At 36.4% G+C, this 288,358-nt stretch overlaps 14 protein-coding genes, 4 long non-coding RNA genes and 1 pseudogene across 59 annotated transcripts; 11 read left to right on the top strand and 8 right to left on the bottom strand.

Moving 5' to 3' along the window:
* Positions 1-27,359: 27,359 nt before the first annotated feature.
* On the bottom strand, positions 27,360-34,814 carry Gyf (GIGYF family protein Gyf). Its single transcript, XM_018107088.2, has 9 exons — positions 34,728-34,814; positions 33,460-33,897; positions 33,232-33,405; positions 32,883-33,159; positions 30,116-32,818; positions 28,884-29,840; positions 28,752-28,826; positions 27,828-27,982; positions 27,360-27,760 (listed from the first exon to the last, which is right to left on the bottom strand). Exons 2-9 carry the CDS (start codon positions 33,853-33,855, stop codon positions 27,635-27,637), a joined length of 4,863 nt encoding a protein of 1,620 aa, XP_017962577.1. The 5' UTR covers positions 33,856-33,897; positions 34,728-34,814; the 3' UTR covers positions 27,360-27,634.
* A 3,511-nt stretch (positions 34,815-38,325) lies between these two features.
* On the top strand, positions 38,326-45,038 carry MED26 (mediator complex subunit 26). Of its 2 annotated transcripts, none has more exons than XM_018107089.3 (7): positions 38,326-38,481; positions 39,059-39,206; positions 39,299-40,139; positions 40,200-40,538; positions 40,625-40,915; positions 40,992-41,081; positions 41,483-45,038. In XM_018107089.3, the coding sequence occupies exons 2-7, from the start codon at positions 39,141-39,143 to the stop codon at positions 44,527-44,529; spliced, it is 4,674 nt and encodes a 1,557-aa protein (XP_017962578.1). In that variant the 5' UTR covers positions 38,326-38,481; positions 39,059-39,140; the 3' UTR covers positions 44,530-45,038. The 2 variants fall into 2 exon arrangements, with proteins under 2 accessions (XP_017962578.1, XP_089119007.1); XM_089262881.1 differs by having other exon boundaries at positions 40,200-40,562.
* Positions 45,039-48,889: 3,851 nt separating this feature from the next.
* bt (projectin protein bent) lies at positions 48,890-112,364 on the bottom strand. Of its 26 annotated transcripts, none has more exons than XM_089262770.1 (47): positions 112,253-112,364; positions 110,641-111,006; positions 110,385-110,406; positions 108,830-108,992; positions 108,591-108,732; positions 106,892-107,033; positions 106,496-106,696; positions 106,101-106,402; positions 105,361-105,584; positions 102,525-102,927; positions 101,789-102,450; positions 101,069-101,206; positions 99,879-99,920; positions 99,465-99,587; positions 99,321-99,380; positions 99,064-99,162; positions 97,853-98,167; positions 97,613-97,738; positions 97,361-97,396; positions 93,494-93,667; positions 92,542-92,769; positions 91,579-91,752; positions 90,734-90,769; positions 89,522-89,554; positions 86,322-86,363; positions 84,352-84,499; positions 83,591-83,964; positions 81,828-81,953; positions 80,762-81,461; positions 80,323-80,676; positions 78,160-79,872; positions 75,275-76,174; positions 74,364-75,127; positions 74,125-74,260; positions 72,925-73,815; positions 70,179-72,845; positions 69,683-69,964; positions 68,500-68,799; positions 58,965-68,432; positions 57,541-58,519; positions 55,555-55,896; positions 54,437-55,479; positions 52,011-52,067; positions 51,212-51,342; positions 51,002-51,146; positions 50,315-50,617; positions 48,890-50,173 (listed from the first exon to the last, which is right to left on the bottom strand). In XM_089262770.1, exons 2-47 carry the CDS (start codon positions 110,951-110,953, stop codon positions 49,539-49,541), a joined length of 26,658 nt encoding a protein of 8,885 aa, XP_089118896.1. In that variant the 5' UTR covers positions 110,954-111,006; positions 112,253-112,364; the 3' UTR covers positions 48,890-49,538. The 26 variants fall into 26 exon arrangements, with proteins under 26 accessions (XP_089118896.1, XP_089118871.1, XP_089118873.1 ...); XM_089262745.1 differs by lacking the exon at positions 101,069-101,206 and adding an exon at positions 100,114-100,629 and having other exon boundaries at positions 99,879-99,923; XM_089262747.1 differs by lacking the exon at positions 101,069-101,206 and adding an exon at positions 100,114-100,629 and having other exon boundaries at positions 99,064-99,159; positions 99,879-99,923.
* Positions 69,221-217,663, top strand: LOC149090911 (uncharacterized). Its single transcript, XR_016197217.1, has 2 exons — positions 69,221-69,522; positions 217,278-217,663. It is a non-coding gene; the product is annotated as an uncharacterized LOC149090911 (long non-coding RNA).
* ey (eyeless) lies at positions 117,253-148,511 on the bottom strand. 4 transcript variants are annotated; one of them, XM_089262834.1, is made up of 9 exons: positions 148,088-148,510; positions 146,910-147,098; positions 138,323-138,488; positions 135,693-135,873; positions 131,263-131,956; positions 121,026-121,199; positions 118,999-119,262; positions 118,159-118,474; positions 117,255-118,082 (listed from the first exon to the last, which is right to left on the bottom strand). In XM_089262834.1, exons 1-9 carry the CDS (start codon positions 148,188-148,190, stop codon positions 117,542-117,544), a joined length of 2,628 nt encoding a protein of 875 aa, XP_089118960.1. In that variant the 5' UTR covers positions 148,191-148,510; the 3' UTR covers positions 117,255-117,541. The 4 variants fall into 4 exon arrangements, with proteins under 4 accessions (XP_089118963.1, XP_089118960.1, XP_089118961.1 ...); XM_089262835.1 differs by having other exon boundaries at positions 117,255-118,076; XM_089262837.1 differs by lacking the exon at positions 118,999-119,262 and having other exon boundaries at positions 117,253-118,082; positions 148,088-148,511.
* myo (growth/differentiation factor myoglianin) lies at positions 163,188-169,456 on the top strand. Of its 2 annotated transcripts, none has more exons than XM_089262847.1 (4): positions 163,188-163,441; positions 165,275-166,379; positions 167,456-167,877; positions 168,949-169,456. In XM_089262847.1, exons 2-4 carry the CDS (start codon positions 165,317-165,319, stop codon positions 169,315-169,317), a joined length of 1,854 nt encoding a protein of 617 aa, XP_089118973.1. In that variant the 5' UTR covers positions 163,188-163,441; positions 165,275-165,316; the 3' UTR covers positions 169,318-169,456. The 2 variants fall into 2 exon arrangements, with proteins under 2 accessions (XP_089118973.1, XP_089118974.1); XM_089262848.1 differs by lacking the exon at positions 163,188-163,441 and having other exon boundaries at positions 165,426-165,565; positions 165,627-166,379.
* Positions 172,650-173,147, top strand: LOC149090912 (nucleoside diphosphate kinase pseudogene; annotated as a pseudogene).
* Slip1 (SLo interacting protein 1) lies at positions 176,358-179,668 on the top strand. Its single transcript, XM_018107093.2, has 6 exons — positions 176,358-176,542; positions 176,748-177,212; positions 177,264-177,659; positions 177,721-178,660; positions 178,732-178,904; positions 179,182-179,668. The coding sequence occupies exons 1-6, from the start codon at positions 176,489-176,491 to the stop codon at positions 179,515-179,517; spliced, it is 2,364 nt and encodes a 787-aa protein (XP_017962582.1). The 5' UTR covers positions 176,358-176,488; the 3' UTR covers positions 179,518-179,668.
* Positions 181,132-187,289, top strand: LOC108655396 (RNA-binding E3 ubiquitin-protein ligase MEX3C). The gene is made up of 3 exons (XM_089262843.1): positions 181,132-182,203; positions 182,574-184,216; positions 184,482-187,289. Exons 1-2 carry the CDS (start codon positions 181,741-181,743, stop codon positions 184,205-184,207), a joined length of 2,097 nt encoding a protein of 698 aa, XP_089118969.1. The 5' UTR covers positions 181,132-181,740; the 3' UTR covers positions 184,208-184,216; positions 184,482-187,289.
* Positions 189,136-195,955, bottom strand: Cals (calsyntenin 1). The gene is made up of 10 exons (XM_018107091.3): positions 195,775-195,955; positions 195,557-195,699; positions 194,947-195,447; positions 194,271-194,378; positions 193,046-194,198; positions 191,952-192,503; positions 191,306-191,389; positions 190,742-190,872; positions 189,892-190,015; positions 189,136-189,830 (listed from the first exon to the last, which is right to left on the bottom strand). Exons 1-10 carry the CDS (start codon positions 195,893-195,895, stop codon positions 189,757-189,759), a joined length of 2,991 nt encoding a protein of 996 aa, XP_017962580.1. The 5' UTR covers positions 195,896-195,955; the 3' UTR covers positions 189,136-189,756.
* Positions 199,496-215,681, top strand: LOC108658220 (uncharacterized). Of its 2 annotated transcripts, XM_089262865.1 has the most exons (7): positions 199,496-199,531; positions 210,947-211,215; positions 211,271-211,387; positions 211,446-211,883; positions 213,446-213,702; positions 213,772-213,875; positions 214,032-215,681. In XM_089262865.1, exons 1-7 carry the CDS (start codon positions 199,511-199,513, stop codon positions 214,284-214,286), a joined length of 1,461 nt encoding a protein of 486 aa, XP_089118991.1. In that variant the 5' UTR covers positions 199,496-199,510; the 3' UTR covers positions 214,287-215,681. The 2 variants fall into 2 exon arrangements, with proteins under 2 accessions (XP_089118991.1, XP_089118990.1); XM_089262864.1 differs by having other exon boundaries at positions 213,446-213,875.
* Positions 217,664-218,090: 427 nt separating the features above from the next.
* On the bottom strand, positions 218,091-226,060 carry Abcd1 (ATP binding cassette subfamily D). Its single transcript, XM_089262842.1, has 8 exons — positions 225,443-226,060; positions 224,901-224,999; positions 224,681-224,820; positions 221,726-221,898; positions 220,760-221,634; positions 218,497-218,586; positions 218,309-218,434; positions 218,091-218,251 (listed from the first exon to the last, which is right to left on the bottom strand). Exons 1-8 carry the CDS (start codon positions 226,027-226,029, stop codon positions 218,152-218,154), a joined length of 2,190 nt encoding a protein of 729 aa, XP_089118968.1. The 5' UTR covers positions 226,030-226,060; the 3' UTR covers positions 218,091-218,151.
* Positions 226,061-234,239: 8,179 nt separating this feature from the next.
* On the top strand, positions 234,240-239,217 carry LOC108655399 (tetratricopeptide repeat protein 39B-like). Its single transcript, XM_030389787.2, has 7 exons — positions 234,240-234,413; positions 234,683-235,003; positions 235,061-235,218; positions 236,181-236,352; positions 236,412-237,226; positions 237,291-237,425; positions 237,489-239,217. Exons 1-7 carry the CDS (start codon positions 234,378-234,380, stop codon positions 237,577-237,579), a joined length of 1,728 nt encoding a protein of 575 aa, XP_030245647.1. The 5' UTR covers positions 234,240-234,377; the 3' UTR covers positions 237,580-239,217.
* A 600-nt stretch (positions 239,218-239,817) lies between these two features.
* On the bottom strand, positions 239,818-250,834 carry LOC108655392 (uncharacterized). Of its 3 annotated transcripts, none has more exons than XM_089262801.1 (4): positions 250,625-250,834; positions 247,979-248,601; positions 243,731-243,957; positions 239,818-243,656 (listed from the first exon to the last, which is right to left on the bottom strand). In XM_089262801.1, the coding sequence occupies exons 2-4, from the start codon at positions 248,356-248,358 to the stop codon at positions 239,845-239,847; spliced, it is 4,419 nt and encodes a 1,472-aa protein (XP_089118927.1). In that variant the 5' UTR covers positions 248,359-248,601; positions 250,625-250,834; the 3' UTR covers positions 239,818-239,844. The 3 variants fall into 3 exon arrangements, with proteins under 3 accessions (XP_089118927.1, XP_089118928.1, XP_089118929.1); XM_089262802.1 differs by having other exon boundaries at positions 250,676-250,834; XM_089262803.1 differs by lacking the exon at positions 250,625-250,834 and adding an exon at positions 250,103-250,187.
* A 478-nt stretch (positions 250,835-251,312) lies between these two features.
* On the top strand, positions 251,313-253,577 carry Crk (Crk proto-oncogene, adaptor protein). The gene is made up of 6 exons (XM_089262869.1): positions 251,313-251,423; positions 251,574-251,696; positions 251,765-251,969; positions 252,023-252,151; positions 252,980-253,126; positions 253,205-253,577. The coding sequence occupies exons 1-6, from the start codon at positions 251,392-251,394 to the stop codon at positions 253,457-253,459; spliced, it is 891 nt and encodes a 296-aa protein (XP_089118995.1). The 5' UTR covers positions 251,313-251,391; the 3' UTR covers positions 253,460-253,577.
* A 9,282-nt stretch (positions 253,578-262,859) lies between these two features.
* On the top strand, positions 262,860-264,616 carry LOC149090910 (uncharacterized). 8 transcript variants are annotated; one of them, XR_016197220.1, is made up of 6 exons: positions 262,860-263,182; positions 263,263-263,330; positions 263,401-263,476; positions 263,552-263,853; positions 263,916-264,015; positions 264,080-264,616. It is a non-coding gene; the product is annotated as an uncharacterized LOC149090910 (long non-coding RNA). The 8 variants fall into 8 exon arrangements; XR_016197221.1 differs by having other exon boundaries at positions 263,266-263,330; positions 263,552-264,015; XR_016197223.1 differs by having other exon boundaries at positions 263,266-263,334; positions 263,552-264,015.
* Positions 264,617-264,643: 27 nt separating this feature from the next.
* On the bottom strand, positions 264,644-264,998 carry LOC149090909 (uncharacterized). Its single transcript, XR_016197229.1, has 2 exons — positions 264,819-264,998; positions 264,644-264,757 (listed from the first exon to the last, which is right to left on the bottom strand). It is a non-coding gene; the product is annotated as an uncharacterized LOC149090909 (long non-coding RNA).
* A 227-nt stretch (positions 264,999-265,225) lies between these two features.
* LOC149090908 (uncharacterized) lies at positions 265,226-270,220 on the top strand. Of its 2 annotated transcripts, XR_016197228.1 has the most exons (5): positions 265,235-265,372; positions 265,720-265,953; positions 266,024-266,099; positions 266,167-266,719; positions 266,787-270,220. It is a non-coding gene; the product is annotated as an uncharacterized LOC149090908 (long non-coding RNA). The 2 variants fall into 2 exon arrangements; XR_016197227.1 differs by having other exon boundaries at positions 265,226-265,953.
* Positions 270,221-270,320: 100 nt separating this feature from the next.
* On the bottom strand, positions 270,321-272,148 carry LOC149090907 (uncharacterized). Its single transcript, XM_089262887.1, has 2 exons — positions 272,028-272,148; positions 270,321-271,927 (listed from the first exon to the last, which is right to left on the bottom strand). Exons 1-2 carry the CDS (start codon positions 272,146-272,148, stop codon positions 270,321-270,323), a joined length of 1,728 nt encoding a protein of 575 aa, XP_089119013.1.
* Between the last annotated feature and the right edge of the window lie 16,210 nt (positions 272,149-288,358).

Genomic DNA, 288,358 nt, shown 5'->3' with positions numbered 1-288,358 from the left:
AGGCACTCAGTCTTTCTGTTTTTTTTTTTTTTTTTTTAGTATTATGCATAATGGAATAGTTTTTGTTTGTAATGACATATTTCTATTAGTTATATGACATACACAACCATTTTTATACCCGTAACCCATTGAAATTGGGAAATCAGGGTATACTGCTTTTTTAAAAATGTCCGTATGTTTGAACGCGTCGATTTCAAAACATATAAGAGCTAGAGACTTCAAATTTTTGTTTTAAATGTCCGTAAATGGCGCGCGCATTTTAACTAAAAATCGATAACTCATCCCGTTATTTTGTTTTCGATAAAAAACCTTATCGAAAATCAGTTAAAAAATTATATCTCCCACATTTTTAAAGCTAGATTGTCCAAATTTTAAATGTGTATTAAGATGCATTTTAGACAATTTCGGGTTTTTGTTAAAATTTACCCCCGCCCCTATATCAACCCCCTCACCATCATCTTTGTAAAAGTCGTATATCAAATACTAGAGACTTGTGCTTCGGCACACACACACATATCAACATTATGGTTACGTTCTGAAAGTTTCATTCCGATTTAAAAAAAAACACCATATTTTCAGGTCCGATTTGACCACGCCCCTAAAAGGCGTAGATATATAAAAAATTTCAACGTTCTAGATTAAAAACTCTAGGAGATACAATTTTATCCGGTTTGACACTCCCATAATGGGCGTAGATATATCCGCTATAGCACGGGATCTTGGGTGATTGATGCGGATCTACATTCCCAATTGCAGCTTTCTAGCTCTTTTTATTGGGCGGGTCGGGAAAATTTTAAAACTTTATAAATCGGAGATATACACGAGTGTGCTCCAAATTTCAAGTCTCTGGCTTCAAGAGCGTCGAAATTAACTGCGTTTATAGGGACAGATGGACAGACCGACGGATAGTAAGACGGACATTGCACAAAACCAATGTACTCTCATACACGGAAGTAAAAAAATGCTACTGCTTCCAATATGTTTGAAGAATTAGACCTTCCGATGAAAGCACACCGCGTTCAGTAACTTTTGGCGACTAACAACCACAAAGCGACTTGGGTAGATTTTCTGAGCCAACACATGGTCGGAAAACTAAAAAGAGATATTTTCTCAAATGGCATGACATTCGGCAGCCTAAGCGATACTCCACATATCGAAACTTTGTGGTGGATCATTAATGGTATGGGCTGCATTTAGCTATCACTATCAAACTCCAATATGAAAAGTATCCTGGCGTTTGAATTCTCAAGACTATGGGACTTTTTAGATGAAGAACCGTCTAGGATTTCAATTTTCCAACAGGATAATGCGGCCATACATGTTTCATAGTCTAGTCGAACCAGGTTTTTAGGAGATGAAAATCATCTCAATGTCATGGCCTGCTCGATATCCGGACTTGAATCCTTTACAAAACATGGGGAGCCTTGCTAGGCGGGTTAGTGCTGGCAGAAGAAAAATTTAATCGGTGGAAAAGCTTAGAAAAACGGATTCTCAGGAATGGACTCAAATACCACAAGCCGAGTTTAAAACAAGTAAGAAGACTCTAGTCGAGACTGCTCGACTAGGAGATACCCTGAACCCTCCAAGCTGATATTCTTATCATTCTGCACTTCTTTTATGCACGCACACATACATACACATGCATCCACCCTCACACGCCCGCGCTCTGCTAACTGCGCAGCAAGCAGCGACTGCGCTTGGGCTGCGCTGCAGTGTGGGCAATAGTATGAGAATTTACTTGGTGAATAACTTCGTTTGTAAGCATACGATCTTAATGAAATTTTCAGGGCGTAATTATATGGTCAAAATGTGTGTACATTCCAAAGCACAAATCTCTAGTACTTGAAATACGTTTTTTACAAATTGGTGGCGAAGGGGGCGTGGTATCCAAAATCTGTTGATAACAAAATGTTTGTATTCTACATATATATATACACAGTAAATCTGAAGTCTCTACATCTAATAGTACTCCGATGAGGCTCAAAAAACAAAATCAATTTTTCGATTATTCTCGATAAAAAAGTTATCGGATGAGTTATCGAAAAAATAACGCAAACTCGTACTGCGTATGGTATACACGAGTATGCACACAAAATTTCAGCTCTCTAGCTTTTATATCTTCTGAGATCTCGGCGTTCATACGGACAGACGGACGGACGGACGGACGGACGGACAGACGGACAGGGCTATATCGACTCAGCTCATCGTGCTGATCAAGAATATATATACTTTGTGGGGTCTGCGATGATTCCTTCTGCCTGTTACATACTTTTACACAAAAACATTATACCCTGATTTCCCATTTTCAATGGGTTCAGGGTATAACAAGTAAGAAAGCTCTAGTCGAGACTGCTCGACTACGAGATCCCCTGAACCCTACAAGCAACTGATATTTCAATAATAATTAGCACCCACACACGCACTCATGCAAACAAATACACGCACACACACACACTCACATATACAGGCGATTGCGCTTGGGTTGCGCTGCAGTGTTGGCAATATTATGAGAACTTATTTGTTGAATAATTTAATTTCTAGACGTACGATCGTAATGAAACTTTCAGAACGTATTCATATTGTTTAAATGTATGTGTATACCGAAGCACAAGTCTCTAGTATTTGATATACGACTTTTACAAAGATTAGGGTGAGGGGGTGGATTTGGGGGTGGGGGGTGAATTTTAACAAAAACCGAAATTGTATGACATGCGTCTTAATATACATTTTAAATTTGAAGACTCTAGCTTGAAAGATGTAGGAGATAAAATTTTTTTAGTGATCTTCGATAAGGTTTTTTATCGATAAAAAAGTATCGGAATGAGTTATCGTTTTTTTAGTGATAGACTCGATATCCGCGTGATATATACGGACATTTTAAAAAAAAGTTGAAGTCTCTAGTTCTTGTATCTTCTGAAATCGACGCGTTCAAACATACGGACAGACGGACAGACGGACGGACGGACGGACAGACAGACGGACAGGGCTAAATCGACTCAGCTCGTCGCCCTGATCAAGAATATATATACTTTGTGGGGTCTGCCACGCCTCCTTCTGCCTGTTACATACATTTTAACAAAACCATTATACCCTGATTTCCCATTTTCAATGGGTTCAGGGTATAATAACTTTATATAGGAAGAGTATACAAGTATAAAGTATAACAAGTAAGAAGACTCTAGTCGAGACTGCTCGACTAGGAGATACCCTGAACCCTCCAAGCTGATATTCTTATCATTCTGCACTACTTTTATGCACGCACACATACATACACATGCATCCACCCTCATGCGCCCGCGCTCTGCTAACTGCGCAGTAAGCAGCGACTGCGCTTGGGCTGCGCTGCAGTGTGGACAATAGTATGAGAATTTACTTGGTGAATAGCTTCGTTTGTAAGCATACGATCCTAATGAAATTTTCAGGGCGTAATTATATGGTCAAAGTGTGTGTGCATTCCAAAGCACAAGTCTCTAGTACTTGAAATACGTTTTTTACGAATTGGGGGCGAAGGGGGCGTGGTATCCAAAATCTGTTGATTACAAAATGTTTGTATTCATCATACGTATATACACAGTAAATCTGAAGTATCCACGTCTAATAGTACTCCGATGAGGCTCAAAAAACAAAATCAATTTTTCGATTATTCTCGATAAAAACGTTATCGGATGAGTTATCGAAAAAATAAAGCAAACTCGTACTGCGTATGGTATACACGAGTATGCACACAAAATTTCAGCTCTCTAGCTCTTATATCTTCTGAGATCTCGGCGTTCATACGGACAGACGGACGGACGGACAGACGGACAGGGCTATATCAACTCAGCTCGTCGTGCTGATCAAGAATATATATGTTTTATGGGGTCTGCGAGGATTCCTTCTGCCTGTTACATACTTTTTCACAAAAACATTATACCCTGATTTCCCATTTTCAATGGGTTCAGGGTATAACAAGTAAGAACGTTGCAGTCAGACGTTACCGATTGCGGAATACTCATTCACACCCCATAAGCAATTTAGTAGCCAAGTTTTGCTATAATACTGTGGAAAATTCAGGTTTTCTCGACTTGCCACGCCAATACTGGGCGTAGGCACTTCATATTTGGCCAGCTCATAGAATTCTTAGGCTAAGAAAATGTGAAAATTACAGGGTATTTTTCGATATACCACGCCCATAAAAACGCTTTACAATTAGTTTTGGGATATCATCCTAAGCTGTAGGAGATATAAACTTTTGCGGTTTGTCACGCCCCATTTGGACGGAGATAAATCCATCATAGCTCGTTGGACTTGGGAGGTCAACCTGCGTATATATACCAAATTTCTAGCAACAAGAGTGACTAAAATATAGCAGAATTTGAAAAAATCACTATATCTAGGCGTAGATATATAATTTTTCGACCTATCTTTAAAGAGTCGATATCACGGTCAAAATTTCAGCATTCTAGATTTACATTTTTGGGAGATACAGTTTTATCCGATTTGCCACGCCTCAAAAGGCGGAGATATATCCGCCATAGCGGTGATTTTGGGTGGTCGACGCGGATCTACATACCATATTTCAGCTTTCTAACTCTTCAATTATTTATTTTCTAGACGTCCTATCTTAATGAAACTTTCACTATCAAACTCCAATATGAAAAGTATCCTGGCGTTTGAATTCTCAAGACTATGGGACTTTTTAGATGAAGAACCGTCTAGGATTTCAATTTTCCAACAGGATAATGCGGCCATACATGTTTCATAGTCTAGTCGAACCAGGTTTTTAGGAGATGAAAATCATCTCAATGTCATGGCCTGCTCGATATCCGGACTTGAATCCTTTACAAAACATGGGGAGCCTTGCTAGGCGGGTTAGTGCTGGCAGAAGAAAAATTTAATCGGTGGAAAAGCTTAGAAAAACGGATTCTCAGGAATGAACTCAAATACCACAAGCCGAGTTTAAAACAAGTAAGAAGACTCTAGTCGAGACTGCTCGACTAGGAGATACCCTGAACCCTCCAAGCTGATATTCTTATCATTCTGCACTTCTTTTATGCACGCACACATACATACACATGCATCCACCCTCACACGCCCGCGCTCTGCTAACTGCGCAAACGCAAACTCGTACTGCGTATGGTATACACGAGTATGCACACAAAATTTCAGCTCTCTAGCTTTTATATCTTCTGAGATCTCGGCGTTCATACGGACAGACGGACGGACGGACGGACGGACGGACAGACGGACAGGGCTATATCGACTCAGCTCATCGTGCTGATCAAGAATATATATACTTTGTGGGGTCTGCGATGATTCCTTCTGCCTGTTACATACTTTTACACAAAAACATTATACCCTGATTTCCCATTTTCAATGGGTTCAGGGTATAACAAGTAAGAAAGCTCTAGTCGAGACTGCTCGACTACGAGATCCCCTGAACCCTACAAGCAACTGATATTTCAATAATAATTAGCACCCACACACGCACTCATGCAAACAAATACACGCACACACACACACTCACATATACAGGCGATTGCGCTTGGGTTGCGCTGCAGTGTTGGCAATATTATGAGAACTTATTTGTTGAATAATTTAATTTCTAGACGTACGATCGTAATGAAACTTTCAGAACGTATTCATATTGTTTAAATGTATGTGTATACCGAAGCACAAGTCTCTAGTATTTGATATACGACTTTTACAAAGATTAGGGTGAGGGGGTGGATTTGGGGGTGGGGGGTGAATTTTAACAAAAACCGAAATTGTATGACATGCGTCTTAATATACATTTTAAATTTGAAGACTCTAGCTTGAAAGATGTAGGAGATAAAATTTTTTTAGTGATCTTCGATAAGGTTTTTTATCGATAAAAAAGTATCGGAATGAGTTATCGTTTTTTTAGTGATAGACTCGATATCCGCGTGATATATACGGACATTTTAAAAAAAAGTTGAAGTCTCTAGTTCTTGTATCTTCTGAAATCGACGCGTTCAAACATACGGACAGACGGACAGACGGACGGACGGACGGACAGACAGACGGACAGGGCTAAATCGACTCAGCTCGTCGCCCTGATCAAGAATATATATACTTTGTGGGGTCTGCCACGCCTCCTTCTGCCTGTTACATACATTTTAACAAAACCATTATACCCTGATTTCCCATTTTCAATGGGTTCAGGGTATAATAACTTTATATAGGAAGAGTATACAAGTATAAAGTATAACAAGTAAGAAGACTCTAGTCGAGACTGCTCGACTAGGAGATACCCTGAACCCTCCAAGCTGATATTCTTATCATTCTGCACTACTTTTATGCACGCACACATACATACACATGCATCCACCCTCATGCGCCCGCGCTCTGCTAACTGCGCAGTAAGCAGCGACTGCGCTTGGGCTGCGCTGCAGTGTGGACAATAGTATGAGAATTTACTTGGTGAATAGCTTCGTTTGTAAGCATACGATCCTAATGAAATTTTCAGGGCGTAATTATATGGTCAAAGTGTGTGTGCATTCCAAAGCACAAGTCTCTAGTACTTGAAATACGTTTTTTACGAATTGGGGGCGAAGGGGGCGTGGTATCCAAAATCTGTTGATTACAAAATGTTTGTATTCATCATACGTATATACACAGTAAATCTGAAGTATCCACGTCTAATAGTACTCCGATGAGGCTCAAAAAACAAAATCAATTTTTCGATTATTCTCGATAAAAACGTTATCGGATGAGTTATCGAAAAAATAAAGCAAACTCGTACTGCGTATGGTATACACGAGTATGCACACAAAATTTCAGCTCTCTAGCTCTTATATCTTCTGAGATCTCGGCGTTCATACGGACAGACGGACGGACGGACAGACGGACAGGGCTATATCAACTCAGCTCGTCGTGCTGATCAAGAATATATATGTTTTATGGGGTCTGCGAGGATTCCTTCTGCCTGTTACATACTTTTTCACAAAAACATTATACCCTGATTTCCCATTTTCAATGGGTTCAGGGTATAACAAGTAAGAACGTTGCAGTCAGACGTTACCGATTGCGGAATACTCATTCACACCCCATAAGCAATTTAGTAGCCAAGTTTTGCTATAATACTGTGGAAAATTCAGGTTTTCTCGACTTGCCACGCCAATACTGGGCGTAGGCACTTCATATTTGGCCAGCTCATAGAATTCTTAGGCTAAGAAAATGTGAAAATTACAGGGTATTTTTCGATATACCACGCCCATAAAAACGCTTTACAATTAGTTTTGGGATATCATCCTAAGCTGTAGGAGATATAAACTTTTGCGGTTTGTCACGCCCCATTTGGACGGAGATAAATCCATCATAGCTCGTTGGACTTGGGAGGTCAACCTGCGTATATATACCAAATTTCTAGCAACAAGAGTGACTAAAATATAGCAGAATTTGAAAAAATCACTATATCTAGGCGTAGATATATAATTTTTCGACCTATCTTTAAAGAGTCGATATCACGGTCAAAATTTCAGCATTCTAGATTTACATTTTTGGGAGATACAGTTTTATCCGATTTGCCACGCCTCAAAAGGCGGAGATATATCCGCCATAGCGGTGATTTTGGGTGGTCGACGCGGATCTACATACCATATTTCAGCTTTCTAACTCTTCAATTATTTATTTTCTAGACGTCCAATCTTAATGAAACTTTCAGAACATACTCATAATGTTCAAATGAATGTACATTCTAAAGCACAAGTCTCTACTACTTGAAATACGCCTTTTACAAAGGTGAAGGTGAGGGGTCGAATTTAGGGGTGGGGGGTAAATTTTAACAAAAACCGAAATTATATAAAATACACATGAATCTACATATAAAATTTGGAAGCTCTAGCTCTAAAGGTGTATAATTAAATAACTAGCTTTCGATAAGGTTTTTAATCGATAATAAAATATCGGGAGTAGATAAAGCCCCTTCAATGTTGTGTATTTTTTTCATACATATTTCGTTTTTTATAAAATAGATACTTATTTTTCTAATTGAAAAATTTTATAAGTTTAAATTTGTTTCTTCTTAAATAGCCCTCATATATCTATGTACGCATTTATGCATGCATATGTATGTACAAAAGTCTGCACGCATATGTAGCATCAAGCATTCCAGCGTTTCTTATGCACGCGCACATTTGTATGTGTGTATTGTATGTACACATAAATGCATACTCTAGCGTTGAAATGAGACTGATTTGTTTTTTGCTTTGTTCTTGAATTTACCATCCGCTACTCTCATAACAAGAATCTTATTTTTGAATTTCATTTTAATTACAACCATTGACAGTAGGTGGCGCTGTCAGCAAGGGCGCCGGTTCAATTTGTTTTTGTTCTTTTGACAAACATGACTTGGGTGCGAGTTCAAATCCCGCGGAAAGCTCTTTTTTGTAAATTGCAAATTTTGTTATTTTAGCTTCTTTTAAATTTTTTAAATATTTAAATTTTATTTTTAAATTTTATAAAAATGTTCCCTCCGTGTTATCAATGCCTATTAAGCCTATTTGTATATACATGTACATACATAGATAGCTCAAGCATATAAATGTCGCAATTTGATACTACAAATGCCGATTGCCACGCCCCTAGTGGCCGTAGACACCTCATTTTTGGCCAGTTCTTAGAAAGAGCTAACGGTAACGTAAATGCGAAATTTGAATGCTTACGCTCAAAAAAAAAATGACAGGGTATTTTTCGATATGCCACGCCCCCAAAGAGGCGTGACAATTATTTTTGGGGCATCGATAGAGGAGGTTACCAGTAACTCAACTATCCGAATTTGAAGCTTCTAGCTCTTAAACTGTAGGAGATATAAAGTTTTGCGGTTTGCCACGCCCCCTTTGGGCGGACATATATCCACCATAGCTTGTTGGACTTGGGAGGTCATCTCGCGTATATATACCAAATTTCAAGTCTCTAGCATCAATAGTGCCTAAAATATAGCCAAATTTGAAAAATCACTATATCTTCACGTCCGATTAGCCACGTCCCTATTAGACGTAGACATAACATTTTTTAATCAGTCATTATAGAATTATAGCATTAGCTCACGTGCGAAATTTCAACGTTCTAGCTTTAGAGCTTTAGGAGATACAGTTTTATCTGATTTGCCACGCCCCCAATAGGCGTAGATATATCCACCATAGCTTTTTGGACTTGGGGGGTCAACGCAGATCTACATACCAAATTTCAACTTTCTAGCTCTTTAACTAACATGATTTCTGGTATATCGGAAAATGCATTTTCCGATTTGCCACGCCCCTAGTGGGCGGATCGGGAAAATTTTAACACTTTATAAATCGGAGTTATACACGAGTATGTGTTCCAAATTTCAAGTCTCTAGCTTCAATAGCGGCGAAATAAACTGCGTTCATACGGACAGACGGACGGACGGACGGACAGACGGACGGACAGCAAGACGGACATTGCACAAAACCAATATACTAATTCACTTCGTGAATGAGTATAAAAACCAGTGTATCGTCATAATGCTTTGAATGAATAGATAGTACCTCTAGGCGATGCGCAGTCTTTGCGTTAACTGCGAGATAGCAGAGCACGTTCTTGCCTAGCCTCCTATGCTTCGCTTAATTCTATGGAGCTCTACCATTCCTGTAGCCGCAAAATAACTCATTAGTCTTGAAACTGCCTTCGACTCCATCTAGAAATGAGAAAGTAACCCAGCCTGATGGGGCCAACTACTTCATCTATGAAACGGCTCTACTCGCTTCACATGGCTCTGGAACCATACACATTCAGAAAGAATATGCGAAAGGCAAAAAAAAGTAACGCCATGTATACGATTAATCCATATTTCAATCCCCGGGTGTATGTGTCCATCGCCCTTTCCACCTGTTCCACCTTTTTTGCGTAATGCTTGGTCGAATTTAGTGGTACAGATTCATTTTTAATCCGCTCAACTGATTCTTTCTGCTTTCAATCTGTAGATGTCGCAAATCATCACTCATTAGAAGAAGCCGTCGTTCTTGTTTCATTCCTGCTTCTCATCAGAAATCTCGAATTGCTCGCGCTAAAACAATTTGGTGGCGATTGATGGTGACGGCCCAAGTCTTTATATGGGCCGATTATACTCTCTTGCGACTGCCGACTAGCGCGCTTTCCATTTCGACCTCGAATGAGTGGCCAAAATATATACATACATATGTATACTCAATAGTGTCTGTCTTGGCAAAGAGAGTAGGAGAGAGGTAAAAACGAAGAAGGTGAACAGGGAACAGCGACAAAAGAGGCAGAGAGTACATAAGTGAGCAAGACAGGAAGAGTTAAGGACAGCAAGAAAAATAAAGAGAAATGTGACACAAAGCACTGAACTAAAACTTTGGATGGGGGTCTTTATAGCAGGCTTCTATGGCTTCAATTCCCAATGGCCTTTATTATTTTTGATAAACGGATTACATTCAGTTGCCAGTCAACCTAAATACATCAGCCCATTATGTTAGGTGCATAATAAGAATACGAATAATATATTTGCATATGTACAAAATCGACTAGTTTCATTCAACTAAAATCAGGTAGGCAGATAAAGATCCTTTTTGCTTGTAACAATAATATTATATCTGTCGATTAATTTTTATTCTCTCCTTCCTCTCGATTCTATGCCCACTTTTCCCCAGCTCCGAGGCACACAGCTCATGTTCTATTTATTTAATTACAGTTCCCATTCTTAATGTCGCGTTGATCCGCCTTATTGTTGGGGTTATTCTTGCATGGCTGCTGTTGCTCTTGAAATAACAAATTTTTGTGGTTGCTTCCTGTTGTGTGCGTGCGCCCTGGGATTAGCTATCCCACTCCCACTCACAGTCCCACTCCCAGTCCCAATCCCACTCCTCGTTTTGCTTGTTATGTTTAAATACCGTTTAACAATTTCCCGTCGGCAAGTTTTGTGCATTTTTTCCTGTTGTTGGGTCAAAGAAAATGAACAAGAAAACTCACAGCCAACAACTACCCTTGTTCACAGAGCTGTCTTCTATGTATACATTTGTTGTTCTTCTATATGTACATACACACTGACGTATATGTATATGTTTGCGTTTAGCTTAAGCTCGTTATGAAAGGCAATTCCCTAGAGTTGGTGATTTTCAAACAATTTGCGCGCATTACGGCTACTTAGTATATGAGCATCACTATAGATAGATACAGATATATACATATGTATGTATATGCCCATGTATTTATGTCTGTATTTTTATAAATATGGACAAATCTGAAATACACAACTGTATAATTAAGAAGTCGGAGGAAACTGAGTCGATATAGCCCTGTCGGTCGGTCCGTCCGTCCATCCGTATGAGTACGTCGATCTCAGAATATACACTAGCTAGAGATCTGAAATTTTGAATGAATACCATACGCAGTACAAGTTTGTCTTATTTTTTCGATAAGGCATTTGATAAATCTTTTTCATCGAAAATAATCGAAAAATTGATTTTGGGTTTTCAGCCTCATTTGAATAGTATTAGACCTGGAGACTTCAGATTTACTGCCAATATACATATGATGAATACGAAAAATTTTATATTTACAAATTTTGGATACCACATCCACTTCGCCCCCAATTTATAAAACAAATATTTCAAATACTAGAGTCTTTTGCTTCAGAATGATCACACATTTTTACCATATGACTACGCCCTGAAAGTTTCATTAAGAATGTAAGTCTACAAAAGAAGTTATTCAACAAATAATTTACCATCATATTTTCCACACTGCAGCGCAGCGTACTGCTCAGTTAGCAGAGCGCGGGCTCATGCATGCGTTTGTATGCAGGTGTATGTATGTGTGCATAAAAGAAGTGCAGAATGGTATCAGCTTGGAGGCTTCAGGGTATCTCGAGCAGTCTCGACTAGAACCTTCTTACTTGTTATACCCTAAAGCCATCAGGGTATAATGGTTTTGTTGAAATGTATGTAACAGGCAGAAGGCGGCGTGGCAAATTCCACAAAGTATATATATTCTTGATCGAGGTGAAGATCTGAGTCCATGTAGACCTGTCCGTCTGTCTGTGCGTCCGTCCGTCCATTCGTCCGTCTGTCAGTATACTTGAACGCGTCGATTTCAGAAGAAACAAGTAAGAAAGCTCTAGTCGAGACTGCTCGACTACGAGATCCCCTGAACCCTACAAGCAACTGATATTTCAATAATAATTAGCAAACGCACACACACACACACACACACACACATACACACACACACACACATACACATACACGCATATAAACAAACACACGCACACACACACACTCACATATACAGGCGATTGCGCTTGAGTTGCGCTGCAGTGTTGGCAATATTATGAGAACTTATTTGTCGAATAATTTGATTTCTAGACGTACGATCGTAATGAAACTTTCAGAACATAATTATAATGTTAATAATAATAATAATGCTTAATATATATTTTAAATTTGGAGACTCTAGCTTGAAAGATGTAGGAGATCTAATTTTTTAAGTGATCTTCGATAAGGTTTTTTATCGATAAAAAAGTATCGGAATGAGTTATCGTTTTTTAGTGATAGTGATGCGCGCTGTATATACGGACATTTAAAAAAAAACGTTGAAGTCTCTAGCTCTTATATCTTCTGAGATCGACGCGCTCATACATACGGACGGACAGACAGACGGACAGGGCCAAATCGACTTTTGAGAAAGCTCTTAATTGAATCAGAGCGTTATTAAAGAGCGCGCGAAGCAATATAACAGAAAAAGTTAAATGTTGCGTTCGCTTTAGAACTCGATAACTTCAAAAAATGAGGCACATGAGGGACGGTCTGCAGTACTGGTAACTACCACCAGCTACGCGTGCAGCCTGCTTGGGCGAGAATAACCAGCTCAATCAGATAATTTGCAGGTATCTGGTTACATGGGATTCGGGGGCTGCACCAACATCTGTCGATTCGAAGTACATCTAACTCAATTATATAATTCAACAACAATAAAATCGTTTTCTTCGTGACAACGATATGAAGTTGTCTTATATACAAAGAGCGCTAAACCTATATAATATTATACGTTTTTAACACTTTGCAGGTGTTGCACTGTCTCAATGTGTATTTATTAATATAATCAAGTACATATGTATTTGAGTATTGTAGAAGGCTTGAACTAATTAGAACAAGTAAGAAGGCTCTAGTCGAAACTACTCGAGATACCCTGAACCCTTCAATCTGATATTCTAATCATTCTGCACTTCTTTTATGCACACATACATACACACGCACGTATTAGAACGCGCTCTGCTAACTGCGCAGTAAGAAGCGACTGCGCTTGGGCTGCGCTGCAGTGTGTTCAATATTAAACGAATTTATTTGTTGAATAATTTATTTTCTAGACGTCCAATCTCAATAAAACTTTCAGAACATACTCATAATGCTCAAATGAATGTACATTCCAAAGCACAAGTCTCTAGTACTTGAAACACCCGAAAACAAAAACCGAAATTATATAAAATACACATAAGTCTACATTTAAAATTTGGAAGCTCTAGCTCTAAAGGTGTAGAAGATATAATTAAAAAACTAGCTTTCGATAAGGTTTTTAATCGATAATAAAATATCGTGAGTTGTTATCGATTTTTAGGGATAAACTCGATATGCGCGTGATACACACGGACCTAGGAAAAAAAATTTCAAGTCTCTAGCTCTTATATCTTCTGAGATCGACGCGTTCATACATACGGACGGACGGACGGACAGACAGACGGACAGGGCTAAATCAACTCAGCGGTTCAGGGTATAAAAACGAAATCAATTTCTTGATTATTCTCGATACACAAGAAGAAGGCTCCAGTCGAGACTGCACGATATGTTTTCTTTTCTTTGTACGTACCCATATGCTATTATTAAACCTTATAAAAACAAGTAAGAAGACTTTAGTCGAGAGTGCTCGACTGGGAGATGCCCTGAACCCTACAATCTGATATTCTACTCACTTTACACTTCTTTTAGGCACACATACATACACACGCACGTATTAAAACGCGCTCTGCTAACTGCGCAGTAAGCAGCGACTGCGTTTGGGCTGCGCTGCAGTGTGGCCAATATAATACGAATTTATATTTGTTGAATAATTTAATTTCTAGACGTACGATCCTAATGAAACTTCCAGAACGTAAACATAATGTTTAAATGTATGTACATTCCAAAGCACACGTCTCTAGTACTTGAAATACGCTTTTTACAAAAGTGAGGGTGAGGAGGTGAATTTAGGGGTGGGGGCAAAAACAAAAATTGAAATTATATAAAATACACATAAGTCTACATTTAAAATTTGGAAGCTCTAGCTCTAAAGGTGTAGAAGATATAATTAAAAAACTAGCTTTCGATAAGGTTTTTAATCGATAATAAAATATCGTGAGTTGTTATCGATTTTTAGTGATTAACTCGATATGCTCGTGATATACACGACCATAGAAAAAACAATTTCAAGTCTCTAGCTCTTATATCTTCTGAGATCGACGCGTTCATACATACGGACGGACGGACAGACAAACGGACGGACAGGCAGACGGACCCTGACCCTGAACCCCAGAACCCCAGAGCCCCTGAACCCTCTAAGCAACTGATATTTCAATAATAATTCGCACACACACAGACATACACGAATACACAGACACATACACAAACACACGCACACACACAATCACATGCACCACAGGGGACTGTGCTTTGGCTGCCCTGCAATGTTGGCAATATTATGAGAACTTATTTGTTAAATAATTTAATTTCTAGAAGTACAATCTTAATGAAACTTTCAGAACGTAATCATAATGCTAGTATTTGAAGTACGCTTTTTACAAATATGAGGGTGAAGGGGTGGATATAGGGGGTTAATCTTAACAAAAACCGAAATAGTATAAAGTGCATCTTAATAAACATTTTAAATTTTGAAACTCTACCTTTAAAGATGTGGGAGATATAATTTTATAACTGATTTTCGATAAGGTTTTTTATCGATAGAGAAAAATCTCCGTATCAGACGGACGGACGAGCATGCTTACAACCATTGAGCTCGCCATTCTGATATAAGTACCTTTACTGTTATTTCCTATTAGTTCTTTGTAAAAGAAATAGGCTTTAACCTGATTAAATAAAAAACGTCGTAGCTTACCAAACAAGTAAGAATGCTTATTGTCTACTACAAAATGTTTAAATATTAAATGTTATAATAGAGTAAAGTGTCTTCGGATATATCCCGTGCTTTGTCTCTATTTAAAGTTAATGCGGTGTTATATTATGTGACACTCGAGTGGAAAAGGACAAAAGTTGTTAATTTGTTTATTGGATTGCACAATGTATTCAGTTTGGGTTAACAAATGCACTCGATAAAGACAAAATAATAACAGTAGCAACAAAGGCGCGAACATGTCACAAGCCAACAGGACAAAACGACAATCCATTGTTCATTTTTAACCTACCATCTCCCAACTACATCCCCTCTGCCTTCTTCACATTCACACACGCTGCGTTTACTGCCGTAGGCCGAGTGAATGCTTTACCCAGCCCATGTAAATCCCGCAATCATTCGGCTGGAAAGTTGCGACTCACTTTTCAATTTGCCAATGTTATTGCTTACAGAGAGTCATTCTCTTTCTCTCTCCCTCTCATTTTCGTCCTCTCTCTCTCTCTCTCTCTCTCTCTCTCTCTCTCTCTCTCTCTCTCTCTCTCTATCTACAGACATATATGTATATACAGTGGCTCACAGCTTATTTCAGCAGCGGTATAGTACAATTTTAAAGTCGTATCCCAGCTAAACCAGTAAATATATATAAAAAATGTAAATATCATGTTAATGTAATCAGTCATTCATTATGTATTGACACACTTCATTATTTTTCTGTTATAACAAATAACGTTTAAAACTAAAGAAAACTAAATTAACTGGCCTTTTCCATGTCACAGCTTATTTTGTGCACTTCACTTTCAATGACTTTATCGTTCGAAAATTCTTAAATTAGGATCTTTTAACTCCATCAAGTTTAACAATATTCGGGTGATTTCGCTGGAGATTTTTGGCCATTCCTCCAATAGAGCCGTTTCGAGGTCATTTTTATTGTATATTGACCATTTCCAAATGGCCACGCCCAATTTCGCCCATACATTTTCTATAATGTTTAGGTATGACCTAATGATTGAACACATTGGGACAGTTCCAGATCAACTAGGACTAGTCAATGAAATCGGGCTCGCCCTTCTAGGCACAGTTTTTTGACATTTTGAGAAGGATAGGCACATATTATTGTTCATATTACCATCAATGAAAACTAATCATCCACCTCCCAAACCCAACTTACAGGCCCAACCATGCAACAGCCACTGTCATAGCTCATATTTGGTTTTATGTGCTGATCTTAGAGCTCGGTATTTGCTTAGCGGCAATCATATTGGAACCCATCCGACGCAACTATATTAAATTTCTACTCGTGTGCATATATATGGGTCGGATTGGAAACAATATGTTTGGCGTCCGCCAAATACTGAGCTCCAAAATCAGGAGGTTACTAGTAACTTATCTATCCAAATTTGAAGCTCTAGCTCTTATACCTTAGGAGATATAAACTTTTGCGGTTTACCCCAACCATTGTGGGCGGACATACATATATCCAACAAAGTTTTTTCGTCTTAGGTGGTCAAAATACAAATACATATACAAAATTTGTGGGCCTCCAGCACCAATAGTGTCCAAAATATATCAAAATTTTAAAAATCACTTTATCTTCAGATCCTATTTGCCACGCCCCTAGTAGGCGTAGACATATATTTACACTCATTCACGAAAGTGAAACGAGTATATTGGCTTTGTGCAATGTCCGTCTTGAACGCAATCTATTTCGGCGCTATTGAAGCTAGAGACTTGAAATTTGGAACATATACTCGTGTATATCTCCGATTTACAAAGTGTTAAAATTTTCTGGATCCACCCACTAAGGGCGTGGTAAATCGGAAAATGCATTTTCCGATATGCCAGAAATCATGTTAGCTGATGAGCTAGAAAGCTGAAATTTGGTATGTAGATCCGCGTCAACCACCAAAGATCACCAGCTATGGCCCCGCTTATTGGGGACGTGGAAAATCGGATAAAACTGTATCTCCCAAAGTTGTAAATTTAGAATCATTAGCACATGAGCTAATGTTTCGATTCTTTTAAGATGGCTGGAAAAATTATATATCTACGCCTACTAGGGGCGTGGCAAATCGGACCTGAAGATGATTGTTCAAATTCCGCTATATATTAGGCACTATTGATGCTAGAGACCTGAAATTTGTTATATATACGCAGGTTGACCGCGCAAGTCCATCGCTTTGATGGATTCATCTCCGTCTAAAGGGGGCGTGGCAAACCGCAAAAGTTTATATCTCTTAAAGAATAAGAGCTAGAAACTTCAAATTTGGATAGTTAAGTTACCAGTAACCTCCTCTATCGATTTCCCCAAATAATATTGTTACACCTCTTTAGGGGCGTGGCATACCCTGAAATTTTATTTATTTTTGGGCGGCAGCATCCTACTTTTGCAGCTAGGTTACCGTTAGCTTGTTCTATAAGCTGAATAAAATTAAAGTGTCTACGCCCAATAGGAGCGTGGCAAATCGAGAAAAACTGAACTTTCTACAGTATTAGTGCTAAACATAGCTACTGAATTGCTTATAAGTGCAACGTTCTTACTTGTTTTTTATGAATCTTCATAGAATCATAACATTAATTCACGTGTAAAATTTTAAAATTTCAGCTTTCTAGCTCATCAATTAATATGATCTCTGGTATATCGGAAAACGTGGGCGGACCGGGAAAATTTTAATACTTTAAATCGGAGATATACACGATATAGAAATTTTCAGACATTAAAGTCATTAAATGTTATTTGTTAGAATAGAACAATAAATAATTGCGTTAATACATAATGAATGACTGATAAATAAGACCCCATTTAAATTGTTTCGGTATCTATACTGGTTTAGCTGGGATACGGCTTTAAAATTGTACTATACCGCTGCACGAAATAAGTTGTGGGCCAATGTACATGTATGTATCGAAAATCGTTTGCCTATATATGTATGTATATATTATATGACATATAATACATCTATAAATATAATAGTTGTGAAAAGTTTTCCAGCACTTATAACTCGAGATCTGCTGGACCAATTTTCATGGTTTTTGATTTGTTGGATTTGTCTCCGCTACGAGTAGGATAGTAGATCTTAAAATACTGAAAAAATTTCACGAATACTTGAAAAACGCGGTTTTTTCCCTAAAGATTCAAATTTCTATTGATACTCAGTAGGCTTGATAACAGTGACAGTTTTTGGTCCTGCTCTCATATTATACAATAGTATAGAAGTAAATAAACAAATGTAGTCAGTCAGTCTACGGTACAACCTCAGGTGAACCTGACTATTCATAAAAAAAACAAGTAAGAAGACTCTAGTCGAGACTGCTCGACTAGGAGATACCCTGAACCCTCCAAGCTGATATTCTTATCATTCTGCACCTCTTTTATGCACGCACACATACATACACATGCATCCACCCTCACGCGGTTGCGCTCTGCTAACTGCGTAGTAAGTAGCGACTGCGCTTGGGCTGCCCTGCAGTGTGGGCAATAGTATGAGAATTTAATTGATGAATAACTTTTTTTGTAGACATGCAATCTTAATGAAATTTTCGGAGCGTAATCATATGGTCAAAATGTGTATACATTCAAGTCACAAGTCTCTAGTACTTGAAATACGTTTTTTACAAATTGGGGGCGAAGGGGGCGTGGTATCCAAAATCTGTTGATTACAAAATGTTTGTATTCATCATATATATATACACAGTAAATCTGAAGTCTCTATGTCTAATAGTGCTCCAATGAGGCTCAAAAAACAAAATCAATTTTTCGATTATTCTCGATAAAAAAGTTATCGGATGAGTTATCGAAAAAATAAAGCAAACTCGTACTGCGTATGGTATACACGAGTATGCACAAAAAATTTCAGCTCTCTAGCTCTTATATCTTCTGAGATCTCGGCGTTCATACGGACGGACGGACAGACGGACAGGGCTATATCGACTCAGCTCGTCGTGCTGATCAAGAATATATATACTTTATGGGGTCTGCGATGATTCCTTCGGCCTGTTACATACTTTTACACAAAAACATTATACCCTGATTTCCCATTTTCAATGGGTTCAGGGTATAAAAACATTTGATAAAAATAATACGCGTGCATACAGAAGCTAAATATCTCGAAAGTTCAGGTATTTGTTTGTCTCAAACATAAATTTGTTTTAATTATTTAATTCGTGCTTCTTAAAGAGAGGCAACCCGTGAAACGGCAATAAGAAATGGTTCAAGGATTTTATTATCTGGCGATTTCCGACAAACACTACCAGTAATTCCAAGATCTGCTGCCGACGAAATAAACGCTTGCCTCAAAGCATCAAATGTAATCAAATGTAACCAAACTTCAACTGTCTGTAGATATGAAAGTTGCATTGTTGAACGATCTATCTGCTGAAGATTTCTCGAAACAATTGCTGAATATCGGTAATGGTCGTATTCCTGTTGACGAATCGAGTGGCTTGATTTCATTTCCTCAAAATTTTTGCAACTTCGTCTCATTAAAAGATGAGCTTATAAACAAAGTATTTCCACAAAAATACTAAATGGTTAAGTGAGCGATCATTTTTGGCGGCTAAAAATAAAGATAAAGATTTTATAATTCAAAATCAAATCGTAGGTACTCTGTATTCATTCAAATCTATCGACTGTGTAACAAACGAAGAAGCAGAAATTTTTGAACTGGTTTACCACCGCACAATTTACAACTGAAGGTTGGCTCGGTAGTTATCATGCTTAGAAATTTAAACCAACCAAAACTTCGCAATGGAACGCGTTTGGTGATCAACAAATCACAGGCCAATCTTTGACTATTTGTGGCCTCAATCTAGAAAATGCGTATTTTTCTCATGGTCAATTGTACGTGGCATGCAAACCATTTGTTCTTGCACCTGACCAAAAAACAAAGAATGTCGTTTACAAGGTGCTTGAATGAAAATCCGATTAATAAATAGATCAGAGTGTATCCCAACCTGAACAACATAGTTTTCAACAATTTTTTACCAAGAAATAATGGATAGGGCAATGCAACGTTTGCCGGGCCAGCTAGTATTATATAAATAAGACTTGCACTTGAATCATATATGAACTAAAATTTAATTTAATCATTGAATAAGCAGATTTTCTACTCCATCTTATATAAAAATGTACAGCTTGGACCAACCAAATACATACGTATAAAATAGGATAGCCGGATAGTAGATATTGAAATTCCAGGCTGCTTGTTAGTAACAGTGACAGTTCAATAGTCTGAAATCGGCGATTTCAGAACGAGAATTACTAAGTATCCTTCGGTTGAGAAGCTGGCATATGCAATGCCAAAAACTGCAGTAAGCGACTTTCTTTTTCGAAGCTGTAGCTGACTTGCGAAGTGAGTGTTGACAAAGTGAAGTTGAAATTGAAATTTCTTCGCAAAAGCAACAAATTGTTTTCTTAAATGTGTACTCACGATTAAAACTTGTTCCACATTTTCAATCCTAAGTCTAAGAGTACACGTTACGGAACAAATGTTCCAGCTCGGTTCTTGACAAAGATTATAGCAGTGGCTAAAGGTACAACATCAGACGAATGAGGCGATATGTGAGCTTTTGGCAAATACCATTAGCATTTGTTTGTTGGACAGTGTTGGATGTAGCTACTGAAGACTGATTGTAATGCAATAAGGTATGGTGATTCGATTGACAAGTGCGGCAGGTACTAGATTTGCAATCTTTCAACAGATGTCCCTTTCTTAAGCAATTTAGGCACAGAGCCTCCTTATATCGTACAATGGGTTGCAAAGCACCTACATTGTAATATCTTCACAAAAGCAACAAATGATTTTCTTAAATGTGTACTCACGATCAAAACTTGATCCACATTTTCAAGCATTCGACACCGCTCTTGCAAGAACGTTGACAAATTGACGATGGTAAATCATTAGCCGATGAGCGTTCCTCTCATTTGGCCTGAGAGCACTTGGGCGAAATTGCCAAATAAGTGGCATGAAGTATCAAGTAGATACCCTATATATGAAAAGTCAATAAATGTTTGTACTTAAAATACATCCCTGTCATTGTGATCAAGCTTCAGAGTCAGGTGATAAGTTAGCTGATACCTGAAAAAAAATGTCGAGAAAATGTTTATTGACTTTGTGCGCATGGTAAATTCGCAAATTGCAAAGATTAACTATTAGGTGGATTTTGAGGGCCAGGAAATTTAGAACAAACAACAAAGAAAAATTTGTGCTAAAATTTTCTACATGTATATATATATTATTTTGTATTGTCAAAAAAGATAGAAATCCAATACTTCCGCGCGTTTCTGCGATATGAAATGTTTGTTGTAATAAAGTAGAAAGTAAGTATTACAAGTTAGTAATCATAATTTTTGCGGTTCTTGCGCTACTATAAATTTGTAAATCAGCTTGAGTTCTGTCATGCAACGCTGCTGGACGTACTGTCAAACTGGATATTTGTCAAATTGACGGACTACTCGCTTACAAGTGAAAATATAATTGAGATTAATAAGATAATTTAAAGTTTAGTTCACAGATCAAAAATAATAACTTGAGGAAAACGCGTCTAAAGCCAAAAATAAATTATACGGTTACTGCATGCTCGACACAATTCACTGAAAAATAATATGATGGATGCATTCCACATTGGACTTTTCAGATTCCCTCATCTCTAGCTTAGCTGTTAAAAAGAAACAAGTAAGAAAGTTTTAGTTGAGACTGCTCAACTACGAAATCCCCTAAACCCTTCGAGCAACTGATATTACAATAATTATTCGCTCATGCACACAAGCAGGCATAAACACGCATTGGCTGCACTGCACATTGGTTCCGACAGAAGTCAAAAATAAACAAGTAAGAACGTTGCAGTCGGGCGTTACCAACAGCAGAATACTCATTAACACCTCATAAGCAATTTAGTAGCTAGTTTTAGCTCTAATACTGTAGAAAGTTCAGTTTTTCTCGATTTACCACGCCCCTTTTTGGAGAGCTAGCGGTAACCTAGCTACAAAATTATGATGCTTATTTAAGGAATCGATAGATGAGGATACTTGTAACTTCACTATCTAAACTTGAAGCTTCTAGCTCTTATACTTTAAAAGATATTAACTTTTGCGGTTTTCGACGCCCTTTGTTTGCGGACATATGACCAACAAAGCTTTTTCGTCTTGGGAGGTCAGCCCGAGTATATGTATATACCAAATTTGAGGTCAACAGTGTCCAAATTATAACTGAATTTGAAAAATCACTATATCTTGAGGTCCGATTTCGCACGCCCCTGGTGGGCGTAGACATATAATTTTTTCATGAATCTTTATAGAATCATAGCATTAGCTCACGTGCATTTTAACGTTCTAGCTTAAAATATCTAGGAGATTTATCCGGTTTGCCACTAATGGGCCGAGATGTATCCGCCATAGTTCGAGATCTTGGATGGTCGACGCGGATCTACATTCAAAATTTCAGCTTTCTAGCTCATCAACTAATGTGCTTTCTGGTATATCGGAAAATGCATTTTCCGATTTTCCACGCCCCTAGCGAGCGGATCGGGAAAGTTTTAACACGTTATTAATGAGAAATCTTCACCAGTATATGTTCCAAATTTCAAGTCTCTACCTTCAATTGCGCCGAAATAAACTGCGTTCATACGAACAGACAGACAGTCGGACAGACAGCAAGACGGACATTGCATAAAACCAATTTCAAGTCTCTACCTTCAATTGCGCCGAAATAAACTGCGTTCATACGAACAGACAGACAGCAAGACGGACATTGCATAAAACCAATATACTCATTTAACTTTCGTAAATGAGTATAAAAATGTATCTAGAACGTCTGGGCATGGGGTAATAAAAATGTTCATAAAAAATGGGAATATTGAAAATAACATTTCAAATAGAGGCTGAACATCAGCAATAACACCCCGCGACACAAGGCAACGGGCCAAAATTTTTAATGCAAATTTTTTTTTTAATTTTGCTTCTGAGTGGTCGTAGACAATTGCCAAAACTGTTAAGTGCAAATGGATGCGAATAAGATTTTTATAAAGTATGTTTTCTTGTTACCTATGCATCGTACCCAATAATTTATCTTACCCCTAGGCCAAAAAAACAAAAATATATGGCCATCATTAAAAGCAAAGTTTCGAAGTAAGCCAAAAGGAAACGTTTCTGATTTTAAAATCCAGTTGCAAGAATTGATGGGTTCAATTTATCAAGAGAACAGAAAAAATTTGAGTAAAGCGATGCCAAACCAGGTTAAATACCTAATACAGGCCAAGGGCAACGTCACAGAATTATAATGTTAATTAATTATTGTTTTATGTATGATATTAAATCACATTATGTAGCGGTCGAATTAATAGTGGCCAATTTTTTCTTATCTCTTAAGTCAACTGTTTGAATATACATTGAAGGACAAAAGTATTTTGACAACACATTGCAAAAACTTCAACCGCTTATTTCTGCATGCTGGGTGTAATAACGGTACCAATTATATTTTTCAGAGAGAGCATTGCATTAATAACATAACTCATTCCGTTTCTATAATTATTTGCATGGCAGATTGTCATTCTTTGGCAAAGTATTTTGACATTCCTTTTAAAATTAATGTTCGTTAAGTTATTTTTATACCCTGAACCCATTGAAAATGGGAAATCAGGGTATAATGGTTTTGTTGAAATGTATGTAACAGGCAGAAGGAGGCGTGGCAGACCCCACAAAGTATATATATTCTTGATCAGGGCGACGAGCTGAGTCGATTTGGCCCTGTCCGTCTGTCTGTCTGTCCGTCCGTCCGTCCGTCCGTCTGTCCGTATGTATGAACGCGTTGATCTCAGAAGATATAAGAGCTAGAGACTTCAACTTTTTTTTAAATGTCCGTATATATCGCGCGCATATCGAGTTTATCACTAAAAAACGATAACTCATTCCGATATTTTTTTATCGATAAAAGACCTTATCGAATGTCAGTTAAAAAATTATATCTGCTACATCATTATTTTAAATATATATTAAGACGTATTTAATACAATTTCGGTTTTTGTTAAAATTTACCCCCCGCCTCTATATCCACCCCCTCACCATCATCTTTGTAGAAGTCGTATATCAAATACTAGAGACTTGAGCTTCGGTATACACATACGTTTATACATCATGATTACGTTCTGAAAGTTTAATTACGATCGTACGTCTAGAATTTAAATTATTCCAGAAATAAGTTCTCATAATATCGCCAACAATGCAGCGCAACCCAAGCGCAATAGCCTGTATATGCGTGTGTGTGTGTGTTTGTTTGTATGCGTGTGTGTGTGCTGCGACTGCGCTTGCGCTTGGGCTGCGCTGTAGTGTGGGCAATATTATGAGAATTAATTTGTTGAATATTTTAATTTCTAGACGTACAATCTTAATGAAACTTTCAGGACGTAATCATGTATGTACATTCCAAAGCACAAGTCTCTAATATTTGAAATAAGTTTGTGGGCGAAAGGGGCGTGGTATCCAAAATCTGTAACTTAAACAAGTAAGAAAACTCTAGTCGAGAGTGCTCGACTAGATACTACACTGAACCAAACTTATAAAAACGCACATTTGGTGTGGTTAAAATTTCGATTTCGCTGTATTTAAAAATATAAATGAAATAGAAAACTCAAACAAACTTGAAACAATTAAAAAAAAGAACTAGCTCTTTTATCTTCTGAAATCGACGCGTACATACGGACAGACTGACAGACGGACAGGCCTAAATCGACTCAGCTAGTCGCACTGGATGATTCCTTCTGCCCGTTACACAAAACCATTATACCCTGATTTCCCATTTTCAATGGCCAGGGTATAAAAAAGCGATTTATAGCAGGTTGCCAAAGAATGTTCCAAATATAAGAGGCCTGTGTGCGAACGGGTGCCACATGGTGAAGAATCGATAATGCTCTGGGGATTCGAATGGGTCAATATCCTCTCCAATTTGATATTCATTAATGGAAAAATTAAAAGGATATTTATTTACTTGTCCTGAATGACCACGCATCGAATTTCGATTACCAGTTCATTGGAAAATCATGTATGCATGCAGCACGACAATTCTCTATGCCACAATGTCCATATTATAACTGAATTTTCGGGGAATATTTTAGTCAATACATTAGATTGGCCACATCAGAGCCCTGATCTCAGTATTATAAGAATGTGTGGGCTTATGCAAAAGTAAAACGTAGCTTAGACTTATCAAGAACGCCCAAGGAGACGGATTGCTGAGGTTTAAGGACTTTAGCAGGATATTTCAATAGAAACATTACAAAGTTTGGTTAGATTTTTCCCTAGAAGCTAGCATATGTTAAGGGAGATTTTAATTCATATTAATATTCTTGTTACTATCACCATTGTTAAAATACTTTTGTCCAGCCAAAGAATGACAATCTGCCATGCAAATAATTAAAGAAACGGATTGAGTTATGTTATCAATGCAATATTTTGGGCACTTATAGCTTTTCATGTTTGTTCTCTCTGAAAAAAATAAAATTTATACCGTTACCTCTCCCAGCATGCAGAAATAAGCGGTTGAAGTTTTTGCAATATGTTGTCAAAGTGCTTTTGTCCTTGTATTACTCATATTTTTGTTGTTTTTTTTTTTTTTTCATATAGAGTTAAAATTTGAACTCTGGCTAATAGAATCAATTAATCAAAATATATGTACAGTACCGAGCAAAAATGAGTGAATGTTTCACAACTTTGACTTTCATCACGCATAAAAATTAAACCATACAAGCAAATCAAGATATTTTTTTTTTGGTTGTTTATTAGTTTGTTCTTAACACATAACAAAAACTGCAAGGCTGAATATGCCAAATTCAAAGAGTTAAAAATCAAAAACTAAAAAAATCCACATAAACTCAATTTTGCACGTTTAAAAAAAAAATTAATTAACTAACAAATTTTAATATTTGGTCCAAACCCTTATTAGCAATAACTTTGTTGATTCTGTTCGGCATGCTCTCAACCAAACTGTGAATCATTTCGCTTGGAATTCGCCTCCACTCCGCTTCTACGCGCTCCCATAAGTTGTCTATGCTCGTTGGGGCTGCATCACACTACCCTAGCCATTTTTTCACTATTGACCACAGATTTTCAATAGGATTGAGGTCGGGACTCTGTGCTGGCCAATGCATTAGGCTAAATATTTGGTTTCTGCAGTGATCGCAGCTCAAAAGAGACGAAATTTGACTCCGAAAACTCAAGTCAAAGGTCGCAAAAAACTGTTGTCGGACTCTGATGCTCTTATAATGATGTCGGAAATGAGGAAGAATAAGCTGCTAGCACCAAAGGGTGCTTCTCTAGCAATTAATAAAAATTTTAGCGAATGGACTGCTAGAAGAGCACTTCGTGGCATCGATTATGTCCCATTCGTTAAGAAAAACAAACCTGCATTGTCAGAAAAGAATGTGAAGGCGCGTTTGAAATTTGCAAGGGATCACAAAAACTGGAGCATCGATGATTGGAAACGAGTTATTTGGTCGGATGAATCAAAATTTAACCGTTTCCAATCAGATGGAAAGCAATATTGCTGGCGCAGACCTGGGGAACGCATTCAAGCACACCATGTGAAGCAAACGGTCAAACATGGCGGCGGCAGCATTATGGTTTGGGGATGCTTTACTTGGTGGAACGTTGGTCCTCTACATAGAGTAGAAGGCATAATGCACAAAGAAGATTACATGAATATCCTTCAAACCCATCTTCCCAATTTTATTGATAAATGTGCTTATCCCGAAGATGAAATGGCTTTTCAACAAGATGGGGATCCAAAACATACAGCCAAAATTGTGAAGGAATGGATTGGAAACCAAATATTTAGCCTAATGCATTGGCCAGCACAGAGTCCCGACCTCAATCCTATTGAAAATCTGTGGTCAATAGTGAAAAAATGGCTAGGGTAGTGTGATGCAGCCCCAACGAGCATAGACAACTTATGGGAGCGCGTAGAAGCGGAGTGGAGGCGAATTCCAAGCGAAATGATTCACAGTTTGGTTGAGAGCATGCCGAACAGAATCAACAAAGTTATTGCTAATAAGGGTTTGGACCAAATATTAAAATTTGTTAGTTAATTAATTTTTTTTTTAAACGTGCAAAATTGAGTTTATGTGGATTTTTTTAGTTTTTGATTTTTAACTCTTTGAATTTGGCATATTCAGCCTTGCAGTTTTTGTTATGTGTTAAGAACAAACTAATAAACAACCAAAAAAAAAATATCTTGATTTGCTTGTATGGTTTAATTTTTATGCGTGATGAAAGTCAAAGTTGTGAAACATTCACTCATTTTTGCTCGGTACTGTATGTATAAACATAGGACCCATATGCATGCATATTGACAGCTTGGATGTTTTGATACATATATAAAATACATACATATATACGCTTTTATTTATAACAGATTTATTACCACATCCAATTGTGACCTGTTTTAAATTTCAATTCTATATCTAATAACTTTGTTGTTCTTTTTTATATAAGCAGTTATTCTCATAGTTACGGCCCGTCAACATAATCGCGACCTCCAACATTTATGCGACCCTCAGCAGCTGTTACCGAGAAGCCCAGTATACGAGCATCCAATTTGGTCATCTTATTTTTCTTAACTTTCCTTTGCTTGTTCTGCAAGTAGACACACAAACAATAATTTTTAAAGATGTATATAAATGTCGAACACACATCGTATTACCTTGTTGTCTCCATTATCATTGCACGATGGCGTTATAGCTGGAGCCGGCTTACACATATCATCGTTATGTGCATTTTGGGCACGCTGCAAGCTTTTATATTTGCTACGTCGCTCCAAAAATTGCTTTGCGAATTCTGATGACTCTTTGCCTTCGCCTGAACAATATATAAAACCGAATATATATAATACTTGATAGTTAAGTTATGATCGTCATTTTCATTCGATTCATTCGACTTTATTTGTGGATCCAGTGGACTCTGGCTTTCTTGTAAAAATCAATAAAATAAGAAGTAAAATTGATCTATTCGACACTGCTCGACTAGGGATATTCTGAAGCAATGACTTGATTCAATAATAGTATTAAAATTTAGCTTAAAAAATAAAAAAAATGAATTTATATACTATCTAAGGTGTAATGGTTTTGTTAAATGTATGTAACAGGCATAAGGGAGCGTGGCAGACTCCACAAAGATATATTCAGCAATTAGCTGAGTCGATTTAGCCCTGTCCAGCTGTCTGTCCGCCCGTTTGTCCGTATGTATGAACGCGTCGATCTCAGAAGAACTAGAGACTTACAATTTTTTAAATATATTTTTAAATTTCCTTATATAGCATATCGATTTTATTTCCAAATCTCGATAACTCATACCGGTATTTGTTTATCGATTAAAAACCTCATCGAAAACTAGTTAATTATATCTTCTACACCTTTCAATGTAATGATCACGAGGGTTTCATGGAGATAGTCCACCGACAAGAAAAGTTTTTTAATAATTAAATTCTCATAGTCAGTCCATGCCATATGTTTCAAATAGCATTCGTCGTATCAAATGTGTTTATACAAGGGACAATCAGGCAAATGACATTGCATAAAATGAATACATTCTATTCACATCGCGAACGAGTATAGAAATAAGAACATACCTAGATATATGCGTACATAATCTTTAACTTCATATGGCGCTTCCAGGTCTTGCAGAAAGGAAACAAATGTTGGTACTGTCAATGGAATAGATATTCATTATAATCTATATATAAATATAAGGTTCCTCTTACCATCCACTTTAGCAGACATATTTTCTAGGCTCTTCATACACCAGGAAGTAAACTCACTCTCATACTCATTTACTTTGCTGTTTGAGCCGTCGCCGCTCGGCTGCTGCGCAGTCGACTTGACAACCGACTTTCTCTCCTCACTGACTGATAACTTGATAGCTGCTTTACTTGAAACCGTTTTATTTTTATCCGACTGATGTGAGTTCTGCCCAGTTGAAGCTTTGACATTTTTTGATATTACATTCTGCATTGTCGGCAATGTTTGGCTCTTACGCAAATTTCGAGGCGATGACAATGCTATGCCACCGGCTGTTGACTTCAGCTGTGTTTGCGACTGCGGTTTGCTGGTTGATGCTACGGCTACTGGCAAGCCGGCGGCAAGCACTGAGGCGGCAGTTGGTGGCACGTACTTCTTATTGGTGGCCCCTGGTTGAACAGGCTTTGGCTCGTCCCACAGGCCGGGGGCGATTGGAGCTGGACTACCAGTAGCATTCCATGCCTTGTTGGCACTGCCCCAAATATTTGATAGTCCACTACCACCAGAAACGGTCAGATTGGCAGATAACATCACTTGATGCTGCTGCTGCTGCTGCTGTTCATTATCACGACGACGCTGTTGCTCCAGCAGGTCATTGGCCAGACGCTTAGCTTCCTCGGCCTGTATGTCCACCAAGCTCATAACGGGTGTAGGTGCTGGCGATGCCTGCCATTTGAGCAACGCATCATTAGCCTCGGCTGCTGCTGCAGCTGTAGCGCGCATTTGCTTGTCCAGTTGCTCCTGCTGTCGCTGTTGATCCGCTCGCCGTTCCCGACGTTCAGCTTTCTGAATTTCAGCTAATCCTGGTGCGATATTGTTCGCGCTGGGCGTTTGCAAAGACCATGGGGCAATGGACGCAGCATGCGATGAACGATTTCCTTGGTCTATCTTTAAGCCGCTTGCCTTATTTCCTGTCGCAGCTAAAATATATATGGGTTAGCTTTAAATGTTTTTATTTAAGTTATCCAAATTTGAGGAAGGTGTATACTATATACAAGAATAGATTATTGCATTTATAGTCACATAAATATGAGCATGTGTAGTAAACAATAAATATTTGAATCTAAACTCCTTTTTACACATTCTCGTTAGCGGGTTATAGTTTTGAATATTACTGAACAAATTACAAAATTGATGTTTTTGATGTATCGAACGTATCGATTAAAGCTTGAACTATCACTTATGTATTTCTTACCTGAAGAGCTAGTGGTAGCTTGAGGATTATTGCTAAACAAAGCCTTGCGGCGTTGAGCTTGTATTTGCTGTTGGCGTTCCTTTTCCTCTTGCTGTTGTCTATTCTTTTCCTCTTCGGCTATCAAGGCACGTCTCTTTTCTTCCTCTTGCTGTTGACGCTTACGTTCTTCCTTGATGCGACGCTTCTCTTCCACATGCTCTCGGCGGCGCTCCTCATCGCCTATTTTCAGCTCCGGCTGTTTTCCTTGTTTTTGACTAGCCGTCTGTTGTTGCTGCTGTTTGTTGACTTGTTGCTTGCCAGCAATTGTTTGGGCTGACAGTTGATCTTTGTTGTGTGTAGGGATGCTGTCCAGTGCTATTGGCTGCTCTTGGAGTTCTATTTGCTGCTCAATCTTTAGGTTGCATTGATCGTCCTTGCATTGCTGCTGCTGCTGTTGCAGTTGCTGTGCTGCATCGAAATTCAGGTGCTCAGTTGCTGTGCATCTGCTGTTGCCATCTTGACTAGGAAGATGTCGCTTTTGTTGCTGGAGTAATAGTTGCTGGCTCTGTTCCTCCTCCAAGGTAGCAACGTCCCATAATTTTGCGTTTTCCATGGCTGGCCACGACGATTGCGCAGACTGCTGTTGCTGATGGGGCCATATGGGAATCATAAGATTTTGAGCCAAGATCTGCGACTCTGTTATAAAATCCACAGTGGAGCTTGGCTTGATCAACGGAGATGACTGTTGCTGCTGTTGACTGACAGCAGATGCTGTTGGCGGACCTCGCAACAACATTCGCAAGTTGTATTCGTTTAAAATGTCCAGATCATTGGCGTGCAGTTCATTCAATTTGCTCGTGTCCGAATCAGAGGCAAATTGATGCTGCACCTGTTCGAGATTAATTGGCTGTGGATTCTGTCCCTGGGTCTGTTGATGCATCAATTGTGCATTCAATATAAAATCATCAGCATCCAAAAAGTTGCCCTCCGGACGCCGTTCAGCGTCGACTGGATACATCTGGTGTTGATCTTTTTTAGCCTGCTGGGCGATTGCATCATACAATTGGTTGCCGGCAATGGGGTTTAAAGCTGCTAGCGAATTGCTTAAGCCACTAAAACTACTCAAATATTCTGGGAGAACCAACATCTGAACCTTGCTACGGACAATGGCTTCACGCTGAGCAGGATCCAGACGCTGAAAACAATCGCTTTTCGATAGCTCAGATAGTATTTGATACTCCTGGTGCTGTAAGTATTGATCTTGTAACATTTGGAAACGCATGGTTAGCAAGTGGGATGTGTCCATTGTGTGTGCGCTCATATGTCCTTTTACTGCCGCACTCAAAGAATCTGCAGCTGCCGTAACATTAGCTTTCAATTGCTCGTCATTGCCAGGGCGAAGATGCTGGTGCTGCTGTTGATGTTCGTTATGTGATAAGGGCAATGCAAGCATCGCAGGTTTGCGGGTTGTCAGATTAATTTGTAAATTATCCAACTCAATGGGTGTGGGTAGAAGATGGTTGTGCGTAAACGGCATATTGCCATGACACAGCTTAATCAGATCACCAAGTGGCCTAAAACGAGTATCCGAAATGCGGCGTACATACAGGTTCTCATTAAAGTAGCCGGCACGATACCATTCTGTCATCTCAATGGCACTAAACGGGCCCTGTACATTCGACTGTGGATCGCGATAAAACCATAATTCGCTCGGACTTGCACTCATCACATGTGGGAGCACGGGTATATGGTGGGGTTGCAAATGATGCTGTTGTAAATGAAGCTGTTGCTGTTGTTGCTGGATGGCAAGCTGGTCGTTGAACGGTTTATGGGACAATTCAGTTGCAATGATTGCAGTCGATACTGGGTCAGGAGCAACGAGTTGGTGATGAAGTTGACCGGGCTCAACAATTGATCCCACCATTCCATACCTCTTGCTATCACCTACAATACTTGTTTTACTGCTATTGACAGCATCAACTTGACCACTATCATCATCCATAATTAGTTTCTCAACCTCATCGGCTACCTCTTTGAAGCGTTCCGAAATATCACTGTGACCAACTGCCTCCGCTTTGTGCGTGGGCGTTGATTCAGCTGTGTCCGATCTTACGTCTAATTCGTTACTACTGCTATTGCTATTGTTGGTGATAACGGATTCGTTTGCATTGGTGGCATTGCTTAGAGTGCTATTTGTTGTTGAGCTTACAGATTGCGCTTCAATACGCGCTGACCTTCCCTGCTCGGTACGGTTTTCGGTTTGAATTAATTGCCCACTTTCTATCGAGGTAGCTTCTGCAAAACTATTGGAATCATTCGCATCCATGGCCTTTTTGTGTGTCGAGTCAGTACTATTTGTCTTGCCTGGCTTGGTATCCATCAATTCGCCATGGAAAGCACCAGTCGAATCGAATGTGCCACCCATTTCCGACGGATTCTCCATTGCCCATTCTGGCAAATTATCTTCACCATCGTGATTCGTTGAGCAACCGCTTCCAGACCACGGCTGATTTGCTTTGGAGCCCATCGAACGATTAGAGCTTGGTCCACCTGGCCCAGCTGACCCAATCTGTGATTTAACGGCGCTCGTTCGCTCATTAGAGACTGTTCCAATCACCGAAACGGATCGTTGTATATTAGCTATGCCCGGATTGCCAACGAAGGAATTGCTATCCATATTCCCAGACTGCATTGGTTCCTCTTCGCGCCAGCTGGTTGAACGTCCTTAAATTTATAATTTGATATGAGGATGAAAATGTTCATTGGTTATTAATTAGTTTAGGCTTACCCCACCGGTGGGCGCCTGCACTGCGCCATCCAGCTACTTCCGTGCCTAATGTTCCGCCAGAATTTGGTCCGTCGCCAGAGCCATCTTCGTTTCGATTTCTGCGCCAATTTTCCATGTTACGGCATTGGCTTGAGAAGTCCTTTCGTGGACTAGAGTTCGGTGTACCGTTCCAGTCTACCCCGGGGCCCCCACCAACGCTGCCACCACTACTTCCAGTGGCGGTACCAATAGCCGCTGAATCCCCAGTACCATTCCGCTCGCCCCAGTTTCGATCTGGCTGCGAGTAGCACATACAATATACGTTAGAAAATCAGTGGTCACAGCAGCTGATAAAAATTTTGGGTTTTACCTTCATTGATATAGCCGATATGCTGTCATCGTAAATGGTGCTTGATCTCTGGTATATTGAGTGATAAACCGATTTCCCTCGCATCCGGCCACGATCTACGATTCCACCCCGACCTGAGCCTCGAGATGGTATACCAAACGCTCCCGGTGAACGTTGTAACCAGGCAGGGCGTGACTGTGGAACATTAATTATCACCGGACACCGCACATTTATTTCTTTCACACTTACGCTACTGCTCAGCTGACTTTGACTATTTGGTTCCTCTTCAGAGCTCGGCGTTAGAGCAAGCGGATACTGTACTTTTTCAATAAACAATTTTTTGAACGATGGCAAAATCTGAGGCAGAAGGCAATTTCGATCAAATAACGATAACATCTCCTCCCGACCGTAACGGTACTCCGGAAACATATTACGATTGGCAGATGTATGGCTTGGATTGGCCACCATATTGACTCCACCGCCAACTCCAGCTCCTCCGCTATTACCACTACCCAGGCTGTGTAATGAAAGGCCACTGTTTGACCCGCCACCCGCAGTGGCAGATAGATTATTGGCTCCAATGCTCGAGGGCTCCGCCGACATATTGCGCAACCACTCAGGTCCGAATTTCATTGAGTCTGTCATTTTCGGCAACTCTTGAGTGTTGATTCCTTTAATAGTCTGTCACTGAAATGTTAAATACATTTGGATCATGAGCATTGGCTAGCAGACACACGCTCTATCGCTTATATATATATATATATATATATATATATATATATATATATATATATATATATATAGTTTATAGTCATATATAACCGAACTAGAAAGACTGATATATGTAAATATATACAAATATTTAAACTCGCAAACATGCACACGTTTAAAAAAAAAAAGATATATATATACTTTTTTTTAATAAACGTGTGCATGTTTGCGAAAAATTGGAACAATAACATCAGCGGAATTAGAACAAGGAAACATAACCTATAAAATGAATATTATTCCACATGAAGTTTACATGGAAAACAGACCTCATCTAATCTACAAAACTTAGCTTAGACATATTACAGTTACAGTTAAATATAAATGTATATTTTTTCACCTATTTAATATGTTAAATGTGAATTTATATTCAGAACTAGTTTTGCACTAAGTAACTATGTGTACATATACTCATAAATTTTAATGTTCACCAAATATAGTACTTTTATCCACATTATGTCGTTATTTAGGTCTTTGTTTAGTTGTAACGAGTTGGCAGTCCTTTCCCAAGATACTATTAGCACCGTGGCACACATGTACACACATCTATCTGTACATAATATACACCCTGCCATACAAAATTGTACTTATCCCAAATGTCTATTTCTCTGTTCCTTAAAGCTCCTTTCAACAGACGACGTTTTTCAATTAGCTCTCAAAGTTTTACTATAATCGACAGCTTCAAATAAAGCTATTATTTTTTGTACTTTTAAGAATTTTACAGTATTAATGGTTGTGTTGGCACTCACATATGGTGTATGTACGCAAGTGTTGTGTATGTAAATCTGAGATGAGCGTTACCCAAATACGTGTTATCTGTAAAGAGTATATTAGTCTTTAATTATCGAAATCACAGGATTAACAACGATACTTAAAAAATATCGATAGATTATCGCTAATACAACACAATGTTACCATGCTTCCAACACTGACCAGAGTAAACATATACTAAAAGACTGATGAACTTCGTATTTGTTCGGCCTATCTCTTGAGGCTCGCGCAGTGCTGCCACCATTTTTTTTTAGCTAAAATTGCTAGATTTTGGCAGAAAAGTTGCCGAAAATAGCTTAAAAAAATTGTAAAATAGCCAACAAAAATTGATAAACCTATTTTTTAATTTTTGAAAAAATTAAGATATACAAAAATAAAAGTCTAAATTCAAAAACTTCTAAATTAATAACGAACGTGGTCTTAAGAAATTCAGCTTTCATGAGCATTGGAATACATTGGAATACAGAATACTTAAAATACTATCTAGTACGTCAGCTTCTTCACATACATAGGTGTACTTCTCGTACTGTCCTGTAATGTTAGAGAATAATTATTACAACATTTTCCGTTTTGCAATCGCCGTGTGTTCATTCTGTACTTCCTTTTTGCACATATACATACATACACATGCATCCAGACGCACGCATAAGCCCGCGCCCTGCTAACTGCGCAGTAAGCATTGACAGCGCTTGGGCTGCACTGCGCTGCAGTGTTGGCAATGTTATGATAATTTATTTGTTGAATAATTTAATCTAGTAATACGACTAATAATTTTAATCTAGACGTACAATCTTAATGAAACTGTCACAACGTAATCATAATGTTCTAATGTACATACATACATATGTACATTTTAAAGCTCAATTCTCTAGTATTTGAAATGCGTTTTTTTACAAATTAGAGCGCAAGGGGCTTGGTACCCAAAATCTGTAAATTACAAAATGTTTGTATTCATCATATGTATATACACAGGAAATCTGAAGTCTCTAGATCTAATAGTGTTCAAATGGGGCTGAAAAAACAAAATCGATTTTTCGATTATTCTCGATAAAAAAGTTATCGGATGAGTTATAGAAAAAATAAAGCAAACTCGTACTGCATATATACATATATACACGCGTATACACGAGTATGCACGCAAAATTTCTCTAGCTTTTGTATCTTCTGAGATCGACGCACTCATACAGATGGACGGACGGACAGACGGATAGACGGACAGGGCTATATCGACTCAGCTCGATCAGCTGATCAAGAATATATATACTTTGTGGGGTCTGAGATGATTCCTTCTGCTCGTTACATACTTTTATACAAAACCATTATCAGATTGGAGGGTATCTCCTAGTCGAGCAGTCTCAACTAGAGCCTTCTTACTTGTTACTATATACGACTGTGCGCTGTGTCCTACTCTCTCTGACCCTACCTCTTCTCTCTCTGTCTATGGTCACTCAAATCATCCAACTCAGCAGCGCACAAAAATTGAAATTTGTCCACGACGATCCCAGCTCTTGCCTTTTGAATGTAAAGTATACCAAAATCTTAGTAGCGTCTGCCACGCTCATACAAAATCTTAGTGTTCTCATGATTATTTCTAGAAAGGGTATGAAAACGTAAGGCGCATAAAGAATATGCTTTGGCGACGTGCATGCACACACACATTTGCACACTTAGTATATGTATGTAATTGTATGACAGTGTGCGAGGCTCTGTGCAGATTGTAAGGCCCAAAAAACTGTCATATCCACTTCACACAAATGGACTATGTATGTATGAGCATCTATATATACAGTGGGCCAAAAAAGTATTGGCACACTTGAAAAATCAAACTTCTAAGAGCTGTAACTTTTCTTTGAACACAGCTATAAATAAATTTAAAAATTACATACATATGTATGCAAATTTACATATGCATATATTATTATAGCTAATAATGTTTATAAATGTGTGTGTATCCATAAAAAACTATAATTATTTAATACATGATATACTAATGCCAATACTTTGTGGCACTGTGACCGGTGAGTAACTCATACAGTATAGTGACTGGCGGGTAACTCGAGCTTAAATTTAAGCACCTGATTTCATTTCAATGATCGTGGGTTGCCTATCAGAAGGAATTTCATACAAGTAAGAACGTTGCTGTCGGGCGTTACCGACTGCGGAATACTCATTCACAGCCAATCAGCAATTTACTATGTAGCTAAGTTTTGCTCTAATACTGTAGAAAGTACAGATTTTCTCGATTTGCTCCGCCTCTAAAAGGCGTAGATATATAATCATAACATTAGCTCACGTGCAAAATTTTAACGTTCTAGCTTAAAAACTCTAGGAGATACAGTTTTATCCGATTTGTCACGCCCTTATGGGCGTAGACATATCCGCCATAGCACGTCATCTTGTGTGGTCGATGCGGATCTACATTCCAAATTTCAGCTTTCTAGCTCTTCAGCTAACATGATTTGCCATTTTCCAATTAGCTATGCCCTATTGGACGGATCGGGAAAATTTTAACACTTTTTAAATCGGAGATATACACGACTATGTGTTCCAAATTTCAAGTCTCTAGCATCACTTTCGTGAATGAGTATACAAAAGTACCTGAATGAGTATACAAAGTAGCTCAGTATACAAAAAGGGGATGCGATTGTCGACCCTTGCACCTGTTCATATACATACATGCATATACAGGAGCATGTAAGTAAAAAACTTATAGAAAGTATTGGCAAGTGCACTTGTCACTTTAGTTAATCAGCTACTAAAAATATAAGCACGCCTCTTCAATTCAAACCCAAAATAGTTCCCACAATGAGGTTAGCACACGCATATGTTCATCTCCCATGCATACACACATGCACCTAAATCACATAAGCATACAAATGCTTCTAAAAGTGATCTCCCATTATTATAAGCATCGCAGGCTGCAATTCGCAGCCCATGCGTACACACAATCAAATGTATATACATACATACGTATGTATGTATGTGAGCACCTCACAAGATCGCCCAACTGCAAATGCTGGGCTTTAAAATTGCTACAGTAAACAAGAGCTTCCCACACAGGCATAGAAATACTCGTAATAGAAGAAATTTCAAATTTCGTGAGCTGCTGCTTGTGATCACATGCATACACACATATACACATTTTGCTCTCTCAGAGCATCGAGAGAGATAGCAAGGGAGCTCAATGTTTGAGCATAAATGAATCTTTTGTTCAACCATCGACCATCTCGGTCGAGCGCATGAAGCGAAATGATTGCGCTTTCGTATATTTTTGTAGTTAGACCCTAAAAGTGAAGAGCCGAGCAAATACGAAGTTGACTGGGGGATTACTCTCGAAAATAAGTGTGCAAAACGCTTTACACTACGTGACCGGTGTATGTGCTCTCTGGTTAGTGGTTTTATTAATTAGGATTATGATAGAATGCGAAGACTGGCCATCTGCTTTTGAGATTCGAAATTATATTTCTAAAACTTAAATTTTCGCATAAGAAGATTTACAATTCTTAAAATACCGAAAACCGTATAAACATAAAAATCATCGATAATAGAACAATTTCGCTTGAAATTTATTTATCGATGATACGTCGATACGTTATTTCCAGCTCTAATAGTGATGCATTGATATGCATTTACACATCTCCATATCAGAAAATGGCGTATTGTGTTAAAAGTTTTTAAAAAAAGGTAGATGGTTTGATTGACACGGTTCCTATAAACACAAAAAGGCAACAGGTGTGTTAAATTAATATTATAGTTAAATAATTATTAATGTTATTTGCAAAGGTGAACAAATACACAATTTTATGTGAAAGCGTATACACGAATGAATTCGTTGTGTGTTTGTGTGCGTTTTGATATGTAGTGACTAAAAATTTGTTTTTTTTTGTTAGTATTTAGATATTTTAGATGACACTAAAACAAAAGAATGTGCATGTGTTACATTGTTACAATGTTACATATGACACAAATATTTGATTTTAAAAGTTATTTAGTCTTAATCCTACGCACATACACACACACACACACACCCAAACACACACACACACACACACACACACACACACACACACACATACACACACACATACACACACACCCACACCCACACACCCAAACACACACACATATATATATATGTATATATGGGAATTTGGAATAGTGTATATATACATTTTATATAGTAGACATATTTGTATATTTTAGGTCTTATTAAGAGTTTATGAAATGTTACTAACTTAACACATAAATTAATTGATTTTAGATATATATCTTGGTGTAGCTACATCAATTACGCTTTGACTCTTTGCAGCTAATGAAAGTTCGGACCGTACAATACTTTTAAGTTATATTTGCCTCCTTTTGGATCAGGCACGCTTTGTTATCTGGCATAAATGAATCAAACCCAGATTCAGCAATTGACCTCACACCTATCGCAGGCACTTGATCAAAACTATGATGTAAGTACAATTATTGCATTCAAGGATTTCAATTACTATTTAAACAACATATGCATACGTACTCATAATTGCAATTAACTAAATAATTTAAGGTCGTTAATATGGAGACAGTTCTCTCTGTCATTTGTGCATTGGAAGGTACAACGATTACGAAAGAGCAATTGGAAGCCACCAGATTGGCAAAGTACATAAATCAACTTCGACGTAGAACTAAAAATGATCAGTTAGCACGTCGGGCCAAATCGCTTTTAAAGAAATGGCGTGAAATGGTGGGAATCCATCAGCAGACATCAATTGATTCTCAGTCGCAACACGTGGATCAATCAACATATAAACCGATGGTGGAAACTAACCTAACAGAATCCGAATCGAACACAACAGAAGCAGGCTTCAACCCACCCCAGCCTTTTTCCCCGACATTACAGCGTGTTATCTCTCATTTGCACTCAAATATTGATTCCTCTGAACCAAAACTTGATCATCAAACCAACTTATCAAGCTTGATAAACAATAATATTAACAATGACAATAGTGAAGAATCGTTGACAATCGTTAACAAACTGTTTATTCAACAACCAAAATCAAGCGAATTCAAAACTCAAAAATCATCGACGATTATAAGTGAACATGTGGCGAACGATAAATTGAATCAGGCCTCTATTGTAATTGATATTGTCTCAGACTCTGATGAGAACGATGCAACCAACAGTCAAAAAAAGCTAGAAAGAGAATCATTAGCAACTTCCAGCCATTACTTCAGGCCCAAGAAGCTAAAAAAGGATAAGAAAGGCAAGGATAGGGATAGTCGAGATAAACCTTCTTTATTCAATTTGAAAGGCGAAACTTCACAACAGTCTAGAAATTCAAAAAAGTCAAATTTACATCGCTCGCTGAAGGAATCAAAAACGCCAAAAGTATATTCAGCAGATCCTGGTAAGAATAAATCCTGTAACATATTTAAGACGGAATAATTGTCTTTTTAATCATTTACAGAAATTTTATCATTGTCGAATAGCTCGATGAGCTCAATCCTATCTGGAGATGCCGTTTCGGGAAACTTTCAAACTCGACCTCATCCTTCGGCAGCAGATTTGACATTTGCGGGCAGATTTAAGTCCGCCGGTCGACTAGAAACTTTTAGTAATATAAATTCCTTGCAAGCGAATGGTCAGAAATCTACTGCTAGTGCTATTGACACAAGCAGCGAGGTGCCAACACGTCCAATTTGTGAAGAGAATAATGATTCAAATACCTCATGTAGTCGATTATCGCCGTATGATGAGCTTGAGCCGAAGTTCGATCAAATTCGCTTAAAGTCATGTGAAGAAAGAAGTAAGCAGTCATGTGAAGAAAGAAGTAAGCAGTATTTTGTAATACCTGAATATAATTTAAATTTCATAAAAATATTTTGTCTTAAGTTCCAAAAAAACGTGGCCGCAAAAAGGGATCCAAAGGTGTAGATTCACTAATTGCAAAGGAATCAAGTCTATCGCAGCAAATATTCTTTGGATCTGGTGTAAAAAAAGTAAAAACCACTAAAGAACTGTTTAATGAGATACAAAGTAGGAAGTTAAGTACTTCATTCAACCGCAGTGAGAACACAATAACAGCGCCATCAGTAACGAATAGAGTGTTAAATACTAGTTCAACTAATGTTCGAAATTCGGACTGTCGGTTTTTGCATACGAGACCGGCGTCATCTTGTTCAGGTTTGATACATCCAGATTATATTTTTTATATTATATTATCTCTATACATTTATTAATATAACACTAACACTTTTAGAAACATCAATCCACTCTCCGCATGCTTTAGAACCATTCTCATCAAATGTTTCTCTAGCAGGAACCGAAAAACATTCAAATACACTGGAAGGTAAGTTGCATATTTAAGGAAGTAACTTTATGTTCTATATATAACTATAACTGAGTGGTGCAGGATTTATTTTTATTGTTTTGTCTTAGTGATACAAATTCGATGAAGTACTCAATCAAATGGGTGATAATTAGTCAAGTAGGTATTAGTTTTGCTAAAACATTCTGAAGGAAGCTCCATGGCAATTTTCATTTAGTAATTATGGAGGTTTTCTCAATAAGAAACTATATATCATTATCATTATATTTGCTTATGTGTGTCATGATTGGAACTATAAATGTAGATATCCTAAATTGTGTTATTATTTTATAGGGCACAAAAATATTGCACTAATTTTTATATATTTAATTTTTTTTTTATTGTAATCGCTAATTTAACATCTAATTGTATTTTATTTGCAGACCCTGGAAATACAGATAGTGATACGGTTACATCAGAGCATTCACGAGACAGCAAACCTCGAAATATGAGAATACACTCATTGGATAGTAACAGCAATTTGCATCAGCATGCATCATCGGCCAAAAATGGGGAAGATATAGAATTAAAAACGGATTATAATGATGTTAGAACCCAATTAATGCATATTGTACGCAGTTTAAGTAGTCCGCTTACTGTTGACGAGACTGAAAAGCGATATCAGGCTGAAATCGTGCCATGCACTTGCATAATTTTTGAAGACATGCCAAACGAATCATATGAACATAAAAAGCTCAGTGAAATCGATAGAGAATCAGATTTGGTAAAAAAAGGTTCGTTTGATATTGATATTTCTCGCGATAATGAGCAAACAGCTTTAAAAACTGAAAACTGTGTCGTTGACGCTGCTGAGCAGACTATTGCTAAAAAGCCAATGAAATCGATTTTTGATTTAGACTTTGATGATGACGACGATCCCTTGCTTACGATTATTAAACATGTTTTACCAACAGAGTCGAGCGTGAAAACGAAACTTGATTTTGATGTTAATCTAACGGAATCTAACGTTAGCTTAGCTGAAGAAGATATCAATAAAGACATGAAAGCAGCAATTACGGATAGTCTTTCGGCAGATCAGGAGTCCAGCAATATAATAGCAGAGCCTATATCTATCTATACTGTACGCGAAGATCCCAAATGCATTGCAAGGCAAAGGTTTGATGTTCAAACGAATGATGTTACCAATTTTCATATAAATGCATTACATAACTATTACATACCAAACATTAATGGAAACTGGAATAGCATTGACTCGTCGTTAGTGTCATTGTCAGTAACGGAATTTTTGCAGACTTTGGAGTCCTATACAGTTACCGATGGATCTGATGTGGTGCCTAAATATGGATCCCTCACATACGAGCAACGGATACGTAAGGACCTGAGCTATCTAAAATTCGTTCAGAATTCTAAATCAAAAAGTTTTAAGTCGGTTATACCGCCATTTTTGGGTGTCGCCAAGTGTTTACCAACGTGTCGTCTGGCAGCTAAAAGGCTGAAGGATAAAACGAAATCTCTACCAACAATAAACAGTGCTAATAAGTTAGGAAAACAGGAAAAGTCTGAAATGAATTGTATTAGTAGTGGTCCCAATCTGCTAAGAGTTGACGTCACTATAAATGATACACAAAAAAACAATGAAAGTCAAGTTCGACATTCTGATGATGATCTAATAAAACGTAACGCTGCACTTAGTTACAATCTGTTGAAAGTGGTTACCGATAATGGTGAGAATCCTGAAAATTTACAAAAATCAGATGATTTAAATATTGAATGTACAAATATGAAGTTCAGGCGCTATAAAAGCAGAAGTTCTAATTTACAATTGACACAAGACTCATTAAATGAAAAATTACGAAATCAAAAGGCAGAAGATACAGAGAAATCAGAGTGGTCTGAAAGTAATATCGAACGAAATAGAAAAAAACGTAGAAAAACATATAATAGCACTCACTACGATAAACACAATATAAATAATTTAACGATAGATGAAAAACCACGTATTAAGCGCATCAAAATTGCAATCCACGGAAATGTTGCCACTCATAGCCAGGTATCGATGATCAGTGGTGGTGACATCAGCAGCGGCGATGAGGAAGGCGCTCATATAGAGATAAGCGATATGGAAGTCGGCTACGATACTATTGGATACTCTCAGTGTGCTCAGGCGGCAAGTGACGATGATCATGGGTCGAACAGAAGTCATTCAACAACCGTAGATAGCCTATTAGCAGACGATGACCATATGGAGAATGATGATGATAATAATGGTGATGACGAGGAATATGCAATCGTTCAAAGACCGTTGGCTCAAGGCTGTGCAAGTAATAATCACATTGTGCTGACAATAAAGAAAACACCGAGTAAAATTAACTCACCGGCTAACTCTATCTCAGCAATTTCTCCAATTGTTGGTGTTGTCGCCGAAGGTGAGATGTCAACTGGCAAACAACAGGACGCTGAAATAATCGCATCATTTCTCTCTATAGAACCAAAGGCTGAAACACATGGATCGGAATCAATTCCTATGCCTGACACCTGCTGCAATAATTTAGAGAAATGTTATCGGTATAGCCATCGTCGTCGTGTTCGACATCGTCAACAGATTTGCCAGAAGGAAACAATAGATATTGAACTAAATCACTTGTTCAATAATGTTCGCAGGAGTGCGCAGCCTTTGGTAAAAACACATCAAAAATTATTTTTCACAAATGAATTATGCAGACAGGATAAATCGGGACGAAATGAGCGCATCATTAATTACAGCAGTAGTAGTAGCAGTAGCAGCAGTAGTTCGAATGAGGATTATAGTGAAACCGAGGAAAGCAATTACAACCCTAGGCAAACTGATCAATGTTCAGTCGATCCTTTAAATAATTATAAATTAAAGAATGAGACTGGCCCGATAACGTCTGTAAAGTGCATTATAGCAAAACAAGATGCTGACCATCGAGATGACTTGTACTTCTATTCTAGTGATGAATCCTCGATTGATGATGAACATAATGATAATAAAGAAGGGCTGAATGATATCAAGTTGAATACGCTTAGTGAATTACCATTAGAGAACAATGGTATGCTGCCGTCTTTCAACTCTATTGGTGCCACAAATCATCCTCAGCCAAAGCTCACAACAATAGCAGATTTGAATTGTAATGATGGTAATTTATGCTATAATAATACTAACGATAATTTAAGCGTTATTCAATCACATGACTTTGACGGTGTGAGGGATGCAAGTAAAATGAATAATGTCATTAATAGTGAAAATTCAAATGGAATGATGAAAAGTACCGAAAATTATAATCAAATATTATCGCCGCAAACCATGGAATATAGGAGTGGTATTCGTAGTGTTGTTGACGATTCTAGTAGTCGAGTCCAACAATTCAAGGAGTGGCACCAAGTTCTTCAGCTTCAATCATACAATAATGAACCATTGATAGTTTTGCCATATGTTGTTCTTGAATAAACCATTTTTGAACGCCACTCTGGATACTTGAAAAATTTAATAATTATTTGGTAAGCCAGTATCGATCGGATCATAATTTACATGTGTGATAGAAAGTTACAATGAAATACTTAAACATGGCAAACCGAAAAATAATTGTAATAGGTATTATATATTGATCCTACCACTTAATATTATAAATATGTGTATGGACATCAAAATCGATTAATTTAAGCACGGGTCACTATTATAAGGAAGCTTTTCCTTTGACTTGGTTGATATTCAAATAAATTTATAATTAAAAAAAGAACAAAACAAAAAAATTTATTAAATTAAACATTTTGCTACCAATTAGTTACAAATTTGTTCATAATTAAGTGAATATAAAATATATTTTGTTACATTCTATCGTTATTTTGTTCGCATCTTTATAACATATACATAAATATATTTTTTAATGTACATATGCTCATATGTATGTAATAGAAATGAAGTGTACATGAAATGTAAATAAAATAATTTTACCTTGACGTTCTGCTGACTCATTATGTCTTTCTTTATATATTGTTATGTACCTTTACATATACTAATGAAAACAATAGTGGATATATTGTGAATTATGTATAGAGTATTACATGCGGGGTTTCATGAACTATTATCTATATAATAAACATGCCCGTCGATCTTTCGAAGGGTCTATATTAAAACAAGTAAGAAAGCTCTAGTCGAGACTGCTCAACTACGAGATCCCCTGAACCCTTCGAGCAACTGATATTTCAATAATAATTCGCACATACACACGCACACATACGCATACAAACAAACGCACGCACACACACACAAACACACACACGCATATACAAGCGATTGCGCTGCAGTGTTGCGCTGCAGTGTTGGCGATATTATGAGAACTTATTTGTATAATAATTTAATTTCTAGACGTACGATCGTAATGAAACTTTCAGAACGTAATCATGATGTATAAATGTTTGTGTATACCGAAGTCTCTAGTGTTTGATATACGACTTCTACAAAGATGATGGTGAGGGGGTGGATATAGGGGCGGTGGGTAAATTTGAACAAAAACCGAAATTGTATAAAATACGTCTTAATATATATTTAAAATTTGGACACTAGCTATAGTGATGTAGGATATATAATCTTTTAACTGACTTTCGATAAGGTTTTTTATCGATAAAAATATCGGAATGAGTTATCGCTTTTTAGTGATAAACTCGATATGCGCGCGATATATACGGACATTTAAAAAAAAAGTTGAAGTCTCTAGTTCTTATATCTTCTGAGATCGACGCGTTCATACATACGGACAGACGGACGGACAGACAGACAGACGGACAGGGCCAAATCGACTCAGCTCGTCGTGCTGATCAAGAATATATATACTTTGTGGCGTCTGCCACGCCTCCTTCTGCCTGTTACATACATTTCAACAAAACCATTATACCCTGATTTCCCATTTTCAATGGGTTCAGGGTATAAAAATATCCATACCTAAACCGAAATCCGGAGAACCAACTCTTCAATGAATGCTGCACTTTGACTACAGTGCACTGAATTTTGAGATTTTCAGATAGGGGATTATGGTTTTGTTGAAATGTATTTTAAGGAATTTCAATTTTTGTTTGTTTTTTTGATATCGGCTCCAAATTCACCAGACTCCAGTGAAGGTTAGATGCCAGTATAGCTAATTGTGAATGATTTCGCATTTTTATACTCATTTACGTAAGTGAAATAAGTATATTGGTTTTGTGCAATGTCCGTCTCGCTGTAAGTATGAACGCAATTGCAATATATATGGACATATTTATATGTACATATATACATACATATATGGGTGTTCTATAGTGCTATGTCAGAATGTCAGAAAAACGGTGTTCGAGCTAACAATGCACAATATATGTACATACCTATGTATGTATTTTTTTATATACCTTAAACCCGTTGAAAATGGGAAAACAGAGTATAATGGTTTTGTTAAAAGTATTTAACAGGTATAACAAAAAGTATATATGTACACATATTCTTGATCAGAGCGACTAGCTGAGTCTGTCCGACTGTCCGTATGAACGCACTTTATTTCGGCGCTATTGAAGCTAGAGACTTAAAATTTGGAACACATACTCGTGTATATCTCCGATTTGAAGTGCTTATCCCGATCCGTGCAGAAATCATATTAGTTTAAGAGCTAGAAAGCTGAAATTCGGAATGTAGATCGGCATCGACCATCCAAGGTCACGTGACATGGTGGATATACATATCTGATAGCGTGGCAAATCGGATAAAACTGTATCTCCTAGAGTTTTTCAGCTGTAAAATTTAAATTTAAAATTTTGCACGTGAGCTAATGCTATGATTATATAAAGATTGATGAAGAAATTTTATGTCTCTTTTAAGATTAGCTGTATTTTGAATACTATTGATGCTAGAGACCTCATATTTGGTATATAAGTTAAGACTATCGACAATCTAAGGAGGCTGGAGAGTCCAGTCAGACATTCAAGGGGACAACCCAATCATTAGAAGTGATTTGTGCCAGTTTATATTCGGAATAGAGAGAGTTTAGATCTTTTGTTACTAAATTATATAATATATTATTTTTTATACCCTGAACCCATTGAAAATTGGAAATAAGGGTATAATGGTTTTGTTAAAAGTATGTAACAGGCAGAAGTGGTAGACCCCACAAAGTATATATGTATATTCTTAATCAGGGCGACAAGCTGAGTCGGTTTGGCCCTGTCCGTCTGTCTGTCCGTCCGTCCGTCCGTATGTATGAACGCGTCGATCTCAGAAGAGACTTCAACTTTTTTTTAAATGTCCGTATATAGCGCGCGCATATCGAGTTTATCACTAAAAACGATAACTCATTCCGATATTTTTATCGATAAAAAACCTTATCGAAAGTCAGTTAAAAAATTATATATCCCACATCATTATAGCTAGAGTGTCCAAATTTTAAATATATATTAAGACGTATTTTATACAATTTCAGTTTTTGTTCAAATTTACCAGCCGCCCCTATATCCACACCCTCACCCTCATCTTTGTAGAAGTCGTATATCGCATACTAGAGACTTGAGCTTCGGCATACACATACATTTATACATCATGATTACGTTCATTACGATCATACGTCTAGAAACTAAATAATTCAACTAATAAGATCTCATAATATCGCCAACACTGCAATGCAACCCAAGCGCAATCGCCCGTATATATGTATGTTAGTGTGTGTGTATGCGTGGGTTTGTTTGTATGTGTATGTGTGTGCGTGTGTTTGTTTGTATGCGTGTGTGTGTGCGTGTATTTGTATGTATGCGTGTGTGTTTGATAATTATTATTGAAATATCAGTTGCTTGTAGGGTCCAGGGGATCTCGGAGTCGAGCAGTCTCGACTAGAGCTTTCTTACTTGTTTGAACACAAAGTTGTTTGTATTCACAAGAACCCACCACAGCGTCCCCAATCAATAGGCTCTAGTGTGGGAGAGCTTAACTTATATACTCAGGCTGACCTTGTATATAAGTTAAGCTCTTGTAGCTGCTGATGATTCCTTGCACCTTCCTTGAAGTTTGCCATCTTCTTACTTCCGTGGCCCGGTTCTTGGAAGACTCTATGGAGGCCAAATCGCTTTTAAAGTTCTGGATGACTTGAAGATCGTGCCCAGGAATCCACCTAGCCTTCTCGAAACCAATTGCATCGGAAGTGCCTGCTATGACTTATAATGCGGAGTCTAGATATTCTAGGCTTCTGGCCATTCTATGATGCACCTCGACAACAGACAATAAACTCCTAATGTGGTCTGTATCTGCGTGTAACAATTGCGAATGGGGAAATGTTCTGTTAACTTAACGGTTTCATCTGATATTACATTGAATTAAATTAAGTATTTAAGTTAAGTTGCTAGAATGCCTTAAATAACCTCTATGCTTCCATACCAATGCTTTTCTATCAATGATTGGGATGTAGCTGGAATGCGAATAGTCATTAATCCAACTCTGTGCCGTTGAATCATGTAAACAGATAGGGTTATTACGCGATAAGCAATCTGATCTTCGACCCAGCTCGTTGCCTTGATCAAGAATATATATATTTTATGGGGTATGCCACGAATCCTTCTGCCTGTTACATACATTTCAACAAAACCATTATACCGACACGAATGTTGCAATACTGTTGCGAACTGCAATACTGATTTGCACAAAAATATATCTGTACATATATAATGTATATACGCACATTGAAGGTGTGGCAAATCAGAAAATTGCCTGTGAATGAGTATACTATACCTAGATGCAATATAAAATCGTTGCGAACCCCGACTAGAGTTTTCTTCTTATATATTTTTATTAAATATAAACATTTTCGTTATTTATTTAGTCGTTTATTATGAATTCGATTTTAAAGTTTTTAGTCTCATATTTTTGTTTCGATAGCCGTGAACAATTCACAAATACAAAGTATGAGTGTAAGCAGTTCATTCCAGATGTTTTTGTTTTTGATGTTGATCTTAAGTTGGGCTACTTCGCTGACCTCGTGAATGTGGTAGGTGGTCAGTGAGGATGCCAACAATCAGTCAGTCAGAGAAGTGGCACAGCCTTAAGTTTGGCTCACTGCTTCCGTACATGATGTGTTCAGTGAGTTTGATATATATAGAATATATAAGATAAGATATATATACACCAAGAAACGTAAGGAAAAATGGAAACAGCTGTAAAATTTATAAATTATTGTACATTTTGCTTATGAGTAATGATGTAGGCAATATTAATTGTTTTAACTCTAAAGTATAACATATATGAATAGTAAGGTTAGATGCGGTTAAAGGAGGTACTTTTCTCCCATAGCGTGGATTCATACCGCAGTCTTCCTAAATGTATTGTTGGTTTCAATTTTGAATATTTTGTGTATCTTTGATTTTTCATGTGAATTAAATACATAAATGATTTCTATTTCATGAGCAGTCTAAAAAACTTATATTTTCGATAACACGTGAAAAATTTGTTGAAGTTTAGGCATCGGAGCTGAGGACATTTACCGAAAATGCGCTCAAGGCCTCACCCTTCTTGGATAAAGCCTTAGCCTGATATTGTCCCACATCATCTAAAGTACATTTGTTTACAGTGAACTTATAGCGATTGCCATCCTTGGTGAACGAGTATCTGGTGCGTGTTTCATCAATAGGTTTACCATCCTTTAACCAAACTAGATTGACCAGCTCTACGTCGAATTCGCACTCGAAGTGGGCATCCTCTCCCTCCGTAACGGAAACGGAAACGGGAAATTGAATAAATGTTGGCCGCTTGGGATCATCGCCAGGTACGATGACATTTATTGTACAGGTACTGAATGATTCCCCCGCATTATTAAACGCCTCGCATGTATATGTGCCGCCATCTTCTGGGAAAATTTCAGTGATATGCAAACGATAAATGTTTGCCTCATTGGTATATTGGAAATCCTTGCTTGGCTTAATCTCTTTATTGTTGTGCAGCCAAACGACATCAAAGTGATCGGCTCCAATAATACGACAAGCCAAAGTGACTGCGTCTCCATCCTTTACAAATCTGGACTCCAAGTGGCTAACTATCTTTGGTGGCTTGTCACTGCCAGTTACCTGTCGCCTGCTTGACTGCTTGTCCAGAGCTGTAAGTAAAGAGAGGTACCATCAAAGAAGTTCAAAAATATTTCTACCAACATGCGTCTTATTTACAAACGATAAATTCAAAATATCGTAGGAAAAGAAACCCAACAGGATTATGAGCTATCAAGATGTCTAACACTCACGTTGAATGGTTAACCTGCACTTCGTTTCGACAGCGCTAATTGAGTTTGTTGCCGTGCAAGAGTAGACACCTTCATCTTCGGGGAAAACTTCGTGGATGGTGAGTGTTGCAATACCGTTTTTGTATTTCAGATCCATTATTTCAGATGATGATATCGACTTGCCATTTTTGGACCATGTGATTTGTGGCTCCGGATCCCCCTTGACATGGCACATCAACTGCAACTGTTCGCCATCGCGAATTGTCAAGTCATGAAGTGGTTTAGTGAACTCGGGCTTACACATTAAGGAGTCGTCTGGTGGAACTAAATGCGAAATTTGAATTCCTATTAATTTTATATATATTACCTTATTAATGTAAATTGGTAATTAATAAATTAATTATTACAGCGCAATATTTGTGAGTCTGTATTTCAACAAGTTTCCTTTAATTTATTCCCAGCATATTTTAATATGGAAATATTTCCCGCCTTTTACGTTTCTATAAAACGTAGTTATCCGCCATGCATCTACGCAGTAAATCTGAAGTCTTTTGTGTAACAGTATTCAAATTATGCCGCAAAATTTAAATCAAATTATAGTTTATTTTACACGAGTGAAATTTCAACTTTCAACTGTTGTAACTTATGACACTTAAAACATTTGGTTAATAACATATTGGTTAATAGCTTTTCATATAAACTACGTACGTATTAGCTCTTTGGTAGCACTACGAGATCGTGATGGACTGCCGGGTGCCTGTAAGCTACTGGCTGCATATTTCTTTTTGCCTGAAATGCTGTTCTGTGTTGATGAGGAACTTGTGCTTGTTGTAGAGTTGATGTTAGTGACCGCCTACAAGAAACAGTTATCAATCAATTAGCCTGATTTTTAGTTCAATTATATCCTTTTACTCTCACCTTAACGTCTGACGTCGATGTCGAGTTTGATGACTGATGTGAGCTGCTGGAAATACTTGACGATGTGTATTGGCGAGTGGTAATGATCGGTGGAGGAGCCGGCTTCATGGGTTGTTCGATGTACTTTCGATCTGTTTTATAAAAAAATTAATAAATACAAAGTTGAGATAAATGATAAATTGCATTTTGGGCAGGGGTATAGACTTTTCTATAGCGTGCTTAACTATGAGCTACTTTCTACGGGTATGAGGGAAATGGAGATAGAAATAAATATAGGACTTTTTTTTTTTAATATAGGCTCTTTAAGTATTCTATAGTAGTATACAAAAGTAAATAAACTCAAAATGTTATAGGTCGATGCATTGATTAAGAAAGTTATTGCGAATAAATAAACGATATCTTAAGATCTTGAGGTCCAAAAGTTCGCATATACAAATACAGTCTCAGCGGAATTAAGATATTGGACGATTTCAAGTTTTTTTCGGTATACACATAACAGGTGTCACAGTCGACAAGTTCACTGGTCTTTTTTTTTAGCTTTAAGTACTAACTTTAGATAAGAACCATATTGTATATATTAGGGATCGAGTTCTTAGTCTTGAATTATTATATCACCTCGAGTTTTTATAGCATGCATGTGGTATACTACATTTTATACAAAAAAGAAATCAATTTAACACATAGGTGGAATAATTATGTATGAGTATACAAGAATGCATGCTTAAGAGTAGAGAATAAGTAAATAAATATGAGATAGTATGTGTATGGTTTAGTCGAGAGTTTATTTTTTAAAAATTACCTCCTGAGTAAAGGAAGTTGTGTGCAAGTTCGGCCTGTTCAGGTGTAACCCATTCTCCTGGATAAGACATTGAATTTGAGGAAATGCAAAATATCACATGTTTAAAAGCTGAAGCTCAAAGGCAAATAAATATGTGTTTATATGCTACATCTGTATATGTGTAGTATATCATACCATCTGTGTATCACATATCCAGAGTAGAAATGAAAGTGGAGAAAATTCTAGATACATATATACAGTCGGCAAAAAAAGTTCAGATACACCGCGATTTTTCAACTTAACTCTATCAAAAAGTGGTTAAGTGAAATAATATAAATAAAAGTGTTGAGATTTAAAATATACAGTTATTATTAACTTATTTTAATAAAAAACATATAAATTAGATTAACTAACTAACTAACTTAACTAGGACCACCTTTTGCAGCAATTACTGCAAGCAGTCGACGCTGCATGCTCCGTACTAATGGTTTGGTTTTATTTTCGGCGATTTTAACCCACTCGGAGCTTGAAACGGACATTAGGGAATCTTTTGAGGATATTTTATACTTGCGGATCCTTATATCCAGTAAAGTTTAAACGTGCTCAATTGGATTGAGGTCTGGAGATTGTGGCGGAGTATTTAATTACATCGTGTTATTATCTTTTGGGTCATTACCTTGTTGAAAATAATAAGTTACCTCGCCTAACTGGAGCTGAATCGTGCTCGCCTTGAAATGATGTTGCAATACTTTAAATACTATAAATACTAGTTTCCCAGCTCCAGATGTGGCCATACACCCCCAGACCATCGCGTTTCCGCCTCCATGCTTCATAGATGCAATAACGCGCACAGTTTGCACGGTAACTCATGGTTAGAAATACGTATGTTTTTGAATACGTATGTTTTTGAATACGTGTTTACTGTGGCCAGGATTTGGCGTTTATCTCTGGTACTCAATTTTGAGGACAGCCTGATCTTGGCTGAACTTCAAGTGTTGCCGTTTTTCCTTAGGATATTATTATATTTTGCACTCTGGAAGGTGATTGCCTAACCGTTCGGCCAATTTTGCATACTTCTTTTCCTTCTAAGTAGAGTTTTATTATTATTTAACGCGTTTCTAGTGCGATTGCTCTCCTCGACCCATATTGACCAATTACTCTCCCAAATATGACAAAAATGAAATTACAATAATTCAAGTATGTGACACGAAAAAAAGAAAAAAGGAAATCTACCGTTTGAATTGTTCGAATTCACGGGTTAGAAGAAGTGTACCTAAACTTTTTTGGCCTGCGTGCATAAAAAGGTCATATATGAAGTAAACGAATCGTTTTTGCCCATTTCATAAATAAATACCTCTCTTATATGTAAACTAATCCTTATTCATACATTTTCAGATAAGTTCGAGGATGTTTTTAATGATACATGTTGATTTAGGGAGTGTACCTAAACTTTTGCCGACTGTATGCTTACTTTATTGCTTTTTGTGTATATTTACAGTAAGCAAATAAAATTTTGGTACACAGTTGTAGGATAAGTTATCGAAAAAAAATAATAAGCTCGTACTGCGTATGGTACACGCAGGACTCCAGCTACTATATTTTCTGAGATTTCGGCGTTTATACGGACAGACTAAGATGACTATTTCGATTCAGCTCGTCGACCCGATAAGGTATATATATTCTTGATCAGGTCGACGAGCTGAGTCGATATACTCTGTTTGTCCGTCCGTTTTTATGAGCAAGCCGATCTCAGAAGATATGAGAGCTAGAGATTTCTTTTTTATCGAGAAAAATCGATATATTGATTTCGTTTTTTCAGCGTAATTTGAATATTTTTAGATCTGTAGACAGAATAATTTTGTATATACATTTGATGAATACGACATTTTAACATTTTGTTGCCCCTTGGCAAAAGTTTGTAAAAAACGTATTTCAAGTGCTGGATACTTATGCTTATTGAATATATATATATATCTGAAAATTATGATCAAGTTCTGAATGTTTCATGAAGATAGTCTTTCTACATGAGAATTTATTCAACAAGTAAATAATATTGCCCATACTAATATATTTATATACTGAGTTCGGATTTTCGGTAACTATTTCAAGAATGAGTCATATTAGTAAAAATTGAAATTACTTTTAGATCTGCAGACAGAATAATTTTGTATATACATTTGATGAATACGACATTGTAACATTTTGTTGCCCCTTGGCAAAAGTTTGTAAAAAACGTATTTCAAGTGCTGGATACTTATGCTTATTGAATATATATATATATCTGAAAATTATGATCAAGTTCTGAAAGTTTCATGAAGATAGACTTTCTACATGAGAATTTATTCAACAAGTAAATAATATTGCCCATACTTATATATTTATATACTGAGTTCGGATTTTCGGTAACTATTTCAAGAATGAGTCATTTTAGTAAAAATTGAAATTACCTTCAACAATAACGACGCATGTTGTCTCATCTGTTCCATGGCAATTCGTTGCCTTACAGCTGTATTTTCCAGAGTCTGAAGGCTTGCAATCAATTATTTCCATTGTGACAACGCCATCGGAGTGGGTCATTGCGTATTCGTATTTGCTTAGCTCGCGTCCATCCTTATACCACTTGACAGTAGGAACGGGCTTGCCGCTAAGACAGCAGAGGAGCTTACATGTGTCGCGGGCCTGCATGACGCGTGGACGTAATAGGAATGTAAAACTGGGTGCAGATTCCGCTTCCTCCTGCCAGAAGGTGTAGGGCAAGGGCTCACGACGTCGAACCGGGGTCGATTCGGTTCTATATCTTGGTTGTTCTTTTGGCAGTGGATGTACATTGAGGAAAACTACTTCCTCTCTGGAACCATAATGGTTTTCGGCACGTATTATGTATTCGCCACGATCATCTAACTTGACACGATTAATTATAAAGTAATAGTCATCTCCTGTATACCGTTTCATAAACTTAACGCTCTGCCTTAACTCAATATTGTTGTGCGTCCAAGTGAGCGTGGGCGTGGCAATCGCGATGCACCTACAATAAAATTTAACGCTTTGGCCTTCGTAACAGAACTGTGACGATGGTCGGATAACAAATCGAGGAGCAGCTTGTCGACGATCGAACACGGCGTCATGAATCTTATATTTCTCCATTAACAATTTTCGTAGTGATGAATACTCGGATAGGCGGCCAATAGGCAATAGATATTTGCTAAACTCCTCGTACTTCTTTCGCAGTTTCTCCCGATATGCTAAATAACGATCGCGAGCAATCTTCTGTGTCAGCTCCTTGTGATCGCCTGTCAGCCACGGATGAAGCAGACATTCGTGGGCAGTCATTCGTTTCTCTTTGTTGGCAATAAGGAGCTTGCGTATAAAATCTTTGCCCTCATCGGATATATGCTTAAATGCCTCCATATCGAAATCCCAATCGCAGGCTTTAACATTCTTTAGAGTTTGTATATCGTTGTCTCCAGCGAATGGGGAAAGTCCACTTAGGCTATATCATGCAAAAAGAAAGCAAGCAGTTATACATAATTATATATATCACAATGCTTTAATAAAATAAACTTACAGTACATAGGCAAGCACACCTGTAGCCCACATATCTGTGTAGAAGCCAACTGGCTCTCTGTTTACAATTTCAGGGGCTGCAAATTCGGCTGTGCCTGTTGTGATTTTTACGACTTCGTTAGGATCCAATCGTGTTGCCAGACCAAAATCAATTAGTTTCACGTTTGTGCTGTTGCGTGTCTGGCACATTATATTCTCCGGCTTTATGTCCAAGTGAATAATATTCTTCTCGTGCATATGTTTGACACCCTCGCATATCTGTCTCATATAATTAATAACCTCGGCTTCGGTCATAACGTAACCTTCGGCAGTGATACGTTCAAATAATTCTCCACCAGATAAGCTGTGACGTATAAACCATATTTATTTATATAATATGAAATGGTAACAAATATAATTATGAACAATAAAATTGTAGTTGTAATATAGGTATTTCGAGATTAGATTAGATTACTGTTAATCTTCTTTTTAGTTAAATGATGAAAAATATGCAATAGTTTTATTATTTTTATACCCTGAACCCATTGAAAATGGGAAATCAGGGTATAATGTTTTTGTGTAAAAGTATGTAACAGGCAGAAGGAATCATCGCAGACCCCATAAAGTATATATATATTCTTGATCAGCACGACGAGCTGAGTCGATATAGCCCTGTCCGTCTGTGCGTCCGTCCGTCCGTCCGTCCGTCTGTCCGTATGAACGCCGAGATCTCAGAAGTTATAAGAGCTAGAAATTTTTTGTGCATACTCGTGTATACCATACGCAGTACGAGTTTGCTTTATTTTTTCGATAACTCATCCGATAACTTTTTTATCGAGAATAATCGAAAAATTGATTTTGTTTTTTGAGCCTCATCGGAGTACTATTAGACGTAGAGACTTCAGATTTACTGTGTATATATATAGGATAAGTACAAACATTTTGTAATCAACAGATTTTGGATACCACGCCCCCTTCGCCCCCAAATTGCAAAAAACGTATTTCAAGTACTAGAGACTTGTGCTTTGGAATGCACACACATTTTGACCATATAAATACGCCCTGAAAATTTCATTAAGATCGTATTTTTACAAGAGAAGTTATTCACCATACTATTGCCCACATTGCAGCGCAGCCCAAGCGCAGTCGCTGCTTACTGCGCAGTTAGCAGAGCGCGGGCGCGTAAGGGTGGATGAATGTGTATGTATGTGTGTGTGCATAAAAGAAGTGCAGAATGATAAGAATATCAGCTTGGAGGGTTCAGGGTATCTCCTAGTCGAGCAGTCTCGACTAGAGTCTTCTTACTTGTTATACTCTGAACCCATTGTAAATGGGAACCCAGCGTATGATGGTTTTGTAAAAAGTATGTAACAAGCAGAAGGAATTATCGCAGATCCCATAGAGTATATATAATCTTGATCAGGACGACGAACTGAGTCGATATAGCAGTGCAATCGCTGCTTACTACGCAGTTAGCAGTACGTGTTCTATGGATGGAAGAGTTCAGGGTATCTCCTAATCGAGCAGTCTCGACTAGAGTCTTCCTACTTGTTTAAAAATATTTATATAGTTATAAAAGTTTTTTGTTTCTCTTATTTTTTATACCCTGAACCCATTGAAAATGGTAAATGGGTATAATGGTTTTGTTATAACACTGCAGCTGGCCCAAGCGCAGTCGCTGCTTACTGCACAGATAGTAGAGCGCGTTCTTGCGTGTATGCATGCATATGTATGTGTGCATAAAAGAAGTGCAGAATGATTATAATATTAGATTGGAGGGTTCAGGGTATCTCCTAGTCTCGTCTAGACCCTCCTACTCTATTCACGCCAAGCTTTCAAAAACCCGATTTGTAGAATATTTTAAGAAAAATTGATGGTCATAATAAGAATTTAAGAGGTACATTGACTATTACGTCTAAAATATTATAGGTAAAAATAATAAAATATTATAGGTATATATCATATTTGGCTTCTTAAGTAGAAAGTTATGAATGTTTCTTTTACTTACAATTCAAGTATAAGAACCATTTCGTCATCATCTTCGAAAGCATCGTGTAAGTTAATCAATTTTTGATGATGTAACTGGTTCATAATGTCAATCTCTCGTCTAATCAAGTCTTTCTCAACAGCATGTGATACGGGTATAAATTTGGCAGCGAATATATTTCCAGTGCTACGCTCCCGACATCTGTGCACAACACCAAAGGCACCGGTACCGATCTCCTCAAGTATATCGTACCTATCGTAAACGCTTTGATGGGAAATTTCAACGGGCTGTGGCACGAATTTCGAGTATATGTCGAATACATATGAATCGTAGTCTTTAATTGGTCCATCAGCCTTTCCGCGTATCCTTTTGCCGTTTTCATCCAATTCCCATTTACGCTCCGTTGGCTTCTTCTTGATGGACTCTTTCGTCTTGATCAGTGTGCTTAGTTCCGATGGATCAGATCGTCCATACACATTATCGGCAAATATGCGGAAATCATACTCTTTGCCAGGTGTCAGACCACTAACAGCCATTGAAGTGAAACGAGTGTTACCAACACGTATCCATGAAGAAAGTGGATGCTCACGCCTCTCAACAAGATAATTTGTAATATCGCTACCGCCATCCCAAACAGGTGCCTTCCAGCTTAGAGATAACGAATCTGTGCCAATACTCTCAACCAATGGGAACCGTGGTGGATCTGGACGATCACTAATTTGCACTTGAATTACAGCCGTATCCGACCCAAGTTCATTCTCTGCCGTTATTCGGTACGGGCCAGAGTCGAGCCGCGATCCATCAAGAATTGTTAATATGGCGTGGCGGTCTTTGACTTCAACATTGTAGTGTCCGCCAGATTCAATTTTATCGCCATCTTTTACCCAGTTAATACGAGGTTTGGGGAAACCAGTGAATGGTATTTTAATGACAACATTTTCACCCTTATCAAAGTAAGCTGTGTCTCTGAATCGTGGTGGAACATTCAACTTCGGTGCGGCTGTAAATTGTTAATAAAATAATTTTAATGACGTTGATGTAGTATTTGACTCTATTTATATGCTTGTCAAAGAAATGAAAGGCTATTAGTTTTGTTCAATGTATTTTTTGCTATTCGTCTGGGGAATATATACTCATGACTTATTGGGCTAAGCTTCTCTCTGCATAGTAAACCTAGGCATTCAAAATGTTAAATATATATATTTGCGTTGTCTACGATATATTGGATATATACGAATGTAAGGGTGCGGAGAACCGAAGGAACTCGAAATTTGCAAAGTGTTAAAACTAAACGTTCAGGTAATACATTTCAAATTCCAAGTCACGAAATGTTGTGGATTTTCAGCTTATCACATGCCACACATTAATACATGTGTAATCGATATTAAAATGAAATTCAATGATTTCTCCGACTAGTGGTGTTAATGTGGCAATAAAATACTTACTCATAATGGCGAGAGCTGCACGTGTTGACTTGGCACCGGCCTTATTTACGGCACGACAAACATATTCATCAGCATCTTCGCCGAATACGTCGTTTATATTCAAGAAGTGATTGTCACCCTCCGAATAGATGTGATAGCGAGCTCCATTCGTTATCTCGCGCGCTCCCTTATACCAAGTGATGATTGGTCGAGGAGCTCCGGTGATTTCACATGTGAATTGTGCATTATGGTTTTGTATGCAGTTCGCATCACGTAGGGGCTTTACAATAATGGGAGGTGTTGCCGCCTTTGGATCGACTATTTTAACAGCCTGCGAAGCGGTCGACGGTTTCGATAGTCCTGCGGTATTTTGTGCGAATACGCGGAATTCGTACTGACGACCTTCAATCAAATGGTGACAGTTGATTTGATTTGCAGCACAAATAATTTGATTAACTCGTTGCCAAGTATCGCTGCCCATTTCTCGTTTGTCAATCCAATATCCTTGTATATAGCTACCACCATCAAACTCCGGCTTGTTCCATTCCAAATGGACAAAGTCTCCACCAATCTCAGTAATATCTGGAATGCCAGGAGGTGATGGAGGATCGATTGGTGCCTTGGCACGAATTGGATTCAAGCCTTCCAATGGAGAACCAATGCCGTTTTCATTAACAGCCATTACGCGGAATATGTACTCTTGATTTTCGATCAGACCTTGCACATTGAAGTTTGTATCCTTGCAGGTGCTGGAAACAGTGATCCAATGGGGTGACGATATATCCTTCCGTTCAACCACATAATGCGTTATTCTCAGACCACCATCATACCCTGGTGCACGCCAGGCTAATATACATGAATGCTTGTTGATGTGGGAAATTCCTAATGGTCCAACGGGAGCTGAAGGCAATCCGGTAATACGTGCATCAAAATGTCCGACTGCACTACCAGAATCATTGCTGAGCTCAATTTGGTAGTTGCCACCATCGGCCTTAACGATATCGCGAATAAATATAGCAATATAATCATCAAAGATAGTATATTTAAAATGAGATTCATCAGCCACATCGGAGATGAGCTCGTTATTTCTGGTTATCTTCACTGAAAGTGGCTGATCGCCTGAATAGTAAATCTTAATCTTTGTATTATCACCCTCTGGTAAATACAACTCATTAGGGCATCGGTTTATAATCGGTGGTGAGCCAACTTTTAGATAACCAGATGTATGCACAAATCCAAGCGAGTTAATTGCTTCGCAAGTATAGTCACCATCATCACCAGACTGCACATTTGTGATGTGTAATCGGAAGGCACCGTCTTTACTATCACATGTAAAACGTCCTCCAGGTTGGATTTCTTTACCATTTCTTAACCATCTGGCTGTAGGACTTGGCTTACCAGATGCACAGCATTGTAACGTAAAGTCTTTGCCACAAGGTGCAATCCTGTCTTGTAATCTCGATATCCAATCTGGCTTCTCGCCACCTAAAATTTCGCATATCTTAATGGGCATAGTACAATGGCTGGGTTCTGAGCGTCCTGCAGCATTGATAGCAAAAATTCGGAATTCATAATCGCCCATTTCGATAAGGTTAATAACTGTGAATTCAGTATCGAGAACATTGTAATCATTACATTTAACCCAAACAGCACCCCCAATATCTCGACGCTCTATAATGTAACCAGTAATGCGAGAGCCTCCATCGCTGAGTGATTTTTCCCATTTTAGATCGACATAATTCTTGCCCACTTTCGTAACCTGTGGGGTGCCTGGAGGCGATGGTATGTTAAATTTACCTTTCAGCTTAAATCGCATTGATGGAGGAGATGGTTTACTGTAGCCAGCAGCATTCTTCGCTTTAATACGGAATTCATATTCGCTACCGTTCGTTAAGTTGTACAATTGATATTTTGTGTCTTTTATTAAGTACTCATAGGTATTCCATGATGAGTCATTAACGATGTCACGGTATTCAATTTGATAACCCTGAATGCGAGAGCCACCATCACTGGCTGGACGTGTCCATATTAATGTTACATTGCCAGAATCCCAATCAATTACCTTCGGCTGGCCAGGTTCATCGGGAACAGTGAATTGATGTTTGGCAGTTATGGGTTCAGACATGTCTAGTGACTCTGATAGTCCGTATTGATTCTCAGCTCTTATACGGAAATGGTATTTGTGATTGGGTTCCAGGCCCATTACATCGTAATGTGTATTGCGTACAAAACTGCTTACCTTTACCCATGTACCACTAGTATCCAATTTCTCAACTACATAATTTGTGATTGGTGACCCACCATCGTCAAGTGGTGTCTTCCAAGCGAGTGTACACGTATCTGGTGTGATATCATAGGCATTCAATGGTCCCTGTGGTGCACCAGGTCTGTCAACTACGGTCACATGACAAGATGCGGTGTCGGAGCCCTTGCTATTTGTTAGTGTAATTGTATAGGATCCAGTTTCCGAACGTTTAGCACATTTATTGTGGTAAACTGAGCTGTAATCATCTGTATCAAATCGAATGCGTCCATCGGGTGATACATCGATACCATTGATACTCCAAGACGGTGTTGGCCGTGGATTCGCATGATATGGGACTGTTATATGAAATTCCTCACCGGCGATTACAGTCATATCCCTTATAGATAAGTCAGATGTTATCTTTGGCGCGTGAGGCGGACGGCGACAGAAGATTAGCTCGCTTGATGCACTAAATGGTGATTGACCCGCCGCATTGACAGCAGCAACTCTAAATTCATATTCTGCATTTTCAATTAAGTTGGGTATTTTGCAGGTAAGATCTGGACAGAGGGCATGAACAGCCTTTGTCCATTTGTCCTCACTCAAAAGTCGCTTCTCGATTACGTATCCAGTTATTGGTGATCCACCATCATGTTTTGGCTTAGACCAGGCAATCGTAATGCTATCCTCTGTGGAATCTATGCCGCGAGGTATGCCAGGTGCATTTGGTACATCGAATGGATGCCTTGCTCTGATGGGTTCTGACGTACCGGCCGGATCTGATTCACCATATTTATTTTCCGCAATTACTCGGAAATCATATTCCTTACCAATTGTCAGATTACGTACACGTACGAATGGCACAGTACAGTAGCTACTGACCTTTGTCCAAGTTGAAGCACGAGCCTCCTTTTTCTCAATGATATAGTTCTGAATAGGAGAACCACCATCATCTAGTGGCGGATTCCAATATAATGTCAAAGAATCACCCGCAAATTCATCAGCACGCAAATTGCTTGGTGCCCCAGGTCTATCCAAGACTTTTACATTAATGGTAGCTGTATCATAGCCGTGTGGATTCTTAAGCTGTAATCTATACTGCCCTGAGTCCGATAGCCTAGAGTTCTTTACAACGAATGAAGCAGCGTCATCAGTTAAGTGCTGGTGTACACGTTGGTCATCATCCAGTACAACATCATTTGAATACCAGAATGCTGTCGGTTTTGGGAAAGCAACATATGGTACGTGAATGCTGAAATCCTCTCCGGCACGACAAATTATATCGCGAACTCCTCCTAAGTCCATGCATGGTTTATTTGGCTGTTCTTCAATTTGTATGGGCTGTGATGGCTTGGATGGATCTGAACGTCCAACATCGTTTTCAGCAATGATGCGGAATGAATATTCTTCGCCTTCTTTCAAATCTGGTACCGTAAATACAGTTGAATTAATTGGTATGTCATTAACTGGTTTCCAATCCTTTGAATTTTTAGGTCGTTGCTCTATATAATAGCCTTTGATTTTGGATTTTCCATCAACTCGCGGAGGTCTCCAGGACAATGTAACACTATCCCTTGTGATGCGGTCGGCCTTTGGTGGTTCGGGTGGATCGGGACGATAGCGTTGTAGTTCAGCTGACATAGGATCAGATGGCTTTGATGGACTGCCGGGACCAGCTTCATTAACAGCAGTTACACGGAACTCGTATCTAGAGCCTTCACGCAAATCGGGCACTGTATAGCTAGTATTCGGAGTTGGATAGTTATTGCACTTAATCCATTCGCCACCGCGTTCTCGTCTTTCTACAATATAACCCAAAATCGGTTTTCCACCGCAATAATCTGGTGGATGCCATTCCAATGATGCTGAGCTTGGGGTATATCCAACAACTTGCGGCTGTGTAGGTGAACCTGGTGGATCGAATGGGGACTTTGCCACAACTGGCTTACCTTCGAGAGCATCGGAAACACCGTATATATTCTCAGCCCTGACACGGAATAAATATTTTTTTCCTTCGGTTAGCCCCTTGACGGTGTAATTCGTTTTCGGGCAGTAGCCAGGTGCAGGCTTCCAATCGTCAACACCAAACTCTGTAAATTCAACAATAAAGCCTGTTATATCACTGCCACCATCATCTGTTGGTAAATTCCATTGCAATGAAATGTGATCAGGCGCTATTTTAGTGTAGGTCAGCGGACCTTCGGGCGGCTTTGGTTTATCAACCACTATTATTTCAATATCAGCAGAGTCTTTTCCGAATTCATTGGATACTGTAATCTTGTACACTCCAGAGTCTTTCCTAGTTGAATCGTCAATGCGGAAAATTGTACGCTCCGTATTTGTATCGAATGAGATTTTGCTACCATCTGATAATTTTATGTCACCGCGCTTCCATTCAACAGTCGGCGTTGGTGCACCAGAGATCGGAATATGAACACTGACTGGTTCGCTAGCACGTACTTTAATACGTCTGCCGAGCAAGCCATCGAGATGGAGTTTTGGCTTTTCTCGCATGGGGCGCGAACTGAGTGCAGATGATGGCTCTGAAGGTTTGCCATTTCCGGCTGCATTGACTGCCGATACTCTGTATTGATATTGATGATTTGGTGATACTCGGTCATCCCTATATTCGGTGGTCGGAGTTGGCTCCCCATTAATTTTAATCCATCGACCAGTATTTACATCTCGACGTTCAATATCATAGCCAAGTATGGGTGAGCCACCGTTGCTTATGGGCGTTTTCCATTTGATAGTAATATGATCTTTATCACTGTCCAATAATTCTGGTTTACCTGGTGCTCCAGGGACAGTGTATTGACTTTTAGCTATAATAGGCTGATCCGATGTTAATGGATTGGAACGTCCCTGCAAATTCTCAGCCATTACTCTAAACTCGTATTTGGTACCTTCTAAGAGTCTCGGAACAACTGCATGATTGTATTTTGCGTTTACGTAAGAAACAGCAGGTACCCAACCGCCACCATGTGTTAAATCTCGTTTCTCGATGACATATGCAGATATTTCAGAGCCACCATTATCTTTTGGTGGTTTCCAAGATATGGTCACCGAGTTAGCAGTAATTTCTTCGTACTCTAATGGGCCGTCGGGTGGGCCAGGTCGATCGAGAACAATCAGTTCAAAGCTACCCTCATCGATGCCAGAATCATTGCGTAATAGCAAATGATAAATTCCAGAATCTGTACGTTGACAATTAACAGTATGGACAACAGTATGGTGTCCTATTGTGGTAATGGTTGATCTTTCATTTGAGTTCAACGCATTGTTCTTGTGTGTCCAGATTGCTTCTGGTGCTGGCTCGCCAATAAAATCTATATCTATGTGGAATATAAGTCCGGCCTTAATACGTACTTCGTGTAATGGTGTTATAATCTTTGGTGCCAAGTAGCGCGGCTTGGCCGTTATCATATCCGATGGCTCGGATGGCTCGGACTGGCCAGCTTGATTGACAGCAATTACTCTAAATTCATATTCTTGGCCTTCGACAAGTTCTGGTACAGTAGCTGCAGTCTTATTCGGAGGCACGTGAACAACATTCACCCAGTAGGGGCTTCCCTTCTCTTTCTTTTGTATAATATATTCGTTGAGGGGTGCACCACCATCCGATTTTGGTGCAATCCACTGTAGGTCCACATGATCGCGATCCCAATCTGTAATACTTGGCTTACCAGGTGCATCGGGCTCATCAAAGTCATTCTTGGCAATAATGCTTCTTGATGCTTCTAATGGCTCCGACTCGCCAATTGCATTGACAGCCTTAACTCGGAATAAATATTCTTTACGATGAACAAGACGTGTAATATCATGCACTGGATGGGTGCTCATGCCCGCATCTGACCATGTTCCTCTGGACAAGTCCATTTTTTCAATAATGTAATGCAATATTGGTGAGCCTCCATCATCAGCGGGCACCTGCCATCCCAAATGGCAGCCATCCCTGGTTATCTTTGTGATATCCAGTGGACCCTTTGGCACTGAGGGACGGTCAAGTACTGTTGCGTGTGCTGATGCATCAAATGAACCGTGTTCGTTTTTCAGTATCAATGTATATCGTCCTTCATCAGAACGAAGCGCTGAGGGTATTTCAAATGTTAGTTCATTTTGGAAAATATTTGACTCAATTCGTCGATTTGGCTCAATTTCCTTGCCATTGAAAAGCCATTTAATTGTCGGTCTTGGTGAAGCTTCTATTGGGAGCGTCCAGCCCAGACATTTACCAGCATGGACAGTAATATCATTTAAAAGAGATTTATCAAAGAATGGGGCCAGGAAGCGTGGCTTGGAGATAACGGTTGCAGATGGGTCTGATGGATCGCTCTGACCACCGCGATTCACAGCAATAATACGGAACTCGTACTCTCCACCGTCAGTTAGGTCGGCTATATGGGCTTTTCGCTCATCTCCAGGTAAAACAGCAGCACGTTCCCAACTTCCGAATTTGGGTCTCTTTTCGACAATATATGAAGTAATAGGTGCTCCACCATCCTTTTTAGGTGCAGCCCATTCCAGGTCCACAAAGTCCTTGCCCCAATCAACAGCTTGTGGTTGACCTGGTTTATCTGGATGGGAATACGGATCCTTAGCTGTAATGGCTTGACTGGTTGTTAACGGCTGGGATTGTCCTTGTTTGTTAACAGCACGTACTCTAAAGTTATAATCATGGTTCTCAATAAGATTATCAACTCGAATCTCAGTGCCAGCACATTCTCCGACAGGCACCCAACGCATGGCTTCATTATCCATTTTTTCAACGACATAGTGCGTTATTTCGGAGCCACCATCATCTTTGGGTGGTCGCCAACGTAGTGTCATTGAGTTTTTGGTTACCTCATCCCCACGTAGAGGTCCTTCGGGAATAGTTGGAACATCTAGTACAGTGACTTTTACAGTATGGGTGTCAATACCATTAATATTACGGGCAACCAATTTATAGGATCCAGTATCTGCCCGTTTAGCATCTAGAATACGCAATTTCGTGCGATCATCGAAATTTGAAATTTTGACACGATCTGTATTTATAACCATGTTATCTTCATGGGTCCATTCCTTACTTGGAATTGGCTCCCCACTAACTGGCACGTCAAATTCAAATACGTTTCCGGCACGAATTTTAATATCCAACATGAAATTCTTATCAATTTTAGGCGGCAAGTTTTTGGCACGCGCAACATGCGGTTCAGTCGCATCGCTTGGTATACCAGGGCCAGCTTTATTTACTGCTCTGACACGGAATTCATATTTAATACCTTCAATCAGATCAGGAACATGACCGCTGGTTACATCACCATCGACTTCAGCGCACTTCTCCCAATCTGATGAATATTTGTCTCGCTTCTCAATTACATAACCACTTATCGGTGAGCCACCATCGTTTTCTGGCCTTGTCCATTCTAAGTCCACAAAATCTTTGTCGAAATCTTTAATAGATGGTGTTCCCGGCTTGGTGGGTTCATTGTATGGATTCTTGGCTTCAATGGCACGAGGTGCTGTAAGTGGATCCGATGTACCTTGACGGTTCCTAGCACGCACTCTAAATTTGTATTTATGTCCGGGTGTAAGGCCTTTCACATTTAAACTTGTGGTTGGTCCATCTGTCTCTGCTGCTGGTACCCAACGACCAGTTGCTTCGTCCATTTTCTCTACCACATAGTTTTCGATGGGCTGCCCCCCATCGTCATCTGGTGGGTTCCATTGCAGCGTGCAGCCCTCTGCATGAACATTCTCCACTTTAAGTGGCCCATTAGGTGGGGATGGCTTGTCAATAACAGTTACTCTTACATCAGCTCTATCTTCTCCGTTAGCGTTTTCAGCAAGCAGAGTATATAGACCAGAGTCAGAACGGGTTGCATTAGTCACCTTAAGTTTGGTATTGTAGGGAACATGGGTAACTTTCACGTTATCTCTTGAATACACGTCTTTATTTTTAAGTACCCATTTAGTTAAAGGTGCTGGTTCTCCGGATACTTTGCAATCAAAGGTAAAAGCTTGCCCAGCCTTGATGCGCACTTCGATTAAGTTTGAACGGTCAATAACTGGTGGCTTATTGCGCGACTTAGCAATAATGGGAGGTGTTGCATCCGATGGCTCACCTGGTCCAGCTGCATTAACGGCGCTAACACGAAACTCATAAGCTTGGCCTTCAGTTAGGTCAGGAACAGTAGCTTTGCATTGATCAACTGGCACTTCCAAAGCCTTTTCCCACTGACCATATTTATCTTTCTTTTCAATAAAATAGCCAGTTATTGGAGATCCCCCGTCGCTTAGTGGTGGCATCCATGTCAAATCGATGTGATCCTTATCCCAATCGGTTGGTCTTAAGTTTTCAGGCTTTCCAGGCTCGTCAAACGGATTCTTGGCTATAATTGATTCTTCGCCAACTAATGGAGCCGATTCGCCCTCTGCATTTACAGCCGATACCCTAAATTTGTATTCATTACCAGGCGTCAGACCAGTAACATCGGCTTGAGGCTCGGTTGATCGTCCACATGGTAACCAACAACCAGTTTCTGGATCTAACTTATCTATTTGAAAATAGTCAATAGGAGTACCACCATCATCGTTAGGCCGTTTCCATTTCAAATGACATCCTTCCTTATGTACATCAGATATTTGAAGTGGCCCATTAGGTGGTGTGGGCTTATCCGTAATAGTTATATTAATCAGGACACTATCCTTGCCAGAGCTATTTGTAGCTGTTACCAAATATTCACCAGAATCACCCCTTTGAGTCGGGCGTATAACAAGTTTGGTATAATAGTCGGGCGTTTCAATTGTTGTATTCTTTCCAGATTGCAAGAGATAATTCGAAAATTTCCAATCCACTTTTGGTGCCGGCTCACCAATGATAACAGCGTCCAACTTTAGCGCTGTTCCGGCCGATATTGTCACATCACGTAGATTTCTGCGATCTATCTTTGGTGCCAGATAACGCGGCTTAGCTATAAATGGTTTGCTTGCATCAGATGGCTCTGATTGTCCACCCTTGTTTAACGCAGTTACTCTGAATTGGTATTCGTTTCCTTCTATGAGCCCATTCATAGTGACGATAGGGGTAGGCGAGTCCGTTTCCAAGGCTTTTTCCCATAGTGGACTATATTTGTCCTTGATTTCAATAATATAGCCAATAATGGGGGAGCCCCCATCACTAGCTGGTTCATTCCAAGAAAGTTCTGCTTTGTTGGCTGACCAGTCTGTTGGCTCTGGGGCGCCAGGTTTGGATGGTACCGCTGAATAATACACAAGTATTATAAGTTTAAAAATTAATAAAAATAAATTATATTAATTAAAACTTACTAAATGGATCTTTGGCGACTATTGATCCCAATGTTTCAAGCGGCTCAGATTCACCTTCCTTGTTTACAGCCTTCACACGGAATTTATACTCGTGACCGGGTATTAAGCCATCAACAGTAATTTCGGGTACATCGCTCTTACCAACAGGTAACCAAACACCTGTGTTGGGGTCGAACTTTTCTACCAAATAGCTATCAATTGGCTCACCTCCATCATCTTTAGGTTTTTTCCATTTAAGCTTGCATCCATCTTTGTGAATATCAGATACTTCAAGCGGTCCTTCCGGCTTGCCAGGCTTAGCTGCAAGGATTGAACATAGTAGTATATTAGATCGAAGAATCACAAAGATCTTGTATAAAACAAACAAACAACAAGTAAGAAGACTCTAGTCGAGGCTGCTCGACTAGGAGATACCCTGAACCCTCCAGTCTGATATTCCAATCACTCTGCACCTTTTTTAGGCACACATACATACACACACACGTATTAGAACGCACTCTGCTAACTGCGCAGTAAACAGCGACTGCGCTTGGGCTGCGCTGCAGTGTGTTCAATATTAAACGAATTTATTTGTTGAATAATTTATTTTCTAGACGTCCAATCTTGATGAAACTTTCAGAACATACTCATAATGTTCAAATGAATGTACATTCCAAAGCACAACTCCCTACTACTTGAAATACCTTTTACAAAGATAAGGGTGAGGGGTCGAATTTAGGAGTGGGGGGTAAATTTTAACAAAAACCGAAATTATATAAAATAGACATGAATCTACATATAAAATTTGGAAGCTCTAGCTCTAAAGAGCTATAATTAAATAACTAGCTTTCGATAAGGCCTTTAATCGATAATAAAATATCAGGAGTACTTATCGATTTTTAGTGATAAACTTGACGTGCGCGTGATATACACGGACCTAGGAAAAAATTTCAAGTCTCTAGCTCTTATATCTTCTGAGAACGACGCGTTCATACATACGGACGGACGGACAGACAGACGGACAGAGCCAAATCGACTGACCTCGTCGCCCTGATCAAGAATATATATACTTTGTGGGGTCTGCCACGCCTCCTTTTGCCTGTTACATACTTTTAACAAAACCATTATACCCTGATTTCCCATTTTCAATGGGCTCAGGGTATAAAAATTAAACTTATGAAATACAACGCGTATATGTACTTACTCAATATGTTAATCTGGAATTCCACTTGATCTTGACCATAAAGATTATGAGCGATAATTTTATAAATTCCAGTATCCTTTCTCTCTGACCTACTGTTGATATATTTGGTATTGTACGGAACTGTTTCTATGCGGCTCGCCGATGTGGGATAAACTCCTTTGCCATTTTGGGTCCAACTTATTTCAGGAGCTGGTTCGCCACTGACATTAATGTCGAGGAATATCGGCTCACCAGCTTTAATATTATATGTGCGAATGTTTTTGCGATCAATCTTTGGTGCCACTATTCGAAAGAAAGGAAAAGTAAACATTAATAATCATATATTTAAACATTTATACTCTATTAAGCAATCCGGATACAGACAAAAAGACCCGACTAAAGCTTTCTTACATGTTATATGTATATAATAAATACATTAGTAATATATTTAATCGCTACATACAAAATTATTCTGAATCTAAAGTTTATATGTTTTTAAAGTGAGCAATATACTTACACTTTCTTGGTCTGGTTAAGACAGATTTGCTAGCGTCAGATGGTTCTCCAGGACCCGCTGCATTAACAGCCTTTACTCTGAATTCATATTCGGTGTTTTCGTCAAGATTTGGCACAGTGGCTTTGCATTCTTCTCCAAACGATGGGACAGATATTTCAGCTCCTTTAATCCATCTGTCTGTGCCCTTTTCACGTTTTTCAACTACATAGCCAGTAATAGGCGAGCCACCATCGTTATGAGGTGGCCGCCATACTAAGTCCACACGATCCTTGTCCCAATCAACTGGCTCCGGAGTACTTGGCTTGCCGGGCTCATCAAATGGATTCTTTGCAATAATAGATTGCTCTCCAATTAACGGTTCCGATTCACCTTCAGTGTTTACAGCTAATACTCTGAACTTATATTCATGACCGGGATCGAGATTATTTAATTCAGCGAATGGTTCTTTGAAACGTCCAGAGGGTACCCAACGTCCAGACTCTACATCTAGTTTCTCAACAATGTAGTGCTCTATGGGCAGGCCGCCGTCGTCTAAAGGTGGATTCCATTTCAACTTGCATCCCTCTTTGTGAACATCCGTTATACGCAGTGGACCCTCAGGTACTGCGGGCTTATCGAGAACGGTTACTTCAAATGTTGCTTCATCATGTCCAGACTCATTTTCGGCCTTAATAATGTATTTGCCGGTATGTAATCGCTTTGCAAACGGCACGGACATCTTGGTACGATATGATTCCATATCAATATTGTAGTCATCATCTTCAATACGAGCTTTGTTATGGAACCATGTTTTGGATGGTGGTGGCTCGCCAGAAATTTTGATGTCATAGCGTATATTTTGGCCAGCTTTGATGGTGATGTCCTTAATATTTGTTCTATCAATTTTGGGTGCTGCGAATCTATCTTTAGCAGTCATTTGGTCAGATGGTTCTGATGGCTTACTTTGACCGGCTTTGTTCACTGCTTTAACACGAAATTGATATTTGGTGCCTTCAATTAAGTCATTAACACGTGCTTTACAATCGGGTGTATTAGTTTCTAGAACTTTTTGCCATTTTCCAGTGTTGTTGTCTTTTTTTTCAATAATATATCCTGTAACTGGAGCACCTCCATCGTCATCTGGTGCCCGCCATTTGAGATCTACGTGATTTGCCGACCAATCCGTTATTTGTGGCTTACCTGGTGTATCAGCGGCATCATATGGATTTTTGGCCGTAACTGGGATATCAGTTACTAGTGGCTCAGATTCGCCTTCAGTATTAACAGCTTTAACACGGAATAAGTATTCTTTGCCTTCAGTAAGGCCAGTTACATCAGCATCCGGGGTTTTAGTCGTTAGGACAGGTACCCACCGACCTGTTTCTGTATCCATACGCTCAACGACGTAATGCTCTATGGGCTCGCCGCCATCATCATCGGGCTTTTCCCATTTTAAATGTACCTTCTCAGCCGTCACATCGGAAACGGCTAGTGGACCTTTTGGCTTACTAGGTTTACATAATACCTCTAGCTCGACCTCAACTGCGTCCACTCCAGAATCATTTTTAGCTGTAACTATGTAAATACCTTTATCAGCACGTTTAACTTTGGGAATGATAAACGTGGTTTTATATTCTTCGTTTTCAATTTTAATTTTATCATTATTTTTGATTTCAGCTCCATTGTAGGTCCATATTATTTTGGCTGGAGGTTCGGCCTTAACTGTGGCATCCATGTGTAATAATTGGCCACTACGCATGATCTTCTTTTGCAGGTTCTTTCGATCAATGTGAGGTTTCAAAAAGCGTGGCTTCGCTACAATAGATTTGGAAACATCGCTAGGTTCACTTGGACCAGCTTTATTAACAGCGACTACACGGAACTCGTACTCATGTCCTTCTTCAACAGCGGTCACAGTGCCCTTAGTCTTGTCCCCGGGAACTGTAGCCGCATCTACCCAGGCGCGACCTGACTTATCACGCATTTGGATTATGTATTTCTGGATAGGGGCACCTCCATCGTTTTTGGGGGGATCCCATGCTAAATCAACAAAGTCCTTGTCCCAGTTGGTTGGTTCGGGTCGACCTGGTTTATCTGGCTCATCAAATGGATTCTTTGCAATAATTGTTTTTTCTGTTTCCAAATCTTCAGACTCGCCCTCTTTATTGACAGCGCGCACACGGAATTTATAGGGCTTCCCTTCGTGTAAGCCAATAACCTTAGCTTCAGGCTCGGAACTCTTGCCGCATGGTAGCCATTGTCCAGTATGTGGATCCAGTTTTTCTATTTCGTAATAGTCAATTGGAGCCCCACCATCATCTTCAGGCTTTTCCCACTTTAGCTTACAGCTGTGTTTGGTAATATCATTAATTTGCAATGGACCCTTGGGTTTACCTGGTTTGCCAAGTACGGTCACATCTAATTCAGCAATGTCTTCTCCTACTTCATTTGTTGCCGTAATGGTATATTTGCCACTTTGTGGCCGTTTGGCTCGCATAACAAAGAATTTAGTATTATAATCAACGTTGTCAATTTTAATACTTTCTTCATCACTGACCACAGGTAATCCATTAAACATCCATTCCACCTTTGGAGCTGGCTCACCTCTTATATTAATATCTAAGCTGATAGACAAACCTGCTTTCACAATAACAGGCTTTAGGTTTGTTCTGTCTATAAGGGGCTTTACTGTAACGAGTTTAAATCAATACATCTGTAAGTATTACAATGTTGAATATAATTAAAAAAAAAAAAACAAAAAACTTACGGAAACGTGGTTTGGCAGTATGCCAATTAGTTTGTTCTGATGGTTCCGAAGGACCAGCTTTGTTTATAGCTCGAACGCGGAATTTGTACTGCTGTCCCTCTTCCAGTTTTTTTACGACTCCCTTGCAAATAGGACCTTCTGTTTCTGCCGCTTTAACAAATTCTCCAGAATCCTTGTCCATGACTTCAATTATGTAATTTGTTATAGGCGAGCCTCCATCACGAATTGGTGGTTCCCATTTTAGTTTTACATGATGCTCATCCCAATCTTCAAGTTCTGGTAGTCCAGGTGGTGCAGATATATCAAATGGATTTTTAGCAGTAATAGCCGAATCAGTTTCCAGAGGTTCTGATTCACCTTCTTCATTAATGGCCTTAACTCTGAACTGATAACGATGATTGGGATCCAAATTTTTGATATCGAGCTCTAACTTTTCAGGATCAATACTTCCTACAGGTACCCATTTCCCAGTCGCTGTATCCATTTTTTCAACAGCATAGCCTGATAGAGGGACTCCGCCATCGTCTTTAGGTTTTTTCCACTTAAGCTTACAGCCCTCTTTATGTATATCCGAGACTTCCAAGGGTCCTTCGGGTTTTCCTGGCTTATCCAATATAATGACTTCGACTTCAGCTTCGTCAATACCATTAATATTCTCAGCTTTAAGCTTATAAAATCCAGTAGCTTTTCGTGATGTATCCAATAATATAAGTTTCGTGTTATAATCCTCGTTATCCAATCTTAGCTGTCCATTGGGTGTTACTTCCTTTTCCTTATAGAACCATGTCAGAGTGGGAGCTGGCTCACCTTTAACATCGACATCAAACCTAACCGTTTGACCAGCTCGTACCTTAATGGGCTTCATTTTCTCGCGATTTATAGATGGCTTAACTAAAATTGTATTGTGTTGAATATTATTTTATTTTTATTGCTTGACGCTCAAAATTATATACAAATTTGGAGGGGAAAAACAGTGTTTGGCTCAACATAACAACAAGCATTTTCGTATACGTACCAGTAATTAAAAAAAAAAAACAACTATTGTATAAATTAGCAAATAAGCAATTATTTTCCCATTTCCCCCGCAAATAAGCAAACTATTTTCCCATTTTCCTAGGAAATAATCAAAGTGTTCCCCATTTTTAATTATTTGATTTTCTTTATGCAAAAAACGGTAGGCCTGACACAATAAATTCTTACGATTTCTCGGTTTAGCCAAATGAGGCTGTGTTGCATCGCTGGGCTCACTGGGACCGGCCTTATTGATAGCACGAACACGAAATTGATAGACGTTTCCTTCGGTAAGGCCATCGACTGTTGCCTCAGGTGTAGGGGACTATATACCGCAGGTAAAAGATATAATTAAGTATATGTTTATTCAAATGCATTTTATACATATATTGTTATTAAAGCACACAGTACGTAATATAAATACTTACGTTGGTTGTAAGAACTTCATCCCAAATGGGTGAAAATTTATCCTTCCTTTCAATAATATAGGCTGTGATTGGCGCACCACCATCGTCTTTGGGTACCTCCCATTTTAGCTTAACCATGTGTTCATTATAATCATCAATCTTTGGTGTACCTGGCTTACTAGCAGCATCATAAGGATTCTTTGCTAATATGCTACCATCGGTCTCCAAAGGTTCAGAATCACCTTCCTCATTGATGGCCTTAACCCGAAACTGATACTCACGACCTTCCTGAAGGCCCTTGACATCAAATTCGGTATCATTGCCAGAGGTACGACCGACCGGTACCCAACGACCTTGTTTCTTATCGAACTTTTCTACTTGGTAGGCTGTAATTGGCTTACCCCCGTCATCTTCTGGCTTTTGCCAGTTTAATTTACAACTATCTTTAGTAATATCTTTGACAGCTAGGGGACCCTTTGGTTTACCCGGAGGTGCTAAAACATTAACTTCAACGGTCGCTTCATCCTCCCCATGCTCATTGATGGCTCGTATTTTATATGTGCCCGTATGTTTTCTTATAGTATCAATAATTGAAATTTTCGTATTATGCGGTATATTTTGAATTTCGCAATTGCTTGGCAAGTCTGCTGGCTTCAGTTCCTTGTCGTTTTGATACCATATTACTGTAGGAACAGGCTCGCCACGTACATGCACATCGTATTTGATAGGCTTTCCAGCACGAATAAGCAATGGCTTCAAATTTGTTCTATCAATGCGGGGCTTCACTGTTTAATAAAAGTTTATAATGTAGATTTTTTTGTAAATAATAGAAAAAAAACTCTTTCTGTGTAACGGTATGAAGTAGAATTTTTTCATAATGTACAATTATTAATAATAGTTATCTTATCTTTGATTTTTATTTAGATACTTACATTTTTTATACTTAACAATTTGTGGAACGCTTGCATCTGATGGTGGTGAAAGACCTGCCTTATTGACTGCAATGACACGGAACTGATATTCGCCGTATTCTTGGAGACCGGCAACTGTAGCCTCTAATTGATCACCAGGAATCTCTAGGGCCTTTTCCCACTCTGGTTTATTCTTATCCTTCATTTCAATAATATATTTTTGTATTGGAGCTCCACCATCACTATTGGGAGGTGTCCATTTTAAGCTGATACTCTGATTATCATAGTCGGTAACTTCAGGAGTACCTGGTTTGTTGGGCTCATCAAATGGATCCTTCGCAAGAACTCCAACAAGCGTTGTCAGTGGCTCAGATTCTCCCTCCTCATTCACAGCAGATACCCGGAACATATACTCAGAGCCAGGATTCAAACCTGTAATATCAAAACTAGGTGGTTCTTTTTCGCCTGGAGACCGTCCAACCCTAACCCATTTGCCAGTTGATGTGTCCATTTTCTCAACAACATATTCCTTAATCGGCACACCGCCATCGTCTTCAGGCTTTTTCCACTGCAATTTGCATCCAGTTGCTGTAATATCGCTGACAGCAAGAGGTCCTTTCGGAGAACTTGGCCTACCAAGGACAACCAATTCAACAGTCTCGCGATCAACGCCGTTACGATTTTCTGCCTTCAATGTGTAAAAACCACTGTCTTTACGCTTGGCATTTGTTATAACAAAATCCGTATGATAGTCAATATTATTGATACTTATGCGATCCCCAGTAGTCAGCGGAACGTCATCACGCCAACTCCAATGTAATTCGGGTACCGGCTCACCGGTAATGTCAACCGACCATTTATGTGTTCGTCCACTTTTGATTGTGACACGTTTGAATGTTGATCTATCAATTTTAGGTTTGACTAAATAATTATATGCAATACAAAGAATTTATCAAGCCCAAAAGAATTTTAGTCTCAATATCAAATTGTTTTGTAAAAAGGAACTTTAAGAATATATATACAGCTACGTACATAATAAAAGCGGTAGCAGTGGATCTTATGCAATACACTGTAAAATATTTATTTAAGTTGCTTTTCAATTATAATTTTCATTTCATGTTATATATATATATATATATATATATATATATATATATATATATATATATATATATATCATTTTCGGTCCAAGCGCTATCAATTCCATTTTCCGTTTTCCCAACTATTTTTTCCTGCTACATGCATATAGTATTAAATGTTAGAAAGCATGTATATGCTATTCTGAGAATATACTAAAATAAGTTTGATAGTATGTGTGCACACGGTTGCTGCACGTGCGTTTCTTAATTGGCCAAGCATTTTGTTAATTTATTAAAGTCGATTGATTTATTGAAATTTAATAAAACTTTCAGCATGTGATCTACATATTCTATTGAATATTTGTCTTTTTTTTAAATGCCAAATTATTTACAATTAAGTATACTGGCATCTGACCTTCACTGGGGATTCTGGTGAATTTAAAGCCAATATCCAAATATAACAAAAACCGAAATTGCATTTGAATATATATTTAAAATTTGGAGACTGAAGCTCTGTGAGGTATAATTATTTATAACAGACTTTCGATAAGGTCTTTAATCAATAAAAAATGTTGAGTTATCGATTTTTGGCAATTAACTCGATATGCGCGCGCAATGTACGGACATACATTTCAACAAAACCATTAGACCCTGATTCCTCATTTTCAATGGGTTCAGGGTATAACAAGTAAGAAGACTCTAGTCGAGACTGCTCGACTAGGAGATACCCTAAGCCCTCCAATCTGATATTCTAATCACTCTACACGTCTTCTAGGCATAGATACATGCACGTAATAGAATAAGCAGCGATTGCGCTTGGGCTGCGCTGCAGTGTGTGCAATATTATATGAATTTATTTGTTGAATAATTTACTTTCTGGACGTACGATCTTTCTTTCAGAACTTATAAAGTTCAAATGTATGTACATACATTCCAAAGCAAAAGTCTCTAGTACTTGAAATACTCCTTTTAAGGTGAGGGTGGATATAAAAGTGAAGTGTAAATTACAACAAAAATCGAAATTATATAAAATACACAAACATGCGCGTGATATACACAGATCTAGGAAAAAAATTTCAAGTCTCTAGGTCTAATATCTTCTGAGATCGACGCGTTTATACATACCGACGGACAGACGAACGGACAGTCGTCGCCCTTATCATGAATATATGTATACTTTGTGGGGTCTGCCACGTCTCCTGCCTGTTACATACATTTCAACAAAACCATTATACCCTGATTTCCCATTTTCAATGGGTTCATGGTATAATTATATGTGAACCATTAAGGGCGTGCCAAATTGAACCCGAAGATATTGGGAATTTTTAAACTACATATTTTGGAAACTACTGATGATAGAGACCACAAATTTTGTATATGTACTCGGGCTGACCATCTAAGACCAAAAAGCTTCGACGGAGATATTGTCGCCAATAGGAAGCGTGGCAAACCACATAAGATTATAAGTATAAGAGCTACAAGCTTTAAATTTAGATAGTTAAGTTGCTAGTAACCTTCTCTATCGATGATCCCAAAGGGGCGTGGCATATCGGAAAATACCCTGTAATTTTCACAGTCTGTAGAGCCCGACTGCATTCTTGATTTTTTTTAAATTCACACAAATGTGTGTTAGTTCCTGGTGCACACGTAATCGTGATAATAAAAGTGATATGTAAGCTATTCTGAAAGAATTATTGTTGCAATGTATATATGTATACATATGCATTGCATGTATGTTAAGCCAAAATAAAAAATAATTTAGTATGCTTTGTTTAGGTTGAATTGTTAATTTATACTAGGAAAACAAGCAGCCATTATACAACTTACGATTCTTATGCTTGCAAAGATGATTGTCTGTGGGTTGAGACGGTTCAGACGGGCCGGCCTTGTTGACTGCACGCACTCGGAACTGATATACCATTTTCTCCTTGAGTCCGTCCACTTTGCATTCGGGTGTTGGATCTTCAGTTTTGGCAACTTCAGTCCATGTTGGTGAAAATTTATCCTTCATTTCCACTACATAATGTGTTATGGGACGTCCACCATCCGATGGGGGTCGTTTCCATTTAAGTGAGACACTTTTGTTATCATAATCATCAATAACAGGTTGGCTAGGTGAACTTGGTGGGTCATAGGGATTTTTGGCGAGAATCGCATCAGTTGATTCCAGTGGCTCCGATTCACCCTCTTTGTTGATAGCTTTGACACGGAACTTGTATTTTTTATTTGGAGTCAGACCCTTAAAGTCAAACGACGTCTCGCTTGGACCAACTTCTCCAGCTGGTATCCAACGGCCAGTTTCTTCATCCATACGTTCTAAGGCATACCCCGTGATTTCACAACCTCCATCATCTTCTGGTCGTTTCCACTTCATTTTAATATGATGGGCCCGAATCTCTTCTGGTTCAAATGGCCCACCTGGTGCTAATGGGCGGTCCAATACAATAACTTGGGCTTCAGATTCAATGGTACCCGAACTGTTGGTCAATACTAACGTATATTTGCCAGTATCTTTACGCACAGACTTTTTGATAGTTATCGATGAATTCCTTTCAAGCTGTTCAAGACAAATCCGCTGATTGTCAATCTTGAGAGGTTCATTAGACTTAAGCCAACTAGCCGCTGGCTCTGGTTCACCATCGTATTTAATATCGTAGCGTACAGTCTGCCCCTTTTTCACAGTTATATTTTTAAGACCATCACCAACAAGGAACGGTTTAACAAATCGACATTTGGCTATAATGGCTTTTGTCTTGTCACTAGGTTCTCCAGGACCTGCCCGATTAACAGCACGGACTCGGAATTCGTACTGCTGGCCCTCTTTAAGATTATCAACGGTGCCGACTCTAGCGTCTCCCGACACTTCTTTGCCTGACACCCAATCATTAGAGAATTTTTCTTTATATTCAATTATATAAGAGGTAATTGGATCGCCACCATCACTATCTGGTGCTTCCCATTTAAGGTCAGCGTGATCTCTATCCCAGTCAGTGAGGTCAACGGCTTTAGGTTTTCCAGGCTCATCCCATGGATCTTTTGCAAGTATTGAGTTCTTAAATGTAGCTGGATCCGATGGACCAATTTTGTTCACAGCCCGTATACGAAATCTGTACTGCTTCTTTGGCACTAAGTCATCGATCTTTTTGAGACATGGTTCACTTGGCAGAACCTCAGCGACAGGTTCCCAGCCTTGTTTTTTGCTCAAGTCTTGACGTTCAATAATATATTTTGAAATAGGAGTTCCACCATCATCTGCTGGTGGCTTAAAATTAACCACACATGATGTTTGGTAAACATCAGTAACATCAACATCGAGTGGGGGTTGTGGAACATCTTGGCAAATAACATTGATATCTTTGGTATCTTCGCCTTGGCCATTTGATATCTTTATCTGGTATGGTCCTGATAAATCCCTAGATGGCTTTTTAATCTTAAATATGACCTTATCATCAGTTACCGCAACTTCAACATCTTTGACAGGTAAAGGTTTTCCATCCTTTATTAGTTTTGCCTCAACAGGAGATTGCCTAGTACCGCTTACTAAATATATATGACGTATTGGTATTGAATAATATGAGGCAAGAAAATTATAAAATATATATAAGTTAGACAGTTATTACCACAGTTGATACTAAACTTAATAATCATATATTATAAAATAGATATCCAAAGCTGATGACGTTTGAAAAAAGATTTTTGTTTTTAATATAATGGTATTAAAATTAGACAATATGAGAAATTAGAATCTCAATTGGTGTGATAATTTAGTTATGGCTTGTTCTTCTGCGCTTTTGGAAGTTTGCTTCTTTTAGTATCTATATTTTCCCATCTACACTACTCGTAGTGTGACTTATTAAACCGATTAACTTTTGCATTTAAGCAATTAATCAGTAAATTAATACCCAAATTTAAATTTTTCAATATTTCATATTACATTTGCATTATAATTATTATTGTTTGTATTAGTTTCATTGATATAATTTCATTTACCTTTGAATGGTACCTCAACAATAACAGGCGCACTTATTGGTCCAGCAAATTTATCCGGACAATCAATATTGGGCCGGCTCTCTCCCTGTCGCACAGATAGCTTACACGTTGAGTTGAGCTGACCGGACTCACAGGTAATATCCCCAGCATCGGAAAGTTCTAGATTGTTGAAAACTAGCTGGTGCTTGCCTCCGCCTAAGTTTTTAATTTCAATGCGCTCATTTGGCACTATTGGCTCGCCATTGAACTTCCAATCGCATGGGGCAGTCTGATCCTGTAGTTCGACATCCAGCACTAGTTTCTCTCGCTCAACAGCATCAGTGTCCTTGAGTTTCTTATTGAAACGGTTTTGATCTAAAATGAAGTTCGTTAAACTAGTTCCTCGAATACTAGATATGTATGATTGTATAGTCATATGATTTACAAAGCGTTTACTTACAATTAATGATTATCTCTGCCTCAGTTTTATCTGCATTAGTAGTACACTTGAATTGACCGGCATCAGTTACCTTACAATCCTTGATAACCAGTTTTCGTTTGCGACCATCCTTGACGATTTGAATTCGCTTATCTGGCTTGATTTCCTCGTTGTTGCGGAACCACTGCACTTCACCTTGTGCATCATCGATTTCGCAGGCTAAAGTAATTGTGTCCTTTTCAATGCATTGTTGTGATTTGAGAACTTTAACGAATTTATATGGATACTCGACTATCTTTAATGCAGTTTCAGTTTTATCTGGCTGCTTGTCTAATTGACATCTATATTGGCCGCTGTCCTCCAATAAGGAATCTTTGATAATCAACTTCAAATTGCCATTAATATCTTTGGAGATCAAGAAACGCGGATCATCAGATTCAATCTTCTTATTATCCTTAAACCAGTGTACATTCGCCATGCTACTGCTAACAGCACATTCCAGTGTGGTTTCATGTTCAGTAAATCCTTCTACTTTCTTCTTTAGGGGTTTCGTAAATGTATATGTTGGATCTGCCTCCTCAACATTTAGAAATGCCGTACTGGAAACACCTCCAATCTCAATTGTGTATTTTCCGGTATCTTCTACCTTAGGTGCGGTTATGATCAACTGATATGTATCATTTTCCTGCTTGAATTTGAATTTACTGCCTGTAAACACCTCCTATCAAGGAATTATATTATTATATTAATATATGTTTTTTTTTTTTTTTTTTTTTTTAAACAAATACTTTTTGATAATAGTATCTACATGCTTTTTTTTCTTAACATTTTTATTCGTAAAAACCTATAATCAAGAAAAATCTGCTATTAACCGTCTACATTTTATTTGTTAACGTTTTAGTCAAAAAATTGCAAGATATATTTTAAACAATCCGCTAGAATTAGTTTTTGTTACTTTTAAATTATAATTGGTATAAATAAATATTGTTTACTATTATAAATTACTTTTAAATTATAATTGGTATAAATAAATATTGTTAATATTGTTATAACTTAAAAATTATCATTATCAAGAATTAATACTTACATCCTTACGGAATAACCATTTGGGCTTGCAATTAGGTTTGCTGAATCTGGCTTCGAATACAACTTTTTTATCCTTGCCTTCTTTGGCAAACTGGTCGATCAATGGACTAAGGAATGATTCTACCTTCTGTTGGGACCACGTTGTAGTTGAAATGTTTTATATTGTTTTTTTTTTTTTTTTTTGCGTTGTCAAAAATGGGTAAAGATGTCAAACGACAATAAATTTGATATACGATTACTTCGTTGTAAATTAAATTTATAAATGTATAATAATAACACAAATATGTTGACATTTAAATTAGCCAAGCTATATATATGTACTATTATTATAGTAAAGAAGGTACGGGTACCGATTATGTCATTTTTAATAATGATTAATGCAAAAGAAAAAATATTTAAATATCATATTGTAAAAATAAAGCAATAAAGCAAAGATCCCAAAAAGCAATATCTCGTTTGATATAGTTTATAAGCGAAGCATATAATAAGTACCTTGACTAATATTATTTAAATATATATGTATATATATATATATATACAAACTGTATATATATGTAAATATATATAAACATGAATATATAAATAATAATAATAATAATATATATATATATATATATCTATATATATATATATATATATATATATATATATATATTATTTGCGTTATTATCGATTTTAGGATATTGTCGTATATCGAATTCTGAGTTATATAGATAATCAAGATAACCGATTGCAAATTGTTGTAGATTTATTGGAAATTATGATTGCATAAGAATTAGATATGATAAAAATGATGCATGTGTATGTGTTGTGAAACTAGACAAATATTATCTTTAGGTATTAGATTGTAATGCCAGAGGTAATAACAAAATTCAAATTCCCTGCCAAATGTTCTACGCGGGAGAAGAAGAAGGTTTGAAAGATATCAATCCGCTTGAATATATTCGGAATTATTGTAACTTAGCTGATCTGAGCTTGTTCACTTTGATTGAAAGAAAAATGAAAAAATTATACAAATCCAAGATCGTCAAAAAAACAAGCGTTTCCTTGGACTGTAAAATTGTATCGTACATCAAAATAGAAATTAATATTTTTTGTTATAAGTATTATAGATAAATATCTCAGAATTATAAAGCACACCTCCTCACGGCGAAACGGATGCAACGTCGGCCAATCGGGGATCAGCTCAGCTAGGGATGGTCTACGTGGTGTTGGCGCCTGTATTGCATTACACATACATATACACACATATTCATTTATAGTAGATATATCAGATATGGTACAAATACATATATTGTTATAGCTTCAGAAATTTTGGCATATATATTTTACCACTGCCTAATTGACATGTGAATCAGTTGAAGAAACATACAAAGTTTTGAAATGTAATATAGTTGCATATACATATGTACTTCTGCATGATTTTCATTTGAGTTAAATTTAATTTTTTTGTTTGTTTTTGTACCTGATGTGTTAGCTGCGGTAATAAAGTGAGCTCATTTTAGAAAGTGAAGCTTCTGAATTTTCTAAGATGATAGATATTCATTAATAAATATGTTGCAATATAGAAATATAAATAAGATTTCTAATTTGCATACATTGGGGAACAACGAAAGATTCGAGGGCTGACAGACATAGTTAAAGCAATCAATTACGTGATTTTATTGATCTGCGAATTTTTAAAATTCACTATTATAGAATAAAGAGCTCGATCACTAAGTATTTTAGCAAATGATAGTAAGCCGGAAACAATCTGCTTCTTACCCTTTCGACTTTCTTTAAAGCCGGCAATGGTTTTTCAGTTTCTTTAAGATCGCCCCAATTGGGGTCTTGTTCTTCTTTGTCCCATTTTTGATAACGACGTTTTTTTAACATAGCACGGAAATCCATGCCGCTGGAATCGGAAACATATAGCTGCATTTCGGCCGAGTCCTCGCCGTGTATATTTGATACAACAACCTTATATTTGCCTTCATCATTGGGCTTGCACTTTCGCATGCACAATGTGATTGAATTTGATTGTCCATCTGTGAGAAATTTGTAACGACCACCTTCAAGAATCTCACTGACTCCTTTGTAGAATTTGAAAGTCGGTGCAGGGTTGCCCTCAATGGTAACTGTAAGGTAGGCCGTCGAGTCTACAAATATGGGTAAAGGTTACACAGAACAATGAAGAAGATTTACATAATTAATGTTTACTGATTTATGGTAACTGTACGGTAGGCCGTCGACACATATTGATAAAGAGAACACAGTACATCAGAAGTATGTACACACATGTATCGGTTTTTAATCACACAACTTCATAATAATAATTAGACAATTCAAGAATTATCCGACTAGGTGATATCCTGCACCATGGATACAATCGCTGTTTCACAACCTCTGTACTAATTGAAATAAGTTATAAATACCTAAAGTGTTATTCCATATATCAATATACGTAACATGCCTTCAAATAAAATTTATTTTTTTGTTTGTTCTAAAGTACCCATACAGTTATATGTTCGATGGGGTATACATACCTTCCACCACTGAGTAGGACTCCTGAACGTCTGTAATGGATGGTGGTCCACCATCGCCAACATCCCGCAGTGGAGTGGATGGCTTATTGATAAGATCTTCCAAGTCCTGAACACTAGGTCTACGCACATCGATTGAGGGACGCCTCCGCTTTTATGGTGAATTATAAGATGGTTTTGGGGACAATCAACAAATAGGTTGACAAAAGACGACAAAAATATAACAGAGAAAAATATACATAGTAACAAATATTATTTTTGTTATCCATATGATTTGTGTTTTGTAAGTATATTTTCAGATTTAAATCGTGTACATATTGTTATTGACTCGTCTAAAATACAGATTATATACAAACTCAAATTTTCAAAACGCATACTTAGGAGTAGGGTAAAAGTTTTAAATGATGCCAACTACTGAACTAAACATAAACATCATATTAAATAATAAATCAGCAATAGCTGATCATTAAATAATAAATAGAAAAAACACTAAACACAACTACAAATACAATAAATATTAATGGTGAATATGAATGAAAGTTAGTGGAAATCTAAAATATACTTTGTTAATAACTGATATAAATAAGTTTATCAATTATTACGTAACTGTAGATAACTAAATTTCGTATGCATACTTCTAAGACTAGTCTAAGACTAGTCTTATCTCCTTTAGTTCTTATCAACAATTCACTCTTCTTTTTATTTATCTGCTTCTTAATGGTATAATCTCGAAAATTAAATTTATTATGTCTGTATTATTTACATTTGAAAGGTTGAACATGGCGTCATTCGTCATGAAATTGAAGTATTTACACTATACAGAACTGTAAAAATACATATAATATATATCATATAGGTATTTGTTGCTTTAATATTTACAAATATGTGTCTTAGATGTCATATACGCTTTTCATTTTACAAATAAATACTATTTAATACTTGTTCAAAAACTGCAGTTTAATTTATTATTTCGACTTGATTATTCGCCAGTGAGGTGAATCAAAATCTTAGAGAAAAACTGTCACATTTTAAACAAGCATATAAATCTCGGGATTACCCAATTCCACAATCAAACAAGTAAGAAGCCTCTAGTCGAGACTGCTCGACTAGGGGATACCCTGAGCCCCCCATTCTGTACTTCTTTTATGCACACATACATACACAAGTATCCAAGCCCGCGCTTTGCTAACTACACAGTAAGCAGCGACTGCGCATGGGCTGCGCTGCAGTGTGTGCAATATTTTGAGACTTTATTTGTTGAATAATTTATTTTGTAGACATACAATCTTAATGAAACTTTCAGGATCATAACATTAAGATTTGTGTACATTCTAAAGCACAACTCTCTAGTACTTGAAATACGTTTTTTACAAATTGGAGGCAAATTTGGCGAGGTATCAAAAATTTGTAAATTACAAAATGTTTGTATTCAGCATATGTATATACACAGTAAATCTGAAGTTTCCAGGTCTTAATAGTGTTCAAATGAGGCTGAAAAACCATATCAATTTTCTCGATAAAAAAGTTATCGGATGATTTATCGAAAATATAAGGCATGCTTGTACTGTGTATGGTATACACAAGTAGGCATACATTTCAGTTCTCTAGCTCTTATAACTTCTGAGATCTAGGCGTTCATACGGACGCACGGACGGACAGATGGACAGGGCTATAGCGACTCAGCTCGTCGTGCTGATCAAGAGTATATATACTTTATGGGGTCTACGATGATTTCTTCTGCCTGTTATATACTTTTCACAAAACCATCATAACCTGATTTCCCATTTTCAATGGGTTCAGGGTATAATCATTATTATTTTCTGAAGCTGGCTGTGAACGAGTATTGTTCAGTCGGATATATCCGACTGCGCAGTTTTTTTAATATTATTTCTTCAAATCAGTCACCAACAAAAATAACTCAAGCGTAAAATAACTGAAAATAAATATGTGATAATTGGATCGCAATTAAAGACCTGTTTTGCATCGCCCATTTCGCCGGGTCGCTGTTGTTTTTGCTATCGAAATCAGAAAAAGAATATATTTAAATGCCCGATTTTAATAAATAACTATACCAATATATATTTAATGCATTACGTGAGGGGCAAATACTCAAAAAAAATTACAATTTTTTAAATGTACAATTATTTTGATATCATTCTCATGTTTTTTCACTAGAAGCACATTAATGTCCATAGCAACCTTTCTATTACTTAAAAATAAAAAGGAAATCTTATGCAAATATCGAAATACACAGATTAATTAAAAATAAGGGCAAACAATGTGACAAAAGTTATATGAGAATGATAAGCAGTGGATTTTGATTTATGAATTTATTTATTTTTCGTTATTTTTATTGTGTGTCATACAATGTTGCAAAATCATGCAGCAACCTAAACTTCTGGATTATAATTTAGTTTTGGTAATTATAAAATATTTTTGCATAACTTTGTTTAATAATTGAAACAAATATATTTGAAGTTCAAATCTGGCTATAAAAGGTATAAAGATAAATGAATGGATTTCCTTGTCGTCAAGGCAGTGAATATTTTTTGATACTTTTTAGAGCTACAAAGTTTTTTTGACAGACAGAATAATTTGCTAATTGAGGGGGAGTAACAGCATTTAATATAAGATAAGAAAACATTGGAATATAATTATTCATATATTCTGATTACATTTTTAGAGTGGAAAAAATATTCAAAAATGTTTAAACTTATACTTAATTTGTTTTCTAGGTTAGGTTATGGGTTATTGATGTTTGCTTTTATCATTCATATCATAATACAGTCGAGTCTTGATAATACGTAAAAACCCGTACATTTTGGTCCCCTCGTTGATTCGAATTTTTTTTTTGCCTATTCGGTGATGATCTTACCTCTTATAATTCGTAACTTCGTTTCGAAACCTCTTGTAATTCGTATTGCTTGATTTTGCAGGAAGACTATTATGCCTGGCGTCTTTATGTCGCTTCATGTGAGAAATTTCGTTGTTCTCTCATTTTAATTACATTTTGTTTGCTCATTTCATTTGAATGGTGAATACGATTCGTAAAAATGGCAAATAAACGTTCTAATAAAACACTATCAATTTCCCAAAAACAAGACACATTTTGTTTGCTCATTTTATTTGAATGTTGAATACGATTCGTAAAAATGGCAAATAAACGTTATAATAAAACACTATCAATTTCCCAAAAACAAGACATATGGATAGTTCAGCAAAAAAATTGATGTGGCAAAAGAATTCGGAATTGCTCAATGTTACAGTACTGACGACGTACTGTTAACTGACGACGACATTTTGAAGGAAGTTGCATCTCAAAGTTATGAAAGTGACAACGAAGCTGATGGTGCAGATATTGAGCCAACTAACTTACAAGCTAAGACATAAATTCACAACTAATTTTTTATTTATTTTTTTAAAATCATAATACTCTGAATAATGTATTTGGTCATTTAATAAGCTTGGAAAACGCAATAGAAAAACAAGTAAGAAAGCTGTAGTCAAGACTGCTCGACTACGAGATCCCCTGAACCCTACAAGCAACTGATATTTCAATAATAATTAGCACATACACTCACACACACACACATGCACACACATACGCATACAAACAAACACACGCACACAGACATGTATACAAACAAACACACGCACATACACACACTCACATATCCAGGCGACTGCGCTTGGGCTGCGCTGCAGTGTTGGCATTATGAGAACTTATTTGTTGAATAATTTAATTTCTAGACGTACGATCGTAATAAAACTTTCAGAACGTAATCATAATATTTAAATGTATGTGTTATTTTTTAACTGATTTTCGATAAGGTTTTTATCGATAACAAAATTATGGGATAAGTTATCGATTTTTAGTGATAAACTCGATATGCGCGCGCAATGTACGGACATTTTTAAAACAAATTTGAAGTCTCCAGCTCTTATATCTTCTGAAATCGACGCGTTCAAACATACGAACAGACGGACGGACAGACAGACAGACGGGCAGGGCTAAATCGACTCAGCTCGTCGCCCTGATCAAGAATATATATACTTTGTGGGGTCTGCCACGCCTCCTTCTGCCTGTCACATAGATTTTAACAAAACCATTATACCCTGATTTCCCATTTTCAATGGGTTCAGGGTATAACAAGTAAGATTGACTAGGAGATACCCTGAACCCTCTAATCTGATATTCTAATCATCTTGCACTTCTTTTATGCACGCATACATACATATACAGGCACTCAGACCCACGAATAAGCGCGCGCTCTGCTAACGGCGCACTAAGCAGCGACTGCGCTTGGGCTGCGCTGCAATGTATACGAATTTTGTTGAATAATTTCTTTTGTAGACATAGAATCTTAATGAAACTTTAAGAACGTAATTAATATGTGTAAATGTGTGTATATTCCAAAGCACAAGTATCTAGTATTGAAATGCGTTTTTTACGAATTGGTGGCGAAAGGGGCGTGGTATCCAAAATCTGTAAATTACAGAGTGTGTGTATTCATCATAAGTATATACACAGTAGATCTGAAGTCTTCAGTTATCGAAAAAATAAAATAAACTCGTACTACGTATTACCATACACAAATATGCATGCCAAATTTCAGCTCTATAGCTTTTGTATCTTCTGAGATCGATTGAGATTGTACGACTATAAATTAAATTATTCAACAAATAAATTCTCATAATATTGCCAACACTGCAGCGCAGCTCAAGCGCAGTCGCTGCTTCAGGGTACCTCCTAGTCGAACAGTCTCGAATAGAGCCTTCTTACTTGTTGTTTTTGTTTTTAATAAGTTGAAATTGTTAAAGAGACGTGAAATATATTCTATTCGTATTTTTAATATTTTAAACCTCGTTAAATGCAAAACCTCTGTAATTCGTCAAAAATTTTGTTCCCTTGCTATTTCGAATTATCGAGACTCGACTGTATTTGCATAATTTGATATAATATATAATAGTATTATAATTTGTAATTTGTTGTATGTGATATACAAATTCGAGAGTTCGAGTGTGCAAGACAGATGAAAGGGATGTATGTTTTCAATTTCTGTGAAGTTTCTGAGAAATTGAGATTTTCTCAGCATCTCAGAAAAAATGTTTTTTGTTAAGTTAAATGTAACAAAACACTACGAATGAATCGACAAACGCAACTAACTCTCACCTGTCCTTCACCAACCTCGCCTGGCCTCAACAACTGTAATATTGGGTTTAAATCAAATTAAAAAGGCTGAACAACATTTTGCAATTGCATTTCATATTATTAGCTAACTTATTTCGTGATCGCACTTTATTCTGATCTCCCTATTATGTGTACCATAATATAAAATGTATATCTGTGTATGCTTGTGAAAAAATGTATTGGGTATTGAGTTTGAGGCTTAGTCAATTTTGCGAAATTTTCGCATAATAATCGCTGTAAGAATAATTCCATATACGCAGAGAATGTGTACATATCTGCGGGCTACTCTATTCCCACCTTACTATATCCTACAATTGAATAACTCGAATATTACGCGAATGTGCTGCACCCGATTGAATGTGAATTCATCTTTTCACTCGAGATAGACACAACTGACTAATGTTTCATTCAGCAAGAGTTAAATCTTCAGCATCTTGATGCCAGCGACCATGATACGATATTTTCCTAAATGCTTATTATATAAATTTATTGCAGCCGTTCACTTCGATCTAATCTTTTTACATACATAGAGATGGATATTCATGAACATTTATGCATATATTTCTATTCACAATGCCAAATAAATTTATATACTACTTGACGTCATATCGTCTGAGAACGTTTCAACGTTTCTTTGCCATTTATCAAATATCTGTAATTTTATTTTTTTCTCATTGTCGCATACAAACCAAATACATTATTAAATTTCTTAAAAAATGTCGCGCATGTCGCCTCCCATATGCGAAAGAATTATTTATATATATGCAAATGTATTTGATCATTACAATCACACGGCCGTACGAACTATTATTAGCAATCAAAAATGGACAACGAGGTCAGTATATACGTGAATACTTAGTGTGTACCATACGTATACAAATTAAAATCATGATAATTATTTTAATTCGTTCGAAATAAATTTCTTGTGCAGCCGCAGCTTTGTAGTTACAATATTAAGACATTAGTATATTATTTCAAAAAGTATTTGATAAATATTCATGTTATGAAATTCTTTATAAAATAGAAGTATTTTTTAAGCAATCTTCAAACGTCAATCTAACTTCCTACCTGAATTGTTAAAAATTTTTGATAAAAAAAAATTAGGAAAATAAAAATATCTTTGCATAAAATCATATGCATTTATCTTAAAATCATAATTTTGTGTACAATTTGAGCATATTTGGAATGTCTTACCCGTGTATCCATGACTTCGCCGGGGCGGAGTTTCTTCTGCGATATTTGTTTGTATTTGTTGAGTGGCATGTACATATACAAAGCCATATATGTGCATTTTGGTGTGGGTGTGCGTGTGTGATTGTGGTTGTGGGTGTGGGTTGGTTGAGGGCGGTGAAGATGACATTTTAAGTATTTGTTTCATGTTGTTCGGTCGCGTTGCGTTCAGATGCGGGCACAATCAAATGGACACCAATGGGATTCATTTTCATAGTAGTAAAATAATGTTTGTTTATATATTGTTGTGGTGTTGTTGTTGTTGTTAAGTGGACAGAATCATATATCGAACGTAGAGAAGAGGGCATAGGAAATATATGTATATGAGAGAATACAAATATGTATTATTTACATTGACACTTAAGAAATTATATATTACACACAATCAATCAGTTAGAGACAATACAATAAATTGCTCATAATCTAGCAGCAATTTCTTTCTTTATATATAGCTAAAAAATTACACCGCAATTTATATACACATACTTTTTTTTCTAAGCAGGAATTCTAAATAAAGCAAGTCTACCGTAAAATGATTCCATAGCTTGAGAGATTGTAAAGAAAGTACAAGAGAAGCATTATGGGCAGATGAGTAATAATTTGTAGATTTAGAGCTCAGCTTTTAAATACCCCATTATTTCAATGCAATATTAATTGTCTGATTTCAATTGGTGACATCAAGCTACAAACATATTGTCAATTGTTCAAGTATATTTATACTCAAACAAGTTTATCTCATTAGATCATTGCTTTTGGAAACTCTAGTTTTCGCTTTTCGTTGCTTTTAATTAGTTTTAATGATTAATTACCTCGTCATTAATGATAAGCGATGGCCGACGACCTGTGTCTGCTGGGGGAACTAGGGAGCCGCGTCGACTTGGAGGCTCCGGTGCTAGGGACGGACGTTTCTCCCGTATCACCTCTATCTTTGGTGGCTCACCAGGTGCTGGAGGCTGCATTTTAGGTACCTTCGGCTTGTCATCCTAAATACAAATAGATATTGATAAATAAAAGATTGTTGGTCTATAATTAATACCTTGAAAATGAATACTGGGCTTTCAATCCGTTGGACATACTCGATAAATCTGCATACATTTGGATGCAGCATAATGATTGTGAGTCTTATATATAAGAAGTGCTAAGTGGAGATGGGGGAGAGGTATACCCATGATACGAACCAAAATTACGGTCACTTTAATGGACTCTGCCATTTTTTATAATGAGTAATCCTTTCGGTATTTGGTATACTTAATCAGGTATAATAAAGTGGAAACACAATTGCTTTAAGAGTATATTGCGTTTGTATTTGACGTTGGTCTTTCCTTTCGTTGCTTCACAACATAATGTGATGAAAATTTGACTGTTTGTCATGAACGACAAGAAGAGACAGATATCAAGCATTAGGGTAGATGGGTATATGGGTATATGGTATGTTTATGAGATATATATTTTTCACAAAAGCTTTCACCACATTAATGTATAAAAATATAAATAAAATTTGTATATATTGTATAGTAAATAAGTGTATATTGAACATATTACATTCATATTTGTGTAATTTGTGTACCTCACAATATATGTTTACAGATACAGCACATAAATAGTTTCATAGTCAAAGTGAAAAACAAATATCTACATGTTGACATACATTGAAAAAAAAAGTATGCTTGGTTTACCGACAAATACAAAGTTATACATATTTATATATATATATATATATATATATATATATATAATCATTGTCATTAATAATTGTTGGAGAAAGGATTTACCTTTTGATTTGTGGCGGTTAGTTTCACTTCAGGTGGATTTCGGTCCGGGGTATTAACAACAGGAGTGAATTTCTCAGGTTTAAGTGTCTCAATATCAATACGGTCATATTTTTCTAACTGGGGCCGCTCATAATCGTCAACAATGGTTGCTATGGCTTCTGGTTTTTTCAGGTCAGATATGTGGGCTTTGGATGCTTTTGTGGGACTAAATTCTTCCGTTGCATTTGCCTTTACCAACCGTATATAGTTTTTTTTTTTTTTTAAATAGATGAGTATATAGTAATTGGAAACAAAATGACATTGTTTTGAATGTCAGCAAGGTAGATATAGGTTTAAATAGAAAGCAACAGTACGTTATTATATAGCTCCAAAATAATAAATTATTAATTATAAAATAAGTTTTCTAAGGCATTTTATTTATACAAACATTGATTGAATGTAGAAAGAGGGAATAGCTGAAGAGATTTGTGAAGAGGCAGTAATATAGTTTATATGATAGAAATAAGTAATGGGGGCGAGAGAGAAATAGATTGAGAGGAAAACAAAAAAAGAGAAAGTGAGAGAGAGACAGAGAGGGAAAAAGAAAACTACTAAGAAGTTTTACGTTAAAGAATGTTACATGGATTACTCCAGAATGAAAGAAAGAAAGACCAAGGAAAGACGACAAAGCAATTGAGTAAAAAAAAAAAAAAAACCTGTACTTTAATATGGTTTTTCTAATTTCATTAAAAAATATAAGAAGTTAATTTAAATAGCCCCAAAATTAGAGTTAAGAGGGGTTCTAACAGTAGATTACAGTGAGGTTATATATATGAATAAGATCATTAGTAAATAAAGTGCGAAAGTTTAAGAAAAATAAGTACTTGGAGCTATTAAGAATAGAATTGAAGAACTTATAAAAATTATATTGCTTTGCATAGATTCGCCACTTTTGCTCAAGACCTCGGTTTACCTTATGTAATTGCTTGGCTTGTTGGGGTGCAACCTGCTCTTTAGCATCTTTTGTTACGGGTTTCAAGACTACACCGAGGAAGGACTCGTTTCGTATGGGTTCCTTGGTCATCAAGGCTCTGACTGACGACCGACGTCGTTGCTTAATTATATCCATCAAAGATGGTTTGACAGCCTGAGATGATTTTGATTTTATTTTTAACAATAATATTTTATTTTTATTCAATAATAAAACAACTTGAAAAACATTCATCTACGCCTAGTAAGTAATGACTTTCAAATAATATATGCTCTGAAGTTAGCTAGAATCATATGCTTTAATTTAGTATGTTCTACTGAACCTATTTTTAGGGCTCTGACTGACCACTGACGTCGTTGCTTTATTATGTCCATCAAAAATGGTTTCACAGTCTGAGATGATTTTGATTTTATACTCATTCACGAAAGTGAATTAGTACATTGGTTTTGTGCAAAGGCTCTCTTGTCTGTCCGTATGAACGCAATATTTTTTCGGCGCTATTGAAGCGAGACACTTGAAATTTGGAACAATACTCGTGTGTTCAAGTTTTAAACTTTTCCCTACCCGCCTTATAATCCACTTATAATCCACTTAAACAAATCGGCTGAAAATTTTTCCTAAATGACATATTCCTTTTAAATCTATATTGCTTTGTGCAATGTCCGTCCGTCTGTCCGTACGAACGCAGTTTATTTCGCCGCTATTAAAGCTAGAGACTTTAACTTTGGAACACATACTCGGGTATAAATGCATTTTCAGATATATCAGAAATCACATTAGTTGATGAGCTAGAAAGCTGAAATTTGAAATGTAGATCCGCGTCGACTATTTTAAGATTTTGCGCCTGAGCTAATGTTATGATTCTATAAAGATTGATCAAAAATATATATGTCCGCCCACAGGGGACGTGGCAAACCGCAAAAGCTTATATCTCCTAAAGTATAAGAGCTAGAAGCTACAAATTTATCGATTCTTGGCTTCTATTGGGCTGAGATCTGAAGAACATGTTGGCCAGTCAAGGACATCCACATAACATTCCTTCAAATACTCCCTTTTACGTCTGCTCATTGCATTCTGGCATTATTCTGTTGGAAAACCATTGGTATCTCACGAGATTCTCTTAAATATGGAATGAGACTAAGCTAAGCTGTTCCCCAAATCATGACGGAGCCACCTCCAAAGTCTATCCTTGAAAAAAAAAAGCATGGGATCCTTTTTCAAATCATGCCAATAAGAAGCAATCCCATCAGGACCATCCAGATTAAACTTCTTCCCATAAGAAAATATGACCTGTTAGGCTAAAAATTTATAATTATACTAAGCCAAAAGACGATAATTCAAACGCGCTTATGTGAGATCGGTCACTGTATGTCTTTCCGCAAAATCAAGTCGAGCAGCCGACTGAGCAACACGGGTGCTTTGGCCTATTTAGACCTCTTTATGAATCCTGAGCTCTTAAGTACTCATCAAATAGTCATCGCTGATATATCTACGCTTATTGGTGGCGTGGAAAATCGGATATAACTGTATCTCCTACAGTTGTTAAGCTAGAACGTTTTGCACGTAAGCTAATGTTATGATTCTATAAAAATTAATTAAAAAGTTGTATGTCTACGCCTACTGGGGCTTGGCCAATTGGACCTGAAGATATGGTGATTTTTCATTCAATTCTCCTATATTTTGGACACTATTGATGCTATATAATTTGGTATATATACTCGGTCTGACTACCCAAGACAAAAAAGCTTCGACTGATATATTTCCGGCCACAGAGGGCACGGCCACTCCCAAAAGTGTATATCTCCTAAGGTATAAAAACTAAATTTTTAACAGTATTTCAGCCACTTTTAGCCATTAAATTGCTGATGGGATGTGAATGAGCATTCCGCAGCCCGACTGCAACGTTCTTACTTGTTATTTTTATAAACAATGGTATTTCAATAAGAACAAGTAAGAAGGCTCTAGTCCAGACTGCTGGACTAGGAGATACCCTGAACCCTCCAAGCTGATATTGTGATCATTCTGCAATTCTTTAATACAGACACACACATACATATGCATGCACCCTCGCTCTGCGAACTGCGCAGTAAGCAGCGACTGCGCTTGGGCTGCGATAGTATGAGAATTTATTTGGTGAATAACTTCTTTTGTAGACGTACAATCTTAATGAAATTTTCAGGGCGTAATTATATGGTTAAAATGTGTGTACATTCCAAAGCACAAGTCTCTAGTACTTAAATACGTCTTTTACAAATTGGGGGCGAAGGGGCGTGGTATACAAAATCTGTAAATTACAAAATGTTTATATTCATCATACGTATATACATAGTAAATCTGAAGTATCCACGTCTAATAGTATTTCAATGAGGTTCAAAATACAAAATCAATTTTTCGATTATTCTCGATAAGAAGTTATCGGATGATTTATCTTATATCTTCTGAGATCTCGGCGTTCATACGGGCAGTCGGATGGACAGACGGACCGAGCTATATCGACTCAGCTCGTCGCTCTGATCAGGAATACATATACTTTGTGGGGTCTGCCATGCCTCCTTCTGCCTGACATACATTTTAACAAAACCATATACCCTGATTTCCCATTTTCAATGGGTTACAAACTAATAAAAACGCACATTTAGTATGGCTAAAATTTCAATTCCGATGTATTTAAAAATATAAATGAAATAGAAAACTCAGTTAATTAAATATATACAAATTTTGAAACAATTAAAAAAAATCCAACCCGCTCTGGATTTGAACCCGACACTTTCTGATCGAGCGCCACGCCTATCACGATGCCACCTCACCTTTCGAATATCCAATGGCAAAACTGAAATAGATTCACTGCTGAAGTGCCATCTAGCAAATCTAAACCAAACTAACTGCTGATGTGGTTCTAAGAATGTGCTAGAAGAAGTTTGAATGTATGTGTGCACACGTATAGGAAAACATTTGTAGCTGCAGCACGTGCGTTTGTTAATTGTCGATTGAATTAACCGACTTTAATGAAACTTTCAGCATATGATCTACATATTCTATTGAATAATTGACAAATTGTAAAAAATTAAAAATCATTCAAAATTAGCTACAGTGGCATCTGCCTTGATTGATAATGTTTTTAATCGATAAAAAATATCGGGAATAGTTATCGATTTTTAAAGATAAATTCGACATCCGCGCTGTATATACGGTAATTTAAAAAAAATCAAGTGTCTAGCTCTTATATCTTCTGAAATCGACACGTTCAAACATACGGAGAGACGGACGAAAAGACGCCACGCCTCCTTCTGCCTGTTACATACATTCTGAAAAATTTATTTAGTTTTTTTCAGCCTCATTTAAACACTATCAGACCAAGAGACTTTAGATTTATTATGTATATACATATGATGAATGCAAATATTTTGTAATTTAGAGATTTTGGATATAACCCCGCTTGCCACAAATTTGTAAAAACGTATTTCAAGTACTAGAGAGTTGTGTTTTGGAATGTACACACATTTTCATCATATGATTATGCTCTGGAAGTTTCATTAAGATTGTATGTCCACAAAAGAAATTATTCAACAAATAAATTCTTATAATATTGCCACACTGCAGCGCAGCCAAAGCGCAGTCGCTGCTTGCTGCGCGGGCTTAGGCGTGTATGTGTATGTACGCATAAAAAAAGTGAAAAATAAGTAGAATATCAGTTTGAAGGTTTTAGGGCATCTCCTAGTCGAGCAGTCTGGAGCAGAAGGCTCTAGTTCTTACTTGTTTTATATTGACATATTGACAGTCGCTGTTTATTATCTGAGAATCATGATTCCTCAATCCGATTGAAGTTTCTCAAAATCTATTTACACTTACCTCCTTCGTATCATCGTTTGCTTTTGATTTGTCTTTCTAAATAGGGAGTGTGTTCATTGGGTTTTCGAAGGCCAAATTAATGGTGTAAAGGAGAATTAAATGTGATATAATATATTAACACAGATCGTGCTTATTTATAATTGATTTTTAGCACTAGCTTTGCGTCAAATTTAATAATCAGTTTTGCCCAGAATACATAAAGTTAGGAGCTTAGTATAAACAAATATGTGTTATATAGAAAATATAACTTACTTCTGGTTCGACAATCACAGGCTTAAGAGTGGCGCCATCTTTAGTATCTTCGTCATCTGGCAATTTGCCTTTACCCATTTTGAGAATATTTGGCTCCTCTGCCGGTTTTTCGATTGCTTCCGATTTCTTTGAAATAGTCACGCATAACATAAAACATAGATATTGTGTAAACATATAGAAAATTAATACATTAAAATGATGTATGTGTGAATGTGAAATTAATATTGATTAAAACAATACCTTTGGCAAGCCATTCTTTTGTAAAACTATTTCCGCTGGCTTTTTGGCAGTTTCTATTACTGGTTTCTCCATTTTATTTGGTATTTCGAGTTCCCTAGTAAAATCTGTAGGCGTAAACTCAGATTTTTCGTATTTTTCGAGTGTGGGTCTCTCGTAATCTGGGATTTCCGGCAGCTCCTCATATTTTGGTTTGGCTTTAGGTTTTGCTTTAGCTTTTGGCTTTGCAGCCTCTAGTTTATGTTCCTCCTTTGGTTGTGTAATAGATGTTTTCCGCAGCTTTGGAAACTCTTCTACCGGCTTTGGCTCTTCTATACTCTATTTTGCAGCGCGTACAGTATTGTGTATACATTAATACATGCATATAAACAGATAAATATAAAGCTTGACTAAAATACATGTCTACGAAAACAAAAAAGAATTTTTCAGTCGGATGTTACCGACCACATAGTACTCATTCGCGATCAAATTATTTTGGTAGAAGATTGCAGTGAGCTTTTAACCACCGCTAAATAAGAAATCAATGTGTAATGGTTTTGTTAAAATGGATGCAATATACTCATTTCACTTCGTGAATGAGTATTATTATTATGCTGATAGATTAATAGATACAAAATTGCTAGAGGATTTTTTTGTTGTATATATGAAGATATATAAATAAATAAATGGACAGAAAATTAGATAGCGATAATGAGAATCACGTTCAGCAATCCTGCTAGCTATGAAATAGATATCAATAATATTTTAGAAAAGCTAGAAAATTTAAATTAATGTATATATACAAGTATATGAAGACATACATAGGGTAATGTACGCACTTCCTTACTTAAGTCTTATAAATGCCGATGCAGTAATATTTTCTACGGCGTGAATAGGTATGTTAAGAAAAAATCGTATAATAGAAAAAAACAAAGAATATTTAATTATACAAAATTTCGGCTCAAATTTTTTACGACGAGCAACATTATTCTATTCAACTTGCTATCTCTCAAAAGAACAGCTGTTTTAATAAAGACTGAACATTTAGATTTCATAATCGTTCATATCTAGTTAAGTATAGCTCACATTTTGTAGGCTCCTTTCAAGCTTAGATTAGGTGTGAAATTGGAAATTGAAAAAGAAATATATAATTAGAAGCGTTAGCATTACATTTAGTAATATACGGAGCAATAAAAATTGAGCGGTGTCTCATTGCTTCATTTAGCATCGCTCACCTTTGAAACACGAATTTTTTCAGCTGGCTTCAACTTTGGAATTTCTTCATTAATAGATTGTGGATTATTGTTCCCCTCAATATTTTTGCTTTCAATCTGCTGTGTAGGAATATATTTGTAAATCTGTACTTAAAAATACCTTTCATTGTTGGCTTTCATTGAATAACTTACAAGTAGTTTAGTTACTTACAATTATGTTATGTATAATTAAACAGACAATTATATTGGTAATACATATGTATATATCCAGTACATACCTCCAAGGCTTTCCTTTCAACCACAGATGATCGCCGAGACTCTGATATACTTTCTTCAGCCTTATTACATATATATAAAAAACAGGAAAACGAACAAGAAATGAATGGTGGTTGGGTCTGGTTCGGGTTAAGTGCTTGTCTTACTGTTATTGATGACTTCCTAGATAAAACCTCTGTGGCTCCTTCAGAAAGTTCCCCGGTTGTTTTAATTATTGACTTACGACGTACCTCAGACTTTGATTCTTCGTTAATAGATACAACACTGGTCTAATTAATTAATAAAAAAAAGACCAACAACAAAATGACATATAAGGGTATATATAAGCAGCCTGATAAGTGTTCACCCTAAAATAAAAGACTTAAGCTAAAAACAAGTAACAAGATTCAGAGCCTGGAGCTCTTGTGTGAAATATACCCAAGCTAGAAATCAAATTAACAATAATACATATGTGTAATTCATTAAAAAGAAAGTAATAAACCCCTAATCAAAAATGCCTGACTGTTCTTAGTTCGGTTTCAAAAAGCTAATACAACACTTGTTAGCTTATTATAACTCACCTTACGCTCCACTTTCTTCAAACCAATTTGCTCGGCAGGTCCCTGCTATAAATGTAAAAATAAAATTTTAAAAATTAAATTATTGACGTATGTTGTTTATTGATAAAGTTCTCTTACAAAACGAGTAGGCAAGCGATTAGCACTATAGTTAGAACTTTGTTTTAATTGTTTGTGTGAGATTCGGGTAGATTCTTCTTTAGAAAGCATTTGATTCAATTTTTTTTGAGGACCTTACCTCTTTAGTTTCAGGGTGAAGAGCATTATTAGTGCTCGGCTCATGAGATGTATCTGTTTTGAGCTCATTAGTTTTTGGTGTTTCGCCTGTTTTTGTTTTCACATCTGTCTCAGTCTTTTTTTTAATTTGATTCTTTTCTTCTAGACCGCTTTCTTGATTCTCTGTCTGCAGTGTTTCATCAACTTTTTGTTTCTTCTCCAAGTCGTTGGTTTTATCAGCTTGTTGTGGAGGCTTGTCTTCTGCAGGCGTTCCTTTCTTTTTACTTTCTTTTACTTTCGTAGACTTATTTTCCACAGGCTTTCCTTCCTTGTTATCTTCAATATCTTTTGTTGTTTTGTTTTGGTCTTGATTTACTTTCTGCTTTTCAGATTTTTTATAGGATAACTCTTCTGTATCTTTTGGTTTATTGTCCTCCATTTGCACTTCGTCAGTATCCTTAATTTCTTGCTGTTTTTCAGCTTCTGCTCTTATTTTTTTTTCCTCTATGATTTCATCTTTCTTGGCTTCAACTTCGGCCTTTTTATGTGAGGTATTTTGTGTGTAGGGGTTGGTGTGGTGTAAAAGGTTTGTGTGCAATATGTATTTTTGTTGTTAATAACAAGATTTGCAAGGACAAGAAACGAAAATATTAGTTTATGAAAACGTTCATTAGGGGTAGTTAAACTTGTAATAGCTTATAGTTAACAATAAAAATTTATATATACATTCATATAGATCCAGAAATAGAATAGATGAAGATAGATAGAACAGCCAATATCGATTGCAATAAACTTAGGAAAATTTCACCCGAAAATATATAGTTTCGACTAAGACAAGGGGAATATTCTACAAAACCAGTGAAAAGTTGGAGTTGAATTAGAAATTATCCATTAACCCAAAAGAGAGCGAGATAGATAAAGTGAGAGAAATAAAAATAATATAATATTTAGATTCAATATAGAGCAATATTTTGAACCTTATCTCTTAAAGCATGTTTGACGGGCGTCAATTTCACCCCAAAGATATTTGTCTGTTTCGTTGCAGAAACATTTATAGATTGTTCCATTGACTTTGGCGATTCAAGCTTAGGTATCTTGTACATTGTAAAGCCCGGCTGTGATGAATACAATAATAATACATATACATTGTTACTGACGAACGATTATAACTCAATATATAAATATGTATTAAAACGAACTGTATTTTAGAAGTATAGCTATAGGTACCAATGAACTAGAGGTGAGGCACGGCTTTATATGAATAAATAAATCTGTAAATGTAGGTATATATATATACATCTGTATATAATCCATGCATAAAAGAGAAATAATACTTCCAAGAACTTTACTGGATTGGCGAAAATATTTATCAAAAATTTTCTTAAGGCTTGTTGACATTAAATTTAAGCTTTACATATATAAGGAATGTGTAGACGCACTAACCGTTGCGCGAAGAACGGAAGTGGAGAAAGTTTGCCTATCTTGAAATTTCTGGGAAATTGAGCTTCGGAATTAAAGGAAACTTGTAACTCCTTGACATAATATTGCCGTTCCTTAGATATCTGCTCTATAACAATAGATTGCTGCTCTCCTTCTTCTTTCTGGACTTTTAAAGACTTTTCAATTTGTTGATATTGCGCGGTTCGGATGTTAATTTGTACTTCTTGGCCTTTTTTAGCTAGAGTTTTTTCAATTACCTTGAGCTTCTTTTCAGCTTCTTCTTTGTCCTCAGCTTTCTCATCCTTCTTTTTATCCTTCTTTTCTACCGTGATCTTGCAAGTGGACTCATCCTTACCGGCCTCATTTGTCACAACAACTTTATAATTTGATGTGTGCTCCGCTTTGGCACTACTAAATGTTAACCGCGCCGTTGTACCATCAAATGTTGTTGTTATATCCTTTGTCTCGCGTATGAGAGTGCTACTCTTGTACCACTCAACCTTACACTTACGATCTGATTGCGTTAGGCTAATCAGAAGCTCAAAGGTTTTTGATTCAGTGACCTTTTGGTCAACCAGCTTGCGCGCAATCTCGGGCTTGCATGGCTTGCGCTCTTCTTCTGGGATGTCCACAAGATTAACAACCTGGGAGACTGCCTCGCCCTTTTCATTGCTGGCAACCAGTTTATAGGCGCCCTTATCACTATCCTCGACCTCGTTAATCTCGAGCTTGACGGCAAATTCACCATCTTTTGTCTTCTCAACTTGATAAACGTGGCGTTTGCTTTCCCTAACCGTATTGTTTTCCTTATACCAGGTACATTTTGGCTCAAATTTGGAGGCGACTACGCACTCGATGACAACGGTTCGCTTTTTTATTATTTTAATTATCTTGGGCTTGTCTTTTATAACAGGCACAACTGAAAATATATAGTTAGAATTGATTAAGCAAATTGCAATTTTTTTAATTAAAATTCTTTATCAAATAACTTACTTTCAATATTGAGCGTTAAATTAGCGTTCAGTTCACCCAATGCATTCTTAATGTTGCATTTGTACAGACCCGAGTCTTCCAACTGTGGATCAATCAACTCTAGTTTAATATAGTAATGATCGCCACGTGATTCCATGGACATTTTCAGTTTGTTGCTTTCTTTGATAACCTCCCCGTTGCGGAACCACACAATGTCTGGTTTTGGATCGGCCTTCACTTTGCACTCCATGATGACCAGCTTGCCATTATTTTCAGATATAATGCGAGGCTTTTCAACAAATGTTGGACCTTCGCCTTCGGGTTCGGGCTCCGCTTCAATGTTTAAATTGAGATTCGCATTTGATTCGCCATATTCGTTTTTTACATTACATCTGTAAGTTCCCCCATCTGTTGCGCCGGGATCCTAAGAATATATAGGTTGTAAGTACATTTCCTTTTACTATTCAAAAGACAAGTTTTCTTGGGATTAAGTGCATTTCTCCTATTATAAATTTTAGCACATTTAATTTTTCGGGTATAGCAACGTTATTATTTTTATACCCTGAACCCATTGAAAATGGGAAATCAGGGTATAATGGTTTTGTTAAAAGTATGTAACAGGCAGAAGGAGGCGTGGCAGACCCCACAAAGTATATATATTCTTGATCAACACGACGAGCTGAGTCGATTTGGCCCTGTCCGTCTGTCTGTCTGTCCGTCTGTCCGTCCGTCCGTCCGTCCGTATGTATGAACGCGTCGATTTCAGAAGATATAAGAGCTAGAGACTTCAACTTTTTTTTAAATGTCCGTATATAGCGCGCGCATATCGAGTTTATCACTAAAAAACGATAACTTATTCCGATACTTTTTTATCGATAAAAAACCTTATCGAAGATCACTTAAAAAATTATATCTCCTACATCTTTCAAGCTAGAGTCTCCAAATTTAAAATGTATATAAAGATGTATTTTATACAATTTCCACCCCCTCACCCTCATCTTTGTAAAAGTCGTATATCAAATACTAGAGACTTGTGCTTCGGTATACACATACATTTTAACATTATGATTACGTTCTGAAAGTTTCATTACGATCGTACGTCTAGAAATGAAATTATTCAACAAATAAATTTTCATTATATTGCCAAACATGCAGCGCAACCCAAGCGCAATCGCCTGTATATGTGAGTGTGTGTGTATGCGTGTGTTTGTTTGTATGTGTATGTGTGTGCATGTGTTTGTTTGTATGCGTGTGTGTGTACGTGTGTTTGTTTGTATGAGTGTGTGTGTGTGTTTGCTAATTATTATTGAAATATCAGTTGCTTGGAGGGTTCAGGGGATCTCGTAGTCGAGCAGTCTCGACTAGAACTTTCTTTCGTGTTATTTATTTTTTTCCTTTTTTTTTTTAACGTCATGAATTATAATTTTACAGATATATTTTTTTTTTTTACATCCGTGCAAAAGTATATATGTAAGTGTGCTTCAATTTTTTTCAATTTATTTCACTCTTTGTTGTAATTACAGTTTTTTTTTTTTTTTTTTTTTTTTTTGTGAATGGTATCTTACAATAATTAAAGAGTTTAGACTAGGAACTAGGCCTTTTCTGCTTAGATATTTACTTAGAGATATGACATGGTATATAATATGACTTAATTATTTGGGGGAAAAATCAAAGAAATAGAAAACCCCGAGGTTATTTATTACAAACTAACTTAAACACTAAAAATACTTAAAATTAAATGGCTATGCCAGTTCATTTATATGTGAATATGTTGATTCATGACACTTGGCTATGAAATTTTGCGATAGTCGCGATAATCTAATATCTACCAATTCAACATTGGCTCGACAGTGTAGATCTAACGTGGAATGATGCCAAGGAAGATTCAAAATAAGCTTCAAGATTTTATTTTGTGCGATTTGCAATTGACTTATGTGACATTTGGCTATATCTGACCAGACAGGTGCACCGTAAAAAGTAACTGATTGGAAAATTGACCTATACAAGAACATTTTGTTTTCTATGCTTAGCCTCGAGTTTCTATTTATAAAGGGATATAACGTACGAAGAATATGTTTGAGCTTTTTGTTTGTATTGGTTATATGGTCCTTGAATGTAAGTCTTCTGTCCAGTGTAATACCCAAGTACCTGACATTTGGATCCCACTTTATATATTCCGAGCCCAATCTGATGTCTGTTATTGGCACGTAGATGTCCTTTCGTTTTTTTGTGAAGAATATAGCCTTGGTCTTTTCTGGGCAGACTAAAATTTTCCATTGAGAGAAATATGTACCTAAAGAGTCATATGCTGTTTGGAGGTTTCGAACTATATCTGCAGAAAGAATTCCACCACAGAGAATTGCTGTATCGTCCGCAAAGACCGAGGTAGTGCAATGAGGTAATATTGGGAGATCAGAGGTATATATATTATATAGAATAGGGGATAGGCATGAGCCTTGGGGACAGCCTGCTGAGATGTTAACTGCTGTGGATGAAGCATTACCTAAATATACAATAAAAGATCTGTTTTTTAGATAACTTTGGATTATCTTTATGGCCGCAGGTGGGAAATTAAGATGTAGCATTTTGTGTATTAGGCCGTCATGCCACACTGAATCAAATGCGGCTTTGATATCTAGCAGTACCATTCCCGTTGACATAGAACTAGAAAAATTATCTTTAATGATTTTTTTAATTCTATAAAGGGGCTGAACAGTATTGTGTTCGCTTCTGAATCCAAACTGGTGACTTGGAAGGATATTATTGGATTCAACAAAGTGAGTTAATTTATCTTGGATAACCTTCTCTAGTATTTTGCTGACAAAGTGTGCTTCGTTGTATATGTTTAGTTCCTTACCTTTATTTCCAACGTCAGTTCATAGGTGTCTTCCGCGATGACAGTACTGTTTATTTTGATTTTTTTGCTTTTCTGCACTAAATCTTGCCCTCTATACCATGTGACGATGGGTTCTGGCTTTGCTTTGCATTTGCACTTCATAGTTATCAAAGTGCCCGTCTCATTTGGAATAATCCTCGGCTTTTCAATGAACGATGGAGCAAAACCATTTGCGTCGTTGGCGCCTATATGTGTTATAAGTATAGTATTTACATTATTATTGTAACATCAATCATTTCAAACATGTTTCATTGTTCTTTGCATACAGTTCTTTTATTTGCCACATTCTTGCAAAGATACTGCAACATAAAAGTGGATAGCGCATACATGAAAATACATATTTGAATAGGGTGATGATTTAAAATTTTTAGATTACACTTCAAGCTTGTGTATAGCTTAAATCCGAACAATATCTAAATAATTTATAGATGGTATTAAAAAATTAGCTGATGCGGGACGAATAGTGATATTATATATGTATTTATTATATATACAATTTCATGCCGTAAATACAATATTTATACATAAAGAAAAAAAAAAAAAAAAAAAAAAGAGAGAGGTATGTATTCATATACTTAAAAAAAAGTGAAGTAAATTTATTGTTTTCGGTTGGTTGAGGATAAAGATTATGGTGCAGTTTAAGTTCTTTTATTTGCCACATTCTTGCTAAGATAGTGCATGTAAGAATGGAATAGTTATACCTTGAAAATTAAGCGCTATATTTGCATTGCTCTCTCCATAAATATTTATCGCATTACAGCGATAGTTGCCGCCATCATCTTTTGTGGGATTTTGTATCTCGAGGGTAAGGATGTAGCTATCTTTTGTTATTGCCTTGCGGCTCATTTTGGTTCTCTGGTTGTCAGAGATTTGCTTATCGGAACAATACCATGTTATATCCGGTATTGGATGTGCTTCCAGGGTGCATTCCATTATCAAAATGTCCTCCTCTTGGCGTATTGTTGGTTTTTTGGGGAATCGCGGCGATTTCCCATCAGGAATTCTGCGTGTAAACGGAAGTATGTTTGAATAAAAGTCGTATCTTTTTTCATATATGTCATGTATATGTATATAATACACACATCTGAAGCCTTACTTTTTCGATCCGCTTTCGAAATTTAAATTAATCGTTGCCACTCCGGAGCCATGCTTATTTTTCGCGTGAGCTTTATACTCGCCCTGATCAGAGGAGACTACGCTACTTATCTCTAGGCGCGCCATGTGATATAATTTCTGATCCAGCGTCAGTGACATTTTATAGCGTTTTCCTTCACTTAGCACTGTCTCTCCATGGGACCTTTGCAATGTGATTGTACACAGAGGGAAATCATTACATTATGCTTATTAACAGTTTTGCATGCCCCGTTGCTCAACATATGTTGTAATCATTCTTGTTTCGCCTGTGGGGCTTTGCTCTTCTTTGTTAAGATCAAAGTTTTAGAGGCACTTTGATTTTGTTCGATATTTAGAATTTAAGTTTGAGTGTTCGTACCATGTCACCGTTGGTGTGGGATCTCCAACGCATCTACATTCAAATGTTACGTTTCCGCCATCTTCGCTCTGCCGGATAACGGGACGCTCGGTAAATGTGGGTTTAATTCCATCTGAACTTTCGGGAACAGGAGCCTCGTCGCCTACGAATTTCAAGTTACCATGTTACACAAATTATCCAAATATAAGTTACTTGCTTATATATACATATAATTGGATATAATTATAGTTAATTATATTCTCGCTCACGAAGTGAAAATCCGTACTTGCTCTTTTCCACAATTTTATTACAATTATTGCAGGTTCTAATTGTTCTAATTGTGTTAAATCATCGTCTACAGACATTTATGTTTATATTATATATTATAGACATAATTACATTCTTCATATATTAAATTCAACGGTCTTACGCTTTAATATAACATTTATAGTTTTTATTTTGCCATAGATTACGGAACATTTATGTAATTGTAGCTCTTCTTGTTGATATTAATTAAACATTCGAATGCAATTTGTCATATCGATCTACTGACTACAATTAAAAAGACATTCGAGCACTAAACAAGGGTCCCTTAAAACTTTTGACCAGTTAATGTGGTAATAGTAAAAGCACTATGACACTTGGAACCAAAAGACTCTTGTATACCGTCGATCTGGCTGTACGGTGTTCAGATCTGGGCAATATCTGAATATCAACAAGTATTCTATATACAAGTGTTCAAATTCCAAGATTGGGCTCCGTCAAAGTCAAACTATCGCTTTTGTCTCTAAGATTTCTTTTACTCAAGTGGATTAGCAGTTGAAGGAAATCCAGAAAGTCATAGAATTGAATGCTCCACACTTTTATTAGTAACCACTTCAACACTATGTATATACTTTATAGGGTCTGTCACGTCTCTTTCTGCTTGTTTCATACATTAAACAGCACTATTATACATTTATTAACGGGAGTATAAAATCAAAATCAGTCAACAAATTTTGTGGTCAACCACAAATTTGTGAGTTTTAATACTCATGAGTATAAAATGACTATACTTGGGTTTGTGCATGTTCGTCCGTCCATGCCCATTGGGGGCGTGGCAAATCGGAAAAAACTTTATCTCCTAGAGTTTTTGTCTTTTATGACCTGAAGATATAGTGATAAACTAAGCTACTAAATTATGGGATGTGAATGAGTGTTCTGCAATTGATACCGCCCGATTGAAACGTTCTTAATTGATTATATTATATTTTCTAAAAAAAAATGTCAAAGATTTGTGCCTTTGAATGTTCTACATCTGTGAAATCTTTAGACTTATGTAATATAAGTGTTCGATGATATAATAATTTATACAATTCATATACAAATACCTTTTACGGTAAGTGTATATAATTAAGTATAGCGTTATTACTATTTGAAGTTTAAGCAATAATTAAAATGAAATTATTGTAGAAAATAAGTATTTTTTGTGCATTGATGATGCTTGGAATTAGTTATATTATTAGCGAAGTTTATATATATATATATATATATATGTTCTTTTATGTAATTTGTATGTTATGGTCACATGATGATGTTGAATTGATTATTATTATTACACAAATAACTGCGCTCATCTCAAATTATACTAATATTTTCGTTTTATTATTGTGAATTACATCACAACAAAATATTTTGTAATTATAATAATATGATTATAAATAAATTGATCAGAACTTACTGTCAAAGTTGAGACTAATTGTTGCATTGCTTTCGCCCAGCTCATTTTTTGCATTCACTTTGTATTTGCCAGCATCCTCAACCGTAACATTTTGAATTTCAAGTGTTGCAAAATATGAGTGGCCATCTTTATCAATGGTAAGCTAGAAAACATGACAACAGAAAATTACAAGATGTTTGATACAAAGATAGTCTTTGGTTAGAGAGAAAAGTATATTGGTTTAAACAGCAATTATTTACCTTATGTCTGGGAGTCTCCTTAACAGGCGTGCCATTATGAAACCAAGTTATATTCGGTAAAGGGTCAGCATTAACACGACATTCAAACAGAAGGCGTTTACCATCTTCTTCTTGTCGTATGGCAGGTTTTTTCGCGAATGTCGGCGCGAAACCGTCGATTTGTCTGTAAATTATTAGAAACTCAGTAAAGAGCTCAAATGAAATCTCGTTCATATTAATCAACTGATAACAAATAAACAACACTGGTATTAATAGTCTTTTAAACAAACGCAATTTATTTTGAACAATATTAATCAACTGATAACAAATAAACAACACTGGTATTAATATAGTCTTTTAAACAAACGCAATTTATTTCGAACAATGTCCGTTAAAGCTTAAGCTTTAATATTTGAATTAATGGAAAAGAACCGAAAAAATATTTGATCATCCACAGCCTTAGAGCTAGACGTCCAAAGCTTCACAGATACGTTACTATACATTGAGATTAAGTAAATAAAACAAGTAAGAAGGCTCTAGTCGAGACTGCTCGACTAGGAGATACCCTGAACCCTCCAATCTGATACTCTAATCATTCTGTACTACTTTTATGCACATATACATACATACACATGCATCCGCACGCAAGTATAAAAAAAATGTATATACAAAGAAAATCTGAAATCTCCAGGTCTTAAAGTGCTCAAATGAGGCTGAAAAAACAAAATCATTTTTCGATTATTCTCGATAGAAAAATTTGTCGGATGAGTTACACGAGATGCATACAAAATTTCAGCTCTTCATACAGACGAACGGACGGACAGACGGACAGGGCTATATCGACTCAGCTCGTCGTCCTGATCAGGAATATATACACTTTATGGGGTCTGCGATGATTCCTTCTGCCCGTTACATTGTACTTTTACACAAAACCATTATACACGTATAGGCACGTGCTCTGCCAATTACGCTGCGCTGCAGTGTAGGCAATATTATGAGAATTTACTTGTTGAATAATTTATTTTGTAGTGGAACTATCTTCATGAAACTAAATATGATAAAATCGTACTACGTTTGTATACAGCAGTATGCCTACGAAATTTCAAGTCTCTAGTTCCCATAACCTTTGAGATCTAGGCGTTCATACGGACGGACGGACGAAGAGGCAGATTAAGAATATAAATATCTTATGGGGCATGCGATGCTGCCTTCGGCCTATTTAATGAGGATCAAGGAACAATTTTAATCAGACACAATCAACATAGAGGTACCTCGGAAAGTTCATTCGACTCACCTTAAGTCTTCGAGCAGTAAAAATTGGCCAACTTGTTAATAAAAAGCATCTTATTATATTACATTAATTACAACGAATTATAACATGTTTTAATAATACAATATTTAAATATCCTAATATCTAGTAAATTATCAAAATTATTTTAGTTTTATTTGTTTTAGCTAACACTCTGTCACTTTGGTATTTCAGCTAAAGTTTGGGAACATGAAAAATATTTAGCGTAAGCATCAGTTAGAGCGCAAATTAGGTATAATAGTAACGAAATTAAAAAAATTAGCTTACTTTTCTTTTGGTTCGTCAGCAGCTGATCAGAATAAGGTATGAGCGTTTAAAATATTGACGAGAATATATTAATATTACATATTATTATAATAAAAAAAAACCTTAGAGAACAAGTAACTACTCTATAAAAATACCTAATTATGTTATTAAACATCTTTGAACCTCTTATTAACCCTACTTATCCAATTTGATTGTTTCTCTCGATATCATATTTATTTGGTTTTCCCAAACTATGTTTTAGTTACTGTCTACTTACGTGTGAAATTCAAATTGATTGATGCAGAGACCTCGCCCGATTTGTTTTTGGCTTTTACTTTGTAAAGTCCAGCATCTGTTTCAACAACATCGTCAAGCTCTAATACTACCGTAAATTTGTTATCACCGATGGGCTGAACTTTAAATTTAGTTCTGACATCCTCTGTTAGTTTACTATCACTTCGAAACCACTCTATATCCGGCTTCGGGGACGACAGCAGCTGACATTCAAATATCAACCGATTACCGTCATCTTCTTGATGCAGCTGTGGCTTCTTTACAAAGCTGGGAGCGAAATCTTCAGCCACCCCCATGCTGAGATTTATCGTTTTTCCCCTTCAACGGCTCGGCAACAGGCTTTTAAGGTCTGCAACAATAGGCAGCATGTATATTCATCAAATGTAAATATAGTTAGTTAATAGTTATAATATAATTATAATTGTGAGTAGTATCATGCTTACAGTTTATCTGTCTATATACAGTTACGAAATAAAACACTGTCAGAATAATAGCACAACACAATGCAAATAAACATGTATAGATTGCTGTTTACAGATTAATCAGTAATATACATTAATGTATATATATCTATGTACGTATACATATGTATGTATGTACGTATATCGACATCTGAGTGGTGCACACGACTCATAGATATTTTGGAAAATGGAAATTTGATCCCCTTTCAACCCGTCGGTAACCGTAGGTATTGGAAAAAGAATTCATAAAAAATACATATATTGAATGTGTTTCTGATTTATTTTTAGTCTTTGGATGTCACGATTTTTGTTTTTACTAAAAAAAAAAAATTAATCAAGTAATATATATAAGTAATATATATGTGTATATATAATATAAATATTGATTAATTTTTGTTAAATATAAATGATTCATATACTAATATATATTATATATATGTATATGAATATATATAATAATGGCTGATATATGTATGTACTATATTACTCTTGTGAAGTATAATTATGTACATACATATATGAATGAAATTTTGTATGGATATTAGGCGAAGCTACATATCCATGGCCGTCAAATACATAAATACATATATACATATTTGCATGACTGCGAAAATTGGGGGCGTGAATTCGTATGGATTTCAATTGATTAGTAGCAGTTTCGTACATACTGCGAATCGTAATATTTTAAGTAAATGAGCACAGTAAGATTATATATACATATGTGTATATGTATTGCTTTTCAGTTCACTTCTTATGGGATATATATTCATATGAGCCAGATCTATTTATATACCCGTCAACCATTACACAATTCCACGAATAGACACAGCTATATAAGCATGAAACGCGTATGTAGCAATATACACACTCAGAGATATAATACATATAAATTTATTTTTAACTATGTGAAAAAGTTTTTAATTTACTACTGAAATTTAATTTGTTTAAGTTGCGTTAATAACTGTTTTTTTGTTATTATTATTATTATTATATATATAATTATATTCTTATTATATATATTATATATTATATATATTATATATTATATATATATATATATATTATATATATTATATATACATATATATTTATTTATTTATTTATTTATTTTTTTTTTTTTTTTTTGGTACATACAACTATACTACAGATAACACAATGCAACCCACAGCAAGAAAAAGTATCTTCTGTGGAAACGAAGCGAACTCCACGAGTGTTGATCTATTACTGTTTCTTTTCAACTGAATCTCGCTGAGAATCAGCATCAGTCATTAGGAATTATCGAGCGAGAATAGCTTTCGCTCTCAATGTGGGGTCTACATTTTACACTCTCCCTCTCTGGCATTCCTCTCTCTTTTTCGTTCTTGCTAGTTAATTCTCATTATAGTAGTGGAATTCTGTGCATTTTAATTTTTGAGGTATATTTTATAGATATGTATGTATGTATAAATATTTGATTCAGAAGTATTGACTGGTGACACTCTCAAAATTCTTCTATATTTGCCTGCTTCCTCTTAACGAACAGAGCGTTAGTAATAAATATATTTCATACATAACAAGAAGCTTCCAGTCAAGACTGCTCGACTAGAAGGTACCCTGATCCCTCCAAGCTGATATTCTAATCATTCTGCACTTCTTTTATGCACGCATACATACATAGATATACATCCACACTCACATATAAGCCCACGCTCCGCTGAATGCGCAGATAGCAGAGACTACACTTGGGCAGCGCTGCAGTGTGGACAATATTATGAGAATTTATTTGCTGAATAATAAATACTAAACAATAAAAACTTTCAGAATGTGAATACGTTTACGTAAATACGATATCCATTGAACCCTCTAAGCAACTGATATTTCAATAATAATCCGCACACACACACGCATACAAACAAAAACAAGCACACACACACACGCATACAAACAAACACAAGCACACACACGCACATATACAGGCGATTGCGCTTAAGTTGCGCTGCAGTGCTGGCGAACTTTTAAGAATTTATTTGTTAAATAATTTAATTTCTAGACGTACGATCTTAATAAAACTCTCAGAACGTTATCATAATGTTCAAAAGTATGTATATAACAAGCACAAGTCTCTAGTATTTGAAATGCGCAATTTACAAATATCGAAATTGTATGAAATGAATCTTTATATATGTTTTAAATTTGGAGACTCTAGCCCTAAAGATGTGGGAGATATAATTTTATAACTGATTTTCGATAAGGTTTTTATCGATAACAAAATGACGGGATGAGTTATCGATTTTTAGTGATAAACTGCATATGCGCGCGCTATGTACGGACATTAAAAAAAAAATTTGAAGAGTCTAGCTCTTATATCTTCTGAAATCGACGCGTTCAAACATACGGACAGACGGACGAACGGACGGACGAACAGACTGACGGACAGGGCCAAATCGACTCAGCTAGTCGCCCTGATCAAGAATATATATACTTTGTGGGGTCTGCCCATTGAAATGGGAAATCAGGATACAATGGTTTTGCTCGTCTTGAGCTGGCGATGAGCTGAGTCGATTTGCCCTGTCCGTCTGTCTGTCCGTATGCTTGCACGCGTCGATTTCAGAAGATATAGGAGCTAGAGACATGATTTTTTAAATGAGCGTATATACAGCGTGGATGTCGAGTTTATCTTTAAAGATCGATAACTATTCCCGATATTTTATTATCGATTTTTTTAATCGATATCATTATCATTATCAATCAAGGCAGATCCCACTGTAGCTAATTTTGATTTTTAATTTTTTAAAATTGAATGAAAATCCGATTAATAAATTAATCAAAGTGTATTTTTTCATCATCATTCGTCATAATAAAATACTTTTATATTTCTATCTATATAAATATTGTTCAGCTAAAAGGTACGAAGTTCGCCGAGTAAGCTATGTAGTATTCATATATGCATTTAATACAATTTCGATTTTCCTTAAAATCTACTCCCCAACCCTATATTCACCCCCTTACCTCGCCCTCATATTTAAACATCTGAAAGTTTCATTAAGATTTTACGTCTACAAATTATTCTACAGTAAATTCTCATAATATTGACAACACTACAGCGCAGGCTAAGCACAGCCGCTTCTACTGCGCAGTTTGCAGAACGCCTGCGTACTAGAGACCTGTGCTTTGGCAATTGTATAATGATAATCTGTAAGTTTGGTGAAGATAGTCCATCGACAAGATATTATTATTATTATTCCAAAGTTATTAAACAATTATATTTCCATAGTAAGCCCACACGGCAGCCAATGCGTGAGTATGCGTGCGTGTGTAAATTATAATTGAAATATCAGTTGTTTGAAGGGTTCAGGGAATCTCGTAGTCGAGCTATCTCGACTAGAGCTTTCTTACTTGTATCATTTGTCACTGTTGTTAACTGAATTCAAAATGTTCAGCATATGACCTATATTCTATTAAATACTAGCTGGCCCGGCAAACGTTGCATTGCCCATTTATTAATCGGATTTTCATTCAAGCACCTTGTGGTAAACGACATTCTTTGTTTTTTGGTCAGGTGCAAGAACAAATGCGGATGGTTTGCCAACACGTGAGCATGCCACGTACAATTGACCATGAGAAAAACACGCATTTTCTAGATTGAGGCCACAAATAGTCAAAGATTGGCCCTGTGATTTGTTGATCGTCATGGCGAAGGCAAGACGAATCGGGAATTGAATTCGTTTAAACTCAAAGGGCATATCTGTTGGAATCATAGGAATCCTGGGAATAAGAACTTCCTCATCTTTAAATTTTCCTTTGAGTATCGACGCGTGAATCACATTGCTCATCAGTTTTCTTATCACCAAACGCGTTCCATTGCACAGTTTTGGTTGGTTGAAATTTCTAAGCATGATAACTACCGAGCCAACCTTCAGATGTAAATTGTGCGGTGGTAAACCAGACACATCCAAGAAGTTCAAAAATTCAGTTGGATAATTAGTGGCTTCTTCTTCGTTTGTTACACAGTCGATAGATTTGAATGAATACAGAGTACCAACGATTTTATTTTAAATATTAAGATTAAGGTCATCCACATCTTTATTTTTAGCCGCCAAAATTGCTCGCTCACTTAACCATTTAGTATTTTTGTGGAAAGCAATGATTTTCGGAAATACTGTTGTTGATAAGCTCATCTTTTAATGTGACGAAATTGCAAAAATTTTGAAGAAATGAATTCAAGCCACTCGATTCGTCAACAGGAATACGGCCATTATCGACATTCAGCAATTGCCTCGCGAAATCATCAGCAGATAGATCGTTCAACAATGCAACTCTCATATCTACAGACAGTTGAAGTTTGGTTACATTTTATTTGATTTTTATGCTTTGAGGCAAGCGTTTATTTCGTCGGCAGCAGTAGATGTTGGCATTACTGGTAGTGTTTGTCGGAAATCGCCAGATAATAAAATCGTTGTACCATTTCTTATTGCCGTTTCACGGGCTGCCTCTCTTTGATCAGCACGAATTTAGGGCCTTTTTTTGCTGGGTACTAACGCGGCGCCTTTCTCGGTTTCTCGTTCTTCGTCAGATAATTGACTCGAGATATTCCGTTGCCTAATTGCATCATGGGTCCGACGGGAAAGATTATATCTTCTAGGACGCGGCATTTTTATTGATAGTAATACTGAATATGCCCTCGCACAAAACCACATAAAACAATCGAGAAATATAAATATAAGATTTGAGACAAACAAAACAGAACTTTCGAGATATTTAGCTTCTGTATGCACGCGTATTATTTTTATTCTGTATGCACGCGTATTATTTTTATTATCAAATGTGCTTTTTTATGAATAGTCAGGTTCGCCTGAGGCTGTGCCGTAGACAGGACCGAAACTGTCACTGTTATCAAGCCTACTGAGTATCAATGGAAATTTGAATCTTTAGGGAAAAACCGCGTTTTTCAAGTATTCGTGAACTTTTTTCAGTATTTTTAAGATCTACTATCCTACTCGTAGCGAAGACAAATCCAACAAATCAAAAACCATGAAAATTGGTCCAGCAGATCTCGAGTTATAAGTGCTGGAAAACTTTTCACAACACTCTTTTATATACATATATAGATTTGACAAAATTAAAAAAAAAAAATTAAAAATCATTCACAATAGCTATGTATACTGGCTTCTAGCTCTTGTACTTTAGGAGATACAAACAGATATACACGAGTAAGTGTTCCAAATTTCAAGTCTCTAGCTTTAATTGCGCCGAAATAAACTGCGTTCGCACGGACAGCATGACGGACATTTTACAAAACCAATCTACTTATTTCACTTTCGTGAATGAGTATAATAATAAAATCCAAGTCTCTAGCTCTTTTATCTTTTGAGATCGATGCCTTTAAGCATACGGACAGACGGACAGGGCTAAATCGACTCAGCTCGTCGTCCTGATCAAGAATATATACATACTTTGTGGGGTCTCCCACGCCTCTTTATGCCTGTTACATACATTTCAACAAAACCATATTACCTGATTTCCCATTTTCAATGGGTTAGGGTATACAAAAAAAATTTCCCTTTTATTGGAATGTGTGTGAGGTATAATACTGGTGCTTTTCGCATGGCATCTATATATTATTATAATGATGTTAGGTTAGGTTATAATAATACGGATACAATTTATTACACAATTTCTACAAACAAGACAGGGGTTATAATCCGAGCTAGAATATATGAATACGTATATACGTATCCTGGCCAAAGTTTGCGCGAACGATTTAACCCTGTGTATACTTTGAGGACCGCTCTCTTAGCAACCACTTTGCAACATTTTTTTCTCTTCCAGAATTCATTGAGTTATATCACAAATTACAAATATCTTGATGGACCCTTCCAAAACATATTCAAGTTCATTAAAATATTTACATAACTTAACTTTGATAAGGGCCCTTATGCATTCACCAAATTGAAAATTGTAATATACGTTTCGTTTGCTTTAATTAAATAAATCTGTATTTGAAGATCTCTCTCTCTTTCTTTCTCTCTATTTTTCTCTCACTCTCCCTATCTCTCTCTCTCTCTCTCATACAGTTTTGTGAGTGTAGAATAACAAATTTACATACTAATTTACGAGTTGCCATCTACAATCTCGGACATTCAAGAAAACATAACCTGTTTTTTTTTTTCTCAAAATTATATTTTCAAATCACACCAATTATTGTAATGATTGGTGGCATTTTTGAGCGGATATACATATATGCCTTTTTGTACAATCATCATGCTTAAATAATATTTAATGTGTTCATTGAAAGATATGTTAATTCAATTTTGTGAGTTTCCGAAGTGTAACTTTGATATGAAAGATATGGCATAAACAATACTTCAGTAGTTTGTTTGATGGCATGAACGCTGATTTATATAGCGACTTATTAATTATATCTTATATGCACTAAGCCTGCACTTATGCCCACGGCGAGTAGAAGCAAGACGCAAAAAACTGTTGCTTTCCCGACCCATGCGAATTAAGAGCACCCGCTGGATTTGCTCCACCAGAGGATGCCAGGCTGTTGGCGTAGTTGTAGCTCATGTGTGCGTAAGCGGGCATAGCCGGTGATATACTCTCGCTCCCAAATGCCGACCCATGGGACATTTGACTTGGACTGGACGTAGATGGACGAGACTCCATGCTCTGATGATGGGCAGCACTAATAGCAGTATTAGTGGTAGATGTTTCCAATACTGAAGCCGGAGCTGGTGGTGGTGGCGGCAAGCCATAAGCTGATAATGACTCGTATCCAGTTGAATTGGTACTAGCTGGATTGCTAATGTTCACTGTAGGGCTACTGCTGACATTGGTGCTCTCGTTTGTAGCGCCTCCTACGCAGACCAGCTGATGCGGCCCTAGGGGGGGCGGCCTTAATGGCATGTGGCACGGGTACATTGAGGACGGGGTCAGATCTCTTTGTTGAGCGATGCCCGGGCCAACAGTTTGGTGACTAAAGCTTGGCATGGAAGAAACCGCACTTGTAAAATTCAAATTTTAAAGCTATCCAATTTCCTTCAGATAAATTAACTTACCTATAACCCTCACTAATCGATAACGCACTATGATGCATGTTCGAGTACATAGCACTCATTGAGCTGCTAAACCCACTGTTGAAGTTGAGCCGCGGAGAAATGGACGGCACGAGCGTGTGAGGAACATGATGATGATGCTGATGTCGATGATCCGTAATCTCCAGCCCCGAAGCACATTCATTACCAACGTCATGCGTTCCACTTCGAATCTGTGCGCTTCCTCCTCCCCCACCAGCTGAGTGGTGTGCCTCAGATGCCTCAAGGCCACCAGTGGGTGTAGATATAGGGTGGGGCGATGACAAGCTGTTCAACCCACCTACAAATAAGAGAGTACAATCTTGACATAAGAAATTTTGCGTACTTATGAATTGAACTGGTCCTAGCACCCACTGACTCCTATTAATAAAATAAGAGACTGCTCAACTAAGAGATTCTCATACCCTGCGATGAGCTGGTATTGTAATTAACGCTTTTTTTATGCATTCATAAGAACAATCCATGCATCCACAAGCACGAATAATACGATCTGAATACTATAGCCAATCTTCCTTTATATGAATTATCTCTATTAATTTGTGTATTTGGAAAAGCAAAAGTTCAACAAGTCAAGTATTTGAAAAAATTATACGAGCTGAGACGATTTAATCCTGTCCATCTGTCTGTACATATTGACTCGCCGAGTTTTTTAAACCTTGAGCCCATTGAAATGGGAAAATGGGGTATAATGGTTTGCATAGTGCAAATACTTTGTAATTTACAGTATTTGGATTTGCTTTGTGTTCTAATAAACAATCGGCTGAACGGATACAAACTGTACAAAATCAATAGCGGAGAACTTACTTCCTGCTGATCCGACCAATAGGGCTGAGCAACCACCCAAACTATTGGGACTGTCAGTTAATGAAGTCGTAGCCGAAGTCGAGGTTGAAGTTCCACTTGTACCGGTGGAATTTGGGGTATGCCTCTGACTTCGCAATTTTTCCTCACGCCGCCACTTGGCACGTCGATTAGAAAACCACACCTGTATCCTTGCTTCAGGCAATCCTATTTTACCAGCCAAACGTTCACGAGCGAATACGTCCGGATAATGCGTTCTTTCAAACTCTGAAATAAATTAAGATTAATTATTTTTTTCATTTCGATTAAAAAAACTAGAAGATGTTATGAATGTACGTGTGCGCACGTATAGGAAAACTGCCGTAGCTGCTGCACGTGCGTTTGTTAATTGGCCAAACATTTTGTTATTTTTTAACGTCGATTGACTAAACCGAATTTAATGAAACTTTCAGCATATTAAAATAAATAATTTATTTATAATGTTTTTAATCGATAATTAAATATCGGGAATAGTTATCGATTTTTAAAGCAAAACTCGACATCCGCGCTGTATATACGGTCATTTAAAAAAAAAATCAAGTCTCTAGCTCTTATATCTTTTGAAATCGACGTTCAAACATACGGACAGACAGACAGACGGACAGTGCTAAATCGACTCAGCTCGTCGCCCTGTTCAAGAATATATATACTTTGTGGGGTCTGCCACACCTCCATCTGCCTGTTACATACATTTTAACAAAACCATTATACCCTGAATTCCCATTTTCAATGGGTTCAGGGAATAAAAATCGTTGTTTGTTGCATATATGTACATATTTATATATATATGTACGTTGCATTGCCCTATAGATTATTTCTAAGTAAAAAATTTTGGAAAGCTATGTTGTTCAGTTGGGCTACACTCTGATTAATTTATTAATCGGATTTGAATTATAAAATCTTTATCTTTATTTTTAGTCGCCAAAAATGCTCGCTCACTTAACCATTTAGTATTTTTGTGGAAAGCAATGATATTCGGAAATACTGTTGTTGATAAGCTCATCTTTTAATGTGACGAAATTGCAAAAATTTTGAGGAAATGAATTCAAGCCACTCGATTCGTCAACAGGAATACGGCCATTATCGACATTCAGCAATTGCCTCGCGAAATCATCAGCAGATAGATCGTTCAACAATGCAACTCTCATATCTACAGACAGTTGAAGTTTGGTTACATTTTATTTGATTTTTATGCTTTGAGGCAAGCGTTTATTTCGTCGGCAGCAGTAGATGTTGGAATTACTGGTAGTGTTTGTCGGAAATCGCCAGATAATAAAATCCTTGTACCATTTCTTATTGCCGTTTCACGGGCTGCCTCTCTTTGAGAAGTACGAATTTAGGGCCTTTTTTTGCTGGGTACTAACGCGGCGCCTTTCTCGGTTTCTCGTTCTTCGTCAGATAATTGACTCGCGATATTCCGTTGCCTAATTGCATCATGGGTCCGCCGGGAAAGATTAGATCTTCTAGGACGCGGCATTTTTATTAATAGTAATACTGAATATGCCCTCGCACAAAACCACATAAAACAATCAAGAAATATAAATATAAGATTTGAGACAAACAAATACCTGAACTTTCGAGATATTTAGCACGCGTATTATTTTTATTCTGTATGCACGCGTATTATTTTTATTATCAAATGTGCTTTTTTATGAATAGTCAGGTTCGCCTGAGGTTGTGCCGTAGACTGACTGACTACATTTGTTTATTTACTTCTATACTATTGTATAATAGGAGAGCAGGACCGAAAACTGTCACTGTTATCAAGCCTACAGAGTATCAATGGAAATTTGAATCTTTAGGGAAAAACCGCGTTTTTCAAGTCTTCGTGAAATTTTTTCAGTATTTTTAAGATCTACTATCCTACTCGTAGCGGAGACAAATCCAACAAATCAAAAACCATGAAAATTGGTCCAGCAGATCTCGAGTTATAAGTGCTGGAACACTTTTACACAACTTTCTTTTATATATATACATATATATATATATACCTTTTTCTAGACTATCAATCTGGTCATTTGTAAACGATGTTCGGTTTCTTTGCAGTTTTCTCTTTAAAATTAATCTGGCCTGGTCATCTTCGCTCGCACCTATATTAGAGGCACCACCATTTGAGTTCTCTCCCTCGCCAGAACCAGTTTCGTCTGATTGATGCCCATCGAGCTCTAAAAGGTAATCAAAAATTTTATTGTTAATATTACATTATTAGTGTTAATATATATTGCATACTGTTGTTAATATTTATATATATATATATATATATATATATATAGGGAATTTATAAAAATGGAGTTTATGCCTAGAAATTTATATATGTATGAATTTCATGTCCGCTTTTTTTACACAGTCATGCTAAATTTAAATTGAGTATATTGTTAATGCGCAATGTTCGTCCTGCTATTGTATTGTGGGCGTAGGGGGCGTGGTATCCACAATCTGTATATTACAAAATCTTTGTATTTATCTTATGTATATACATATCTGAAATCTCCAGGTCTAAGTGTTCAAATGAGGCTGAAAAAACATAATCAATTTTGCGATTATTCTAGATAAACAACTAAGAAAACTCTAGTTAAGACTGCTCGACTAGGAGATACCTTGAACCCCCAGTCTGATATTCTAATCACTCTGCACTTTTTTTTAGGCACTTTTTACACGCACGTATTAGAACTGTGCAGTTAGCAGCTACTGGGATTGACCTGCGCTGCAGTGCGGCCAATATTAGACTAATTTATTTGTTGAATAATTTAAAATCTAGACGTACGATCTTAATGAAACTTTCAGAACTGGATCATAATGTTCAAATGTATGTACATTCCAAAGCACATGTCTCTACTACGCCTTTTACAAAGGTGAGGGTGAGGGTGAGGGGGTGAATTTAAGGGTGGGGGTAAGTTTTAACAAAAACCGAAATTATTTAAAATACACATGAATCTACATTAAAAACTTGGAAGCTTCAGCTTTAAAGGTGTAGTACATATGATTAAATAACTAGCTTTCGATAAGGTTTTTAATCGATAATAAAATATCAGGGGTTGTAATCGATTTTTAGTGATAAACTTGATATGCGCGTGATATACACGGACCTAGTTCAAGTCTCTAGCTCTTATATCTTCTGGGATCGACGCGTTCATACATACGGACGGACAGACACGCGGAAAGAGCAAAATCGACTCAGCTCGTCGCCCTGATCAAGAATATATATACTTTGTGTTAACTGCCACGCCTCCTTCTGCCTTTTACATACTTTTAACAAAACCATTATACCCTGATTTCCAATTTTCAATGAGTTCAGGGTATAACAAGAAAGAAAGCTCTAGTCGAGACTGCTCGACTACGAGATCCCCTGAACTCTACAAGCAACTGATATTTCAAACTGATATTTCAAACACACACGCACACACACACGCACACGCGCATACAAACAAACACACGCACACACACGCATACAAACAAACACACGCATATACACACACTCACATATACAGGCGATTGCGCTTGGGTTGCGCTGCAGTGTTGGCAATATTATGAGAACTTATTTGTTGAATAATTTAATTTCTAGACGTACGAATGTAATGAAACTTTCAGAACGTAATCATAATGTTAAAATGTATGTGTACACCGAAGCACAAGTCTCTAGTATTTGATATACGACTTTTACAAAGATGAGGGTGAGGGGGTTGATTTAGGGGTGGGGGGTAAATTTTAACAAAAACCGAAATTGTATAAAATGAATCTTAGTATACATTTTAAATTTGGAGACTCTAGCTTGAAAGATGTAGGAGATATAATTTTTTAAGTGATCTTCGATAAGGTTTTTTATCGATAAAAAAGTATCGGAATGAGTTATCGTTTTTTAGTAATAAACTCGATATGCGCGTGATATATACGGACATTTTAAAAAAAAGTTGAAGTCTCTAGCTCTTATATCTTCTGAAATCGACGCGTTCATACATACGGACGGACGGACGGACGGACGGACGGACGGACGGACAGACAGACGGACAGGGCCAAATCGACTCAGCTTGTCGCCCTGATCAAGAATATATATACTTTGTGGGGTCTGCCACGCCTCCTTCTGCCTGTTACATACATTTCAACAAAACCATTATACCCTGATTTCCCATTTTCAATGGGTTCAGGGTATAAAAAGTTAACAGATGATATATCAAAACATACTGCGAATGGTATACACGAGTATGCATGCCAAATTTTAGCTTTCTACCTTTTGTATCTACTGAAATCGACTCAGCTCGTCGCCCTGATCAAGAATATATATACTTTGTGGGGTCTGCCACGCCTCCTTCTGCCCGTTACATACTTTTTCATAAAACCAATATACCCTGATTTCCCATTTTCAATGGGTTCCAGGGTGTAAAAAGACCGAGGATCTGGCATTAACAATTGTTAACAAGTAACAAGGCTCTAGTCGAGTCTGCTCGACTAGGAGATACTCTGAACTCTCCATCTGATATTCTAATCCTTTTGCACTTCTTTTATGCACACATACATACACATGCATCCACAAGCACGCATAGGGACACAAAAAAAGTATCGATATTTCTGGTATCGGTTACATTGGGGTGATGATACCGATATTCTGTACTCGATCTTTTGGTGTCGATATTTGTACTTATCAAGTATCTCCAGAGCCATATCGATTAAAAACGTACGCGGGACCATGCGAAACTCGCCAGTAAATTTGCGCTTGATTTGAGACTCCATTGAGTCATTAAAAAAAGTTTTTAAAAATATTGTCACAAATCTATATATAATTTAATGGAAAAATAAAACCAAAAAAGTTTTACAAGTGATCTTAATTTAATAAGTTTAATAAGCCCGTGCTCTGCCAAGTGTGGGCAATATTATGAGAATTTATGTGTCGAATTATTTAATTTCTAGACGTACGATCTTAATGATACTTTCAGAACTTAATCATAATGTTTGAAAGTATGTACATTCCAAAACACAAGTCTCTCGTACTTTATGGGGTCTGCGGTGATTCCTTCTGCCCGTTACACACATTTCAACAAAACCATTATACCCTGATTTCCCATTTTCAATAGGTTCAGGCTGTAAAAATATCCCTTAACTTATCTGAAAATGTATGAATTAGGATTATTTTACTTATAAGAGAGGTATTTATTGACAAAAAGGAAAAAAAACCATTTGTTTGATGTATGACCTTTTTGTGCACAAAAAAAGTGTTAAGCTACCTAAACGCAGGTCAAAAAAGTTTAGGTACACTTCGTCTGACCCATTTACAGTTAAGTAAACTTTAACATTTTAAACGGTATATTACCTTTTATTCTTTATTTCGAGTCACATACTTGAATTATTATGTATTGCAATTTCAGTATTGTCATTTTTGTTTGCGTAATTGGTCAATATGGGTCGAGGAACGCAAATCCCACTAGAAACGCGTCGCCCTGATCAGGAATATATATACTTTGTGGGGTCTGCCACACCTCCATCTGCCTGTTACATACATTTTAACAAAACCATTATACCCTGATTTCCCATTTTTAATGGGTTCAGGATATAAATACTGATATATTGCATACAGAGATGAAGTAAATCATAAAATTTAGAGCATTGTTACTGTCACATCAAGTACTACTTGAAACCACATCGACAGCCACATCTAAAACGCCGCTCTCTTTCTTTCTATCTCTCCCTCTGTGTGTATGTGAAACCGGCATTAAATGTGAGTGAATGTGACAGAACAAATAGATGCTGATAGCTCAGAGACATGCCGCAGGTCGAAACTTAGGTCCAGTCCAAAGCACACGTCACTTGGCTAGCAAACTGCAATGTGCTGACAGCACAACAACAACAGCAACAATAATATAAACAACGGCTTAACCATGGGGTGGGGTATACGGTACACGATAAAAATAGCCGAACACAAACTACAATAACAAATACAGCACTCCTCAACGATAGGACGTTACATGGGTGAATAGGGTAGGCCAACAGCGCGACAGAGAGACACTCTTCCATAGTTAAATATGGTAGAGGCAAAGCAGATAAGGCTCAAATGGAGTAGAGCATGAGGTTTGCCAGATACAATTTTATAAATATGTATTTTGCGCTTTCTATATTTATGCACCCCAACAACACTCGTAACCATATCGCCCTATCCCCAACTGCTGTCACCGCTGTCACCACTGCCACCCCCACGAGCTTGGCGTTTAATGAAGTGTCATCGCCTGTAAAATGAGTCTGCAAATCGCATTAAAGTAACTACTCCCGGTTAGGGGTAAGCCTGCCTGTCTGTTTGTCTGTCAGACACGACAGCAATTCCCTTTGCCTGAGGCTGCAGATTAAACGGGCTACTGTTACAGTTACTTCATGTTTGTTTGGCTCACCCAAATAGTTAAGGGAAACACGCGGTCGGACTTCATGCACAGATTTTATTTTTAGAAACTTTGGGGCGTATGTGGTTAAACTAATTAGATCTTTGTTAAATGTTAGAAAATTATATTTTACCTGCTATGCCATCGTCAGTAATCAATCACAAGATCTACAATTTAAAATATCTAGTCGTGCATAAAAGTTAGACCATGTTTTTCAATCAGTCAAAGTAATTTAAATTTTAAATATATTTGGTCACTGGTCTGTCATCAACTATAAGTTATAGCTTTTTACTCATTTTTACCTTTTTAATACGTTTGAGCGTAAAATGAATAGGAGGTGCTATTATTTTTTTGGCATTTTTTCGACTTTTTTGAGAATTTTTTTATATATATAAAAACGATAAATATTTTTGTAAACATTTTTTGTTTGTTGCAATATTGAATTATTTTTCGCTTATATTTAAACAAGAAGCAAAAGTTAAATTAGCTAGAAGAACTTCTTAAACTTTGCATTTGCAAGTGGTGCTATTTTATTTTTCGCAGCTGTAGTTTAAGAGTAGCACACAACAATTCAGCTGTAACTCCAGTTTTCAGCCTGACGGACAGTGCTCAGTATACCTTAGAACCGATTTAAAAAAAAAATCAAAAGTATAAGAACAACAACCTACAGACTAGCCAACAACAACAACCAAAAACACGCACGATTGACTTGCAATATCTCCTGGTACGTATAGCATGTCCACCTGTACCTCTCTTCAAAATATGTTTTTGCATTTTGCATATATCAGGCTGTTGCCAATTCGATAAAGACGATAAACCTGCCGTGCGTGCGTAAATAGTCGAGGTACGTGACCCAACGTCCAGAGCTTGATTGGTCTCGCTAAACTTTCTGCTTTTACAAGTTTCATGTTTCACTAAGGCTACAAAGATTTAAATTTAGTATTTTTGAACATAATAATAATAAAAACTTTAATATTCATTGTTCTTAGTACTGATTAAAAAAATATATATTAGCAAAACCTACAGCTAAAAAATCAACAAATATTGAAACAAGAAAGTTTTAGTCGAGACTGCTTGGGATCCCTTGTACCATTTGAGGAACTCTTATTTCAATAATTTTTCGGTTCTTTTTTACCTACAGTTATAAAGCACTGCTGCACTGCAACGTGTGTGTGGATATACGCGTTTGTATGTGCGCGTGTATTTTTGTATGCGTGTGTAAAAGACGTGAGAAATGAATTTTTGTCACAAATGGGAAATCAGGTTATAATGGCTTTGCTAAAAGTATGTATCATGCAGTATAAAGTATAGAACTGAGTCAATATAGCCCTGATTAGACAGATAATCCGCCCGTTCGTATGTATGATCGCGTCGATCTCAATATTAGATCTAGTGACTTCAAATTTGTTTTTCTGAATGTTTCATGATGATAGTCCATCGACAATGAAAGTTATAAGACAACAACAAACAATCTGTCCGTATGTTTGCACGCGTCCATTTCAGAGGATATAAGAGCTAGAGACTTTTTTTTTTAAATTACCATGTATACAGCGCGGAAGTCGAATTTTCCCTCAAAAATCGATAAATAATCCCGTTATTTTCTTATAGATTACAAACATTATCAATAAAGCCTTTGTAGCTAATTTTGAATGATTTTTCATGTTTTTAGCTTTGTCAAGTATTCAATAGAAAATGTAGATCATATGAAAATGCATTTTCCGATCTGCCTCGCCCCTAGAGGGCCGATCGGGAAAATTTTACCATTTTTTTTTAAGTCGGAGATATACAGTATGTGCTCCAAATTTTAAGATTTTAAATTCAGTAACGCCGAAAAAAATTGCGTTCATACGGACAGACGGATAGACGGACAGGACGGACATTGCACAAAACCAATATACTCATTCACTTTCGTGAATGAGTACAATAATTCACTTTCGTGAATGAGTACAATAATTCACTTTCATGAATGAGTATAATAATTCACTTTCGTGAATAAGTAATAAAACGATAATAAAACATGTTAGAACGTTGCAGTCGGGCGTTACCGAGTAGCGTCGAAATAAACTGCGTTCATACGGGCAGACGGACAGCAAGACGGACATTGCACAAAACCAATATACTCGTTTCACTTTCGTGAATGAGTATAATAAATAACACACTTTGGAATCGAACCCAAGACTTCTAGATCGAGCGTGCCGCTGCTAGCAACAACGCCACTACACTCTTCAAAAGTACGATGGCAAAAGTACGATGGCAAAAGTACGATGATCTACATATGCATATATCTACATACTAGCTGGCCCGGCAAACGTTGCATTGCCCTATCCATTATTTCTATGTAAAAAATTGTTGAAAGCTATGTTGTTCAGGTTGGGATACACTCTGATTAATTTATTAATCAGATTTTCATTCAAGCACCTTGTGGTAAACGACATTCTTTGTTTTTTGGTCAGGTGCAAGAAAAAATAATGCGGATGTTTTGCAAATACGTGAGCATGCCACGTACAATTGACCATGAAAAAACACGCATTTTCTAGAGGTCACAAATAGTCAAAGATTGGCCCTGTGATTTGTTGATCGTCATGGCGAAGGCAAGACGAATCGGGAATTGAATTCGTTTAAACTCAAAGGGCATATCTGTTGGGATCATCGGAATCCTAGGAATAAGAACTTCCATCTTTAAATTTTCCTTTCCTTCCTTATCACCAAATGCGTTCCATTGCACAGTTTTGGTCGGGGTTCAAAAATTCAGTTGGATAATTAGTGGCTTTTTCTTCGTTTGTTACACAGTCGATAGATTTGAATACAGAGTACCAACGATTTTATTTTGAATTATAAAATTAAGATCATCCACATCTTTATTTTTAGCCGCCGAAATTGCTTGCTCACTTAACCATTTAGTATTTTTGTGGAAAGCAATGATATTCGGAAATACTTTGTTGATAAGCTCATCTTTTAATGAGAAGCACGAATTAAGGCCCTTCTCTGCTGGGTACTAACGTGGCGCCTTTCTCGGGCGATTTCTCGTTCTTCGTCAGGTAATTGACTCGCGATATTCCGTTGCCTAATCGCATCATGGGTCCGCCGGGAAAGATTAGATCTTCAGGACGCGACATTTTTATTAATAGTAATACTGAATATGCCCTCGCACAAAACCACATAAAACAATCGAGAAATATAAATATAAGATTTGAGACAAACAAATACCTGAACTTTCGAGATATTTAGCACGCGTATTATTTTTATTCTGTATGCACGCGTATTATTTTTATTATCAAATGTGCTTTTTATACCCTGAACCCATTGAAAATGGGAAATCAGGGTATAATGGTTTTGTTAAAATGTATGTAACAGGCAGAAGGAGGCGTGGCAGACCCCACAAAGTATATATATTCTTGATCAGGGCGACGAGCTGAGTCGATTTAGCCCTGTCCGTATGTCTGTCCGTCCGTCCGTCCGTCCGTCCGTATGTTTGAACGCGTCGATTTCAGAAGATATAAGAGCTAGAGACTTCAACTTTTTTTTAAAATGTCCGTAAAAACAGCGCGCATATCGAGTTTTTCACTAAAAAACGATAACTCATTTCGATAGTTTTTTATCGATAAAAAACCTTATCAAAGATCACTTAAATAATGATATCTGCTACATCTTTCAAGCTAGATTCTCCAAATTTAAAGCGTATATTAAGATGTATTTTAGACAATTTCGGTTTTTGTTAAAATTTACCCCCCACCCCTAAATCCACCCCCTCACCCTCATCGTTGTAAAAGTTGTATATCAAATACTAGAGACTTGTGCTTCGGTATACACATACATTTAAACATCATGATTACGTTCTGTAAGTTTCATTACGATCGTACGTCTAGAAATTAAATTATTCAACAAATAAGTTCTCATAATATTGCCAACACTGCAGCGCAACCCAAGCGCAATAGGTTATAAATTTATAACTCCTACATTTTTAGAGCTATAGTCTCCAAATTTTTGTTATATTTTGGATACCGGCTCCAAATTCACCAGAATCCCCAGTGAAGGTCAGATTCTAGTATAGCTAATTGTGAATGATTTGACATGTTTTTTTTAAATGCCAAATATTCAATAGAATATGTAGATCATATGCTGAAAGTTTCATTAAATTCGGTTTAGTCAATCGACGTTAAAAAATAACAAAATGTTTGGCCAATTAACAAACGCACGTGCTGCAGCAACAGCAGTTTTCCAATACGTGTGCACACATACATTCAAACATCTTCTAGCACATTCTTAGAATCACATCAGCAGTTAGTTTCGTTTAGTTCTGCTAGATGGCGTTGCATCAGTGAATCTATTTCAGTTTTGACATTACGAATAAGAACAGAGAAGTGGCGTCATGGTAAAGGGCGCGGAGTTCGATCGCGAGGTCTCTGGTTTAAATCCTGCTGGGTGTATTGTAGTTTTCTTTTAATTGCTTCAAAACTTTTATATATTTGATTAAATTTCTCTTATATTTTTTCAAATATCGAAATTGAAATTTTAACGTTTTTATTAGTTTGGTTGTTCTTGCACATTCTTAAAGTCACATCAGCAGTTAGTTTGACTTAGATTTGGTAGATGGCGCTGTATCAGTGAATCTATTTCAGTTTTGACATTGAAAATCAAAACAGAAGGGTGGCGTCAAGGTAGAAAGCGCGGCGCTTGATCACGAGGTCTCGGGTTCAAACCCAGAGCGTGTCGTAATTCTTTTTTTTAATTGTTTCAAAATTTTTATTTATTTAATTAAATGAGTTTTCTATTTAATTTATATTTTTAGATACATCGAAATTGAAATTTGAACCATACTAAATGTGCTTTTCTATTAGTTTGGTTCAGGGTAGTATCTAGTCGAGCGCTCTCGACTAGAGTTTTCTTACTTGTTTATGAATAGTCAGGTTCGCCTGAGGTTGTGCCGTAGACTGACTGAATACATTTGTTTATTTACTTATATACTATTGTATAATAGAAGAGCAGGACCGAAAACTGTCACTGTTATCAAGCCTACTGAGTATCAATGGAAATTCGAATCTTTAGGGAAAAAACCGCGTTTTTCAAGTATTCGTCAAATTTTGTCAGTATTTTTAAGATCTACTATCCTACTCATAGCGGAGACAAATCCAACAAATCAAAAACCTTGAAAAAATGGTCCAGCAGATCTCGAGTTATAAGTGCTGGAACACTTTTACACAACTCTCTTTTATATATATAGATGATCTACATTTTCTATTCAATATGTGACATATTTTTTCTAAATCCCAAATCATTTACAATTAGCTATACTATTAGCTTTGACCATCACTCCGGAATTTTGGGAATTTGGAGCCGGTATCCAATTTGGAAAGATGTAGGAGATATAATTTTAGAACTGATTTTTGATACGGACTTTTATCGATAACAAAATAACGGGATGAGTTATCGATTTTTAGTAATAAACTCGATATGCGAAGTATAAATACGGACATTTAAAAAAAATTGAAGTCTCTATCGCTTATCTCTTCTGAGATCGACGCGTTCAAACTTAAGGACAGACGGATGGACGGACAGACAGACGGACAGAGATAAATCAACTTAGCATTGCGATTGAACTGCGGGAATTCTTAATAATTACTTTAGCTTAGATTTGCTACATGGTGCTGCATCAGTGAACCTACTTTTTGCCAATTTATGTTTATTCTAATTGTTTCAAAATATTTAATTTTCAGAATTGTATTTGCAAAATTCATACATATGTATGTCAAAATATAAATAATATTAATTTGGTTAGGGTAATAATATTTTTAACGATCAATTCGACTCGAATTTTCTTACTTGTTATAAATACATATTTTAAATAACTCGATTTGAATCTATTGCTTACCCTTTTTGAGCATAACATCATCGACTCCTGTAATAGAACAATTATCCAAGCGAACGGTTGGGGCACCAATGTTGATGAGATCACTTGGCGGAGTGATGGGATGTCCATTGCTATACCCTGTTACTGATATCACTCCTGTTGATGAAGCCATTTCACTACCATTCAAAGGAGTGGCATACCAGGACCCAGTTGGATAATGTCGCGACTGCCAATTCTGTTGTTGGTGCTGGTTATGTTGCTGCTGGTGCTGGCTATGTGTGTGGATCGGATGCGGACTAAAATGACTGGGTACACTTGTCATCAGTTCTTCGTGAATAACTGGAGGCGCAGCTGGTGTCGGCAAGGGCGGATCGAGCGTCGGCACATGTTGGGTGTTTAGCAAGCGTATCTTCTCATATATAGATTCCTGTTCACTGCCCTCTCCCGAATTGCTAGCGCCTCCACTTTCCGAAGAGTTCAACGGTGTTGCTGTTTGTATCAGATCATTTGAGTTGCTTGTAGTACTAGGGCCAACACCAACACCATTTTTGCCACTCATGCTATTGCCATTACTGTTGCTATTAACGCTGCTGTTAGCATTGCCTTGGCTCGTACTAGGATTAGGATTTAGCTTTGTGTTGGAACAACTTGTTCCAGCACTTTGTTGCTCCTTTTGTGCTGCTAAGTTCCTCAAAACTCTGTTGATCGAAGATACCTAGGGGATACAAACATCAAAAAATATATATTAGTTAAGAATAAAATATCGCATAATGATATACATATGTACTTTATTATATTTAATTATTTGACTATATTTGGTAGGTCATGGTAATTCGACTTATGATTTATAGTTGTTAATAATAAATCATAGGGTTGTCGAATATTTTTAAAATATTGTATCGATGATATTTTAAGTTTTGTAAAAATATCAATATGATATTTTATATGGAAATTTAAAAAAAGGGATATATCAATATAAATTTTTTGTAACTTTTTTCACCAAATAAATTTATAATCCGATCCAAAGGACAAGCATAATAAGAATACGTATTTTTTATTAAATTTATGAAAACTGCTTTACTCTACTAATTGATACTCAAAGATTTACAAAAAAAACAAGTAAGAAAGCTCTAGTCGAGACTGCTCGACTACGAGATCCCCTGAACCCTTCGAGCAACTGATATTTCAATAATAATTCGCACATACACACGCACACACACACACACACACACGCATATACAGGCGATTGAGCTCGGGTTGCGCTGCAGTGTTGGCGATATTATGAGAACTTTTTTGTGGAATAATTTAATTTCTAGACGTACGATCGTAATGAAACTTTCAGAACGTAATCATGATGTATAAATGTATGTGTATACCGAAGCTCAAGTCTCTAGTATTTGATATACGACTTCTACAAAGATGAGGGTGAGGGGGTGAATTTAGGGATGGGGGGCAAATTTTAACAACAACCGAAATTGTATAAAATACATGTTTATATACAAATTTGGAGACTCTAGCTTGAAAGATGTAGGAGATATAATTTTTTAAGTGATCTTCGATAAGGTTTTTTATCGATAAAAAAGTATCGGAATGAGTTATCGTTTTTTAGTGATAAATTTGTAGTTCATAAGCCAGAGCCGTTATATATTGGATATAAGTCTTTGTAAAGCATTCATAAATGAAAATATTATTCTTTTATGACCGATTAGCCAGCTACTCTTCGAAAGTTGTAGAATTTCGGTTCAACTAGGAGAGGCGAATAATATTGGGATGTCTGAACTGGGTCTTAGCGAGCGTCCATTAGAGTATCAACTAGTCATGCATTACCTCTGTATTGTTTTTCTATTGTTATTTTAGGGCAAAGCCTGCGCATGACAGCGCTTTTGAAATGAATTCAAAAGGCAACAGCGAAAACGAAACGAACGAAAGAAAGAACAAACGCGCAAAACATATAAATGAGCGAGTGAGAACAACAGGGAAAAGTGCAGTTGAGTGGAAAAATTAGGCAGACATGTCCTTTCGAGGGAACGAAAGCAAACGCTTGTATAAAAACTTATTTTAAAAATAAAATGTACGGCATCTCCGAAAGCATCGTACGCACACTCACATAAATATAGAATAAAATCCATATACATATGCACATCCATATATTTATAAATTTATATGTATTCGGATACACCAACCGTAATTCAGGTATGTCAAACAATGCTTGAATATCTCGAAATACGGACATAGAGATGCAAAAGCTTCGGCTAAAAGACGATCAATAACATTGTTACATATTTAATTTGTTATTACAAAACTATTAGATTAGAAATTTAAGAAACTTTAACAAAAGTTCTTTACTTATTTTCAGATGCCTGCTACATTAAATCCCTTGGCCCATTGGATCAAATTAGAGCGTACGGCCAACATCCAGCAATTTAATTTCTAGCTGCCAAACACTAACGCTTTCACCCCTAAATGATTTTTTATGGCTCGGCTCTCAATCTATGTCCCCATCCTATCCAATTCCGTTTCTGTTGCTGTTTCTGTTTTCAGCATAAAAGGAGGAATCGGACTTTCCCTTGCGCGTGAATTTCAACGCCTTACGCTTTGTGGTAACGGGCTGGGCCGTATTTATTTAATATTGTACGTTTTTCATACTTTTTCTAGCAGTGATTTCCCTTTTTGTCGTTTAATGTGCATAAAAGATTTTCCCTTCCATTTGAATGAGCACATTTTCCACACAACTGTCAATGAGGTAGAGTACAGCGCAGGCCATTGGCATCGCTGTCACAATTCATTCGCCTTCTTCGCTATTTCCTTTTTTCGCATACTTAATAAACAATAAAAAAAAAAAAATGGTATTGCTAACTAGATATAAGAACGGCAAAACGAAAAAAATGGCGCCAAGCTTACCGAATAAATTCAAGTAGCGAGTAAAATGACTCAAATAATGTGGCACTTAAATCCTTAGAAAATACTTAAAAGCTTTATATATCGACCAGTTCCTTTGACTTCAGCAAATATTGAAGAACAGAATAAATATATGAATATATACATACATGTATTACCTATATGTATATACATATGTATGTATATATACACATGTACAGTTTAACTAACATTATATTTTGAATCGGTTCGAATTGAACTTTTCGTTGCTTAAATTGCTTTGGACGCTAGCTGAAACAAGTCAGATGCTCTAGCGAGTCAGCTTGACTAGGAGATACCCTGATCCTTTTAAAAACACGTGCTCTACTAACGCTGCTCTTGAGCTGCGATGCGGGTAACATTCATTTGATGAATTATTTTTCTTATCATGAAACTTTCATAATATGGATATACATACATACTTTGTATGTTCTTTAACAAGTCTCTAGTATTTCAAATAGCGTTTTTACAAATTGGGGGCGAAGGAAGCGTGGTATACAAATTCTATAAATTACAAAATCTGAGTATTCATAAAATGTATAAAAACGGTAAATCTAAAGTCTCTAGATCTAATAATATTAATAATTAAAATTACGTTTAAGCAAGTTAGAAAGCTCTAGTTGAGACTGTTCGACTTCGAAATCTCCTGAACCCTGCAAAGAATTAATATTTCAATAATTCTTCGCGTCTTTCTGCTTAGCAATACACATACGCACACACACACATACACATACGCATGCATGCATGAAAACCATGGTCTGGAGTGTGGGCTTGCTATGAGAACTTAATTGTTTAATAACATTTCTTGTCAAAACCGTGACTACAGATTTCTTACTTGAACCCTTTGAAAATGGGATATCAGGGTATAATTGTTTTGTTAAAAGGCAGAAGGACGCGTAACAGACCCCACAAAGTATACATTTTCTTGATCAGGGCGACAAGCTGAGTCGATTTGGCTCTGTCCGTCTGTCTGTCCGTCCGTCCGTCCATATGTATGAACGCGTCGATCTCAGAAGATATAAGAGCTACAGACTTGAAATTTGTTTCCTAGGTCCGTGTATATCACGCGCATATCGACTTTATCACTAAAAATCGATAACTGCTCTCGATATTTTATTATCGATTTAAAAACTTATCGAAAGCCGGTTATTTAATTATATCTTTTACACCTTTAGAGCAGAGCTTCCGAATTTTAAATTTAGACTTATGTGTATTTTATATAATTTCGGTTTCTGTTGTAATTTACCCCCGTACGTCCAGAAATTAAATTATTCAATAAATAATTTCGTATAATATTGCACGCACTGCCGCGCAGCCCAAGCGCAGTCGCTGCTTACTATGCAGTCAGCAGAGCGCGTTCTAATACGGGCGTGTGTATCTATGTGTGCCTAAATGAAGTGCAGAGTGATTAGAATAACAAATTGTAGGGTTCAGGGTATCTTCTAGTCGAGCAGTCTCGACTAGAGTCTTCTTACTTGTTTATATAATTTTATTTGTGCAGCAAGGGTGTAAGAAATGTCCAAAAATATACTTACACTTGGAATGTTATCATTTGTGCACACATTCTCCTGTAATAATCTATCGCGGATCTCCCATGCAAATATGCTAGGACATTCCCGTTTGTATTGCGAGATTTTGCCAACAACTTCTGCAGTTGCTACTCGTGGCTTGGAGCCTCCAATCGCACGAGGTCGAATACTTCCTGTTTCGTAATATCTAAAATATATTTATACATATATATATATATGATAAAAAATGAATTGAAGTTTAATTGGTGTTTATACCCTTTGAAAATCGGGGAATAATGCTTTTGTGAAAATATCATAACCGATTTTTCGATAGCTCACCCGATTATTTGTATCGAGAATAATCGATAAATAGATTTCGTTTTGTTTCGTTAGACCAGGAGACTACAGAATTGCTTTGTGTATACATTTGATGAATGCGAAGATTTTATAATCTCGAGATGTTGGATACTACGCCCCCATCGCCCCCTATTAATAAAAAACGTATTTCAAGAAACTAGAAACTTGTGCTTCGGAATACAAATATATTTATGATCACTTTCTGACAGTTTAATGAAGATAGTCCAGCTACATGAGAAATTATTCAACAAATAAATTCTCATAATATTTTTCACACTAGTGTCAGCTCTCAATTCAACAGCACTTAATCAAGGATAATCTCATATTTTTCTGATAAAATGGGTATTTCATACATATTTAAGCTGTCCCAGGACAGTATCCTTAAACATAAGCCCTCAAAATCGCGCCTGTCTGTGCGTCCGTCCATCTGACCGTATCTTTGAACGCGTCGATTTCTGAAGATAAAAGAGCTAGAGACTTCAAATTTGTTTTTGAATGTCCGTACATATAGCGCACATATCGAGTTTATCACAAAAAATTGATAACTTGTCCCGTTATTTATCGAAAATCTGTTTTAAAAATGTATCTCCTACATATTTAAAGCCAGGGTCCCCAAATTTAAAAGGTATATTCAGATGAATTTTATAGAATTTCGATTTTTGCTAAGATTTACTAGGAGTATATCCACCTCTTCACCCTCATTTTTGTAAAAGGCGTATTTCAAATACTAGATATGTGCTTTGGAATTTACATACATTTAAATATTATGTTTACGTTCTGAGAGTTTCATTAAGATTGTACGTCTAGAAATTAAATTATTCTACAAATAAATTCTCGTAATATCATTTGCTTGACGAGTTCAAGGTTGAATTTTGAATTAATATTTCATGTTTTATGAGCGTTTGCAGTTGAATTTAGTTAGAAGGCTCTAGTCGAGACTGCTCGACTAGGAGATACCCTGAACCCTCCAATCTGATACTCTAATCATTCTGAGCTTCTTTTATGCACACATACATACACATGCATTCAAACGCACGTATAAAAACGCGCTCTGCTAACTGCGCAGTAAGCAGCGACGGCGCTTAGGCTACAGCCCAGCACTGTAAGCAATAATAAGAATTTATTTGTTGAATAATTTCTTTTGCAGACATAGAATCTGAAACTTACAGAGCGTAATCATATGGTAAAAATATGTGTACATTCCAAAGCATAACTCTCTGGTACTTGAAATACGTTTTTTACAAATTTGTGGCAAACGGGGTGTAGTATCCAAAATCTGTAAATTACAAAATGTTTGTATTCATCATATGTTTAAATGAGGCTGAAAAAACTAAATACATTTTTCGATTATAAAGAAGTATCGGATGAGCTATCGAAAAAATTAAGACAAACTTGTTCTGCGTATGGTACCCGCGAGTGTATGCATGCAAAATTTCAGCTGTCCGTATGAACGCAGTTTATTTCGGCGCTATTGAAGCCAAAGATATTTTGAACAGATACTCGTGTATATATCCGATTTATAAAGTGTTCAAATTGTCCCGATCCGCTTACTAAGGGCGTCTCAAATTGGAATATGCATTTCCCGATATACCAGACATCATATTAGGTGATGAGGTAGAAAGCTGAAATTTGGAATGTAGATTCGCATCGACCACCCAAGAGCAACGAGCAACGAGTAATGGCGGATATATCTAAAACTGTATCTCCTAGAGTTTTTAAAATAGACTGTTAAAATTTTGCACGTTAGCTAATGTTATGATTGTCTACGCCTTTTAGGAGCGCTGAAAATATATTGATTTTTCAAATTCTGCTATATTTTGGACATTATTGATGACAGAGACCTCAAATTTTGTATATATACTCGGGCTGACCTCCCATGACGAAAAAGCTTTGACATATATCCAGTCCGCCCATAGGGGGCGTGGCAAACTGCAAAAGTTTATATATTTTAAAGTATAAAAGCTAGAAGCTCAAATGTTGATAATTAAGTTAGTAGTAACCTCCTCTATCGATTCCCCAAATAATATTGTTACGCCTCTTTCGAACGTGTTATATAAAATGACACCCTCTAATTTTTTCATTTTTGGAGCGTAAGCATCCAAATTTTGCAGTTACGTTACCGTTAGCTTGGTCTACGAGCTGGTCAAAGATTAAGTGTCTACGCCCAGTAGAGGCGTGGCAAATCGAGAAAAACTGAATTTTCTACAGTATTAGAGCAAAACTTAGCTCCTAAATTGATTACGCCCGACTGCAACATTCTTACTGGTTGATCTTGGAATATTGGAATATTTAGTACTTACCTGCCTAAAATTTTGCTAACACATCCATTGGAAACTTGCAGGATTCGCGAAATATCACATGGTCGAGCTCCGGAGTGGGCGAGCTCAACGATTTTCTGTCGTGTCGAGTCTGGTAATGGCCTTCCTCCAACAAAGACTCCACCCAATTGATTTACTCCACTGTGACCTAAAATATAAAATTAATAATAAATATAAAATTCGTGGTCAATTCCGAAAGATTACTTTCAGTGAATGTTTTATCTATATAACAAGTAAGAAGGCTCTAGTCGAGACTGCCCGACTAGGAGATACCCTGAACCCTCCAATCTGATATTCTAATGCAGAAATGCATGCTAAATTTCAGCTCTCTAGCTTTTGTATCTTCTGAGATCGACGCACTAATTCAGACGGATGGACAGAGCTATATCGATGCAGCTCGTCGTCCTGATCAAGAATATATATACTTTATGGGGTCTGCGATGATTCCTTCTGCGCGTTACATACTTTTATACCATTATACCCTGATTTCCCATTTTCAATGGGTTCAGGTTATAATAAACGTGACAGGGCTTTTGCCTTTTGTTTATATACATTATATATAATTCTCTTGTAGCGGCATTCATTGCCAAACTACTCCAAAACGGTTCGACAGAATCTCACAAAATTTTGCATATTTATTTTTGAACGCGTCGATCTCAGAAGATATAAGAGCTTGAGACTTGAACTTTTTTATAAATTTCCGAATATATAAAATCGATAGCTCGTCCCGATATTTTCATCGATAAAAAACCTCATCAAAAGTCAGTTATAAAACTATATATCCTACATCTTTGAAGGTAGAGTCTCCAAATCTAAAACATACATTAAGGTTTATTTTATACAATTTCGATTTCTTCCTCACCTTCACCTATGTATTACGTCACTGTTTATCAGCAAACAGTTTTTATACTCATTCACGAAAGTGAATTATTATACTCATTAAAGAAAGGGAATTAGTATATTGGTTTTGTGCAATGTCCGTCTGGTCCGTCCATCTGTCCGCCTATCCGTATGAAGAACATATACTCGTGTATATCTCCGATTTTAAAGTGGTGAAATTTTCCGGATCCGCCCACTAGGTGCGTGGCAAATTGAAAAATACATTTTCAGATATGCCAGAAATCATATTACTTAATGAGCTAGAAAGCTGAAATTTTGAATGTAGATCCGCATCGACCACCCAAGATCAGCGAGCAATGGTGGATATATCTACGCCGATTGGGTAAATCGGATACAACTGTATCTCCCAGAGTTTTATAGCTAAAATGTTAAAATTTTGCACGTGAGCTAATGCTATGATCGCGCCCTTTAGAGGCGCGAGAAATCGGACCTGAAGATATAGTTTTTTTTTCAAATTCTGCTATATTTTTGACACAATTGATTTTGTATATATACTCGGGCTGACCTCCCAAGACGAAAAAAAAGTACTTCGAGCATTTACATTTACAAGCCATGCTCTTAAGGTTCAAAATAAGCCAATCCGGATAAAGCATATTTCCGTTGATTATAACGCTTTCGACTATAACTGCATTCCCCACAAACTTATAATAAATTACTTAAATACAAAGTACAAAATATTCCGTAGAAATAATGAACATAGCAAAGCAACGTTTGCCAAGTCAGCTAGTAAATATATTTTTATACCCTGAACCCATTGAAAATGGGAAATCAGATAATAATGGTTTTGTTAAAAGTATGTAACAGGCAGAAGGAGGCGTGGCAGACCCCACAAAGTATATATATTCTTGATCAGGGCGACAAGCTGAGTCGATTTGGCCCTGTCCGTCTGTCTGTCTGTCCGTCCGTCCGTCTGTCCGTATGTTTGAACGCGTCGATTTCAGAAGATATAAGAACTAGAGACTTCAACTTTTTTTTAAAATGTCAGTATATATCACGCGCATATCGAGTTTATCACTAAAAAACGATAACTCATTCCGATACTTTTTATCGATAAAAAACCATATCGAAGATCACTTAAAAAACTATATCTCCTACATCTTTCAAGCTAGAGTCTCCAAATTTAAAATGTATATAAAGATGTATTTTATACAATTTCTGTTTTTGTTAAAATTTACCCCCCCCCCCCCCTAAATCCACCCCCTCACCCTCATCTTTGTAAAAGTCGTATATCAAATACTAGAGACTTGTGCTTCGGTATACACATACATTTTAACATTATGATTACGTTCTGAAAGTTCATTACGATCGTACGTCTAGAAATTAAATTATTCAACAAATAAGTTCTCATAATATTGCCAACACTGCAGCGCAACCCAAGCGCAATCGCCTGTTATGTGAGTGTGTGGGTATGCGTGTGTTTATTTGTGTATGTGTATGTGTGTGCGTGTGTTTGTTTGTATGCGTGTGTGTGAGTGTGTGCGTGTGTGTTTGCTAATTATTATTGAAATATCAGTTGCTTGTAGGGTTCAGGGGATCTCGTAGTCGAGCAGTCTCGACTAGAGCTTTCTTTCTTGTTATTTTTATTTTTTATTTTAATTAAAGATATTGACTAAACTAGTCAACTAAAATTCAATAGCCTAAAAAAAAGTACAACACATTATGACAATAGTATCACCAACCCGATGGAGGTATTGTATTATTTTTATATGTATGTATATATTCTCAACCTACTGTCTATGAGTCAAAAGGTACAATACTTGCCGCTCTGTTCGACCCTAGTCGGGCTTAGCCAATAATTTTCACAGTTAAACCCCAAATTTGTCAAATATCACGGCTTTTCAAGCCACACAGGTGTTAAAGGTCACATACAGATATTTTCTTTCTAAACTATAATATTTCATAATTTTATTTGAAACTGTATATATGTAAAGTTTTTGGTCTAGAAACTTTATTCGTTTGCTTTGTTTATTTGCATCATGCTGCAAGTTGATTTGAACAAGGCTCGAAAAGTATCTAAAAACAGTTTTTGAATTCTTTCAACTTGTCAAGATGTTTGTACTGTTTGGTCAAGTATGTATATTTCTCGATGCGCTGACAGTTTCTTGTTTAATAACAAATCAATTCAATTTGGCCTTTTTTGAAAGGCCCGTTTTATTTGACTAAAACAATAACAAATCAGAAACAACAAAACGAGTAAGAAGATTTTGGTCGAGACTGCTCGACTAGAAGATACCCTGAACCCTCCAATCTGATATTCTAATCACTCTGAGCGTTCTGCTAACTGCGAAGTAAGCAGCGACTGCGCTTGGGCTGCACTGCAGTGTGGGCAATAGTATGAGAATTTATATGAATAATTTGATTTTTTTTTTTACAAAGGGCATGGTGAGGAGGTGGATATAGAGGTGGGGGGTTAATTTTGATAAAAATCGAAATTGTATAAAATGCATCTAAATAGATGTAGGAGATATAAATGCTTAAGTGATTTTCGATAGAAAAATAACGGGAAAAGATTTCGGTTTTCATACCCGACTCAAGTCGTCGCCCTGATCAAGAATATATACACTTTGTGGGGTTTGCCACGCCTCCTTTTGTCCGTTACATACATTTCAACAAAACCATTATACCCTGATTAACCATTGTCAATCGGTTCAGGGTATAAAAATAGATAATCAAATCAACTGGTCAACCATAAAAGAAAAAGTAAGAAGCACTCATCGAGTCGATGGATGGCATGGATTCCAAATATATTTCCTAGTATCGTTGCTTGTGAGATAATCCCTAAATCAGCGTATCAATTTGACTCTTTCTTGAGCTCAGCGATGCGGTAACTTGTCTGCCAGTTTTACCCTATTATTGAATAGCTCGAGATGAGGGTCAAAGTACTTTGGAAAGCTAAGCCCGACTCTAAATTTTACGGCAAACGGTCGGCAGAGCAGCTAAACGTTAAACGTTAAGGTACCATACCATCAAATATAATAGATAACAGATTAAAGTGATAACTGCATTCACTATTGAGAATCTGTTTCTCGCTATATTTTCAATATAATAATAATATATTCGAGCTAACTTCACATCTATTTCTCAATATAGCTAATGTTGACATTTTAGAATGTCAATATCAATACAAATAGTTTAGTTACATACATTTAATTAATATTTAACTGTAATATTCTACTTAATCGATAAGTAAATTGGTAATCTATTGATATTCTGTATTTCTGCTAGGTCGATCTACCTGGATACTGTCAGCAGTTTATTTAGACGTCAATAGGCGAATGTATTTAATACTGAAGTCTTAAAATAATGGCGTGGTACAAGAGCCACGCTGCAAGCTTACCAAGCGCAAAACATAGAAGACACAAGTAATAAATCTCTAGTCGAGAATGGTTTCTTGGGAGATACATAGGACCCCGCAAGCTGATATTCTAATCATTTTGCATTTTATGCACAGATACACATGAATCCACAAGCAGCATAACTACGCGCTCTTGCAACTGCTCAGTATGCAGCGACTGCGCTTGAGTCTTATTGTGGGCAATATTATGGGAATTTATTTCTCTTATGGGGCTATCTTTATGAAGCTTTTAGAACGTAATTATAATGTTCAAAGGTGTGTAAATCCCAAAGTTCAAATGTCTAATACAAAATGGGGCGTGATATCCAAAAACTATAAATTACAAATTGTTTTTTTTTTTTTTTTTCATCCACGGTAAATCTGAAGTCTCCAGGTTTAATAGTATTAAAATTACGCTGAAAACGTACGGGCGGTTGGACAGGTGGACGAACGGATAGACAGACAAGGGTATATCGGCTCAGCTCGTCACCCTGATCAAGAATATATAACCTTATGGGATCTGCGATTCCTGCCTGTTACATACAGTTTCACAAAAACATTTTACACTGATTTTCCATTTTCAGGGAATAATAATGTAATTGCTACACAAATCAGATGGGATGTAATTTGGACATATCATTGCGATGAAAAGGGCCAGAAATAACCACTAGGAACCCCCGGGACATCAAATCGCACAATGACTGCATCGCTAACAGGCTCATTTGGGTTATATGAATGTGTAACTGTGATAGTTGTGTGCTAAAACGAGCTAGCCGTATATAAATAAAACTCATAAAAGAGAAGAGCGTGTTGCAGTTTGGCTGATATGCGACACGAGCAGCGCAAACACAATGATCAGACAAAACAAAATGCTGATGCTTTTGTTTATTCTCCATTCGACTTCGGCTTTCAACGTCATGATAATTGTTTTCATTTGTAACGACATGACACGAAACGGTCTTTGAACACAGAACACTCTTCAATTCCATTATATAGGTGGAAAATGATTGTATTGATTCATAAAACAAACAATGGCACGGACATAACTAAAACTACTTATCGGCACAGCGGGACAGCGAATGTTAGGTAGGAAGGGGACGAAGGGACCTCGAAATGAGGCTCGCAAAAACGGGGAGAGAACTATGTCGAACGGGCACAAGAGTGTCAATCGGCTATGTGTTCTTTGCCGATGGTGTTCAATATGTACCGTATGTGTTCAATAAACATCTTTACTTGGACTTACAGAGAGAGTCGGAGCTCGGGGTCTTTCTCTCTCTGTACTGCATCCGTTATGCATTGTCCATACTGATCAGCTTGGCTATGGTTTTTTGTTCTCGCTTCATTGTGTAACCATAATTGCCAGCTTATCCAGCTTCCAGATCCATTGACCAAGTCATTCACTGCACAAAAACATTAAACAATTAGTGGAAAAATCAATGAAGACCAATGTCTCGCAATTTTCACACCAAATCTCTAGGTACTACCAAATCCTAAATAACTCAATTAGGTATATATACATATATATATAAATTCCAGCATGGAGTACACACATATATATATAAATTCCAGCATGGAGTACACACTACAGTTTTCGCTGTGTCTTTCTATTTATCTTTTATATATATATATATATATATATATATATATATATATATATATATATATACATATACATTTATATATATATATATATATATATTTATATATATATATATATATATATATATATATATATATATATATATATATATAAATTCCGGCACAAGCATGGAGTACACAGTACTTTATCTTTCTATTTATCTTTTTTACTTCTCTACTTAAAAATAATACATTTTTCAGAACATAGAAGCATATTGTTTGAGCTGCATTCTCTTTTTTGCTCCATACCACTGCTAGAACATGATCAAAGGACCAGATATATAAGCTGCAAGAATTATGTTGTCCTCATTGTCAGTCCAATTAAGGGCGTCAAGATGTGGCAGTCAATTACATGTTCATGCTTGAACTGATTGAACGCGTCGATCTCAAAAGATATAAGAGCCAGAGACTTGAAATGGTATAACTCCTTGTATTCCACGAGCAGTCGAATTCGCTTCTAAATATCGGTAACTACCCTCGTTTTTATACTCTGAACACATTGAAAATGGGAAATCAGAGCATAATGGCTTTATTGAAATGCCTGTAACAGGTATACGTCTGCAAGCATGGCAGACGCCACAAATTATGTATACATATTCCTGATCAGGGTCATTTTTTTATCAAAAAACCTTGTCGAAAAATTTGTTAAAAATTATATCTCCTACATTTACAGTCGCCAAATTTTAAATATTATTATTTTAATGAATTCCGATTTTGTTATAAATCAGTATTTTATCATCGATTAAAAAACTTGTCGAAAAATCTGTTAAAAATTATATCTAAAAAGATATAAGAGCCAGAGACTTGAAATGGTATAACTCCTTGTATTCCACGAGCAGTCGAATTCGCTTCTAAATATCGGTAACTACCCTCGTTTTTTATACTCTGAACACATTGAAAATGGGAAATCAGAGCATAATGGCTTTATTGAAATGCCTGTAACAGGTATACGTCTGCAAGCATGGCAGACGCCACAAATTATGTATACATATTCCTGATCAGGGTCTGCCCCTCCGGCAGATACCGAGTTTATCTCCAAAAATCGAAAACTTATGCCATTATTTTATCAAAAAACCTTGTCGAAAAATCTGTTAAAAATTATATCTCCTACATTTACAGTCGCCAAATTTTAAATATTATTATTTTAATGAATTCCGATTTTGTTATAAATCAGTATTTTATCATCGATTAAAAAACTTGTCGAAAAATCTTGTTAAAAATTATATCTCCCACATCTACAGTCGCTAAATTTTAAATATTATTTTAATGAATTTCGATCTTGATATAATTCAGCTTACACCTCTATACACCCCTTGCCAATAAATTGGTGAGAGTTGTATTTCAAATACTAAAGTCTTGTGCTTTGGCAAATGCATTTCAATGTTATAATCATGGTCTGAAAGTTTCATGAAGTTATGCATCGTAATAAGCATGCATGCGTACCTATTTGTGTCTCTCAGTGTGTGTGCTTGTAAGCAGAAAAAAAGCGAATATCTTCTAGTCGAGCAGTCTCGACTAGAGACTTCTTATTTGTTTTATTTAACAAATTTGTATTGCATATTCCTTAAATTTTGAACAAAGAATCCACAAACCTAATAAATACATATTGTAGATTGACCTGTCAAGACCTAGCTCATTAAATAATAGCACTTCTGTGTACCATATGTAAACAAGTAAGAAGACTTTAGTCGAGACAGCTCGACTAGGAGATACCCTGAACCGTCCAAGCTGATATTCTTATCATTCTGCACTTCTTTTATGCACGCACACATACATACACATGCATCCACCCTCACGCGCCCGCGCTTTGCTAACTGCGCAGTAAGCAGCGACTGCGCTTGGGCTGCGCTGCAGTGTGGGCAATAGTATGAGAATTTACTTCGTGAATAACTTTTTTTGTAAACACACGATCTTGATGAAATTTTCAGGGCGTAATTATATGGTTAAAATGTGTGTACGTTCCAAAGCACAACTTTCTAGTACTTGAAATACGTTTTTTACAAATTTGTGGCGAGGGGGGCGTGGTATCCAAAATTTGTTGATTACAAAATAGTCTAATAGTACTCCGATGAGGCTCAAAAAACAAAATCAAATTTTCGATTATTCTCGATAAAATAGTTATCGAATGAGTTATCGAAAAAAAAGCACTCGTACTGCGTATGGTATACACGAGTATGCACACAAAATTTCAGCTCTCTAGCTCTTATATCTTCTGAGATCTCGGCGTTCATACGGACAGACGGACGGACGGACGGACAGACGGACAGGGATCAAGAATATATATACTTTGTGGGGTCTGCGATGATTCCTTGTGCCTGTTACATACTTTTACACAAAAACATTATATCCTGATTTCCCATTTTCAATGGGTTCAGGGTATAATAAGACGATTTAAAAGCTACATAGTTCATAATACAAATAGAGTGGTCGGATAATCCGATAATGATATCAAACTTCAGACTATTGTCAGTTGATGATCAGGCTAGTTACTTAGAGTATAATCTGTGAGAAGCCATTTTCGAAATGGTAAAATTTAAATTGAAGGAAGAAATTGTTTTAGCAGATGGCCTAATTTCATTAATGTCATTCTTATTTTTAACAACATTTTGATTAAGCTTCAGTTTGCGTCTGCTATTAACAAATATGAGTTACAAATTAAAGTTGATTGAAAAATTTTAGATGGTACTAAAAACATACATTCATCATCTGTTAAGTGATAGTAGGTTGTGGTAAAGTACGATGATGTTGAATGAGGTGGCTGTGGTGCTGCAGTTGCATCCGCAGCTTCCGTCGCAGCTGTTGCAGCAGCCTTTCCGCCAATACCGGCCAGTCCGTTGCCACTAGCCACGCCCAAACAGGGCAGATTTCTCATAGCAAGAGCATTGTCTATAAGAAAAAAAGAGCAAAGCAAATGAACAATAATCACAGCAGCTGTCAGGCTTGCACAAAAGACACTACTTAAATGGACAATATTATAACAATTGAATACTTGATCTTATATTTTTCTTTATTTCTGGAAGCAATATTTCCAAATACTTCTAAGCCGAGAGGTATTTTAATATGCTTACCGAAACTCGCATTATCTTAAATTTTAAATCAATCTTTTAATGCTATTATCACGTTCTGATGAAGATAGCTCCACTATAGAACAAATCAGTTCAAATAATATTGTCTAAACTGCTGCTTTGCGTGCATGTGATCGCATTTTAATGTGTATAAATTTGTGTATGCCATATACTCTTTGCAGAGTTCAGTGGATCTTCTAGTCGAGCAGCTTCGACTAGAGCACTCTTACTTGTTCTTACAGAAAAGCAAACGCTGTTTTTAACAACTATTATTTGAAGTTTCATATTTTCAACATATGATCTACATGATATATTGAAGTTTTTAGATATGGACAGACAGACAGACGAAGAGTATCAGATTGAGTCAGCTCATCGTCGTCATGATATTAAGAAAACCTATACTCTGATTTCCCCTTTTTATGGTAAGACAAACTAAAAACAAAGTTATTTGATAAAACATATTTCTGTTATGGATATTTATGAATACCTATAAAGTCTAAATTTAGGGAGAGCACTTCAAGAAATTCATGGTGTTCTTGTGTTCCAGAACCTCAAATAACTTACATACATTTCAACAACTTTATTGACTGTTGTTTGCTGTTCATTTTTATTATCGTAGTTATGTTATTTTACATCGTAATTATGTAAACACATATGAACTTAAATATACACACAAATGTCTGATAATGAATTTTATTACAAGTTTGAAAAACAGTCATCGTCGCAAACTAAATAAAAGTTCTTAGAAATAAACCAAAATATGAGATTTTCTTTTTATTCAAGGTCAGGCAAAAGTTTTAACCAACATACCCTTATGGTTCATATCATCCAGAGCAGGCAGTCGTTCTATCAGTGATCCTGTTGACCAAGGCACTGTTCCAATAGATGCAGGCGTAGGTTGAAGCGTAAACATTTTTTTCGTATTTGCGTAGTTATTCCAGCAGTCTAAGTCAAACTCTTGATCCTGATGCAGTAGCTAGCGTTGTTAGTTTTAATTTCCACTTTCGGACTTTAAATATAAAATTTGTCGCACTTATTTAGATAATCTGAGTGCTGAAACGTAGCGGGCTACTCGTCATTCGAGTGTCAACAATGAACATTTAATATAAGTGCCAAGGCTCACTGCAGGAGGCAATATTTCACACAGCGCGACCACCACAGGATTCTGTTTGTCTTAAAAGAATTCATACAGATGGTAAGGATTTGTTTTATTTAATTTTTTTTTTATTTCAGTTTTTTTTTTTTTTTTTTTTTTTTTTTTTTTTTGTTAAAGCGCTCTGTGTTTGTTAGATTCGATAAAAAAACACATATGCATGTATGCATGTATTCTTTGTTTTTATTTGTAATGTGAGCATCCGCATTTATTTTAGTTCACTTGTTCATTTTTGAGCACTCTACTCGGTTTTCAATTTAACGAGTACACCATTATCGCATTTTTAATATAAACACACAATATTCGCACATATTTTACGTTTTCCACACAACTATATATAGTATTATAATATGCTCGTTTGTTGAAACGCCTACTGTCTACATCTACCAGACGCTACGCAGAGTTGACGGACCGTTACCGATGCAGATATATGAAGCTCATGATCGAGGGCCGTCGGTACAAGCAGATACAGTAAATGCGCGAGCGACAATGTCAATGCTAGCGCCAATATGACTATCGCAAGATTCAGATTTCGCTTGTGTGGTTCGGGCGTCTGGGCTAATTTAAAGCGTGGTGAATAGGCGGATCTCTGATTGGCTGATAGAGCCCATTCACTTACTACCCACTTCCCTTGTGGTCGTGTGCAGCTCAATGATTGGCAGCGAGCCAGCTCAAAAGCTGTCCTGCTCTATCACGCATTGGAAATGCCAGCTGAGTGCGCAGTACGGCAATATATGCTGAGTCTTAAAAGCAGTCTGTCTGGTAAACAGTTGAAACGCTTGTTGCGCCAAAAACTAAAAGAGGTCAAGCCAATGTTTATTATTTCTGGCAAAGATATTTGAATCCATGGAATATTTATGTTGTCAAAATAGTTTTTAGTAATTGGTTTAACTATAATATATGTATGTATATTCAAAATATTCCGTGGTAAAAGTTTCAACAATTGAAAATATTGCTTATATTAACAAACTTTGATATTGTCATACCATTTCATATAACCGGGTCATACGCGTAAATACAAAACTATATACTTTTATATATATATATATATATATATATATATATATATATATATATATATAAATATATGCACGAAAAAAAGTCCACACATAGGTGTGGATGTGTATACGAGTACACATGTCTGCTTGTTGGATTGGAAGCTCCAATTCTATTTGAATTACCCGAATGAACGGGCGAGTAAGTTGCAGTCGCCCAATTGAATTGTTTCATTCCGATACAATAACCGCTAGACTTTTCCGTTAACTACCCACACGGCTTCCGTTTCGACAAACACAAACACAGCACGAATGCGAATGCGAATGGGAACGAATGGGCGGCATGGAGCTTCAGGACCCTGTTCCTGTTCCTGTTCCTGAGTTCGATTCTGTGTCTAAGCGTGCGCGTGGGCGTGGGCGTGGGCGTGGGAGCGTGGTTGTTTTCAAAATGACGACAAGGACGGACTCGGACGGGGACACACCCACATCTGTACAGAGAGCCAGCATATCGTAAGTGTGTATTATCGTTTGTCCTGCTTTCGCTGGCTTGCAAATCGCTTGGCGGCTGAATGTCGGCATTAGAGAGAGATAGCCATACATAAATGCTGTAAAGAACGATTTGCATTTTTGCAAAAAATGTTTACAGAATGCTTATGGAAATTATTACTAATAGGCGAGCTGCTATAGTCCCATTGAATTGACACTTTCTTGCGGGCAAAAGCTTACATATGTATATCTTTTCTGATTTCGATTTTTTATGTAACTCACAGTTTCAATCTAGAATTAAAAAAAAAAAAAAAAAAGAAAGCTTTACTCGAGACTGCTCGACTACGATATCCCCTGAACCGTTCGAGAAACTGATATTTCATCATGATAATCATGATAATTCTTTGCTTTTTCCTGCTTATACAAGAAATACACACACTCACAGACACACATACGCACGCACGCATAAACATACATGGGCTGCCTGTGGGCTTACTATGGGAACTTAATTGTTTAATAACTTTTCTTGTGGATGTACTTTCTTCATGAAACTTTAAAATTGTGATTATATTATTAAAATGCGTATATTTGCCAGAGCTCAAGTCTCTAGTATTTGAAATATGTAAGCATTACACAAATCTGTGGGAGAGGGGGTGGATGAATTATATAAAAATCTAAATTGTATAAAATGCATTTAAATATATGTTTAAAATTTGAAGACACTAACTTTAAAGATGTAGCAGATATATAAGATTACTGATTTTCGATAAGGTTTTTTATCGATAAAAATTACGGGACTATTTATTGATTTGTTAAGATTAACTAGATATTCGCGCTGTATATACGGACATCTAACAAAAGTTCAATTCTCTATCTCCTATATCTTCTGAGATCGACGTGTTCATACATACGGACAGACGGACGGACAGACAGACCTATATGGCTATATCGACTCAGCTCGTCGCCCTGATCAATAATATATGTACTTTGTGGGGTATACCACACCTCCTTCTCTCTGTTACATACATTTCAAAAAAAACATTATACCCTGATTTCCCATTTTCAATTAGTTCAGGGTATAAAAATATTACTAAATTTGAGTGTTTAGTATTCTTTTCAGTAAATCCAATCATAATATTCTATTTTTCTAAGCAAAAAATTTATATGTATAGTAGGAATATTCCATATATGTATCTGAACCCCTTCGGGTCGTGCTACATCAGCTATTCCATTTCACATTAAAGTAATCAATATATGTACTAGCAATCCGCAAAATATGTAATTTAATATAAGATGGACAAATATTAATAAAAGCGACTCAATAAATGTAAAAGTGTGATCGTGGCGACGAGCTGATATAGCCCGTCTGTTGTCTGTCCGTCCGCCCGTCTGTCCGTGTGTTTGAACGCGTCGATCTTTGAAGATATAAGAGCTAGAGACTTGAAATTTGGCATGCATACTCGTGTATACCATACGCATCCGATAACTTAATATTATCACTACGTTCAGAAAGTTTAATTAAGATTATCCGTCTACAAAAGAAATTAATGAATAAATAAATTCTCGGAGCGCAGTCGTTGCTAGAAGCGCAGTTAGTAGAACAAGGGCTTATGCGTGCGTGTGGATGCATATGCATGTATGTGTGCATAAAATAAGTGCAGAATGATTAGAGTATCAGCTTGGAGGGTTATTTACTAATCGAGCACTTTAGTTTAGGTTTGCTACTTTGCATTCGATTTCTTTATTTCAAAATCATCATCAAATGTGATAACAGCGTCCAGTCAACCCCTCATTAATAGCATTGCTTGTCAAGCACCCCTTTTTATGAAACTAAGAATTTTAATTTGTTACGATTACATCTGAGATATGTGCAGGCTTTTATCATTTGGAATCATTTTAATATTAACAAATATACCAAGAAAAAGAAAACGAAGCTTGCACGCAACGGAGCAATATAAGTATGATTCCAATTCTTATATAAGACACATGAAAGTAAGTCTCTCGGCAGGAAATTGTGCCCGTCCTGCAGATCATCTGAACTCGGTTGTGCCACGTGCCGCATAGAACGTCATGTGGAACGGCGTTGATACAAAAGTTTCCCGCATCGAGGGAGGATGAGCATTGCGTCTGAGCTTGAGGCCGGATCTGCCGCCTGTTGTGTTGTGCTACCAGTTTCGCACCAAAGGCATATTAATGTTTTGCATCTAGATACGAAGTCGATCTGGAATCTGAAAACATACAAATAATAAACACCCCAGACTCAGCAATTTAACTTTTCCGAAAATAGGAAAGTAGAGCTAAGCCATCCCATCTTAAATACCATGGGCTTAATCTGTATCTGTATTATAATATTAACACAAATTTAAATCTGATTGAAACGCTCTTTACTCTATCATCAATCAACTTCACATCTAAAGCGAAAATATAAGCTATATAAAATTGAGCAAGCATATGATCCTGTCCTGGAAGATTGCAAATAAGTCATATACCCTTTTTACAGCTTTGTGAAGGAGCATTAAGATTTAAGATAACTTTTGGGTCGATTTTTTATTTCAAAGTTAGGACATTTTCTTTGTGTTTCCCAGTAGCATAGCAATGGGCGTGGCAAAGGCAGCGTCGTGCCAGATTACGATTACGACTAAGATTACAAATTGATTACCGTAAATTGTTACATCATTTTGCATCGCTGCTTTACCGATTTTTAACTCCCGTTCGTTGCTGTTGTTATTGTTTGTTGTTTCGTGTTGATGTTGGCTGAGCCGCATGCGACCGTCTGATATGCTCGCTGTGTCCTGAGTGAAGTCTTGCGAGTAAGTGATAAGAACGCAATGCCTTACTATTCAGAGCAAACGTTGCCAAGCGTGTGGAGAACCAAACTGGGGCGGTGGTCGAAGCACATAAGGGGATACGCATGAAATATGCAATTCGGATGTATGTACACATGTGTGCCTACTTTACATGGTCGCAGATTTTAACAAAGGGAATATTTAATGTAAATACTTATAACAAACTTTTATTATTTACTCGATACTTTCTCTCTGGGATCTAACTATAAAATGCATTTTGAAAATTATATATTATATTTTTAGCACTAAAAGAATAGAAAGTATTGTAGATACATATATTTATATTATATAAGGATCATTTTCAGCTTCAATTTTATTTTTCTTTAGCAGTCGTTATAGAATTAACTAGTTTTTGTATCGATGTATAGATACTTAAAACTTACTACATATTTATTTGATACTGTCGGCGTATAACATGTATAATTTACACCAAATTTGCTTAAGCCATAGTAAATCGCAACAATTATCAGATTTGAAAATGCCAGGCAGCTCTCTTTATGTTTGGTCCGCATTGCTCCCCACCGGGAATCTCACTAACGAGCCATTAAACAATTAAAGACTCGAGTACTAGCAATAAGCCAGCCAGGCGGACAGCCCTGGCCAGCCAACCATTTGACCAGCCAGCCAAATACAAACAACCAAAAACGCATATCAGAGACACTTCATGGTGTGTACAACCGCTGTGGGAAACTGTTAAGTAGGTAAAGGGGAACGGAAAAATGGGAAGCAGGTGGGACAAGAGGAGAATCAATCATCGGGGCTTACCAAAGCACAACAACCAAGTTTCACGCACGCCCATTTCACCCAAGAGCCAACCACTGTGAATATGCTTCAATTATCATGAGCATTCCGTGCCGTGCCACCCACTCTTGCCTTGCCCATACCTTCTACACATATCACATAAGGATTATCACTTAACAAAAGCCCAATCCCAACCCCCATCCATGACTGGATATTCTCTAGAACAAGGGGAGTAGTCCGTTGAGTGGCAGTAAAGGATGCATACGTAATTAAAAGAATACATGCTGGGTTGTCCATCCAACAAATATAACAGTAACAAACCAAAGATATAAACATTTAATTTCAGGATGTATTTTTAATACCAATCTTTTGCTATTTACGTTTACATACTACAATCTCTCATACATATTAATAAATCGAATATCATCACAGTGTTGGCAATATTATGAGAACTTATTTGTTGAATAATTTAATTTCTAGACGTACGATCGTAATGAAATTTTCAGAACGTAATCATAATGTTGATATGTATGTGTATACCGAAGCACAAGTCTCTAGTATTTGATATACGACTTTTACAAAGATGTACGCACATTTAAAAAAAAAAATTGACATCTCTAGCTCTTATATCTTCTGAAATCGACGCGTTCAAACATACGGACAGACGGACGGACGGACAGACAGATGGACAGGGCTAAATCGACTCAGCTCGTCGCACTGATCAAGAATATATATACTTTGTGGGGCCTGCCACGCGTCCTTCTGCCTGTTACATACATTTTAACAAAACCATTATACCCTGATTTCCCATTTTCAATGGGTTCAGGTTATAACAAGTAATAAAGCTCTAGTCGAGACTGCTCGACTACGAGATCCCCTGAACCCTACAAGCAACTGATATTTTAATAATAATTAGCACACACACACACACACACACTCACACACACGAATACAAACAAACATATGCACACACATACACATACAAACAAACACACGCATACACACACTCACATATACAGGCGATTGCGCTTGGGTGTTGGCAATATTATGAGAACTTATTTGTTGAATAATTTTATTTCTAGACGTACGATCGTAATGAAACTTCCAGAACGTAATCATAATGTTTAAATGTATGTGTATACCGAAGCACAAGTCTCTAGTATTTGATATACGACTTTTACAAAGATGAGGGTGAGGGGGTAGATTTAGGGGTGGAGGGTAAATTTTAACAAAAACCGAAATTGTATAAAATTCATCTTAATATAAATTTTAAATTTGAAGACTCTAGCTTGAAAGATGTAGGAGATATAATTATTTAAGTGATCTTCGATAAGGTTTTTTATCGATAAAAAAGTATCGGAATGAGTTATCGTTTTTTAGTGATAAACTCGATATGCACGTGATACTGACATTTAAAAAAAAAGTTGAAGTCTCTAGTTCTTATATCTTCTGAAATCGACGCGTTCAAACATACGGACAGACGGACGGACGGACAGACAGACGGACAGGGCTAAATCGACTCAGCTCGTCGTCCTGATCAAGAATATATATACTTTGTGGGGTCTGCCACGCCTCCTTCTGCCTGTTACATACATTTTAACAAAACCATTATACCCTGATTTCCCATTTTAAATGGGTTCAGGGTATAAAAAGGGCAATTTTTGTATCAACTCTTACCGTCTCTACTCCCCGTTAACCGTTTAATTTAATAAGTTTTATGTCCTTTCCAAATTTGCAGCATTTGATCGAATTATTCTACTAAATATATTTTTAATTTAGTTAAAATGCAAACTGATAATGTTCACGACTTCTGTAAGTTTTGCAAGCATTTTCTTGGTGTTACTAAACAGTTAATTAACAATTTTTTAATATCGAAATAATTATTTTGTTTAAGTTATGGTAAGTTTGATTAGGAATTTCGCTCAGAATCCGTCTTCCTATCCGACAATCTTTGTAAGAATGGAAAGTATTTGCGTAGTTTTTAGTCTAGGGATTTGGTATTTAGAATAGGCACTAGTTTATATAAAGTATCATATACAGTATTACAGCTAAAAACTTCAAATCTAACGTCAAGTAAATAACAGTTTATAAAAATTGTATGTTTCAGGGTACATAACATTTGTATTTTTACTTTTAGATACTCTAATTTCATACGATTCATAGACATGTTAAGGCTATTACAGAACTTATCTGTGTAACTAACTTAAATAACAAATTCCTATAAAGGTTTGTCATATGGAAAGACTCTTTATGAGATAAAAAAGACATGTTCAAAGCCTCTAACATTTATTTGATTGTAAGTATTGTAAATGGGAAACGAACTGTTTACAGATATAGATGCAAGGAAACAAGGACAATAGTCACCCTACCATAAAAGAGGCATTTAACATATCTAAACATTTTTATATTAGATACGTAGTGCTCACTTGCGGTCTGCCTCTCTCTCTCTCTCTCTCTCTCTCCCTCTCTGCTTAGTACTTATATGTGACGGACGACGATGGCATCGCATTAAATGCAACGAACCGAATTATCAAAATTCGTCAAATTTCGAATTATTATCAACGTGTTTTAAGTATTACACAAATGTAACTGACCTTTAAATACCCTTCCATTAAAATGATATCTTTTTTGGTTGATATATTTTGAAACATTTCATATCATATTTGGCATTAAATATAATACCTCATTTTAAGATGTTGTCGGTTGCATACAAGCTTCATAAATTTAAATCCATATCTAAATTCCCATAGAGGAACCCAAATAATTTTATACGCGGTATCAATGTGAAAGGTGAATATTCGCTATGAGCTATTTTGATCGCCGTTATTGCAGCACTTACATAACATAACACATAACACATGATCAATAGCAAGGAATCAGCCAGTGATGCATTTCATAATCCATAAAAATACGTTTAAATTGTATACAGCCGAGTCCTCAAAGCTGATTACTAAGTTATGCTCATTTATTACTCATATATCTATATATGTTTTTGAAGTATCTATAAATATATGTATGTATATTGGTTCCAGCAATTAACTCAAGAGAATTAGAGACTAGATTTTATTAGAACATTCCCCCATTGGCCTTTTTCATCTGAACTTTTAGATTGCATATATAAGCCTGATCTGGTAAATCATGGTGAATGGTGAATAGCGAAGGGTGGATGGAGATTGAGCCTGGGAAGCATGTGTCCTGTGCTGGGGCTTAACAAATGGCAGGAATACGCGTCGGGTTTGAAACCCAACTGAGTGGAACAAATAGAAAATCGACATTTTTGCCTGTTTTTATAAAGGGAACATTAAAAACAAAATTGTTAATATAAAAACAAATAAAAACAAGTAAGAACATTGCAGTCGGGCGTTATCGACTGCGGAATACTCATTCACACCCCATTAGCAATTAGTAGCTAAGTTTGGCTTTAGTACTGTAGAAAATTCAGTTTTTCTCGATTTGACACGCCCCCACTGGGCTAGACACTTCATTTTTAGCCAGCTCGTAGAACAAGATAGCCTAACTGCAATTACATAACAATAACACACGTGCAAAATTTAAACGTTCTAGCTTTAAAACTCTAGGAGATACAGTTATATCCGATTTGCCACGTCCCCAATGGACGTAGATACATTCCAAATCTAAGCTTTCTAGCTCATCAACTAATATGATCAACTAATATGATTATGGTATGTAAAAGTGTAGAAGATATAGTTAAATAACCAGCTTTCGATAAGGTTATTAATCGATAATAAAATATCGGAAGCAGTTATCGATTTTTAGTGATAATCTTTACATGCTCGTGATATACACGGACCTAAGAAAAAAATATCAAGTATCTAGTTCTTATATCTTCTGAGATCGACGCGTTCATACATACGGACGGAAGGACGGACGGATGGACAGACAGACGGACAGGGCCAAATCGACTCAGCCTGTCGCCCTGATCAAGAATATATATATTTTGTGGGGTCTGCCACGCCTCCTTCTGCCTGTTACATACTTTTAACAAAACCATTATATCCTGATTTCCCATTTTCAATGGGTTCAGGGTATAAATATGAGGGTGGGAGATATAATTTTATGGCTGATTTTCGATAAAGTTTTTTATCAATAAAAAAAAATCGGCATGAGTTATCGTTTTTAGTGCGCGCGCTATATACGGATATTTAAAAAAAAATTGAAGTCTCTAGCTCTTAAATCTTCAGATATCGACGCGTTCATACATACGGACAACAAACGGACGGACAGACACACAGACGGACAGGGCTAAATCGACTCAGCTCGTCGCCCTGATCAAAAATATATATACTTTGTGGAGTACTCCACTTTCCTGTTCGCAAGTAAATAAATATATATACAGTGGCTAACAGCTTATTTCGTGCAGCGATGTAGTAAAGATATCCAAAAAATGTAAATGGCGTCTTATTTGAAGTTATTCAGTTATTCGAGTTTAAGAATTTTCTGTCGACTTCGCTGGAGATTTTTGGCCATTCCTCGCTTTTATTCGATATTAACTTTTTCCGAACGTTTAGGTATGCCCACTGGGCTAGTGGATTGACCACATTTGGACAATTCCAGATCAACCAGGACTGGACAACACCCAGCTTATGTTTTTGATCATTACCCTGATGAAATCGTGATCGGCCTTCTAGTAAAAGCTTTTCGCTATTTTGGAGCAAAATCTTCTTTAAAGAGGATAGATATATAGTTTTTTTCGTATTATCATCAATGAAAACTAAGTATCCAACTACCAACTAAATATATTGAATTTCGACCCATGTGCATATATATGGGTCGGATTGGATGCAATATGTTTGGCGCCCACCACATACAGAGCTTTTGTTTTGGCCAATAAAGTCATTAAAAGTGATAATAAAGTAATAAAATAAGCTGTGACATGGAAATAGCTAGCTATTTCTGTTTTCTTTAGTTTTTAATGTTATTTGTTAGAACAGAAAAATAATGAAGTCGAATATATGTATAATGAATAAATTTTTTTGATATATTTACTGGCTTAGCGGGCAAACGGCTTTAAAATTGTACTGCACGAAATAAGCTGTGAGCCATATATATATATATATATATATATATATATATATATATATATACATATATATATATGCACAGACTAAATAAGTCACTCTAGCCCTGTCCATCCGTTTATCAAGCTCTAACATTTTGGTTTTGCTAGTATTCTGTATGTTTTAGGCTATGTTTTTGCTATATTCACATATCACTTTCAAATCACTGTTCTTAGCATAACTATGAGATTTGTTAACCGCATGCCTTCATATTGTTGTATTATATTGGCAACCCCTAAAGCGAATAACGCACAATAACCGAGGTTCTTCTCATAAAAACTCAGTAATAATACAAGTAAAAATATAATTGCATGTTTTCACACGAGAATCGATATAGAATCGTCTTGTCCCTTTGAGGGTTGTTGATCACAAAGGTATCGCGGTGATCTACACTATTTGTTTGAGCTAAGAAAATCACTTCACTAAGATCACGCTGATTTTCACCACATGCTGTGACTCAGACTGTTCCTATGCCCAGCTACAAAGATCTAAAATCTCGATCTGTAAAAAGAAAAAAACAAGCAAAACAAAACAGCAAATCACAATATACAGAAGCTGGGCGAAGGCAGCTAAAGGCATATATATTTATATATATATTTCCTTAATGCTACGTCGGGTTGACATCGGAAGCTATATTAGAGAATCTAGACATAAACTTTTATGGTGCAGTGCTTTTGTAAATACTTAAAATTGAAATTATATTAGTTGAAGACCTAGAAAGCTGAATTTCGCAATGTAGATCCACGTCGATATGGCGGATATACCTACGCCCATTGGGGGCGTGGCAAATCGGATAATACTGAATTTTAAAGCTAGAACGTTTAACGTCTGTACGTAAGCTAACGTTATGATTCTATAAAGATTAATGGAAACAAGTAAGAAACCTCTAGTCGAGACTGCTCGACTACGAGATCCCCTGAACCCTACAAGCAACTGATATTTCAATGATAATTAGCACACACACGCATACAAACAAACACACGCACACCCACACTCGCATATACAGGCGACTGCGCTTAGGCTGCGCTGCAGTGTTGACAATATTATGAGAACTTATTCGTTGAATAACTTAATTTCTAGACGTACGATCGTAATGAAACTTCCAGAACGTAATCATAATGTTGAAGGTGAGGGGGTGAATATAGGGGTGGGGGTCTATTTTAACAAAAACCGAAATTATATAAAATGCGTCTTAATATATATTTAAAAGAGAGAGAGACCCTAGCTTTAAGGATGTGGGAGATATCATTTTTTAACTGATTTTCGATAAGATTTTTCATCGATAACAAAATAACGGGATGAGTTATCGATTTTTAGTGATAAACTCGATATGCGCGCGATATGTACAGACATTTTTTAAAAAAATTTGAAGTCTCTAGCTCTTATATCTCCTGAAATCGATGCGTTCAAACATACGGACAGATGGACAGACGAAGAGGGCCAAATCGACTCAGCTCGTCGCCCTGATCAATAACTTTGTGGGGTCTGCCACGCCTCCTTCTGAATGATTTCGCATTTTCAATGGGTTCAGGATACAACAAGTAAGAGTGCTCTAGTCGAGACTGCTCGCTACGCGGAATCAACCGAACAACCCGAAATTTGAGTAAATGCTAACTCATTCAATGTGTAAATGTGGTTCACCGAGTCTTAACCACAGAGTTTACTTGTGGACTTCTACATAGAAATTGATGTTTTAACTTTGAGTTGCCCTTAGGATAACTCTTTGTAGTTGTGGATGTTGGTATGCGGTTTGTCAAAAACCAAACTACAAAACATAATCGAAGACAACTGTTCAGGTGTTACGAATATTCCTGCATTTAAGTTTTCTCCTCTATACATGCATAGAAATGCATACCGCACTCTGTCCTTTTCATGTTTATTGTGACTTTTGTTCGTTAGCCCCACGACTGTGCTGGATACAGCGAATAGACTCACAATTATTCCCATTTCATTACATTAATAGCCTAATGTGAAATTGATAAAAGGGAATGAATGGTTCATGTATTTGCTTATCTTCGCTGTATACGAAGCTTAACTCACTTAACGAAAGGCGACGAGCTTTACTCACTGAACGAAATTTCGATAGGTGAGTAGGGTGACGAATATCATGTTAGCAAACGAGCTGGACACAACCGTACTATTCTGCAGCTGAAATTCTTTCAAGTAAATAAGTATCCTTTGTTTTGTCGATACTTGAAGCATACATATTTATTTATTTATGTATTGAGTTTTAAAAATACATATACATAAATACATATGTATGTCGGTATATATGTATGTATATATGTTACATACTTGGTCAGGTTTTTGTCACAAAGTAATGGATGTCAAACTATACGTACATACATATGTACATACATACATGTATGTCTCTTTGGCCGAAGTAACAGAAGAAACAGAAGTTGTTGAAACCAGTTAGGAAATCATGAAAAACTAACGTTCCGCAAAATGAATAATAGGAAGCCGAAATTTAGCAATTGCTTTTCTCTTTTTTCAAATCACAACCAACAAATTCTCATAAGCGTTGTATCTCCAATATATGTATGTATGTATTTACAACTTCCTTATATTTATATTTACAACTTCCTTATTTATTTAAAAAAAAATATGTATACAAATTATCTTCTGAAAAGTCTTTAAATTCAATACTTTGTTTGATGACCAAGTATAGTGCGTATTTAGAATTACGGTCAACTGAAGTAGAGTATTTGTAATTCTATAGATAAAACAATAAATGGCAGACGTATTTCGTGGCAAGCAAGAACAAATAAGAGGGCATAAAAATGTAAAAGTCGACTTGAGGATACCATTTACAAATATGTAATCTACAGATAATATCAATTTTCACATACATAAAAGCATATATTTCAGACATTTAATAATAGTTTGAGTACAACATGGTATAGACATACTTTAAAATATATATATTTAAAAGGATATGTATGTGTCGGTAGTCATTTGAAGCATCAACGGGTATAGGGCATACAAAAGCAGGGCCGGAATCGGGTCCGTGATGGGAGAGCAATGTTTTAAAATTTCATTCATCATATATTTATATTTTATCTGAGTATTAACATATAAACATATTTTATTCATTAATAACATAGAATAACATAGAATAAGGCATCCAAAACTTTTTCATCATCAGTGCGTGCTAGATTGAAATTTTAACAAGCACTATGAATAATGTGCAGAGCATTAACGCTGCACACCCACACACTGTAATGGGACTTGGTGCCCTGACCGAACGTAGCGCACACTCATCCTCAGCACAACAGCTTCTTGTTTATGCCTGTGAATGTGAATGTGAAAGTCGATGCGGATCTGTCAGTTAGTTATATGACACGGTCAGGCTCTGTTGTATATCACTGTATTCATTGGCGTTGCTGCTGCCGCTGCCGTAGCGATTGCCGTATCTGCCGATCCCTGTTTTATTAATAAATTTATTATTAGTTTTTTTTAAGCTGTGCGCGCTGAAAATGAAATAATTGACACATGTGTGAATACTTTTACTACATATTATTTTATTATATACTTAAAAACAAAACAAAAAAAAACAAAACAAAAAACGATGCCTGTGCATGTATGTACAATGCATGAATAAACACAAATATGTATCTGCAAGCATATGAGTGAATATGTAGACATTCAGCAATTTAGATATACATACATATGTATGTATGATGTACTCATGAATGTACATATGCTTAAAACCATACGTATCTACATAAATACATATGTTTTTATACGTACGTTCACAGAAAATCGCGAAGTGTTTAAAATAGATTTCGAGTACACATCCACAAATATATATATATATATATATATATATATATATATATATATATATATATATATATATATATATATATATATATATATATATATGTATATGTGTATATATGTATGTGTGTATGTTTGTTTGTTATCGGAATTCTTTTGTACATACATATACATATGTATTTTCATATGTATTATGTATGCATGTACAAATATATAAATTTGTGTATATACATACATATGCGCATATAAATACCAAAAAAAAACTCAAATGTATGTGCATACATGCATACATATGTCAATCTGAATGCATCAAAAGGAATAACTGCACTTTCAGCACTGACCTGAAGTTCAAGAACACAAAAATTGATTATGATGTTTATAAATGGTTTTAATTGAATATAATAGAGTGAGAGTCATCCATCAAGAGCTTCTCAGTGAGATTCGCATGAATATGAACCGTTTATGCACACCGTGAACGCCATACACACAGAACATATACATATATACCAAAAGACTCTGGCGAATGAATGCAAACAAATGTATATTTATGTATGTATATGTCTGTGTGTACATGTACATCTATATTTGTACATGCATATATTAATGAACACATAGATATACTTACATACATACATATGTATGTACATATATATGCATCTACGTATGCACATAAACCAACAATCAGAGAACAAACAAGCTCGAAAAACTACAACATACACGCACACGGAAAGATAATTTATTAGCGCATAATGTATTAAATTCGGGAATATATAAAATAAGTCGCACATCTGTGCCGGCTTTTTAACATTCGATGGGTAAAGTTGTGAGTAGGTTCATAACAATGCATTTAGCTTGAGAGCTGTGAATCGAAAAGACGCCAGTTACATTTACAAAAATTCATATGTATGGACATAAATATGTATGTATAAGCATACACACAGTACATGTACATACATTAACACATACCTTTCCATGTATGTACATACATATGTACATACTTGAATGAATATACAAGAATATGATGAGATTAAAACTGTTAAGTGATTGTGGGTATTGACTGTTAAACTTGGATAAGACTTCTGGTGAGTGTACTTGGATGAATAAACACATGTACATATGTACATACATATCTAATAATATATATATATATATGTATATGTATATGTATATATATTGATAAATTGGTACAATGTTGAGCAGTGTCAACTATATATGTACATACATATTTTGTATTTTGGGATATTTAGGGGCGTGTCTGATTAAGTCATGAAAGAAATTTATCAATAAACAAATCAGAAAGCTCTAGTCGAGAATTCTTAACTACGAAATAACTACATATACTAACCCTTCAAAGAATTGATATTTCAATCATTCTTCGCGTCTTTCTGCTTACACAAGAAACACGCATACATAGTCATGCACGCATAAACTCACATGGACTGCAGTGTGGGAAATCAGGGTATAATGGTTTTGTTAAAAATAAGTAAAAGGCAGAAGGAGGCGTGGCAGACCCCACAAAGTATACATATATATTCTTGATCAGGCTAGTTATTTAATTATATCTTCCACATCTTTAGAGCTAGAGCTTCAAAATTTTAAATGTGACTGTGTATTTTAAATAATTTGGATTTTTGTTATAAATTCATCCCCTCACCCTCACTTTTGTAAAAAGCCTGTTTCATGTACTAGAGACTTGTGCTTTGGAATGTACATACATTTGAATTTACATTATGATTAAGTTCCGAAATTTTCATTAAGATCGTACGTCTAGAAATTAAATTATTCAACAAATAAATTCGTATTACAATGCGCATACTGCAGCGCAGCTCAAGCGCAGTCGCTCTGCTTACTATGCAGTTAGCAGAGCGCGTTCTAATACGTGCGTGTGTATGTATGTGTGCCTAAAAGAAATGCACAGTGAGTAGAATATCAGATTGAAGAGTTCAAGTTATCTCCTAGTCGAGTAGTCTCGACTAGAGTCTTCTTACTTGTTTCTTGTAATTAGCCCCCTTCATCTTTATAAAAGGCGTATTTCCAATACTAAAGACTTGTGAAATATCAATTCTTCGAAGGGTTCAGGGAATTTCGTAGTTGAGCATTTTCGACTCGAGCTTTCTTATTTGCTTTGAGCTTAAAGTTGTGTTTACAATAACGTTTTATCGACAACTGCTTTCGTTTTCAAAGATTTAGTATATACATTCATTCACAGTCAGATGATTACTACAAAGCTAATGTATTTTTACATCCTGAACCCATTTAAAATGGGAAATCAGGGTATAATGGTCCACTGTCCATTCGTCCGTCAGTATGAACGCCGAGATCTCTGAACATATTAGAGGTAGAGACTTGAAATTTTCCATGTACACTCGTGTATACCATACGCAGTAAAAGTTTATCATATTGTTTGATAACTTATCCTATTTTGTTTTTATCGAAAATATTATAAATAAATTAATTTTTTTTTTTCCAATTTAAGCACTTTTTTTTAAAGTATTTTTATTAATATTTAAATATCAGATTTAGTGTATATAAATTTGATGAATACAACGATTTTGTAATTTACAGATACTGGATACCACGGCTCCTTCACCTCAAAAAAAAAAACGTATTTCAGGTACTAGAACATCACATTCTGAAAGCTTCATGAAGATAGTCTTACTACAAGAGAAATTATTCAACAAGTAAATTCTCATAATATTGCCCACACGGCAGAAGCCCATAACACAGTCGCTGCTTACTGCGCAGTTAGCAGAACAGAGTATGTGTGTATAAAAGAAGCGCAGATTAAAATATCAGCTTTGAGGGCTCAGGGCATCTCCTTGTCGTTCAGTTTCGACTAGAGCCTTCTTATTTGTATAAGTCTAAAGACTACAAAAGGATTTATATACAATCGAGTCACTTTTTTCTTTTTTAAGGCCAATACTCCAGAATTTAAACTTGGAAACGAAAATTAAGTCATGACGTCAGTAAAGAAAACTACAAGGTTACCCGAAGATCGAAGAGCTGAAGCACGAAATGGAAAAACAATTGAGCGTTTAACTACTATTGATGAATCAGATTGTGATTTTGATTCCGTATACGATTCCGACTGCACAAATTTCTTTATTAATATGTCTTTAAAACGGTCTTGCCAATGCCACAGCGCTAAGAAACGACAACAGATGATGATGATTATGAGGAACAATACGAGCTGGCAGTTTCGATTCGTAATCACCCGATATGCGACTAAAATTTTAATATCGATTTTATTATCAATCGTTATTTTAGCATCTGCCCAGGAAGTAACGAGAGACACAGACAAATTGCATAGATCAAATAACACAGAAAGCCATCGAAATCAAACACATACAACTGCTATTCACACTCCTTTACTAAAAGTACATAGCCAAAGCCAGAACCAGGGGCTGCCGAATCAGCAACTAGGTCAGAAGCCAGCCAGCGTACAAGGATTTAGCGTAAACAGAAATAGTTTGATTAGTGGAGATTCTGTGCTGCAACGTCAGCTGAGGGAGAAAGCGAAACAGGATAGCTTGGAATCGATTAAGATGCATATTTTGATGCGACTGAACTTAAAGAAATTACCCAATATAACCAAACCAATAAATGTACCGCAGAACATATTGGAGAATTTTTATAAAAACTATAATTCCTCGCTTTTTAACTCGATGTGGGGTCATAAGAGTAAACCAAATGGTGCTGCTACTTCTGCCCTAAATAAGCCTGAATCAGCTCTGTCTATGCATGAAGATACTGTGACAGACTCTGTGAATGTTACACAAAACATTGAACAGAGCTCTAATAATAATTATAAATATGAGGCATCCAATAGAAATACGTCTTTGGAAATGCAGGGTGACGATCCCAATAATTTTAAAAATTTTCATTATATCTATAATATTGAAATTGATCAAAGGGCACAAACGTCAAAGCAAAAGGTCACTGACTTTACAATTAACGACGATGATATTGAATATGAAAGCATACTTTCTCATATAAGCCGCGTTTACATATTTCCAGAACGTGAGTTGTAAATTTTTTATGTAATAACAATTGCTTAAAAATTAAATTTAACTCGCTTTATATACTATTTATATCCTGAACCCGTTTTCAATGGGAAATCAAGGCAAATTGTTGTTTTTTATTAATTATATAACAGTCAGAAGGAGATAGATCTATATATATTATATATCAGGCCGACGAGCTGAGTTGATTTAGCGCTGTCCGTCTGTCTGTCCGTCCATCTGTCCGTAAGTATCAACCCGTCAATCTCAGAAAACATAAGAGCTAGAGACTTGAGCTTTTTTTCTTAAAAAATCGATAACAACTATTATAATATTATATTATCTAGAACAAGAGTTGGATTTTTAAAAAATTGTAAATTTTTTTGTAGTAAAAATTGCCTAAAAGCTAAAATTATTTATTAATTTATACCCTGAACCCATTTTAAATGGGAAATCAGGGTATAATGATTTTGTTAAAACTATGTAACAGTCAGAAGGAGGCTGACCCCACAAAGTATATATGTATATTATTAATCAGAGCGACGAGCTGAGTCGATTTGTCCTGTCCGTCTGTCTGTATATATCTTCTACACCTTCAGATTAAAAGTCTGCCAATTTCAAATGAGACATCTGTATTTTAAAGAATTTCTATTTTTTTATACCCTGAACCCATTGAAAATGGGAAATCAGGGTATAATGGTTTTGTTGAAATGTATGTAATAGGCAGAAGGAGTCGTGGCAGACCCCACAAAGTATATATAGTACGTCTAGAAATTAATCAACAAATAAGTTCTCATAATATTGCCAACACTGCAGCGCAGACCAAGCGCTGCCTCTATATTATTATTGAAATATTAGTTGCTTGGAGGGTTCAGGGAATCTCGTAGTCGAGCAGTCTCGACTAGAGCTTTCTTACTTGTTTTTTTTTTTTTTAATTAATAGAAATTTTAAGTGTCTTAGGGGAACAGATGGACGAATAGCGACACATATAGCACATATAGATAGCAACCTATGTATATAAAACCTATATACTATTTCACATCGTGAATGCAAACAAAATTTAAAAATTATTATTTTTTTCTTTGCTTTTTTCAGAACCCCATGTGCGACATAGTCGGAGAACAGATGTTTTACGTTTCAAGTTCGAATCGGGATCCTCAGATATTTCCTTTGTGACACTTCATTTGTATTTGCGTGGATTGGAATGGATCAGTATTTACCAACCGAAAATGCTTGAAGAATTGTCCGATTTTCATAATAAGGAGATTGTCGTAGCCTTGCATCGGGCCATACGTCGAGCAAATAACACAAATTATACGCACAAGGCGAAAATCCTCGAATTCCGACATAAAATTCCAACCGGATTGGGTCAATGGGTCAGCGTGGATTTGAAACCCTTAATAGGTACAGGAGCCGCAATAGATCCCAGTCAAACCCAGGAGATTTTTATAAAAGGTGTCGAGCCATGGATGCGGCCCTTAGTTGTAACGACAGATAGTACTGCAAAAAATCCATTGGTATATATACAAATCTATATAGTTAATAATAGCTGAATTCGAAATATATCATAACATTTTCTTTATATTAAGATTTATTCTCACTGCTCCACTGTTAACGATAGATATAAATGAATTGGATGAAAATTTAATAATTCTATTTAATAATTTCTTTAAGCCACCTACCTTCCTATTCTTCGTTCGAATATTCGTTATAATAATAAAAGTATTCCTTCGCTGTTATGGCTGAATACTGCATATTTGACTGAAACATTTTTGTAGGACGCTTTTAATACCCTGAACACATTGAAAACGGAAAATCAGGTTATGTTTTTGTGAAAAAGTATGTAACAGGCAGAAATAATCATCACAGACCCCATAAAGTAAATACATTCTTGATCAGCACGACGAGCTGAGTAGATATAGCCCTGTCCGTCTGTCCGTCCGTCCGTCTGTCTGTCCGTATGAACGCCGAGATCTCAGAAGAGAGCTAAAAAATGTATGCATACTCGTGTATACCATACGCAGTACGATTTTGCTTTATTTTTTCGATAACTCATCCGATAACGTTTTTAACGAGAATAATCGAACAATTAATTTTGTTTTTTGAGCCTCATTGGAATACTATTAGACGTGCAGACTTCAGACTTACTGTGTATATACATATGATAAATACAACCATTTTATAATCAACAGATTTTGGATACCACTCCCCCTTCTTTCCTAATTTGTAAAAAATTTCAAGTACTAGAGACTTGTGTTTTGTGATTAGACTCTAAAAATTTGATTAAGATTGTATGTCTATATAAGAAGTTATTCAACAAATAAGTTCTCATAAAGTGCAGTCGCTGCTTACTGCGTAGTTAGCTGAGAGCGGGCGCGTGAGGGTGGATCCATATGTATGTAGGTGTGCGTGCATAAAATAAGTGCAGAAAGAATGACAAGAACATCAGCTTGAAGGGTTCAGGGTATCTACTAGTCGAGCAGTCCCAACTACAGTCTTCTTACTTGTTCATTTTTTCAATACTTGGTCTTAGATAATATATTCTTTGACTTGTATACATTGATCTTTAACATTCTCTTTCATTACAGACCGTGCATATTGAAATTGGCTCCCGCAAAAAACATCGACGAAAACGAAGCGTTTATCTCGATTGCACCGAGAACGATCACGACATGCGCTGCTGTCGGTATCCTTTAAAAGTTAACTTTACCAGCTTCGGATGGCACTTTGTTGTGGCACCCACATCATTCGATGCATACTTTTGTAGCGGTGACTGCCGGGTTGGGTATTTGGAGCAGTATCCACACACGCATTTGGCAGCGCTGACTACGTCGGCGACGCCATGTTGTTCGCCAACGAAAATGAGTTCCTTAAGCTTGCTGTATTTTGACGAAAATCACCAGCTTGTGTTGAGTGTAATACCAAATATGTCCGTAGAGGGATGCAGCTGTTCCTAGCAGACAATATCAATTTACATATGTATATGTACATGTATGCTAATATTATATAAACGATTAATTTTATAGAAAGCGTTTAGGTATAAATAAAATAGAATAATCGAATACACATATTAAATACATACATAAATACTCCAATACAAACAAGCCAAATCTGCACAGCAACTTTGATTGACCTGTAGTAATATATTTTTTTGAGTAGCGCATAAATGAATTTATATCATTTGGATATTTTTATACCCTGAACCCATTGAAAATGGGAAATCAGGGTATAATGGTTTTGTGTAAAAGTATGTAACAGGCAGAAGGAATCATTGCAGACCCCATAAAGTATATATATTCTTGATCAGCACGACGAGCTGAGTCGATATAGCCCTGTCCGTCTGTCCGTCCGTCCGTCCGTCCGTCCGTCTGTCCGTATGAACGCCGAGATTTCAGAAGATATAAGAGCTAGAGAGCCGTACTCGTATATACCATACGCAGAACGAGTTTGCTTTATTTTTTCGATAACTCACCCGATAACTTTTTTATCAAGAATAATCGAAAATTTCATTAAGATCGTATGTTTACAAAAGAAGTTATTCACCAAGTAAATTCTCATACTATTGCCCACACTGCAGCGCAGCCCAAGCGCAGTCGCTGCTTACTGCGCAGTTAGCAGAGCGCGGGCGCGTGATGGTGGATGCATGTGTATGTATGTGTGCGTGCATAAAAGAAGTGCAGAATGATAAGAATATCAGCTTGGAGGGTTCAGGGTATCTCCCAGTCGAGCAGTCTCGACTAGAGTCTTCTTACTTGTTTTGGATTCATTTGGATATAAATACATTTATGCGCTACTCAAAACAACATATTACTACAGGTACATCAAAGTTGCTGAACAAAAAAAAAATAAATTTTAGGCGTTTATGCCACCTATTTGCCTATAGTACATTGATAAAAGTGAGGTATGTCTATTATATATATATGAGCTACTCAAAACAATATAGTTGTTGTTTATACCAAGAACAACTTTTGCCAATGCACTTTGGCCGATAGGTGGCATAATGGCCAAAAGTTTATGGTGAAGACAAGACGAATCGGGAATTGAATTCCTTTAAACCCTTAGAATAAGAACTTCCTCATCTTTAAATTTTCCTTTGAGTATCGACGCGCGAATCACATTGATCATCAGTTTTCTTATTTTGGTTGGTTTAAATTTCTGGGCATGATAACTACCGAGCCAACCTTCAATTGTAAATTGTGCGTTAAACCAGGCACATCCAAGGAGCTCAAAATTTCTGAATGAATACATGAATATACCGACGATTTGATTTTTATACCCTGAACCCATTGAAAATGGGAAATCAGGGTATAATGGTTTTGTTAAAAGTATGTAACAGGCAGAAGGAGGCGTGGCAGACCCCACAAAGTATATATATTCTTGATCAGGGCGACAAGCTGAGTCGATTTAGCCCTGTCCGTCTGTCTGTCCGTCCGTCCGTCCGTCCGTCCGTCCGTCCGTATGTATGAACGCGTCGATCTCAGAAGATATAAGAGCTAGAGACTTAAACTTTTTTTTAAAATGTCCGTATATATCACGCGCATATCGAGTTTATCACTAAAAAACGATAACTTATTCCGATATTTTTTTATCGATAAAAAACCTTATCGATGATCACTTAAAAAATTTTATCTCCTACATCTTTCAAGCTAGAGTCTCCAAATTTAAAATGTATATAAAGATGTATTTTATACAATTTCGGTTTTTGTTAAAATTTACCCCCCCACCCCTAAATCCACCCCCTCACCCTCATCTTTGTAAAAGTCGTATATCAAATACTAGAGACTTGTGCTTCGGTATACACATACATTTTAACATCATGATTACGTTCTGAAAGTTTCATTATGATCGTACGTCTAGAAATTAAATTATTCAACAAATAAGTTCTCCTAATATTGCCAACATTGCAATGCAACCCAAGCGCAATCGCCTGTATATGCGAGTGTGTGTGTGTGTGTGCGTGTGTGTTTTCTAATTATTATTGAAATATCAGTTGCTTGTAGGGTTCAGGGGATCTCGTAGTCGAGCAGTCTCGACTAGAGCTTTCTTTCTTGTTATACCCTGAACCCATTGAAAATGGGAAATCAGGGTATAATGGTTTTGTTAAAAGTATGTAACAGGCAGAAGGAGGCGTGGCAGACCCCACAAAGTATATATATTCTTGATCAGGGCGACAAGCTGAGTCGATTTGGCCCTGTCCGTCTGTCTGTCCGTCCGTCCGTCCGTATGTATGAACGCGTCGATTTCAGAAGATATAAGAGCTAGAGACTTCAACTTTTTTTTTTAAATGTCCGTATATATCACGCGCATATCGAGTTTATCACTAAAAAACGATAACTCATTCCGATATTTTTTTTATCGATAAAAAACCTTATCGATGATCACTTAAAAAATTATATCTCCTACATCTTTCAAGCTAGAGTCTCCAAATTTAAAATGTATATTAAGATGAATTTTATACAATTTCGGTTTTTGTTAAAATTTACCCCCCACCCCTAAATCCACCCCCTCACCCTCATCTTTGTAAAAGTCGTATATCAAATACTAGAGACTTGTGCTTCGGTATACACATAAATTTTAACATTATGATTACGTTCTGAAAGTTTCATTACGATCGTACGTCTAGAAATTAAATTATTCAACAAATAAGTTTTCATTATATTGCCAACACTGCAGCGCAACCCAAGCGCAATCGCCTGTATATGTGAGTGTGTGTATATGCGTGTGTTTGTTTGTATGCGTGTGTGTGTGTGTGTGCGTGTGAGTGTACTAACTATTATTGAAATATCAGTTGCTTGTAGGGTTCAGGGGATCTCGTAGTCGAGCAGTCTCGACTAGAGCTTTTTTACTTGTTAATTATGAAATTGAGGTCATCTACATCTTTATTTTTAGCCGGCAAAATTGCTCGTTCACTTAACCACTTAGTATTTTTGTGGTTAGCAATGATATCCAAAAATAGCCAAGTTTTGCTCTAATACTGTAGAAAATTCAGGTTTCCTCAACTTGCCATGTCCCTACTGGGCGTAGACACTTCATTTTTGGCCAGTTCATAGAATAAGCTAATGGTAACCTAAATTCAAAATTTGAATTCTTACGCTAAAAAAATGTGAAAATTACAGGGTATTTGTCGATATGCCACGCCCCTAAAGAGGCGTAACAATTATTTTTGGGACATCGATAGAGCAGATTACTAATAACCTAACTATCCAAATTTGAAGCTTCTAGCTCTTAAGCTATAGAAGATATAAACTTTTTGCGGTTTGCCACGCCCCTTTCGGCGGAGATAAATCCATCTCATACGCAATGGCCGCCAAAAAGGAACGCACTTTCATCATGGTGAAGCCCGATGGAGTCCATAGAGGACTTGTCGGCAAAATCATCGAGCGTTTTGAGCAGAAGGGCTTCAAATTGGTAGCAATGAAGTTCATGTGGGCTCAAAAGGAATTGTTGGAGAAGCACTATGCTGATCTGTCTGCCCGTCCCTTCTTCCCCGGTTTGGTCAACTACATGAGCTCCGGTCCAGTGGTTGCAATGGTGTGGGAGGGTTTAAATGTGGTCAAGACTGGTCGTCAAATGTTGAGCTCTACCAACCCAGCTGACTCCTTGCCAGGCACCATCCGTGGTGATTTCTGTATTCAAGTCGGCCGCAATATCATTCACGGTTCCGACGCTGTTGAATCAGTCGAGAAGGAGATCGCTCTCTGGTTCAACGAGAAAGAGCTTGTCACCTGGGCCTCAGCAGCCAAAGACTGGATTTACGCATAGATTCCAAGTGCAATGCATTAATCTGTTTGCTCTCACTAAGTTCTTTTAAAGAATAAAGAATAGCTCGTTGGACTTTGGAGGTCAGCCCGAGTATATATACAAAATTGTATGTCTCTAGCATCAATAGTGTCCAAAATATAGCAGAATTTGAAAAATCACTATATCTTCAGGTCCGATTTGCCACGCCCCTAAAGGGCGTAGACATAGAAATTTTTCATCAATCTTTATAGAATCATAACATTAGCTCATGTGCAATTTTAACGTTCTAGCTTAAAAACTCTAGGAGATAGTTATATCCGATTTGCCACGCCCCCAATGGGCGTAGATATATCCTCCAGAGCACGTGATCTTGAATGGTCGATGCGGATCTATATTCCAAATTTCAGCTTTCTAGCTCTTCAACTGCTATGATTTCTGGCATATCGGAAAATGCCCCTAGTGTGCGGATCGAGAAAATTTTAACACTTTATAAATCGGAGATATACAAATTTTAAGTCTCTAGCTTCAATAGCGCCGAAATGAACTGCGTTCCGGCAAACGTTGCATTGCCCTATCCATTATTTCTAGTTAAAAATTGTTGAAAGCTATGTTGTTCAGATTGGGATACACTCTGATTAATTTATTAATCGGATTTTCATTCAAGCACCTTGTGGTAAACGACATTCTTTGTTTTTTGGTCAGGTGCAAGAACAAATAGTGCGGATGGTTTGCCAACACGTGAGCATGCCACGTACAATTTACCATGAGAAAAACACGCATTTTCTTGAATTCTTGAATTCGTTTAAACTCAAAGGGCTTATCTGTTGGGATCATCGGAATCTTAGGAATAAGAACTTCCTCATCTTTAAATTTTCCTTTGATTATCGACGCGTGAATCATATTGTTCATCAGTTTTCTTATCACCAAACGCGTTCCATTTCACAGTTTTGGTTGGTTTAAATTTCTAAGAATGATAACTACAGAGCCAACCTTCAGTTGTAAATTGTGCGGTGGTAAACCAGGCACATCCAAGGAGTTCAAAAATTCAGTTGGATAATTAGTGGCTTCTTCTTCGATTGTTACACAGTCGATAGATTTGAATGAATACAGAGTACCAACGATGTTATCTTGAATTATAAAATTAAGGTCATCCACATCTTTTTTTTTAGCCGCTAAAATTGCTCGCTCACTTATCCATTTAGTATTTTTGTGGAAAGCAATGATATTCGGAAATACTTTGTTGATAAGCTCATCTTTTAATGAGACGAAATTGCAAAAATTTTGAGGAAATGAAATCAAGCCACTCGATTCGTCAACAGGAATACGGCCATTATCGACATTCAGCAATTGCTTCGAGAAATCATCAGCAGATAGATCGTTCAACAATGCAACTCTCATATTTACACAGTTGAAGTTTGGTTACATATCGCCACAGATTTGATGCTTTGAGGCAACCGTTTATTTCATCGGCAGCAGTAGGTATTGGAATTACTGGTAGTGCTTGTCGGAAATCATCAGATAAAAGCAAACGCAAGCACACACACACACGCGCGCACATATACAGGCGATTGCGCTTGGGTTGCGCTGCAGTGTTGGCAATATTATGAGAGCTTATTTGTTGAATAATCATGATGTTTAAATGTATGTGTATACCGAAATTGTATAAAATGCATCCTAATATACATATTAAATTTGGAGACATTGGCTTGAAAGATGTAGGAGAAATAATTTTTTAAGTGATCTTCGCTTTTTAGTGATAAACTCGATATGCGCGCGATATATATACGGACATTTAAAAAAAAAGTTGAAGTCTCTAGCTCTTATATCTTCTGAGATCGACGCGTTCATACATACGGACAGACGGGCGGACGGACAGACAGACGGACAGCTCGTCGCCCTGATCAAGAATATATATACTTTGTGGGGTCTGCCACGCCTCCTTCTGCCTGTTACATACATTTTAACAAAACCATTATACCCTGATATCCCATTTTCAATGGGTACAGGGTATAAAAAGAAAATAGAATTTTTTTTTTTTTTTTTCATGATAATACTTAATTTAAGACTGTTGTTTGCAACGTTACCGCTTTTATAATTTGCTTCTTTTAGGTACTTTGTTGGAACGATATAGTCAAAGCCACATTTTCTGTAAGCTTAGCATCGAGCAGCCTTTTTATACCCTGGAATGGGAAATCAGGGTATTATGGTTTTGTGTAAAAGTATGTAACGGGCAGAAGGAATCATCGCAGACCCCATGAAGTATATATTCTTCTTGATATAGCCCCGTCCGTCTGTCCGTCCGTCCGTCTGTGTGAGTGCGTCGATCTGAGAAGATACAAAAGCTAGAGAGCTGAAATTTGGCATGCATACTCGTGTATACCATACGCAGTACGAGTTTGCTTTATTTTTTCGATAAATCATGCGATAACTTTTTTTTTATCGAAAATAATCGAAAAATTGATTTGGTTATTTCAGCCTCATTTGAACACTTTTAGACCTGGAGACTTCAGATTTACTGTATATATATATACATATGTTGAATACAAATATTTTGTAATTTACAGATTTTGGATACCACGCCCCCATGCAGCGAAAGCACAGTCGCTGCTTACTGCGCAGTTAGCAGAGCGCGTTTTTATACTTCGGTAGTGATATCGATGCAATACATATTGGCCATTGGTTTTGCAAATTTATTTTTATTCTAAATAAATTGAATTTTAAATAGTAGCCAGATTTGTAGCTAAGGACTGTATTAACATATTTGTAACAATCACTCTAAAAAAGCCAGATCTAGTTACGAAGTAGCTGATTCGGCAACACTGCTTACCATTCACCATTGCGAACAAATATTAGCAGAGCGCGTTTTTATACTTCGGTAGTGATATCGATGCAATACATATTGGCCATTGGTTTTGCAAATTTATTTTTATTCTAAATAAATTGAATTTTAAATAGTAGCCAGATTTGTAGCTAAGAACTGTATTAACATATTTTTAACAATCACTCTAAAAAAGCCAGATCTAGTTACGAAGTAGCTGATTCGGCAACACTGCTTACCATTCACCATTGCGAACAAATATTTATTTTGAATATGACAGTATTTTACAATATTTTCACTTTTAAGTCAAGAGCATAATCAGCTTGATCTAACAAATTGTAGTATATATGGTGATTTAGCTTATAAATTAGTACGTTTAATTCTAAAATTCTCTTAAAATGATGTACAAATTTTTAGATAATCAAAAATAGTAGGATATTGAAGAAACAGGCACTATGGTCACACAGTCGCGGCGAATTCAGAATGATAAACGATGTATGTATTTCTGTTGTGTGGGTGTGGATTTATTTCACGGAATAAAAATTAATAAAGCTATGTAATTTTTCAAAATGTGCTCTAATAACTGTGTCAATGTTATTGAGTTAGATTATGTTGTGTTAAAGGTAGGTTTAAATTGCAAAAAAAAAAAACCGTAACCAGACAACTGCACACAAAAGTATCAACGATTTCGCCCATATATGTATGTACATATGTATGTACATTCCTGCATGAGTGCAGCATTGTGCAGGCTTCTTCAGTGTCACATTTTTTTTCAATTTATAATGCTTTCGTGCTCGAACATGAATATAAATATATAACTCATTACAGTTGAATGGCAACGACATTACTTCATTGTCTAGTTATGACGCGGTTCAAATGTTCCTTCAAGCTAAAGAAACCCTAGTAGTTGAGTTATGCCGAAAACGAAATCCCGTCAACACCGAAGACCTGCTGGACGATGATATTTGTTCAAGAATCAAAAATGTTCAAGGATCTAATGCAAAAGCAACCAGTGCCTCAGAAAATATTAATTTCAATTCATTGCCGACGTCACCTCTATCATCAGTGTCAGCTGGAAATCAAATTATTTTAACTTTACGAACATTTCAAAACAGTGATCAAGCCGAACCAGTATCGAAGGAGAAAAAAACGAATGACAAGTTTGATGCATTCAACTCAACTAACAAAAAAGTCAATAATAAGGAAAATGTTGCACAAGCAATAGCCGATCATTTTATTGAGCAAGAGCATCATTTTTTTGAGCAGTGTTTGGAGCCTGAGATCGACATCGAGGTAAGTTTTAGTGCATATAGAAACATTTTGTATAGAACACGTACTTTGCAGGAAGTAACCCTCGTGAAAAATGATTCAACTAACGATCAAATTGGACTCACTGTTTCCTGTAATAACTACTACAGTACGAAGGAGTGTGAAGAGAATATTATTAATCCTGTGATATGCAACAAGAATGCAAACTTAACAAGACGAAACGCGGATGCTAATGCTGATGCTGATGCAGATGCAGATGCCGATGCTGATGCTGACGCTGATGCCTGTGATGATGTTTTCATAAGTGATATACAGCCAGAGAGCGTGGCCGAGCGCGACGGTCGACTCCGTCGTGGCGATCAAATTCTCCGCATTAATGGCATAGACATCAAGAGTAAAAAGCATGCCGAAACGCAAATAGCTGAAAATACTTCGTCTGTTACATTGCTTGTCAGTCGACTTCTATATCCCGTAAGTACTTATAATGCCATATAAAACACCATCTGATATATACTTTTCATTTATAATGGAGGATGACGACGATGACGACGATGAGGACGATGAAGAGATCGATAGTAACTTTGATTATGCCAACAGCATTCTATCTGATGATTACACAAATGTCGTGGACAAATTGGACAAACTGCTTTTAACGCAGCAGCGGCAAACAAGCGCTAACAATTTAATAACAGAATCTGCGGCGAAACCTATTAAATCAGCAACTTTCAGTGGATCTCAAATGATGTCTGAAATATCGAAAAACAGAGGACATACACAAACTTGTGCCATAGAAAAGTTGTACATTGACAATGTGCAAGGCATAAAACCAATCATAGACAAAAGCCTGCGAACAATAACTAGTAAAGAATATGGTTATGATGATTGCGAGCATATTTACGAAACAATTCCCGAGGATTCTGAAATAGAACCCCTCTATTGCTCACCATATCAGAGCTCTAACTATATGACTGCAATGGGATCTTGCTCATCACCAATGATGGCAGAATCGGATGTTTTAGAAATGCAACAGCAAACGCAACGTGTAGCCCAATGGTTAGGGATTAAATCACAGCTGAATACAAGATCCGTTCATACGATGGCTGGACGTCCAAGCTTAAACCGTAAACAACAAAATCGAATCTCGAATAGAATTTATACGTTACGCAGCGCTATAACAAACACAAGTGAATCAAGTAGCAGTGGAGCTAACTGTTGTGCAACTAATGGTGACATCGAGAATAAATGTATAAACCAACAGCAGGAAGAGGTAGAAAATTCTTCAAGTGCCTATAATACGGGTGGCTCCAATAACAGTGCTTCGCCTCAACAAAATGCCATAAATTTAGAGATCGAATCAATTTCAGTGGCAACGGGAACTGCAAATGCAAATTCTAAAAATCCTATAAGCTTTCAACCCGTTTTGCTACCATTTATAAGGTCTAGCCGTATAGTTTGTTCCCAACATAGTTCCGGTTCGTAGTGGATTTAATTGAGATTAACATATTTAATTACTAAGAACTACAATTTATTTTGTATTTTTTAGAAACTGTTGTACTAAATAATACATCTGCCGACGAGCTACATCCTTTTGCATCAGCAACTGCTAAAATGGACGGTAAAACAATGCGACCTAAATCAAACGACGAACAGCAAAGTCCATGCCCGCAATTTAACGCTCCCAATTTAAGTCGCTATCATTTTGTTAGCAGTCAAGAGGTAAACACAATTGGCATCAAATAAATAATGTAATACCTATAAGGATGATCATAATGATCGTTCGCAGAAATAACAGAAGTAACAGAAATTCAATAATCGAATTTTTAAATTTATATCTGTGAGATAGATAATAGTATATTTTTGAATGTATTAAGTACCAAAAGTATTGATTTGATCTATTGATCTATTTTTAGTGTATATATACAGCTTTTATTAGGTATAAGAAAAAATGAAGTATTTTGGATATATTTAATCATGTTGTATTTTCTCTAACTAGGTCGCAAATAAGACTGTTACCACAACAAAGACAAGCTCTATTTTAGGAGAAAATGTCTCAGAGGAAATTCCAATGGTGTGGAAAGTAAAGCGGCGTCCAGATGGAACCAGATACATAGTTAAGCGACCAGTACGGAACACTGTGAGCATGGGTATACGTAAAAATATACGTAACAACGAAATAACAACAACTGAGGATGATACAATATCAGAGGTTAAGATCGGTCGTTATTGGACTAAGGAAGAAAAGAAACGACATATAGAACGTGCACGCGAACGTCGACATCATCAGCAACTGCTCCATCAACAGCAGCATCAACAATTTCCTACACAATAAAGTATAAAGTGGTTAACTTTAAAGATTTTCCAACCTCATGTTAGTTGTATTATTGTAACGAATTCCTTTTAAGATGAATATCCCCTTAATAGTGCTACCGTATGTATGTAAATAAAAAAATATAAAATTACCTTGTTATTAAGCAAGTTTATATTCGATCATGTTATTTTCAGAGCATATAGAGTGGCATGTCATTTTATGAATAATTGAGTGTTTTACAGTTTGAGTCGAAAATTAATTTCAGAAAATCGTAAAATGCTTCAAATATATCGCCAAGTTTATTATATGAGTGGGTAATCTGATGCTTACAAGTGTAAAGTAATATAGTTAAACTGAGTAAAATTAAAAATGGTGTTAGCAGCTCCAGAAAATATTAGGTTTATGTTTCATGTGTAGTAAAATTATAGGTGCTTATAGCGTCTGTACGGTTTTAACGACAACAATTCTGGTCGCCAGACAAACTTTTACGGTTATAGCGTGTTCCCGGTAGAGTAGTCGTAGTTAAATCCAGATTCTATTGTACATGTAATTAGTATGCCTTTCTAATTAAGCCGTTATAAACGTGTAAAGCTTATATTTTATACTGCGTGCATATGTGTTTCACACGAGTTAGTGCGCGCTCTGTCAACTGAGCAGGTCTACGCTGCAACATGTTGGACCATGTTGTAGATGTGTACATACACATAGGAGAGAACAGTCTGTTGTGTGCTCTGTAAATTTTTCAGTACTCTAACAGTACTTGTATCTTTGACATTCTGTACATGTTCAAATTATATGTTAATTTGTGAAGCCGGCAAAATATTACTTTGCAGCCGGTCAAAAAATAAAAATAAATTATTTATTTAAAAAATAAGACGCGCACCTGAAAATCCCAGTATGGTTTGTTGCTTACTAAACAATAAAATGTACTCATCTATGAATAGTGCTGCTAATATTTTTGTGCATTTTATAGCCCATTCGAGGCGTGGCTATGATCCTATTGTGTGGTGATATGCAGATACGATGCATGTGCATGTGTGTAAGAGTCAGTATTGAAATATGTGCGCGTTATCATACACTTCCCAAACCTTTAGATAGAAAAATTCTTTTCACTGCATTCGATATTTTTCGATTGCGAATCGAAATTAAAACAAATCTTTCTGAGAAAATATTACCTAAGTGTAATTTTGTAAATTATGTACACATACATTTTAGTAAGGATGCGAGCGTCATGATTGAGAGTGTTTATAGGGTGAGCGACACAGAGACCTAATGTTAGGGGTTGTTCCATCCAAAAGAGAACGTAAGCTTGTACGGCTCGAACATATTCGTAACTACATATACATATGTATGTATGTACATATGTGCATGTATATACATATGTATACTAATAAGAATATCTATATGTGCGCGGCTTAAACAGTAAAACGGCTGAACTCCTAATGTCGAATAGTTCAATAATTTTTGGTTGTTTTTCCCTAGGATATACATGTAACAACTTGGATACATACATATATGTATTTTATATATTATATATATATATATATATATATATATATATATATATATATATATATATATATATATATATATATAATATATGTGCGTGTGTGTATGTGTATTCACGAATAACATGCCTATACTACACCCATACATAGTGAAGCACCGACACAGCAGAGTGTGCGTGTATGTATACCAAATGCAATTCAGTATTTCTGTCTATTGCAGAAAAGGGAATTCAACTGCTGTGGAAACAATGCCTAATCATTGACAAATTCCATTTATCACTGGCTACTAATACACAAGTTAATGCACATCTAAAGTATTGACGAACATAAAATGCAGAGGCTATTCTTACATCATGAATGCACGAATGCTGGCGCTTATTTACAGCGGCGTATAAAATTACCGGTTCGTAAAGATAAGATAATAATACTTCAAAAAGAAACATTTAAATATCAAATATAATGAGATATCTTAATGACGTATCGTATCAGAGACTAATTGATACATCGAAGTGAGTTCATCAACGATGGCTTTAGCCTAACCGAGCCGACATCTAACATAAATAATAATAAAAATTAATCTCCAATATCATCGAGTGAGCGTGAAGTTGTGATTTGGGACTATTGTAGTTCATTTCCCTCATCGTTAACGGTGCCGCAGGCGTTCTTAATTCATACATTATTCGCACACAAAGATAGTACCAATACATCTTCAGTTACCAACTATTGTTCTCTAATAATGTCTGCTAAGGCATCTGCGGCCATACAAATTTCACCTCAAATACTTAATGATATTAACATGACAGACTCAGTTCACAAACACAGCCTGACTCACGCACACAATCAAATGATTGAACAGCAAAAGGTGCACACGATTCCGTTGCCTGAAGACCCGCGAACATTGCAGCTGGCATTGGAGCTCTCCCTGGTGGGCCTCAATGAGAGTAATCAGAATAATAGTTATGCTCAGCCAATACTCGCACAGAGTGATTATGATATCGGCGATATTAATGTGGTGTCTGACGCATTCAACAGGGCCGATATAGGGCCCATGAACAATCTACCGCTACCACCGACGACTGCATCTGGCCTTTTAATGCCCTCCGTTGGCCTGGAGGAAAGATCAAAGAAATCACAAAATATGACCGAATGTGTTCCAGTTCCCAGCTCTGAACATGTTGCTGAAATCGTGGGACGCCAAGGTAAGGAACCGTCATTCATATTGCCAATTATATTAAACTTATCTTCCTGTGACTAACTGCATTGACTAACTGACTGGATTAATTCCGACAATTTACATCATTATTAATTTATTATGTTCCTAAAATTTAATCATAGCTTATGATGAAACTGGATCAGTCCGCTTTGGCGTCGAGTGCTCAGAAAAGTCCTTAGAAATATAGTCCGATACTTGGTTACAAAATTTAATCATATTCTGTGGGCTAAACTAATAATTTATGAAATTTAGATTTTGGTTAATATACGATATACCTATCAATATAAAGCAATTATATACAAAGCTAATACGCACTGCTATACCGCTCAATTTATTTGTTTATTATTACTATTTAGGGTGCAAGATAAAAGCTTTAAGAGCAAAAACAAATACCTATATTAAGACTCCAGTGCGTGGAGAGGAGCCAGTATTCGTTGTAACAGGACGCAAAGAAGATGTAAACAAGGCCAAACGCGAAATACTATCAGCTGCTGATCACTTTAGCCTAATTCGAGCCTCACGGAAACCATCAATAGAAGGATCGAACAGCGGGATAAGTGGAAGTGGCAAATCGGGTTCATTGGCCATGGGCATTGTTGCTAGGGCGCAGTCTGGGCCGCCCTGTTTGCCCGGCCAAATTACAATCCAGGTGCGTGTACCTTACAGAGTCGTGGGCCTAGTTGTTGGGCCGAAAGGTGCCACCATTAAGCACATACAACAAGAAACACAAACATACATTGTCACCCCGTCTCGTGAAAAGGAGCCCATATTCGAGGTAACTGGACTACCCGAAAATGTGGAGACCGCACGTAAACAAATCGAGGCTCATATAGCCCTACGTACGGGCAATAGCGCTCATGGCAGTGAGAATGGTACGGAAACTTTAGAGTCACACGAATATGCTACTCTGCACACGATTAATACGCTCAGCCAGATACTAAGTGACGATCTTAACTCAGATATCTTGTCATCAATCTATACGAGCGATATTGCACCCAACCTTAATTACGTCGACAACTCGCGTAGTGTCATTGATAACATTTCAAGTTCCAGCACTGCCAACTCTATCATGCCAGTGCATAATTTAACGAAATGCTTTCAAAATTCTGATCTAGTAGATCTCACATCTAATGTAACTCCAATAACAACAACGGACAGAAACTTCGCGATGGCGCTATCGGGCACTGTAAATGACCTAAACGTGCAGGCATCAAAAACAAATTCATTATTCCGTAATACAAATACCAATGTCAATGCCAATACCAATGTCATTGTCAATACCAATGCCAATACTACCGCCAACACCAATACCAGTGTGAATGCCAATACCAACACCAATAGTAATATTAATACCAAATCGTTGTCATTCTGTACATCCACGTCCGCCTCTGCTAATAATTCATCTGGCTCTTGCCAATCAATCTCAGCTAACATTTTAACGCGTTCATGCTCATCTGCCTCCTCGACTGCATCAACTAAAAGCACGAACAATAGCGCGAATAGTACTAACAGCGTTAATACTCCCCCAGAGCTGTTGAATATATGGCAAAAATTGAATGATGCAATTGACGTTGATGAGGGCATTGGAGACTCTCCCAGCATTTGGAATCTACCATCAACAACAACGACTACAGCAGCATCCCATTGCTCGCCTACTGCCTCAATAAGTCCAACGGACTCGCTGCTAGGGGAGCACAGCCTAAAAATTAGTCAGAAAACTACAGACAACGGCACCTATAAGGAACCAGGCACCAAAAATAGTTCTTCATTATTGCAACATCGTAATCAGCGGAACATATTGAAGAATAGTTCAGAAAAATTGCATCGTGAATGCTTTGTATGCAATGAGAGAGAAGTGACGACCGCCCTAGTTCCCTGTGGTCACAATATGTTTTGTATGGACTGTGCCAATCAAATTTGTGTCTCAATAGAACCCATTTGCCCCGTATGTCATTCAATTGTTTACCATGCCATGCGTATTTTAGCATAAATGACTACGCTCAATATATATATATATATATATATATTCATTGGTATTGGTATTATTCAAACTAAAAGCCGATTCTAATTTAATTTAAAAATGTATGCTATAACCGGAAAATGCAGTTGTCATTAAAAAATATGTAGGAGTTAAGTTATTAGACTAAACTAAACTAGAAACAATCCCAATTAAAAACGCAAATAAAAAGTTTATTTCATTTGCTCGTAGCAATCCCGAAAATAAAAGACAACAAAAAATTATCAAACATTCAGCCAAATCTGACATAGAGATATATGTAATATTTATTATTATTTCAATATTAATCAAAACTACGTCAACATTTAAAATAAATGTAATTTGAGGGCTCCGCAAGGAGATACAGCAGAAAATATTATGTATTTTAACAAAAAGACTAAATAAACGCACTTTTATTTGAGATCGTAATTTAAAGAAAATTAGAGGATTCCTATCAAATCCATTTTTTCACTAGTTTGGAACGCATTTAAAAATTCCATATTAAAATTAGGAAACCATATATATAAATGGTTTCCTAACCTTAATATAGAAATGTTAACATATACATACATATATGGAATATATACATAACCTTAAAAAAAATACCAATACAAAAACAAATATAAATACAAATATGAAACACATTACCATTTCGAAAACTAGATATGTGTAATATTATGTTATATGTAAGATCAATTTAAAAAATCAAATATTTTTAGATTTACAAATTTATTAGCTTCTTAATCATGGTATAATACTCATATACGCATAATCCCATATATATATTATGTGTGAATAATAACAAATATACATACATATATATGAGAATACAGAGCTAAATTTTTGTATTATTCACACATAATATTTGCACATATGTATATGTGATTGACAACAGAAGTGAACTGTTTGTTTACACCACATATACAATATGCATAATTGATAATCACGTTTAAGTTGACTGATACATAGGCGATAATACATTAGGTACATGCATATATACGAACTCTTTCCAATTTGAATTTAAATAATATAAATTATATGAATTCATATAAAATATAAAAAATATATTAGAAATACATCTTATATATATATATATATATATATATATATATATATATATATATATATATATATATATATATATATATATATATAGATATATGTAATTGTGAATAAAAAGACTTATATATATTTATTAACCAATAATATTGAAAATTGGTACAAGCGTAATCTAAAAGTATCTGGCGCTAAAAGTAACGTTCCTTTTATATATTGATTTTTTATTTGTTTTGACTTAATTTAAAAAATGTATATTGTTACAGGTCTATTGCGAACATCATATTGTAATACATGTATTGTATATAGTTGATGAGATTTAATTCTTTATTCCGTTTTTTCTCTTACCCTACACCCTTTAAAAATTGTAAATCGTGGTATAATTGTGTTTTTATACCCTGAACCCATTGAAAATGGGAAATCAGGGTATAATGGTTTTGTTAAAATGTATGTAACAGGCAGAAGGAGGCGTGGCAGACCCCACAAAGTATATATATTCTTGATCAGGGCGACGAGCTGAGTCGATTTAGCCCTGTCCGTCTGTCTGTCCGTCCGTCCGTCTATCTTAGATTCTATAAGAGCTAGAGACGCGCAATTTATTTCATTTCCTGATTGTATTGTAATTTTTAGTTTTATGTTTTAAAAAATGAATAGAGAATCAAATATAAAATTATATCTCGTACATCTTTAAGTTTAAAGCCTCGAAATTTGAAATATCGCTTCATGTGTATTTTTGTTAAACTTTCAATACCGGCCCCAAATGATACCCTCTCATTGTGAATGACTTTGATTTTTTTATACACGTATATTTTGGCGAATACCAAAATTATGTTATGTCCATTAAACTATTTTACTCTTACTGTTACGTTAGACGTCCCTCTAGTAGTGCTACTATTTCTGGCGGAAAAAATAGGTAATGTCTTTATTGTTTTTAGTAGGTTTTTATATGTAATATATTATTATTTAATATATATTTATTATTATTTTTATACTATTTTTGTTTAAGAATTTATTTGAAAATTTGATTTATTGTTTTATAAGTGTATAATTACAAAGCACATTGGGCTCGGGGTCTCCTGTGTTCGGTTCGAACTTTCTTAATTTCTTACTGATACTTTTAAAATAGAGCTTGAATATATTATTATAATATTTTATTTATTAAAATTGTAGAATAACGTTATACTTGAGTGAGACTAAAAGCGCAAATTATTGAATATTAAAAAGTTATTTAACACTAGACAATGCATATATACACATCAAATAGTATATATATATATATATATATATATATATATATATATATATATATATATATATATATATATATATATATATATATATATATATATATATGTATATAACAGAATTAACTGACAAACATGAAAGAAGACAAAAATATTGCTAAATTAAGTAATAAGAAATAACCAATAGAATTTGGAAGAATTTATTTTGCATGACATCTACTTATATACACACACTTTTAAAAATATTCATTCCCGATTTCTGGTAGAATTGTGACAGAAACTTTTTATTTGAAACTAGATACTACATGTACTGTTATGTTAACGACTTAACTCATGACGGCTTTTTAATAGATGGTACGGGTACACCCAATCATCCAATAAACTTCCAAAAAAGACCTTGTTAAAAATATCTAACTGGCTAATTAACCATGAAATATTCAATTTATTTGTTATTTTTGATAGCCTATCAGTACTATTCAGTACAAAACTGTATTAGAAAATTTTTTACAGTTACATGTCATTTAATTTTCTCCTGTATTAGGTAAATGATGGCAAAGATGATTATTTCAGTAGTCCATGCGCATTATTGAAATAAATAACTGCATGATTGCAGTTCGTATAAATGAAAAAAATGAGAAATACAGAAATGTTTGCACTACATGCATACTTATTCGCGTGGAAATATTTTTTTACAAGTGATGTAAGCGTTTACATCTAATTTGTAGATGGTGGTTAAAGTATTTACAACGAATATTTTATAAATGTTTCATATTAAACTTATAAAACAAAAAATAAATAAATAAAAAAAATAATATATGTACATGGGGAAAAAGGAGCAAAGAAATATTTATAAATATGCCAATAGTGAAATATCCACATTGTGTTCGTAAAAAAAAAAAAAAATATATATATATATATATATATATATATATATATATATATATGTAAGTTACACATATATCCATTTTAATCGACATTAATTTTAAGCAAATAATTAAATTTAATACATATAAATACTAATGTCGATTAAAAACAAAACTTTATATAAAAAAATATAATATATGTATTACTAAAAGGTTATATAATAAAATTTTTCGAAAATAATGTGTGTTTTTATTAATAATATTTATGTGTTCCTCATGAGCAATACGTCCCGATCATTTTTAAATTTAAGGGCATGGCAGTGCGGGCATTTCTTGTCCAATGTACCAATGACAACTTTCGAATGAGCGTAATATTCAATATCAGGCTCATACTGAAATGCTAGGCGAAGAAATGAATTTGATGTAAATGCTCAAGTACTTTCTTACGTTGTCGGTCAATTCTTCTACATTTGTTGACATTAATCTGTGAACCTCTCTTCGGTATAATTGTCTGCTGGTTTCGCTTATCTTGTGCCTCTTGCAACTGTGATGCCCGTAACTGCGACATTCTCACACGGACATTGGTTGCCTTTCTTCATCTGATCTTTGTGCTCTGCTATCTTGCATGCCTCTAGTTTTGAGTGTTCGACGACTCTAATTAATGGTGGCCCATCCTTTAAACTTAGGGCCATGAAAATACCCGACCTGCACACAATATTTCAAAAGATGTATATGTTAAAAATTTTTATATATATTTTAGACAGGCGTACACCTCCTCCTGACTACTAAAAATATATATATATATATGTATTTGGATATAGATATGAACATACATATATGTCTATGTATATGATACGAATTGAAAGTAATTACATTACAATAAAAACACACACCGATTTGATTGTTTTTTATCTCATTTATTTAAATAATAACTGTAACGGAAAAGTATTGAGACTATGAAAATTTTCGGTATTATATTCTGAGCCTTGTTTTTGAGTGTACATAAAGATTAGTACCTTTAGATATTGGATCATTTTGCAGTACCTTAAAGCAATAAACAAAGCTCTTTAATTTTGAATAAAAGTATTTCATTTGTATTCTGATATTATTTAACAAAGTATATTATTTCGTAAGGAAGTTTATGGAAATACCTGACATCGAAACCAATATTATTGCTAACTTAAAAAACGTCCGGTATTCAGCAAGCCGAATAATGAAATACCCTTGCAAACGAATTAAATTTTCTTTATATTTTTAGATATATCAATTAAAAGATTAATATATAAATATAATAATAGAAGAGTTAAAAATCAATAAATTTATATATATGAGTGTATACATACATATATAAAAATGATTCGCTCGAGCCTAAACAGGCTTAAAATTTAAAAATAAATATTAGTTAATCCGATATATTAAAAATATATAAAGATTTAAAAGCAACAAATCCTGAAATACGAAAATTTCATTCGTGATTTTTTAATCCTGATGAAGTCTACCACATATATCATTTAACGTGAAATTCTATATATATATATATGGCTTAAAGATATATATTTAATAATAATTTATATAGAAATAAATATATGAATTTAAATTTGTAATATATATTTTATCCTTACTGCCAAATAGAAAAAAGATTACAAATTTGAAGTTGTTTCGAACATCGGATATGCAGACATATTTGAAGTGAATATGAACATAAATCCAAATAGACGAAGACTTATTTTATCGGGACGGAAGTACCTCCTATTTAATACGAATATGTGTCTCTGATAGAATATGTATAGATGTATGTGTGTTGAATTTATAAATGTGCGTATAAAAGTATATTTATAAGTAATTTGCAAGGGTACATTTTTATTCTTACTATGTTTAATTATATTATGTAAGTATGCGTTGGTTATTCTATTTCAGGATTGATACCGGGGTATAATTGTACTATATGTTAATTACAGTTGAAGTTTTTAAGCACGTATGTTTAATTCGTATCTATGATAAGATTGCATATATATATATATATATATATATATATATATATACTTAATGCTACTACATAGAGGCTATACACATCCATTTTTAACCAAACAAGTTATATATATATATATATATATATATATATATATATATATATATATATATATATATATATATATATATATATATATATATATATATATATATATATATATATATATATATATATATGCATAGAACTTTTATTTTGAGTATTTATGTATTTAGTTGTATATATGCATGGATGTTTTTGTGAATTACTTTGCGAGAATAATTGGGGTATTCATTGTGTAATTCATATATTAAAAGCACATTTACATATAATTAATATAGCTTTTTATTGATAAACACACTCATATCCGTATTAGTTCCCCGATGAAAACATATTGGTGTGATCCCACTCAAGCTGATTGATGTTGGCAAATCCATCTTTGATCCCTAAAGACAACAATTTGTAATTGACAAGATTGGTATAAATATACATCTGCGCAAAACTTACCGTCTTCGTCTTCCGAGTCAGTATTATCCGAATCAGAACTTTCCTCAGATGCGCCATCAGTTTGCATTGGATTAATGGTAATGGTCAATGCAGAATCATCCCAAATTAAACCTTCATCAGATACCTAAAATATTAAGTAAGTAATATATGTGAATGCAAATTTATTGTTAGTATGATACAGTTTATAACATAAAACATGGGTTCATAGTATAACAAGTAACAAACAAGAAATCTCTAGTGGAAACTGCTCGATAACGAAATCCTCTGAGCCCTGCGAAAAATTGGTACTTAAATAATTCTTCGCGTCTCTCTGCTTTTCACACACATAGGCATGCACGCAAAAACATGAACTCACTGCAGTGTGAGTGTGTTTTTGCGATATCTTCATGAATCTATTAGATCGTGATTATAACATCAAAGTGCCGAAACACAAGTCTCTAGTATTTGAAATACGCCTTTTACAAATTGAGCAAAGGTATAAAAAATTCAAATCTCTAGCTCTTATATCTTCTGAGATAAACGCGAGCAAACATATGGACAGACGGACAGGGCTAAATCGGATGATCTCGTCGCCCTGATCGAGAATATATATACTTTACGGGGTCTAACACACCGCTTTCTGCCTGTTACATACATTTAACAAAATCAATATACCTTGATTTCCCATTTTCAATGGGTTCAGGGTATAAAAATACGTTGTTTCCCATAGTTGCCTGCTACGACCGTAACAATAACAAGCCAACTGCTTTGTTTAATGCAAATTAATCAACCCAGCTCGCCACCTTGATCAAGGATACGCCTTCTTGTGTCCTATTTAACAAACAATTTTTAAGAAATCAAACTATTTTACCTTCGGGCAAGGCTGATGTCGGTCGGTGTATTTTTGGTTACTTTTTAGCCTTGCAATAGAAATGCCACAGAGTAAGATGACGAGGAAAACGCATATTAAGATTATTAACATTGTTGGATGCGACGCCTCAGCTAGTAAAGAAGATTTAAAAAATGTTATAATTATTATTATTTTTAAGATTATTATGATTATTAATGTTATTATTATTATTTTTATTATTGTTATTACTATAACTATTATTATTGTTATAATTATTAGAAAAGTGGATAAGTAGAAAACCCGGTGAAACGTCTTTCTATTTGACAACTGCTCTCCGGACATGCATACTTTCGAAAGAACCTAAATAAGATGGGAAAAATTGCCGAATTCAGCTGTATTTACTACGAAAATGCAATGGAAAAGGTGGTCGGAAGAAAGAATCGATATATATATATATATATATATTTTTAGGTCGATTCTTATTATTATTATTATTAATGTTATTATTATTATTACCATTATTATTTTCCTCATTATCAATATTATAAATAATACAAATTTTTAAGTGAGAATTAATTTACAAACCTTTGTGCACGATTGAGTGTGAATGAGACTTAGGCTCCTGTACATCATTAATATGGAGCAAGGAGTTCGAAAAAAACTTCGTATCTGAAATAAATAAATTTCTGATAATTTTCACAATAATTCATCTATATTATATTAAAAACAAGTAAGAACGTTTAGTCGGGCGTTACCGATTGCGGAACACTCACGCCTCTAGTGAGCGGATCGGAAAAATTTTAACACTTTATGAATCGCCGATATACACGAGCATGTGTTGGAACAATTTCAAGTCTCTAGCTTTAAGAGCGCCGAAAAAATTGCGTTCATACGGAAAAACGGACAAGACGGACATTGCACAAAACCAGTATACTAATTCACTTTCGTGTATAATAATTTAATTGTTTAATCAATTTTCTTCTGGAAGGATTTCAATGAAACTTTGAGATCGTGATCGAGAATCTACATTTAAAATTTGACGACTCTAGGACTAAAGGTGTATTATATATATTTTTCAAAGCCGATTTTTGATACGATCTTCTATTGATAAAAAAAAACGGGATATGATATCGATGTATACGCTAATATACGGACTTTTTTTCAAGTCTTTAACTCATAACTTCTGAGATCGAGATCGAGATTGAGTATTACAGCAAATTAAATATTTTACCTGAGTCTGCTTGATCCCCACTCTCGCTTATACTTCGCCCATTGTGATAATTTGATAGAAAATTGTCCTTTCCTTCAGCGCTTGTAACGGCTATGGATAATGATGGTGCATTTGTTGTTTTAAAAAATTGCTTCGGATGCAGGACGGTCAATGTGAGTGTATATTCAACACTTTTATATTGAGCGGATAGCTGCGAACAGGATAGCTTAAACACACGATTAAGATAATATGCCGGTTTCTTGTTGCTATAGACTAAAGCACGCAATACGCTTAGATAACTGCGAATTGAATCGGTTCCGATCATTTCAACGCCATCCTTGTTAATATTTGTTCTGATGTCCATTGTAGATGACAATGACTCATCTCCGTCTATTTGAATTTCCTCATGGTCCGGATTTAAAGATGGAAATACAATTACACTGCACGAATCGAGTTTTTCTTCGGAGATCCCATTTCCGCTATCACCATCGGTGGATAGGCCAATGCGAACTTTATCCAAGATATGCACACCGAATTTAATTTCTTGATAAGAAACGAGTTTATTTTGGGTTCCTAAGGAATAAAAACAGACTGATAAGTTTCGATACACTTTTAGAGCTGGTCTTAAAAGCTCAGATATATACTCATTGGCACTCAGTTGAAAAATATAGATAAATTAAGATATTATTTTTAACATATAATGCATATATAATTTTTATTTAACTTAGTGCCAATGAGTTCATTATTTTATTAATATTAGATAGGGTATCTTTTTCCACTGCGGCCGTTTAAAAGTCTATAGATACAACCTCAAAACGCAACACGTATCACTGTAAACGTCCTCTAAATACCGACCAAACCATTATATATAATTGTAGTGTATGGAAAGTGCAAAAAGGACAATTTAATCTTTAACGATATCTACTAAAACGAAATTATTCTTAAAACCTATAATTACTACAAACATAATATCAGATTTCAGATATATAGCCTCATATACTTATAAATTAAAAACTTTAGTGGTTTTTGTATTCTTGACTATTTTAAGACTATAAATGAGTATTCTACAGTCGGTTTCGCCTAACTGACACGTTCTTGTTATCAGTTTTATTTACCGGAAATTGCAATCTTTGTTGCCAAATGTGAAGACTTCGGTGTAAGCTGTTCGCCTTCAATTTGAAGTCTTCGATTGTCAAGTGTATACAAAGTAGCAGTAGTTTCTGCCTGTTTTTCGCTAGGGATTGTTGCTGGCTGAACCGGGTCATTTACCATGATATATGTCTCGATTGTGGGCAGACGTATGGCACTCTGATTTGCGCACATCATTGTCGTGCGAACCTCAATGTTTCTGCGTCCTATAGTGGGATTTTTTTTAATATTGATATATTGAATTCTACGCATTAATTGCTCTATATTATGCTTGCTTTGTGCCTCTATATATATTTCGTTCATTTTTGCATTGACCTGTACTTGAAAGTCTGTCGGCTCATCTTCTGACTGCTCTTCAAGTTGCAATGCCGTCGATGGTAGCAGATGTTCAGCACAGCTCGTTCCACACTTAATATCCTCGACAGAGAGCACACCGTTGAGAGATAGTTTGACTTCTGATATGTCACCATTGAATCCGTGCTTTAGTCGGTTTTCTGAGCTCTGGTAACATGCTCCGACCGACAGTGTAGTATTAACTCCGTGTGCAGCATGCAGGGGCCAATCATCAATGATCTCCGGATTAGCATGATGGTCCTCAACGGAGCTCTCAAATTGTACACCATCTATGAACAGCTCCACCTTGGATGACTGGTATACGTTGATTACATAGTAGTGCCATTCATTGTCGCAGACCTGCGCTATTTTCCATCTCCATTCCGCTGGACTAAATATGTTTAGATCCCCGTCATTGAAATTCTTTCGCAGCAGTAGAATAAGTCGGCAGTTTCGTACGAACAGTGCCATATGATGACGATTCATTTTGTGATCATCCGCGTTGCAAACTATGTGCTCTTTTACATGTTTGTTCATTGGGCTTTGATTGCCATGGCGAAAGATCGTCACAATGCTAAAAGGCTTTAGCGAGAAATCGTGATGGTCAATAAACTCATCGGGTACAACTACACCAGCTGACCCATCGAAATGGAAGATCGGCTCGGGACCCTCATCATAACTCAACGCTTTCGTCCAGTCGGTGTCACGGGGCAAAAGATCCTTTAAGTTTTTATTCGCTGGACAGTTCGATGTATCACGATCACAGCCAAATGATATATGCTTGGTCTTAATGCGAATTAACATCGACAAGTTGATTAGGTCATCATAAAATTTAATGTATGTAGTATGTATGCTTACCTTAAGAGCAACCGCTGCGTGAATGTTTAGATCATCAACTGCGCATAATATATTGCATAAATCAAGTCGCGCATTCGGAAACAGTTGTAAGCTTTCAGTGCTACCGGACTAAAAATTATGATTATTTATAAAACAAAATGTATTCATTCGGGAAAGTGAAATTAGTATATGGGTTTTGTGCACTATCCGTCTTGCTGTCCATCCGTCTGACCGTATAAACGCATTTTTTCAGCGCTATTAAACCTAAATATATTTAACTTCGAACATATACTCGTATATACCCTCAATTTATACAAGGCCTTATACCTTGCAAGGTAAGCATAAGGACAGGGCTAAATCGCCTCAGCCTTGATCAGGAATATATATACTTTTTGGGGTCTGCCATGTCTCCTTCTGCCTGTTACATGCATTTCAACAAACCCATTGTACCCTTATTTCCCATTTCAAAAGGGTCAATGGTCCTAAACACTTTGAGGAACTATAATTTTAAGTTACTTTGCTATTTACAAATCGGATAGCATTTGAACACGCATACACACACACCGTTCGCTTACAAAGAAAGTAAAATCAAATGATAAGTCACTATATGCCTACGGAGCTAGCGAATGAGATGTCTTTTGCTGGTGAAAACATATATAACTATTTCCATATATATATCAATTTAATAAATACTTACAACATAATCGATTCTTTCTGGTATGCCTAAGAACTTGGCATCGCACACACGGCGTACCTTGATGCTCACCATAATGGGAGCAGACTCTTTCATGGCGCAGTCGTAGGCCACGACGGATAATATGTGATTGTGGGATACCTTATGAGAGAGAGGCTCTTTGTTTTTGATTGAGCCTTCGTTGTCAATTGTAAATGGTTCATCACTATTTAGTATCTCATATTTGCAAACATCTCCAAACAGTGGAGTGCAATCTTTGTCTACTGCTTCGACACGAATAATTTCGTTATAAAGTTTACCCTCGTCGACTTCGGTGACATACGATGGCTGTAAGAAGGTCGGAGCATACTCATTTATGTCGATCACTGTGATATGGACGTTGGCCGAGTTCGATGGCGTTCCATCGCAGTATATGGCAACAATCTCAAAATGGTAACTTTTACGCTTTTCACAATTGAGTGTGTGCCGTGCCTTCAGTATTCCAAGATTGTTAACCAACTCAATCTGAAAATTAATTTTCTTTTATTGATTTTGTTTTGATTAAATTTTGTTAATATATGATGTGTTCGGACAGGTTACTTTGCTGTGTGTTATTGTAGTTTGATAGCCTCACCTCGAATGGAATTTCATGATATGGCTTTTTTACAATGCGAAAGTTGCAAATTTTCTCTTCATCGACATTAATTAATGGAGTTATTTCCACTAGAGTCTCATTTTCCCGAATCAATCCATGGTAGGACTTTTCTAAAATATACTCTGAATCATGACAAAATATAATTGTTATAAAACAGCATTCAAACAAATTTTGTTATTTTGATAATTTAAACAAACCTCGCTGTATTAGATACTCGTCCTCATTTTCAGTAGAAATGCCAGCATAAACCGTAACACCGAGGAAACCAATTATTGTTAGGCCCAAATAGGCAAGACTTAAGATTTGTGACGGCCCCATAATTCTGGATGAATTTTTAATTAACAAATTTCCCAATATATTGTGTTTTCTCTGTAATTTCTGTAACGGAATAATACAAAAAAATTTCATAATCTGTACTTTCAATTAACTTGCATCTATTTGAAGTGCACAGACTATTTTTTTTTTTTATATTAGACAATCATTAAGCGATATATCCGAATTATTTCAAACAAATTAAAATTGTAAATTCCCTCCGAAATCAGATGCATCAACTGTATGAATGTGCTTGAATTTATAAGATACACATTTTATGAGATACATATTTATACATGTATAAACATACATATCTAGATACATATACATATATCCGAATTATTTCAAACAAATTAAAATTGTAAATTCCCTCCGAAATCAGATGCATCAACTGTATGAATGTGCTTGAATTTATAAGATACACATTTTATGAGATACATATTTATACATGTATAAACATACATATCTAGATACATATACATATGTACATGCTAATGTGCATTCACTATTTTTTTTTTTTTTTGCAAATCAATCATTTCTCATGTAGAGAAACCAAAACAATTCACGTTGATTTCAATAATTAGAATAAATAGAAATTTGGATTTAAGTATTTGAATTCTTATTAATTTTTCACCCACTCAGGACATGCAATAATCAATATTTGTTTGTACCTAAAATTTTCTTCTGTCTGCTTCAATGTTAGGGTGATAGCTTTTTAAAAAACAACATTAAAAATATTATGCACGATTTGATTTCCTGATCATTTAGGCATTTACCTATTTATCCGACATTTTTTATGCGTCCACCAAGAAAAGAATTAGTTGATTTATAATTTCCTAAATAATCCCTCGCTTTTTTTAAGTTGCTTGACTGGTGTATTTTTCCACATCAGTTTCGTACACAAATTTCTTAATATCGATTGCTTGTGATACCGATATTTGAATCGAATAATATAATTGAAATTCATCTCTATTTTTCAGACATGCGGGGTAGACAACAATTACTTAGAAATACCAATTTGTATTTGATACAAATAAGCATTTTTCAAATTATTTTAGAAAAGTAACAAGAAATAAACTTATATTTCCTTACAAAAGAATCTCTGGCCACACTGTTAATGGAAAAGAGCGCTCTTCAAAGAATTCGAAACAATAAAATTTTAAATTATATGAAGTATAACGAGTTCCACATGTAGCTGTTTCCATTCGATTTACATTTTGAATTTGAGTACCACCTTACTCATAGCATTTGTATACTGAAATATTTACTTAATATTTGGATTAATGTTTTTATAAATAACTATAAAATATAAAAAATCTTCATAATTTGCACATATGCCTAATATTAATACATCACTATCTTTTATTTGTATGAGAGAGAAAAATAGAAGATGTACTTGATGAAATATATAGACATTGTGAGTTCAACCCCAGGTCTCTAAATGTTTGAAACAAGCTAGCAACAGTTTTTGTCGATTTCATTCAAGGCGCTAATGTGTGCGCGAACATTTTTACATACATGTATGTATATATTTATGTGTGTATGTGACTAAAAACGAACGGTACGTATACCTATCCCGAAATTCCCGAAGCAGGCAGCCGATGATGATTCGGCATCGAATACAAACACGTTTGTCGGAAGGAAGTTAGTGAGCGGATATCTATATTTTCTGAGCCACTCTGTAGATGCTGTTATCCATTGAAGCCAAACCGTCGCTCATTCATTCATATCAATTTATGTGGCGCGTTGGAAAAGTTAATAATTCATTCATTAGTTTATCTGTATTAAACAAACGCATCTGCGACTTACTTAATTTGTGCAATCGCGGTGAACTTAAAAGTGAATTGCATGTAAATCTTAGCAGACTGTTAATTTAAATTTAGGTATATACATAGGTATATAAATATATAAATACATAGGTATATAAATATATATATATATATATATATATATATATATATATATATATATATATATATATATATATATATATATATATATATATCTATATATATCTATATCTATATATATATATGTATATATATATATATGTATATATATATGTATATAAAGCTAAGTACATATGTATATGTATATATAGTAGTGACCAAGTCAAAGTCGCCCATTTCCATACATGTTTGTCGCTTAAAACTGAGAGGGAAAATCCTAGTTAATGTATTTTAGAAAAGTGTGAATCTATTATTGGATTGATATATTTGTATAAAATTGAAACTTTCATGGTCGTTAAAGAAGTTTATGTCTATCAAGGGTGGAGTACGGGTCCCACCCCTCAGTTAAGTGTGTGCAAATATGCGTGCGGGTATGTAGTCTACTTATATACATGCATATATACATGTATACAGGCATACACAGATATTTGAAATTTGTATACATACTATCGTGCGTGCATACAGATACATACATAAGTGCATATAAATCTATATATCTGTTTATATAATATCTATTAATATATTTATAACGTTGATAGATAGAAATGAAGAAGTATGCCAGATTTCTTTTCGCAGTCATAGGATGATTTTAATATTGTGGAAAACTACCCTTTTTTAATTTTGGTATGCTATATTTTTTATAGTGAAATTGTTGAATTAGTCTATCCAGTAAAATAAATATAACGAAAAAAAATTAAAAAAAAAAAAAAAAAAAAAAAAAAAAAATCACAATGAAAAGAAACATGAGTGTGACTAATGGTAAATCATCGCATCAAAAATATAAACACGTCTATGTCCACGATGTGGGGCTATCGATGAAAATATCTTACTTAATAAGTGGAAGAGCTTATAAATATTGCAAAAAAAAAGTAATTCTTAATTTATTCAAAACATTGAATTGAATTCGATTCACGTTTCAAATAACAGCACTAATGTTTGTTTTTATCGAGCACCTGCACCAATTAGTTTAACAAAAGTTTCAAAATAAAAAATATTTAATATTTTCTAAGTAAAAAATATTTATTACTGTATGTCTTTCATATATCTTTTTTTAAATATATGTATATTTAAATTTTCTATTATCTGCAAAGGTCAATTCTCCAAAAACAATAAAAATTAATTATTCTTCATTTATACAAACCATTCATTTGAAATTCGTAAATTCAAGGTGTATATCTGATTGAATATTTTTAAAAATTCAATTACATAAATTTTTGGGTATGTATATATATATACGTGCATATACTTTAACTGTATAAATATGTATAAAATAAATCGAACGGGAACTCAATGACAAAAAAGAATATCACAATATATTAGACCATTTAAGGTTAAGAAGATTTCTCATCAATTCGGTTAATTGATTGATAGATACATAAAAAATGCGTAAAATCATTTTTTCTTTGCGGCAAAAGAATTTTTAATTAAATTTGTGTGTTTTATTAGGTGTTCATTTTGTTATTGTTTAATTGATTTATTTTATTTTTTCGCATGCTCTTTTATATGTATATACATACATAGACATACAATATGCTGATACTATAATCTTAATAAAAAAAACCTTATCGATTTTCTTATTGCAAACTGACAGACAACATCAATATATTAAAAGACATCTACTCGATATTATATGCATAATGCGCACTACTGGATTTTAATTAGATAATCAGAGATGCATTGTTATATCAGTATGGTAAGTCTAACTTAGCTTAAACGATTTACGATTTTCGTTACGTTATCAAATTTTAACGACATTCTCTTATATTCATGTTCTAGCGAAAATATTTATAGTATTAACAACAGTAAAATTGGAACTGTTGTACTAACTCATATTACGAATCGGGTTTATGAAATTTAAAAAACTTTTATTTTTGATAAAAAATGTAATAATTTGAAACATAACATAACATAAAATCCAAAAAGTATTTAGGATTTGTGCATCATCCTCCTGTCTGTCCAAATCACATTTTCGAATAAATACTTGGGTAAACCTCATAACATATCATAATCAAATATGTGTAGCTAATTCTAATTACACGTCTGACGGAGGAAACTTTTCTAGCAAGGATGAAAGAGACTATTTACATAAAGAGCTTTGTAATTTGTAAAAGCCTCCATAGCAGAATTGAATTTAATATTGGCTGCACTCGATGGCCTCTACCACCGATGGCTTTTATACTGTGAACCCATTGACAATGGGAAATCAGGGTATAATGGTTTTGTTGAAATGTATGTAACAGGCAGAGGCGTAGCAGACCCCACAAAGTATATATATTCTTGATCAGGGCGACGAGCTGTCCGTCTGTCTGTCCGTCCGCCCGTCTGTCCGTATGTTTGAACGCGTCGATTTCAGAAGATAAAGGAGCTAAAGACTTGAAGACATGAAGAAATATTTATACTTAAATTTAAATCTAATAAATGTCACTATAGGAATATAGTATCACGTATACGGTCTGTGAATGAGTATTTTGCAGTTGGTAATGCCCGACTGCAACGTTCTTACTTGTTTAATTACCAATCCTGTGCCATTGCACAGGCATGGTGGGTTCAAGGTGCGGAACAAAATCACCGGAGATCCGAACTTCAATTGTAAGTGGTGCGGTAGCATGCCTGGTAAATCCAATGATTTCAAAAATTCTACTGGGTATTGCAAACTATATATGTACATATAACATACATATATATATAACGCGTCGATATCAGAAGATATAAGAGCTGGAGACTTCCAATTTTGTTTCCAATGTTCGTATACACAGCGCGCATATCAAGGTTATTACTAAAAAACGATAACTCATTCCGATATTTTTATCGATAAAAATCGTATCGAAAATCAGTTATAAAATTATATCTCCCACATCTTAAAGGCAATAGTCTCCAAATTTAAAATGCATATTAAGGTGCAATTTCGATTTTTGTTAAACTTTACCCCAGCTACATGCAACAGTTTTCCTATACGTGTGCACACATACATTCAAACTTCTTCTAGCACATTCTTAGAATTAGTCGAGCGCTCTCGACTAGAGTTTTCTTACTTATTTTCATATTAATTTGTTAACGCGCAGGTTATCGAATTTTTTATACCCTAAACCCATTGAAAATGGAAATCAGGGTATAATGGTTCTGTTGAAATGTATGTAACAGGCAGAAGGACACGTGGTAAACCCCACAAAGTATATATACTTTTGATCAGGGCGACAAGATGAGTCGATTTGGCCCTGCCCGTGTCTGTCTGTCTTTTTGTTAAAATTACATACCACCCACCTCTATATCAACACCCTCATCCACATATTTGTAAAAAGCGTATATCAAGTACTAGAGACTTGTGCTTTAGCACTTTTGATGTTATAGGAATGGTCTGAAAGTTTCATGAAGATAGTCCACCTTCAAGAAAAGTTTTTAAACAATTAAGTCCCCATTATTTCATGTATTGTTTTTTTGTGTAAGCCGAAAGAATCTATTTAATATATTTTGAAATATGAGTTACTCGAAGGGTTCAGGGAATCTTGTAGACGAGCAGTCTCGACTAGAGCTTTCTTACTTGTTCTATATATATATTTTTTTTAATATGGGACCAGCAAATGTTATAGCTTTTAATCGCCTCTTTACATTACATTTTCTTATTGTATATATTATTAATATTAATTAATGCAATCAAAATAATTATTAACATAGAAGCATGTCCTGATATGTGATGAAAATGAAGCCCTTTTAATTCTATATGGCTCTTCTTCATTTACTGTATTGCTATTTGTAAATGCTCAATCTCTTTAGTATGGTTAATTCTTGATAGAACGTCAACAATCTTTCCTACGTATGATGATGCGATTTTCTCGTGTCTTTCAGAGTAAATATCGTTATTACGAGCTATTCTACTACTACTAAATTCTCGGAAAACCCTTCTTTTATCTTGGTTATTTCTTCCCCAAATTGGTAATGCTTCAATATAACCGGGCTTAATCTGCCATGATTTATATCAATTAGCATATTTATTACCCCTGTTTGAATCTTGTCACATTCTTCAATTAAGGAATTTAATTGATTTGTTTATCATAAATGAATTGCTTCCTTATGCACGTAATACGATTCTTTTAGCAATTCTGTCATATTGTCTATACGTATATTCATGTCCTTGAAATGAATATTGATTTCCTCAGTGGTTCTTTTTAGTATATTTGATGAATTGTCCTCTGATTTTACATGATTCCATTTAATTTCTGACATTTTCCTAATCTCATCCGTTCTTTTTCTAATGAATTTACTTTTATTCAATCCGTTTTGGATCCAAGCTAATGTGATAGTGGAATCACTGCACGCAAAGATTTCAACATTAATTCTTATTGATTCTGTTATTTTAGAAATGAGTTTTGTCAGAAGATGGGCAGCGCATAGTTCCAACTTGGGAATAGTTTTACGATTTTTTCTGGGATTAACTTTACTTTTACTAGCTAATATCACTGAATTTCCTTCTTTCAACGGAATTTTTACATATCGCCCTATTGAATCAATTCCTGTTGTACTGTGAAAATTTTTCTCACAAAATTCTATCTCCTTGACATCTTCTTCTTCTTCGGTTTCTAACTCCCAGAACCGATCTAGATCTTCTATTGCAATAATTGTCGCTACTATCGTTAATTCACCTTTCGACTTTGTACAACCTGAATCAATTCAACCAAATTCTGTATTTTGCCCAAGAAATCCATCTATTTTTACTATCCCATCCTTTAGTACGTGTGGATATAAGTCTGCACCTATTATTATATCTACACGAACTGGTTTATAAAATTGCGGAAGTATTTTCTTATGAAACTACTTATTTCTGTCTCATTTTTGGTTCTGGGTAAATTTAGCAACTGTGTGTGCCTCCTCAGATATAATTGTTTTTTGAGATCCACGATCTATTATGGCTCTTATAATATAATTCCCTTTTATTGCTTTAACTTTAATTATCGCTGTGGCTGATAAGGCCTCTTCTTTTGTGACTACTGTATTAACTTTTTCTGCATTTATATGTAACATAGTATGATGAGGCTTCCTACAAAAGTAACAATTCGTGTTACTTGTACACCTACTAGTATTCGTGTGTCTTAAACACCTTAAACATAACTATATCTTTTTTTGCAGCATCTAATCTTTCTCTTGAAACCATTGCTTTAATCTAAGTAGTTCATTATGCCAGTCAGCAATTGTACTTCTTTACTTCTCTATTTTTATATATATGACATGTTCATGTTTGAACAATTATTATTAATAAATAAAGTAAACTTCGGTTGCTTACAACGCTTTCGACTATAACTATTAGTTATTTTGTATTTAAGTACAAAATATTCCCGAGAAATAATGGAGATGGCAAGGCAATGGTTGCCAGTTCAGATATATGTATATATAGAGAGCCATTCGGAGTCAACGCAAGCTTAGAGCTATATAAGCCGTTGTTAAGAAAGGGGGTCTTAAGGCAGCCAAGTAATTAAGTCGTTAGGCGGAATCGCATGGCGCGAAGTTGAACATACGGGATAAGATAAAGAAGAATGGAAATCAAAATCTTAATATACATTTTAAATTTGGGACTCTAGCTTTAAAGATGTGGAAGATATAATTTTCTAGCTTTAAAGATGTGGGAGATATTATTTTATTGCCGATGTTCGATAACATTTTTATCGATAAAACAATGTTCGAATGAGTTATCGTTTTTTAGTGATAAACTCCATATATATACCCTGATTTCCCATTTTCAATGTGTTCAGGGTATATCAAGTAAGAAGACTATTCGAGACTGCTCGACTAGGAGATACCCTGAACCATCCAATCTGATATTCTAATCACTCTGCGCTTCTTTTAGGCACACATACATACACACGCACGTATTAAAAAGCGCTTCGCTTGGGCTGCGCTGCAGTGTTTTCTATTTCTCTTATATATATACTAGCTGGCCCGGCAAACGTTGCATTGCCCTATCCATTATTTCTAGGTAAAAAATTGTTGAAAGCTATGTTGTTCAGGTTGGGATACACTCTGATTTATTTATTAATCGGATTTTCATTCAAGCACCTTGTTGTAAACGACATTCTTTGTTTTTTGGTTAGGTGCAAGAACAAATAATGCGGATGGTTCGCCAACACGTGAGAAAACACGCATTTTCTAGATTGAGGCCACATATAGTCAATCTTTCCCTGTGATTTGTTGATCGTCATGGCGAAGGTAAGACGAATCGGGAATTGAATTCGTTTAAACTCAAAGGGCATATCTGTTGGGATCATCGGAATCCTAGGAATAAGAATAAGAACACAGTCGATAGATTTAAATAAATACAGAGTACCAACGATTTTATTTTGAATTATAAAATTGAGGTCATCCACATCTTTATTTTTAACCGCCGAAATTGCTCGCTCACTAAACTATTTAGTATTTTTGTGGACAGCAATGATATTCGGAAATACTTTGTTGATAAGCTCATCATTTAATGAAATGAAATTGCAAAAATTTTGAGGAAATGAAATCAAGCCACTCGATTCGTCAACAGAAATACGGCCATTATCGACATTCAGCAATTGCTTCGAGAAATCATCAGCAGATAGATCGTTCAACAATGCAACTCTCATATTTACAGACAGTTGATGTTTGGTTACATATCGCCACAGATATGATGCTTTGAGGCAAGCGTTTATTTCGTCGGCAGCAGTAGATCTTGGAATTACTGGTAGTGTTTGTCGGAAATCGCCAGATAATAAAATCCTTGAACCGTTTCTTATTGCCGTTTCACGGGCTGCCTCTCTTTGAGAAGCACGAATTAAGGCCCTTCCTTGCTGGGAACTAACGTGGCGCCTTTCTCGGGCGATTTCTCGTTCTTCGCCAGATAATTGACTCGCGTTATTCCGTTGCCTAATTGCATTATGGGTTCGCCGGGAAAGATTAGATCTTCTAGGACGCGGCATTTTTATTAATAGTAATACGGAATATGCACTCGCACAAAACCACAAAGCAATCGAGATATATAAATATGAATAATTTACACAAACTAATGTCTGAGACAAACAAATTTTTTTTTTTATAAAATTAGCTTTTTTAGGTTCGCCTGAGGCTGTGCCGTAGACTGACTGACTACATTTGTTTACTTCTTTCTATACTATTGTATAATATGAGAGCAGGACCGAAAACTGTCACTGTTATCAAGCCTACTGAGTATCAATGGAAATTTGAATCTTTAGGGAAAAACCGCGTTTTTCAAGTATAAGTGAAATTTTTTCAGTATTTTTATACCCTGAACCCATTGAAAATGGGAAATCAGGGTATAATGTTTTTGTGTAAAAGTTTGTAACAGGCAGAAGGAATCATCGCAGACCCCACAAAGTATTTATATTCTTGATCAGCACGACGAGCTGAGTCGATATAGCCCTGTCTGTCTGTCCGCCCGTCCGTCCGTCCGTCGTCCGTATGAACGCCGAGATCTCAGAAGATATAAGAGCTAGAGAGCTGAAATTTTGTGTGCATACTCGTGTATACCATACACAGTACGAGTTTGCTTTATTTTTTCGATAACTCATCCGATAACTTTTTTATCGAGAATAATCGAAAAATTGATTTTGTTTTTTTGAGCCTCATCGGAGTCCTATCAGACGTGGAGACTTCAGACTTACTGTGTATATACATATGATGAATACAAACTTTTTGTAGTCAACAGATTTTAGATACCACGCCCCCTTCGGCCTAAAAAACCTATTTCAAGTACTAGAGACTTGTGCTTTAGAATGTACCATATAATTACGCCCTGAAAATTTCATTAAGATCGTGTGTTTACAAAAGAAGTTATTCACCAAGTAAATTCTCATACTATTGCCTACACTGCAGCGTAGCCCAAGCGCAGTCGCTGCTTACTGCGCAGTTAGCAGAGCGCGGGCGCGTGAGGGTGGATGCATGTGTATGTATATGTGCGTGCATAAAAGAAGTGCAGAATGATAAGAATATCAGCTTGGACGGTTCAGGGTATCTCCTAGTCGAGCTGTCTCGACTAGAGTCTTCTTACTTGTTAAGATCTGCTATTCTACTCGTAACAGAGACAAATCCAACAAATCCAAAACCATGAAAATTGGTCCAGCAGATCTCGAGCTATAAGTGCTGGAAAACTTTTCACAACTCTCTTATATATATATATAGATTTAAATACATCGAAATTGGAATTTAAACCATATGAAACTGGGAAATCAGGGTATAATGGTTTTGTTAAACGTGTATGACAGGCAGAAGGAGGCGTGGCAGACCCAACAGAGTATATATGTATATTTTTGATCAGGGCGACGTGCTGAGTCGATTTGACCCTGTCCGTCTGTCTGCCCGTCCGTATGTATGAACGCGTCGATCTCAGAAGCTATAAGAGCTAGAGACTTGAAATTTTTTTTCCTAGGTCCGAGCATATCAAGTTTATCGCCAAAGATCGATAGCTACTCCCGATATTTTATTTACGATTAAAAACCTAGTTAATAGCTAGTTATTTAATTAAACCGTCTACACCTTTAGAGCTAGAACTTCCAAATTTTAAATGTAGATTCACGTGTATTTTATATAATTTCGGTTTTTGTTAAAATTTACCCGCTCCCTCATATCCCCCTCACCCTCATATTTGTAAAAGGCGTACTTCAAATACTATTTTGGAATGTACATACACTTATACATTATGTCTACGTACTGAAAGTTTCATTAAGATTGTACGTCGTGAAATTAAATTATTCAATAAATAAGTTCTCAAAATATTTCCAACACTGCAGCGCAGCCCAAGCGCAATCGCCTGTGTATGTGCGTGTGTTTGTTTGTATGCATGTGTGTGTGCTTTTGTTTGTTTGTATGCGTGTATGTGCGTGTGTGTTATTATTATTGAAATTTCAGTTTCACGAAGGGTTCAGGGGATCTCGTACGCGAGCAATCTCGACTAGAGCTTTCTTACTTATTATAATTGTTTAAATACATTTATATATTTAATTAAAAAAGTTTTCTATATCTCTTATATTTTTAAATCCAAATTGAAATTTTAGCCTTACTATATGTGCGTTTTTATTAGTTTGGTTCAGGGTAGTGTCTAGTCGAGCACTCTCGGCTAGAGTTTTCTTACTTGTTTTTTACTTTTATTTTTATTTTTATACTCATTCACGAAGTGAATTATTATACTCATTCACGAAGTGAATTAGTATATTGGTTTTGTGTAATGTCCGTCTTGCTGTCCGTATGAACGCAGTTCATTTCCCGCTATTGAAGCTAGAGACTTGAAATTTGGAACGCATACTCGTGTATAACTCCGATTTATATAGTGTTAAAATTTTCCCGATCCGCCCACTAGGGGCGTGGCAAATCGGAAAATGCATTTTCCGATATACCAGAAATCATGTTAGTTGAAGAGCTAGAAAGTTGAAATTTGGTATGTAGATCCGCGTTGACCCCCCAAGTCCAAAAAGCTATGGTGGATATATCTACGCCTATTGGGGGCGTGGCAAATCAGATAAAAATGTATCTCCTAAAGCTCTAAAGCTAGAACGTTGAAATTTCGCACGTGAGCTAATGCTATAATTCTATAATGAACTGACTATAATGGCAAATCGGACCTGAAGATATAGTGATTTTTCAAATTTGGCTATATTCTAGGCACTATTGATGCTAGAGACTTGAAATTTGGTATATATACGCGAGTTGACCTCCCAAGTCCAACGAGCTATGGTGGATATATGTCCGCCCAAAGGGGCGTGGCAAACCGCATCTTTATATCTCCTACAGTTTAAGAGCTAGAAGCTTCAAATTTGAATAGTTGAGTTACTGGTAACCTCCTTAATCGATGCCCCAAAAATAATTGTCACGCCTCTTTGGGAGCGTGGCACATCGAAAAAAACCCTGTAATTTTCACATTTTTTAAGCGTAAGCATTCAAATTTCGCATTTATGTTACCGTTAGCTCTTTCTAAGAACTGGCCAAAAATGAGATGTCTACGGCCACTAGGGGCGTGGCAATCGGCATTTGTAGTATCAAATTGCGACATTTATATGCTTGAGCTATCTATGTATGTACTATGTACAAATCGGCTTAATAGGCATTGATAACACGGAAGGAAACATTTTTATAAAATTTAAAAATAAAATTTAAATATTTAAAAAATATTAAAGAAGCTAAAATAACAAAATCTGCAATTTACTAAACAGAGTTCTCCGCGGGATTTGAACTCGCACCCAAGCCATGTTTGTCAAAACAATAAAAACGAATTTAACCGTTGCCTTTGCCGACAGCGCCACCACCTACTGTCGACAATTATAATTAAAATGAAATCCAAAAATGAGATTCTTGTTATGACGCATTATAGAAAAGAAGAGCCAGCAAAAACAAATCAGTCTCATTTCAACGCTAGAGTATGCATTTATGTGTACATACATACACACATACAAATGAGCGCGTGCATAAGAAAAGCTGGAATGCTTGATGCTACATATGTATGCGTGCAGACTTATGTACATATGTACATATACATGCATAAATGCGTACATACATATATGAGGGCTATTTAAGAAGAAACAAATTTAAGCTTATAAAATTTCTCAATTAGAAAACAGAATAAAATAAGTATCTATTTTATAAAAAACCAAATATGTATGAAAAAAACACACAACATTGAAGGGGCTTTGAACCTCCGCCGCTGTAACATAGTAACCACGCTATCGTTTTGCTTGACAATCTGGTAGCTAAAATACAATAAGCTAATAACAGAGCGTCATCTGACAAAACTACAATAACAGCTAGAGAATCCAGAAATCAATCGCAATTCTTAGAAAGCTAAAAAGCGTGCTTTTGTAATGTAAGCAAACGCTTAAGAATCTGCAATAGGTGTGACCGAAAGCTATCAACGTAAATTACCATACATTTGTACTCAAAAAGTGCACGATCAATATAATAATTATCGATTACCCGATAAAAATTACCAAAAGCTACAATAAAATCAAAAATCATAATTGTTTTGTACTAAATTTTTTTAAAGCCAATTTCAATTTGAAATAAGAATAAATGCCCCTTTGTAAACATAGTATCATATATACGGACTGTGAATGAGTATTCCGCAGTCGGTAGCGCCCGACTGCAACGTTCTTACTTCTTTTTTTTTTTTGGTGGGCTGAGGTGGGAAAAACGTTATCAGCTCTGACTAGTCCATCTTATTTAGATACTTTCAAAAATATCCATGACCGGAGATCATTTGAGACTTCGTTACCCTGTCGTTGAACCATAAACATTTTCCATCAGTGTACTCAAAAACGCAGTTGATATCGTTGTTTTTCGCATCCCATGATTCAGGAATTTCCAGTAGGTACTCCAGTATATGAAAACAAGTAAGAAGACTCTAGTCGAGACTGCTCGACTAGGAGATAACCTGAACCCTTCAGTCTCATATTCCAATCACTCTGCACCTATTTTAGGCACACATACATACGCACGTATTAGAACGCGCTCTGCTAACTGCGCAGTAAGCAGCGATCGCGCTTGGGTTGTGTTGCAGCGCGGGCAATATCAAACGATATTATTTGTTGAATAATATAATTTCTAGACGTCCAATCTTAATGAAAATTGCAGATCATGATCACAATGTTCAAATGTATGTACATTCCAAAGCACAAGTCTCTACTATTTGAAATACGCCTTTTACAAAGGTGAGGGTGAGGGGTCGAATTTAGCGGTGGGGGTAAATGTTGACAAAAATCGAAGTTATATAAAATACACACTAAAGGTGTAGGCGCTATAATTAAATAACTAGCTTTCGAAAAGGGTTTTAATCAATAATAAAATATCGGGAGTAGTTATCGATTTTTAGTGATAAACTTGATATGCGCGTGATATACACGGACCTAGGAAAAAAAATTTCAAGTCTCTAGCTCTTATATCTTTTGAGATCGATGCGTTCATACATACGGACGGACAGACGGACGGGCAGACAGATGACAGGGCCAAATCGACTCAGCTCGTCGCCCTGATCAAGAATATATATACTTTGTGGGGTCTGCCACGCCTCCTTCTGCCTGTTACAAACTTAAAAAAAAAACCATTATACCCTAATTTCCCATTTTCAATGGGTTCAGGGTATAATGATGCACCAAGGAAACAAGCATTTCGGTCCACCTAACACTATGAAAAGCATTTTTGACATCCAGGGTCACTAGCAGAACCATTGGGCACGAGTATGCATTTCTTCTCTGCGTAGCTCTGGCTGGCTGAACCATTTTATTAATAGCTCCTATTGTATATTTTCCAGCACTAAACCCGATTTGTCTAGGATTAATTTTTCCAGAGAAATCTACTGTAGTGAGTAGTCTGGACTTAGAAGCTTTTTTAACAGCTTGCCAGCTGTGTTTATAATGTATACAATGGGCAGTATGCGGAAAGTATGTTGACATCAGCTTTACCTTTGCTAATAAACACCAGTCTCTGCTCTTTCCACGGTTCTGGGAATATCCTTTCTTTGAAGCCTGCATTATACATCTTAATTATAAAAGTAGGTCCTATCACCGTCAATATCTCCGCCAGTATTTTATTCCCGGCGCTCTTTTATTCTTCAGGGAGAGAGCTGCAGTAATGAGTTCTTACTCAGAGAAATTGGGTCTAAGCCATCAAACTCTACAGGTGCCCGCTTATGCGTTTCATGGATGTGTGTTGGAAATAGTGATGAAACCATCGTTTCGTAATCCGCGTTTGACACTGCTCCGTAGTTCCTCAGCTTCTTTATGAGTCTTTTGTAGCCAACTCCCCAAGGATCTTTGTTTATATCTTTGCAAAGCTTTTTCCACTCGTCATGCTTATTGCGTGTGATAGCAATCGACACTTCTTTTCTTGCATTATCATGGTTACACCACTACGCCTATTGTCTGCCTTCGTTTGCTATGCGTTTTTGGCATCCCATAGCTGTTAGGCTTCTTTCGACTTGCATCGAGCGCAATGTATTGGCAAACTATCACTTTCGTCTATCTAATTCAGCTAGTAATTTTTCCGTATCACCTTACACTATCCCTTCTATGGGAATTCGTTCTGGAGCGCGCTGTGTGTAAAACCAAAATATGAAAATAAATAAATAAAATTGTTCAATATTCTTCAATCTTTGCAGAATAAATACATACACATACATATATTTTTAATTCTGCTCTACCTAACACAAGGCAAGTGCATCTTTTTAAATGCACGTAGCCACGACTATGGAGTGCCGAGAAGTGCAGACGGCAATAAGTTAGTCAAGGACTCGGACTCAACATCCAATGTTAATACGGCCTTAGTAGAAGACGCAGGGGTTCGAGCCGTTGGCGAAGTCTTTGTTCCAAAGACATTCTCAATAAGTTCGCAAGAACCATCATGTGAACAGCTACGCGCTATGTGGATGTGAGTTTCGATATATGTATTGACATATAGAATTATAATTATGTACTCATCATAGATTTTCCAAGAGACAATCTCGTGCAGCTGAAATGACAAATGAAATACCCACATATCGTGATCCCTTCACATACAATGTTTGGGAACCCATCTACTCTAATTCTCGGTTGCTCGGCTCGTAAGTTTCTTAGCCCCAAGTATTTTCCAAGTAAAGTAATGTTCTACCCTTATTGCAGAATTCGCATGGGTGCTCGGGAACGTGCTAGATCCCCAGTATTTGGACGTGTCTTAAGTCGAGAACCCATCATACCACAACGTATGTCATTTGAGCAACGTCCACGAAATCTTGATGGAAATCAAAATGGAGCTAGCCAAGCACGCTTATATGGTGGTGAAGTACGTCCGTCTGGAATTGGAGCTGGAGCTGGAGCTGGCACTGGGACAGCGGGCTCCTCTCCACGCAGATCCAGTAAAAATAGATATGTGGGCGTATCAACTAACTTGGCAGCCAATAATGTGGGTGGAAGTCATAACTCAGTCGCTGTACATGGCAGCTTTCAAAAGCTGAAGGAGCTCATCTGGACAGAACGTGCTAAAGAATTGACACAACAGCGTCGAGCAGAGGAACTTGCAGCACGAGCTGCTGTGCTCAAGGAAATCGCTAATGGTCAAAAGTATGATTATTTTTCCTTTGAAAGCATAAATCATTCTCCGTGGGTCCTATTAAATTTGTATGGAATTTGTAATTAGTAGACATTACCATTATATTTAAGAACTCAATGTGGACAGGCAGACCCCATAAAGTATATATGTCCTTGAAGGGCGGCGTGCTGAGTCGATCTTTATAAAACCATAGCATTAACTGACGTGCACTATTTCAGGATTCTAGCTTTAAAACTATAGAAGATATAGTTTTCAGCTTTTTAACTCTTCACCTAATCTGATTTCTGTCATACCGAAAAATTAAGTTTCCGTGTTTCTACGCGGACAGACATACAGACGGATAGAAAGACGGCATTGCATAATACCAGCAAACTCATTTCACTTTCATGAATGACTATATAAGCCGAAAACAAAATATATGCGTCTAAGCACGCACATATTTTAACTCTTCACCTAATCTGATTTCTGGCATACCGAAAAATTACCTTTCCGTGTTTCTACGCGGACAGACATACAGACGGATAGAAAGACGGCATTGCACAATACCAGTAAACTCATTTCACTTTCATGAATGACTATATAAGCCGAAAACAAAATATATGCGTCTAACCACGCACAAACTGAAAAAAAAACATGTAAGAACGTTTCAGTCGGGCGTTTCAGTTTTCAGTTTTTCTCGATTTGCCGCGCCTACTGGGTGTAGACACTTCATTTTTGGCCAGCTCATAGACCAAGCTAACGGTAACTTAGCTGCATATATAAATTTGGATGCTTGCGCTCAAAAAATGCAGGGTGTTTTTTTTTGATTTGATTATACCCTGAACCTTATAAAAATGGGAAATCACGGGTTTTGTTAAGATGTATGTAACAAGCAGAAGGAGGCGTGGCAGACCCCACAAAGTATATATATTCTTGATCAGGGCGACGAACTGATCCCTGTCCGTCTGTCGCAGCCCAAGCGCAGTCGCCTGTGTATGTTGTGTGTGTGCTTGTATGTTTGTATGCGTGTATATCTACTCCTACTAGGGGCGTGGAAAATCGGACCAGAAGATATAGTGATTTTTCAAATTCTGCTATATTTTAGGAACTATTGATGCTAGAGAGCTGAAATTTGGTATATACATACATACGTATATGACCTTCCAAGTTCGAAGGCTTTTGGACAAAGCTTATATCTCCCAATATATAAGAGTTAGAAGCTTCAAATTTGGATAGTTAAATTACCAGTAACCGCCTCTATCGATTCTCTAAATAATATTGTTACGCCTCTTTAGGGGCGTAGCATATCAAAAAATTTCAAGTCTCTAGTTCTTATATCTTCTGAGATCGACGCGTTCATACATACGGACGGACACGGCAGAACACGGCTAAATTTATTCAGCTCGTCGCCCTGATATATACAATATAATTTATGAGCTATTCGACCATAATACCTTGATTTCACATTTTCATTGGGCTCAGAGTATAACAACAGTGATTTGCGCACTTTGAGATCGGCGCGAAAATTATTTGCGACCTCTGGAATATACTGATAAATATATATTATTACTTTAACATATTACATCTTGATTAGCATTCAATCATCTTACAAGACACCTTTTAACAATCCCGGAGATTCCCTTCTAATGGATGAGAACCGCAGCCCTGATAGTAGCAGCAATCAGTATTCGAACGGCGATCGAATATCAATTGCAAATGTACAAAATTTTGATGCAAGTATGAAAAATGTTGGGCATAGCAATAGTGGCTCTCGAGCGTCAACCCGCCGTGTTGGAAGTGCATACAGGTTTTTACCTACTGGACAAACGCGAAAGGAATCCTATTTTACTGGTAAAGTTGCCGCCGGCCGACCAAAAACATATTCTCGTTTAAGAATGCTAGTTACTGAAATTAATGCAGGTAATTCAGCAGAGAGTGAACATACATCATCTATCGGTATACCACGCACATATCCCGTTCGACAATCTCACTTTAGGGAAAGGAATCGTTCACTTTTCAAGCAGGTAAATTGACCATATAAGTATTTTCAAAAGATACACAAACACTTTGTTTTCAGACATTATAACACTTATGTATATATGCATCTAAACAAATAAATATTCCGTTACAAATAAATCGATTTAATTTTTAAAGCTTATATATTTTTCCCCTTTTTTCAGTATTTGCCAAATGAATATTTTCGGCGAAATACTCGAATAATGAATAGTTTTCAGTTTGGGCCTCAGCCAGAGCTTCAAAAAGTTGGTCAAAATCTAAATGAGAATTATTTAAGTCCGTTAACTACTGTCGAGTATTACACGAGGCCCGGTAGCAATGGCTTGCTTTATTTTAATAATAATAAATTATTCGATGAAATTGGATTAACTCAAAAATCTGATGAGCATGACTTCAATTTCGACAATAACGCGTATTAAATTATTTGTTATAAAGCATATTGTGACAATAATTAATCAGAAGTATATTTAAAAAACATTGTACTAATTATATTATCATTTTAATTTAATCAGACCATGTAAATACATAATATAAAATATTTAGCATGAATATACTTATGACAGGAAAAACGGTTGTCAATTTAAATGTATATGTAATACCCAAATACATAGGTGTTCATATAAACTGGAGAACAGTTTGATCGACTATACAATGTGTATGCTTTGTGAGCTAATTAAATTGTTGCTTTCATTCATATTTTCCAAATGCTATAAAATGTATATACATATATATAAACATGAAATCTGTATAAAAACTGTTCATATATCTTACAGTTGTAATTGTTGTAGGTGGAACAAAGAATTATAAGAAAAGAAATTTTTTATTTTATTTTAATGGGAGCTGTGAATGAAAATGGACATATATATATATATATATATATATATATATATATATATATATATATATATATATATATATAACATTATATATATTCATATCTATTTCAAATTCCGCTTTGGAATTAATTAAATGCTTCCAATATAAAACAATCATCAATACCTAAGAAAGTGGAATTAAAGTACGCCTTTAAAACAAAAAAGAAAAAGAATATAATCATTGAAATCAGGTTCAGCAAAGGATCCAATAGAAATGTAAACGACAGATATTGTTTTTTTTTATAATTTAACCTTTCTAAGTAGTAATCAACGCATACAGCTATCTACACAGATGATAACACCTATATACATACGCATATATGATATAACTGTGCCTGATCTTCAACGATTAAACTAAATATAATAAACAACAATCAATTGAATGAGACAAAAAAAGAAACTGCTAAAAATTATTATTAATTATCATTTTCGAGACGGAACAGTAAATAAAAAAAGCTAACACAATTATAAATTTAAAACAAAATATAGAATAGAGAGCGTTGCTATAATTTACATTTTACAATTCTCATTCTTTGATGTATTAAATAAATAAAAGAAATATATTAATATATATATATATACATATATATGTATATCAAATAAATGTCAATTTAACATATCGAACTTATCCAAAGTACTTGTGCTACCTATTTAATTATTTAAGAATATATGACAAACATTGACAATAAATATCTAGTTGTGAGTTCCGGACAATAACAATAGACTTTTGTTACATATGTATATACATACATAGGAAATTAGAAAAAATACACGATGTATGATATATGTAAATATATTAACATATATGGAATTGCCTACGCATGGTTGATGTTTTTGAATAATGCAGAAACAAAATTAATATGAAAACTATTTTACTTAGGAAGTTATTGTGTATCTTATTGTATATTAAACGAGTCTAAAAATAAATAATTGTATGAATATAAAATTTTATTCTTTATTTATTATAGTTATAAGTACTAGCTGGTTTGGATCGTTCCCTGATTTGAATCGCGATCCGTCATATGTTTTTCCACCTAAGACGTATCTTTGCAAATACCTCTCGAAAATACGAACAAACATCTATTTTTATACGCAGCAAATTAGAAAAGCTTACATCTCCTACAGTTTAACAGGTAGAAGATTCAAATTTAAATGGTTGAATTACTTATCGTTGTCCTAAAAATAATTGTTGCGCCTCTAACGGGGAGTGGAACGACTAAATATATATATTCCAATTGGGTGCAGATTTGGGCCAGTGTTCGGACTAGAGAGAGTTTAAATCTTTTGTTACTAAATTATATAAAATATATTATTTTATTGAACACAAAGTTTTTATATTACCTTATAAACACCACAATCACTAGTGCTCTAGTGTGGGAAAGCTTAACTCACGCCCGAGCAGAGACCCACATTCCTCACGAAAATAAAGGGAAATTGTGACTTGTCAATAATTCTATAAAAATAATTCATTGAAAAAACGCGTACAAATAAATTGTTACAATCCAATTGGGCAATTGTTGGCAAAACTACGAAGTACTTCTGTGATTTTCAAAGTAATGGGGTGAAAGTCCTAATACAATAATTAATAACATAATTTCTAGCAAGTGTTGGTGCGCTAGACAATTCTATAAAATATATAAAAAGAAATCGTGGCTAAATGGTGGTATGGGCAATACCTAGGTTCAAATCTGTGCCGAGACGATTCTAAAACGAAATACAAGAAATTTGCAAGCATAATGGCGGTACGAGATTGATTCTCCTATCAAGGTTCAAATCCTTGCCGTAAGACGAATGACATAAATATTAAACGTGACAATTTACACCTGTGTTGAATGATGATGGGCTTCCGTATAAATTAAAAGGAACCTAGTGGTCAAAGTTAAGTTTAAAGCACTAACTATATAAGAAAACAAGTAAGAAAGCTCTAGTCGAGACTGCTCGACTACGAGATCCCCTGAACCCTACAAGCAACTGATATTTCAATAATAATTAGCACCCACACACGCACTCATGCAAACAAAACACGCACACACACACACTCACTACAGGCGATTGCGCTTAGGCTGCGCTGCAGTGTTGGCGATATTATGAGAACTTATTTGTTGAATAATTTAATTTCTAGACGTACGATCGTAATGAAACTTTCAGAACGTAATCGTGATGTTTAAATATATGTTTATACCGAAGCACAAGTCTCTAGTATTTGATATAAGACTTTTACAAAAATGAGGGTGAAGGGGGGATTTAGGGGTGGGGGGTAAATTTTAACAAAAACCGAAATTGTATAAAATACATCTTAATATACATTTTAAATTTGGAGACTCTAGCTTGAAAGATATAGGAGATATAATTTCTTAAGTGATCTTCGATAAGGTTTTTTTGATAAAAAGTATCGGAATGAGCTATCGTTTTTTAGTGATAAACTCGATATGCGCGTGATATATACGGCTCTTATATCTTCTGAAATCGACGCGTTCAAACATACGGACAGACGGACGGACGGACAGACAGACGGACAGGGCTAAATCGACTCAGCTCAAGAATATATATACCTTGTGGGGTCTGCCACGCCTCCTTCTGCCTGTTACATACATTTCAACAAAGCCATTATACCCTGATTTCCCATTTTCAATGGGTTCAGGGTATAAAAAGAGGGAAAATGCTCATCTAATTATATTGTAATAATCCTCTTTTAACTTCCTTAGCACCCATAGCATCCACAGCATTTTACACGTGGTATATCCTTCCTAGTTTCGAACATTCATGGTAATAGGGATTTCCGAGATGCCAGAGGGAATGAAATAAATGCGCTTACAATGTTGGATGTATCGTCATAACCACAAATGAATACTAAATGTATGGAACTATGAATGCTTTGAGTTAACTTGAAGGTAGATATCGATGGCCCTCTTTATGCTAATTTATGGACTCCGGAACTATCGACTATGGATAATAAAATTATATTGGTTAAATATCATTATATTGGGCAATTTATATTGTATAAATAATTATATTAAATAAAAAATTATATTGGATAATTTATATTGGATAAATATCATTATAATGGACATATGCACCCTGATCTGCGGGACGCAGATATATAGATGGGGAAGAGCTAAGACTATCGAAAATCTAAGGAGGCTGGAGAGTCCAGTCAGACATTCAAGGGGAGAACCCAATCATTAGAACTGATTTGGGCCAGTTTATATTCGGACTAGAGAGAGTTTAGATCTTTTGTTACTAAATTAAAGAAAATATATTATTCCATTGAACACAAAGTTGTTTATATTCACAAGAACCCACCACAGCGTCCCCAATCACTAGTGCTCTAGTGTGGGAGAGCTTAACTTATGTATATGTTATATAGAGCATTTATTCACAATATACATATAATTAGTCAATGTCAATATTAATGAATGAATTTTTCCTTTTGCTTTTCATTAGTATCCAATTGCCTAAATTTCCACCTTCCCAGGCCATCGAATTCAAGAATATGCGTATGAAATTTCCTGAGAAATACAAAGTTTTTTATAGCATGATAATTATATTTATAAATTTCGGCTTACCATAGGGTAGGTCTGTGGGTGATTGTCAAAAGCGTGATGCCCATGTTCTTGGCAATTTCATATATTGAGCTTTCCACGTCTATTGAAACTGCACTAGTGCATTCGTCAAGAAGAGCATACCGTGGCCTTTAAAGAGATTATATTTTCTAATATATAACTTATTTATACAATATTTATTTATTTAATACTTGTGATAAAATAGACGAGCGACAGCCATTCGTTGTTTTTCACCTCCGGAGAGAATGTCTTTCCAATCACGCACCACATCGAAGCTGTCCCTGCAATTATACAAGTTGTATCAGTACTATTATCAAAGAACTAGCTGGCCCGGCAAACGTTGCATTGTCCTATCCATTATTTCTAGGTAAAAAATTGTTGAAAGCTATTTTGTTCAGATTGGGATACACTTTGATTAATTTATTAATTGGATTTTCATTCAAGCACCTTGTGATAAACGACATTCTTTGTTTTTTGGTCAGGTGCAAGAACAAATAATGCGGATGGTTCGCCAACACGTGAGCATGCTACGTACAATTGACCATGAGAAAAACACGCATTTTCTAGATTGAGGCCACATATAGTCAAAGATTGGCCCTGTGATTTGTTGATCGTCATGGCGAAGGTAAGACGAATCGGGAATTGAATTCGTTTAAACTCAAAGGGCATATCTGTTGGGATCATCGGAATCCTAGGAATAAGAACTTCCTTATCTATAAATTTTCCTTTGAGTATCGACGTGTGAATCACATTGCTCATCAGTTTTCTTATCACCAAATGCGTTCCATTGCACAGTTTTGGTTGGTTTAAATTTCTAAGCATGATAACTACCGAGCCAACCTTCAGTTGTAAATTGTGCGGTGGTAAACCAGACTTTTCCAAGGATTTCAAAAATTCAGTTGGAATTAGTCTTCTTCTTCGTTTGTTACACAGTCGACAGATTTGAATATATACAGAGTACCAACGATTTTATTTTGAATTATAAAATTGAGGTCATCCACATCTTTATTTAGTATTTTTGTGGAAAGCAATACTATTCGGAAATTGTTGAAATTGTTGAATTTGTCGAAATTGCACAAATTTTGAGGAAATGAAATCAAGCCACTCGATTCGTCGACAGGAATACGGTCATTACCGATATTCAGAGAAATCATCAGCAGATAGATCGTTCAACAATGCAACTCTTATATTTACAGACAGTTGAAGTTTTGTTACATATCACAGATTTAATGCTTTGAACCATTTCTTATTGCCGTTTCACGGGCTGCCTCTCTTTGAGAAGCACGAACTAAGGCCCTTCTTTGCTGGGTACTAACGCAGCGCCTTTCTCGGGCGATTTCTCGTTCTTCGTCAGATCATTGACTCGCGTTATTCCGTTGCCTAATTGCATCATGGGTCCGCCGGGAAAGATTAGATCTTCTAGGACGCGGCATTTTTTATAGTAATATAAATACCTGAACTTTCGAGATATTTAGCTTCTGGATTCACGCGTATTATTTTTATCAAATGTGTTTTTTTTATATATATACTTTTGTATAATATGAGAGCATGACCGAAAACTGTCACTGTTATCAAGCCTACTGAGTATCAATGGAAATTTGAATCTTTAGGGAAAAATCGCGTTTTTCAAGTATTCGTGAAATTTTTTCAGTATTTTTAAGATCTACTATCCTACTCGTAGCGGAGACAAATCCAACAAATCAAAAACCATGAAAATTGGTCCAGCAGATCTCGAGTTATAAGTGTAGGAACACTTTTCACAGCTCTCTCTTATATATATAGATAAAAGATAATAGATAAAATAGTGTTTGTATCGAATCCGGAAACTATTGAAACAAAGTTTTATTCGAATTAATATTGATCGAATTCGGGTTAAACACCTATTTTTAATCGCGATTGTCTATGGGACATACCGTAATTCTCAACTTTCAATCCTGCATTTTGTTTGAATTACTAATCAAATAATGATTATATTTTTTAACGTATTTCTCTGTTTGCGAATGCCAATAGTGTCTCTAGATCTTATACATATCTGCTGAGATCTAGGCGTTCATACGGACAGACAAACGGACAAAGCTATACTGACTCAGCTCGTCGCCCCGATCAAAAATATATACTAGTTTATGGGGTCTGCGATGTTTCTTTCTGCCTGCTATAAACTTTTCACAAAACCTGATTTCCCATTTTCAATGGGGTCAGGTTATGAAAATCTTAGTACTATAAATTGACATATATGATCCGAGTTTAAAATATATAGCGTACGGCGAACGGAGAGATAGACAAACACAAACTGATCAATAATTTATTAAGTCTACCTCTTTTGCTCATTTAATCAAAAATATTATAGTCCAAGGCTACATATTTTCAATGCGTACATATGTACACATCGTTTGGTAAATACATTATTTAATTTTAAAAAATATAATCATGTTATATAGTTATATAAGTACTTACCGTTGTGCAATATGCTCTAGGCAGACCATTTTTAAAATGTTCATCAATTCATTTTCGGTCATACCCTTTCGTTTCATATCGTCACGAGTATCTGGATATATGATTTGATCACAAAGGCTGCCAATAGACATATATGGTCTTTGGGGTATATAGAACATGCAGGGCTTATTTTCCAAGGGACGGGGAATGTGCAGCTCGCCGGCATAGATGGGCCACAGACCACTTAATATGCGAAACAAGCTGGACTTGCCACATCCATTTGGACCAGTTATCAATAAATGAACACCCGGCTCAATACACAAGGTCAAACTGGGAACAACAATATCACAGTTGGGCGTTACGACTGGCACGGCTCGAAGGCTGATGGACATATTGCCGGGATCGTCGATATATATTATACGTCCCTTAGCAATGGGTTTGCCGTCACGAAACTCAATGATACCATTTATTTCCTCATTCTCAATTACCGTGGCTTTGCTGTAAATGCCTTGAGCGGTCTCTTCGAAAACGTCTAGCATCCCAGCTACTCGATAGGTATAACCGGCCAATGCTACAATTTCCTTATAAGAAGACATTAAACGCTCTATGGCATCAGCTGCCGATATCAGCAGATTTCTGGCCGTTGTCAGGTATTGGGTTCGCTCACTGACACTCGACTCAGTTCTTTCGATGGTCTTATTGTTGAATGAAGATGTCGTTGTGGATACAGCTGTTCCTGTTAATATTGGCAGAGACACCATCACCATGCCTGTGCCGGACCATACATATTTCATAAAGAATTGCTCTAGCATTATAAACCAAAGTTTTTGACTAAATATAATATTCATTTGATTAACAAGGCGATTATACGCTTGCCTTAGTTGCTGAAGCTCCACCTGATTGTTAAATATTAAAAGGATTTAGAATACAAATTAATTCATAACAACATATATATTAGTATATTTCCAAGATATTTTTCTTACTCACTTTATGTCCGCTATAGAACGCAATTTCTTCTGCATTTGTAATTATGCGTGAATGAATATGTCTGAGATAACCATATCGATTGGCTTCCTCTGATACCAGCTGGCCAAACTTCGGTGATACAACACGCAAAATATGGGCCGTAAGTGCAATAACGCTGAGTGATAGCGCAGGCCCTTGAAATATGTACATAAAAAACAAATTTAGTTATAAGAAAATTTAGAGACTAGCTTTAAAGATGTGGGAGATATAATTATACCCTGAACCCATTGAAAATGGGAAATCAGGGTATAATGGTTTTGTTGAAATGTATGTAACAGGCAGAAGTGGGCGTGGCAGATCCCACAAAGTATATATATTCTTGATTAGGGCGACGAGCTGAGTCGATTTAGCCCTGTCCGTCTGTCTGTCCGTCCGTAAGTATGTATGAACGCGTCGATCTCAGAAGATATAAGAACTAGAGACTTCAAATTTTTTTTTAAATGTCCGTATATATCACGCGCATATCGAGTTTATCACTAAAAAACGATAACTCATTCCAATACTTTTTTATCAATAAAAAACCTTGTCGAAGATCACTTAAATAATTATATATCCTACATCTTTCAAGCTAGAGTCTCCAAATTTAATTTATATTAAGATGCATTTTATACAATTTTGCTTTTTGTTAAAATTTACCCCCCACCCCTAAATCCCCCCTTCACCCTCATCTTTGTAAAAGTCGTATATCAAATACTAGAGACTTGTGCTTCGGTATACACATACATTTAATACATACATCATGATTACGTTCTGAAAGTTTCATTACGATCGTAAGTCTAGAAATTAAATTATTCAACAAATAAGTTCTCATAATATCGCCAAGACTGCAGCGCAACCCAAGCGCAATCGCCTGTATATGCGTGTGTGTTTGTTTGTATGCGTGTATTTGATTGTATGCGTGTGTGTGTGTGCTAATTATTATTGCAATATCAGTTGCTTGTAGGGTTCAGGAGATATCGTAGTCGAGCAGTCTCGACTAGAGCTTTTTTACTTGTTTTATAACTGATTTTCGATACGAATTTTTATCGATAAAAACTTTGGGAATGAGCTATCGTTTTTTTAGGGATTAACTCGATATGCACGTGTACGGACATTTGTATAGACATGTACGGAGATTATACAAAAAAATTGAAGTCTCTAGCTCTCATATCTTCTGAAATCGACATACGGACGGACGGCTCAGCTCGTTGCCCTGATCAAGAATATATATACATTGTGGGGTCTTCCACGCCTCCTTCTGCCTGTTACATACATTTCAACAAAGCCATTATACCCTGATTTCCCATTTTCAATGGGTTCAGGGTATAACAAGTAAGAAAGCTCTATTCCAGACTGTACGACTGCGTGCATCCACACGCACGCAAAGGTACGCGCTCTGCTAACTGCGCAGTAATCAGCTATTGCGCTTAGGCGGGCAACATTATGGGAAATTATTTGTTAAATTATACAATACATACATATGCCAATTCTTTGTGGCACTGTGACCGGCGAATAACTCATACTGTATGTGTATGTGTGTAGTATAGTTACTGGCGGGTAACTCGCGCTTATATTTAAGCACCTGGATTTAATTTTAATGATCGTGGGTTGGGTATCAGAAGGAATTAAAAAAAAAAGTTTAGTACCTTTTTAAGCTCAGTATACAAAATGGGATGAGATTTTCGATCCCTTGTACCTGTTCATATATTTACATACATATACAGGTGCATGCCAATAAAAAAAAATTCTAAAAAGAATTGGCATATGTATGTACTTGTCACTTTAGTTAATCAGCTACTTACATAAATATGTATGTATGTATAAGCGCGCTTCTTCATTTCGAACCTAAAATCATTCAGACAATTCTTAGTTGAGGTAGGCAGCCAAAGTTCACGTCCCATGCATACACACATGCACGCCAAAGTTCACGTCCCATGCATACACACATGCACATACGCACACGCACATGTAATGGCAAATAGGGAAACAAATGCTTCTACAAGTGCTATTCCATAATTGTGACCATCGCATCGCATGCGTACACACAATCAAATGTACATATATACATATGTATGTATGTATGCGAGCATTTCACAAGATCAACCAAATGCAAATGCGGGGACTTAAAATTGCTACAGGCAGAAAGAGCTTCGCACACAAGCATACCAATGCTCATAGTACATGTAGCAAGGGAGAGTGTGTGTGTGCATGCTCATCGCGGAAATATTTTCATTATGAGCATCAACGCTTTCATACCCTTTTTAGAAATTATCATGAAAAAGCTAGTATTTTGTATGAACGTGGCAAACGCTTTACAAATTTCGGTATACCCTTCACACAAACGGAAAGAGCTGTGATCGTCAATTTCAATTTTTGTTCGCGGCTGAGAGTGATGATTTCAGCGACCATAGAGAGCGAGAGAGAGGGACTGAGAGAGAGAGAGTAGGACAAATGGCACATAGCTGTGCTTTATACGGAATCGGGACCATTTCGATTGAGCAGCATTTTCACTGCTGGAACCTCCAGCGACCGAGCCGAGCAAATACGAAGTATAGTGGTACCTCAACTTAACAGTGTCGAGGTGTAGAAAAATTTGTTCTACATGTCTAGTCTATGGGTTGTCTGGTCAGTGATTGCGCTGAAAAAACTAAATCAATGTATCGATTATTCTCGATAAAAAAATCAGTATCGGGATGAGTTATCGATTTTAGGAGATAAACTCGATATCCGCGCTATCTTCTGAGACGCGTTCGAACATACGGACAGGGCCAACTCGACTCAGCTCGTCGCCCTGATCAAGAATATATGTACAATATACTTTGTGGGGTCTACCACGCCTCCTTCTGTGTCTTAGATACATTTCAACAAAACCGATTACCTTCATTTCACGTTTTTAATGGATTCGGGGTATAAAAAGAAATGAGATATAGCACTTGCCTGATAAGATATTGGCTTTCATCTTTCTGGAGGAGCGCATTAATGCCAAGCCAATCAACATCAGATCGAAGCAAGGTTTTGTCAAACTGCTATACAAATGTGCTACAGAGCTGGCAAACACTGAAATATCCTCCGTAAGTCTACAAAGATTAAAAAAAAAAAAGAAAAAAAAAACGGTGCACAATATTAATTATACAAATTATATGTACATATATAATACCTGTGATCGGCATTTTCGATGCGTCCGTCCAGATTCGATACTCGATAGTAGTTTTGATTCTTGAAGTACAAACGATACGAATGACGCACCAATCGAGTTCTGTTCAAAGTTGTATATATCATTTTTATATACTTCGTATTTGTCTATATACTTATATTAACTAAAGGTTTCTTCGGCATTCGAATATCTTTAAGGGATAACAGATATCCGAACGACAGGAAAACAGATTAACAACTATCCTGATGCATACACATTATAATTTACAAAATTAAATTGGACAGCTTTTTGTTTTGATTTGATTGATATTTAAATATATTTTTAACAAGTTGTAATCATGGCAGAATTTCTTCAACTGCAAGCTGCATATGTGAAGTTTTGAAATATATACTTTTCAGCTGACGCTGAAAATAAGTTAAGCATTACAGCATTACAGTATATATATATATATATATATATATATATATATATATATATATATATATATATATATATATATATATATATATATATATATATATACATATTCATATGTATATACTTACCGAAATGCTAATGACAGCTTACTCTCCAGAAATCGTATCATTGAATTGATGAATGTCGCAGGTATTGCAATGCCAAACCATTTTAGTAAAACGAGTGCAAACTGTTTCACATCTTTGCGGACGATGAACTTTACAATCGCTCCTTCCAATGCTGCCACATAAATGCTAAGGAATGTCCGGGAAATGAGACACAATGTATGGACAGTAAGAAGTCCAGTCTCATAGCATAACTTTTGCGGTATCATTATCCTAACCAGCATGCCAAGTTGCTTCAGAAACTCCTTGTTTAAGCCCGGTTCAAGTAATTGCTTGTTTTTCTGTTTTAATTGCTTTTCGACCAGCAGTTTCTCTGCCTCGGCGAGCTTTAATTCTTCGTCCAGTCCATATATCTCTGACGGTGTAAGTGCACCCGCATTTTTATTGTTGTGCTTAATGCATTGGACATTTCGGATATATGGTACAGTTACCTTAATGGTTAATGCAAATAGTGCAGTACCCACTAGGGCATAACTAAATGCCTGCTTTGGCAGTTTAGTTTGTTCATATTTTTCCGCTATAAGGCCAATATATTTTGAAAACACTGTCATATTTACATTTATCCAATCTCTATGTGTATATCTAGTCGTAGAATAGATAGGTTTACATGTTTACGTTAATATATTTGACAAAACTAAAGATTTTACACTGAAATTATACAATCTAACATTTTATTGCTAATTAACGGAAGCTAATAATTATGCTCATTCGCGAAACTAAATAAGAATGTCCGGTCGCCATTGAAGCTAGAGAGGAATATATACCTTCGTATTATAAAGTATACAAATCATCTTGAACCGCCCATTAAGGGCGTAGCCATTCGAATCACACATTTGCCGGTATGCCAGAAATCACATTAATTGAATAGCCAGAAGGTTTAATTGGGGTATGTACAGTGCCGCTTACTTAAATAGGTTTAACGCTTTTTACTCATTCACGAAAGTGAATGAAACAAGTAAGAAGACTGCTCGACTAGGAGATACCTAGAACCCTCCAGTCTGATATTCCAATCACTCTGCACCTTTTTTAGGCACACATACATACACACGCACGTATTAGAACGCGCTCTGCTAACTGCGCAGTAAGCAGCGACTGCGCTTGGGCTGCGCTGCAGTGTGTTCAATATAAAACGAATTTATTTGTTGAATAATTTATTTTCTAGACGTCCAATCTTAATGAAACTTTCAGAACATACTCATAATATTTGTTACTTTATCGAAATGGAGCAAAAAATAGCAAAAGCGTTTATATAGGGTTCATAGAGGGTTCTGACAATACGTTTGCATTTAAACTTCATTACTAATTGCCTCTTTTTGTAAGTTATACTCCACGAAATACGAACAATTGTTTTTTATTTTTTAGCTAAAATACACGGCAAGAAAACACTGAAATATTAGACAATGAGACAAATGTACTCAAAAATTGGAATTGACAATGTATAGTACATATTATTAGTAATGTTTCCCATTTTTATACCCTGAACCCATTGAAAATGGGAAATCAGGGTATAATGGTTTTGTTAAAAGTATGTAACAGGCAGAAGGAGGCGTGGCAGACCCCACAAAGTATATATATTCTTGATCAGGGCGAAGAGCTGAGTTGATTTAGCCCTGTCCGTCTGTCTGTCCGTCCGTATGTATGAACGCGTCGATTTCAGAAGATATAAGAGCTAGAGACTTCAACTTTTTTTTAAAATGTCCGTAATTATCACGCGCATATCGAGTTTATCACTAAAAAACGATAACTCATTCCGATACTTTTTTATCGATAAAAAACCTTATCGAAGATCAGTTTAAAAATTATATCTCCTACATCTTTCAAGCTAGAGTCTCCAAATTTAAAATGTATACTAAGATGAATTTTATACAATTTCGGTTTTTGTTAAAATTTACCCCCCACCCCTAAATCCACCCCCTCACCCTCATCTTTGTAAAAAACGTATATCAAATACTAGAGACTTGTGCTTTGGTATACACATACATTTAAACATCATGATTACGTTCTAAAAGTTTCATTACGATCGTACGTCTAGAAATTAAATTATTCAACAAATAAGTTCTCCAATTATTGCCACACTGCAGCGCAACCCAAGCGCAATCGCCTGTATATGTGCGCGTATGTGTGTGTGCGTGTGTTTGTTTGTATGTGTATGTGTGTGCGTGTGTTTGTTTGTATGCGTGTGTGTGTGTGTGCGTGTGTGTGTGCTAATTATTATTGAAATATCAGTTCCTTGTGGGGTTCAGGGGATCTCGTAGTCGAGCAGTCTCGACTAGAGCTTTCTTACTTGTTATACCCTGAACCCATTGAAAATGGGAAATCAGGGTATAATGGTTTTGTTAAAAGTATGTAACAGGCAGAAGGAGGCGTGGCAGACCCCACAAAGTATATATATTCTTGATCAGGACGACAAGCTGAGTCGATTTGGCCCTGTCCGTCTGTCTGTCCGTCCGTCCGTATGTATGAACGCGTCGATTTCAGAAGATATAAGAGCTAGAGACTTCAACTTTTTTTTAAAATGTCCGTATATATCACGCGCAGATCGAGTTTATCACTAAAACGCGATAACTCATTCCGATATTTTTTTATCGATAAAAAACCTTATCGAAGATCACTTAAATAATTATATCTCCTACATCTTTCAAGCTAGAGTCTCCAAATTTAAAATGTATATTAAGATGAATTTTATACAATTTCGGTTTTTGTTAAAATTTACCCCCCACCCCTAAATCCACCCCCTTACCCTCATCTTTGTAAAAGTAGTATATCAAATACTAGAGACTTGTGCTTCGGTATACACATACATTTTAACATTATGATTACGTTCTGAAAGTTTCATTACGATCGTACGTCTAGAAATTAAATTATTCAACAAATAAGTTTTCATTATATTGCCTACATTGCAATGTAACCCAAGCGCAATCGCCTGTATATGCGAGTGTGTGTATGCGTGTGTTTGTTTGTATGCGTGTGTGTGTGCGTGTATTTGTATGTATGCGTGTGTGTGTGTGTGTGCGTGTGTGTTTGCTAATTATTTTTGAAATATCAGTTGCTTGTAGGGTTCAGGGGATCTCGTAGTCGAGCAGTCTCGACTAGAGCTTTCTTACTTGTTATACCCTGAACCCATTGAAAATGGGAAATCAGGGTATAATGGTTTTGTTAAAAGAATGTAACAGGCAGAAGGAGGCGTGGCAGACCCCACAAAGTATATATATTCTTGATCAGGACGACGAGCTGAGTCGATTTTGCCCTGTCCGTCTGTCTGTCCGTCCGTCCGTATGTATGAACGCGTCGATCTCAGAAGATATAATAACTAGAAACTTCAAAATTTTTTTAAAATGTCCGTGTATATCACGCGCATATCGAGTTTATCACTAAAAATCGATAACAACTCCCGATATTTTATGATCGATCAAAAACCTTATTGAAAGCTAGTTATTTAATTATATCTTCTACACCTTTAGAGCTAGAGCTTCCAAATTTTAAATGTAGACTTATGTCTGTTTTATATAATTTCGATTTTTGCTATAATTTTCCCCCCACCCCTAAATTCACCCTAACTAACCAAGTACTTGAGACTTGTGCTTCGGTATGTACATACATTTAAACATTAAGTTTACGTTCTGAAAGTTTCATTAAGATTGTACGTCTAGAAATTAAATTATTCAGCAAATAAATTCGTATTATATTACCCACACTGCAGCGCAGCCCAAGCGCAGTCGCTGCTTACTGAGCAGTTAGCAGAGCGCGTTATAATACGTGCATGTGTATGTATGTGTGCCTAAAAGAAGTGTAGAGTGAGTAGAATATCAGATTGCAGGGTTCAGAGTATCTCCTAGTCGAGCAGTCTCGAGTAGAGTTTTCTTACTTGTTTCCTATAGTGCAGTGTAAATATTGTAATAAATTCGTTTTTTAATCACTAAAGTGATCGACCAAATATGAAAGAAGAAACTAATGAGCAATATCAGGGTCAGAGCACCACTGTGTCCTTCGAACTGCATCACAATTTTCGCTTCTTAGCAGGTGAAATCACGGAAAAAATTCGATGTTAATGCTAAGTTGTTTGCGATATAATAATTGATTTAGCGTATTACATGTTCAACAGGTCCAAAAATATAATAACACGCACCCCCCCTAGTAATGCACATTGGGATGCATGACAACATTATGCTCGAGAGCATATGATTGGTCTTTTCCGACCAACAAAAAATATAATGTTATGGATGGCTATACCTGTTATTTACATAATAAACGAAAGGAGGAATGCTTTTTAACTCTTCAAAACACCTGTGGAGGGTCCTCTATTGTCATATCGCCATATCGTATTCTGGAGCTTTGAAGCTGCATTTGGGTACATTTAAGATTAATGCAAATATATATCTATATACAATATTTGCTATCACTATATTTTAAAAAATTCTATATGTACATACACTTATTATTAGGAGCACAATTTTTGGAACGCTTGAAGTATTTTTGACGCCTCCTTTATGTTTTAAAAAAGCAAATATATCGTATTCAATTTCAATAAATTTATTTACGTTGAATCAAAGGTCTCCGCCAATCTATTCTTCCAGAACGAACCTTGTACAGGGAAACAGTCAAGCATTCACTTATATATTCGATCTATATTTGCTAATACGATTATTGCCTTTACGTATACCAAAGGTGTCGATTGACTCGCAATCTCAATTAAACTGAGACATTGAATTGGACTTTACGACTGTTTTATGATGAGTCTCACTTCTGTTCGGTTCCCTAACAACTGTTTCGCAAGGGATTATTCAAGCTAATTTAAGCTATACTCATTCACGAAAGTGAAATGAATGAGTATATTGGTTTTGTGCAATGTTCGTCGTGTCCGTCCGTCTAAAGCTAGAAGACTGAAGGCACGTAAGCTAATGTTATGATTTTAAAAAGATTAATGAAAAAACAAGTCAGACTATAGTCGAGACTGCTCGACTAGGGGATACCCTGAACCCTTAAATCTTTTAGACGGACAGGGTTCAATAGTTCAATGGGGTATAATTATATGTCTATGCCCACTGGAGGCGTGGATACTATTGATGTTAGTGACCTATATTTTGGATACTATTAATGCTAGAGACCTCAAATTTGGGAAATATATACGGCTTGACCACCCAAGACCAAAAAGCTTTGAAGGATTATATGTCCACCTACAGGGGGCGTGGCAAGTCGCAAAAGTTTATATCTGCTAACATATGAGACCTACAAGATTCAAATTACGTTAAGATACTAGTAACCTGCTCTATCGATAACTCCAAAACAATATTACGCCCCTTTATGGGCGTGCCATATCGAAAAATAACCGGTGATTTTCACATTTTTTCAGCGTAAGCATTCAAATTTTGCAGTTAGGTTACCGTTAGCTCGTTCTAAGTAGGGGCAAATCGCGAAAACAGAATTTACTACAGTATTAGAGCTAAACGTAGCTACTAAATTGCTGATGGACTGTGAATGAGTATTCTGCAGGCGGTAACGCTCAGCTGCAACGTTCTTACTTTTTCTTTTTATTTATAGATTATTATATATGAAAATTATCAAATAAGCTATTGCGATAAGTCTTAAGAATTTGTAAACTTAAATTAACCTAATCAATGAAGCTGATAACGAACTAGGATTAGATTATATATAATATAATTTATCGCATTCTGTTTCTCAACTCCTTAGTTTAACATTAATTTGCCGCAATATTTTAAAGAAAATATATTTAGTTGCCAGACCACCAGTTTATGAGTGTATCTGTATGTGTGCATATATGTATCTCGAAAAGACCACTAGTACTTGATTTTTTGTCTTATATCGGTTTATTACAACGCTAGTTATACCCGGAGAACGCTTAAATCAAAATGTATACATTTATTTTAATAAACAAGTAAGAAATCTCTAGTCAAGACTGCTCGACTACGAGATCCCCTGAACCCTTCGTGCAACTGATATTTCAAAAAAAAATCGCACACACACACGCATAAAAACAAACACAAGCACACACACATACATACAAACAAACACAAGCACACACACACGCACATATACAGGCGATTGCGCTTGGGCTGCGCTGCAGTTTTGGCAATATTTTGAGAACTTATTCGTTAAATAATTTAATTTCTGGACGTACAATCTTAATGAAACTTTCAGAACGTTATCATAATGTTCAAATGTATATATATTCCGAACCGCAAGTCTCTAGTATTTGAAATACGGCTTTTACAAATATGAGGGTAAGGGGGTGGATATAGGGATGGGGAGGGGGTAAATTTTAACAAAAATCGAAATTTTATAATATGCATCTAATATACATTTTAAATTTGGAGACTCTAGCTTTAAAGATGTGGCAGATATAATTTAATAACTGATATTCGATAAGGTTTTTTATCGATAAAAAATATCGGAATGAGTTCTCGCTTTTTAGTGATATGCGATATGCGTGCTATAAACGGATATTTTAAAAAAATTGCAGTCTCCAGCTCTTATATCTTTTGAGATCGACGCGTTCAGACGGACAGGACCAAATCGACTTAGCTCGTCGCCCTGATCAAGAATATATATACTGTGTGGGGTCTGCTACGCCTCCTTTTGCCTGTTACCTACTTTTTCACAAAAACATTATACCCCTATATCCCATTTTCATTGGGCAATGGGTGTTTCTTGACAGACTGTATGTACATACTTATGAAAATAATAGGTACACCAAAATTATTTGGGAGACTCTGTCATAACTAATTACTTTTTGGTATTTTTGAAACAAAAAACAAGTAAGAACGTCGCAGTCGGGCGCTACCAACTGCAGAGCTTAGCTCTAATCCTGTAGAAAGGTTTTCTCGATTTGCCACGCCCGTACTGGGCGTAGACACTTCGGCTTATAGAACAAGCTATCGGTAACCTAGCTGCAAAATAGGGCTGCTTACGCTCAAAAAATTACAGGGTATTTTTTGATATGCCACTCCCCTAAAGAGGCGTAACAATATTATTTGAAAGCTTCTAACTCTTATATTTTGAGATATATAAACTTTGTCCAAAAGTCTTTGGACTTGGAAGGTCATATATGTATGTATGTATGTATATACCAAATTTCAGCACACTAGCATCAAAATGCCTAAAATATAGCAGAATTTGAAAAATCACTATATCTTCAGGTCCGATTTGTCACGCCCCTACTAGATATGTATACAATTTTTCCACCCATCTTTAAAGATCGAAAAATTAGCTCACATGCAATTTCAATTTCAATACGTACATATGTATGTACATATGTATGTACTTGCATACATTTAAGCATATGCATACATAAATATACAACTACATACATATGTATTTAAATATTAGATGTTGACAGGATCTATAAGATGACTGACTCTCAACAAAGATATTTTGAGAAAGTAAGAGTGACCCAGTATACCTGTATACATATATCCGTACATACATGTGTACATACATATATACAAGTATATTTGGTAGTATGTATCGAAACTGACGGACGAAGTACTTGAGATTTGTGTTTGGGGCAGTCACTACTCTCATACAGATAACAAACAAGCATTCCCAATAAGTTCATGGAACTAAAACATACGCACATATGTATGTACATATGTACATACATATAACTTATTCATGTAGACCGTACACATTAATTACGATGTTAAGAATTTTTTAAAGGCGAAAAGCGTGATGTGAAGCTTATAGCATTCAGCTTTTTATCATGCTCGAACAGCTGATTGTCAGAAACACATGTTTGGTGTATCTTTTCCTGATTGCTTAGTTTTGCACTTTATTTTCACATTTTCTTTATGCACAATAATTCGTATTTCTCGATTGCAAAATTTGTATTGCGAAAAGCTTTGAAAACAACGTTAAAGCGAAACAGTCGCAGCACACTACAGAACTTTAATTAAACAGATTAAGATAAATAAACCAGTTGCCAAATAGGCCATTGCTTAAATCAGAACATATGCCAAATTACCAATAATAATTACAATAAAAAGGTATAATAGTTATCACAAAATTATTTATAAAATTCTGCCATGCATCGCAACGCAATAAAACACAACCGAACAGCACGAGAGCTTAAAGCTTAATGTTGTATACATACATATGTACTTATTGCGGACTAGCTTAGTTTTCATTTTTCCTTTACGACTACAAGAAAAAAGAAAAATTCATTCCTGCATACATATACATGCATTTGTATATTTACATATATATATAGCAAGGCATTTCATTATGTACATATGTATATACACATATATATAACTACATAACATTCATTTACCAATTAAACGTAACACAAATGTATATACAAATGTAAACATACATACATATATAATTATATATTTATTTAATATATAGACATACATAAACATTTGTTCTGTATTGCAATTTAGACATACATATATATATATGTATACATACATATATATATATATATATATATATATATATATATATATATATATATATGTACATATGTAAGGGATCAGACTTCAATGCAATAAAAAGATACAGTTGAAAAGGTTAGTTTACATTTACTTCACTGGCAGTCAAAAGGTACACACATATGTATATCAAAGTCCAAAGTTAAAACCAAAATGTATAAACATACATATGTATGTTTATACATACATAAATATGTCTTATCATTAACATAAGCATAAATGTTAAATGAAAAATATTTATGAAACTGAAAAATATTGGCAATAGACTTTATTTTTGTGTTTTAATACTGCATAAAGGTCAATACTCAAGAAACGTCTATTGACTTTTTTAATTTGATAATTAAACGAGGAACAATAATGTAAGTGACTAATTTTCATTTTTGCAGGTGTATTACGCGTTTCTTACGTGTTTTTTTTGCGAAAATCAAAATTGTTGCAAATTCAAAGACATGGATTTTGATGTTAATAACTCCGATTTATCCGAGGTAAGAAAAACAGTTTGTATGACAAATATGAGTGGTCTACTCGGGAGTATCCATCCAAACAAAAATTCTGAGCTCTGTGCATGGGAGTCATGATAATTATTGCAATATATGAACATATTCAAGTATAACACAAAATTAATCTACAAAACTTATTGTGTAGAAAATTGAATTGGGTGTTCATCCACCATCCCAAGTAGATCTAACAATATTAGTTATGTATGTATATGTGCAATAAATAGATAATACTATTTTAATGCAATTGATATCAGGAATTTTTTGATGCAAGATCGGAGCAATTTGACACAACACCATTAGAAATGGACCTCACAACATCTCTAAAGGAGGGAAAACTGGCGATTAACTATTTCTTTGATAACAGATTTGAAGAGGCTCGGACACTGTTAAAACCTTTTACTGGAACGAGTCTATATCATTCAATGGGCACTGCAGTGTTTGCATTTCTTGAGGCAATGCTTACTTTTGAGAACGTTGACGAAGCATCCGCCGAACTTAAAAAGTGTATAGAACTCTGCCAAGGTTTTCGAAAAAAAAACACGTTAATGGAAGCAATCAGCAATACTTTCAAAAAAGTATAATCCAATTGAATATCTTACAAATATATTTTTAAAAAATTTGGAAAATTGTAGGAAAATTACAACAGCCTCACAGACTTGGAATGTCACGCAGAGCTCTGTATGGCCGAAGTTTTGCTGATGAGCGCTTTGCTCACGTTTATCGAAGACGAAAATCTTAGTGGACTCATACGAGGCAGTTTACAAGTCCGTCAATGCTATAATTGTTTTAGGTATTATTAAAAATGACTATGAATAAGTAAGAAAGCTTTAGTCGAGTCTGCTCGACTACGAGATCCCCTGAACCCTTCGAGCAAATGATATTTCAATAATAATTCTTACACACACACACACGCACATACACAGGCGACTGCGCTTTTGAAATGCGATATGCGCGCTATATATACGGACATTAAAAAAAAATAATTAAGAAGGCTCTAGTCGAGACTTCTCGACTAGGAGATACCCTGAGCCCTCCAATCTGATATTTTAGTCATTCTATATTTCTTTTATGCACGTATGCATTTATACACATGCATCCAGTTGCACGCATAAGTCCGCGCTCTGCTAATTGCGCAGTAAGCAGCGACTGCGCTTGGCCTGCGTTGCAGTGTGGGCAATATTATGAGAATTTATATGTTGAATAATTTAATTTGTAGACGAACAATCCTAATGAAACTTTCAGAACGTAATTATAATGTTCAGGTATATGTACATTCCAAAGCACAAGTATTTGAAATGTGAAATTTTTACAAATTGGTTGCGAAGGGGGCGTGGTATCCAAAATCTGTAAATTATAAAATGTTTGTATTCATCATATGTATATACATGGTAAATCTGAAGTCTCTAGGTCTTAAAGTGTTCCAATGATTCTGAAAAAAACAAAATAAATTTTTGATTATTATCGATAAGTTATCGGATGATTTATCGAAAAAATAAATCGAACTCGTACTGCGTATGGTATACACGAGTATGCATAAATAAATTTCAGCTCTCTACCTTTTGTATATTATGAGATTGACGCACTCATACGGACGGACGGAGAGACAGACGGACAGGCCTAAATCGACTCAGCTCGTCGCCCTGATCAATAATGTATATACTTTGTGGGGTCTGCCACGCCTCCCATTTTCAATGGGTTCAGGGTATAAATAGAAAGAGCTTCAGAGAATATGAAGAAAAACACTGTTTTCAGATTCTGTGGACAAATAATGAAACACCGCACATGGGAATCGAGTCCAACGAGCGTAAAAATGCATTTTCGAAGCGGAGTACATCTGGGAATCGGTACTTTTAACCTAATGATATCTATGCTGCCCGTTCGCGTTATTAAGGTACTGCAATTTATTGGACTCTCTACTAATAGGGTAAGTAACGCATAGCGACAGACTCCTTAGCAGCCCTTATTTTAAGTGACCCTATTTAGAAGGATGGCTTAAATGATCTACGCATAGGATATGAAGAAAACGGATTACGGCAAATATTATGTGCACTATCATTGTTGGGTTATCATCTAATGGTTATACCCATGGTCAGCGCTAAACTTTCCACGAATGATCTCAAACTATGTGATGAGATACTGACTAGCCAATTGGCCATATATCCGAATGGTGTTTGGATGTTATTCTTGAAGGGGAGATTTGAATTAATCCAAGGCCATTTAGATGCTGCTGAGTCGTGGTATGTGCGTTCCTGGAAATCTCAGAATGCTTGGCCACAATTCCACTATTTGAGCTTTTGGGAACTGTTATGGATTAATTGCATTCAGCAGAAGTGGTATGATGCTCAATTTTATGCTAGCCAATTACTCGCGAAAAGTAAGTGGTCACGATCTATATATACCTATCAATTAGCTGTCATCAAATTAATGTTAAACCCTAAATCGGACGAAGAACAAAGGCAAATTGAAAAATTAATGTTGGAGGTTCCAGTGTACAGGCAAAAAATCGCTGGCAAATCTTTACCAATGGAGAAATTTATGGCTGGCCGGTCTATTCGATATAAGAGCCAGAATAATAGACTCGTCTTGCCTCTGATTGAGTTGATGTACCTATGGAATATGTTTAAATTTATTGGCAAAAATTACCAAATGGCTGATAGCATTCTACAAATTATAGATGGTGAGCTCGCCATGTGTGGAAAATCATCTAATGATTTATATTACGCTGATAATCGTGCACTCTGCCTTTTGCTACGTGGATCGTGCTATGTCCAAATGGGTAAATCAGTATTAGCTTTACAGTAAGTATCTTTAATCCCGAATATATAAATTACATATATAACAATCCTGCAACCCGGCATCCAGGGATTTTACTGAATGCATTCATCAAAATGGAATTGTCGAAGATCACTTTATAATCCCGTATGCCTACGTTGAATCTGCTCTTTGTCACGCACCTAATGATCCAGCTCTAGCAATATCCATGTTGCAGGACGCTAAGTACGAATATATAAATTATCATTAAATTACTATAATTACTTATTTAATATATTTTTATTTAAGACGGAAGTTCTCGAAGTATGCATTGGAATCGAGGCTGCATTTCAGGATTCATATGGCTCTCATTGAATTAAATGGAAATAGTCAGAAATAGTGACATATATATAAATGATATGATAGTGTCATGGCCCTTGGAAAGAAACTCACTTTTAATGTGATAATGACATTCATATGTGTATATTCGTCAAGCTATAAGCCCTGATATATCAAATACGATTACACGGTTTTGAATATCACAAAATACAAGGCATAGTCGAGACTGCTCGACTAGTAGATACTCTGAGCCTTTCAATGATTACATGTTACAATGTTTGTATTCATCATACATATGGATATACACAGAAAGTCTGGTCTCCACGTCTAATACTATTCCAATGAGGCTCAAAAAACAAAAATATTTAGATTATTCTTGATAAAAAGTTATCGGAAAAAATAAAGCAAACTCGAACTGGTATACACAAGTATGCATACCAAATTTCAGCTCTCTAGCTCTTATATCTTCTAAGATCTCGGCGTTCAGTGCTATATCGACTCAGCTAGTCGTGCTGATCAAGAATATATATACTTTATGGGGTCTGCCAAGCCTCCTTCTGCCTGTTACATACTTTTCACAAAACCATTATACCCTTATTTTCCATTTTCAATGGGTTCATATGAAAATTACAAAGTATTTTTTGATATGCCACGCTCCTAAAGAGGACCAAAAAAATTATTTTTGGGTCATTGGTAGAGGAGTTTGCTGTCCATGTTTTATCTAATCTTTTAGTGTAAGAATTAAATATTCTATTCGTATTGTCTTACATAATTAAATACAAATGGTGCATAATAAATGTAGTTATTTTATTATAAGATTAATTTTTTCATGTACATGCAAGTATTTATATGTATACATATTTCCCTATTATGATTTAGTATAATAATAATGGGAGTACTTGTTTTAATTATTATTAGCATATTGTAAAAATGTATTGATTTATAGGATATATCTGATAAATTTATCATTTTGCTTTCTGCTTAGCATACATTGTAATGGCGATGATCCTTTATAGCAGAAAAATGGATACATTTTTTATTTTTTCTTTGTATTTATTTTATGCTGATGGAATTTTACATTAAAAATGCTTAAGCCTTATCTAATCAGTACTATTTGCGTTCAGAATTAACCTTATGTGTGATTTATATCTTTTTTTTTCGAAATTTTTATTTGTGTACATCATAAATAGTTACGCTGTAAGCATAGATTAGTTGACCGGAAATCGTATTGCAATTAACAATTTTAAGATCTTAAATTTATTAGTTTTAAAAAATATTTACTACTAAAGCGCTATTTCGTGTGTTTGAATGTATACTGTATGTACTTTGTAAAGGACCAATTTTTCGCATTCTTGATCTTTCACTTATATTAAAATATTTATATATTAGAGCACCTCTTTACATGTTAAAGCCAGCCTTCAAAGCTTGCGATTGAGAATATTAGTTTAATAATACACTACATTTGCAATCAACATTGACCGACAATTATATATTTTCTTCAATATGTTAAAATAATGCTTGAGATATTTATTGGAGAAACATGGCAATTGCTTGAAAAAATTTAACATATAGATTGGCCAAAAATGAATACACTAGAGTCGTATTCTTTCAACATTTTTCAATATTCATGCATAAAGTAAATAATATGACAAACCAAAAAAAAAAAAGCCAACCCATTATAAATTCTTAAAAGTAGAAATAGTCGGTAGCATCAGACCGCAGCATTCATACCTATTTTAAATATACATTTTGAAAGTAAATATAAACATTCATTGACAAAATAAGTTTAATTGCTATTTGTATTTTTAGCTTAATTTATTAAATACTATCAATTAATAAAAGATCATTAATTTTACATACACATACAAATACGATCAATTATTATATTGGATTTGTATATTGGATTTTTCGACGATATTAAATCTGCAATTTTCTTACTTGATAACGTAAAATAAATGTTTTGCCATAAAATGATTTATCCTGCGTTTTGAAACTGTCGATTGGTAAAAAGTCATTCTTAAATTTATAATCTATGTATGTATCTGATTTTTTTATATGCTGCAAAAAAATATATTACATATATACACAAGAAATAATAATAAATATTGATTACTCATAATTGTATTCGAGCTTTACCTAATTTGTGGTAATATGAATATAGTATTATGTATGAATTTATATATGTTACGCAATATATGTATTAATATGTATATCACAAGTTTGAAAAGAAAAGAAAGTGACGAATCAACTACAATTGGCAGTAAGTGGTGACGGTGACGGCGGCGGCGACGATAGTGGTCAATTTATATATAATAAGCGCAATAGCTTAGCAGTTGATGCCATTAACACTAGTGCAGATAAGAGACACACTTCGACTTGGAACTTCATTCATTGCCTTACCATGACCGAGCTCCACTTGCTCTTCATTGCTTCCCCGAAAATGCAGGAAGCCCTGATCAGCAACAATCACGCTATCCGAAATGCATGATTGTGATTCCATATCTCCTGATGCTGTTAAAGTATTTGACTTTAGCTCAGGGCTACATGTCACACTGTGCTCCTGCAGACTTTTGTGTGCTATACGCTGATGAATGGATGATATTTTTGTATTATTTTGTACATGCAGGTGAGGAGTTTTGCTTGTTATGCTGTTATCGCTTGCTATACAATAGCCAAGCTCACTATTACTTATCAAGTTAGTGCACTCAACATTACTGCCAGATATTATATCCTCATCGTCCTCATCTTCTTCAGAATTGTAATGCTGCTGCGAATGGTGGTATGGTTTCTGCTGTTGTTTCATTTGATGTTGCTTTAGCGGAAATTCATTGCAAACGCTCGGGGCTAACTCAAATTCATTTAATGGCAATGTTCTATTATTAATGGTGCTTATATTGCGCCCATTCCTTTGAAAATAGTGCGAGCGCTCGCTATGTGTTAAGGTCTGAGCGCCATTCAGACGTTTAATGCTTGGCTTAACAGCGATTGCACGACCAGGGCCTGGGCCAGGACCAGGACCACTTGCTATACTGATACCTCCGTTTTGACAAGCAAGCATTGCTGAACAATTATCAATGCTGTTTAATGTACCACTTTTACGCACGCCGTTGTAATGGCCACCACTCTCATATGAATTATAACTGGTATAACGTATACCATTTGACGAGGAACATGAATTTGTTGAATTGGAGCTACGTCGTTCTGGATTTTCAGTTGTCGCCTCGAGCTTACTGTTATGTTTTTTATCACGATTCTTTGTGATCTTGCGGCCCTCTTTCTCCCTCTCTGGCCAGCATTCATCGGTCGAATGTGGGATACTGTCAATAGATTTCTCTTGGAAAACAGGCCGCTCAAAATTATTAAACTCATAGCTGGAGTTCTCTTGTAATGGCTCAGAATAGCAACTATCACTCTGCAGTAGCAGCATTTGCTGTTGCGATGTACCGGATGTACCGGACGAACCGGACCCAGAACCCGAACCAGATGCTGATCCCGAGCTCACAGTATTCTTCGCCTGGTTTTGCATGACTGCAACTCCCACCACACCGACAGCACCCGTAGAATTTGTGCGTAAATCAAAATTTGGATTCTCGTAATGATCTGTTGTGGCATCGGTCATATAATCCGCACTCATATATGACGCCGGTTCATGCGCACGCATATTATGATGAATATGATGGTATCTTGATGATTGCGGACCATATTCGGTTGTAATATTATGATTGATGGCACTCCTTATTGAGCCGGTATCGTAAGGTCTCTGATACATAGGTTCTTGCAGCTGATACTCGGTGCCACCACCACTTGGAGACGCTACCGATGGTCCAGCCAATGAGTTTAACGCATAGCTATCATCATAGATAAGTTTACCCGTACGCATTGTGTACGTATGTAAATTAGTATTTGCATTGCAAATAGCTGGATAATCTGTTTCAAACTGTTCCTGACTGGAGCTCGACGTGCAAGGCAAGAAGAAGTTCGCTACATTTGAATGTGTGTTATGGGAAGGAGCGGCAACAGCATGTTTTTCTCTGATTACACTGCCAGTGGCATTGGTACCAAAGCCACCACTAGCTTGTCCAGCCATACGTACATCACTATTCAGGGATATGGTAGCGTTGACATTGCTGCCAACACTGGTCTTTAAGCCAGTCACCCAGGATATTAATGTTATGATTGCAATCTCGATTAGACGCAATGAAAACTGATAACCCCACTGCATCCAGTCAATTTCAACAATATTTGCCTGACTCAACAGAGGGCGTGCCGCTGAGATGCAAATAGCGCCAAAGATTTGTAGAGCAGCCAATAAGACAAACAGCAAGGCCGTTGCGATTGTTATATGAATCGCATAGGACAAATTTTGATAACCATGTATATAGTTTTGTGATTTGCTTCTTAATATGCGCTTTAGAATACGATATAAGTATAAATATAGGAGACCCAAAGTAAAGCAAATAAAAATATATATTATTTGACATATTAGTGAAAGAACCCGATGAGGAGGCGAATTAGCCAAACTGGTCGATGGGCTACCAGAAAATGGTGATTGCGAATGTTGAAGCAATTGTTGGTGCTGCTGCTGATGCTGTTGCTGCTGTTGTTGGCGACGAAAATATTGATGCTGTTGCTGTTGCTGATAGTACAAATGGTGATTTTGCAGTGTATACGATTCGACATAATGCAGTGTAATGCACAGTCCAACATGCACACCACATCCGACAACGACAGTTAGTGGCCTAACTAGCGCAGAATATCGATTATTTTTGTGATTTAGGGACTTGAGAAATAGAAAAAGTATTAGCACTGCAAATGCAACTGTCAGGAATGTTGATGGCAAATTCAAAAGAAGCTCTGCTGCAAATATGGGAAATGTTCCATGAATATTGTATGCGTCAACGCACAAGTAAATTATGCGCAATATGCAAATTGTAATTAGTATAAGTTGTATGTAAACAAAATATGACTGAGCGAATAGATGTGTCAATTTGTTATAAGTGACAAGTTTGTAAAGTGAATAGACTGCTAATATTGTGAATAATACGACTGACAAATATATATGTATATTCCATGCCCATGTCCATGTGGTATGTGCAGATGCAGCTGCAGCAGCAGCGCCTACAGTATTCCCTTCCTTAGTAGGGATTCCTGTTACCCCAGCGTCTTGATCAGATTTCCCTGCTGCTGAAATACTTTTCAAAGTAGGCTTTGCGTTTGCTGTTGCCGATGCTGACGTAAATGTAGCAGCTGCCTCACCAATCGCAGCTGTAGCGGATGATGTAGTAACTGTTGTCTGACTAGGATTGCTTTCGAAAGAATCTCTTGCAACAGAACTATTATTATAATCAAATTGTCCAGGCGATTGTTTGCTCTTATTTATATTAGGACTGGCAGCGGAAGATGTACCATTAACATCAGTAATACTACTGTTTTTACCATTACCATTTGCAGTTTCAACGTTATCAACCGAAACAATCGGTGACGCTGGGGGCTGATGATAGGGGACCATAGGACGCTGTGTCACATGGCGCAACAAAACTGCAGGAATGTCACCTTTCTTACCATTTGATCCTAGTATGCGTCTGATATTCGGCAATACTTCTTGCCTTTTATTTGAATTTTCTTTGCTATTGGAAGCGCCCACATCTTGTGTTTGACGATTTTTAGCAGGATCAGATGATTCAACTGCACCGGCATCATTTCCATTGCGTGCCGGTGTATTGAGAGCTTTTTTACGATCGCCGGCAATATCCAAAGCTCCCTCCATGCTGGTCGCGACAAGTGGCTTTTTCGGCACCGCAGAACTGGCAAAATAACTATCATTTGAATTGTGATTTGAATTACCATCTCCGTTACCAATCGATGCGGCCAAATCAGGAGGACGAAATGGTATCCTTTCATGACCGGGCATTAAGCTGGGTGGTGGTATTGGACGCCTATTATTAAACGGAACTGTATTCGATATAAGGCCCTCATTATTGGTACCCCGTAAGGTGGGTTTGTCAGCGAATGGATTTTGATATTCCGGCGGTAATGGCGGGGTAAAGAATGATCTTGATGGTGGCGAATATGACGGTATATCTCCAGGGTACATTGGTATAGTTGGCTGACCGTTGATTTTCTTTAGTATGTTAGGAACTATTAAAAAAATATATATTTTCCAAAACTGCGTTAATTCATATTCAAATTCATTACAAAATTAATCTAATTACTTGATGGCATGGGTGTTGAATTGTACTGCATAGTGTGCCGGTGACGATCTCTATCATGACTGCTGCTGCTGTGATGGCGATTTGGATTCGGATAGGTTGGATTATTATTACTTTTTAAAATATCAGCATTTGGTGCAGAAGTTGGCAGCGCATGATCTCGTTCCAAGTCTAGCTCATAGTTTCTATGGCGCACTCCGTTCTGATGAGCTTGATTCGCCGATTGGTATCTATAAAAATTAAAATATATGATTAACGTTGTAAGCTCCAATCCAATAAGTATATTTGGGAGTCCCTTACTATGAGATTACCTGAACTCTCTGAGAAACTGATAATTCAATAATTATACTCATTCACGTAAGTGAATTAGTATATCGGTTTTGTGCAATGTCCGTCTTGTCCGTCCGTCTGTGCGTATGAACGCAATTTTTTTTTACGCCATTTTTTCAGCAAAAGACTAGAAATTTGGAACACATACTCGTGTATATCTTCGATTTAAAAAGTGCTAAAATTTTCCCGATCTGCTCACTAGGGGCGTGGCATTGCATTCCGGTATAACAAAAATCATATTAGTTGAAGAGCTACAGAGCTGAAATTTTAAACGTAGATCCGCATCGACTAACCCAGAATAAGTGCTATGGCGGATATATCTACGCCCATTGGGGGCGTGGCAAATCGGATAAAACTATATATCCAGAGTTTTAAGCTTGAACGTTAAAACTTTGCACGTCAGCTAATGTTATGATTCTAAAAAGATTAATGAAAAACAAGTAAGAAGACTCTAGTCGAGACTGCTCGACTAGGAGATACCCTGAACCCTCCAAGCTGATATTCTTATCATTCTGCATTTCTTTTATGCACGCACATATACATACATATGCATCCATCCTCAGGCGCCCGCGCTCTGCTAACTGCGCAGTAAGCAGCGACTGCGCTTGGGCTGCGCTGCAGTGTGGGCAATAGTATGAGAATTTACTTGGTGAATAACTTCGTTTGTAAACATACGATCTTAATGAAATTTTCAGGGCGTAATTATATGGTGAAAATGTGTGTACATTCCAAAGCATTCGATTATTCTCGATAAAAAAGTTATCGGATGAGTTATCGAAAAAATAAAGCAAACTCGTACTGCGTATGGTATACACGAGTATGCACACAAAATTTGAGCTCTCTAGCTCTTATATCTTCTGAGATCTCGGCGTTCATACGGACGTACGGACAGACGGACAGGGCTATATCGACTCAGCTCGTCGTGCTGATCGAGAATATATATACTATATGGGGTCTGCGATGATTCCTTCTGCCTGTTACATACTTTTTCACAAAAACATTATACCCTGATTTCCCATTTTCAATGGGTTCAGGGTATAAAAAGTAAGAAAGCTCTAGTCGAGACGGCTCAAATTATTATCCGAATTATTATTGAAATATCAGTGGCTTGGAGGGTTCAGGGGATCTCGTGATATTTCAATAATAATTCGGACACACACACGCATACAAACAAACACACGCACACACACACTCGCATATACAAGCGCTTGGTTGCGTTGCAGTGTTCGCAATATGAGAACTTATTTGTTAAATAATTCAATTTCTAGACGTACGATCGTAATGAAACTTTCAGAGCGCAATCATGTTTAAATGTATATATATGTTAAAGCACAAGTCTCTAGTATCTATTTGATACAACTTTTACAAAGATGAGGATGAGGGTGGTGGATATAGGGGCGGGGGGTAAATTTTAACAAAAACCGAAATTGTATAAAATTTGTCTTAATATATATTTAAAATTTTGACACTCTAGTTTTAAAAATGTGGGAGAATAATTTTTGAACTGATTTTCGATAAGGTTTTTTATCGATAAAAATATCGGAATGAGTTATCGTTTTTTAGTGATAAAGTCGATATGCGCGCGCTATATACGGCTATTTAAAAAAAATTTTTTTTGAAGTCTCTAGCTCTTATATCTTCTGAGATCGACGCGTTCATACATACGGACAGACGGACGGACAGACAGACAGGGCCAAATCGACTCAGCTCGTCGTGCTGATCAAGAATATATATACTTTGTGGGGTTTGCCCCGCTTCCTTCTGCCTGTTACATACATTTTAACGAAACAATTATACCCTGATTTCCCATTTTCAATGGATGCAGGGTATAATAATATGTCTGCTTCCGTTAGGGGAAATTCTGCTATATTTTGGACCATATTGATGCTAGAGAACTTAAATTTGGTATATGTATATACTCGTACTGACCTCCCAAAGCGAAAAAGCTTTGGCGGATATATGTCCGCCCATAAGGAATGTGGCAAACTCTGTATGTACATACTTACAGGCAAACCTGACTATTCATAAAAAAGCTAATTTTATAAAAAAAAAAAAAAAAAATTGTTTGTCTCAGACATTAATTTGTGTAAATTATTCATATATATATATCTCGATTGTTTTGTGGTTTTGTGCGAGGGCATATTCAGTATTACTATTTATAAAAATGCCGCGACCTAGAAGATCTAATCTTTCCCGACGGACCCATAATGCAGAAATCGCCCGAGAAAGGCGCCGCGTTAGTTCCCAGCAAAGAAGGGCCTTAATTCGTGCTTCTCAAAGAAAGGCAGCCCGTGAACTGGGAAGACATTTCTCATGTCATTGATTTTGGCAACTGTACGTGCGAGATCCGAAATTGCGGTAGCAATTGCTTCTTCTGGAATAACGGCCACATTGTTAGACGGATGCCGTACGGCTCACTCAGCGTTAAAATTGCTATTAAATCTTCAAGCTACTGAACAACCGACATGTAACATTTCAAAACACTCTGCAATGGACAAAGTATTAGTAGCATCAAAAATTATCATATGGGACGAATGCACAATGGCGCATTGGAAGCACTAGACCGAACATTAAAAGATCTGCGCAATGACTCGAGATGTTTTGGTGGTTCAATGATTTTATTATCTGGCGATTTCCGACAAACACTACCAGTAATTCCAAGATCTAATACTGCTGACGAAATAAACGCTTGCCTCAAAGCATCAAATCTGTGTCGATATGTAACCAAACTTCAACTGTCTGTAAATATGAGAGTTGCATTGTTGAACGATCTATCTGCTGATGATTTCTCGAAGCAATTGCTGAATATCGGTAATGGCCGTATTCCTGTTGACGAATCGAGTGGCTTGATTTCATTTCCTCAAAATTTTTGCAATTTCATTTCATTAAAAGATGAGCTTATCAACAAAGTATTTCCGAATATCACTGCTGTCCACAAAAATACTAAATAGTTTAGTGAGCGAGCAATTTCGGCGGTTAAAAATAAAGATGTGGATGACCTCAATTTTATAATTTAAAATAAAATCGTTGGTACTCTGTATTTATTCAAATCTATCGACTGTGTTACAAACGAAGAAGAAGACTAATTCCAACTGAATTTTTGAAATCCTTGGAAAAGCCTGGTTTACCACCGCACAATTTACAACTGAAGGTTGGCTCGGTAGTTATCATGCTTAGAAATTTAAACCAACCAAAACTGTGCAATGGAACGCATTTGGTGATAGGAAAACTGATGAGCAATGTGATTCACACGTCGATACTCAAAGGAAAATTTATAGATAAGGAAGTTCTTATTCCTAGGATTCCGATGATCCCAACAGATATGCCCTTTGAGTTTAAACGAATTCAATTCCCGATTCGTCTTGCCTTCGCCATGACGATCAACAAATCACAGGGCCAATCTTTGACTATTTGTGGCCTCAATCTAAAAAATGCGAATTATTTGTTCTTGCACCTAACCAAAAAACAAAGAATGTCGTTTACCACAAGGTGCTTGAATGAAAATCCGATTAATAAATTAATCAGAGTGTATCCCATTTATATATATATTTAAAACGTTGACACTATAGCTTTAAAGATGTAAGGAATATAATTTTATAGCTGATTTTTGATAAGGGTTTTAAATGAAAGCAATAAAAATCGGAATATCTACCGATTTTTCTAACTAACAGCTACAAAACCATTATACGCTGACCGCGATTGACTAAAATGTGCTAAGACAACCTGTCAATTTTCTCTCGAATTGCTACCTCTTACCACTGTGGCATATAAACGATTTTATCATTTTCACGGTACTCTTTTACCAAATTTTTTAAGTTTGTCAATAGATACAAATTGCATATAAAATAAGTTCAACATCCAATCCGTGAAGACAGATTATTACATCATCAATACGCGTAAATATTTCTACTACTTCCCTACCTGAGTGTTGTTAAAAGTGGCGTCGCTACAGTCGTGAGGCCCAAAATGTAGCTATTGTCGGGAATACTTCTTTTGGTAGTTGATGTTGTTCCATAAGCTACTTTAATCAACACAGCAGCAACACTTCGCTCCAAATTGTCCAGTTTATCGAGATAGCCGTTTACGGCTACTGAAGATCTACCAACCGTGTTATTGCTAGAAATTGATTTTCCACTTGTTCGGTAGCTCGTGTTATTCAAGATCACAGCACTGCCGACTTCTTCATCCACTAATATTGATTGCGATGAGCATATTAAGGAAAACGTCACTAATAATGCAATATTCATTTTAAAATTTTTCCAAAGAATTAGTTGGCTGTTGCATATAAACGATGTCAGCATGGCAACTATATTGTTATTCGCTTGCCTACTGATTTGACAGCTTTATAACAAACTATTTTCCGCAGGCGTCTGCTGAGTACTACAATTCGGCTTATTAGCAGGTTTAACAGGTTGTTGTATACATCTTAGTTTAGTACAATTTTATATTTAATACTGCTTGGTTACGCTCCTTGCCTGCCATTGAAAGAGGATCTACATCCACAAAGATAGAGCCTGATCTCTCATCACATTTTAAAGAACTTTCTGTAAAAAAAAAATAATAATAATAAATACAATTTAATAATAATTATCTCTATTATGAAATTACGTAATTCTTAATTTAATTTTTTTTAAACAAAATTACTTATACATATACAAATATTTTTTTTAAATTTATTTTATTTCTTAATTTTTTGCACAGGCACGCTCTCCGATGGCTGGACTGCTACATAAATATAATTATCTGAAATACACATGAATCTAAGCGTATAATTTGGCGATTCTAGGTAGATGCAGGACATATAGTTGTATAGTATGTTTTTTCTGAAAATGTACGTAACAGACATAAGGAGCCGTTACTGACCCCATTAAACAGATTCCATTTCATTTTTAAAAAAGAATAATAAATTTAATTTAAAAAGAATTATCTCTATTAAGAAATTAATTTTTTTATAAAAGAAAATTACATATAGATACACCATGCTATTTCATATTTATCGATAATAATCCACCATTTTATTTTGTTAAGCGTAATTTGAATACTGACCTAGACTAATAGAAGTATTTTGTAAATGATAGATTTCAGATAACATGCTCCCTTTGCCCAAGAGTATCCCACTACAAGAGAATTTATTAACAGAAGTAAGAAGAGTCTAGTCGAGACTGGTTGATTAGGAGCACCCTGAACCCATACACTTATAAACACGCATAGGCTGCAGTGTGGTCTAATTATGGGAATTTAATTACTTAATAACTTATCTTGTGGATGGATATAAAAATAATATTAAAATGCGCGCATTCACCAAAGCACCGGACTATATATACCAAATTTGAGGTATCTAGCATCGATATAGTGCAAAATATAGCAGAATTAAAGAAACCACTATATCTTTATTACCGATTCGCCACGATATCCGCACTAAAAGATCTTATATCTTCTGAGATCGACGCGTTCATGCATACGGGCAGACGGGCGGACAGGGCTAAATCAATATATATATATATATATATATATATATATATATGAACTCCATTATTTATAAAGTTTGTTTAGGACACGAACTCATACATACATATATATATATATATATATATATATGTCATGTCAAGAACCATTTTTATAATTGTTAAACAATTCAATTGCTGTTAAAGTTGCTTAGCTTAGCTCTTTGAAGTAAAGTGATAATTTGCAATATATTAATTTTCAACTTTAGTTATTTAGTTTCACAGAAATATTAACCTATAAATGAATATTACATGTTAAATTAAAAATTATTATTTATATTCAACTCTTCCACACCTCAAAAGTCTAAATTTACGCTTCATTCCTTTAATAGCGTTACTTTACTAACTTTAACTTAACAACTATACTTGCGTAATATAAACAGTAAAAAATAAATTATCTGAAACTGAGTATCAAATTCAAATAACGTTGTTGAGTAAATATGGAAAAGAGAGTCCATTATACATATTTATTAAGTTCTCAACATTGATTTATTGACTCACATACATGTACATATGTACATGCATACAGCTATAAGCATACCTACGTTTTGGGTCAAGTTTTGTGGACTCCTGGCCTTTACGTTTACAAAATGCATTCGAAGTAGTGCAATAAAAATAAACTTTTCAATGATTCGTTATTTAATATGATAAAGCCAAAAAAGGAAGCAAAAAGAAAGAACTAAATTCGTAAATGATATAAGATATCTATGAATTTATTCAATGTATTTTCGAACATTTATGCATGTATATACATATATACATACCTACACAGACATCAAGCATTTTTCAATTACTTAAAATAACAATTTCGACTAATGGCCACGGTTGTCGAATATCAGTTATTGCATTCATTAAATACATTACTTGTAGTCATTCACAAATTAATAGTTATCCAAATTTATGATGTATTTGAATTTATAAATGCAAGCAACAAAACATTTATGTATATACCCTTATTTATAAGTATAACCAAGTCAAACAAGTTTCTTTGCACAAGTATGCATATGCATATATATATATATATATATATATACATGTATACAGTTACACACAAGGTATTAACATAGGTTGCATGTACTTGAGAACGCGTACTTATGCGACGGTTTTCACATACCGCAAATATATAACAATTGCACAGCACATTGAAACTTAAATTTGCATATATTAAATGTTCTTTGTATTATATTATTAACACAAAGAAATCTCTTTTTAATGATTCTAAATTTTCTCTCTTCTACACAAAATGGCGTTGTCACTAGAGATGCGAGAAAAATATTGAGATATTGTTATCGATTTTAAATCTGCTTTCAGATTGGGAACGACGAATTCTGTAATATCGATATATTAAGTGCGATATAATGTAAATTTATATGTATCTGTAAAAAATGCTTTAAATAATTAAAAGAAAGAAAAACGAAATGTAGCGAAATTCCAAGAGTTTATTTTTCATATTATTTTGTTATTATTAAGTATTTCAAAAACTATTTTTATCGATTGTATTAATCGGTTAGCAAATCTAAAATTTATCAGCTATATCGATACCACATGTGGACATCCATAAGAAGTTAAATAAAAATAGAGCACTCAGAAAGAAATCGGTTTTAATTTAATATATATATATATATATATATATATATATATATATATATATATATATTTTTTTTTTTTTTATATGTATAAATATTTATATATACACATATATATATTTATATATATATATGTACGTATATATGTATATATATATACATATTCATGTTTATATGTATATGTATATTTTTATAGTAAATTGGTAATAAATTGAATTAAAGCCTTTTTCATTTTGATTCAAACATGGATACATTTGATGTTTCAGATAGGAGTAGGTAAGAATCAAAACAAATAGTTATTCCGGTCGTTTAATAAAACATTGTAAATATAGACTTTTGTTCATGTAGATACATACAATTTATAAGGCACTTTTATTTATTATTATTTCCATCAAAATTACTTAGAATTGATATAAATCGTTTCAGTTGGTATTTTGGCTCCATGTCTAGACAAGATGCAACCGAAATATTAATGAGCGAGAGGGAACGAGGAGTTTTTTTGGTTCGCGACAGCAATTCAATTGAAGGCGATTACGTCCTTTGTGTTAGGTAGGTGAACAACAATGTTTGGTAACACAAGTCAATGCGTATTTCATTCTATTTATTTTAAATTAAAGAGAAGACACTAAAGTTAGTAACTACATTATAAACAAGGTGCAACAACAAGACCAAATAGTTTACCGGATTGGCGACCAGTCTTTCGAAAACCTTCCTAAGTTATTGACTTTCTACACATTGCATTATTTGGATACCACACCACTGAAGCGACCCGCTCAGAAAAAACTTGAAAAAGTTATTGGCAAATTCGATTTTGTTGGAAGTGTATGTATAAAAAAAAAAAGTTGATTGTGTGAACTATACTTTTTAACATTTAGGATCAAGACGATTTACCATTTCAACGAGGTGAAGTTCTCTCGATCATTCGCAAAGATGAAGACCAATGGTGGACAGCCCGCAATTCCACTGGTCTTGTTGGACAAATACCAGTTCCCTATGTTCAACGTGTAAGTTTTTAATTATTTTATTCTTTTATATAATCAACATATCGGCGCATATCCGCAAAATGTTCGTACATATGTCGAAAAATGTAACTTTGCAGGAAAACCATTTTTGTAATTTTGTTTTTATACCCTGAACCCATTGAAAATGGGAAATCAGGGTATAATGGTTTTGTGTAAAAGTATGTAACGGGTAAAAGGAATCATCGCAGAACCCATAAAGAATATATATTCTTGATCAGGACGAGTCTATAAAGCCCTCTCCGTCTATCCGTCCGTCTGTATGAAAGCGTCGATCTCAGAAGATAGAAAAGCCAGAGAGCTTTTGTGAGCATACTTATGTATACCATACGCAGTACGAGTTTGCTTTATTTTTTCGATAACTCATCCGATCACTTTTTATCGAGAATAATCGAAAAATGTATTTAGTTTTTTCAGCCTCATTTAAACACTATTAGACCTGGAAGCTTCAGATTTACTGTGTATATACATATAATGAATACAAACATTTTGTAATCAACAGATTTTGGATGCCACGCCCCCTTCGCTCCCAATTTGTAAAAACTCATTTCAAATACTAGAGACTTGTGCTTTGATATGTACATACATTATAACATTATAGGCGTATGCGTGCGTCTGTATGCCTGTGTGTGTGAGTGCATGTGCGAATAATTGTTGAAATATCTGTTGCCCGAAGGATTCAGGGGATCTCGTAATAGAGCATTCTCGACTAAAGCCTTCTTACTTGTTGCTTTTACCAAATTAAACAATCATAATTTTACACTTCCTTTTAGTTATTTTTAAGAAGAGTAGGGATATTATATTTTGTTCTAGTACGATGACCTAGTTGAGGAGGAGGGTATAGACCATACGGCTACTTCAAATACAAGCGCTTGTCTTGCACGTTCTATTGGATGCAATTCTGATTCACCCTCCGCATCATCCAGCCAATTTAGTACATTAAAAAGGACTGATTTAAACGTGCGTAATTTAAATATAAAATTATGAGCTTATATTATTATTTATATATTATATTCAAATCTGCTTACGTATTTTTAGCGCAAATTGCCAGCTCGAGCTCGTGTTAAGCAGTCTCGTGTCCCTAATGCATATGACAAAACTGCACTAAAGTTGGAAGTAGGAGATATTATTAAAGTCACCAAAACCAATATTAATGGGCAGTGGGAAGGGGAACTAAATGGACGAAAAGGTCATTTCCCTTTTACGCACGTTGAATTTGTCGATGATTGTGATTTAACCAATATTTGCGCGGATGTTCGATTAAATAACGACTGGGTGGATCAACATAAATAATATTCAATTATATTTATCGTGTATTTTAGCTTAAGAAAATATATTAATATTGTATTAATTAAGTGATGTTTGCCAATTGTTAAAATATTAAACACTAGCTGGCCCGGCAAACGCTGCATTGCCCTATCCATTATTTCTGGGTACAAAATTGTTGAAAGTTATGTTGTTCAGGTTGGGATACACTCGGATTAATTTATTAATCGGATTTTCATTCAAGCACTTTGTGGTAAACGACGTTCTTTTTTGGTCAGGTGCAAGAACAAATAATGCGGATGGTTTGCCAGCACGTGAGTATGCCACGTACAATTGACCATGAGAAAACACGCATTTTATAGACTGAGGCCACAAATAGTCAAAGATTGGCCCTGTGATTTGTTGATCGTCATGGCGAAGGCAAGACGAATCGGGAATTGAATTCGTTTAAACTCAAAGGGCATATCTGTTGGGATCATCGGAATCCTAGGAATATGAACTTCCTCATCTTTAAATTTTCCTTTCCCTTCTTATCACCAAACACGTTCCATTGCACAGTTTTGGTTGGTTTAAATTTCTAAGCATGATAACTACCGAGCGGTGGTAAACCAGGCACATCCAAGGAGTTCAAAAATTCAGTTGGATAATTAGTGGCTTCTTCTTTGTTTGTTACACAGTCGATAGATTTGAATAAATGCAGAGTACCAACGATTTTATTTTGAATTATAAAATTAAGGTCATCCACATCTTTATTTTTAGCCGCCAAAATTGCTTGCTCAGTTAACCATTTAGTATTTTTGTGGAAAGCAATGATATTCGGAAATACTTTGTTGATAAGCTAATGAAAAGCACGAATTAAGGCCCTTCTTTGCTGGGTACTAACGCGGCGCCTTTCTCGGGCGATTTCTCGTTCTTCGTCAGATAATTGACTCGCGATATTGCATCATGGATCCGCCGGGAAAAATTAGATCTTCAGGATGCGGCATTTTTATTAATAGTAATACTGAATATGCCCTCGCACAAAACCACATAAAACAATCGAGAAATATAAATATAAGATTTGAGACAAACAAATACCTGAACTCTCGAGATATTTAGCTTCAGATCTCGAGTTTTGGAACACTTTTACACAACTGTCTTTTATATATATATAGATAGATATTGATCAATTATATGCTATCAATAACGGAAAATGGCTTACTATAGGGGTAGAAATTCTATTAAAATTTATTGCTTTTAAATAGTTTTTTTTTTTACGATATAATTTTTATTCTGTTCAATTTTTTTTTTTTTTTTTTTAATCACAATTCAATTTGTATCTAGACGTAATATCTTATATATAAAATTCTCTGGTCACGGTGTTTGTTGCCAAAATGGCTCGACTCTGAAACGGTTCGAGAATCGGCCAACGTCTATTTTTCATGGCAATAACTTCATTCACTTCTTTTTTTTTTTCGATGCAACGATATGGCGTCATTATTCAGTGACGCACTGTACAATTGAGGATCTTTGGGAATTTATCCAGTAAAATAATTATTCATGCACATTTTATGAATACGTGAACGTGATTTATAAAAGGCAAGGCAAACAATAAGTAATCGAAGACGATATTACGTCACAGTTTATCACAAAACAGTTCTTCTACTTGATTTACTTAAGAACGAAAAGAAGCTCGCAGATAATTCGTAGTCAACAGACGTAAGGGAATTGACCGACAACGTAAAATAGTACTTCGAGCATTTCCATCATATTCATTTCTTCGCCTAGCATTTCAGTATGCCATGCAGTCCAACGCTAGAAATGACCCAACATCCGGCAACAGATTTCAAATACTGGAAAATGCTATTATGGCTATTAACTCCAGAATGGACCAATTGTTCAAATTAATACATGAGACTATGGAATCAAATAAGGCATTCAGATAACTAGTGCAGGTACAGATCAAAAGGATGTCTAAAGGACGCAAACAATCATAAAAATCGGATTATGGAATGCTCGCGGACTAGCTAGGGGCTCTGAAGAGCTCCACCTGTTCCTGAAAACACATAACATAGACGTAATGCTTGCCACAGAGACACAGTTACGCGAAGGCCAACGCATCTTCCTACCTGGATATTCCACTTATCACGCCTTCCATCCTAGTGGTAACAGCAGAGGTGGCGCTAAAGTCATTGTGCGCTCTACCATTTGTCATAGCCTCCAGACAGCCATTTCCAACGATGACAGGCAGATATCTATTGTACAGCAGAGACAACAGAGGGTCCCATCGCACTCGCTGCCAAAGAGGTAAGGTACTGCAAGAAGCAATTGCTTATGCTCGATATCAAATTTTAGCTACGGGTGAACCGACATTTTACTCCTACAACCCTCTGATGCTACCATCTGCCCTAGACTTTTTATACCCTGAACCCATTGAAAATGGGAAATCAGGGTATATGGTTTTGTTAAAATGTATGTAACAGGCAGAAGGAGGCGTGGCAGACCCCACAAAGTATATATATTCTTGATCAGGGGGACGAGTAATAATATCGCCAACACTGCAGCGCAACCCAAGCGCAATAGGTTATAAATTTATATCTCCTACATTTTTAGAGCTATAGTCTCCAAATTTTAAAAATATATTCCAATGCATTTTATACAATTTCGGTTTTTGTTATATTTTGGATACCGGCTCCAAATTCAGAATCCCCAGTGAAGGTCAGATTCTAGTATAGCTAATTGTGAATGATTTGACATGTTTTTTTTTTTTTAATGCCAAATATTCAATAGAATATGTAGATCATATGCTGAAAGTTTCATTAAATTCGGTTTAGTCAATCGACTTTAAACAAGTAAGAAAGCTCTAGTCGAGACTGCTCGACTACGAGATCCCCTGAACCCTGCAAGCAACTGATATGTCAATAATAATTAGCAAACACACACGCACACACACACGCATCCATTAAAATACACGCACACACACACACGCATACAAACAAACACACGCACACACATACACATACAAACAAACACACGCATACACACACACACACACACTCACATATACAGGCGATTGCGCTTGGGTTGCGCTGCAGTGTTGGCAATATTTGGAAAACTTATTTGTTGAATAATCTCATTTCTAGACGTACGATCGTAATGAAACTTTCACAAAGTAATCATGATGTTTAAATGTATGTGTAAACCGAAGCACAGGTTTCTAGTATTTGATATACGACTTTTACAAAGATGAGGATGAGGGGGTGGATTTAGAGGTGGGGGGTAAATTTTAACAAAAACCGAAATTGTATAAAATACGTCTTAATATATATTTAAAATTTGGACACTCTAGCTATAATGATGTAGGAGATATAATTTTTTAACTGACTTTCGATAAGGTTTTTTATCGATAAAAAAATATCGGAATGAGTTATCGTTTTTTAGTGATAAACTCGATATGCGCGCGATATATATGGACATTTTAAAAAAAAAGTTGAAGTCTCTAGCTCTTATATCTTCTGAGATCGACGCGTTCATACATACGGACAGACGGACGGACGGACGGACGGACGGACGGACGGACAGACAGACGGACAGGGCCAAATCGACTCAGCTTGTCGCCCTGATCAAGAATATATATACTTTGTGGGGTCTGCCACGCCTCCTTCTGCCTGTTACATACATTTCAACAAAACCATTATACCCTGATTTCCCATTTTCAATGGGTTCAGGGTATAAAAATAACAAAATGTTTGGCCAATTAACAAACGCACGTGCTGCAGCAACAGCAGTTTTCCAATACGTGTGCACACATACATTCAAACATCTTCTAGCACATTCTTAGAATCACATCAGCAGTTAGTTTCGTTTAGTTCTGTTAGATGGCGTTGCATCAGTGAATCTATTTCAGTTTTGACATTGTGAATAAGAACAGAGGAGTGGCGTCATGGTAGAGGGCGCGGCGCTTGATCGCGAGGTCTATGGTTCAAATCCTGCTGGGCGTATTGTAGTTTTCTTTTAATTGCTTCAAAATTGTTATATATTTGATTAAATTTCTCTTATATTTTTTCAAAAATCGAAATTGAAATTTTAACCATACTATATGTACGTTTTTATTAGTTTGGTTGTTCTTGCACATTCTTAAAGTCACATCAGCAGTTAGTTTGACTTAGATTTGGTAGATGGCGCTGTAGCAGTGAATTGTTTCAAAATTTTTATATATTTAATTAAATGAGTTTTCTATTTCATTTATATAAATAAATAAATACATCGAAATTGAAATTTGAACCATACTAAATGTGCTTTTCTATTAGTTTGGTTCAGGGTAGTATCTAGTCGAGCGCTCTCGACTAGAGTTTTCTTACTTGTTATACCCTGAACCCATTGAAAATGGGAAATCAGGGTATAATGGTTTTGTTAAAAGTATGTAACAGGCAGAAGGAGGCGTGGCAGACCCCACAAAGTATATATATTCTTGATCAGGGCGACAAGCTGAGTCGATTTGGCCCTGTCCGTCTGTCCGTCCGTCCGTCCGTCCGTCCGTCCGTCCGTCCGTCCGTATGTATGAACGCGTCGATCTCAGAAGATATAAGAGCTAGAGACTTCAACTTTTTTTTAAAATGTCCGTATATATCACGCGGATATCGAGTTTATCACTAAAAAACGATAACTCATTCCGATACTTTTTTATCGATAAAAAACCTTATCGAAGATCACTTAATAAATTATATCTCCTACATCTTTCAAGCTAGAGTCTCCAAATTTAAAATGTATATAAAGATGTATTTTATACAATTTCGGTTTTTGTTAAAATTTACCCCCCAACCCTAAATTCACCCCCTTACCCTCATCTTTGTAAAAGTCGTATATCAAATACTAGAGACTTGTGCTTCGGCATACACATACATTTTAACATTATGATTACGTTCTGAAAGTTTCATTACGATCGTACATCTAGAAATTAAATTATTCAACAAATAAGTTTTCATTATATTGCCAACACTGCAGCGCAACCCAAGCGCAATCGCCTGTATATGTGAGTGTGTGTGTATGCGTGTGTTTATTTGTATGTGTATGTGTGTGCGTTTGTTTGTTTGTATTCGTGTGTGTTTGTGCTATTTATTATTGAAATATCAGTTGCTTGTAGGGTTCAGGGGATCTCGTAGTCGAGCAGTCTCGACTAGAGCTTTCTTTCTTGTTATATCCTGAACCCATTGAAAATGGGAAATCAGGGTATAATGGTTTTGTTAAAATGTATGTAACAGGCAGAAGGAGGCGTGGCAGACCCCACAAAGTATATATATTCTTCATCAGCACGACGAGCTGAGTCGATTTGGCCTTGTCCGTCTGTCTGTCTGTCCGTCCGTCCGTTTGTCCGTATGTATGAACGCGTCGATCTCAGAAGATATAAGAGCTAGAGACTTAAACTTATACTCCTTTGCCTTCTAACCAAGTCGTTGTTATCGCAAATGCGTATTTGTTTTGCTTAATGAATTAAATAATTCAACAGACTGGTCTATTTTATATGAGTCGAATGATATTAATTTGGCAGCATCGTTTTTTTATTCTACCCTAAACTCTAGTCTGGATGTTTGTGTCCCTCTCTGCCGTATTTCGCCAGTTTCAAATAAGCCACCTTCGTTTACCAAGACGCTTTTGAAATTGAGAAACATTAAAACTAAATGTTTTAAAAATTATAAAAAGTGGGGTTCAAGTGTTGACTGGTCCAAATATTCCATTGCCAAGTCAAACTTCAATATTTTTAATTCTAGCTGTTATGAGAATTATCTTATACATTGCAAACGTCAGTTTGCTCGAGATCCCAAACAATTTTATTCATTTGTAAACTTGAAGCGTAAATCTTCTGGTTTGCCGTTCTCATTTGTCCTTGGTGGTGAAAAAACTTGCAATGACCAGGATTCCTCTGATCTATTTGCTGATTTTTATACCCTGAACCCATTGAAAATGGGAAATCAGGGTATAATGGTTTTGTTAAAATGTATGTAACAGGCAGAAGGAGGCGTGGCAGACCCCACAAAGTATATATATTCTTGATCAGGGCGACGAGCTGAGTCGATTTAGCCCTGTCCGTCTGTCTGTCCGTCCGTCCGTCCGTCCGTCCGTCCGTCCGTCCGTCCGTCCGTCCGTATGTTTGAACGCGTCGATTTCAGAAGATACAAGAGCTAGAGACCTCAACTTTTTTTTAAAATGTCCGTAAATACAGCGCGGATATCGAGTTTATCACTAAAAAACGATAACTCATTCCGATACTTTTTTATCGATAAAAAACCTTATCGAAGATCACTTAAATAATTATATCTCCTACGTCTTTCAAGCTAGAGTCTCCAAATTTAAAATGTATATTAAGATGAATTTTATACAATTTCGGTTTTTGTTAAAATTTACCCCCCACCCCTAAATCCACCCCCTCACCCTCATCTTTGTAAAAGTCGTATATCAAATACTAGAGACTTGTGCTTCGGTATACACATACATTTAAACATCATGATTACGTTCTGAAAGTTTCATTACGATCGTACGTCTAGAAATTAAATTATTCAACAAATAAGTTCTCATAATATCGCCAACACTGCAGCGCAACCCAAGCGCAATAGGTTATAAATTTATATCTCCTACATTTTTAGAGCTATAGTCTCCAAATTTTAAAAATATATTCCAATGCATTTTATACAATTTCGGTTTTTGTTATATTTTGGATAACGGCTCCAAATTCAGAATCCCCAGTGAAGGTCAGATTCTAGTATAGCTAATTGTGAATGATTTGACATGTTTTTTTTTTTTTAAATGCCAAATATTCAATAGAATATGTAGATCATATGCTGAAAGTTTCATTAAATTCGGTTTAGTCAATCGACTTTAAAAAATAACAAAATGTTTGGCCAATTAACAAACGCACGTGCTGCAGCAACAGCAGTTTTCCAATACGTGTGCACACATACATTCAAACATCTTCTAGCACATTCTTAGAATCACATCAGCAGTTAGTTTCGTTTAGTTCTGCTAGATGGCGTTGCATCAGTGAATCTATTTCAGTTTTGACATTGTGAATAAGAACAGAGGAGTGGCGTCATGGTAGAGGGCGCGGCGCTTGATCGCGAGGTCTATGGTTCAAATCCTGCTGGGCGTATTGTAGTTTTCTTTTAATTGCTTCAAAATTGTTATATATTTGATTAAATTTCTCTTATATTTTTTCAAAAATCGAAATTGAAATTTTAACCATACTATATGTACGTTTTTATTAGTTTGGTTGTTCTTGCACATTCTTAAAGTCACATCAGCAGTTAGTTTGACTTAGATTTGGTAGATGGCGCTGTAGCAGTGAATTGTTTCAAAATTTTTATATATTTAATTAAATGAGTTTTCTATTTCATTTATATAAATAAATAAATACATCGAAATTGAAATTTGAACCATACTAAATGTGCTTTTCTATTAGTTTGGTTCAGGGTAGTATCTAGTCGAGCGCTCTCGACTAGAGTTTTCTTACTTGTTTTCAATCAATTTATTCTTCTGCTGATCTCTACAACAACTCATATCCATATTCACTTTCTAAATATTGGTCTATAAATACTCCTAAAGTTACTGCAGCCTATCTGGCTGCAGTCATTAGGACATTGAAATCATCTTTCTCTCCCGGTGCCGATAATATTCCTAGTTGTTTGATTAAAGAGTGTTTCTCTTCAGTCACAATTACTAAAATTGTTTAACTTGTCCTTGGATACTTCTGCGTTCCCTTCAATTTGGAAAGAATCTTTCATCATTCCCCTATATAAAAATGGTGGAAGATCTGATATTTCCAACTATAGAGGCATTGCGAAATTATCTGCCGTTCCGAAGTTATTTGAGAAAATTATAACATCGGCCTTTCAGCATTTTTGCAAACCGATTATTCAACCATCTCAACATAGTTTTGTTCAAAATCGATCAACGTCCACTAATTTACTTGAATTTACTTCGCTTGTCAATGACAGTTTTTCTAAAAAAAATGCAAACGGATGTTGTTTATACTGACTTCAGTAAAGCATTTGACTCAGTACATCATCTTTTTTTTTTATACCCTGAGCCCATTGAAAATGGAAAATCAGGGTATAATGGTTTCGTTAAAATGTATGTAACAGGCAGAAGGAGGCGTGGCAAACCCCACAAAGTATATATATTCTTGATCAGGGCGACGAGCTGAGTCGATTTAGCCCTGTTCGTCTGTCTGTCCGTCCGCCCGTCCTTCCGTCCGTCCGTCTGTCCGTATGTTTGAACGTGTCGATTTCAGAAGATATAAGAGCTAGATACTTGATTTTTTTTAAATGACCGTACATACAGCGCGGATGTCGAGTTTATCTTTAAAAATCGATAACTATTCCCGATATTTTGTTGTCGATTAAAAACATTATCAATCAAGGCAGACGCCACTGTAGCTAATTCTGAATGATTTTTAATTTTTTCAAATTTGTCAATTATTTAATAGAATATGTAGATCATATGCTGAAAGTTTCATTAAATTCGGTTTAGTCAATCAACGTTAAAAAATAACAAAATGTTTGGCCAATTAACAAACGCACGTGCTGCAGCAACAGCAGTTTTCTGTTCGTATGCCTCGAGAGAACACACATTAATAATCTCTCATTCTTCCATTCTCGCTCATATTCGCTGGCCAGCAGCTATATGAGGAGGAGGAGAGGAAAGAGAGATATTCTTTATTCATACAATACTGTTCTTAGCATTTTTTTTTGAATTTACATGGCGCCTTAAATTATTTAGGTCTATAATTGCCGAAACTTGCTCAACATGAGCTATTTAAATAGTGGCAAGTGCAACATTAAATTGCTGTGCAGCCTTGCGTTACATATTAATATACATACAGCAGATCAAAGCAAAAATTAATAACATTTGATGTGCTTAGATTACTAGTTTAACACTAATGAGTAGGTTTAGTTATAATTTTAAAGTAGATTTAAGCAATAACAATTAATATAATTAATTCACTCTATTTTTAATTCTATTTGCAGGAACACCAATAGGATGCGCGACGAACTTAGCAGTATGGAGAGCCGCTAGTTGGATTTAGAGGGAAGAGTCAGGACGTCGTCCATTCATTTTCCCTATACTTGTCTAAGCTAATATAACTTTTAATAAAATTTTTAAACTTATATCTATAATTCATTTGATTTCACTAACTTATTTCAATATAAATAATTAAATTATTTCGCAAGTGCAATTTGAAGAGATTGTGCAGCTATGCGTTTGTACATTTATCGGGATGCAAAAATCAAAACAAAAGGTAATTATCGAAAAATGTATAAATGGCCAGTCCCAGTCTAAATGTAGTGGGAATTTTCAATTAACTATAAAAGGTGAGTAGTAGTGCTTAAAATTGTAATTTGTTTATACTATTTACAGCTAATAATTACTTATTAAATGGAAGTTTTCATTTCATTAATATTCATATAAATTCATTTCATAGCAATATTTGTGCAAAAATATCACAAGTGCTATCACATATGTGGCTTCAGTTGCAATCCTACTAATATTATTTTTAATTTGATTTAATATAGTTTATAGTTGATTAAGAAATAATAAATTTGAATTCTAATAAGTTTTTCTTTTCATTTTCGATTTCAGAACTATCGCAACCAACAATCGCGAGGAGAGGTGGTGCAGCCCTGGTATGCATATCGATATACATACATCGAAACATATGTTTAGAAAACATGTGGGAAGGCAGAGTGGCAATAATTGCAAAATTTGCAACTGAAAAAGGTAAGTATGGATTCTAATAAGAATACTGAAATAATTATTAATAATTTGATATTAATTTATAAGTTGTACATGCGTTTCAGCAGTTTCTCCAGTGTGCATGTGGGTGTGCGTTCAGCAGACCGAAGCAGCGAGTGACGCAAAGTGGCTGGTAGGTAAGTTAAATATGCAAATATATATAAATGTGTTTATACTTATAGTTTTTCTGTTTTTAATTGCAGGGAATCATCCAGTGGGCCGAGAGGAAGCAGCCAAGAAGACTCCGCATCCCAATTTACACGCAGCGCCGCCAGTTTAGTTAAGTTGTTTGTGTAGTTTAAGCCGGTGCGTTGCAGTGTTGTTTTGCTAATGTTGTTTTGTTTTTATTTGCAGGGGATCATCCAGCGGAACGAGAGGTGGCATCAGAGAGGACTCCAACATCCCGCCAGCTCAGTTTAATTGTTTGTGTAGCTAAGCCAGTTTTGTTTAATTGATTGTGTAGCTTAAGCCAGTGCATTGTTGAGTTGTTTTGTTGAGTTGTTTTGTTGCGTGTATGTGTATACCTTGGCAGGTAGGATATATGAGGACGACCAGTTTCCAGGTAAGTAGCTTTTACAGGTTGGATATGCGTGGACGACCAGTTTCCAGGTGAGTTGCCTTTGCAGACAGGATATGCGTGGACGACCAGTTTCCAGGTAAGTAGCTTTGATATGCAGGTGACCAATTTGAGTTTAATTGTTTGTTTTATATTATTCAGCATATATGGGATATCCTTTGCAGATAGGATATGTGTTGACGACCAGATTCCAGTTAAGTTTCCTTTGCAGATAGGACGTGAGTGGACGACCAGTTTCCAGGTAAGTTGCTTGTGTATACCAATGGCCAATTTGAAATTAATTTCTGTTTTATATTGTTATTCAGCGTATGTGGGATATCCTTTGCAGCTAGGATATGTGTGGACGACCAGTTTCCAGGTAAGTTGCCTTTGCAGGTAGGACGTGCGTGGACAACCAGTTTCCAGGTAAGTAGCTTTTATATACAGGTGGCCAATTTGAATATAATTTTGATTTTATATTTTTCTGTTAGTATGTTGGTAGAACACACATTAATGATCTCAAATTCCCTTTCCCATCATTCATATTAGCTGTCAAGCAGCTAGATGAAGAGGAGAAGAGAATATAGAGATGTTCTTTATTCATACAATACTTTGACAATAGTATTTTCTTAGAATTAAAGTGGCGCCTAAAAGTATACTTTAAAAAATATACATATGGACAATATTTCACGAAACTATAATATGATTAGTTTAAATGGCCACTGATGCATCAAACAATAATAGAGCAGCGTAGTGTTACAATATAAGAATAAAAGAGCAATTTAAAGATGACAATAAAGTGCTTAGATGGCTGATTATAGACTAAGTTAGTTAGATAATCATATGTTTTAAAATAGTAAGAAGTAGCATTAATTAACGTAATTTAAACATTTCATTTATAAGCATCTGCAAGATGCAGTGAGAAATTAGCTCAGAGAGGCCAATTTGGGTTATAGAGAAAAGTCAAGACGAAGTCTGGTCATTTTCTCCATTGTGAGTGTAAGCTAAGAATAGCTATGATTGCAGAAAGTTAATAAAGATTAATAAAATAATTATTTTCCTTACTTGTTTACATTTGAGTTGCAATGACTAAAAGAATATGCACAGTTGTTACTATACAATGTTTGTGCAGCAATAGGTTGTTACATAGTTATCAGTGAGTTATCAAAAGTACTTGCATACATGGCAAGTCAGAGACTATGAACAATAAGAATTTTCAATTTGCTAGAATTAATGATATTAGGTTCTAAAGTAATGTTATTAATTAATTATATAAAGTAGTTTTAATTATGATTAAGTTTAGTTTATATATATACACTGTATATGCGTAGCAATAGTTGTGCAATATATCGCATATGCATACATATATTTTCATTTAGTTGTTGCTATAGTATAGTTGCTTTAAATTAATTAAATATAGTTTAATATTCATAGGATTTAATAATTTGTATAAGAAATAGCTGCATTACTGCTGCAATACATTTGCAGAAAGTTAATAAAGATTAATAAAAATAATTATTTTCCTTACTTGTTTACATTTGAGTTGCAATGACTAAAAGAATATGCACAGCTGTTACTATACAATGTTTATGCAGCAATAGGTTGTTACATAGTTATCAGTGAGTTATCAAGAGTACTTGCATACATGGCATGTCAGAGACTATGAACAATAAGAATTTTCAATTTGCTAGAATTAATGATATTAGGCTCTAAAGTAATGTTATTAATTAATTATATATAGTAGTTTTAATTATGATTAAGTTTAGTTTATATATATACACTGTATATGCGTAGCAATAATTGTGCAATATATCGCATATGCATACATATATTTTCATTTAGTTGCTGCTATAGTATAGTTGCTTTGAATTAATTAAATATAGTTTAATATTCATAGGATTTAATAATTTGTATAAGAAATAGCTTTTTTTTTTTTTTTTTTTTTTTTTTTTTTAAATTATTTTAGCAATTTTGATTTCAAAATATCAGTTCAGAACATTGCAAGTGCAATTGTGCATGTGATGATGCATCCCTTTTCTTTTTTTTTCTTTTTTCTTTTTCCCTCTTCTTTTTTCCCCTTTTTTGGCATTATACATGCACTTATCGGAGTGCACAATCAAAACAAAACAAAGTCAGCTGGTCATAAATTGCATTAGATGCAAATTAGATGCTGCTAATTGGAATGCGTAAATATTAAAAGGTAAATAAATGATATTGATAATATTATAAATTAATGCTGATTAATTGCAGACTTTTTTATACATATATAGCTGCTGCGAAGCAAAATGCAAGGGAGCGCAAACATTGGAGGCAATGGAATTGCATGGATTGCAAACTAACTGGCAAGTAAGTGAATTTTGCAGAATTTTATAAAAGTGTTAAAAGATTATTAATATTGATTTTTTCTTTGCAGAGTACATCCACTGCAGCAAGGAGGATTAGCCAAGTGGGCTCCGCGGCCAATAGGGTATGAATTTAAGTTAGTTTTAAGTTCATTTAAATTGCATATTGTAGGCGCAGGCGCCACTATGTCTGTTCGATGCACATATGTATATACAAATGTGCTGAAAATAAAGATTTGTGCTGTAAATAAATATCTAAATTGTTGTTATATGTTAGTTTAGTCATTTTTCTATGTTGATAGTGCAATAGTAGATTTATAATTGTGTTATTTGTATATACAAATGACTAGTTTGAATGGCAATTTAATTTGATACTTATTTGCATGTCTGGCTAAAAGCTAAAACAAAACAAAGTCAGCTGATCATAAATTGCATTAGATGCGAATTAGATGCTGCTAATTGGAGTAAATATTAAAAGGTAAATAAATGGTATTAATAATATTATAAATTAATTCTGATTAATTGCAGACTTTTTTATACATATATAGCTGCTGCGAAGCAAAATGCAAGGGAGCGCAAACATTGGACGCAATGGAATTGTATGGATTGCAAACTAACTGGCAAGTAAGTGAATTTTGCAGAGTTTTATAAAAGTGTTAAAAGATTATTAATATTGATTTTTTCTTTGCAGAGTACATCCACTGCAGCAAGGAGGATTAGACAAGTGGGCTCCGCGGCCAATAGGGCATGAATTTAAGTTAGTTTTAAGTTCATTTAAGTTGCATATTGTAGGCGCAAGCGCCACTATGTCTGTTCAATGCACATATGCATATACAAATGTGCTGAAAATAAACATTTGTGCTGTAAATAGATATCTAAATTGTTGTTATATATTAGTTTAGTCATTCTTCTATGCAGATAGTGAAATAGTAGATTTATAATTGTGTTATTTGTATATACGAATGACTAGTTTGAATGGAACTTAGATTTGATACTTATTTGCATGTCTGGCTAAAAGCCTCTAGAGAAGAGTAGACTTGATCAGTCTGGTAGATCATCCAGGTTGATGACGGGTGGGCGCATGGAGGCCATGGTGGGTGGTGACGGCGCCAACTCTTGGAATATAGGCAGGCGCGAATGCAAGGCAGCTGCGTCGCCTATATTTTGAGCCACTCCAGAGGCAGGTGTGTGTGCAGCAAGGTCGATCGGTGGGTCATTATTGCGTCGATTCCCATTGGAGTTGCGAGGTGGATCTGGATACGACCTAGTGAATCGCTCTATTATTAGTCGTCTGCTGTGCTCACGAAAGGTGATTGGACCAAACTCTGGCGGATGTAAGCGACGGTATCTCTCTCTAAATTCAGCATCTTCATCAGCTTCTCTTTGCAGTTGTCGCTGACTGCGCAGAGCGATATCGTTAGCCAAGAGAGTGTTGACGAGATTCGTGTATCTGGGCATAGCTATTCGCTGAGGGATAAACGGATCATAGACAATCTTTCTAGCTTCGTTGTTGCTATGTACTCGTAGCCTGTCGAAGTACTTTGTGCAGAGTTTGATGAATATATCATCTGCAGATAGGACATCCAGAGAAGATCTGATGCGAGCATTAGAGACAAAGTACTGAGCACCAGATATGGCTCTAAGAGCTTTATTATGAGCCACTCTAATGCGGCTGAATTGGGTCTCAGATAGAAGAGCACCCCATACAGGTAGCGAGTATTGCCATAGTGGGGCAACAAGCTGGTTGTATAAGATAGTTTTAGTTTTCATAGATAATTTACTATCTTTATTTACGAGCCAATCTATCTTTTTGAGCCTAGCCCTAACCCTAGAAACGACCGTAGTGACATGTTGAGTGAAGCGCAGTCTAGAATCTAACGTAACGCCCAGATATGGATGTGAGGTGCTATTCTCAATAGTTTCGCTGCCGATGCGAATAGCCTGGTATGCCGCTATAGGTCTGAGGGTATGCAGGATGTGCGTTGTTTTATTTGCATTAATTGTAATGCACCACTTGCTTGCCCATTCAGTCAGCATATGCATGTATGCTTGCTGTTGATTAAGCGCATCTGTTTGACGATAGTTAGCTGAGAGAACAATGACGTCATCAGCGTAGGTGGCAATACGAATTCCATTTAAGCAAGTTGGTCTTGGCATGTCGCTGGTGTATAAATTATATAGAACTGGCCCAAGCAGGCTGCCTTGTGGCACACCAGCGTGAATCTGTCTGACTCCTGAGCGACATCCACCGTGGCACTCAACAATAAAAGAGCGATCTGCTAGATAGCAACAGAGAATGCGATAGAGTGCAAACGGCAATAGTGACTTGAGTTTGAATTTCAAGCCTGTATGCCACACTCGATCAAAAGCTTCTTTAATGTCCATATAGACTGCAGAGCAGTATTTATGGTCATCAAAAGCTTTAATAATATACTGGGTGACTCGACCCAATTGCTGTTCAGCTGAATGTGCCTTGCGGAATCCAAATTGATGGCTTGGGATAGCATTTACAAGAGTATCTTGTTCCAGCATACGGCTCAATATCAGGTACTCGAGTATCTTTGAGAGGCCAGATAGAAGGCTTATTGGCCTGTATGATGAGACAAGTTGCGTAGGCTTGCCAGGCTTATGGACCATCTTCACCATCGCTAGCTTCCAGCAAGAGGGGAAATGGCCCAATCTAAAAGAGTTGTTGCAGATCAGAACGAGATACAGAATGGCCTTCATTGGCAGCGCTTTAATAGTGTGATTGTCAATTTGATCCAGACCAGCCGCTTTCTTATTCTCTAGCGTGCTGATGTGACTGATGACTTCAGCCGCAGTGACTGGCCGAAATAAGACTGAAGGAGTCACAGATGGCTGGCTGACTTGAGCCTCAATCTCAGCCAGATCACTGGGTGACGTGGTCACGATGGGATGGAAACGCTGCTCAAGACTTGCAGCAAATGTTTCAACCTTCTCGGCAGTAGTCTTGCACCAGACGTTATGAGCATTAGAGCCATTGCCACTGGAGGACTTCAGCAGCGGTAGATTAGGGGCAGGCTGTCGCTTGATTTCGTTGGTCAGTCGCCAGAGTTTCTGCATACTATATCTATCAGTTGGATCAATCGATTTAAATAGCTCTTCCTCATACATCTGCCTAGCAACTATAAGCTCTTTGCGTATGCGATTCGAAAGCCTGTTGTAGAGCTGCTTCGCCAATGGATTGCGATTTCGAAGGAGATAGCGCTTGATTTGCTTGCGGGCCTCGATAAGTAGCAGAGTTTGTCTATTTACTCGAAATCTAGTCCTCGTTAACTTGCGTGGGTTTTGTGGATTAGCATAATTTGCAGCATCTTCAATGTTTTTGACGAAGATGTTTACAGCATCATCGACATCATCCGCACTGTTGATCTCAGTGTTGAGCAAGATTTTGTCATTTAGATAGGACTGGAACTTGTTGATGTTAGCATTCAGATGCAGAAGATGGCCTTTTGCATTGTTAGTGGTTGGCTTCTCGACCAGCTGAACTTGCAACGGAAGATGGTCAGAGCTGAGCTCGAAAGAGTCAGTGATGGCCAGCAATTCACGTCTGATGCCTTTAAAAAGCGCAAAGTCAATTGCAGACGGAGTTTGGCGAGAATTAAATGGATAGTGGGTGGGCGATCCAGTTGCCAAAATGTTGCAATTCACTTGCAGAATACTATTGACTAGTGTGCGGCCACGGAGACAGGATCTGGCATTGCCCCACCACTGGCTTTTCGCATTCCAGTCCCCGCCTACTATAAAAGCATCACCCAGAGAAGTAAGTAGGTTGTTGAAATCTTGTCCAGACCAAATGGCTTGCGGCGGGCAGTAGATGGCTACGATGTTGATGTGTCTGCCGTTTTGCAAGCTGACTGAAACTTCGACAGATTGATGCGAATCATTTGATGTACAGCGCATAGCATAATGACTTATATTTTGTTTAATTATGAAAGCTGCACCTCCTCTCCTCCTGTTTGAGGGGTGGTTTGCTAAATAAACGAAATAGCCATTAATAGCAATGCTATCGCTTTCAATCAGATGCGTCTCAGACACAAGCATAATGTCTATATCGTGCTTGACGAGATACAGATTGAGCTCATTAAGCTTTTTCTTGACACCAGCAGCATTCCAAAAAGATATCTTGATGTTGTTGACACGTTGAGATACGCCAGGCAGCAGTGCAGCGCAGCGTCTACTGGCATTTGGCGCAGTGGATATGTTATTGGACATTATGGCTCTCAATGGGACCAAATTTGGCCACCAGGTAGGCCATGAGGTTGGTCAGCAATTCAACGATTTGATTATTCTGATTGGGCTCAAATCTGAGGCTTGGCATATTCGCATTTATTGGCTGCTCGAAACGATGAGAATAAACACCCCCACTATTAGGATGCGCACCCCCATCTACGTGCTGTGGACGCCTACGGCGCGTACTCAGGCTGCGGCTACGCATTGGCTGCAACGGCCGCTGTACGCTTGCCTGCCTAGGTAAACGAACTTGTTGCTGCTGCTGTTGTTGCTGCAAGAGCTGTTGTTGTTGGCTACGTTTTGTGGCTTTTTGTCTGGACTGACGTTGTTTGCTGCTGATTGCTGCCGGCCCGATAGGCTGAGCAAATTCTAAACCCGCCCGAAGGGCAGCCGAATAGCTGGGCCCACTAACTGTTTGCGGTCGTGACTGAGGGGGGACTTGCTGCAAAAGATTTGGCATATTAGTCATATTTGGCATATTTGAGCGACTGCGCTGAGCAGTAGCAGTGGGGGCAGGCTTGGCTAGATTGTTTATTAGCTTTGCTATCTGGTGTGCGCCTTCATTTTCGCGCTTCTTGCACGCTTCTTTATAAGAAGGGCAACCTTTGTAGCTCGCAGCGTGTGGGCCAGCACAGTTGGCACACTTTGCTGGAGTTTGTTCGCCTTTTTGCCTGCCACAGTCCGTGGAGGCATGGTTACCGCCACACTTGACACAGGCAAAGGGGCGACGGCAATAATTTTTGGTGTGTCCATATTTCTGGCATCTATGGCATTGAGCAACTTCGCTGGATTTGTACGGCTTCTCAATTTTGACGCGCTGATTGCCGATGGCAGTGATTTGCATGAATTCAGCATTATTAGCACTGGGAGCTAACTCAACTTCAAAGAGATCAAGCGGCTCTTTAGTGAAACGAGATTTTATGCCTCTCAAGAAGCGAACTTGATGCCCTAGATTGGCTAATTTCTCACGGATATAGTGGTCCGGAGTGGAATAGTGCAGATCTCTGATAATGGCTCTGAAGCCTCGCTCAGACTTCAACTGAAACGTGTAGTTTTCAACTTTATTGTCGTCTAAATACTTTACCAGTTTGCGATAGGTGGCGATATCCTTGCACTGGACTCTGATTCCGTGGTTGGAGGAGCGTTTGACGTCATAATTGGCCTGGCCGATGGCTTCATCCAGCCGAATGAGAATCGACATGATGTCCGTGACGTTGGCCAGAAATAGAGGCGCCGGCTTCTCAAAGAGGTGTGCGTTGGGGGCGTCAGTAGAAGTAGAAGGTGGAGTAATTTGCACATTACTGGTAATGCAAACTTTATTGGCGAGGTCAGCTGCCTTCTTCTGTGTGTTCACAGTCCTTGGATTCACTTTATTGTTGTCATCAGATGGTGGAGACTCCACGTCACTGTCACCCAGAACAGTAGAGTCCAGTTGAGCACTCTTCTTCTTTGGGCTGTCACCCTTTTCAGCAGTGCGTTTAACTGCAGTTGCAGGTTGCTGCGCGCACATTTTAAGCGCATCTTCGATTGTCAACTGGCCACTTTTGAGAGCCGCTTTGGCTTTAAGATAACTAGCAACTGTTGCATCAGATTGGTTGCTGTTGTTAACACCAGCCGTTTTTTGCTTTCAGTAACTGAGCCGCAGCTCGAGATGTTGTTGGTTTCGCCGAAACCTCACTTTTCTTCACTGGCGCACTCGATGACGTGGGCGCCGACAAATGTGCCGGCGAGCCGAGAAGAGATTCAACTTCCACGTCCATATCCTCTTCACCATTAGCTGCAACATTGCCCCTAGGCATTGTTGCAATTAAATTTGCAAAATTTATTCGTTTTTGCACCGATTAAATGAGATTTTTTTTTTTTCTGTTAGTATGTTTTTTCTGTTAGTATGTTGGTAGAACACACATTAATCGGGCGTGGCTTCATGGTACCGCCGCTTCGTGCCAGATTTTGCAGCCACAGTGCATCCGCTAAATGCACTGCTCAAAAAGGGCACGAAGTGGGAGTGGACGGAGGAGCGGCAAAGAGCGTTCGAGACGGTAAAGGCCAAATTGACGGAGTCACCGGTGCTGGCGTGCCCTGATTTCTCGAAGCCGTTTTGCTTGCAAGGCCAGGCCATACCTGGAAGGCTACAAATTTGTAGTGGTCACTGACCATATGGCTCAATTCGATCGAGAGCCCAACGGGAAGGATTGCCAGATGGGCACTGGAGTTGCAGCAGTACGACTTCGATATTCGCTACAGGAAGGGCAAGCAGAATGTGGTAACAGATGCGCTCTCACGGCAGCCTCTGGGAGAGGAGGCGTGCCGTTTGGTCAAGAGCAAGGAGATGCCAGCTGGGACAGGATGTCGCTGGCTCACCAAGCTTCGGCAGGACATCAAGAAGGCGCCACATAAGTTTCCAGACTATATGGAAGAGTCTGGAAACTTATATCGGCACATCCCGCATCAAGCCGGCCACGAGGATGTGGCTACATGGAAGTTGTGCGTGCCGGCGGACCGGCGCAAACAAGTTCTGGAGGAGAATCACGACGCAGCCACCGCTGGCCACCTTGGGAGCCGAAAAACAATCGCTCGGGTGGCAGCGCGGTATTACTGGCCAGGTATGTACCGGGATGTGAGTCCACATGCCATCAAGTGTTCGAGTGGAGACGAGGAGCACGCAGCCATAAGTTGGGTTGCCCGTTGGGAGTTCTGGTCACCATCGATGCCTGCCACGCGACGAATTCATCCGGTTGTCCGTGCTGACCCGGAGCATCCCCAAGGGTCCAAAGAGCAGCAGGAACCAGCAGAGAGGCGTCTCCAGCGGCAAAGGACAGCATGCGCCAAATGGGCGAAATGGCCATTGCCGCGCGCACATGCGCCAATGCCACTGGGGGCTGCAAAACCGACATGCGAGTTTTGCAGCAACGCCCGGCGTGGGCATTGGCAGCGGCAGTCCATCAGATCAAGGGGGCATAGAGGAAAAGATGCCCGGCCTGAAAATTATGGAAAATTAAAAAAATATTGAACTTCATTCACTTACCGGCAGAATACAGCATTGCCAGCGGTAAGCGGAAATGCAGCTGATGGCGTTAACAGAGCGTTAACAGCGGCGATCAGCGCAAAATGGAGCACCGAGGGATGGAGCAGCACAGCGGAGACAGGCGCCAAATTCAAACACGATGGTCTCATGTATTCCCGAAGGAAGAGGGGAGTGTGAGGAGCAAAATAGGTATGTACGTATTAATGTATATAAACGTACGTATTTGCTGTGCGTTTATATCCATATACGTGCATATACATGTTGCTCCACACAGCGACGCGAATACTGTAGGAGCGACCCTCGCACTGGAAAGGGGGTCAAAGTCCTGTTAGAGGCGGTCTCTTTCGCTCCTACATATTCAGCAATGGGTTCGCGTCGCACGCATGACGATCATCGGTGACCGTTAGCCGAGGTGCCGTTCGTGCCGGGTGATAGTAGCGATCACTTTCACTCGCAGGGCACTAACGGTACTTCGGCCAATGGGAGGCTGCCACGCAATTGGGCGGGAAAGTGGCGTCACCCGGATCACGCCACTTTACCGTTTCTATGGGCACGAGCGGCTGAAAGGCCCCGCTCCACAGTCGAACAGGCCCCGTTACCACCTGTGGCTGGGTTATAAAAGGCCACCGGCGGCTCCATACGGGGTGATTAAATGATTCAGTGATGATTAGATGAGAGGAGGTTATGATCAAACGAGTGAAAAGTGATTAGTAAAAGTCAGAGTGCCGTGAAAGTCAACGCGAGTGGTAAAGCAGGACTCCCAGGACTTCAAAGGACAGCAAGGACATCGTGGGAACAGCAAGGACACCCAGTGGGAATCCTTGCGACAACGAAAGAGGCAATCAGCAGCATCAGCGGCTCCGATCAGGACATCGGTGCAAATCAGCGGCTTAAGCGAGGCATGCACATCTGAGTAAGTTCACGTAGCCGTGCGCAAGAGAAGTGTTTGTGAGTGAAAACGAAGCTAGTTTTGTGCTGTGAGCGAGTGGGATAGTGGGAGAGGCCTGCATATCTGAGCGAACCGCCAGAGCTTACAGACCGAAGTCCTGGCGTTTCCCGAATCGTCCCGGTGAACTAGCGTGTTTTTAGCACAACACTCTCCCAGCCGGAGTGCGTTGAACCAGCGCTCGGTAGGTGTGCTTCGCTAAAGCCAACCAGCGAACCAGCATAAATTTAAGTGACGTGTATATTTTAAACTTATTCAAGAGAATATATATTTACGCTATAAAACCTAAATTCACAAGTGACTAATTATTATCGCAGGGGCTTCAACAAATAAATTTGTTGGCACGAATCCACAGTCAGCTGAAACTAGCCCAGCTTAGACTCGGGATAAACCGAAGGTTCGTTACACTAGGTCGGATAATATTTGCTTTTAATAATTCCTCAATCATATTCCTCACTGATTGCTTCTCTTCCAATCCTAGTCTGTACGGTCTTCTTTGTATTGTCTTATTTGGGATCACTAAGCGCAATTCCAGTTGGCCTCGATTTTTTGGTATCCCATTAATAAAAGATTTGGAATATTTTTTTTAAATTGCTAGCAAACGAACTCTGTCTAGGCCGCTTACTGCACCATCTACAGTTATCAAATCAACGAGGTTACCTGAAACTGCTACCGTACATATAGATTTTGATTTTAGGAGTTCGACTTTGACATTTTATATTGTAACGCTAAAGCCATGACCCAAAATTTCTCGACCTATTATCATATCGTAATTTAGATACACATTCAACACAACATGAAATACAACTTCGAGTGAATATTCGTCTATGATAACATTTGATAAAATTTGTATCGTGCTAGTTATAGAGTAATTTCCGATACCTTTAAGGTAAACAACGTTATTAATTCTTTTGCCAGAAATCTTTCGGGACACAGCTTCTCTTACGAGAGAACACTCAGCTCCAGAATCAAAACAGAATGGGTACGACTCACCGGATTGTATGATGATACCCCAGGGCAGGCCGATTGAATGTGTCCAGCTTCTCCACATTTAAAACAGATTATTGTAGATTTTCTCTGCTTCTCCAAGAGAAGTGCATCGCGCCGGGCTGACTCCTGTTGAGATTTTCCTGGGATTCGTCTTGCACGACAATCAGCCACTTTATGTCCTTGTTTTCCAAAAAAGTGGCACTTCGAAATGGGTTGAAGTCGCATATTCTTACTCACAGAGTTTTCGGAAATAGTGTGATTTTTGCCACTAAGTTCATTTCGTATCTCATTGCAAGATTTAATGTTGGTTGTAAATATCGTTCGTTGTAACTCAAGTTAAGCTGCATGCGCAAGTTTAGCTGCATGCGCCAACGTAACTGATACAGCGATTTGTTCGATGCTCACATCCTTCCATTTGGCGACTAGTGACGTCACTGTGCGGCTTCCATATGAAGCCAGACCCTCATCAACATTTGGACCACTATTCAAGATGTTGAAAATTGTTGAAGCTATAGTTTCGTGACTTTCGAAGTTCTGTAAAACCAATTCTTTGAACTGCATCTATGTCATCCCAGCAAACGATATTTGGGATAGCCAATAAGCTGCGTCGCTGCGTAACATTGGGATTTAATTTTGGCATTGTAATTAGTTTTTTTTTGCACTTTGTTCATGTTCCACTGGAATATTTTACCATTCCTCAAAAATTTATTTACATATGAATTTACAAACAGAGTAGTATACATATTCAACTTGTTATTCCGTTTGCAAACGCTAGTGATCATATATAAAGAAATTTTTACATAAATATCGATATCGGCATTCATCGAAAGCCGCCACAACTTCGATATATATCTTTAAAGATCACAGCGCGCAACCACTAACCAGAGAGCACATAGACCGGACACGTAGTGTAAAGTGTTTTGCACACTTATTTTCGAGGGTAATCTCCCAGTCAACTTCGTATTTTCTCGGCTCATCAGTTTTAGGGGTCGGACTACAAAAATATGCCAGAGCACAATCATTTCGCTTTATGCGCTCGACCGAGATGGTCGATGGTTGAACAAAAGATCCCTCTGCGCTCAATGTTTCCCTTGCTCTCTCTCTCTCTCTCGATGCTCTTTGCTCTCTCAAATGTGTATATGTGTGTATGCATGTGAGCACAAGCAGCAGCTCTGAGCTGCCAGCTCACGAAAATTGAAATTTCTTCGCAGCAAGAACCCATGCCTTCCCTTCTGTGTGAAGAGTATACCGAACTTATCAAACTGTTTGCCAAGCTCGTACAAAATATGTATATGTGTTTTCGATTTTATTTGTGGAAAGGGTATGAAAGCGTTGGTGCTCATAGTGAAAATGCTTTCGCGACGAGCGTGCACGCACACACTCTCCCTTGCTACATGTACTATGAGCATTTGTGTGCCTGTGTGCGAAGCTCTTGCTGCTAGTAGCAATTTTAAATCCCAGCATTTGCATTTGGTCGATCTTGTGAAGTGCTCACATACATACATACGTACATATGTATGTACATATATACATTTGATTGTGTGTACGCATGGGCTGCGATGCTTACAATTATGGGAGATCACACAGAAGGGAAGGCATGGGTTCTTGCTGCGAAGAAATTTCAATTTTCGTGAGCTGGCAGCTCAGAGCTGCTGCTTGTGCTCACATGCATACACACATATACACATCTGAGAGAGCAAAGAGCATCGAGAGAGAGAGAGAGCAAGGGAAACATTGAGCGCAGAGGGATCTTTTGTTCAACCATCGACCATCTCGGTCGAGCGCATAAAGCGAAATGATTGTGCTCTCGCATATTTTTGTAGTCCGACCCCTAAAAGTGATGAGCCGAGCAAATACGAAGTTGACTGGGAGATTACCCTCGAAAATAAGTGTGCAAAACACTTTACACTACGTGTCCGGTCTATGTGCTCTCTGGTTAGTGGCGCAACTATTGTATCATTGTATTGATACAATCATTGTATCATTGTATTGATACAATCACTGACCAAACAACACATAGACTAGACATGTAGTACAAAGTTTTTCAACACCGAAAAATCTGCCTCCTAGGGAACATAAATTTCGTATTCGCTTGAATCTTCACTTTTAGGTTCGGGCTACGAAAATATAGGAAAGCACAATCATTCCACTTCAGGCGCTTGATCGAGATGGTCAAATGTTGAATGAAAGATGTCTCTGTGCTCAATTTTCGTTCTTGCTCTCTCTACTCTCTGTTCTTTCAAATATGTATGTATATGTATATATGCATGTGAGTACAAGCAGCAGCTCACAAAAATTGAAATTTTTCGCGTTAGTCTGCCGTTTCTTCCCTTGTGTGAAGAGTATACCGAGCTCTTCAAACCGTTCGCCAACCTCGTACAAAATATTTGCGTTTTTGTTATTATTTGTGAGAAAGGTATGAAAGCGTTAACGAAAACGCAAATATTTTGTACGAGGTTGGCGAACGGTTTGAAGAGTTCAGTATACTCTTCACACAGAAGGGAAGAAACGGCAGTCTAACGCGAAAAATTTCAATTTTTGTGAACTGCTGCTTGTACTCACATGCATATATACATATACATACATACATATACATACATATTTGAAAGAACAGAGAGTAGAGAGAGCAAGAACGAAAATTGAGCACAGAGACATCTTTCATTCAATATTTGACCATCTCGGTCGAGCGCATGAAGCGGAATGATTAAGCTTTCCTATATTTTCGTAGCCCGAACCTAAAAGTGAAGAGCCGAGCGAATACTAGTCTAGTCTAGTCTATGTGTTGTTTGGTCAGTGATACAATTCAAATAAAATTTATCCTATAATACTCAAATAAAAACAAATAATAATAAAAACAAGTAAGAAAGCTCTAGTCGAGACTGCTCGACTACGAGATCCCCTGAACCCTACAACCAACTGATATTTCAATAATAATTAGCACACGCACACACACACACACACACACGAATACAAACAAACAAACGCACACACATACACAAACAAACAAACACACGCATACACACACACTCACATATACAGGCGATTGCGCTTGAGTTGCGCTGCAGTGTGGCAATATTATGAGAACTTATTCGTTGAATAATTTAATTTCTAGACGTACGATCGTACTGAAACTTTCAGAAAGTAATCATAATGTTGAAATGTATGTGTATACCGAAGCACAAGTCTCTAGTATTTGATATACGACTTTTACAAAGATGATGGTGAGGGGGTGGATTAAGGGGTGGGGGATAAATTTTAACAAAAACCGAAATTGTCTAAAATACATCTTAATATACATTTTAAATTTGGAGACTCTAGCTTGAAAGATGTAGGAGATATAATTTTTAAAGTGATCTTCGATAAGGTTTTTTATCGATAAAAAAGTATCGGAATGAGTTATCGTTTTTTAGTGATAAACTCGATATCCGCGTGATATATACGGACATTTTAAAAAAAAAGTTGAAGTCTCTAGCTCTTATATCTTCTGAAATCGACGCGTTCAAACATTGGACGGACGGACGGACAGACGGACGGACAGACAGACGGACAGGGCTAAATCGACTCAGCTCGTCGCCCTGATCAAGAATATATATACTTTGTGGGGTCTGCCACGCCTCCTTCTGCCTGTTACAAACATTTTAACAAAACCATTATACCCTGATTTCCCATTTTCAATGGGTTCAGGGTATAAAATATAAATAAAAGGCAAAACCGTATATATTATTGATTTTGCAATTTTATTTATTTATTTTATTAAAGATATTGACAAAACGAGAGTCAACTAAAATTAAATAGCCTAAAAAAGTACAAACACATTATGACAATAGTATCACCAACCCGATGAAGGTATTTTATTTGCCAGTCCGGCTAGCTATGCCCCACTTCACAGCCAAATGTGGTCAGTGATACCATCGAAACTATGAAAAGACAGTGTTAAAATGAAAAAATTACAATAAGATATTATAAGAGCTTAAATATAGTTAATCTAATTAAAATTATAATAAATCTTAACGTAAAAATATTAGGAAGGAAAAAAGAAATTAGCAAATATTGCAGAAAATAGTGAAAAGAGCACAAGAAATAAAAAGAAATGAGTTAAACAAGAGAAAAATAGAAGGAATATCGGATAGGAAATGAGAAATCACTGCATAACGTTGGCAACGCAACTGTATACCAGTGCTTATGTCTGAGCATTGCAATTGGTTTCCCTAAGATAATTTAGTAGAAAAGATTTTATTTTGGAAGAGAGAGCTCTAAGGAAAATACGTGATAATATTTATTGAAATTAACACATAGAACATGAAACGCACTATGCAAAGCATAATCCGTTGTGCACACAGGTAAATGAAGCGGAAACCGGAACCGGGACGGAACCGAAAAATTAAGACGCATCAACAAAGAGGACGAATCAATATCAATTTGAGCAGAAAAACAGTACCTAAAATTATTCTGCGATTGATTAACGTTGGAAGATCAGTGAGCTGAAGCCTAATATGATAAGACGGTAATTGTACATTACTGTCCCAGCTAAGATCCATTAAGGCGAAGAGAAGAAACCGATTCGATACGATCCTGATACAGTTTATGCTGTGGAGATCAAACAACTGAGCAATACTCTAAGATGGGACGCACAAGCGAAATAAATAATTGCTTTGTAATATATGGATCTTTAAATTCCTAAGTAAAATGTTTAATAAAGCCAAGCACACTTTTGGCTTCATTTATGATGGTAGAAATATGAAGATTAAAATTAAGTTTACAGTCGAAAAAAACACCAAGATCTTTGACTGTGAAGATGAGTTTTAAGGAATTGTTATTAATTTTATAGTCAACAATATAAGGAGTTGTACGACTGAAAATCATTGTCATATGTCATACACTTTGAGCAATTTAGGTGCAACTGATTTGCCACACACCAATGTTGAAATGCGTTAAGATCATCTTGAAGATGTAGATGACCATTTGCACTGGAGTATGGAAGGCAAAGTTTTACATCATCCGCATACAAAATATCTTAGAATAAGAGATACAGCTAGGAAGGTCATTTATAAAGGGGGAAAAGAGTAATGGACCCAAATGGCTACCCTGAGGTACACCAGACGAAACAAAGATGAGTTTAGAAATATCTGTTCTCAGCGTTCTTCCCTTTAAATAGGATGAAATCCAGGACACAAGTCTAGAGGAAAATCACAAACGTTCCAGCTTTAGAATTAGTATTTGATGATGTACGAAGTCAAATGCTTTACTGAAGTCAGTATAAATAACATCAGCTTGCATTTATTTAGAAAAACTGTCATTGACAAGCGAAGTAAATTCTAGTAAATTAGAGGACGTTGATCGATTTTGAACAAAACCATGTTGAGATGGTTGATCGATTTGAAAAAATGTTGCAAGCCCGATGTTATAATTTTTTCAAATAACTTCGGAATAGCAGATAATTTTGCAATGCCGCCATAATTAGAAATATCAGATCTTCCACCTTTTTTATATAGGGGAATAATGAAAGATCTTTTCCAAATTGAAGGGAACACAGAAGTTTCCAAAGACAAATTAAACAATTTTAGAAATGGTGACTGAAGAGACACACTGCACTCTTTAATCACACAACTTGGAATATTATCAGCACCAGGAGAGAAAAATGATTTCAACTTCCCAATGGCTGCAGCCAGAGAGGCTGTAGTGAAAGGTCACTCCTAAGGAGGAGCATTAATAAACCAATATTCAGGAAGTGAATGTGCATATGAGTTGCTATAGGGATCAGTAGAAGAATAAGTGGATTGAAGAAAATCTGCAAATAGATGAAAGGAATCCTGGTCATTATAAGTTTTTTCAGCACCAAGGACAAATGTGGACGGCAAACCAGAAGTTTTACGCTTCAAATTTACAAATGAGTAAAATTGTGTAAGATCTCGAGCAAACTGACATTTGGAACGTATAAGATAATTCTCATAGCAACGAGTATTTAAAAGATTAAAATTAGACTTGGACTATGGATTACTTAGACCAGTCGACACTAGAACCATTCCTTTTACACTTCTTAAAAAATTTGGATTTAATACTTCTTAAATTCGAAAGTGTCTTAGTGAGCCAAGGCGGTTTATTTGAAACGGGTGACATACGGCAGAGAGGGACGCATACATCCAGAATAGAGTTTAAGGTTGTATAAGAAAGCGATACTGCCAAATTAATATCAACCGACTCATATTAAAGGGACCAGCCTATTGAGTTAATTAATTCGTTGAGCAAAACAAAATCGCATTTGCGATAACAAAGACTTGGTTTAGAATGTTTTGTGTTAATAAACACAAGATCTAGTGTGCGATTTAGATGAGTAAAAATAGATTTAATCTGAAACAGAGACAGGTTAAACAATTCATAAAAAAGATAGTGATCAATTGTCGGGTGTTGGGAATTTTAAAATCACATCATTCAAATGTTCATAAACTTCTTTAATACAATTAATATGTTGAGCATAAACTTGTACATCAGAAAAGGGGAGCACGATGGGAGAGTTAATTTAACCCCTAAAATCTCCGCTTCATGAAGGTACGAAAAGGTAAACAATTCAGAGAGTGTTGCCAGATCCCATTAACAAGACTTGCTCCTCCCCCACACAGCCCGGCTATGCTATTGACAGAGTGCTGTTAGCTGCTGTTAACAGAATGCTGTTAATTGCATAGCCGCGCGAGTTAGATAGTCTAACCCAGTGGCGGAAATGTCCATTATTTTGTCCATTACTCATGGATTACTTGTCGCCTGTGTGCATGAAAAGATCGATTACAAGCTGCCTTACTTTTTTAAGGAATGGCCGCTTTTTCTCCCGGGTGCTTGAAATTATTGAATTTTGTAATGCAGAAAGTAATGAGGTGACGAAGTTTCCTTCGGCTATTGGTTTTGTGCAATGTCCGTCTTGCTGTCCGTCCGTCCGTCTGTCCGTCTGTCCGTATGAACGCAGTTCATTTCGCCGCTATTGAAGCTAGAGACTTGAAATTTGGAACACATACTCGTGTATAACTCCGATTTATAAAGTGCTAAAATTTTCCCGATCCGCCCACTAGGGGCGTGGCAAATCGGAAAATGCATTTTCCGATATACCATAAATCATGTTAGTTGAAGAGCTAGATAGTTGAAATTTGGTATGTAGATCCGCGTTGACCCCCCAAGTCCAAAAAGCTATGGTGCATATATCTACGGCCATTGGGGGCGTGGCAAATCAGATAAAACTGTATCTCCTAAAGTTCTAAAGCTAGAACATTGAAATTTCGCACGTGAGCTAATGCTATAATTCTATAATGACTGATGAAGAATTGTATGTCTACGCCTAATAGGGGCGTGGCAAATCGGACCTGAAGATATAGTGATTTTTCAAATTTGGCTATATTTTATTTGATATACGCGAGTTGACCTCCCAAGTCCAACAAGCTATAGTGGATATATGTCCGCCCAAAGGGGGCGTGGCAGACCGCAAAACTTTATATCTTCTACAGTTTAAGAGCTAGAAGCTTCAAATTTGGATAATTGAGTTACTGGTAACCTCCTCTATCGATGCCCCAAAAATAATTGAACGCCTCTTTGGGGGCGTGGCACATCGAAAAATACCCTGTAATTTTCACATTTTTTGAGCGTAAGCATTCAAATTTCGCATTTACGTTACCGTTAGCTCTTTCTAAGAACTGGCCAAAAATGAGGTGTCTACGGCCACTAGGGGCGTGGCAATCGGCATTTGTAGTATATGCTTGAGCTATCTATGTATGTACATGTATATACAAATAGGCTTAATAGGCATTGATAACTCGGAAGGAAACATTTTTATAAAATTTAAAAATAAAATTTAAATATTTAAAAAATATAACAGAAGCTAAAATAACAAAATTTTCAATTTACAAAAAAGAGTGTTCCGCGGGATTTGAGCTCGCACCCAAGCCATGTTTGTCAAAAGAACAAAAACAAATTGAACCGGCGCCTTTGCTGACAGCGCTACCGCCTACTGTCAACAATAATAATTAAAATGAAATCCAAAAATAAGATTCTTGTTATGAGAGTAGCGGATGGTAAATTCAAGAACAAAGCAAAAACAAATCAGTCTCATTTCAACACTAGAGTATGCATTTATGTGTACATACATACACACATACAAATGAGCGCGTGCATAAGAAAGGCTGGAATGCTTGATGCTACATATGCGTGCAGACTTATGTATGTACATACATATACATGCATATATGCGTACATACATATATGAGGGCTTTTTAAGAAGAATAAAATATCTATTTTATAAAAAACGAAATATGTATGAAAAAAAAAAAAAATTAACCTTGATGGGGACTTGAACCTCCGCCACTGTAACATAACTTGCGACGCCTTTAGCGCCCACGCTATCGCTTTGCTTTACAAACTGGTAGCTAAAATACAATAAGCTAATAACAGAGCGTCATCTGACAAAACTACAATAACAGCTAAACAAGTAAGAAAACTCTAGTCGAGAGCGCTCGACTAGATACTACCCTGAACCGAACTAATAGAAAAGCACATTTAGTATGGTTTAAATTTCAATTTCGATGTATTTAAAAATTTAAATGAAATAGAAAACTCATTTAATTAAATATATAAAAATTTTGAAACAATTAAAAAAAAGAATTACGACACGCTCTGGGTTTGAACCCGAGACCTCGTGATCAAGCGCCGCGCTTTCTACCTTGACGCCACCCTTCTGTTCTAATTTTCAATGTCAAAACTGAAATAGATTCACTGCTACAGCGCCATCTACCAAATCTAAGTCAAACTAACTGCTGATGTGACTAAGAATGTGCAAGAACAACCAAACTAATAAAAACGTACATATAGTATGGTTAAAATTTCAATTTCGATTTTTGAAAAAATATAAGAGAAATTTAATCAAATATATAAAAATTTTGAAGCAATTAAAGGAAACTACAATATGCCCAGCAAGATTTGAACCAGAGACCTCGTGATCGTGCGCCACGCCCTCTAACCATAACGCCTCTGTTTTTATTTGCAATGTCAAAACTGAAATAGATTCACTGATGCAACGCCATCTAGCAGAACTAAACGAAACTAACTGCTGATGTGATTCTAAGAATGTGCTAGAAGATGTTTGAATGTATGTGTGCACACGTATTGGAAAACTGCTGTTGCTGCAGCACGTGCGTTTGTTAATTGGCCAAACATTTTGTTATTTTTTAACGTCGATTGACTAAACCGAATTTAATGAAACTTTCAGCATATGATCTACATATTCTATTGAATATTTGGCATTTAAAAAAAAAACATGTCAAATCATTCACAATTAGCTATACTAGCATCTGACCTTCACTGGGGATTCTGGTGAATTTGGAGCCGATATCCAAAATATAACAAAAACCGAAATTGTATAAAATGCATTGGAATATATTTTTAAAATTTGGAAACTATAGCTCTAAAAATGTAGGAGATATAAATTTATAACCTATTGCGTTGGGGTTGCGCTGCAGTGTTGGCAATATTATGAGAACTTATTTGTTGAATAATTTAATTTCTAGATCGTAATGAAACTTTCAGAACGTAATCATGATGTTTAAATGTATGTGTATACCGAAGCACAAGTCTCTAGTATTTGATATACGACTTTTACAAAGATGTGGGTGAGGGGGTGGATTTAGGGGTGGGGGGCAAATTTTAACAAAAACCGAAATTGTATAAAATTCATCTTAATATACATTTTAAATTTGGAGACTCTAGCTTGAAAGATGTAGGAGATATAATTTTTTAAGTGATCTTCGATAAGGTTTTTTATCGATAAAAAAGTATCGGAATGAGTTATCGTTTTTTAGATATGCGCGCTGTATTTACGGACATTTTAAAAAAAAGTTGAAGTCTCTAGCTCTTATATCTTCTGAAATCGACGCGTTCAAACATACGGACGGACGGACAGACCGACGGACAGGGCTAAATCGACTCAGCTCGTCGCCCTGATCAAGAATATATATACTTTGTGGGGTCTGCCACGCCTCCTTTTGCCTGTTACATACATTTTTCCCATTTCAATGGGTTCAGGGTATAAAAATCCAGAAATCGATCGCAATTCTTAGAATGCTAAAAAGCGCGCTTTTGTAATGTGTGCAATAGGTGTGTGATTTGTACTCAAAATTTATTATCGATTACTCGATAAAAATTATCAAAGGCTACAATATAATCAAAAAGCATAATTGTTTTGTACTAATTTTTTTTTAAAGCCAAATTAAATTAAATTTACAAAGGGACTGTGAATGAGTATTTCGCAGTCGGTAGCGCCCGACTGCAACGTTCTTACTTGACATATTGTAATGTAGAAATTCCGCAACCTGAAGAAAACGCCTTATACATTTTCAAAGCCGCTTATGGGTTAGTAATGTGCGTACATTACAACACAATATACCTGCAACCCATTTTCCCACTATATAAGATGGCTTACTTCTTTACAAATGTAATTGCATAAATAATTGAATACTTATGGAAATATAGAAGCGATTCAGTAATGTACTGTTTTTTATTTAAATTTATAAGAATAATTTATTTTGTAATATTACGTATTTATTTATATAATTATTTGTGGTTTTTTATCAAATTTCTGCTTTGTAAGCTGACCCTTGTGACCCCGAAAGCAGTTCCTGTCCACCCATTGGTTTCAATAGCATCCGTTAAGTAAACATTATTTTTTGTCATTAAAAATTATATTAAGATAATTTATACATACCAGACAGAGCATCGTTCGTATATTTGAACTGCTTTCACTAATATAATGCAACAAGCCAATTTATAATATATATTGTAACGAACCTTCGGTTTATCCCGAGTCTAAGCTGGGCTAGTTTCAGCTGACTGTGGATTCGTGCCAACAAATTTATTTGTTGAAGCCCCTGCGATAATAATTAGTCACTTGTGAATTTAGGTTTTATAGCGTAAATATATATTCTCTTGAATAAGTTTAAAATGTACACGTCACTTAAATTTATGCTGGTTCGCTGGTTTGCTTTAGCGAAGCACACCTACTGAGCGCTGGTTCAACGCACTCCGGCTGGGAGAGTGTTGTGCTAAAAACACGCTAGTTCACCGGGACGATTCGGGAAACGCCAGGACTTCGGTCTGAACAAAACTCTGGCGGTTCGCTCAGATATGCAGGCCTCTCCTACTATCCCACTCGCTCACAGCACAACACTAGCTTCGTTTTCACTCACAAACACTTCTCTTGCGCACGGCTACGTGAACTTACTCAGATGTGCAGGCCTCGCTTAAGCCGCTGATATGCACCGATGTCCTGATCGGTGCCGCTGATGCTGCTGATTGCCTCTTTCGTTGTCGCAAGGATTCCCACTGGATGTCCTTGCTGTTCCCACGATGTCCTTGCTGTTCCCACGATGTCCTTGCTGTCCTTTGAAGTCCTGGGAGTCCTGATTTACCACTCGCGTTGACTTTTTCTAACCACTTTTCACTCGCTTAATCGTCACTCAATCACCACTTAATCCTCTCAATCATCTGAATCCTCTGAAGCATCTTAAGTCTCTCAAGCCCCGTACGGCCTTTTATAGCCCAGCCACAGGCCCTGCTTCGGGTGATAACGGGGCCCGTTCGGCTCTGGAGCGGGGCCTTTCAGCCGCTCGTGCCCATAGAAACGGTAAAGTGGCGTGATCCGGGTGACGCCACTTTCCCGCCAAATTGCGTGGCAGCCTCCCATTGGCCGAAGTACCGTTGGTGCCCGCGAGTGAAAGTGATCACTACTATCACCCGGCACGAACGGCACCTCGGCTCCAAAGAAACGGTAAAGTGGCGTGATCCGGGTGACGCCACTCGCTCGCCAAATTGCGTGGCAGCCTCCCATTGGCCGAAGTACCGTTGGTGCTCTGCGAGTGAAAGTGATCACTACTATCACCCGGCACGAACGGCACCTCGGCTAACGGTCCCCGATGATCGTCGTGCGTGCGACGCGAACCCATTGCTGAATCTGTAGGAGCGAAAGAGACCGCCTCTAACAGGACTTTGACCCCCTTTCCAGTGCGAGGGTCGCTCCTACAGTATTCGCGTCGCTGTGTGTAGCAACATATATATGCACGTATATGCATATAAACGCACAGCAAATACGTACGTTCATATACATTAATACGTCCATACCTATATTGCTCCTCACACTCCCCTCTTCCTTCGGGAAAACACGAGACCATCGTGTTTGAATTTGGCGCCCGTCTCCGACGCGCTGCTCCGTTTTGCGCTGCTCCATTTTGCGCTGATCGCCGCTGTTAACGCACTGTTAACGCCATCAGCTGCATTTCCGCTTACCGCTGGCAATGCTGTGTTCTGCCGGTGAGTGAAAAGTACAATATTTTTTAATTTTCCATAAAATTACCAAAAATATTATGTTTTCAGGCCGGGCATCTTTTCCCATTATGCCCCCTTGACCTGATGGCCTGCCGCTGCCAATGCCCACGCCGGGCGAGTTTTGCAGTGGCATTGGCGCATGTGCGCGCGGCACTGGCCATTTCACCCATTTGGCGCATGTTGTCCCTCGCCGCTGAAGATGCTTTTCTGCTGGTTGCTGCTGCTCCTTGGACCCTTGGGGATGCTCCGGTGGGGCACTGCAGTCATTCCATGTACTGCTGCTAGGAGATCGGGCCACAGACGTCGTTCGCAATTGGACACCGGTGTCGCGTCTTTGGTGTCGGTACGCTTGTTGGTCGATCCCCTTTCGCGCACAGCTCACAGCGAAGTCGCTGGCCAGTGCGCGAGGACCGGTTGCCAAGCTTTGTCGACACCCAAAGTTCCGGAGCCGGTGGAGCCAGTTGCGTGGCAGGCGTCTGCCGCCATACTCTCCCAGCAAGCAGCCACATGCCCGACTGCATGCCCCGCGTCCATGATTTGCCGCCGCTGCCTCTGCCCACGCCGGGCGCTCCTACCAAACTCACCTGTTGAGTTGTAGTCCCCGGTGGCTTTGGCACTCGTGCGGCGGCCACCTGCCTTCCGACATCCCTCGCCGTCCTCTCCGTTGCTGAAGGCGTCCACAACAGCAGCTGCTCTCCCT

This window comes from Drosophila navojoa, chromosome 6 (assembly GCF_054131105.1).
Source record: "Drosophila navojoa isolate 15081-1374.11 chromosome 6, UAZ_NAV_1.0, whole genome shotgun sequence".
NCBI lineage: Eukaryota > Metazoa > Arthropoda > Insecta > Diptera > Drosophilidae > Drosophila > Drosophila navojoa.
The sequence above is the reverse complement of the archived record's forward strand: the minus strand, read 5'-3'. Positions and strand labels throughout refer to the sequence as shown.

Bases quoted from the DNA above. Each gene is read 5' to 3' on its own strand.
- Gyf (XM_018107088.2), bottom strand. From the start codon at position 33,855: ATGACAGACTCAATGAAATTCGGACCTGAGTGGTTGCGCAATATGTCG. The intron at 32,819-32,882 runs GTAAGCCTAAAC...TATAAATTTAAG, and splicing joins TGCAGGCGCCCACCGGTGGG to GACGTTCAACCAGCTGGCGC. The intron at 27,761-27,827 runs GTAATACGATGT...GTCTACTTGCAG, and splicing joins ATGATAATGGAGACAACAAG to AACAAGCAAAGGAAAGTTAA.
- MED26 (XM_089262881.1), top strand. From the start codon at position 39,141: ATGAATCAAACCCAGATTCAGCAATTGACCTCACACCTATCGCAGGCA. The intron at 39,207-39,298 runs GTAAGTACAATT...AAATAATTTAAG, and splicing joins CACTTGATCAAAACTATGAT to GTCGTTAATATGGAGACAGT. The intron at 40,140-40,199 runs GTAAGAATAAAT...AATCATTTACAG, and splicing joins AGTATATTCAGCAGATCCTG to AAATTTTATCATTGTCGAAT.
- bt (XM_089262745.1), bottom strand. From the start codon at position 110,953: ATGGGGGTGGCTGAAGATTTCGCTCCCAGCTTTGTAAAGAAGCCACAG. The intron at 91,753-92,541 runs GTAAATCCTTTC...ATTTGTATTTAG, and splicing joins TAACCGCCACAAATCAAAAG to GATGACAAGCCGAAGGTACC. The intron at 89,555-90,733 runs GTAAGACATTCC...CCAATATTACAG, and splicing joins GCGAAGTCATGGATACACGG to TTGTTGAGGCCAGGCGAGGT.
- ey (XM_089262834.1), bottom strand. From the start codon at position 148,190: ATGTTTACGCTTCAACCTACGCCTGCATCTATTGGAACAGTGCCTTGG. The intron at 147,099-148,087 runs GTATGTTGGTTA...TTTTTCTTATAG, and splicing joins GGATGATATGAACCATAAGG to ACAATGCTCTTGCTATGAGA. The intron at 138,489-146,909 runs GTATGTTTTTAG...TTTATATTTTAG, and splicing joins TCACTTAACAGATGATGAAT to GTCACAGTGGAGTAAATCAA.
- myo (XM_089262847.1), top strand. From the start codon at position 165,317: ATGACGTCAGTAAAGAAAACTACAAGGTTACCCGAAGATCGAAGAGCT. The intron at 166,380-167,455 runs GTGAGTTGTAAA...TGCTTTTTTCAG, and splicing joins CGTTTACATATTTCCAGAAC to AACCCCATGTGCGACATAGT. The intron at 167,878-168,948 runs GTATATATACAA...CTTTCATTACAG, and splicing joins GTACTGCAAAAAATCCATTG to ACCGTGCATATTGAAATTGG.
- Slip1 (XM_018107093.2), top strand. From the start codon at position 176,489: ATGTGCTCTAATAACTGTGTCAATGTTATTGAGTTAGATTATGTTGTG. The intron at 177,660-177,720 runs GTAAGTACTTAT...TTTATAATGGAG, and splicing joins TCAGTCGACTTCTATATCCC to GATGACGACGATGACGACGA. The intron at 178,905-179,181 runs GTAAACACAATT...TTCTCTAACTAG, and splicing joins ATTTTGTTAGCAGTCAAGAG to GTCGCAAATAAGACTGTTAC.
- LOC108655396 (XM_089262843.1), top strand. From the start codon at position 181,741: ATGTCTGCTAAGGCATCTGCGGCCATACAAATTTCACCTCAAATACTT. The intron at 182,204-182,573 runs GTAAGGAACCGT...ATTACTATTTAG, and splicing joins TGAAATCGTGGGACGCCAAG to GGTGCAAGATAAAAGCTTTA.
- Cals (XM_018107091.3), bottom strand. From the start codon at position 195,895: ATGGGGCCGTCACAAATCTTAAGTCTTGCCTATTTGGGCCTAACAATA. The intron at 190,016-190,741 runs GTAAAATAGTTT...TTAATATTTTAG, and splicing joins GACATCAGCCTTGCCCGAAG to GTATCTGATGAAGGTTTAAT. The intron at 189,831-189,891 runs GTAAGTTTTGCG...TGTTGTCTTTAG, and splicing joins TGACTCGGAAGACGAAGACG to GGATCAAAGATGGATTTGCC.
- LOC108658220 (XM_089262864.1), top strand. From the start codon at position 199,511: ATGCATTGTTATATCAGTATG. The intron at 199,532-210,946 runs GTAAGTCTAACT...CAATCTTTGCAG, and splicing joins TGCATTGTTATATCAGTATG to AATAAATACATACACATACA. The intron at 211,216-211,270 runs GTGAGTTTCGAT...TACTCATCATAG, and splicing joins CAGCTACGCGCTATGTGGAT to ATTTTCCAAGAGACAATCTC.
- Abcd1 (XM_089262842.1), bottom strand. From the start codon at position 226,029: ATGACAGTGTTTTCAAAATATATTGGCCTTATAGCGGAAAAATATGAA. The intron at 221,635-221,725 runs GTGAGTAAGAAA...TTTAACAATCAG, and splicing joins CGTTCTATAGCGGACATAAA to GTGGAGCTTCAGCAACTAAG. The intron at 218,587-220,759 runs GTAAGTACTTAT...GTATAATTGCAG, and splicing joins CTAGAGCATATTGCACAACG to GGACAGCTTCGATGTGGTGC.
- LOC108655399 (XM_030389787.2), top strand. From the start codon at position 234,378: ATGGATTTTGATGTTAATAACTCCGATTTATCCGAG. The intron at 235,004-235,060 runs GTATAATCCAAT...GGAAAATTGTAG, and splicing joins TCAGCAATACTTTCAAAAAA to GAAAATTACAACAGCCTCAC. The intron at 235,219-236,180 runs GTATTATTAAAA...CACTGTTTTCAG, and splicing joins CAATGCTATAATTGTTTTAG to ATTCTGTGGACAAATAATGA.
- LOC108655392 (XM_089262801.1), bottom strand. From the start codon at position 248,358: ATGCTGACATCGTTTATATGCAACAGCCAACTAATTCTTTGGAAAAAT. The intron at 243,958-247,978 runs GTAGGGAAGTAG...TAATTTTTATAG, and splicing joins CCACTTTTAACAACACTCAG to ATACCAATCGGCGAATCAAG. The intron at 243,657-243,730 runs GTAATTAGATTA...TTTTTTTAATAG, and splicing joins TTCAACACCCATGCCATCAA to TTCCTAACATACTAAAGAAA.
- Crk (XM_089262869.1), top strand. From the start codon at position 251,392: ATGGATACATTTGATGTTTCAGATAGGAGTAG. The intron at 251,424-251,573 runs GTAAGAATCAAA...AAATCGTTTCAG, and splicing joins GATGTTTCAGATAGGAGTAG to TTGGTATTTTGGCTCCATGT. The intron at 253,127-253,204 runs GTGCGTAATTTA...ACGTATTTTTAG, and splicing joins TAAAAAGGACTGATTTAAAC to CGCAAATTGCCAGCTCGAGC.
- LOC149090907 (XM_089262887.1), bottom strand. From the start codon at position 272,148: ATGCCTAGGGGCAATGTTGCAGCTAATGGTGAAGAGGATATGGACGTG. The intron at 271,928-272,027 runs GTGAGGTTTCGG...CTGATGCAACAG, and splicing joins GAGTGCGCCAGTGAAGAAAA to TTGCTAGTTATCTTAAAGCC.